At 33.1% G+C, this 288,358-nt stretch overlaps 7 protein-coding genes across 9 annotated transcripts in view; 6 read left to right on the top strand and 1 right to left on the bottom strand.

The window, feature by feature from the left end:
- The window catches only part of LOC140438756 (uncharacterized), a 23,123-nt gene extending 18,364 nt beyond the window's left edge, over nucleotides 1–4,759 (top strand). The window contains exon 3 of one of the 2 annotated variants that reach the window (XM_072528405.1): nucleotides 4,154–4,759. In XM_072528405.1, coding sequence (XP_072384506.1) covers nucleotides 4,154–4,376 — 223 coding nt within the window. In that variant the 3' untranslated portion in view covers nucleotides 4,377–4,759. The remainder of the gene's footprint in view (nucleotides 1–4,153) is intronic. The other variant, XM_072528403.1, reaches the window with a different exon arrangement.
- Nucleotides 4,760–17,243: 12,484 nt separating this feature from the next.
- On the top strand, nucleotides 17,244–40,637 carry LOC140448542 (musculin-like). Its single transcript, XM_072541625.1, has 3 exons — nucleotides 17,244–17,333; nucleotides 25,678–25,969; nucleotides 36,316–40,637. Exons 2-3 carry the CDS (start codon nucleotides 25,685–25,687, stop codon nucleotides 36,448–36,450), a joined length of 420 nt encoding a protein of 139 aa, XP_072397726.1. The 5' UTR covers nucleotides 17,244–17,333; nucleotides 25,678–25,684; the 3' UTR covers nucleotides 36,451–40,637.
- Nucleotides 40,638–55,847: 15,210 nt separating this feature from the next.
- LOC140438750 (glucose-fructose oxidoreductase domain-containing protein 1) lies at nucleotides 55,848–57,221 on the bottom strand. Its single transcript, XM_072528400.1, has one exon. It carries the CDS (start codon nucleotides 57,117–57,119, stop codon nucleotides 55,953–55,955), a length of 1,167 nt encoding a protein of 388 aa, XP_072384501.1. The 5' UTR covers nucleotides 57,120–57,221; the 3' UTR covers nucleotides 55,848–55,952.
- Nucleotides 57,222–58,919: 1,698 nt separating this feature from the next.
- ldbr (lariat debranching enzyme) lies at nucleotides 58,920–63,733 on the top strand. Its single transcript, XM_072528393.1, has 5 exons — nucleotides 58,920–59,267; nucleotides 59,333–59,484; nucleotides 59,740–59,980; nucleotides 61,290–61,619; nucleotides 63,082–63,733. The coding sequence occupies exons 1-5, from the start codon at nucleotides 59,071–59,073 to the stop codon at nucleotides 63,659–63,661; spliced, it is 1,500 nt and encodes a 499-aa protein (XP_072384494.1). The 5' UTR covers nucleotides 58,920–59,070; the 3' UTR covers nucleotides 63,662–63,733.
- A 5,727-nt stretch (nucleotides 63,734–69,460) lies between these two features.
- On the top strand, nucleotides 69,461–71,205 carry LOC140448532 (pyrimidodiazepine synthase-like). Its single transcript, XM_072541617.1, has 4 exons — nucleotides 69,461–69,726; nucleotides 69,799–69,969; nucleotides 70,431–70,735; nucleotides 70,812–71,205. The coding sequence occupies exons 1-4, from the start codon at nucleotides 69,702–69,704 to the stop codon at nucleotides 71,034–71,036; spliced, it is 726 nt and encodes a 241-aa protein (XP_072397718.1). The 5' UTR covers nucleotides 69,461–69,701; the 3' UTR covers nucleotides 71,037–71,205.
- Nucleotides 71,206–165,368: 94,163 nt separating this feature from the next.
- LOC140448514 (uncharacterized) lies at nucleotides 165,369–281,470 on the top strand. Of its 2 annotated transcripts, none has more exons than XM_072541600.1 (4): nucleotides 165,369–165,709; nucleotides 186,170–187,032; nucleotides 274,411–274,651; nucleotides 274,889–281,470. In XM_072541600.1, exons 2-4 carry the CDS (start codon nucleotides 186,264–186,266, stop codon nucleotides 275,253–275,255), a joined length of 1,377 nt encoding a protein of 458 aa, XP_072397701.1. In that variant the 5' UTR covers nucleotides 165,369–165,709; nucleotides 186,170–186,263; the 3' UTR covers nucleotides 275,256–281,470. The 2 variants fall into 2 exon arrangements, with proteins under 2 accessions (XP_072397701.1, XP_072397709.1); XM_072541608.1 differs by having other exon boundaries at nucleotides 186,167–187,032.
- LOC140448503 (uncharacterized) lies at nucleotides 171,654–182,780 on the top strand. Its single transcript, XM_072541589.1, has 2 exons — nucleotides 171,654–174,998; nucleotides 180,221–182,780. The coding sequence occupies exon 2, from the start codon at nucleotides 180,826–180,828 to the stop codon at nucleotides 182,176–182,178; it is 1,353 nt and encodes a 450-aa protein (XP_072397690.1). The 5' UTR covers nucleotides 171,654–174,998; nucleotides 180,221–180,825; the 3' UTR covers nucleotides 182,179–182,780.
- Nucleotides 281,471–288,358: the final 6,888 nt, after the last annotated feature.

Genomic DNA, 288,358 nt, shown 5'->3' with positions numbered 1-288,358 from the left:
ACGAACACTTAAAAAGAGGGAAAAAGCCTATTGAAATTGATGAATTTGCCAAAAATGGTATTCGAAGGAAAATTCATGGATTTTTTTTCAAAAAAGAAATACCAAACCTAAACAAAATTTTACAAGAAATTAGAGACGACCAGGATTTGCCCCATATTGGACGAACTAAATTGTGGCACGTTTTAAAAGAATTAAATTTCCGGTGGGAGAAATCAGACCGAAAATCACTTTTGATTGACCGGGAGGAGATAATATGTTGGAGAAGAAATTATCATCTAAGATCCATACAAAAATTACGGGCTGAAGGTAGGCCAATCTTCTACCAGGATGAAACAAGGGTAAACTCAGGTCATACTCTAAAAAAAATTCGGTCAGATAAAAATATATTAAGCTCCAGGCAAGCCTTTATGGAAGGTTGGTCTACTGGTATCTCCTCATCTTCTGGTAAAGGCAGTAGATTAATAAAAATGTGTGTGATCTTGATAACATAATTGATGCTACCGTAGAGACACAACCGCTAATTATTAACCCTCAAGACGACTCGGATTCCGAAGTTGATCCTATTTATTTTGAATTTGAATAGTTTTCTAATCGTAATTATATAAGGTAAGTAATAGTAGTTGTAATCGTAAGGTATTAAAGGGGAAAGGCGCAAAATGTCGCCTGTCAAAATGTTCAATGTGTTTTAAATGTATCCATTTTTTTCAAATCCTGAGAAAACTAAAAAGCATTTTTGAAAAATTTAAAGGCAGAATGAAATATTTATTAGAATAAATAAAGTTTCTTTTGCATGCAATATTTTCAATTAAAAATTATACTATATTTTCTCTTTTATTTCCATCCCTGTTACATAACATATTAAAATAAACATTGTAGAAGTTTTCAGGGACTTGCTGCCCTCAGTAATAATGTAATCTTTCATTCTGCTTTTAAATTTTTCAAAAATATTTATTAGTTTTCTCCGGATTCGAAAATAATGGATACATTTAAAACACATTGAAAATTTTGCCAGGCGACATTTGGCGCCTTTCCCCTTAATTAAATAAATGTATCTTTTACAAATGGCAAGAAATTTTTTATTTTGAATAAAATAAATAAGTTTAATTAAAAAATACAATTTACATAAGTACAATTTAAAAAATATATTTATTTAGTTCAAATAAATGTTTCAATCATATACTCTACGACACTGGTCGGTGATCTCTAACCATTCACTATACCCTCCTAATAGGATTATAAGGTATTGTATTCCTTCAGATACAAGGTGGGTTAGTCGAAAACATCTTAAACCGTCAGTTTCAGGTTGGTTTTTACTATTATATCGTATTACCTATCCTCTCTGTATTTCATTTCTCTAATTAGGGTTAAGCTTGTAGTGAGCTATCGACAAATTGTGAACCTATTATAGGTAACGTTGGTCCATTTCTACAATCGTACATAGTTAAATATGCTCCAACGGCCCATCAACTATTAGAAAAGGTGTTGACCCCATGTGATTAACATCGCCTGGTACGGCAAATTATATGTTAAACCCCATCGGACCAATGTAACCTGCTGAGCCAGCATCAGTGTTGGTCCTATGGGACCAACATGGCAGTTATCGTATTCTACAATGCTCAATTTTTAATTTTAGATTGGAAAAAATTATATGTATAGCTATTTCATAAATAAGTCCGAAAAAAATACTTAAAAAAATGTAAAGTTATTTTTTTTTTTTAATATCAGCACATTTTCAGTAGTACCTTTATAGTAAATATTTTTATTGATGAAATTAAAAGAAGCAGTTTGAATACTTATTAAAACATAAGTACAAACCACATTTGTCACATTTAAAATAGGTTAATTTTTTACAATTTGGCTTTGTGCATCGGGTTCGATCGCTAGTGTAGATTGGCCATGTCCTACAGCATCTTTTCGAATATCTTTTGGAGGAATATAGCTTGTTGGCCCGTTCTTTTTCTTCAATTGTGTATGCTGTTCAATAGAACTTGTAGATGATCGTCCTCGCCCATTTTCTGCTGTATCTTCCAGTTCTGTCCCACTCAGATCATCTTCAAATACCACTGGAATATTTGATATGTCTGATATATCATTATTCAAGTCTTTGATATCACTTACATCACGATCATCTTCACTATCATCCTAATTGTCGACTATTAATTGCATTTCTTTATATGATAAAGGCCTCTTCATATACCAGCTAGACATCTAACATAACACCCAAATTACATTATGTATCATAAATGATACAAAAAATTTTTTTAACCATAACTTTGAAAATAATAATAGATGCTGAATAAAACTAATACTGGATGACTTGTGGATGTGTAATAACCAGAAAACGCAATTTTGCACATTCAATTTTTATTAATAACCACCTATAAAAAATTTTTAAACTCAGCTTTATCGTCAACACGACGGTTAAGTGATAACTGACAAATTCGCGCGTTTTATAAAATATTAGACGACGGTGCCAGGTTACAAAATGTGTATATATAATAGAGTGATATATTATATCGAATATGTTACATATATTGCTGTTTGAACTTAATATTATTTCATTGTGTTATACATGTAAATTCTCGGTATGTTTCATATATGATACATTGAGCAGGGTAGGGTTAATAGCCTTTAATTATATGAGTATTGACTGTTTGGGACAAACTATAATCAGATAATGATAAAATAATAATTTTATAAAAAGCTTTTATTACATTACAAAAAATGTGTACGAAATTTTGTACATATTTATAAATCGAGTTCTTCATCAAAATTTATTAACATCTGATCAAAGACCTGATTAAACAAAGGTTGTTTACTATCACCCCGTATATTATTCATAAGACCGAAAAAGATTCTTATCTTTTTGCGTCTCTGAGATTGATAATATAAACATTTTTAGTCTGTTTATAATATCACTTAGGTTTGTGGGGAAATGTATGCTGACAAGAGAATGATTTTGGGAGGATGAGATCACGCTTTTTGGCATTTGGCAGTCTTTGTAAAGTGAGATAATCACGGGTTTGTTTCTGTATTTCATATCAAGGAATCTGATAGCAGCGTTTCTAAGGCCTAAGTGAGCCTACATAGTTTTGAGTAAAAAAAAATCATATAGTTATCATCCATGATAACCTGAGGCCTAGTTTGTCAACCTCCATTTTGTGTCTCCCATGGGTCGAATCCAGATCGTCGATGTTTGTCTGCGACAGTGCTTTTTGTATCCAATTCCATGGTAACAAACTTTTTTAATAATTTAAAAGAAATAATTAGCCAGCGAAGAAAGTATTTTTGTTAAATTTTTCTAAATAAACATTTTTTGTTAATATACTAAGATTTGCTTTCATGACAAATTAAAAAGTTTATAAATAAATATAAGTTTTATGGATCAGCTGATTGTCATATTTTAGTTTTCTTTTAAATAAAGTGAACCTTGATAATTAATTAATAATTCAGAAAAGGTTGGTATTTCATGTCGACATATGACAGTCAGTTATCCTTTTCTGTCATTTGGTACATAATCAAAATTTTAAATTCTGTTTTGTTAGAATGTTAAACTCAATGTAAGGTTTGTTGATAAATTTGGATATTTTTATTTGTAATAACTGTTTATGTGAAATAAAAATAAATATGTAATGTTTCTCTTTAAACCAGAAGTTTAAAGATTATTTCATTTAAAAATATATTCACCCTTGAAATTTTTTAGGAGAGAAGTCCTATCTTTCTTTCCAAGTTTCTTCGAAATTGCTTCCAAAAAAGGATTCTTTTAAACTGCTTCCTATTTTAAATAGTTTAGGAATCTTCTTGTGTAGTATTGCCCAAGACATATCTGTAAGTATTCCTTTTTTGTAGTTAGTCCTTCCAGTCCTTCCCAAATAAAGAAATCCTTATCCATGACTCAGCTGTCCAACCAAAACACAAGTAGTCATTCACAAACGTTTCAATTTATTTGCTTACCCTATCTCCAAGCCCGATAATTGTTCAGTCCCCTCTTTCAACCCCCTATAAGTAAATAATAAGTTGTTACACTGATAAATTCGTCTTCGATTTACAATTTCGTCTTGGGATAATTTTTTCACACACATTTTTTGAGTCTTTATTTATTTTTTCATTTAATTTAATCTGCCTTTGTTAATCTTGATTATCTTTATTATAGGATCGTTAACGATAACACCAGACATAACACCGAGATAGGCACGTCTATTCCCTACCTAGAAAGGCCTCCTAATATTTTGGAGCAACCTCACAAGCGTTCAACAGCTGCATACCGATCGAAGATATCCAGTAGTTTCATCAATCCAGTGGCACGTGATACAAAAGTATCATCTATGAGGATTAGTAGGTCTATGATGACAGTCCAAAGGGGAACTATGACATAAAATATATAGAAGCCAGAAGCAAGATGGATATCGGTCAAATGTATATCTTGATTTTATAAATTATTTTTTTAAAGTACAAATCACACAAGTTTTATTCCTAGATTTTCTTTTGTTTCTTTTTTGTTTCCAATAATCTTAAACAATAAACAACTTAAACAATTAGCCTGTTCGTCTTCAGAGAAAAGATTATAGTCTTACGAGAAAAGGGAAAAACTTTTTGTGCCTAAAAACCGCTACATAGTAATTATTGCTTTGTTATATCGGCACAGGTGTTGTTTTAGATCATGTAAGGATCCTGCACAGAAATATAAAAGTAGGTACGGAGGAATACTGTGTTTGTTCTGGTTGCTTTGTTAATGTGTAAAAAATGCCAAGACGTAAGACATAATGCTAATAAAAAGTCATTCAAGTTTCAAATGCTAAGTTAATATATTCTGTATAATGTTTAATAACTTCTGAACTCTTCGTGGTCATGACGAAATGAAAGAAAGCAATGAAAAAGAATTGTTTTTCTAAATTGTATAACTTCTTAAAAAATATAACCTTACATTTAAGGCATACTTGGGATCGGCCTCAAAAAAACCGCACCTATCACTTATTTTAGCAACTACATTCAAAATGTTATTTTACGTTCTCCCAAAAATGTAAGTGATATTCAGAAGAAAGTGAAGAGACTCTTTATATGATTGCATAACTTGTCACGAGTAGATTGCTATTGTTTTTAGATATATCCCTAAAATTAGTACGTTTCCAGTTAAAAGGCTAGTAAGATTGGAAAGTTTAAATTTATGTGACGCAGAAATCATTTTTGAAATAATAAATTCTACTTTGCATGATATGAACGTTTCTGGGAGGATGTTGAAGCTGCATGCTTTGACGGAGCTTCAGCTATGTCAGGAAACTTTACTTGTGTACAGAAAAGATGTAAAGAGAAAAATATTAAAATTGTGTGTATTCATTGCTATGCTCATTGCCTTACAGCATTGGTAGCCGCTTGCACTAACCATATTGAAAATCCAAAGATTTTCGATTTTTTTGGTCTACCACAATTGGTTTATTCTTATATTGTAGCATTCAGAAAATTCCTTAAGCTATCTAATATTTAGAGTATAAAATTTTTTTAGTCCCTGGCCCGAGTAAAGATATTTCCCCAATTCTATGTTTACATTGGATATAAAGGAAAAAGTTCCAAATTCCAGTTTGTAACTACGACGTTAAATATGGTTAGATTTATTTATATGCGTCAGTTTTGAGATTTTAGCTGGGAATTATTCAAGGTTATTTTACAATATAATTTGAAGCATGTTTGACAAGATTTTTGGGCTGTGGGAGAGGTGGGACGCAAGACTGGAAGCCGGACATTATTAGATCGAAGGTCGAAAGTTAGGTTTGAAAGGGTGGCCAAAATGAGCAGACGTATTTAGTTTAGTCGGTAAAGAAGCCGGCAAATTTGTTGGAAATAGTGAATTATACTCTATGTAACTCTGTACTCTATGTAAAGTATCAGTTTTGGAAGAGTAATCACTATTTCTATGTTTCTCTAAGTATCTAAGAGATTTGTATCGTATACAACAAATTTGTAAAATAACAACATGTTCCTGTTTAAAGTCTACAAATACGTTGTGAACATCAATGTCATGGTTCCCATGATTTACTCAAGATCTGACTGTAAATATTTGATCCAGTGTCGATCATTCCCGTCGGAAGCCTGTCTGATAGTCTCCAATAATATTTTCTGCTAGTGGTTGGAGCCTCTGGTTTATAATATACATGAGGACTTTATATGTTGAACATAGTGGAGAGATTTCACGGTAGTTTGTGCACTGGAGTTTGTCTCCTTTTTTATAGATAGGGCATACCATACTTTTCTTCTAGTCGTCGGGTATTTTCTCCTCTTGCCATATGTCTTTGATGAGCGCGTGGATGTGATTTGCTAGGTGGTTGCCACCTACCTTTTCTGGGCCTTAATTTCTTAGAGAACTTCCTCTATGGTTAGAGCTTCTACTCCATTCTCTACTTCATTCTTTTCTATGTGGTTAGTACCTATGTCATCTTCCATGTCTACTTGTGTTTTAAGTAGGGTCTGAAAATAATGCTTCCAGGTTTCTGTGACTTTCTGTTGGTCACTGATTATTTGCCCACTTTTATTTTTTCATACTTGTTTGAGGTTTATACCTACTTTTTATCTTTTTTAGGTATCCGTAAGCTCCTCTAATTTCGTTGTTTTTAAAATTTTCTTCCATTTTGTCTATTTGTCCATTTTTAAAGGCTCTTTTTTTATTTCTACATATCTTGTCTGCTTTCCGTCTTGCGTCTTCAAATGATGTTCATCTTTCTCGTGTTCTTCTTGTTATATACATTTTGTGTGCTTCACTTCTTTCCTCTATTGCTTGTCTGCATTCGTCATCGAACCATGCTCCTGTTCTCACCTTTTTCTTGTTTCCCAGGGTGGACGCTGCCGCTGTCAGTACTGCTGTTTTGATATTATTCCATTTGCCCTCTGTGGAGTGCAGTTCTAGCGTCCTTACATCTCCTTTTTACATTCCTGAATCTTCAGTTCTTCCAGGTCCAGTTTGTTTGTTCTTTGTTGTCTTTTGTTGCATTCTTTGTAAACTCTGCATCTAAATTTGGTTTGGAGTAAAAGATGGTCTGATCCACAGCATGCTCCTCGTCGTGTTCTCACATCTGAGATACTACTGGCTGCCCTTATGTATATCAGCACATGGTCGATTTGATTGATTGTGGTTCCATCTGGTGAAATTCATGTCACTTTGTGTATGTCTTTATGTAGGAAGCACGTGTAACTTATAACCATGTTTTTACTGGTGGCAAAATTTATCAAAAACTCCCCATTCTCGCTTATTTCATTGTGCAGTGGATGTTTTCCTGTTGTCATAGAACTGTGGCTCCTTGCCTATTTTATCATTCATATCACCCATTATAATCTTGATGCCATTTTTAGGCGCATTTTCATATACTATCTTCAGCTGTTGGTAGAAGCTTTCCTTTGTATGTTGTTCTTGTTTTTTTGTTGGGCAGTGAATGTTTATCATTGTTAGGTTGAAGAAGGGGTTCAAATTCTTAACTTGCATATCCTTTTACTGACTGCCTATGATTTTTGACTTAAAATCATTTTTCACCACAAATTCAACTCCACATTCTTTGCTTTCTTGTTCCTTCCCACTATATAGAACTGTGTGCGTTTTAGTGTCCCTGACACCTTTCCCCAGCCATCTTGTCTCCTGAAGAGCAGTAATCATGAGCTTATATCTTTTTAGTTCTTGTAGAAGTGCGGTTTGAGCTCCGGATTTATTTAGTGTTCTCGCATTCCAGTTTCCAAATATACAGTCCATGTTTCGTAGCTTGAGTCGTTTCCGAAAGTTCCGTCCTGTATTCCGAGGCAACCTTTCTCCTTTACGCGGGCTTAGGCCAGTGGTGACTCCTGAGCTACTAGATCCACCCATTTGCCACCACATGCCGAGTTAGAAGCTGAGCTAAAACAAAAAAAAAGTAAAAATTTTCCATCTCCAAATGCTCTCAACTGACTCGATTGGATGTCTAAGTATTATAGAAAATCGATGTTTCCAATGTTTAACCAACCAATAGTAAAATTTGCCACAATTCCTGTAACAAGTTGTACCTGTGAGAGAACTTTTTCTAGACTGAGCAAAATAAAATCGATATGTCGATCGACAATGCTACAAGACTGTTTGGAATATCTAATAGTACCTTTTGGTAAACAAGAACTGGCTCTAAATATAGATAAAGATAGTGTAGTTAAAGAATTTTTAAAAATCGTACCATTTCAGCGACGAATGGTATTGTAATGTGTTATAATAAATTTTTAATGTAAATCTAAATTTTTAACGTATTTTTTATATATTATGTGATTATGGTCACATATATTTTTCTTGTGATCACGCAATAATTTAATATAAAAACTTACGTAACTCGTTTCAAAAATTTACTGTTAATATAACAAATATATTTTGAATTAAAAAAAATTGTTAACTATTTTATATGTATGAAAATATCATTGTGGGAAATTTAAATAAATATATGGAGGGGGCCGCGATTTTCAGCATTAGAGCCCACACTAAAAAAACCTAGCCACGCCTATGCTGTGGATAAATTAATAATCAAAATTGACTTCATGATTAATGAATGTTTCTCTTTTACCTTTTACGGAAACAAGTAACTTGGGATATATAATTTGGTAGAATGATCTATCAACTGTATGTATAATGAAAAAAAAAAGTTATTTTAAGATATTTACATTTTCTGGCTTCTAGTCATCTTTGGTGCCGTAATTCCAATTAGAAAATTTTATGACAACAATAAAAACGTTTCAAATTGCTACAAAAATCGCATCATGCTACATCCACATACTTCTGCGGTTGGAAACCAATCCTATTCTTAGCCTGGTCTGGTGTATTGTTTTTATTATGAAAATAAACACAAGACCCGTGTGAATCGAAAATACTGCCTCGTCGTTGGGATTTTAAAGTATATTATTTCTACAAATCCTAAACAAACACTACGAGATTTTATTTTGATGGATTTTGGACTAATATTTTTAATTGGGTTATCTTTATTACCGTTGGAATGAGGTGGTATATCTGTCAAGAGAAATGTTTACTTTGTATTTGGGAATAAAGACTACAAATAATAAGCTGCATATTATTTATGTTCAATAAACTTAATCAGCTCGGAGTTACGCTAGAAAATCTCTCCTTGCACGAGAGTGAAAAAATTAAAAAAAAAATAAAAAGGAATCTGTGAGATAAAAAAGAATTGGAGACCAAACATATGATTAGAAGCGTCTCCATGACCTTTCAGAAAAGCATTTTGTTGTATGTCTATATACTCCAGGAAACGAAGCTTAGAAAGGGACAAAACTTCGCAAATTTTTTGGAAAAGACCGATTTGCATAAAAATTTGGGATTAAGTTTAACTTACCCTCTACTACCTACTTTAACTACCCCTTATTGCCAAAATATATAAAAACAAAAGGTTAAGGATAGTAAAATTTGGTTCAGATAAAATAAATACTAATTGTCTGATACTCTAACAATAATTTTTGTATATTTCAACCCTCTAAGAATTCATTTTTAAGGGTGAAAACTAGCCATAAATGCTCAAATTTATAAAAACAGATTAAGGAGGATAAAATTTGGATCGGATGATTTAGGTAATAATAGTTTGATATTCTTAATATAATTTCTATGTTACATTCCTTCAAAATTTATTTTTTAAGGGTGAAAACTACCCCCTATTTCGAACACTACAAAAAAATTTATAAACAGTGAAATTTCGGTAAGATCAATTAAATAATGATTTTCTTTGTGCTCCAAATATAATTTTTAAATATTTCAACTCTTTAAAAATTCATTTTTAAGGATTAAAAGTAGACCCTCATTACTAAAATGTTTACAAAATCTTAAGATAACAAAATTTGGTGTGAGTTACGAAATGATAATCGAAATATAAAATTAATACAACCCTTTAATATACAGCGAACAGTTAAATTATGGAATAATTATCATTATTTCGAGAACCGTCGAGTTTTGAGGGAAATCCCGAAACAGATCGATTTTTGTTATAAAATACGCATATGGAGTAGCGATGATGTCACCGATGTAGGTGTAGTGACGTTAATTTTTTTAAATAGAAATCGGTATAATGCGACACCTGATTTAAACGAAAATTTAATTCTCTATTTAACGACATTACATTTTTAACTAAAATATTTTTTTAAGGGTAGAAAAACAATTTTTTTTAATTTAAATTCAACTAAATTACAACTAATGATTTACAATAGTTAATAATGTACTTTAAAGTAACCAAATTATGCATAATATAATGCGAATCTACGGACACATTCATCAAGTACATTGTGGATGACTTTTGGAGTAATTAGACTCATTTCATGCTTAATTCTATCTTTCAAGTCCTGTAAGTTTTGGGGTCTATTGACATAAAATTTTGATCTTATGTAACCCCACAGGAAAAAGTCTAGATGTGTTAGATCTGGCGACGTTGATGGCCACTCTATAAAACCTCGTCTTCCGATCCACCTCCTGGGAAAGCAATAATTTAAAAATTGACGTACTTCACGTGTGTAATGCGAAGGGGCTCCATCTTGTTGAAACCAGATATTTTCACTAGGTAGATTTGAATTATTGGCATTTGGATACATGTTAGCAAGGACAGGTATAAGTTGATTTCTCAAAAAAGTTAAATAACGTTCTCCTGTTAGATTTTCTTCAAAGAAAAAAGGGCCAATGATTCTGTTATTAATGATCCCTTCCCCTACATTTACTTTCTGAGGATATTGCGTGTGTGACTCAGTCATCTAACGTGGGTTTTCTTGACTCCAATATCTGCAATTTGGACGATTCACGGTACCATGTATAAAAAATGTGGCTTCATCGGAAAAAAGGTTTTGATTGATAAAATGTGGATTGCGGATACATAAATCCTGCATAATTTCAGAAAATTAAAGCCGGCGATCGGGATCGTCGTCGTTTAATTCCTGATGTAGTTGAATTTTGTAGGGATGATATTTTTCTTTTTTTTTGTTAATACGTAATACCGATCGTTGGGAAACTCCAGCATATTCACCCATTTGTGTTGAACTACTGTGAGGATTGTCATGTACATTTAATAAAATATCAAGTTTCACATTGTCTTCAATTTTAGGACGCCCAGCGTTTGAAATATGTTTAACGTGCCCAGTTTCTCCAAATTTTCGGACTATTTTACTTACTGTTGATTGGTTGATGGGTCTTTCTGGATATTTTGCGTTGAATAAATTGCATACCTCGTTCTGTGTTCTCTTTTTATCTCCGCATCCGCTAAGAATTAATATTTCTATGCGTTGTGTTTCATTTAGGTGAGCCATAATTTACTATTCAAAAGTAAAAATTACAATTGACAACTGATGACAATTCACAAAATCAAAACATTTATGTCAATAAATATTACAGTAACTGTGCCACTATCACTTGCTTGAATTAATATTTGACAAAAAGTTTCAGTGTTTATGAGATAACTTTTTGTGTCCATTATTATTTTTACTTATTTTTGCTTTTTTAAGTATTTACTTCAGAAAGTCATGGTAGGAACCGATGGATGGCATTTCGAACATTTAATTTAAAAAAATTGTTATGCATAATTTGGTTACTTTAAAGTACATTATGAATTAAATCATTAGTTGTAATTTAGTTGAATTTAAATTAAAAAAAATTGTTTTTGTACCCTTAAAAAATATTTTAGTTAAAAATGCAATGTCTTTAAATAGAGAATTAAATTCTCCTTCAAATGAGGTGTCGCATTATACCAATATCTTTTGAAAAAAATTAACGGTTATGTCACTACACCCACACCGGTGACGTCATTCCTACTCCATGTACGTTATAAGATTGGTATTTTATAACAAAAATCGACCTGTTTCGGGATTTCCCTCAAAACTCGACGGTTCTCGAAATAATGATAATATTCCATAATTTAGTTGTTCAGTGTATACATATATATGTACAATAATAATAATAATAAAATTTCAGATACAATCACAAATATTTGTAAATCATATAATATTTATAAATCAAATCTCAAATATAACTTCATTATCACCCAGCCCTTTGTGTCCACTGGTGGACATAGGCCTCCCTCATTTTTGTCCGTTGTGTTCTATCTTGAGCACTTTTCATCAAATTTCTTGACATTTTCTTGAGATCGTCAGACCAATGAGTAGGGGATCTTCCTCTACTTCTCTTGTCTAACCTCGGCGTCCACTCAAGCAATCTCTTCGTCCACCTTTCATCACTGATTCGGGTGACGTTTCCGGCTCAATTCCATTTCAGTGTGTCAATTCGGGAAATTACATCGGTAACTCCTGTTCTTCGTCTTAAGTCTTTATTTCTAACTCGGCCACGAAGCGATATTCTCAGCATTGACCTTTCCATTTTCCTCTGAGCTATTTGCAGCGTTTTAGAAGTTTTGGAACTGTCAATGTCAAAGTTTCGGCACCATAGGTCATCACAGGCAACAAACATTGGTCAAAAGTTTTACGTTTTAAAGAAATTAATATATCGATTTTAAAGATGTCTTTGAGTTTTCCATAGGCTACCCATGCTAGATTTATTATTCTTCGTAGTTTGCATGTTTGGTTGTCTCTTGTGATCTTTATTTGGTGTCCAATGTATATGTATTTTTCCACCAGCTCTACTTCGTTGTCTCCAATGTTGATATTTCCGTTAGGTACTAGATTTGTTATGAATTTTGTTTGGGAGATATTTATTTTAAGACCCACACTGGCACACACTAACTGAAGTTCATGTAGCATTGTACATATCTCCTTGAGGTTGTCCGAGAACAAAACTATATCGTCTGCGACACATATAATTTATTTCAAACTCCATTTTCACCATTTGTGTCGCTTCTTTTACCATCTTCTTCGTCATCTTCTATTATTGGAACACTAAGTATTACTGCAATTATCACCAGAACAACCAGAGTAAGTTGGGTTACAAAATAACCCCAGTTTTCTTCAGCTACATGAGGCACCGCAAACTTTCTTGCAGTGACAAAATAACATTTTTTTAAGTTCTTCAGGACCAGGCGACTCCTTCATTTTTAATGGATGCAACGATCCATCTTATGAAAACCACCCCCAGTAAGTTAGCTGAATATTTTAGTTTCCAAGCCACTGCTGGACCTGAAGGTAAGTCCGTTTTGAGTGCTCATCTAAAGCATCTACAGTAGGCACGAGTGATGGCAACTTAACGGTGCTATTTTTAATCATAACTTTGATGAAGGACTCATAGCGCATTCGCTTAAGTAAAACTTTCAAGTCTTCATCTTTTTTCAATTTATTGAACTCTTTAGCAGTTCCGTACAATAAAATTGCACAGTATCTGCCGGCTGTAAAAATTGGACGCAATTTTATTTTTTTGAGAAGTTAAGATGCTAAGTTCAAGCCATCTTGGAAAATTTTTGATAAAACTTTCTTTTGGGCCCTTAACTTTTTTTTAATTATTTTACGATAAAAATGACATCAGAGCAATGTTATAGAGGCAAAAAATAATTTTCACTACAAATAATGTCATCAATTTTTCTGCGTTTTACAGCACTCCGAAGTTGACGGGTTCTTGATTACTCATAAGAATACGATAAAAACGAACAATTAGACTTCGTTTTCTATTAAATAGTTTTTTATTCTTATCATTTTAAATTAATTATCATTTATTATCGACCCTTTCCGGCACCACAAAACTTATTATTATTAATTATCTTAAGATAAATTGCTTGGTAATGAAAAGAACAAAACAAATTTAATAGACCTTTTTAAAACTGCTCTTTAATTTAGGCACTTGGTAACCTGAAAAATAATAATCTTCATACGAGTTTTTCAGCCTCGAAAGTGCGTATTTTCGCTTTTTTGGGTTGTTTATAACTTGAATACAAACTTTAGAGAAAGCAAAAACAGGTGATTTTTATAATTTGTTTAAAAAAATTGTTTTAAAAATTTTACCAGGCGTCCTTCTGATTTTTTGAAACCGAATCAAAAACATTTTTTCCAAGGAAGCGCCCTCACAACCTGGACTATAATTTTTTAAGCCATTAAGAACCATTTTTTGTATGGTATTTTTTTGTTAATAATTGATCAATATTACCAAAATATATCAATGCCGTACAGAAATTTTTGATCGTAATATCCCACTTATCAGAGGAAAATTAATTTTTTTTATTATCGAAGTTACCGAATTACCGAAAATGAGGTCAAAATTTTCCTAATATCAAAGATTGTCCCTGCTACTGGTACCAATATTTTCGTAAGGCATTATGTATGTTTGACCAAAATGCTCTCTTCTTGAGTGGTAAGTTTAACTTATCAGTGTAGTCACCCGTGACGATAAAAATTGACGGAGTAGTTTCTAAAGTTATTACAGTACATTTAACCAACTTACACCTCCAAACGATTAATGGAATTCGCAGAAAACCTTTCGTTGTAGTAAAAGGCACGGTAAACTGCACTGGAGTTCCCCATAATATTTTTAATTACTTACTTTGTTTAGAATATTTTTGCCTGTATTATCAGTTTAGAGTTAATTTGTATAAAATGAGGAGCAAAAATCCAAATGGAATTTTAAATATTGTTTATTTGGTTAATAATGATTGTATATAAATATAATGGTTAACCTGCTGTACAACTATTTTGTAAATAACATTATAATAGTGTACTTACTGATTTAAATTTACAAATCATCATCTTCATCACTAAATTTACTACTGCTATCATTATGTAAATCTATAATCACTGAATAAATTTCACTAATTTTATTTTCCCGGATCCACCACTCTTCTATTTATTTTTCACATTTATTTACAGTTTTGGCCCACATTTCTAGAGTTGCAGTTTTAAGAGCTTCTTATCACATTTACCTAACTGCATCGTCACTAGATCCATTGCATTCAAAGTGATTATCATAATACGTTTTACATATACCCCAGTCTATCAATCAAGTCTATCTAAACAATCAAGTCCATAACTTGATACAATTTGGTCAACTATATAAACTGTTGGTTTTTCATTACGTTTCGAAATTTCCAGTAACTCTGATTTGAAGGCATATTCCGAAAATTGATATTATTTTTAACTAACCAATTTGTTATGCTCGGTACGTTCCATGACTATTTTGATTGTTTCTCCAAAATCTCCGAATGGTAAAATGGTATCTAAAACTATAACTGATGGTTCACTCAGACTAGGTAACAGTTTCTTCTAAAGCCATTTAACAAACATATCTGCATTAATGTTTTCATGCTAATCAGCAGATTTTGATTTTGAAGATAAAATCAAATCTGCGTTTTCTATAAAGCCGTCTTTCCCTCCTGCATTAACAATGATGTGTTTTTTGCTTTCGCTATGTGTGTTTTATTGATTTTATGCTGTCGTCTTACCAAATTTTTGTAATTCCACCCTTTGCAAATATCCATGTCTTATCTAAGTATACGAATGTTGCATTTTCAGAAGTAAGTCTAGTATATTCTCTCAAAAATTTAATTCTTTTGTGAACCACACTACTCCTTTTGCATAAAAGTAATCTATTATTTTCTTTTTTTGATTTTAAATCCTAAATCTCTGAACACTTTCCAAAGGTTAGTCCTCTTAATTTCAGAAACTTGTCTTTTTCTTATTTTGACTAGTAAAGTATCTAAACTGACATGTTGATTGGTTTCACGCATTCGATACAAAATATTGCGCATTTCAAATTTTTCTCCATTAGGTAAGTCAATGCTCCAAGAATGTTTACGAGTTGTGTTCTTGTCTTCGTTATACTCAGTCACAGTAAGATCTTCTTAAGAATCTCTTCATTACAGTTTTTAGCTTACTTTCACTTATGCTGAGTGCGTCACAAACGCGTTGATTTATACATAATAATGACTTTAAAAGTCCACCATTGTGGACCTTTACCATTCCATGGTAAAGTATTTTTTATGCACATTTGCAATTAATTCATCAATATCCAACTTACGTGTAGGCATGATGGTCCCTTGAAACTACATTTTGAATTACAATATACTGAGTTTAGATCAATATGACAGAAACTTTCTAACTGTTGTGCTTGAGAGGTAAAATATAATATAACCGCTTACAAAGATCCTAAACACATTAAGCAAACTAGCCTAATGATCATTAGGAATGCTGATTGCAATTTAATTATGTTTGATAAAAAGTTTAGAAATGGTTGGAAATCGTATATAAACAAATTAAAATGTTTCCCACAATTATTTTATTTTTAGTACAAGTATTTTCATTTGAAAAAAAAAGTTAAATATATTTACCAAAACCCTAACTTTAACCCGTAATCGCAGACGTCTCAAAAACGGTACACTCTAACAGACATATGGTCAATCTAACCACCACTATTTAAATTGACAAAATGTTCTAGTAGTAGTAGAAATATTTTTTACCAAAAATTAAAAGTGATATTTTAGTACTTTGTATATCTACTTTGAATAGAAATTATCCTTAGCACGGTAGTATTTGTTTCAAAAAAAAATATTAAGCAAGTAGGTGAAAAAAATTTACGTTCAATAACACATGCAAGAATACTATTTATTAAAAAAATGTAACAAAATATGCAAAACTATGAACAACAGGTTAATGACACATATATTTATTTTATACCTAAAATTTATCAAAGTATTAAATATGGAGAACACCAGTGCAGTTTACCGTGCCTTTTACTACAACGAAAGGTTTTCTTCGAATTCCGTTAATCATTTAAGAAGTGTAAGTTGGTTGAATGTACTGTACGTGTTGTAGTATTGAGTTTTTATTCTGCAAATCTTATCACTAAGGCCGGCCATACACTAGATGGTACACCTGACAGGTACTCCTGAACAGTTACGCCTCATACGCGTACCTGATAGTATGTGGCCGACCTAAATACTCTTTATTGGAATGTATTTGTTTGATTCTAAAACCAGTCGCACACTGATAACAAATAGGTAACTATTGAAACGTCCGCTCGGTTTGTAATCTCGTTAGGACTTCTTAAATCTCTAAAAATGCGTATTTTTAGAGATTTAAGGAGAATAATTTTTTAAAGGGTTTAAAAAACCATTTTGGAAAAGTAAAAATATCTCAAAATATCAATAAAAATCGTATATTAAACACCCTATTCTTTAATTCCACGCAAAAATCCTGAATATGTTCCAAAATACACAACATTCCAGGCCTGAATTCGAAACACACTTAATTTGAAAAGCTGCGATTGGTGTTCCCGAAATTCCTTAAGAAATGGGCGGGACATGATAAGCACACACGCCCAGAGGGTTTTCGGGACTTAACGCCCAATTTGTCAAGAGCCAAACACTAATTGATGTTTAATGAGGATCAAGTGGATGTTGTGATTTGTTTTTGTGGGTGAAGTGAGTGATTTTCCGGTAAGTAGCTAATTAATAACAACGTATATTATATGTTGTCCTTTTTGTAGTTATTCTTTTTCCGATTGTAATTTCACTGAAATATATCTATCTACCTACGTGAACTTCATTCGCCCAAAATAAGACGTAAGTTTCCCTTAATTTTTTCCATTATGATATAATTATTCTATTGCACGATTCCTTTTGCAATCGTCCGCTAATCGTATTTGTGGTCTTTATATCCAATATCGTGTCCTGAAAGTTTCGGTTTTGCTATTTCTCGTCCAAAATCTCTTACTGTAGTTTTGTCTTTAATTCACTTATTTCTCTTCGTTTCCTTTAGTTTTACATTTAGTAAATATTTGCCTTTCATGACTCTTTGTATTTTCTATTCTAATATTTGTCTTTGTAAAAGTCCATATGTGTGACTTATAAGGAAGAAGAATACAAATTGGATCAAATCTTTTGATTCTAGTATATATACAAGCTATACGCTTCCGAAGAAGCTGAACCTGTTTTTACTTGAAAATCCTTTTTTTTTGTGGGAATTCATTCCATTATGGGTTTGGTTTTACAGTTTCTGGTGTGACTTCGCTGTTTCCACTACTTTTCCCATTCTTCTCTATATTTGATTGTCCTTTCTATATTTCTAATTTCCATACTCCTTAAATTATTTTCCACTTGTTGTCTCCATCTCAGTTTAGGTTCTTTGTCGCCATCTCTGGTTCTTTTACCTGGTGGTATCCACTTCATTATAACTCTTAACAGAATGCTTTTTTCTCTTCTCATTATGTGTCCATACCATCTAATTTTTTGTGCTTTTATTGCTCTAACTACGTTTTCTTGACCCATCCATTCTTGTATTTCGTGATTCATCCATTGCCTAGCATCTTCTTTGTTTTCCCTCTTTGGTCCTAGTATTTTTCTGATAATCTTCCTCTCAAAAACTTTCAATTGCTCTTCTTCTCTTGCTATTAATGTAAATGTTTCTGCAGCATATACTACTATTGGTCTTATGGTCGTTTTGTAGATTTTCATTTTTGTGTTTCGGCTTATCTTCTTATCTCTAAACATTTTTTTATTTCTATAAAACGCTGTATTTCCCGCTTGAATTCTTCTTTTTATATCTACACTTTTATTTCTTCTGTTGACTAGTACTCCCAAATATTTGAATATTTCAACCTCTTCGAAACTGTGTGCATCTATTGCCAGTTCTATCATTTGTGTCTTCTTTTTGTTGCTTACGTTTATGTATTTTGTTTTATTTTCATTTATTTTTTGTCCTCTCAGTTTGGCTTCGTTTTCTATTTCTTGGAAGGTTTTCTTTAACGCCTTTTTATCTGTTGCTACTATGGTTATATCGTCCGCATATATATTATTTGTACTGCATTCTTGTTTATAGTTCCTGCGTTTGACAGCTTTTTTATTATCTTGTCTACTGATAGAATAAATTGGACCGTTGAGAGCACATGTCCTTGTCTAACTGCATTTTTTATTTTTATTATTTCTGCTCTTTCTCTTCCGGTGTCTATTATTGCTTGGGAATCTCGCATTGTTATGTCTATCATTCTTATAATTTTAATTGGTATTTTACTCTCTTGTAAGTCTTGGATCATTTTTCTTCTGTTCTGTTTAGTGTGTCAAACGCCTGTTTAAAGTCTAGGAAAAGTATGTGTATTTCTCCGTGCGTCGTTTGTTTCTAGTATTATGAGTATTTTTTGTATTTTTAAGGATCTAGCCCAATTTACCAAACACCACCCACGCAACGTTTGTTCTTCTTTGTATTTTTTTTTGTAGCTTGATTTTGTTTGTTTATTTTGATTAGTTCACCCAAATATATATACTCATTCACATTGACATATTATTATTATATGTTGTCCTATTTTAATAGTTTTATTTTCTTGTATATTTGTCTTCGTCTTTTTTGTATTATAATTGGTTGTAAGTCCTACTTGTAACTTCTTAAAGATATTTGATATATATATATATTATATATATATATATATATATATATATATATATATATATATATATATAATGAGCTTATTACAGCTGCCGCCGTTTCTCGCAACTTAGCTTCCAACCCTTGCGATCGTTCCAGTCATCTACTTGTAGACCCCTATCTTCCATTGCACCTTTTACTTCTTGTCCCCACGATCTACTTGGTCTTCCCTTTTTCCTGCGGTTGGTGGGGATCCACTGTAACATTCTCTTTGGCCATCGTTGATCATTCATCCTTTCTACATGGCCATACCATTTCAGCCTTTTGCATTCTATAGTTTCCAGGACGTCAATGTCTATGCCCATACGCTCTCTTATTTCAGTATTCCTTACTCTATCTCTTCTAGTGAGTTGGCAACATCTTTTCCAATAATTCATTTCCATTGCTTTTATTTTGGATGCATCATTTTTATTTATTACCTAAAGCTCTGAACCATATGTAGCAATGCTTTCTATGATACTTTTGTATATCCTAATTTTTGTGTTTCGGGTGATGTGGTTATTCCAAAGTATACTATTCAGTTGACGTATTGCTGAATTTCCTTGACCAATTCTAGTAGCTATTTCTTTTGTATTCCGACCATTGTTTGTAATGTTTACACCGAGATATTTATACCTATCAGTATTTTGAATTTTTTTGCTTCCTAGTTCTAAGTGCTTTCCTTCACCTCCCACTACTACGTACTCTGTTTTTGATGGATTAATTGATAAGCCCCACTTAGTATATTCTTCATCTATTTTTCGTAACATGTAGTGGATATCATCTTGATTTTCTGCAAGTATTACTTGGTCATCAGCAAAATGCAAGCTGTACAGTGTATGGTCTCCAATTTTAACACCCATAGGTTCACATTTTCTTTTCCAAATATCCAAAACCCCCTCCAAATAAATCTTTAAGAGTGTAGGTGCTATGCAGCAGCTTTGGCGAAGTCCTTTGGTCACTTTTATCTTTTTTGTCACTTTTTGTTCAATCTTTATTACACTCGTCATATCATCGTACAGCTCCCTTACAGCATTAATGTAAATCGGTGGAATATTCTTGTCTTCTAGCACCTGACATAGCTTGACTAATGGGACACTGTCATACGCTTTTTGAAGATCAATAAATATCATATGTGTCTCCATATTATGTTCCAAACGCTTTTCTATTGTTTGTTTTAGGCAGAACACATTGTCTATACAAGAACGACCAGTACGAAAGCCACTCTGATCTTCCTTCAGCGTCTTCCCAGCAATCTTCAATTCGGCTTTTAATTATCTTCCCGTAGACTCTATAGATTGAGTTAGTTACACTAAGCCCTCGGTAGTTCTTACAATCTTTTCTGTCGCCTTTATTTTTGTATAGATTGCTGATATATGCAGTTTTCCAGTCTGGGGGTAGCTCTTCTCCTCTCAAGAATAAATTAAAAGTATAAACCAAGATATTTGATCATTCCATATAATTCATCAATATTGCTATTTATACTATACCTTCTGCATATCTTAGATAGTTTAATCTTAGTTTAAGATTTTAGAAAATCTTCTAAGGCCATATGAAAAAGTTGTGGAGATCTTGTATCTCCCTGCCTAATCCCTCTATTTATGGATATTTGTTATGTTCATTCGTAGATTTCTCCATTGTTTCCTGTTTTTGCTTATGCTTTTTCAATCTCTAACTTCTATCTTCTTAAGAACCGCAATTATCCAGTTATCCCTTCTCATCTTCGGTCTTCCTCGTGGTCTGCCTAATACTGGTCTCCATTTGGTGATTTTCTTGATAACCTCTTCTTTATTTATCTTTTCTAGATGTCCCATCCATCTAAGTCTATATGCCTTGATAAATCTGACGATGTCTTTTCCTTTCAAAAGTTTTCTTACTTCGTAGTTCATTATTTGTTTACTTTCCCTCTCTAAATCCCTGCTGGTATTCTCCTATTTTAGTTTCAATGTATTTTGAGAGTATTTGTCTGATTAATGACGTCAATATTTTGTAGCAGCTATTTAACAATGTTATTCCTTTATAGTTGTTACATTGTGTGGTGCAGTGGAGCACCCAGAATTTGTCTGAGGGGAGTTTCGAATTTTTTTATGATACCTCCATTTTGAGTCCCTAATATTTGGGTTTTAGTTTAATTTAAAGTACTCAAGATAACAGTGCCAAGGATTCAGGTATCTATTATCCTGCCTACCAACTAAAACCATCTTCTCTGACTTGTGCGCAGTTGACTGTCGCACGTACCGTATTCCGAAAGTGAGGTGGCCGCTGTAAGGCTGACGACATTTTTGGAACACTCCCTTCTCTTATCTAGATCTTATTTATTCTGAAGCTATTTTCTTGTGCCATTTTTTTAAACTAATTAGGATTTTAATGGGAATAAGCCACAAGTGAAGGTTAAAATAAGTTTATTGACGTTTGACATTAATGTTTGTAAGGTAAATGAGCCAAATATTGCCACCTTACCATTTGGTTCTAAATAAATCCTACACTTTTATTAATAAATGAAAACAAATTTTAGTAGTAGTAAAGAAATGTATTTTTTTTTTAACAATATATTTTAATTTTATTAAAAAACTAAATAAAGAATACTTTTTCATCGACGTTGCGAATGGCAATATTAGGATTATAGATTTCCTATTATTGCCACCCATGTCAATATTAGGCACTGCAGAACTACTGTTAACAATAACAAATTTTTCTAAAAAAATATAGACAATTAAATTATATAAACGTAACAAACATTTCTGAAAAACATAACTTAAGAACAGTGAGGGCAAGTAAATCTTTGTCATCTTTAGTCAGTCCTACACAGGCCTCGTGAATTTGTACATAGCACACTATGTACAAGCGCATATCTTCTTTACTGCAGATGTTACAAAGAAAACAATACCAAGATTCTTCAATACTTGATTTGTTTGTCGTACTGCTCGTTGCTTTTTTACAACTTTAATTGGATTATTCAATTTTGGTATTGGTGCTAATAAATCTTTGGTAACTTGAAGGGGCTTAGGAACACAACCCGCGATAGTCCACAATCCGCAGATACAGTCCTGTAGGCGCATGCTACTCGCAACAGATTCGTTCTATCTACTTTTGTCATGAGCCTAATATTAGGTATCTATATTTAAATATAATGAAAAATATTATTAATTATTTTGTATTTATACAATATTTATTATATTCTACATATTTAAAGTGATAATTTAATTATTAAATTAGCGTTTTGGATTACATGTGTGGTGTCCCTTTTCTTTAAAATAGATAATATCCAACCTGTTTTCCATTTTTTGGGCATTCTTTCTTCTTCCGTTAAAATCCATATTATTAGGTCGTATATTTTTCGTTGCAGTTCTTCTCTGCCTTGTTTTATTAGCTCGTTTGGGATTTCGTCTGGGCCTGCTGCTTTCTTTTGCTTTAGATTTCTTATCACACGTAAAGAATTATCATATGATGGATTTTCGATTTCGTTTTTATCATTAAGGTATATTTCTTCCGTTCATTTGTGAGTGCTTTCTCTAGCCTTAAATAACTTTTCTTAATGTTTCTTCCATATTTTGACATCAATCTTAACTGTTGGTTTTTTCTGGTTTTGGGATTTTATATATTTATATACCTTTACATTATTCTTGCGACTTACTTCCAACTCTTCCATAAGTTCACCAATCCATCTCATTTTTCTATTTGTACAGCAGTTGTCCGAGTATTTATTTCTTCTCCTTTACTCTTCCAAGTCTTCTGCTCTACCTGTCTTCAGCCATTTCTTTCTTGCTAGGTTTTTTCCCTGGTTACTGTTTCGCAGTCTTCGTCGTACCATTTTTTTTCCTTTTTATTTGTTTATATCCTATTACTTTTTCTACTGCTATCGAAATGTGACCTTTTATTCCTTTTCACGTTTCTTCTATATTGTTAGGGTTTGAGACTTTTAAATTTGCTTCTAACTCTTCAGAATAATCTTTCTGAATAATATCTGACTTTTGTTTCCCTACATCACATTTTTTTCTTTTTGTGTAGTCTTTGTGTGTTTAATTATTTTCATTTCCTATTACCAGGAAAGGGTCAGAAGCTGCATTTGCAGCCTGATATGACCTGACATCTTGAATTTTTCTTCTCCACTTTTTTAAAGTTAAAATAAGATCTATTTGATTATCCTCAGTTGATCCTGGTATTAACCATGTTACCTTATGCTCTTTTTTGTGTTTGAAGTGTGTGCTCATTATAAATGTGTCTGTTACTGCGGTTAAGTTACAAAGCATCTCCTGTTAGTTTTCGTAATTGTGTGGAAAGTTTCCTTTCCAGCTACGTCTTTATTTATGTCTTCTTTTTCTATCATTGCGATTAAAACGCCCAGTAAAATTAATATGTGATTTTTGGGTATATTTTCGTAGATCTCATCGAGTTTTTTGTAAAACTCGTTTTTGTCTTCTTCTTTAGCATCCTCAGTCGAAGCATCATTATTAATGAATATTAAATTAGATTGTTTGTTCTTTATTCTGGCATAAGATATTCTTCCACATATTGCTTTAAAATATATCACCTTGTCTCTTAGTTTACTGCTAATTAGCCACTATGGCCCTTTTTGGTTTCTCCGGAATAAAACATTGTGTTCTTTTTTATATTACATCTTGATCTTTCCATCGAAGTTCTTGTAACGCTAAGATTACTATCTTTTACTTTTGTATCACCTTGACCAATTCTTCCATTTTACCAGCTCTTAATAGAGTTAATATTTCATGTTCATATTCGTATCCTGTTAGTTTTTTCTTTTATTTCGATTTTGTTGTTTTTTATTTTTTCTTGCACTCTTTACTACCTATTCCTTATTCATAGCCAATTGTCATTCATTATTTTATCAGTTGCTGTATTCTTAATGAATTAGTTTTTTGAAGTATTGGTTATCTCTGTTATTTTCGCTAGTTTATCCTCTGTACTTGGGCTTCCCATGGGGTATCTATTGACTGACCGTTTTAGCTTTATCTTTGTTTTCCTTTGATTTGATAATTTTTTTAAGGTTTACGTTGTAATTTGAGTGGTACTTTAAATATCTGTTGGTGTGAGTTAGTTTTCTGTAAATTTTGGTTGCATATTCAGTATCTTCTTTTGTGATTAACATATTCAAAAGAGGAAGCAAACGGTTATTTTCTGTTTGCATGGTAAATTTAATTGATTCTTCTTTGTTGTTGATGTCCATTAGAATTTTATCCAATGCTTCTGATTCGTGAGACCAAACGGAGAGAACACATCCTTTACATATCTGCACCATATTGTAGGTTTTTGTCTTGTTTGTGTACAATGTTTTGTTCAAAATCCTCCACGAATGTAGCTGCTAATAATGGAGATAAGGATGAGCACATGGGTAATCCCAAATGTGAATAGCTCTATGATAGCTAATCCCTCTCTAATTTGTCTCTTGATATTTTTAAAATTTTCTTTAACTTTAAAAATAAAAAGACATGGATGATACATTAACAACAAAATCCAAACTGAATGTATCAGCTATCATGAAGCTACTAATATTTTGTACTGACAATACTTATTTTCAACTAGATAATGATTTTTATAAACAAAATTTCGGATTAACTATGGGCTCATCCTTATCTTCTTTATTAGCAGATATATTCATGAAGGATTTCGAAAAAAACATTGTACACAAACAAGACAAATAACCTAGAATATGGTAGAGATATTTACTCATCCATTTGGCCTCACGAAACAGAAGCATTGATGGATTTCTGATGGACATCAACAACAAAGAAGAATCAATCAAATTCACCATGTAGAAAGAAAACAACAATTCACTTCATTTTCCGGATGTAATAATCACAAAAGAAAACACAACACAAAAAAGTCTGAAGTTGATATTCTGAGGGTAAAAATACCGCCCTCAGATTTTGTGTCAACCAAAAGAAGGCTTTTGTCTGCAAGATCGACATTTAAATATATGTTTTAAAAACAATTTCCGGAGTGAAAATCAAAACGACAAATCTTATTAAAAAAGTAATTTTCATTAAAATCAATTGGAACTTAACCTCCTATAAACATAATATTTAACAGAAATGGTAGTCGTAGTAATAATGGTATTTTTATTTTACTTCTCGTTTTTAAGTTTTGTTCTGTTTATTACTTTATAAGTCATGTGTTTTAAATTATCTACTATATTTGAAGGGAATTCACCACAATTTTATTTGAAAATATGTTATATTTGATGTTTCAATTTTTACCTCGGAAAACATTCTATAAGTGTTTTATAATTATTTTTTCTCACTATGTTTCTAGTTTATTTCTTTACTCTTAGACAATTAATTGATGTTTATTTTTTGGTTAATAGTTTGGTCTTATTCCTTTTCTCATCTTGGTCATAAAATGTTACACCATTTCTTCATTTTCCAGATGTAGAATGCCACGTAAACGTCGCTCGCCAGAAACAGATTCTGAAGATGAACACGACGATTCGAGACGTCCTCAACGCAACGCTGCCAATGAACGCGAGAGGGCGCGCATGCGCGTACTTAGTAAAGCCTTTTGCCGTTTGAAAACCACTTTACCGTGGGTACCGGCAGACACAAAATTGTCAAAATTGGACACTTTGCGACTTGCTACTAGTTATATTGCTCATTTAAGAGCTGTACTGATGGACCAACCAGTCTCCGGTGATAATCTGCCAAAACACCCCCTCACTCTGGTAAGTTTATTTTATACTAAAATATAGTACACGGATTAGTGTACTTTGTGTCGCTCTTTTATATCCTATTTTCGATGTAGGTGTCATTTTCTGATTGATGTATCTCTACCGACCACAACAATAGATATTGTGCATTTATTATATTCCTATTAACACCTAGGCCTCCTCTTTCCTCTTTAACGTATCTCTGCTCTTGTCGTAGAAACTACAATGTTTATTTTCATAAGGCATTTGACGCTGGAAATGTGTGCTGTCTTGACATCTTTAAAAGAATGTAAGATCGACCAGCCTTGCACTAATATTATTTACCACATTTAGACGGAGACCTTAACTTTAACAAAATCATCCATGAAGAAATGTACACTTAGAGATAGAAAAAAGATTTTAAAATGGAGGCAAGGTTTATACTTGATATACGTTTCTTATCACTCTGGAATATAATCTACTTATGGTTGGTACTACTGCTATTTATCTGTAATTTTTCGAATAGGTTTTTGTCATTTCTTATTAATTTGGGATACATAGGATTCCAGAATGGACAGTATTGCTCTATTCCTGCGACTTCCGCCTGTTCAAGATCAATTTTTATTTTCAAATTGTAAATTTTTTGTGCGTATCTAATTTTTCTGTTCTATTTGTCGAAGTTATGATATCATCGACTTTTTGTAAATAGGACACAGTATATTTAATTAAAGAAATAAATAGTCCTTCCAGAAACAAATTCAACGGTATAGAATTTAGCTATTCTTCTCTGTTTACTTTATAAAATATTTGAGGAAATCTTGTATAATTTAATATAACTAGGAGGAAAATGGTAAAAAAACAAAGACAAATGATATGGAAAAGGCATTTTATTAAATCAAATGTTCAAAATGACGACCATTAACTATCTGACAGAGGTTAATTCGATGTTCGAATTTATCAGGTGACATTTTGAATGATATCCGAAGTGATGTTTAAAATTTCTTGTATAATGCGTTGTTTTAGCTCTTCGATTTTGTTTGGCCTATTTATTTTGCTTTTTGAATAACCCCAAAACTAAGAGTTTATCATCATAATCATTAACATCTTGGCAGATGTGTTGTGGTTCTTCATTGAACTTCAGCAGCTCGGATGGTCTGATCAATGATACTCCTCCATTGGTCGCGGTAATCTGTTACATATACTGCCTTAGTATACTGCTTGTTAAGAAGCTTTTTCGTGATGTCTGTCCATCGCTGTGGAGATCTGCCTCGTTGGCGCTGACTCTGAGACCTTCCATTGACCACCAAATGCTTCATTTTATGATCACTTTGATGGATATAACCAAAGAATTTTAAAATCCTAGAGTAAACAATACCAGAGAGACGCTGATTGGGTTTAATTTCATCCAAAACCGAGATGTTCGTATGGCGAACCGTCTATGAAATTCGAAGCAGCCTTCACCATATTTACATTTCAAAAGCTTATGTGCGTCGTCTATCTTATTCGTTGACTGTCCATGTCTCGCATGCATAGTAAAACATGGAAAAGACCAGAGTTGAAACGAGTTTCTTCTTGTTTGTCATACTTATTTGAGTATACCCGTTTAATTCAGTCATTGCTGCTCTTGCTAGTTGAATGCGTCTTCGAATTTTGGGTTCACAACTGCCTTCTACTTTCTACCTCGAGTTTTTCTTTCTTACATAGAGAACCATAGCACATAGGTTCTCTATGTGCCAGAGTTAAAACACACCAGTAAAAGATGACAAACAAAATGTTTACTATCTGTACCTAAATTTTAAAGAATTTTAAAATGTATTTTGTCCACTATTTTATATTTTATGTGTGTGTTATTAATGTTGAGTGTCTATGCTTTTAAAAATAATCTCAACGACTATGTCTTGAAAAAGGAATAAAACCATTCCGAAAGCTAGACAAAAAGTCATAAGAGTGTTTCATTAACATCCCGGCCAATTTTCTGACACTGCAACCCTAATAAACTGTGTTGTTTGTACTAATATCCAGTAATTCTTATATATATATATATATATATATATATATATATATATATATATATATATATACTACTCTCCAAAATTAACGCACCACCTAAAATGGACCATGATTTTAAAACTATATTTCTTCTGAACCCTTAATTGGATTTCCATGATTTATTTTTCACATTGTAGGTATATTTCTAGTTAATAACTATATTAATGTTTTTTAAGAAATTTCAACGATTTACTTATATACAGGATGTAAAAATAAAGTTGTGTTGTTTCATCTAATTTTGCAACACCCGGTAGAATGTATTAGAAACAAACGCTACATGTTATTCATAGTTTAAGATCGCTTCATTCTTTCTTCACATTCTGGTAAAAAAATCATTACGATACGTTAATTATCAAAAAAGAAAATTGTGTTCAAAGCATTGCGTGATTTTTTCCTCTCCAAAATTAACGCCCGACCTCAACTCTACAATAATTATTAAGTTATTTTTCTTGTGTATCCTTGATTGGATTTCAATAATTTTTTTGCTCATTGCAGACCTATTTCTAAGTAATTACGGTATTATTGTTTTTTGGGAAGTGTCAACATTTCACCTAGATACGAGGTGTAAAAATAAATTTGATTTTTCATCTTATTTTGCCACCCCCTGTGGAATTTACTTAAAGCAAATGCTACATCTTAATCTTAATACTCTAAAAAAGTTTCATTTTTTTCAAGATTTTTGTAAAAAAATCATCGATATCTTTATTAGCAAAAAAGAAAAGTACGTTCAAAGCGTAACGTGACTTTATTGAATTGTAAAAATTCAACATTCAATTTCAAGAAATCTGAGACAAGATGAATGTGTTCAGGCAATTACTTTAGCTGATGTAGGCTTAAGTTATCGTGAAATAGGCTTGAGGTTAGGGGTATTTTATACTACAATATCACGAATCACTCAACGTTTTCGAGAAACAAACGACCAAATGAAACGGCGTGAATAAGGAAGAAAAAAACTTACAACACCACGACAAGATCAGTGTATCAGGCTTCGTGCTATAAGAGAACGTTTTTTTTACAATGAGACATTCACAAATACAAGTGACAAATTGTCATAATATTCAAATTAGTAGAAACACTATATAAAGGCGTCTCGCTGAACAAGATCTGCAAATAAGGATACCAGTCAGAGCTTTAAACGTAAATCATTGTAGAAGTAGACTACAATTTGCCAGAGAGCACCCTGACTGAAATGTTGATGACTGGAAGTACGTGTTTTTCACTGATGAATCGTAGTATTGCTTAAATAGCTCAGTGTGAGAGTTAATCGACGGCCAAGAGAACTCTGCGCACAGTGTAATATACGACCTATTACTTTATTCAATGGTGGATATGTAATGGTTTGGGGAGGAATATCTCTTACAGGGCAAACTGCCCTTGTTGCTTAACGAAGAGATTTCTTAACAGGTGAAAGGTATATTAGATATTTTGTCAAACCATATAGTTCCATTTGCTCCTTGCATAGGAAATAATTTTCTTTTAATTCAAGATAACGCTCGACCATATGTTGCACGTGTGGTTCTCAAATATTAGAACGAGGTTGGAATACAAACCATGAACTGGCCACCCTGCAGCCCTGATCTCAATCCCATAGAGAATTTGTGGAATATTATTGATCGTCAACTTAGGAGCCAACAACCACCACCTGTCTCTCTTGACGACATAGAAGTTATGGTGAGAGAAGTTTGGGATGCAATTGATCAAGACCAAATACGCTACTTGATTTTAAGTATGCCTCGCCGCTGTGAAGCAGTAATTAGATGTAGAGGTGGAAATACTCATTATTAAGTGTTTTTGGGAAAGGGCAATTGTTTTTTTAGGCTTTATTTGTATTAAATGTCAATCAAGTTTTCTTTGCTTTAAATGTTGATAAAAACTTGTTACATTTAAAGTTCTGTATAATCTTTGATAATAGAGATTTCGAGATAATTTTTTCACGAAAATCTTAAGAAAGAACAAATTTATCTCAAAATAATAATATGTAGCGTTTATTTCTAATAAATTCCGCAGGGTATTGCAAAAAACGATGAAAAAACACAACTTTATTTTTACACCCCGTATACGGGTAAAACGTTGATATTTTTCAGAAAACATTAATACATTGATTTACTAGAAATAGACCTATAATATGAAAAAATCATCAAAATCTAATCATTTGTTCATAAGAAAAATAGCTACAAACTTTTTGTACATTTAAGGTGGTGCGTTAATTTTGGGCATTAGTGTATATATATATATATATATATATATATATATATATATATATATATATATATATTGTGTATATATATATATATATATATATATATATATATATATATATATATATATATAATAATCATCTCCTTTAATTTTCAATCTGTAAATTTTACAGTAGGCAAATTTTAATGACAGTAACAAAACAATTAGGAAAACTGTCCAGTGACAGCTTCCTTGTACTTATCAAAGGTTGGTTTTTTGGGAAACTTAACTACTACATACTATACAACACTATAGAACAGTACTAGAAAATCTGACACGTAGATCACATGGAAGATGCCTTCTTAACTTTCCCTGGACAGGACATCTTATTAGGGGTTGAGCCAATGTGTTGAGGTGATTTTATATGTGATCGTCAGACTTCTGGAAGAAGTAGAATATTTCTTCTTTTATAGATTTCATTTTAAGATCACGGGCAATAACAGTGTTACTTACGTACACGGAGCGTTTAGCGATAGTGAAGTGAATATGCCATGATGACGAGTCAAGGTTTATTAGCAGCTGTTATTCTATTATTTCTTTATATTTTATACTTGTTTTGTTTTAATTTGTATCTAACTTTTTTTCATTTTCTTTGTTTATTTAGTGCAGCCCATTAGTCAGTAATAATTTATTTAATATAGTCGCTGTTGGCGGTAAAAATATGGATCACTGTAATGTTTTTTTATGACAGATTTTTCTGTGAGTAGAAAGTAATCAATTTTCTTGATTTTCTTTTTAAAAAAGTTTATTGCAAAGAGAACATATTATAATGGCATCAAATTGTCTGGTTAGGCTGAGATTATTAAAACGAAGCTGTATAGATAAATTTTCGCCTTGAGTTTTAAGACGCTATGGCTAATAGACTTAATATTAACTCATTAAAATAAAAAGGAGTTATACTTGAACATCTTCCTCATGTATTTGCTGCTCCAAATCATTTTTTTTTATTAGATCGTAAATGAAATCTTGCAATATAATAAGATGGCCGAACAAATAGGTAAATAATTTTAACTTTATTAAGAAAAATATGTATCCCTACAATCTGAAATCAAATATGTACCTACTGAATGGAATAGAGATGATCGGATGAAAACATTGTATATTTCCGGATAAAAGGCGTCGGTTTACAAGACGCATACGGTTTGAGTGGCAGCTTCGTGGCAGCACTTCTCTTAGACAAACATCTTAAACGTCCCGTCTTCTAAATAATTAGAAGGCACCGACAAATGGGCCCAGCTGTTCGACTTTAGGATTCCCGGCCCAAGAATGCCAAATTAAATTTATATGCGTTTGTACAGCCTGAGTCATTACGATTATTTTTCATGTTTATGGATTTTCTAAGTACGGATGTAAGAAGATCTTTGTAAACAAATAACTTTTCATTGTCTCGTTATTTAGAGAATAATATTTAATTAGGGTGTCTCAAGAATATTTTGATTTAGTATATTTTAAACTTGAATTTTAAATAATGACCTCTAAATCGGATTTTTATATCGAGGCTGCAAGAATGATAATTTGTGGGTCACAATTTATATACATTTCTTGGGGATAGATCAATGATTGGCAACTCACTGGTTCTATGGGATTCAACTCACAGTGATATGGTGGCAATCTTAAAACAATTTTATTTTGACTTTTCGTCATTTCGTCGATGGTGTATTTATCATACAGTTTTTTATGTTCATTAACAAGTGCTAAAAGTTGCACTTTGAGAAGTGAGTTGTCAAAGGGGATGCATTTTAGTTGTGGTCATTCTTGGATATCCGCTTTTCTAGAAGATGTGGTGGGGATCTTTTCAGATTTTCTGGAATGATACGACGCATTGTTCATTACAATCACAGAATTTGCTTCCAATTTGGGTAACGTTTTTCAAACCAACCCTCACAACCTTTTCCATCCATTTCCTCATGGTAATCTCCACTTTTCTTTGATTCAAAACTCCATAGAGCGACAGGAACAAATCCGTCTTCACTGCCTGTGTGACAAATAAAAATTTAAATATTATTTATCCATTTTAATGTTCAACAAAAAATATTACCTGATGGATTTTTCAGACCTGTCGAGAGTCCGGCGAGAGATTTAGTATGTCCGGCGTTAATCCAAATCCCATCTAAATAATATATTTTACGATTGTCATTCCTATGATCTTTTATCTGCCTTAAAAGTTCTCTTCTCTAGATTACAAGGTCATATCGTCGTCGTTGACCTGTTTTAGAACTCTATCTATTGTGGGAATTTCATTTCTAAAAATTAATTGATGCACTATTCTTCTTATCGCTACCTTGTCAAAATCATCTACAGATTCGAGTTTGCCTTTACGAGTGGTACATTTTTATGGTGCAACTAATGTGTGTGTAGTTTTATATTCTCTAATAACTTTAAACACAGAACTATCCGATACTCCAACTTTATCAGCTACTCTTTTCTCAAAAGCGGACAATATTAACGCCAGATTTTCTTGTAACTCGTGCTTATACACGTTTACAATTATTATTTCTTTAACGTCTACGCTTAAATAGCCTTTTTTCGATCTCTTTGGGGGAGTTAAAGTTATGTTTATGAGTTCATCGGCAGAATCCGTGTTCGACATATTAATTTGTTTTAGTGACTATATACAAACTTGCAAAGTATTATTTACAGGTTAATATTCTAATAAAATAATAGATAATAGATAGATAATAGATAGATAATAGATTATTGAACAGATATATTAAAAAGCTCAATACTCACAATCTAATATTTGTTTTCAAGGTGTTACAGAAGCGACCGATTTCGAGGCTTACAATATTTGCCTCATCCTCAGGCATAGCAAAGAGTTTGAAGATGGAAAATCACATATTATGAACTATGATGTCCTTTTTTTTTGTTGTTTTTGTCACAGGAAGAAGGGAATTGTAGTGACAGTCTCAAAACAAGGTGGCCATAGAATATATAAAAATTACCAAGAAATTAATTTACCGAATGTAACATATAAAGTAATTACTGGTATAATTAGAGACAGACTAGCAATAACCACAAAACCAAGCATAGAAGATCACCAGTACAGTTTCAGAAAAGGAAGATCCACGATAGACGCTATACATACGCTAAAAGGAGTGATACTGGGAACCCCAGTGAATAATCTGGGCTCAAGTGAAGGGATATGTCGCAAGAAAGAATACCGAATTTAAACTTCTATTTGTCAACCTCTATTCATAATGCCTTATTTACAAACTCTTACTTTCTTTGTCTCCTTTATACTCAAATTCTTCAACAAATCTTTTATGAATTTTATTTACAGTGGGTACTTGTTTTTCAATTATATGATAATTAATAATCTGCCGAAGGGACAGACTTTTTTTAACTGTTTGGAATTTTATTTTTCATGCTACACACAGAAACTCCTGAAAATGCAATCCAAAAATCTCACTTTTTTAAAGTCAATAATAGGTTGATCAGCAGCTGCTTTCCATTGCGCGAATCTTAATACTGAATGTTTTTTAAAGAGCATTAAAAATTTTTCGCTTCACTTTATACACAATTACGAGATTTAAAATCATTATTATTAAAAATTATGAAAATTATTAAAAATTGAGTTGTTACACAAAACTTGTCAACGTCGCGAATCGCTTTTACAGTGAAAGTATTTAACAATAAAATGATCTACACTGAAAGTATTAATGGTGTGGAGTAACTCTCTTTCTTTGCTTATGTTTATTTATTATATGGTCAGTCCACGGAGTTTTCAATATTCTCCGGAAATCCACATCTCAAATGCCTCTATCTAGTTCATGGTTAGAATTATTAGCGTTCATAATTTTGCTCCGTATAGCATAGTTGGCCTAACATAGTATTTAAGTAGTCGTATCGTAAGTCGTAAGTGGATAAGTGGGTGGCATAGGAATTCTTTCATTTATCGGGCACGTAGGGCCCAACCTCTTGAGCACCAAGTCGCCGAACTGAGCCTAGCTCAAAGCGGAGACTTGAGGCTCAAGTAAGCAATTTTAGTTCGTGGATAAGCCAAATTAAGATAACAGAAATATAGCGACAATGCGCTGTCCTGAGTTTTGAATTCAGTTAGGAAACCATGTTGGGGTTCTATTACCCAGGACCCCCACATGAAGAGCATTTGGCTGATAGTTGTGCCCCTATCGCGCATCAGAATGCTATAGGGGGAAAAGGGATGGTCTGGAGTATTGACGCGCGGTGGGGTGACCCCTGTTCTTACTCGAGTTAATAGATCTCGCTCCAATGAATTTTTATACCCGAACGTAATTCTTAGGAGTGAACATATCTCACAGGCTGGGTTTAATTAAATTGCTTGCTTGCTTGCTTTCATTTGTCGGTAGTTTGTTCAGTAGTCGTGTCAGTAGTAATCGTTTAATTTTTCAATACGATTTAGCGATCTTACTTTAAGTGACCAGTTCTTACTACCGTACATTATTATTAGCCATATTTAGCATTTTATCGCGCGAATACGGAGACCCAAAGGAGTTATTGAATTTGGTAAAAGCATTTCTAGCTATTGCTACTGATACCTTTAATTCTTTGTCGCATTTCCATTTACTGTTTAAGGTAACTCCAAGATGGTTAAATTTCTCAACTCTATATGTCTATAATTTGGTTGTTTATTTTCAACTGTGCTCGCAAATGGGATTGTCGTCTGGTTATCATTAATTTCGTCTTTGTGATGTTAATGTTAATGTTAAGACCATAGTCATCTCCCCTGATAGAGGCGTGATAGCTGCCTCATCGGCATATCGCAAATTAGTTATGGGAATTCCATTTATTTTGATACCTGTCTTATTTTGCTGTGCAAGTTGAAAGATCTTTTTTATATAAATGTTAAACAGCAGAGGGGAGATGACGCGGTCCTGTCTTACGCCCTTACTTATTTCTACTTGTTGTGTATATAGACTGTTGTAAATCCTTAATTCTGTCTTTTGATTCTAGTACAGCTGTAGTAACATCCTCATATATTTTACATAAAGAACACACTCTCTTACAGCCTTTAGCTGTAAGCTTTTTATCAATCGATGAAGCAAATAAAGAGATCTCTCTTGGTCAAAGGCCTTCTCCAAATCAACAAAACATATATAAACATAAATGTTTCCCGGGAACTATCCCATTTGAAGCAGATATAAACATATTTTCTTTGATCGTGGAAATTTGCGAACCAAACTGAACTGCACTTAAATGTGATTCACACTTCTGAAATGGTCCGTTATGAATTCTTTTTAAAAGTATTTTGAAAACGTATCTGGAGAGCTGGGTTTTTATTTATTTTAAGTCCTTTGATTGCATATTCTATTTTACTTCGTAGGATTTTGGGACCGTCTTCGCAGGATTCTGGTAGATTCGTGTCAACCCTGGTATCTTTAAAAAATTGTGTAACGTAGTCTTCCCAAATTGATATTTTTTCTGATATCTTTGAAATATGTCCACCCTCTGAGTTCACGATGGATTGTGCGATAAAGTAAATTCTTTAATCTTACGACGTTAGTTGAAAGTGTCATGTTTTTGATCTAATTTTTCGATTTCTTTGCACTTATCGCATGGGTTAAATAGACCTCCCTAGCCTCTTTTATATGTTTTTATTTTCCTGTGAATGAACTTTTAGTAGCCTCCTTTTCTCTATCTTTTATAATATTATTTTCAGGCAGCCATTCTTTTTTTGCTGTTTTTGGTGCTGGTTGAATATTTTCGTTTATAACTTCAGTTAAAATGTCTCCAATTGTTTTCCAGTAATCATGAATTCTCGAGGCAGTTAGTTCTTCCCTTTTAAGTTCGATAATAATTGTGTGCCTAATTTTTCTGTTACCACTTTCTTCCTTTGTTTATTATTTCGTCTGTATTTCAGCATTTATTAATAACTTACACAAGTTGGACAAAAAATTAATATTTTCCTCTATATAAGCTGCAGGTAAAATAATATTCAATAATATAATAAATATATTATATGTATATATATATATACATACATACATATATATACATATACCTATATCCAGAGAGAGAGAGACATAATTCCCGTAATCGTTTCCCATTTATCACAACGCAACCAACCACTGAAATCCACCTTTCAACGTCCTAATTTCGTGTTAATTTATTTGCAGACATGGCCCTTTACCTTCCAGAGATGCCCCGATTCCACAACAGATGTAGTCGACGAAAGGGATCAGCACGTATGGGCCCATGAAGGCCCCATCCAGTCTATCATCAGGGAAAAGGACATATCTTATTTCTACTAATTCTAATTTATTTTCTTTTCGTTTAGAAGGGGCATGTGAGCCGGCAAAACATAGGCGTCATACCGGGTTATGTTGGAAGGGTTTTGATTTTTTTAATACTAGTTTGAAGTGTAGTAGTAGAAGTAAAGAATGTATCAATGTTTCATTAACTTGTGAATTTAACCAAGTATTCCCAAATTAGATTGCTTAGTTATTTTTATCAATGACAGTTTAATAGAGTAAATTTAAGATCATAGTTGACTTATAGTTCTTCGTCTTCTTATGAATAGAGCTATCCTCTATACTATTATCACTGTTATTCATATCCTATAAATTAAAATCGAAAGCAATTACGAAGAGCTACCAAGAGCGAAGGCTAGTAATTTCGGTGTAAACAGATGTTACACAATCCTCGGATTCTGAATTCTATGACCACTACTCTATTTCTTAAGTTACCAACATATTTCATGGTATTTTTTGTAATACTATTTTAATAATAGGTAGAGATTCTTTTGACGACATTACCTTCAATCAGTCACTTTATCGAATAAAACTTCCAGCTATCCTGAGGAAAAGTCGTAGAGAACCACCTACCAGATAATACTACCTATATCTTTGTTTTATTCACCGTATCATGCTAGTCATAAACTATATAGCATAGCATTGATATAGCATTTTTTAAAGTTCCTGTCGGAACGTTATCGATAGCTCACACAACAACCTAGTAGATCTATAGAAATTTGTAGATTTGTAGATCTATAGCTAACTGGGTGAGATTTCTGCGATTTCTGCAAGACTGCTTTTATAGACAGAAATAATTTATTTCAGTACCCTGGAATTTTACAAAAACTACATCATTTTTAAAAAATGTTGCGCAAATAATTGAGAAACAAAAACTAGCGTGACCAAGGCAATTAACAAACTGAAAGCTGAAACCAAAATGTAGATTGCAAATAAACGAAAATAAAGCAAAATATATGGAAGTAAGCAAAAAATAAGAAATCAAAGAGGGTACCTAAAGATCGGCAAATTCAAATTTGAAAAAGTAACGAGATTCAACTACATGGTAGTGACCATGAGAGCCACTGGAAACTAAAGAAATGAGAAAAGACTTGTAGGGGGAAACAAAACTTTCGAAAAAAACATAAATTTGCTTAAAACAGAAAACTAAGAAAAAATACAAAAATAAAGTTATACAAAATACTAATACGGCCCCTTCCATTAACTATGTCCATTAGAACGTCCATCGAGAACATCCATTAACTACGTCGTATAAAATTTGGATTTTTAGTACCCTCTCCCTCGTCGTGAAGTGTGGTTTACAGTCGAGGCCCTCCTTCATGTCGACGTCACAATTGCCACTTATGGCCCCCCTTTTTAGTGTATTTTAAAAAATTCAATTTTATTTTATTGACGAATGTATCTGATACTTATAGGGACAATAGAGACAAATTGAAATACTCCAAACGATGTCGGATGTGCCCTCATACCCCTCCCTTCTGTCGTATACCATCATACTAAGTAGAGTCGCCACCTTCCTCTTCCCTACGACGTAGTTTATGGATGTTCTGTTTTCGCATAAGCTTTGGAAAGAACCGTGATGAACAAAAAGAAGAAAAAAAAGTTGAGGAGACTTGAAAAGGAAAATAATAAGAATACGAATAAAAGAAGATTAAAAAGAAATAAAGATATAGAAAAACAGTTAGGAAACCATAACATGGTGAGATTAATTAAATAGCAACGCTTGAAATGGGTAGCATACATGATCAGAAGACCGGTAAACGAGATAATAAAAAAGTTACTAGATGGACCCCAACCAAACAAAGAAGCTAAGGAAAAACGAGTACAAGATGGTAGGATGACATGGAAAACGAAATAAAAATCATGAAGATAAAAGACTGGGAAAATAAATAAAGACACAGGAACAAATGGAGAAAACCAACACACAGATAAAGAGATCTAAACTACCTTAGAATATGCTAAAGTGGAAGCGATAATCCAAATATATTGGACAAAACTGCTGTAGTCCTCGATAAACTCATAACTCGTTGGCAACTCGTTTACAACTTTTCTAATTATCATTTTTTGATTGGCTTGGGGAAACATGTGAATAAACAAGAAAAAAAAAACAAAAATGTTGATAATAATATTTTAATGAAATTTTATATTTAAAATATCTGTCGAGTAGCGATGTCTTTGCCATTATGTTTATAATCAAAATTAAAAGTTTACATATATCTTATTTTTTTCGATTTTCGTTACAGTTTTATCCTTAGTTTTATCTACAGTTATGGTTATTGTAGATCGGGCAGTGCCCGTAGGCATATAATACAAGATAGACTGATCGTTGCAATACCAGCCAGTTCCCCCAGTGCGACAGAGAAAACTGACGCAAAGCAGTCCCTGCATCTAACCCTGCTAATGGGTCGGGTTTATTTACCACGTGATCTTCTCATTGCTCACTTAAGTCACGTGGTCGATAAACCTAGCAAATTATAAAGAGGTGCAGTAATGTATTGCAGCGATCAGTATATTTGTATTAAGCCGCGTACACATCTAGCGAACGCATGTGGCCGAAGCCTTGTGACCACTGACCAAACGTTTTCGGTAAATGTGTACGCCTCAACAAACGATAGCAAACGCATGTGTTTGCCTTCGCTAGAGTTCGCTCACTGGGCGGTGCATCAAAAGAAAATTGAAGAACGAATTGTAAAACTGTCGAACATCGTCGCGATTTTGTTCTGATTTTTCAATTTGCAATAATGGAGTGGACTAATTCTTCTTGTTTAGAACTTATTGGTTTATATCTCGAGAGCGAGAAGTTTTATGGAATTAAGTGTATAAATATTACAAAAATAAAATAAAGAAAATGGATACCTGGAACGGCATCAGCAAAATTATGCAAGGCAATACAGGAGAGCTCAAAAAGAAAATGGAATCTTTATTAACGTCAGACGTGAGAGACAAAAACAAGATAACTCTTTTAAAACTTCTGGTATTATCCTTGAAATGAATTGTTTTGAAATTTTAAAAGTATACATCAAACTTGTATATGAGTCACCAATAGCTAAATATCGTATTAACCTTTCTGTTGGCGGTATCGCTTCTCCAAACTTTGTATCTTCTTTCGCGATTTTTGGACCAATTTCATTTAATAACCATTCAAAATCAATAGACTTCATTCTACACAATTTTTGAAAAAGCCCGTATTCCATTTCAGCTTTTAGATCATTAAATAAGTATATTCCTCTATACCGACTTCTGATTTCGAACAATGATTTTGTCCACCAGCGCCGTTTTCGTCGTTTTTTTTTTTTGGGAGGTCTTTCACTGCTTAGACCTCCGCCTCACTAATAATAATATACTTACATCGCACTTGCAATAATTATATCCTCATCCGATGTCATTTTTATAATTTACATCAAATAAATAACTGCCGCGTCAAGAATCGCTAAAAATACCAGCGAAACTGATCGAATGACTGCAAACGAATTCGTTTGCTGTAATGTGTACGAAAGACCAAATTTTCCATCGAACATCGAAAACATCGAACGAATTCGGTCGAAGGGTTTCGGTCTATGGCAGGACTTATTTATGAAATATATATAGTATATTGTGTTAAACTTAGAAATCAAAATATCTAAACCGAGCCGAGATATCATGAGTTAAATATAAAATAACATTAAAAGTATAGAATCAAAATTTTAGCTTTGTTTTTGTTTATTTACATGTTTCCTTAGCTTAATCAAAAAATTTTATTTAGAAAAATTGTGCAGATTTTTATTACGAACATTTTGATATTAAATTTGTTCCGTTGCCAACGAGATATAGGTAAGGGTCGTCTTTTTGTGGGACACCGCTCGCCTAATTTCTTTTACAATTCCGCTCTCACATAAATATCATTTCAACGGGATCTCATTGTTAATTAGATATTACTTAAATTCAATTCACCATAAAAATAATCACATAATGATTGAATATGATTCATCGACAGAGTTCTGGGTCAACAGTCAGTGCTAAAAATAATTAATAATATCAAACCCTTTAAAAGCAGTGTGGTGGCGCCTATGTTTCGCCGGATTTAGTATTATAGAACCATTATTTATTATTTTTGCTGAATTTGTGGGATGTTAGTAATAATTTGTAACTATTTTATTTATTATATAGTTTTAGGAAAGTGAGAACTTGAGATTAAAAGTGACATTTTGAACAAATGTGTGTATTTTAATTTTATTGATAGCTCAGATCACCAGAAGTTTACGAGTGGTGTAATAATGCAGTCGGTAGGTAAACATTAATTTGAAGAACAAATTGAAATTTTCAGATCCCTACTGTGGTAAATAAAAAGATTGTTTTTTTTTTAAATAGATTCTCTTTATTAATTGTCAGCTGGGATTTCAAACTGGCATTTTTACACTATAACCTGAAAGATATTTATAAGTATATCTCTGTATGTACGTATATACAGTGATGAGTGCCTTAAGAACCGGCAAAATAACGCAAAAGATATAAAACATAATACGTTGTAAAATAAAAAGAGATGAAAGTAGTAGAGGTGGGAAATTATCGATAGAAACCTCTAATTTACATTAAATTACATTAGGACTATCGATAGTTTCCCACCTGTAGAGGTTAGCTTATGAGCTAGTTGATTTCAGTCATAATATTACAAGTATGACGTCGAACATTTACATTTTTTAAATTTCGCATAAAGTAAAAACTGATTGAAGGCAATACAGCAAATGTAAGTAAACAGTTTAATTAGTAGTAATTTGATAACTAATTCTGTGTTGACGAATAAAGAATAACAAGCTATGATAATACTGTATTGAGAAGAGTGTATGCGACGTCTCAAATCATAGTTTATTATTGATCAATACTTTAATTTTGGATAAAAAAATACTCCTACTTGAACTGTTTTTACTTACATTACGTGATACGTATTACTATGACTGAAGTCAACCAGCTCATAAGCTAACGTCTAAAGGTGGGAAATTTTCGATAATTCTAATGTAATGTAAAGTAAATTATAGGTTAATATCGATAATTTCTCACCTCTACTACTTTCATCTCTTTTTATTTCACAACGTATTATGTTTTCTATCTTTTGCGTTATTTTGCCGGTTCTTAAGGCACTCATCTCTGTATACTGTGTCGGTAAGTCGTTGGCTGTTGAGCAAATGCTTACCGATGTGTGAACTTTCCTTAATTGGTCGGCGAAGTGAATGGGAATCACAGAATATATCTTCAAGCCAGTGATTAAACAACATAGACCAAGAACTTGACGCCTTGACGTAGTGTAGAAACTACGCTGTGAGGCTTAAAAGGTTTCATTAGCATTCTCCCGACATGCGTACCTCTGCTGAGAGTGATCGTTTATTCCCTAACTTCTCGTGGGGTGGGTCTGAAATAATTAAATCCAAAAATAAGACCAAAAATAATTAAATCAACTATACAAGGTAGGGGAACAGCGTAGCCTCACTCACAAAAATAAGAAAACCATGAAACTGGGTATCTACTGTTTCAGGCCATAGTACCGGAAACAAAGAAGAAAATAATAGCGAAGCTCAAAAGGACCGAAAGAGGTCAAACGGGTGAGTTTAAGTGGCACAGCAATAAAAAGTTTTAAGTAACTGTTGAAATAAGGACTTAGTCGAAATGAGGCTCGATAGCAAGTCTGAAGGTCCATAGACGGCACAAAAACCAGAGGTGGTTGAACCAAAAGGCAAATGATCAATATTCAAGAAGGATCCGTTCTGAGGAAAACTTTCCAGAAGTACAGCCTATGAAGAAAGGCATTGGAGCCGGCTATAATAGGTCATCCTACGGACAGGAGGTAAAAGCCATAGGGATATGAATACTGCCTCAAAACTATTCAGAGGCTTCTCTTTCAATGGGAGACTTAGTAGCCATAAAAGACATGGTTCTGAGCAAAAGAGTGGAGATGGATTTAAAGGCACATATAAAGCCTAAATTCAGCAACCTTCAGTTCAGACTAGGATGGATGCTGCTGTCTTGTAATGATAAAGCCACCGCTGAATGGCTAAAAAATTCAGAAAACAGCAATGAAATGGATGACAGAAGACATTTTGAAACTGATGAAAGAGAGAAGAAGCACAAAAACAATTCTCGTCTGTATAAAGAAATCCAAAGAACCATAGATTCAAAAATTATAGAAGTAAAGGAAAAGTGGATAAATGAAATGTGTGACGAAATAGAAAACCTAGACAATAAATATATAAACATGATACATTTTACGTCTACAAAAAATTAAAAAAAACCTATAATAACAAGAAACCTAATATATCACCATACCAGTGTGCAAAGAATTGTAAAGCTTGTGGACCAGACGAAATATAAATAGAAGCAATAAAATTAATAGATGGAACACTTTTCTTTAGCACCTTCATTGTCGATTACACCTATAGGTGTTGTGATTGGATTCATAGAGTGGCTGAGTACAGCTATAGGTTTATACAGCAATAGGTACCATTTACTTAAATTTACATTGCCGGCATAGGATAGATGGTTCTGAAAATAAATCGACAGGTTTATATATTTGTATTTCACTATAAGTAGTGTATTGTTGGTTGCTAGCAATAATATTTCAGCGGACGGCGGACGTCAGGAGTGGTCAGGACCAGGAGTTGACGGAGTGAGAGAGTATTGAGTACATTGTCATATTCGTTGTTTGTGTTATATACTTTAAAAATGCAGTTTGATTAGTTTGATAGTAAAACTACCAGAAAAAAGAATATATTAAATAATACAGATAAAACAAGTTTGTTTAGTGACGACAGTGTAAAATTTTTGTGGAAAAGATGGACGATAATGCTGGACCTTCTGGAATTTAAGGAAGATATAAGCGTAAACGATCTAAACCTCTAACTGAGGAAGAACTACGACATATTCTGGAATCAGATGAGACAGATAATGTTTTTTCAGAAAGTGACGACAGTGATAGTGACGACGACGGTAATTATGAGATTGAAAATATAGATAATGAATTGATGAAAACAACTACTACTTCTTCGTCGAGCAATAAGACAATTGCTCGATGTACTTCTCTCACACACAATGCTGAGGCAGCAGCAGTGTGTGAGAAAAGTACATTGCAGTCAAGAAGTTATATAAAAAAATTGATAATCGTTCATTTAAAGTTAATCTTGCGAGTAAGAATCCAATTTCTTTACGATATTTTTGGATGAACGCCTCTTGAACCTTAATGTGGAAAATACTCCAAACAGACGCAAGAGCAATCTAGAATAACCTAGTGGAGAGACTTGACCGTATCCGAGTTAAAAGCGTTATTGGGCCTATTATTTCTTTCTGGCATAATTCAACTTCCGAATCTAACCGACTAAGTATTGGTCCACACATAGATTTTACAAAACTCAGTTTTCTAAGTACATGTCCAGAAATCGATTTTTAATCATACTGCCGTGTCTACATTTTACTATTAATGATAACAACATAGATCGCCTGTGCAAAATCCGTATGGTAGTGGATCAATCACTTTAACGAAAAAATGCAAGCAATTTACACTATTGATAAAGAACTGTCGTTGAACGAGTCGATGGTACCTTGGCTAGGGCAACTGATTTTTAAACAGTATATTAAAAACAAGCGCCATAAATACGGGGTAAAACTCTACGTCTTGAGAGAACCACATCGATTAGTCCAAAGATTTGCAATTTACAGTGGAGTTTTTTTTACATCTTTAAAGAGAAGAAGGAAAATCTGCATACAGACACCTGTGTCACATCTCTCCTGATGCCCTGCTATCGCCTGATTCCCATTCTTTCTCCGACACATTCATTGAGGAAACTACATCCACACGAACCACCAAGGGCTTTCAACCCCTGCCTTAGCGAGGCTGCCATCTCTCTCGCGTCGTCTGTCTCCCATTTGCTCTTATTTCGGCCTGCGACAGTCCGAACCCCACCAAGGTGCTACTCGCTTGTTTTAGAAGTCTATTGCGAGTTCCCTCTTGTAAGTTGGTATTTCTACCGCCTCACTCCAGACTGGGGCCGCGTAGAGGACGACAGACTGCACAACACCGTGGAGAGCCCTTCTCCTTTCGGATTTGGGACCACCGATATTAGGTATTATCCTCCCCAGCGCAGCAATTCTCTGAATAGCTCTGCGGGTCACCCCCCTCAGATGTTCCCCCCAACTCCCACACTGGTGGAGAGTAACTCCCAGATACTTAACGTACTTTTTGGGCGCCACTCTCGCTCCCGCGCACTCAAATTCCACCCTATCTCTCTTTCTATAGCCTCTGAGTACTACAGCCTCCGTCTTATCCTCCGCGAGAGAAAGATCATGCTCACTCATCCAATCCTCAACTAGTACACACGCACGCGACTGATAGTTTCTGCCCTTCAGGGACGATTTTTAAAAAATAATTATTTAATTTACAAATGCGAGAGAACTTTATTACGTTCTTAAAAGTTACAATATTAAAATCAGACTTCGCTGTACAAAGATTCAAATCAGACTGAATAATAATTAATTAAAATAAAATACATTACACATTGGAAAATAAAACAATAATTCGCAAGTTGCACTTTTATATTCAGGTCGATCATAGTTCAGGTGCTGACGCATCGGATTTAGGGTATTGGCTTATGGGGTCAACGACTATAACTCCTCCACCCTTAGTTTCTGGAATTTTTCATGGAATTGAAAAATGACCTAGGTTGGGCTTGTGGTAGGTTTTCTTCAGGATCGTCTTGGATGTGAACATTCTCCATGGGATTATCATCTTTTCTTTGTGAATTCGTTCTTCTTATACATGTAATACCAAAATATGCAAAAATTATTATAATCAATAATATTGATAAGTTCCAAAAATTAAAAACACTAGTAGCTTTTGCGTTTTTAAGTATCAATGTTTTAATTTCTTCTTGTTTCTTCTTAACTAAATGAATCTGGTCCAGTTGGACATCTTCGATATGAACTTCGGGAATCTCTTCTCGATGAGGATGAGGAATAACTATATTCGGAAGTAATAGTGGCTGACTTTCAGAAATGAGGCGATTATTGCTAAATGTTTGGTCTTCTGTGCTAAACTGGCATTGGAAGGGAACTGTGATGAGATAATTTCCAGAAATTAATTGAAGATCTGTATTGGTACAGTTCATTTGGATTTTGGTTTTGGTTACCAAAACAGCGATGTAGTGGGACTCATCTACTTGTTGGATGATATTTTTTGAAATGTGAACTTCTATTCTTTGGCATCTCGTAGGATTAGATTTCAATTTAAGGAGTTGGAATAGACAGTCTTCTTCATTTTTACTTTTTAAATGATTCTCGGGACAAAAGAATTTTGGCTTCAGATTGGAGCATGGTACAGATGTGTATTGGTAAAAATTTTCATTCATTATCAGATAGGTGTTAGGGGGTACTATGGTAGTTCGATTTACAGTAGGAATCGAGTATAAATGATAGTAGGAGTATTCGTCGGGATAAGCTATTGGAACATGGACAATGAAAACAATTGTCAAGTTAGAGTAGTACGCTTCTGTTTCTAAGATATTATAATATTTATTTATGTCTAATGTGATATTCGGATAAATTAGTTCGTTTCTTGAATGATATTTCATAATTTGAGTTAATATTGACTTTAGTTCATTAATCTTTACTATACTACTATTTAAAATACCTAGTCTCGCAAATGTTATAGAGTTTTCTATTTCTGTTAGTAACTGTAATATAATATTTATACTTATACTTAATTGGTCTAAAATATTTCTAGTTATAAGGAAATCTTCGAAATTAAAAATAAATTTATTAAGGTTTGAACGAATAGATTCTAAACTAGAAAAAATTACTTTTTGGTTACTCTTTATGAGAGAAATAGTATTATTAAAATTCTCTACAATATCTGTCGATAATAAAATTTGTTTATTAAGTCTTTAGTCTCGGTTTGTTGAAGGCCCAGGACCATCGTCGTCATCATTAGGAACCTGCAAGAGTTTTTTCCGGTTAGTTTTTGGTCGTCTTAAGTTTTGTTTATGTAAAAGTCTTTTTTGAGTAGCAACTTTAATTTTTGCATCTTTAACAACTTTATCTTTCATAAATTTAGGGTTAAGTTTATTTCGTACAAGTGTGGTGTTTTTCCTGTAAACATCACTGTCTTCTTCGTATGTGAGGGGTTCGTGTCGATCCTTATTGTGATATTCAATACTTTTTTCTTTTTGTTCGATCAATTTTTTATTAAGTTCTTTATAGATCTCTTTGGTCATATCTCTATGTTTTTGCATATAATTATTAATCAGTTTTTGGTCTATGTTCATATCAAATATTTCTTTAGTGTTAATGTGTCCATTTATAATATCTATAGGCTTTTGTTGAGTTACGGAATGTATTGAGTTATTATATCCTAAAATAGCATAAGGCATTTGATTTAAGATATCAATTTTTCCATCTGATTTACTTCTAATTATTCGTAGGTGTTGTATTAGAGTAGAATGAAATCTCTCTATAGATCCTTTAGATTGGGTACTATTTGTAGTAACATAATGAGTTTTTACTTTATGTATGTCAAAGAATTCTTGTACAACAGAGTTTTTTAATTCTGTGCCTCGGTCCATAGTTACGAGATCAGGAATTCCATGATGTGTCATGAAAGTTAGAAAAGCTCTTACAATTTCAGTACTTGTCAAAGCTGAAAGTGGGTATGCTTGACCGTATTTAGAAAATGTGTCTATTATAGTAAGAAATTTTTGGCCTTGACTTTGAAAAGTGTCTGCAAATATTATTTCAAACGGTTTTGTAGCTGTGGGTGTAATCATTAATTTTTGATTTGGCGGATTACGATCATATTTATTTACTTGGCAAATATTACAATTATTTATAAAATCTGTTACATCTTGTTTTATTTCTGGCCAATAGTAGGTACGTTTAATTCTAGTTTCTGTTTCTAGGATACCTCGGTGATTGGTTTTTCCTTCATGAAATAACCTTATTTTTTCATGCTGTTCATCTTTGTCTACTAAATCTTTTAAGATGCTGTTACATTTTATTAACTTGTAGGCAGAATTTTTAAATGTGTTTTTTAACGTTTCTAATATTTCTGGTATAAAGGTGTCTTCTTTGAAGTACACAGCATATTTGTATTTTGGGTCAATGTAATTTTTAAATATATTAATAGTTTCTTGTACAATATTATTTTTTGAAATTTGAATATAAAGTCTTTTCCTGTTGGGAAATATTTTTTCAATTTTTGGTTTGGCAGCTGAGTGTAAAACAAAATCAATTACAATTTGGTGATCAAAAACATTGAGATGTTTATCAGAAATGAGCATTCCTAGTATTGGATCTTCTATACTAGTATGTACAGTTTCTCCACCATCTTCGTTATCTTCGTCGTTATCTCGGTCATTTCCTTGTTCTAAATTTTCTTCGTTAATGTCGTCGTCGATATTTACAGCCATCGAAACGCTATCATCATCGTTCCTTGTCGGAGTCTTATTTTGTTCTTCCATGTATTTTAAAAATTCATTACAATTAATCTCTATTCTAGATAGGGAGTCTGCATTTGCATTGCAACTTCCTTTCTTGTATTCGATTATGTAATCAAATTCCTCTAATTTTAAACGCCATCTCACTAATCGTGAATTTGGTTCTTTTAGAGACATAAGCCACTGTAAAGGTTTATGGTCTGTCATAATTTTAAATTGTCTTCCAAATAGATAAGGTCTAAAATATTTAGTTGCCCATACTATCGCAAGAAGTTCTTTTTCTATAACACTGTAGTTTTGTTCGGACTCGTTTAATGTTCTCGAGGCATAAGCTACTGGTTTGTCTTGACCATTTATCAGTTGAGATAATACGGCTCCCACTGCTACATTACTTGCATAAGTAGTTAATATAAAATCTTTATTAAAATCTGGATACTGAAGTATAGGTTCATTAATTAATAGATTTTTGCAATCTTCGAAACATTTTACAAATTCTGGAGTGTGTTCTATCTTAGCATCCTTTTTTAAACATTTTGTTAATGGTTTAGTTAATCTGGCAAAATCTTTTATAAATCTCCTGTAATATCCTAACAATCCTAAAAATCCTTTTATTTCGCGTGCTGTTTTAGGAATTGGATATTTGACAATTGCATTAATCTTATCTGGGTTTGGTTTTACACCTTCTGTAGTTACAATATGACCAAGATAGGCTACTTCTTTTCTTAGAAATTCACACTTATCTAATTGTATTTTAAAATTATTGGCTTGTAAACGTTTAAAAACTTTTTCTAAATTTACAATATGCTCTTGTAGTGAGGTAGAAAAAATAATTATATCGTCTAAGTAAACAAGACAGATGTCATCTTGAAGACCTCGCAGAATATCGTCCATAACTCTCTGAAAAGTTGCAGAAGCATTCTTGAGTCCAAATGGCATACGAATATATTCATGATGTCCATTCTCAACATTGAAAGCTGTCTTGGGAATATCGTCTGGGTGCATCTCAATCTGATGAAAACCACTAGCTAGATCAAGTGTACTAAAATAGTTGCATCTGCCTAATTTATCAAGTGTATCGATAATATTTGGTAATGTGTATTTGTCTGGAATTGTTTTCTCGTTGAGTTTCCTATAATCTACGACAATTCTCCATTTCTTTTTTCCTGATGCATCTGGTTTTTTGGGTACTACCCAGATAGGCGAGGACCAAGGTGAGTTGCTTGGTCTAATAATTCCTTGCTCTAACATTTTGTTTATTTGACTATTTACTTCTGGTTTATGAACAAAGGGGTATCTATACGATTTACTATAAATAGGTAGTTCATCCTTAGTTTTTATAAAATGCTTAACTCTATTTGTAAATGTAAGAGGTTTATCCTCGCTATGAAAAAGATTAGAATATTTATTACAAATTTTGAAAATATTTTGTTTTTCTTCAGAGTTCATATGAGATGTACGGGTTAAATTTTCAATATTAAATTTTTCGATTTCGTCAGCAGGCACTATGTCTGCATGGAATAATTCATGACAATTTTCGTCAAAGGGAACAGTATCAATTGGAGCATCTAAGGTGACAAAAATTTCATCTTGGGTTCGGTTATAGATTTCGACTAGAGCAAAACCGTCTATTGCGTTCGAGAGACATGCAGGGATTTCACATTTTTGAATAGTTTGGTCAGGGATAAATATACATCCTGATTTTTGAGAAACTGGAATTTTAGCTACACTACAAGATAAGGGGTCCAATTTTTGTTTAAAGATTATTTTTAGGTCAGATTTATAATACGTTATAGGTATACTAGAATATGGAGTAGTTAATTGGGAATTTACGAAATTTAACTTAGCATTAAGATATTTTATGTTATCTAGTCCTAAAAGACCATCGAAACTTCTATGAAAATCAAAAAGATGGAACTTAATCTTACCTTCCTGATTAAATTCTGAAAAAATGGGGATTTCTGCACAAAAGTCTTTCTTTGTACTTTGAAATACTGCGGAAACAACAAAGGGTTCATAAAAGATATAATTTTTGTAGAAAAGGTTAGCTTTTTCGGGGTTTAAAAACGATTTAGAGGAACCTGTATCTACCAGTAACTTTAATGGAGGATTATGAATCTGAATATATGGCAGTTCTCTTTTATTTGTGGAAAAATTTAATTCTATTAAGTCGGCTGGTTTGGAAAGATGCTGTCTTGAAAATTTTGATGATACTCTTCGTTAACAATATCATAAGTTTGTTGATGAGAAGTCTGAGGAGTATTTTGGTGATCACTATTATTAATCGATTCGTATTCGGTATTATATAGTTCTTCGAATGTAAAATTTTGATTTGGATTTCTAGGGTTGTGGAAATTATTCCTGAATTGGGGAGTATTATTTCTAGTAGTTGTACTCATAGGAGTAGATGTGTTTGTAGCAAAATTGGGATTTGATCGCCAAACGTTCTGAGCTGGCTTGTTAGAGTTTTGAAAGCTATTTCTGAACTGGGGAATACTATTCCTAGTAGATGTACTCATGTTAGTGGGTCTGTTCGGAACAAAATTTGGATTTGGTCGCCAAACATTTTGAGTTGGCCTATTAGAATTTTGGACATTATACTGATAGTTTTGGGGAGTGTTTCTTTGATACTGATGTGATTGTGAAGGTTGAAAATGTCTATTATTGCGAGAATTTATTGGGGAATTTAAATGAAAATTATAGTTTGGGTTTCTAGAATATTTGTTACTATTATTATTATTATTATTAGTATTAAAATTTTGACTTTTTTGATAGTATTTAATATTATCTTCTTCTTTAATGAATTGTATAGCTTGCTCGATAGATTGTGGTCTCATTGCTCGAATTATGGGTCCTAAAGGTTCTCTTAAACCTGCTAAAAATGTTTTTAATGCTTGTTTGTTAAAGAAATCTCGTTTGTATGTACGTTCCTGACCAAGATGGTGTAAATCTATATAGTTACAAATAGAATTTAATAAATCTAGCACCTTTTCATGAAATTGATAAGGTGTTTCGTTTGGCTTTTGTTTAAGATTAACTAGATCCTGATTTAGATAATTTTCGTCTCTTTGATCAGCAAAATTTAAAATTAATGTATTTTTTATACCATCCCAATCAGTATTGCCGCTAATCGCAATTATTTCTTCAGCTCTTCCTTCTAATTTATTTAATATACCGTTCAATAATAAACAATTTTGAAAGCTATTAGAATTAGTTGTATCAAAATAATGTTGTAAGATTGATTCGGTAGCATTTATAAATCTATAAAGTTTATTGATATTACCATCAAAACGAGGAATAATGGCTAAATTTGCAATATCTAACTTAGGTACAATAATAGTAGCATTTGAAGTACTTGGTGAAGTCATTTTATTTTTATTTAATACTTTTCTTTCTTAATTATATTCTTATCAATCAAAAATAATAAGTAAATAATACGTACTCTTGACTATTATTTTCACAAAAGGATTTAATAGGCAAAGAGGAGTCTGAATATGAATAAAAATTATTAGCTTACCACATTTATGTACTTCTGCTTGTTTATTCTGATGTCCCTGGAAATTCTGGATGTCCTGATGGAGCCCAAAATCACTGACAGTTCGAAAAGTTTATGAAAAACGGAAACCGGTTCTTTTTTCGTCAAAGAGTTAAAACTCACGAATATCCGCAATGGAATTCTACGAAAAATCCACTAAGACTGCGCCACTGATAGTTTCTGCCCTTCAGGGACGATTTTTAAAAAATAATTATTTAATTTACAAATGCGAGAGAACTTTATTACGTTCTTAAAAGTTACAATATTAAAATCAGACTTCGCTGTACAAAGATTCAAATCAGACTGAATAATAATTAATTAAAATAAAATACATTACACATTGGAAAATAAAACAATAATTCGCAAGTTGCACTTTTATATTCAGGTCGATCATAGTTCAGGTGCTGACGCATCGGATTTAGGGTATTGGCTTATGGGGTCAACGACTATAACTCGCGTAATCCGAAGCAAGAGTTCCTCCCTGTCCCGTGCCGCCACCAGCATAGCAAGGTCGTCCGCGAATGCGAAGGGGGTCACACCCTCCTCATATTCGCAGTTTAAGACCCCGTCGTATGCTAGGTTCCACAACGTCGGACCCAGGACGGAGCCCTGCAGGACCCCAGCCGTTACATCCACCATCACACCATTTTCCACCACAATCTTCCTCTCGGAAAGGTAATCAGCGACCACATTCCTCAGATACCCAGGACAGTTCCTTGCTTCAAAAGAGCCCATTACGTAACCCCACTGCAATGTATTAAAAGCATTTCGGACGTCAAAGAGAACCAGGACGACCCATCGACTGTACTTTTACCCTGGCAGAAACCATATTGTCTCGGAGACGCCTCCAGACATCACAATCACCTCCTTGATACGCGAACGTAGCATTCTCTCATACAGCTTAAGAAGGCAAATAAGACGATATTTTCCTGCCTTGAATTTAGGCAGGAGCACGAGCCTCGAGATTTTCCAGGGATCCGGAAAAGACTGCGCGGCAAGAAGAGCATTCATGTGCTCCAGCAGCCACGTGGGCTCCAAACGCCCCAGACGTATAACCACCTCAGGTGGGACACTATCTACACCGGGAGCCCTACCGGACTTAAGGGAACTCACCGCCAATTTACAGTGGAGGTGGAGACATAGCAAGCTGTCCTGGTCACACAACAAAAATTGTGCTACACCTTCTAGAAAATAAGTTTAATTTTTACCCATTTTACGACTTACTTTAGATAAACGACGAAAATCGAATCCAAATGAAATTATACAAAAAAAAAATTAAAAGAACGGTGAGAATAAATCCCTTTTTTATAATAACGTGCTCATTGGAAAATCGAAAGATAAACGTGATGTCCTATATTTAAGTAGTAAATTTAGTAATGAAATAACAAAGACTACAAATAAAAGAGGAGAAAAAAATTAAATGCCACCCTAAATAGCATGCTTGTATCAACACCATACCAATCCCGCAAGTTCTTCAACCATGGGGTTCTTCTTCGTCCTGGACTGCGTTTGCCTGCTATTTTTCCTTGCATAATATTTTGTAGCAACCTATATTTGGGACCTCTCATTACACGTCCAGTTTTCTCTGCTTGATGCTTTTTATGATCTCAGTAGTCTTGCTGAGACGTTCTAGTATTGTGGAGTGTCGAATCTTCTCCACCCACCCTATCCTTCCTCATCATCTTTGGCTCGACAATCCTCTGTGGATCTTGGCCTGCTCTAAGATTCGTCGCCATTCTGTTCGATTTCTTTCTGATTTTTTATATCCGTAAGTCGGTTTCAACTCCATCTAACCACCTAATTCGCGGTCGGCCTTTGCTTTTTCTTCCTACAGGTGTTCCTGTGGTTAGCTATTTAGCAATCGTATTTTCTGGCATTCGTATTATGTGTCCAGCCCATCTAAGTCGCTGTGTTTTAATGAACGTTATGACATCTGGCTCATCAAAGAGCTGATATAATTCAAAATTATATCTTCTGCGCCACTGCCCTTGGTCGTTTATAGCTCCAAATATTTTGCGGAGTATTTTACGCTCAAATATTCCCAAAAGTCTTTCATCTTTCTGCGTTAGAGTCCATGTTTCTGCTCCATATGTGAGGACCGACCTCAGCAATGTTTTGTATATAATAATTTTAGTTCTTCTTTGAATGTTTCTTGAGTGGAAATGCTTTTGGAGTCCATAGTATGCCCTATTTGTAAGATTTATTCGTCTTTTGATTTCTTCGCTTGTTTTATTGGTAGCAGTCAATAGCGACCCAAGGTATGTGAAGTTGTCAACACGTCCAAAGGTATGACTTCCAAAGACTGTTTCTCGTTCCTCATTTGCTATCGGATTCTTTGTAACCAACATGTACTTGGTTTTGTCTTCGTTGATGACTAGACCGACCTGTTTCGCCACTGTTTCCAATTCTAGGAGATATTGCTCAACATCTCGCTTGCTACGCCCTATTATGTCAATGTCATCAGCATATGCTAAGACTTGTATCGATCTATTGTAAATAGTACCGCCGTCCCTAATTCGTGTATCTCGGACTGCCTTTTCTAAGGCAATATTAAATAGGAGGCAAGCCAGAGCATCCCCTTGTCTGAGTCCATCCTTTATCTCAAAGGATCTAGAATTCTCTCCCTGTATTCTAACAGTGGCTTCTAAGTTAGACATTGTCATTCTCGTTAGTCGGATAAGTTTCTCTGGTATACCAAACTCATGCATTGATTGGTATAGCGCTGTTCTCTTGACACTGTCGAATGCTACCCACCTTATCCTTACGTGCGTAAAAGTTTGCGATGGTATAAAAAAATATTTGTTTATATATTGCAAATGAGTCTCACAAATGCACCTATTTTATATAATATGTATTCCGGGGAATCAAAAAAAAACTAAATTGACCTTATATAATTACCTATAGCCGATCTATTGCGGAAGCCTTAGGTACCTGAAATTTAGACTGGTCAAAAAGTTTCAACAAATGATCACAAACTTATAAAAATAGAAAAAACGACGGAAGAAAAATATCAAGATTCAAAATTTACTAATAGGATTGTGAGAACAGAATGTATAGTGTGCAGACGCCACAAGAAAAGAAAGGCGACGCTATATGTCTGCAGTTTTGTGATGTAAACCGTGGATTTTGTGTAGGTAGACTGTTTTCATCATTACCACCAAAAATGAGTGTACACCTATAGGTGTACTCGGCACTTCTAATAAAATTTTCAACAAAGGACCGATTACACCTATAGGTGTATTTTTTTCCAAAAATAAAATGTAGTAATTTTTGTAATAAAAATATATTAAAAATCACTTTTTTAATAGTTGCAATCAGTTTCCCAAATAAATCTGAAAAAAAGTATACCGGCCATTTGAGAGTACCTGAAAAACTTGAACAATGAGCAATGAATGTGTTAAAAACATATTTGAACCAAGGGAGTGACTTAAATCAGAATTCATAGGTATACCAAAGAAAGAAAATGCTACAAATTTAGGCTCTTTTACTTAATGAGTCACTTACTAAAATATTCTGAAAGATCATACAGAATCGTATTTATAAAAAATGTGAAATAGACATGTGACTTTCAACTCAAATCTAAAAAGTCATTGGCCACAAGAGAGGCGACTTTGCAACTCAAACTCAGAAATTCCTAGATCACAAGAAAAAGTATATCTCTGCTTTATCAACTACCACAAGGCTTTTGATAGAGTCGAGCATAAAAAATTGTTAAATGAACTATAGAAAGTGAAGCTAGACCGAAAAGACCCCCGCATAATTCAAAACCTTTATTAGAACCAAGAAGCAACCTTAAAATATTCCAAACATACTACTTAAAATGTCCATATACAAAGAGATGTCCAACAAGTATGGTATAAAGATCTTATGACCAAGTACCAGAGATTAACAAGTCTCACCTGAATTAAGAAGAAGAACAAGAAGCTAGTAAGGGTTCCAGGTAAGAAGATGTACAATAAGCCAACTGGCTGAAGTACTACTAGTTTACAACAGACAGCTTCCATGGCAAAAATAAGCATGTCTGCACATTTTGAACTTAATTAAATTTAATTTCAGTTGCAAATTCATCACCAGAGATCCTGCAATAGAGATATAAAAATTACCAACAAATGAGGTAAAGAACATACAATAGCCTCCACCTACTTCTCTAGTGACAAAGAGAACCCTCCTCCAGAGAAAGTTAAAAACCTCATCAATTAGTCCAGCAAAAAGAACAGTCAACTTATTATTGGATGTGAGACAATTCCTAAAATAATGTATGGGGCAACACAGACACAAACAAACAAGGTGAGATCCTATTATAATATGTGTCTCCTTGTAACATAAACAATATTAATAAAGGGAACAAACTAGGTAACTTTGTGAAAGCTGAGACTAAAATTATTGTTTGTTTGTAAGTTTAATTTAAACAAAATAGCTCTTAATAATATTTTATTTAAATAAATTTATAAAAAAATAAATAAACATAAAAAACTGTAGTTAAAATTTAAAAAAATATAAATAAAAATGCATAATATAGCTATTTAAGAAATAGTAATAGCAGTTCTCCTCACAACAGCACTCAGTAATTCATTTTTGTCTGGTTGTTCAGTCAAGACTTTGACTTTCACCCACTGTCTGGTCTGTGAAGACTCTCTGATTGCACTGAGTACAGCTTGAACATACAAGCCATCTTCAAAAGTCGCTGCTGCTTGAACTGGCTCCTTTATCCACCCTTCTTTCTCATTATTTGGTAAAAATGCTTCACGCAAAGCTGATACCATCTTACATAAGCCTTTGACAAATGTTTTAGGTAGTATAGAATTGGGAACTGGACATTTCAGGTCTTCTACATCTAGATATAATACTTCTTCATTTCCTTTGTTTCTTCTGCCAAACAAATCACCTCCCCTTACCACCAAATGTCCAGTACTGCTGCAAATCATCACATCCTGGTTGAAAGTACTTCCAACTGTATGACTGTTTAATGTGGCCGTCACTAGGATACCATTCTGAAGTTCCATTTGGAATGTACAAAAGTCTGGGGCTGATATATTACGAATACCATTTATGTTGTTTGTGTTCTTTGTAAATGTCCTTACAACCCCGTGGACTTTGACAGCTATCTGACCTGTTAAGAATGTTATAAGATCTACTACATGGCTTCCTATCAAATTCAAAGTACCTCCACCCATTCTATCATCACACTTCCAGTCAAAAGTGTCTGAATCATTAAATAAACCACCACTTTGGATTCTGATATCAATAAGAGTAATAGGAGATTGCAAGTAATTCTCTTTGAGTGCTTTTTTCATTTGTATGAAAGCTGGGAGGAAGCGGAAGGAATGATTGATAAGAGATATCAAAGTTGGATAGTATTGGCCAGCTCCTACCATCTTGAGAGCATCAGCTTGATTCAGTCCTGCTGGCTTATCACAAACTACATGTTTTCCTATCCCCAGAGCTTTAACAGATATCTGTGCATGTAAATTTGGAGGACACAAAACAAATATCAAATCTACATCTTTGCGAAGCAAAACTTCATCGATTGTGTCCGTAAAAAAAGGTATTTTCAATTCCTTAGCTGCTTCTTGAGCATTTTGCCGTGTCTGACACCAAATAGCTTCGATTTTAAATCCATTTTCGAGTAGTATGGGAACTAATACTTTCACTACAGGTCCGGTACCAAACAATCCTATTCCTGGTAACATTTTATATTGGTTAAATTGGATTACAACATTATTTTTTCAATTACTAAGATTTTGTACTTATTTATAAACATCTATGTGTCAAGATACGTCAATGTCAGTCTGTTTTTAGTTAGGTATTCTGTGACTTTGAGAAAGTGGAAATGTCTACTGACCCGGCAACTTCGTACCGCCTTAGAATTTATCTTTTTATATTAAGTTCAATAAAAGTTCAAAAAGGAACTAATTCACTTAGCGACAAAGTAAAAATAATTGTTGAATGGGCACTCGTGTCAATCACAAATCACTGCGGTGTCAATTATTTTCATTGAAGGACCTTGTGATATAATCCATTTTTTGTTGTATTGCCATGCCGAGAATGAACAAAGTGGATTTTTTGCCTATACGTCAACATACTTCGTACAATTGGCCATGAGAGGAACTATTAATATCTATATTTAGTCAACAAATATTCAAGGATTGGCCTTTTAATTTGTTTATCGTCATGGCGAATGCAAGACGAATTGGAGATATTAAACTCGTTTAAATTCGAATGGCATATTAGTTGATATAATCAAAATTCTTGGAATGAGAACTTTCTCATCCTTAAATTTTCCTTTGAGAATCGTCACGTGTATTATATTACCTGATATCAGTTTTTACATCCTTGTTCTTTGTTGTTAAAATTGTTCGTTCTCTAAACCAATTGTGATTTTTGTGGTTATTAATGATGTTTGGGAGCACTTTATTAATGAGCTTGTCCTTCGTTGAGGTGAAATGTCACAAATTGAGCAGAAACGAAATCAAACCATTTGATTTTACAGAAATGCGACCGTTACTGATAGCCAACAAATGCTTGGCGAAAGCGATTGCTTCGTAAGAATTATCTTTTAGCAATACTCGTTTGTCGTAAGTCAGATTCATTAACTTATCGTTCGCTTACTTCTATTATGGGTTCTCGATTATGTTCACGATGGCACGAACTCTATGTAAAATATCATCTGACGTCATCCTTACACTTTCCATCCTTTGGACACCTTGTATATTTATAAATAAAAAATTATACGGATATTACAGTATAAACAGAAACAATAATGTACTGTTATCTGTAATAATTTTTAAACTTTTTTATGGTTTAACTAAAATAAATAAATAACGAGATAATTGACTATTTTATTTTAACTATTTTGTGTTTATTTTATGTATTCGAGAGTTTATTATTAGTTTTAATTATTATATGAACAATTTTGTTTCATAAACAAAAAAATTATATTTTAAATAATTAACTGATTTTTTTTACATACCTATATAAATTGGATGGAAATTGTGACAGAATTAACTATATTTGTTATTAAAAGAGGAGAAAGAATAAGGCAGATTGCTTTAATAACAAATAGGTATTATATTAACCACTAATTTTTCCCGCTTTCAAATATCACTTTCTAAAATAACATAGATTACTTCCTTTAAAAGATAAAATGATTTATTTTATCATTAATAAGTCACTAATTTAAAACTAATTACCTTTTAATTGTCCTAATATTAATAATATAAGAGTTTCTTTTATTTGGTTTTATTTAAGGTCATATCATTGTTTATTTGTTCAAGTATCAGGTAAAAATTTGATTATCTTATAAAATCTTATACCTGTTGTTAGTGGAATAGACACGCCTACAACTACACTTATATTTAAATGTTATTTAAAACTCTGTCAATCTAAAATACGTCATTGTCTAAAACACTACTATAGTTGACATTTGACAAATCAGTGCTCTGTGTTGTGGTTTGTGTTGTAGTTCTTTATTTTACCCAGAGATATGTAAGATCTCTGATTTTACCACAGTATAGACAATATTGTTGTGCTGTGATTTTACTGTCAAAAAAGTTTTGGGGTTAGTTTGATTAGGTTAGAAAGTATAAACATATATTTATTAAATTGTTTTTAAAATCGATTATATATAATTTAAAGATAAAAATGAAAATAGCAATAGAAGGTTGTGCACATGGAGATTTAGAGAATATATATGATACTATATATGTTTTGGAACAAAAAGAAGGCATTAAAATCGACTTGTTGATATGTTGTGGAGATTTTCAATCTTCAAGAAATAATGATGATCTTACGTGTATGGCTGTACCTTTGAAATATAGAAATATTTGTACTTTCTACAAGTAAGTTTATCATGAGTTCAATTTTTTTGTGAGGTAATTACAACATACATTTTACTATTTTTTAGATACTACTCAGGTGAAAAAGTAGCTCCAATTTTGACCATTTTTATAGGAGGTAACCATGAGGCATCCAATTACTTGCAAGAACTTCCATATGGAGGTTGGGTTGCACCAAATATTTATTATATGGGATATGCTGGCGTAATAAATGTGGGAGGTAAGCACATTGCACTGTCTTATCCTTTTAGGTTTTCCCAATTTTGTCTTTTTTGTGAACTTTAACCATTATTTGCATTCTAGGTACTTTCAAAAATATTTTTATCTTTCATTCTTTCTGTATGATCTAGATAATATGAATATTTCTTTTGAACTATATCACTTGTTATAAGATCTTTAAACATTTAATATTATGTCATTTCTACAGACTGTGCAACATTTAAGTCAAAATTGCTTATATTTTATGTACTTTTAGGTTTGAGAATAGCAGGAGTCTCAGGTATCTATAAAGGGCAAGATTACTGGAAAGGTCACTACGAAAAGCCACCTTACACAGATGAATCTAAAAGGAGTGTGTACCATGTGAGAAATTTAGAAATATTTAGACTTAAACAACTATCTGGTAAAATTGATGTGATGATTTCCCATGATTGGCCAAATGAAATTACTAAATATGGAAATGTTAAGCAGTTGTTAAAAAAGAAGCCACTTTTTAAGTAAGTGGAAAATATCATTTTTATAAATAGCATGTACTTATAGGATAAAAATAAATTGTTTTTTTATTAAAGAGATTTACTAATGTTTGTATTTTGAGAACGATTTCCGAAGTGGAAATGGAAACGTCAATAAACGTATTTTAACCTTTAATTGTGGCTTATTCCCAGTTAAATAGTAATTAGATTTAGAAGTAGAGAAAGTAATTTAGAACCTTAATATCCAATGTAAATTTAAAGCATATATTTCTATTTGGGATGACCTCAGCGGAGCTGTTTCGCAGAGCAGTCAACAAAACCATGATAGCCTTTATGATCGCCAACATCCGGACCGGATAAGGCACTGAAGAAGAAGAATATTTCTATTCTATTTTATTCTACTTGTCATAATTGACAGACTGTTGATTGAGTTCTCTGTACAACTCAAATAATAATTGTTTGTTTGTTTTGTCATATACAGATATCATTCTTTCTTGAGGTTTTTCTAAGTATTTCAATAGAAGTAGGTATCTCTAATAATACTGGCCATATTCCTCCAAATTATATTAGGACTTCCTTTCAAGTTCCAGCACTACTTTTTTGCATTAAGTACTTAGACCTTCTTTCGCATCTTTTGACATCCACCACTTGTTTTTTTTTTATTGTCCTGTCCAATATATTGGTTTTGGTTAGGTTTACTTTTTTCCAATGTTCAGCACAAACAACTTATGTTATTGCTGCACAGTTTCAGTTAAAGTCACCTCCTAAAATGACTCTCTCCTGTGATGGAATATTACTCAGTATATCTCCTAATTGATCACATAAAACTTTTCTTTCATTGTAACCCAGCCCTGTTTGAGAAAGACAACATTCAACACTTCTTTATTAAGTACAAAGTTCGCTGTCATTAACTTGTTCTTACAACTTTTAGGATGTTATCTCTCATTTCGCTATCAGCAATTGTACCAACTTCATTGCTAATGTTACTTTTCCCTACATACAACAATTGGTATTTTTCACCTAGTTATTTTGTACTTTGTCTGTTCCACCTCTGTGTACTCTCCTTCTTTTAGGCTCATCTACCAACTCTATACTCTTTCCTGTAAGACTTCCAAGATTGCTTGAATGTTTGTACAAGACAAATTTAAAATTGTTTTTGTAATTAAATATTCCACTCTTATGAGTTTCTGCAAGAATTTTTAAAAGATATAAGATTATCTTTGACTTTGTTAAATCTCTTGAAATAGCATATTTAATATTTTTTAGAACTATATTGAAGATAAGAATACTCCAACCATATCAGCTAATGTATTTGTTTATTTTTGTATTATAGGGAAGATATTGAAAAGAATCAGCTGGGAAGCCAACCCAACACTGACCTTTTATTTCATCTAAAACCAGCTTACTGGTTTGCTGCTCACCTTCATTGTAAATTCTCAGCTGTAGTGAGACACAAAGATGACTCTATGACAAGATTTTTGGCTTTAGATAAGTGTCTACCAAAAAGAAAGTTCCTGCAAGTTTTAGACATTCCTCACAATGGGGATTCTAAAATAGAAATTGCTTATGATTTGGAATGGATGAGCATATTATATCTAACCAATCATTTGTTGTCTGTAAAAAGTACCAAGAACTATATGCCGGGACCAGGAAGTACTGAGAGGTAAGAATTTTTTAGATTTTTAAAAACAGTGAATGTTAGATTCTTTTGTGTTTATATGTTACTACAGGCATGTTCAGCTTTGTTTTTATCTTTTATTTAATATCATTAATATTCTACATCACTTTTTCATTGTTTATATATTTGTGCACTGAAATGAAGGTGTCATATTGAATTTATCTTTCTGTGTTGGTTTTCTGTTTTTTCTGTTATTGTAATAGTTTTCCAAACCTTAATTTATTTAGGAAGTTTAAGATATAGTATATATTAGTATTCTTGACATAATAATTTTGATTTTAACCTCACCTCTGTCTGCTTTCATTTCATGAACATTAATCATTTCTGAAATAATAGCATCATATAAATTGTCAGTCTTTTTCTAATAGTTCAAAAAGTCTACAAATGAAGATAACAATACCATGTGTTAATAACCAATTATTAATGTAGTAAATACAGGCAGTCTATTTTCATTAGTCATTTTTTTTAAACAGGGGTGACAAGTTTGAAGTTTTTAAGAAATGTTAAGAGCAATATTTTAGTACAAATTTGATTGAGGATTCTAGAAAGGTTGGTGTTTGAATCACATTACTAAGTGTGGACGTTTTTAATTGCCTATATAACCCAGAAAATCCCAATGAGAAAGATTTTAGAACACTATTGAAACTTTTAAGTACTCACTTAAGCCTAAGTTGTCAGTGTACCAAAGGAGGGTAATTTTTGACCTGTTAATACCTGAAGATATGAAAATTAAAAACCAGGCAGCACAATGCGATTTTAGGGACAAATTGTTATACCGGGTCAAAGAAAAGTATGTGGTAGACATGGAAAATGAACTTCACAAAATAATTACAATGTAGTAATAATAAATCATAAATGGTTGAATAGATATCTATTTTAAGAAGAATGTACTAAACATGTGCATTTTACGAATTGCCAAATACTCCAGGTTCTTGTCTCCAAAATGTATCCCAAAAAATACATAGTGATTTGACAAATGACGGTTTTTAAACATAACACAAAAGTAGCAAAATGCAATATTGGCATTTTTTAAGTCACTGCATAGCAGTGGTTAGACTTTTTATTATTAGATTTCCTCTTTAACATGTAACCTTAATTTATATTTTATATTTTCAGTTATGCTTTCTATTATCAACGTATTGTTATTTGTTGGAAACATAGCTTTCTTATCGCAGGCTAGGGAAGAAGCGGTAGATCGCGCAATCACCCACTAAGCCCACCACACACTATGTGTAGTAATAAACGCAGTCCCATGCATGTTTCTTAATAAAATAAATTAAATTGAAAATCATCGCTCCGCACGTAGACGATAAGAAAGCTATGCTTTTCCTCCTAGGTCATTCCCGGGGAGCCACATTCCTTTTTTCTACACATATTGATTATCTATTCAATTACCATTTTTTTTTAGTCTCTCTACTTGTATTCTTATTCAATATTTTCATTTCAGGTATGAATTTACCCCTACCGAACAGGAAAAAACCAATGTGATGAAACGCTTCAGAGACAATTTGGTAGTTCCGAGGATATTTTCTAAAACGGCCGTCGCATATAGTCCAAATTCAAAAAAAAATGATGTCAAACAGCCAGAGCCTATTCTCAACCCCCAAACAGTAACACTGTGTGAAATTCTCGCAATAGATGATCCATTAACTCTTATTTCAAAGATGGAAGGCACTCTGGAACACTTGAATTCAAGCTTGGACTTGAATAGCACCATCAGTTTTATTGATGACAGTCAAGAAAACGAATCTCTCAATTCGTCACAAGATACACCCACCAAGAAAATGTTTAACCTTACACTTCCTGATCCCAAAGTAGATCTGGATGACGATTTAGAGGATATTGAGGAAGCTAATGAAGACATCAAGAATGACAGTCAAGAAGTGGAAGCAACAGAGGTCAAGACTGAGTCAGAAGATACAAAAATCAAGACCTTAGTGGAACATATGCTACCAACTGAAGATGACTGCAAATCACCTGTTATTAAGAAGCTTAGGAGAAGAAATGAAGAACTTTATAAAAGTTAAAAAACAGATGAACTTTAAAATAATAATGTAAATGTACAAAATTTTTTAATAAATATATTTTTTTTAAATTTTCATGTTTTCATCTTTGCTGTTTCTAACATCCTTTTTGTCCTTTCTGTGTCAGGTCTTGTTAGATAATGTGATGCCTAGATATTTAAACTCTATCACTTGTTCTATTATCTGACCTTCCAACTCCAGTTTACATCTTAATAAATTTGCTGTTGTAATTGTAACCATGCATTTTGTCTTTTTTGAGGAAATTAACATGTTAAATTTTCTGGCAGTTATATTAAATTGGTGCAGCATATGTTGTAAATCATATTCACTTTGAGAGAGTAGTATTGCGTCGTCTGCATAGCAGATTATTTTAAATTGTTTTTCTCCCATTCGGTATCCTTTTTTAGTTCCTACTTTTTTTATTATTTCATCTATAATCAGGTTGAACAATAGAGGACTCAGGGAATCTCCCTAACTTATCCCATTAATAGTATCGGTTAAATCTTCTTCTACTTTTACTTTTATTGTGTTGTTTTGGTAAATATTTTCGATCCCTTTGATTATTCCTAGAGGTAATTCTCTTGCGTACAGTACGTGAATAATATCTTTTAATTTGACCCGGTCAAATGCCTTCTTAAGGTCCACGAAACATAGATATGCCGGTTTATTGTATTCATTCACTTGCCTCATTATAAATATAGCGTCGGTGTAATCTTTCCGACCTAAAACCTTGTTCTTCTGCTAGTGTTATAATTTCATTCAGTTTATTTGTTATCACTTTGGTTGTTAATTTTAGTGTTGTGTTTAATAAATTAATTCCTCTAAAATTTTCCGGGTCCGATTTGTCTCCCTTTTTGAAGAGAGGTATTAGGATGCTTGATCTCCATTCTTGAGGAAATTCTGTTTTGTTCTAGTATTTTTTGGATCAGTTTTAATGGTTGTTTGGTCAGATCTGGTCCTCCGTACTTTGGGAGTTCGTTAGGTATTCTGTCCTCTCCTGGTGATTTTCTATTTTTTAATTTCCTTAATGCTTCCTCTACCTCTCCCTCCCCAATATTTATTTCTTTGTTTGTGGTCACCTCTGGTGTTGGTGTTTCACTATCGTCAGCCTTAGCAAATAGGGATCGAAAGTAGTCTGCCCATATTTCCTTCTGAATGTGTTTCGTTTTTATTAGTTCGTTATCTCTTTTATTTGTCCTCTGATCATTTTCCATATTTCTTTTTGTGTTCCGTACAAGGCGTGTTCCCTCTATTTTGAGAAGCTCTGCCAGTGTTCACTTTTTATTTGTCTAACTAAAGTATTCGTTTCATTTCTGATTCGTTTATAGTGGTTGTACGCCTGTACTGTTCTGTATTGTAAAAAGGCTTTCTTCTTTTCTTCACATTTTGTCTTCACTTCCTCTCTAAACCATGGTGTTTTCTTTTTTAATATGTTAGTGTTCATTACTTTCCTCTCTCCAAGTGAATTCTGTTGCTGCGTTAATTATGATATTTTTGAGTTTTTTATTCATTTATTTATTTATTAAAACTTACAAACACCACCTAGGTAGTAATTACATGTAAGAGTGCTCATTACTTGGTATAAAAATATACACACAAAAAATACAATATACAGACAAGTACAAAATAAAAACACAGAAAGTAAAACACATTAAAAAAAAGACGCAAGTTAATAAAATTTTAAAATTCAGTCCATTACTTATCTATTCATAACATTTTTTAATATCCCTTACACTACAGGTAAAGAGGTCTATATCAGAGATCTTTATTAACTCATTACACTGATATTGCATATAGTTTATTATTGCACAAGAATTATATGGACTACAAGAAAATAGGTCATTACTGTTTACCCTTAGGTTGACCTTTGGCACATGAAACCTAATAAAGTTGATCAAACCACATGTCTTATATTTAACATTGTTAATGACATTATGAATAAACACAACACAATGCATGTTTCTTCTTTGCTCTAATGACTGCAAGCCAAATATTTGAAGCAACTCTTTTGATGGCGTAAGGTGAGTATACACATTGTATTTCTTAAGGTATAAATACCTTAGAAATCTTTTTTGTACCTTTTCTATATGATTAATATGAACTTTGGCCTCAGGAGTCTATACCACTGATGCATATTCCAAGTTTGGTCTGACTAAAGCGTTATATAGTCTAATGGTTGTGTTTATACTAAAGTGTTTGGAATTTCTTATTACAAATCCCAATATTTTGTAGGCCTTATTAACAATATTTATATAGTGTTCATTAAATTTCATGTTAGCCTGTAAGTATATTCCTAGATCTTTATATTTGGTTTTCCTAGATACTACACAATTGTCAATTCTATAATTATTTTGAATGTAGTCGATTTTGCGAGTAAAAGATATGACTCCACACTTCTTAATATTCAAGATCATATTGTTGGCCCTAAACCATTCCACAACTGAGGTCAGGTCCTGCTGTAGTAACTGACAATCATTTGAAGTATGTAGGTATAGTCTTAAAAATCTTAAAATCATCAGCATAGATCAAACTAGAAGAAAATTTAAGAGATTGTGGTAGTGAGTTGACAAAAATTAAGAAAAACAAAGGCCCTAAGTTGCTCCCTTGGGAGACACCAGATGTAGCCTGAAATTTATCTGATAATTTTGACTCTTTGAAACCTTGAATCCACATACGATTTTATAAATGTACAAGCATCATTCGAAAAACCAAACTCATTCAATCTCGATAAAAGAATGCCATGGTCAACTATATCAAAGGCCTTTGAGCAGTCAGTCATTATTAAATCTAATTGGAGTTTATTATTTATTGCCTCACTAGCAAAATTAGACAGAATGCACAGATTACTAGTTGTGGATAACCCAGGCAAGAAACCATGTTGTTCTGGAGCAAAATCATTTTCAAAATTTTTCAGTATATTCATATAGAGAATAGATTCAAATATTTTAGCCAGTGAATTAAGGATACTTATAGGACGATAGTCTTCTATATTGTTTCTATTACCTGATTTAAAAACTGGAGTAATGGTAGCCTCTTTGAGTTTGTCTGGAAAGGTATTAGTTTTAAGAGATAGATTAAATAAATGTGATAATGGCTTTTGAAATATATCAGAACATCCTTTAAATATATAGACAGGGATATTATCACTACCTGTGGCCTTTTTTGGCTTTAATTTTTTTATACTAACCTTCACATCTTCTTCACTAATAACTGAAAAGTTAAAAGATCCCTGTGAACTACCCTGATGTGTGGATGATACCTGATAAATTGAGCTAAAATGATGAGAGAAAGCCATGGCAATATCCTGAGGGCCTGTATATGTATGATCATTTAAAGACATCTCGTGAGGAAAACCGCTGGTTTGTCTCCTACTTCTTATGAATGTCCAAAAACTATTTGGGTCATGCAGAATGTTATCTTCAATATTATTTTGATGCTGCATAAATTCATTTTTGATTTGCTTTTTAATAGTATTTCTAAGACTCTTGAATTTATAGTTATCGATAGCACTAGCTTTCCTTATTTTTATATGTTTGCTTAATTTGTTTTTTTGTCTGATTTTTTTAATAAGGTCTATACTAAAATAAGCTAGATATTTCTGTTTTTGTCTATTTTTAATATTTTTTTTGGGATGGCTTGATCAATGCAGTCATACAATTTATCGTAAAATTGATTAATACAATCTGTAGCAGTTATACAATTATACATATCTGACCAGTCAGTGTCCCTTATTAATTGATACAGAAGATTAAAGTCCCCCCTGGCATAATCATACCTATAAGACTGTTGTATATTACTCTCAGTGTATGAATTATCTTTATATTCTAGTAACATTTCTAGTGCCGGTTGATAATAATCTTCAGGTACCAAAGGAGACCCAGACCTAGTTAGATTGGTTATGGATATGTTTGACAGTATAAGATCAAGCAGTTTATTTTTACAATTTGAAATTGTATTATATTGATTTAAATTGTTTAGATTTTGAAATTCTTTATGCAAGCTGCTCTTTTCACAACTTAAGTTAATAAATCCAGGAATATTAAAATCTCCAAATATGATAATATTAACATTTTCTGACAATACTTGGTTATAAAGTTTCCCCAGCTTTCCTCGATGTTATCGTTTTCTAATATTTTATTCCCAGCGATCTTATCTGATATTCTTTTCCTGTATAAGTATTCCATGGATTCAGTATTTAGTCCTTCGACTTTGATTTTTGTTTGTGTTGGCGCTGCTCTCTTGGATGGGAAGTATTTCAGGAGAATTCTTATTTTACATCATACTAGGCTATGGTCGCTACCTACATCTGCTGAATTGAGGCATCTTACGTCGATTATTTTCGACGGATGTATATCTCTGTTGGTTATAACATAATACCTATGTCATAGATTTTGTCCACGCCACGGGTGTTATTAAATGTATATTTGTGTTGGTCTTTGTGGTCAAAAAAGGTGTTTTTTATTCTTAGTTCGTTATTCGTGCAGAAGTTTATCATGAGTTCTCCATTTTCGTTTTCGACATCCTCGTTATGTTTTTGCTTAATTCCGGGTATTACTTGATTGCCTATTCGAGCGTTAAAATCCCCCGATATTATCATCTTCCCTCTGAGAGATACATATAAGCAGACAATGGAAAATGGAAAGGCCCGACGATATATCTATATTATTCTCTCTACTACTGGTTTTATTCCGAAAAACATCCTAAAGAACATAAACAGTTGTGACTTAATAAACATTTCAATAGGGCCATGCAGAAAGTAGTACTGCTCTCGACGTCCAGGTGTGTAAGAAAATATTTGGGGGATACTCCGGTAAATCAGGTCAACTAGGGCTCGATAACACGGAAAGAGACTTTCTAGAGTGTCCTTTTGATATCTTAGGTATCTCTAAAATGCCTGAATGTTTCAGGTACAGGAAATGAGAGCCATATGGCTTAAACCTAGATAAGAATACCGCACTTTCGATTATTATCATGGGAAGCCTTATGAATTTATAAATTATAGTTTTTCATAATTTTTCATTAAATATAGTTCTTAAACTATGAAAATAATATTTTTTATTATCTCTAAAGTATAGTTTAATTTTAATAATGGTACCTATATTTACACCTACCTATTCGATTTTTAATTAGTTATTAATTACTGTTTACAAATGTAATTTTGTGTGTATACCAGTAGTAGGTTTTCAGTGTCATTTCACTAGTTTACAATTTATATTATTTGATTTAGCTTACTTTGAATTTTATGCGTTACTTTAAGGAAATATTAGAACACGAGAAGCACTGAAATTTTTAATTTTATTTTTAAATTTATATGTTGCCTATATTTGGCGCAGCTCGAGGTTATTAACTGTAAATTAGCCAGAAGCATAGATAAAGTGGCCAGAAGGTAGTCGGAAGAGATTAGACAACTATTTTCTTATCTTGTATTTAAAAGCAGTATATATGAAACCAGAATGATTTAATTTAATTGTTACGGCTATTAAAACAAAAAGTAAAAAGAGAAAGAAATTTTCTTTTTACCTTTTGAAAATGTACTCTCGTTTGCAAACAATTCATCATTTGTTATTAAAACATGTAAATAACTTTTGCTCGATGTAAATAACACAACTAAAAATAGAGGTAGTTTCTATCAGATAGCGTTTCTTTAATGTTTTTACTTAACGGCACTCTTATACGGCTATTGTTAGCACCGGCACTCTTAGCAGTATACACTTCAATTAGACACCTGACATAAATTTTTAACCTGTTCTGCGAGTTATTGACAAAGTCAAGGACATACGTTTTTTATAACAAAAATAATCGAAAAAGGAAGCAAGTAGGTTACACATATTGGCTGAAGATCATAAGCATATTATCTTATCCATCGTTATCATATCTTACATATAAATATTTATTGCGCATAACGGACCAGTCACAGCCTTTGAAATATACTTATACTAGTTATACTTAGTTTGCGGTTAAAGTAATCTACAAAATAACTGTCCACTTCCAATTTTAAATCAGAAATAGAAAGATCTTTCGATATATCTATAAATTATTTAAGATGTCTACAAAGCATTTAACTGTTGGTAAGTAATATCGAATTAAAGCAATTATACCTGACGAAATACACGAAACTATAAGAAATATTTAATTTTTAGGTTCTGTAGAGCCTCCAAGAACGGAGGGGCTTCTCAGGCTGTATACCATGAAATTCTGTCCTTTTGCCCAAAGAGCTGCATTAGTCCTGAAAGCGAAAAACATTCCACATGATGTTGTATATATTAATTTATTCAAAAAACCAGAGTGGTACAGCAAAATAAATGAAAAAAGTAAGTTTGTACATTATTAAATAATTAGTATGTAATATTATGTGTGTTTTTTACCCATGATGTTTCTTGATGCAGATCACAAACCATATTATCCTTTTTTCTGTCGCCTTAGTTTTTTTCTAGGGGATTTCTGGCACACATTGATTTATAATTATATAGTTACAATTAATACAATGCCATAAAATACAATATAAGTAAATTAAGTTTTTCTAGATCTTAAGAGAATAATACTATAATATTTTTTGACACCTCACTTAATTAACATGTAGTGTAAATCAAATAAGTTTATGTTCAGGAAGTTTAATATATCTTTAATAATATCTTTTGTATTTGTTATTTACTTACTGTCTATTTATAGTATGTTCTAAAAAGTATGTCACCTATAGGAGTCTCCTTGTTTTGTTTTAATATTTTTTATCCAAAAAGTAAGTTTAATTTTCTGAGTGTTTGTTTTTCCGTAGCATTAGTACCATCCATTCTTGATGGTGATAAAATTGTGGTAGAAAGCCTGGATATTGCTGATTATCTAGATGAAAAGTACCCTGAAAATCCACTCTATCCTGCAGATCCTGCAGCCAAGCAGAAGATTAAGGATATTATAAACAAGGCAGGTGCCGCACAGGGGGTATTTATAAAACTCTTATTAGGAAAAGAAGAACATTCAGCAGAAGAATGGGCTAAATTGTTCATTGAAGCTCTTCAACCTTTGGAAGAAGAACTTTCACAGAGGGGAACACCTTTCTTTGGTGGAGATAAACCTGGAATGGTAAGTTTGGATAATTTAATCATAGCTACTGTTCTTACTTTTTCCATAACTTTAGCTGATTTGTGTGTTTTTATAGGCAGATTACATGATTTGGCCATGGGCAGAGAGAGCAGGATGTATAGGAATAAAATTACAAGAGAGGCTTCCTTTGAAAGACTCAGAAATCCCACTTTTAAGGAAATGGAGAAAAGATATGATGAATGAACCAGTTTGCAAGGAGTTATATATAAGTGGTGAGAGGTTTTGGAAGGTTACAAAAGCAAAAGTGGCTGGAGAGGAACCAGCTTATGATGAAATATAAAATGGATACTTAAATTGATAGAAGCCATTACATGCGTTATTTGTCAGATGAAATGATAGAATATTCTGTTACTCTGATATTTTATACCATATGCTTACCAAATTCACTTATTGTTGCCTACACCCTGTACTAAACCCGAAGACAATAAATATTACAGCTTTTTAATGTATTTTATGTATTTTTAATCATAATCATTACTTATTATTTTTATTCTTTATTTCATTGTTATTTTCATTCTACAAAGTATAAAATGATGACATAGTTATGCCACTGTTTGTTGTTACTCTGTATTTAGATTTCCAATAAATTTTTATGGAAGGTTGTTTAAGAAACCAAAACGAAATGCATTCCATTGTAGCTCTCACATCTTCTTTTCTTCAATTCACATATATTTCATGTATTTGCTAATTTCAGTTTCAATAGATTTAAGCACATAAAAAAACTAGAAAATATGTGCATAAATATAAAAAAGACATTTCAAAGAAGTATGCATATATTTTAAAATATATAAACTCGCTTGCATAGAAATGCCTACTTTAAACTTTTGATTTAATCCATATTTTTTTCAAAAACTATTACTCTGATAAAAAAAGGATATACTGTTTTAAAGGTAATTTAATACGAGTATACATTTATGAAAATTTATTTTGACTTCTTATGTTTAACATTGTAAAATTAATGCATCAAGCAAATTAACTTTTTTTATTGCTAACACAAAAATGGTATTTGACAATTAAAAATTTAGCAATTAGTGTTTTAATAATGAATATGACCTCCTTTTGCATTAATAACTTCTCTCATACGATGCATAGATCTATTCAAGTTTGCTATTGTTTCTTGTGGGATGTTAAGCCACTCTTCTTCTACTGCGACAATAAGCTCTTATCAATAAGATCAAAAATCGAGTTTGGGGTATGAAGTCTAGCTCGAATTATTTGTTTTAGCTGGTCCCATAAATGTTCTATGGGATTGAGGTCTGGACTTCATGCTGGCCATTCCATGACCTGAAAATTGACTTCGGTAATGTAATCTTGCTCGATTCTTGAGATGCTGTCTTGCATTGTCCTTCATAAAAATAAATTAGTCCCAATGTAGTAGTAGTCAATGTAAGGTACCACATTTACTGCTAAAATCTCCTCGATGTATCTAGGTTTCTCCCTGGTTAAACCTCCTCACTCGTGAAAAGAGACACTCTTATGAATGAAAACAAGGTTGGTTCATGCCACATAAAAATTGCACCCCAGATCATTCAGGAATCACCTCCATAAGAACTACACTCTTCAATGCAGCATTCTGGAAATCGCTCTCCTCAGTACACTTTCCTTCTTCAGACGCTCTCATATAGGCATATTCTGGTCTCATCTGAAAACAGAACAGATCCCCATTGTTCCAACGTCCAGTTCAGATGATCCCTTGCAAAACGCATGCGTGCATGAAGATGAGCCGCAGTAAGTTTTTGGCCTATCGCAGGTACTCGAGTCATAGTGCTTCTTATCTTGGTCTCCATTCTACAACACGTGTTGTCTATCGGGTGTATGATAATCTAGCGACGTGTCCTGCCCAATTCCACTTTAGCGGCGCGATTTTTTCGATAGCGTCTGTTGTTTTTGTTCTAGGACAGATTTCTTCGTTTGGGATTTGGTCTCTCAGAGAGACACCCAACATCTGGCGCTCCATACCTCTTTGAGTCAGGCGAATCTTATTCATCACCTTTTTTGTGATTGTTAATGTTTCAACTCCATAGTCAAATACACCTGCGTTTGACTATGGAGCGAAATGATAACACACATTGGTCAAAGATTTTTCTTTTGATGCGTATGAGTAGGTCCAATTTAAATACATACCAAATCCTGCCCAAACTAATCAAACGCGACATGGAAGCTCACATGTCTGGCTGTCTCTGCCCAACCGAATTTCATTTGCTAAGTAGTTATATGTTGTAGTCTGCACAATATTCCTTCCATCAACAGCAATATTTAGCACCAGATTAGTCATTATTTGCGTCATGTTCATATTAATTTTTAGTCCGACCTCCAAGGAAGCAAGATATAATTTTTCCAACATTATTATTGCATCATCCATACGATCGGCTCTAAAGACAGTTTTACATTATGCTATTTTCATGCTAGGCAAGAGCCATGCAAGACAGATCATGGAACTGCGCATGCCCACGGGCTATTTCCATGCAATTCCTGTGCTAGACGAAAAATTAGAACATGTTCTATTTTTCATGCTATTTTCTTGCAATTTATCGTTAAAATTCATGTTGCCAACATAACAATTTATAATAGATTACAGAATAAAACATAACCTTATCTCTATCTTTAGCGTATATCATAAATTGCCCTACACACAATGGGAATAAATTGAGATATAGCTGATTCTGATACTCTAAAATTGTACATTAGAGATCGAAACGTTTCACCAGTTGCCAGATACCTTAAAGTTATAATTAATTTTGTCCTTGATGGAATGCACTGGCGAAAATTGGTATCTCTTTTCTGAATTAAGGGATTAATTTTTTCCAGGAGCTTAAGGAAAGTGGACTCGTTCATTCGAAGAAAGTTTTTAAAACTTTGAAGGTCTCTAGCATCCAAGAACTCTTGGGGTAACTTCAAATTTCCCAGTCCTGCATTTAACCAAGGTTTGACCCAGCATTTTCTAGGTTTTCTTTTTTTATTATTTTTCATGATTGTTGCTACAACAGCAATATTCAACAATAACAATGTTTTCTTTTCTTTGGTTGACATCCTTCACCCTTTTAATAACCATAAATAGTGTATATTTATTTATTATATTATTTATTTTAGACTTAATTATATTTATTTAAAATAAAATAACCTCAAATTGATAAATATTTTCTCTGTTAGCAACAATGAAAGTGGGATCTAAAATTGCACAGAAATATCTCTGATGTAAAAAGGTCAAGCTAGGCAAGAGATGTGCCATGCAAGACGGACTTAACAAGTGCCAAGTGACTTTGCCAGTGCCATGCAACTGAAGTTGAGTTGCTTTGACAAAGTCCTCGTAGACATACCGTCTCAGGACTCGCAACTAATGTAGAGTCATATGTCGCCATGTTACCAATCCAACGGTAACTTTAACATCTTAACTGTAAATTAGACATAATGTAAATCAAATCTTATTTAATAATTTTTAAAGGGTTTTTACCCACATATTTAGTGGCTACATCCATGTATTAACTAGACACTGATGATGGAATATTTATTCCGAAAACGGTTTGTCAATGCAACATAGCCCAACTGGGTTTTTTATATACCTTTTTATAAAGGATTTTATTCAAAATGATTTAAAATGTCAACTATTTGTCAAACTATTATGTTAACAGTAAATACTCTTAGTTTTAAGACTACTACAACACACTAAAATACATTAGAAAACATTTTAATACAAAATTATATATTCTAAATTTTAAACTTACCTCTTTAAGAGCTTTAATAGTAAAAAGTCCTGTCATTATTTCTTGTTCAAAATAATCTATCTTATATGAAAGCTTATCAGCTTTCTACGGACTATTTATTTGTTTTGGCATAGCACAATCACAATACACAACAATAATTAGTTTTAAAGCTATTAATGTATATTTAATATGTATTTATAAAAACAATTTATTAATATATATTATATTATGATCAAATTGTGCAAGAAATCAAAACAGAAACAAAATTCTTACTCTAAAAAAGACTTCTTACTCTTCTTTTATAAGCTGCCTCCCACGGTTTGAGGGGTAATCACCCTCAGAGGAAAAGCACATATTGCCATAGAATAGATTTTGATCTTTGGTACTATTTTCACCGTCATATTCTGGACTAAAAGAGGCTGGACAGCCGGCGCCAATATCTATTAAAATACACAATCATAGCTGTGAGGTCAAATATCTAGGAGTGATTATAGATAAGCGGCTTACATGGAACGCTCATTTGGTAAGACTAACCAACAAAGCAAAGCTTTCCCTTTGGACATATCGAGGGATATGTGGGAAACATGGGCAATGAAACCCTATATGATTGTAGTCAGACCCTTGCTTACTTATGGTATCAATGCCAATAAAAGGCCACCAAAGAGAAGCTGAATAACTTTCAATGACAAGCATTTTTAATCATAAGTGCGATGTTGACTACACCATCCTCCTCCATGAAGGTCATACTTGACCTCTCTCCATTAAAAATATGGATGGAGTATTAGGCGAAGGTAGAAGCATACGAACGGCGGATAAGACGCCAGGAAGTGGGGCAAAAGGATATCGGGATTAAATCTGGAGAGATAATTCAAAATCACCCAGAGTTGGAAATGGTACCAGATACAATGCAATTTATAGATAATTTCGAAAAGCCGTTTACCGTCCTCTTTCCATGAAGGGACGAATGGGAGTCGAATAAAACGAATCTAATAATGGCATATCAACGCTGTTATCCAGACAGCTCTAAAGCCGATGAAGCTAGAGTATTCGGAGGGAAACCAAGATAAGCCTTGGTGAACGCCTAGGTAATCACTCTACTATGATCTATACCTGATATCTGATAGCCAGGCGACATTATAGGCACTGGAATCAAATCTGATTGACTACAAGTAAGTTTGCAGCTGTCTTCAGAATCTGATTCGAATCGGAAAAAGTAACAAAATAAGTTTACTTTAGGTATCTGGACATAATGGTATTAAAGGGAACGAAAAATCGGACCTAAAGTTAGTTTGGAGCTGTCTTCAGAATCTGATTCGAATGGGAAAAAGTAACAAAATAAGTTTACTTTAGGTATCTGGACACAATGGTATTAAAGGGAACGAAAAATCGGACCTACTTGCCAGGTAAGGCACAAGAGAAACATTCATAGGCCCAGAATCTGTCGTTGGAATAGCAGGAAGCCCAACCAAAAGAACAATATCGAACTGGGTGGATGAAACGTAACCACTGGTAAGAACAAATGGGTCTCATACATACATGAACATTTGAAGAAGAGTCCAAAGATCTAGATATAAACAGGAATGAACTAAAAAGGGTGGTTAAGCGCCCACTCGTATCGAATCTAACCTAACCATAGCTGTAGGATATACTTGTGAGATATTTCTTCAATTTATAATATAGTAGAAATACTGAAAGCTAATTTTGTGCTATAAATAAGATGATATCTTTTAAATATTAGAAGAGGAAATCCAAAGAAAAATGGTAGGAGACAAAAAAAACATATCTGGAAAGGGAATGAACCCTGATTAGACCCAAGTTGGGAGCTCATGAAGAAATATATTTAGAGAAGCTGGGCCCGAGACAGGCATATTAAAAGTTAAAACCCAAGAGATTAGTAACATGAAACATTAACAATACAAAATCTTGGAGGAGGTAGTGGATACAGAAAAAATTAAAAGTGGAATAATAAAATTTTGGAATAATTACTATTTCAGCTTCCTACTCTTTTCGCTCGATACAACAGATTTTTTTGTATCGTGTCATATTGGAAAATGTGATTTTAATTTTAATCTACAATTTAATACAATTTTGCATCTGACCTCTTACGTACAGAAAAAATGATAAGAAAATTTGTATTTATATTTTATTATCATTAATATTTAAGTAGGTACTTTTGATAATGATAATGACTTAACACTTTGCATTGTCTCGTTTACAATTCAATATTTACGTATTTATTGTAAGGAGTATTTAATAAAGAATGGTTATTACTTTATCTACAAAATCTGTATCGGTAAATACATTTTTTGTTAAATAACTGGGGATTACATGTCAATACGTAATGAGATACAAGGTGACAAATTGAAAAAAATAATTAGGTAATATTTTAACATTTCTGTATGTCAATATAAAAACAAACAAATCTCATAGATAACCACTATAATAACGTATGGTCCTAAAGTTTTGGGAAAAATTTCACCTGGTTTGATTGAGAAGCAAAATGCATTTAACAAAGAAGACCATGGAATTAAAATGTCATCAGTTATTGACATTTAATAAACAAAGCAGAATATTTTGGTTTGTGCTCTGCAAAATGTCTTATAAAATTGATATTCGTCGAGGTGTTTATAATATGGTTGGGCGAATGTCGAAACGAGATATTGTTAATACACATACACATACGTTTTTTTTTGCAACAAAACAAAAAGAAGCAAAAAATGTACTAATTCTATAAATATACTTATTTGACACATTAAACCGAAGAATTGGTCATCGGTTTAATGTGTCCCACACATCCTTCTCACGAGTGTTAGAAAGATTCCTCGAAACAGGGGATCATACTCGCAGACCAGGGCAAGGACGAAACCGGGTAACTACACCTATTCAAAATCGATTTTTAAGAATTTTTGCTCTTCGACAACGTTTTGTAACACATCGAAGTCTACAAATTCAGCTTCAAGAGGTTCATGCTATACAAATTAGTAGGTACTGACTGTTTGCCAGCGACTTAGGGAATACAACTTCAACAACGGCAACCTAGGATTGCCGCCGGAGGTCCTCTATTAACTGCAGAGCATCGAAGCGGGAGACTACATTTTGCCAAAGAACACGTTAATTGGTTAGAGGCTGACTGGGAACGAGTGCTATTTACTGATGAATCCCGATTTTATTTGTACAATAACGACAGACGTGTTCGTGTGTTGCGATGACCCAACGAACGATATGCTCAGCAGTGTAAATTCTCACACACCACATTTTTTGGTGGAGGATACGTTTTAGTGTGGGGTGGTATTTCTTTGACCGCCCGTACGGACCTAGTGGCGATACAAAATGGAACTGTTATAGCTGAAAGGTACATATTGGAGATCCTGGAGCAACATGTAGTACCATTCGCTCCTTATATCGGTGAAAATTTCTTACTAATGCAAGACAATGCCAGACCTCACGCTGCACAGATCGTCAGAAATTATCTAGAAGAGGTAGAAATTAACACTATGAAATAGCCAGCACATAGTCCGGATTTAAATCCGATTGAAAATCTCTAGGGTATTCTTGGTAGGCGATTAAGAGCGACACCGATCCAACCAAATAACTTACAGGAAGTGGGAGAGAGGCTGATCCAGATTTGGAGAGAACTAGACCAAAATGAAATACGGCAATTAATTTTAAGTATGGGCCAACGATGTGAGGCTGTTATACGTAGTAGAGGTGGAAACACTCGTTATTAATACTTTTTTAGAATATTATTTTTTTAGAATTTTCCGTTTTATGTTTTTTTTTCTTCTGTACTTCAACATTTTCTGATGGGTTAGACTAATTGTTATAAATACGAACAAAATGTAAAATAAATCTGGTGAAGTTTTATTTTTTATTCTTTGCCTGTTTACAAATAAAATTGATTTATTGAAGTGGTGGGTTAATTTCTTGGAGAAGTGTATTTATCGAGATCAAAACATAAGCAAATCGACAATTTATCGCACAGTCAGAGAATGTGAAGGAGGGATACCATGTGTTAACTTGCGTAAAAGTGGCCGACTGCGGATTTTGAAGCATATGTATACGAGAGGCAAGACTGATTGGAGCAGCTAAGAACAAAATTGGGGTCTCACAGCGAAAACTGGCCAGAAGATTTCATGTTGGAAATACTACAGTATACAGGACGCTATCGAGTAACAATATTATCTACCGGAAAAGAAGGAAAGTACGAAACTAACAACAGTACCTTTGTACCGAAAGCAGACAGTCCCCCCAACCTACCTCAGGCTCGTCCAATTGAAGAGTTCTGGGCAATATTAAGTCGGAAAGTCTATAATAACGGATGGGAAGCACAAAATCAGGAACAGTTAAGACGGCGCATATATACAAAAATTAGAGAAATTGACGCCGAGGTCGTCCAAAGGATGATGCAACGTGTCAGGGGAATTATTAGGCAAATCGAAAAAAATGGTCCCTTGTCTGTCATTTGAATTTTGATTTATAATAAGGATAGTTAAGTTAAATTGTTGAATAATTTAATAAAAATATAAGATTATTGTGGTCAGAGTTATATGCTTTTGAAATGTTTCCCAAAACTTTAGGACCATACGTTAGATGCTTATACTCTGGCGCTATGGTTTTTGTAGAACTCCGGCACGTTTCCTGTATAGATATATATATATATACGTTGTTATGTTAATATTACGTTTATGGTTTCCTGTACTAGGTATCCTTTTAAATTCTCACGGTTTTGGTTCCAATGCCGTCTGAGACCAAGGTACTGGACGTCGTTCATTGTATCATCTAGCCATCTTTTTCATGGTCTTCGGTCTAATGATAGTAAGCCTATTTTGTTCCCTTGGATTGGGACACAGAAACAGCTGACCCAGCCATTTTAATGATTTTAGTCACAATATTAACTCATACAGCATAGTGAGCTTCTACATTTGTATCTCGATTGCCCTTCTTCGCTAACTACTCCAAAGGTTCTCCATCCCGCTAGCAAAGATGAGAATACAGTCGGGGCAAGTTATCCCTACCTGTCGTAAGAGACGATTAATAGAAAGGAACGAAGAGGTGGAGAGCCGTCGTTCGAAATGTCGTGTTTGTAGAAACGTACGCAGGGCGATTCGGCATTACGGTCACCGGTCTACACTCCTAGTATCCGAGACAAGCCTCTCGTGGAACCACTCTACTCTCTTTCCACAGAACCAAAGTGAAGTTAAACGAGCTGTGTCCCGCATACACTCTTTCCCCATTAAGGACGTGGGGTTGCGGCACGCACGTACCTGCCTTGGGAGATTTAAGAGGGGGAGAGGAGAGCTCCTCGGCGGCTACCTGTCTACATTGAAGGTCGAGCCTCGACCTACGTTCACGTAATTTGCGTATACCGAAAGGCCAGGTAGACCTGGGTCCCGCCGGCATTTATTGTCGGGGGTACGCCAATTTCTTCATGCTCCATAGGTTCTTTTTAGGAGCTTCATAGTTTGAAATACTGATGACGTCACTATAATTCTGCTTTAAATTCTGCTGTGGATGTTTTTGTTAATTTTTGGTATCTATGCGTTTTGTTTACAATAATAGTGTCAAATAATTCATTAATGTATTTTTAACTACCTTATTAACAAATAATAATACAGTTAAGTGTGGAAGAACGAATTGAAATTTGAATCATGTGTGGATGTGGTGACAAGTCTCGGATACAACAAGTTTGTGAATTATGGAATGCTTAATATCCAGATCGTACTATTAATTAATCAACCGTAAGCAGAATAGAATGGAAATTTAGAGATCTCAGTCATGTAAGAGATAATTATAAAAGTAGTCCTGCAATTGGTGGTGATGAGCAGTTGAATGTATTATTAACTGTGCAAGAATATCCACAACAGTCCAGTGAAAAAATTGCTGCGGAAAACTTACTAAGCAAATTTACGGTTTTGAAATATTAAAAAAAAATAGTGGCACCTGTACAAAGTTAATTTAGTTCAGGTCCTCAACGACGACGATTATGATCGAAGAATGGAATTTTGCGAAATGATGATGGAGGGATGGATATAATAATGACCCACAATTTGTAAAACATGTAGTGTTTTCAAATGAAGCAACATTTTACTTAAATGGCACTGTTAATAGGCAAAACTGTAGATATTGGTCAGATACTGATCCTCATTGGATGATGGAGGCGTATACCTAGGCAATATCCAGAAAAAGTAAATGTTTGGTCAGGAATTGTTAGCAACAATATTTTGGTGCCATTTTTTATTGAAGGAACATTGACTGGGGAAAAATATTTAGAAATGTTTCAAAACGATATTATTCCTGCAATCGCCGCGTTATATCCAAATAACCAAAATCCAAATATTATGCCTACTAATTTGATATGGTTTCAACAGGATGGTACACCTCCCTATTATGCGATGATAGTCCTTGATTATTTAAATACTGTTTTCCTCAACAGATGATTAGGTAGCGAGGAAGTTTAAAGTGGTCAGCAAGATCTCCTGATTTATCCCTCACTAATTTTTACTTTTGGGTAATGTATTCCCTAAAATACATAAATAGTGCAGGGAATATTGAAGAAATAAAAGATACAATTCCAAATGAGGTAAGACTCATTCTCCCAGAAACATTATATAGAGTGTTAGGAGAATTTCAATACCGCCTTGTTTATTGTTATAAAGTAAACAGCATTCCAGTTGTAATATTTAAATTAATTGTAAGATTATTGTGTTACTCAAAATAAAAAAATTGTAATAAAAATTGTAATAAAATTGTAAGTAACATTTCTCTCTAATTCACGAACTAATGATTTTAGACTATAAGTGTATTATATTTTTGAAATCGTTTTTTAAAGCAACATTCAAAAACGAAAATATCATAATTATCGTTCCATTTGAAAAAACATCGATGATGTTATGTACATGAAAATGGTGACGTCATCAGTATTTTGAATTATACAACCACAATGCACAATCCAAAATATAAATCAACCTATCTGGAAGATTTCCAAATCTCTAAGGATTTTGTCAAAATATTTTTAGTTACAAAAATATTGAATTTATGCAAACCTTTACGTCCTCATTCTATATTTTTTTTTGTGGCTTTGATTCTGCATTGATGTTTCGTAATTTGGTGTGGCTGGAATTATCCTCAGTGATCTCGGACAACAGATACTTAAAAGTTTTTTTCTTTGTTGGATTATGCTCTCCTGACTACTTTATATTTAAATTTTTACTTACTCAAATACTTACTGATTCCTCTTCCAGCATTCGGAAAGGTTTCATTAATTCTTGCACAAGCCGTGCTAAACAATCAATATCATCCGTGTTACAATATATTGAATAATCTTATATATCAATAGTGTTCCTTCTGGAACAGTTTACATTTATATGTGCAGATATAGTTTGAAGCCTGAGAGATAACTGAGATGAAGCAATGGCAATACGAAATTTTGGATGAGGTTGTAAGTGTGAATACGATACCAAAAAGGAAAAAAATTGTTCAATACTTATTATTATTATTTCAATTTCCTACAGTTTTTGCTTGATATAACAGAGCATTTTTGAAAAATATTTTTAGATCATAAAATATGCCATTGATCTTAGTTTTCTATTAAAAACGTGAAAAAAATTTACATATAACCTCTTACGTGTAGACAAAAGTGATAAGAATAAATCACATATTTAATTATCTTGGGTAATGGTGATGACTTGATCCTTTTAAATTCTCATCACTAATTTAATATCATTATAGTATAAGTAATTAATATAGAGTGTATTACTAAATAATGTGTACTATTTTATCTGTAGACGAAATCTAAATTATTGCTGAATAACTGTATATTGTATACAAGGTATTTATGTAACTAAAAAAATTTATATAACTGAGTTGATTCGAAAAAATTTTGCACAATTTATTACTAATATAGTGAACTACAAACTACAAAAAAATTATTCAAAATGGCACTATTTGCCTAAATACATTGCAGAAGTCTGTTTGGCGATTCATCGATTACTATTCGGACGACACCAATAGGTACATTGCCAACAACTTCTACCAGAGCCTGTTTCAATGACTCTAGATTACGGTACCGTCTTGTACAGGCCATACCCTTTAAATATAACCACGATTAGTAGGCGAGTAGATTAAGGTCTGGGCTGGCTGACGGCCAATGTTTACTACTAATAAATTCGGGTACAGTAGACTCCATCTTAACCGGCCACAAGGGACCAGAGCCTGGCCGGTTGACCAAATTGCCGGTTAATCCGATATGCAGGCATTTTCATGAGAAGAATCAAGTAGATACATACATATATCAAACACATGTACAGGAAGGTGTATATTAATAAAGATCACGGAGTATACAGTTGAAAAATACTATTTATTTATATGTACATATATGTATACATATTTAAATATTTTACAAACTTGTTTTAAAAAAATCTCTCATTCTATATGTCCATATCTCTCCATTTTTAAAAACCAAGACGTCTATTGTTGACCCAAGATGACCCAAGTTGTTGTTCAATATACTTCAATGCCACCTCCATTGCAGCCCTCGCTTCGGTATGGCCGAACTTTTCTTCTCCGTCAACATAATCGTCATCAGTCTCCTCATTTTCATAGTGCACTTCATATATTGCCAGTGTAATTATTTGGTCGTCTGTCAAAAATTCGTTTTCAAGTTACTCGTCACAGTTCATCCATTCTTTAATATATTCGGCCTGCAATGCATTAATGATTGCAATAAAACCCGACCGCAAGTACCCCAGCTTAGTCAACATTAGTTGAGCAGGTAAGTATTCAGGTAAAATTGAAGCTACTGTGGAGTGTCGTTATCTTGTTTGTATAATAAATTCCTGGTAATATAAAAACGATTAAAAAATCGTATAAAATTATAAAAACGATTAGAATACATTTTATTTCATAAAGTTGTAAACATTTTAACAGTGAGTTTCACTATCAATGGTTGATCTTTTAATGACCACAATAAATTTGTTGATCGTTAAGTATTTCTTGGAATAATTATACAGGTTCCCTCTATTCTATATAATTTGTAAAAGTATATAAAACCGATGATAAATTTTTAAATATACATTTTGTTTCATTTAGTTGAAAGTATTACAAGTGTTACCAGTGTTATACCTATTTATACCTATAAAACAGGTCCGTGGCGTCCGTGGAAAAACATTGATGGTGCTTCTTCCAATGTTCCAGCAAAGAAAAAGCATTTATCTGCTGACGCTAGAGAAATCGTAAAAACAATATATAGTTCTTTACTTACAAGAGGACTTACTGCTAATACTGCTGCCAGTGAAATATCTGATTTAACGAAAATACCTCTAACCACAGTGAAAATTACATGAAATCCCATTAAGTCAAGAAGGAAGCGTAAGGATGCCGGTTCTACCAAATGTATTGACGAAAGTGATAAGGACTTAATAAGATGAAAAATTTACACAATGTACGAAGAGAAACGGATACCTACATTAGATGCTTTAAAACAACGGCTTACTAATGATGATACACAAATAAACTGTAGCCGCATTAGTCTTTGGAGGATTTTGTCTAAAATGAACTTCAGATATCGTACAATTGACAAAAGGCAAGTGCTTATGGAGTTCCATCGTTTACAAAAGTGGCGTACTGAATATATAACTTTCATAAGAAAGTACCGTACAGAAGATCGACCAATAATTTATCTAGACAAGACATGGTTTGACACTCATGAAACACCATCCAAAGGATGGTCCGATATGCAGGATCAGAAAATGGTTGGGTCCCAAATGCCTTATGGCTTTCTGCAAAGAACATTAAAGACTCCTGCGTGGACTACCATGAGGATACAACGGCAGAGCTTTTTGAGCAATGGTTTAAGAATTGTCTTATACCTAACCTTCCTCAAAATAGTGTGATAGTAATGGACAATGCAAGTTACCACAGTCGTCAATTACATAAGTCTCCAAGTGCAAATAACACGAAAATTGAAATTCAAAACTACCTGTTAGAAAACGATATATATTTTGAAGAAAGTTATTTAAAAAATGAACTGTTAGAAGTGCTAAAATCATTTTCTATGAAAAAAGTATATGTTTGTGACGCATTGGCCGAGGACATGGGACATACAGTGTTACGGCTTCCGCCCTACTTTTGTTTATTTAATCCCATAGAGCATATGTGGCACCAACTAAAGTCAAATGTTAGGTCACAAAATGTTTCTCCGACTTTAAGTGGTAGTGTAGTATTAATAAGGAAATGTGTTGATGATATCTCCCCAGAAAGTTGGAAAAATTCAGTACGCCATGTAATGAACGTAGAAAATTTATATGTTACTTTGAATCACATAATTAAACCAATTGTTTTTAATCTTGAAGAGGATAGCGTCAGCGAACCAGAATTAGGTATTTAGGAATTCATAAATATATTTTAGTTATTTTGGGTATTTTTTTTGTAAATATTAACTTGTATATATTTTTTTTCAATTCATCTATATTTTGTACATTATGTATTCATTTGTATGTATATACTGTAAATAGAACTATAATTACTGTACATTTTTAACGATATCCGATTAGGAAGAGCAAAAACTTTTAAACACGCCAGTTTTTTGCTGACAATCCTAAGCCTGTAAAAAGTGTGAAGGAAAGTACCTTTTTGAATTTAGATCCATATACTACAATTATTCACGTAGAACAAAAAACTATTTTCTTCATGTTAAAAATTGTTCAATTATCAAATATATTCACTTTAACAACCTGAAAATACTATATGAAATAATTTAATAAATTTTTATAATCGTGTATTACACAGCTACCAATGAAATATATTAAATAACAAACTTTCTGATGTGCGACCCTGTGTACTTCGGTAGTTTATTGAGAGACTCTTGTATACACAATAGGATCAACTCAGGTAACCATTAAGCACTCAACCATTTTTAGTGAAACAAACTATAACGTTTGGAGATCTTGAAGAATGGTGGTAGAATTATCTTCTTCGTGTGATTGTTGATACTCAAGAAGTTCCTCAATGTTGACCCAAAGTTTTCGCCAAGACTTAACGAAAGTAGAAGCAGGAATTTCTTGGAAGGCGGAAGCTCGCATGTAAATTACGTCCTTTAAGTTAATTTTTTTGATTATATCAATAAGATTGAGATCTTCACTTTCTGCGCATTGTAAAATTTCGGACAGTAATTTACGTCTGTATCGTCTTTTCAAGCTTACAATCGCCCCTTGATCCATCGGTTGCACCAAGCTTGTCACATTAGGAGGAAGAAAGATAATCTTTGTCATGTCATCTGTCTCACATGTTAGGTTTCCAGGATGGGTTGGAGCATTATCCAGAAGTAGGACTGCTTTAGTGGGAAGATTTACGCTCTTAAGATGGCGCGTTACTCTCGGAACAAATTCACACTCAAACCATTATTTGAATAGATCAGCGCTCATCCGTGGTGATTTTTGTGATCTGTAGAATACGAGGAGGGACGATGGATGTAAATTTTTAAATGCATGCGGTTTAGCGGACTTACCAACAACAAAAAGAGGAATTTTGTGTGTTCCTGCTGCATCAGAACAAACAGCAACTGTAATGCGTTCTTTATTCTTTTTAAATCCAGAAGCCGATTTTTCATGACTTCCAAAAAATGTTTTTTCTGGGAGCATTTTAAAATTGAGACCCCTCTCATCCATGTTATATACTTGTTCAGATTTTAATTTTTCCATTTTTATAATTTCTACAAACTTGGAGGTAAAATTAGTTACACCAGAAGCGTCCGCGGATATTTTATCTCCACTTACGTGTACATAATTAACTCCGAGACGTGCCTTCCAGCGAATCAGCCAACCTTCATTTGCAATAAATTTGAAGGTTCTTGAAGGAACCACACCCAAAGAGCTTCATTTACTATCTCGAATTTCGTTTTTTTTAGTGCATCTAGTTTTTAGATTTTTATCTGATTTCATTTGGGCGCAGAAATCCTCGATTGAACGCTGATCCCTTTGCCAGTCATTCACTGTAATTTTTCCCACATTCAACTCTGAACAAATTTTCTTTATCGATTTACCTTTGTCGATCTGTTTAAGCACACTTAGACGTTTTTCCATCGTCACAACCACACGTTTACTTTTCTCACTCATTTTCGCACAAATCGAATTCAATCCTCCTCGACAGCAAAAACAGAACTGACAACCAGGGGACGAGAGACGATCATCAAGCGGCGCTTGATAATCGTCTCGTACGCAAAACAATAGGAAGGTGGAGTGGCGGGTTAATACGACGGCCAGTTAATGTGGGACGGGTTAAGAGGGAGTCTACTGTATATGATTTTCAAACCACTGTTGAATTATTTTCGCCTTATGCACATGTGTAGTCTTGTTGGGATATCCATGGTCTAATTTGGAACATGTGTGATTTAGAAGCTCCACTTCAATTGTTACAATGTACAGCTGATAATTTCTTGTCGCTATTTTAACGCCCTTTTCACAGAAATAGAAAGAAATGACGTCGTCATAAGACGGAAGAATGGAACACCAAAACCACGTTTAAATTTTTGGGAAGAAATATTGGCCCTACTAAATATTTACTGACTAAAATTGCTCTGTAATTCTTGAACTGCTGTTACATGGAGAGGGTGGAGTAACTCTTTCTTAATTGTTCTCCACATTTTTATACGACATCAGTGGCGGATCCAGAAATTTTTGTCGGGGAGGTGGGGTCATGTGTCATGGGTGATTTTGATATAGGATTTAGATTTTTGCACCTTTACGATTGATATGATTTGTGCCTCATGTTAAGGGAACCATTTTCTCAATAATTATTTTAAGCGATATATTAAACCAATGAGAAGTTATTAAAACCCAGATACCCTACGGGTGCAAAGAAGGGTACAACATTAAGGGGTCTTAAACTTAAACCAAAAAAAAAATAATTTAAACTCACATACTCTATGACAGTAAAATCAAGTGTACAAGACTATTAAACCAAAGGAAAGTTATTAAAATATAAATACTGAAAAATCAAGGACTGTAAATTATTTAAACTAGGTATTTTAAAGACAATTAATCTAAACCCGCCTATCCTATGGATACAAAATCAAGAACAAACCAAGGATAAATAAGTATAAACCAAAGTTAAGTAATTTAAATGCAATAACTAAACGTACGTGTAAACATTAATGAATGTATTAAACATTCCTAATAAACTCTATGTTATCGTTGGATATCCGATATCAATTTGTAAAAACATTCATTTATTCCTTATTGCTATACGGAGTGGAAACATGGACTCTCGGAATTACAAGTATGAGGCCTATAGAAGCCTTTGAAATGTGTGTTTTTCGAAGGAGGCCTCCTTTCGAGAGGCCTTTCGAGAGAGAACTCCTAAATATTGTAAACAACAGAGAAACGAGTTATCTATAAAAATATAACTTTCTACGACTCATAATGGAATGGAAAGTAGAAGGAAAAAGAGGTCCAGGAAGAAGAAAATGCTCCTGGCTGAAGAATGTAAGAGACTGGACAGGCATGGATACACATTGGATATTAAGAACAGCTCAAGATGAAGAGCAATTTGCTGTAGTTATAGCGACCCTTCCGTAATGAAGAAGGAAATTTGAGAAGAAGTCTAAACAGCATTTTATTTAATTTAATTTGTTTAACAAAAACATAATATAATTTAAGAATAGTTATTTCTATACCTAATTAGGCATATTCGGTTAAGGCGTGTTTTCACGGGTCGATCTAGGTTGAACAATTTGGATCGTTCGACCATTATTCGATCTGTGTGGAAAGCAAAAAGGTTTACACGATAGGCGATAAATGTTGAATTAATTGTGGTACAAAATGGCATCACTTGAAATGATTAATGTAGGTCTGCAATTAATTTGTTGCGCAATTTGTATGTTGTAATATTTTTTATTTTATTTTTCAAGTAATTTTCAGACATATTCGGTTTATTCATATGTTGTAGAATTGCTTGCAATGCTGCTCGCCTCGCTTGTAGATTGCTATAAAGCTCAGTTTGTGGATTCCATAATACATCATAGTTTTATTAAGCATCCAAAAATCTTGCCATGTCTGCATCTGACCATTTTCACTCATTTTTTCCCAAAATTACAGCTTGTCGCACTAAAAACAACAACTGTATACACGCTAGAAGTACTCTTCTCGGCTTTCTGCACGTTGTGTTTTCGTTCGACGAGATGTTTACACATTCGATTCCAGTCGTTCGTCATCGATTCGGCGACAATCGCCTATCAAAAGTAGACAGTCTTTCTACTTCCGTCGAATCGACTCACTCCGCCGAACGGCCAAGTCGATTTATGGTTTACATATTCAATTTGCTTTCGATTTCATAATCGACCTAAATCGTTCAATCCAGATCGACCCGTGAAAACGCGCCTTTACAAGTGAGTGAAATATTTTTTTACTCGGTATTGAAATTTTTCTCACGAATTGTCAGCAACAGCCGGCAACGAGTGGTAAATAAAAGTTCAGTGATTAAAAATACTATAAGAATAAGATAAGTAAATATTATACAATTTTATAAAATGTATTCTTTTCGCCTATCCGATTAAGTAATTCGCTCTATGATTGCATTAACAACTAGAGAAATTTCAGGATGCACATTTATGAGTGGTAAACAGTTAACCTTTCCGCAGAAGTTCTATTTCTAAGTCAAGTCTTTAGACGCTTAAGCGTAGAAAAACTACGCTCTGCTGTTGCTGCACTGATTGGCACTGTAATTGATATTTGCAGAAATATTCTGATATTTGGATACATATGATTTTTTTCAGTTTTCTATTACTTCCAAAATAGAATCAGGAAGTTTTTCATTATTTTGCACGACTCTTTTCCACTTTTGAATCCACAGTGAAAACTCTTGTTATACTATGGAATATGCAGTAGATGGTCCAATAATATTCTGGAAGGTGTCAATAATTTTTTTGAAGTAAATTTATCTTCTGGTGTGTTATCAGTTTTAGGTAAAACAACTCGAAGAATAAATAGATTCATAACTTTCGGTGAAAATCGTTCTTCTAAATCAGTTAAGATATTGTCTAAAAGAGGTAAATAAATAGATCTTTGGAAATATTCTTCGCAAAAGTTAGCAGGTTGGATTTGACGACAAGTTTGTTTGTTCAGCTATTTCCTTTACTTCATTGTAAAGTTTGCCAAAAACAGATTCAGCATTTGATCTTTTATTTTGAAGAATGAATGTAGTGTCCTCTATGGCCTCAGTAGCCTTCTTCAAATTTAATTTTGGTGACAAAAGAAGACGACTAAGTGGTACAGTTGTACTTAAAACATCACTAAGACCAACTACTGAAATGAGAAATTCTGGGCACCTAATAATTTGCATTAATGAAAATGCATCAGCTGACATTTTACTGTCCTTTCACGTAGAAATTGTTTCAAGGGCGTTGTATATTTTGATGATTGATTCGCCCTGGAACTGAAGATGACCTTCATGCCTTTCAACCCAACGAGTTTCACAAATACCTTGGACAGCAGCCCCTTTTGTATTCATTAACGTATCAGACAGAGCTAATGAAACAACAATATTCATTTTGATATTTACCTATTATAGATAAATTATAAAATGTAGCACACAGTCTCAACAATTATAATACATATTCAAATTACAAATAACCAATTCGTAGACAAAACTGAAGATCAGAAATACCTAATACAAAATAAAAATGTGCTGAATTCGTGCGAAATGTCATGTCATGTACATTGAATTAGCAATAATGTGTGGGCGGTAATTCTATCTCATCGATAATCGAACGATTCTTTGGCACTCAAATGACGAATTGACAAAATTTGAAAAAAAGGCTTCCACATAATTCTACCTACTAATTACCCCTAGAATAAATGAGTTTGAATCATTTCAACTCTTGACTTCCTGCTTATAGGGTTGATAGGTTTTAAATTATTTTTGTAGGATTATTTGATTGATATTTATTTTTGTTTGGGGGGGGGGTCATGATCTCCGTGACACCCCTTGTATCCACCACTCTACGACATACCCCTAATTCAGCAGCTATCACCCTCATGATTGTTTCTGGGTGCTCATAAATACGGTCTAGAATAGCATTATCATTTTCACGGTTTTTGGTGCGACCACGTACTTGTTTTTTGTAAAGTCGCATTGTCTTGTCAAATGGCGATCACTTGCTACGAATATGCGTGTGTCCGGTTAATTTCTGTTAGGTTACTTATCTACATAACATCTTGCTACCGCTCACCATTTCCTTGGCATTCACCTAATTTAAAAACAAAGAAAAAGGTAGCCACAATCAATGTTTCCTTCGTTGTTATTCTTACCTAAGACTAAGTACATTAGTATATCTGCCATTTCAGAAAACCTGTAATGGTTCATTTTCGGTCACATTGATTCAAACAAAACTTTCGTTCACAATAAATATCAAACCACTGTCAAGATAGAGAATACAACAACAATTTTTCTACTCGAATAATAAACTTTGGAAAATTAATATTGTATTATTTTAGCTTGATATTTAAAAAGTGGCTGTATGCTCTAAATTAGTGATTTTACAAAAAAATACTAACAAACAAAAAATTTGTAAAATAGGTACCTATTTCATTCCGTTGACGCCCCACTGTGAATCCAATCTTATACTACAAAAAAGTTGGGAATGGAAAGGTTTGGAGACCCCTCTATACATCGATTTTATTAGCCATGCCACATTACATCATTTTTCATAAAAATATTTTAAAACGTTTTGGACCAATACTAAAAAAGTTAGTTTTATTTTGTAACTTACCCCGTAACTTTTTCTGGGTTGGATGCACTTTTGCAAATAGTTAAGATAGGCCAAATCGACTTATTTTCATCCCTAAAACTCATGAAATAATAATTTATGATCAATCTTTTTGTGGCACCCTGTATATATTATATTAAAAGTAAGTTTGTGTGTTCAAATTTTGCCCCGACATCTATCGATTAACCGGTGAAACTGTCTGTAAATCCCCCTTACACCGACAGATGGAACACCGGTATTTATGTGACTTAAATTTATATAAAAAAACTAATTCCGAATCGAATATATTTTAGCAACATATCAGATTTGTACAAGGTTATGGTGTTTGCCTAATCTATATTGATGATGAAATATTTGAAATATTTTTACAGTATTATTTACATTTTTTATTAGTTTTTTTTGGGTTTTTCTACACTTGTAAACGTATAATTGCATATTTCGGATTTTTTTTCAGTTTACTTATAATCAGTCATTTTTATATTTTCATATTTTACTTACCTACACCACCTTACACTAGAAGGGATCTATGGGAGTTGATACATTATTATGTACTTAAAGAAGGGTACATGCTTTGCGCATACGTTGTGTAGATGGATAATTTCTGCAATTATACCTACTTTCAAATGTGAATGTATCTTCGAAAATTGACACCGATGTTTGATTTTATAGTGGCTTAAAAAATACATTTAATCTCTTGGACGCTAATTAATTAATATTAAATAATTAATTATACTAAAATTCTTAAATCTAAAATTAGATCATTTAACCAACGAATCGATAAACTTGTAGGTAAAGGAGGTCACATTGAACGTTATTATTAAAATGTTTTAAATTTTTCTTCCTAAAAGTTTCTAAAAAAAAGTGTACGAAAATGTTTATTGGTATTTTGATTATAGCCCGATCAATGAACACAAAATTTTGCCAAAACCAATAAAAATCAAGGATAAAAATTTGGGAATATTATAGATAGATAGTTGAAAGTGTTTGTTGTTAAAAAAATATTTACGATTATTAAGTATCTCCACTTTGCAAACATTTTTGCAAAAAGAGTTGACTATTTAATATATTGGGCTGCAAGTATTTCAAAATAATAAAAAAAAATAATCTTTTTAGAAAACTTTTATCGGCATGACTTTACATTAAAAAAATTTTTTATAGCTTCAATATTTTCTGAGTTAGCCCTTTTTTTAAATCCTGCCTGGTTGCGCGTACGTAAAGAAGGGTAAGGTGGGACAAGTACATCCCCTTATATTCATATTTGATTTTAATTATTGTACCAATGCTTCAATTGGATTAGTTCTGCCAAATCGGGGATACGTGCACCAGGTACTTTGACAATGAAGTTTATTTAGGAAATATCCCAAATCTGTGGCTTTTCACGATTAATAGTTATGTCGACGATTGTCACGATTAATAGTCTATATATATATATTATATATATATATATATATATATATATATATATATATATATATATATATATATATATATATATATATATATATATATATATATATATAGCGCAGTAGCGATATGAAGTACTTGAAAGTTTCATGTATTAAGCAGCACTGTCAACAACGATGGAACCTATGAACAGGAAATTTGACGAAATATACAGATGGGTAAAACCGCTATGTCCAACCTTACTAAAATATGGAAAAACTTACACACTTAAAACGCTAAGGTTAATCTTGTAAGAACACTGATTCCCAATATTTAACCATGCCTTTGAAATTTGGACCATCCAAACAGCAAATAGGTTCGATGGGAAAAGAATCGATGCATTTGAGATGGTTGTTGAAGGAAAATGCTTCGAATTCCGTGGGCAGCCACAAGAACAAATACATATGTTCGTGAAGAGATTAATAATTCACAGCGTCTCTCCAGTTAAATATATTTAAAATTATTAACATTCTTTGGATACAAAACACATGCCAATCATACGGAGAGATAACATTCCAATGAAAACCGGAAGAAAGAAGAAATTGAGGGTGATCATCAACCGAATGGACTGATACATGAAATTAAATAAATTCGTGCTACCTCTCGCCGCATAAAATGAAGCAAGCGTGACCCTGATCTTCCTGGCCTTTTAGCTCTTTATGACCGTTAGTGAAACCATTACCTCTACGAGTCCATCTTCAGATCAGGGTGGTACGATAGATACAGCGTATGGCTCCACTCTCCTCATAGTACCTGTGGTGCTACACGAACGCCTGCCCGTTATCCCTGCGAGGGTGAGCAAGCCAGGAGCCTGCCGAACCTTCCAATCTGGGTGGACTGTGGGCATAAGCATCTGGATTATTATCTAACGCAAATGCTCACAGGCCATGGCTGCTTCCGTAGCTACCTTTTCAGATTTAGTAGGGAACAGTCCGATCAGTGCATTTACTGTGGTCTCTCGGATACTGTGACACGCGCGATGTTGGAGTGTGAGCGTTGGGCGGATGAAAGAGAGAAGTTTGAAAGACAGTATAACTGAAGAATGTTTGATTCCGTGAGAGAAATGCTTGAGAAAATGATCAGAGATGAGTGGTGGTGGAAAAGGATCCACAAATTTATCAGGGAGCTGCTCTCTTCAAAAGAACGAGAGGAAAGGGAACTCGCAACAGAATTCTGAAACGAACGAGTAGCACCTCGGTAGGGTTCGGATTGTCGCAGACCGAAATAGAAGCGAATGAGAGACAGGCGACACGAGAGAGATGGCAGCCTCGCTAAGGCAGGGGGTTGAAAGTTTTTGGAAGTTCGTGTGGGTGTGGTTTTCCCGATGAATGCGTGGGAGAAAGGATAGGAATCGGGTGATAGCAGGGCATCAGGAGAGATGTTTTGCCTTAACCAGTCCTTCCATCCTGATGTCTGGAGTGACAGAGGAGAGGTTTTTAGTTGGACGCCGACAATCTCGAAGTGGTGACGGGACGAAGTGTCAAAGGTCTAACTCCCTCAGGCATCTCGTCCTGGGACAACTTCTTTAGAGTATTAGGAACCCAACACTACCTGTGTAAGTCACAGGTGTCGGTATGCAGACTATCCTTCTTCTCTTTAAAAAAATCCAAGGAGTCTACTCCTTTACCACTCATCTCCAAAGTGGGCACGTGCTACAAACTCACGTCTAGCTTGTAGCAAGACGTTTTGAGCTTGCAGTCCTCAAACCGTTATGTAACGCAGACCGTTACCTAGAACGTTTAGTGTCCTGTGTGCGTTTCTGCCATATCGATACCTCAATCGACGACTCACCACCTCTCATTCCTTCCTGATATGTCGTCTCTTATGACAGACAGGGACCAAGGTGTTAGCAGTAGTGTTGGTAACTATCGAATAAATTATTGATTTAATGCTTTAGTAGGTCCCTGTATTAGAGAAATGATTTAATATATTTATTATAATGACTTCTGTACTCCTTCTATTACCATATATTCGTGTTGGAACTATATTACTACTACTGATTTTTGCTAAATTGCACTATTTGACGGATTCTCCTAATGTATGTATAGAGTATATCAATACAGTACGAATATATATTTTAATCATTTAGTATTTGTTTTAATTTTGTTTGGGACAGAATCAAGTTATATCATTAATTAAAAAAAAATGCTTTGCGTAAAATGCTGTGAGTAAAACCTCTGGACTACGAAAAATTTTTACAAAGTGGTCTGATAAAGATTTAAGAAAAAAAATTTAAGTTTTCTGGCAAGACGTTTAATTTACGTGAACGTCTAAAAAGAAAGCATCCATGAAAATTACTGGAGTTTGCTTGAGTTTCCCTACTAGAAAAGTATAATGAAAGCGCCTTATATGATACGTCATAGTTAAGTAACCACCCATCTACTTCTCCAATGAGCATTGCGAGCACTGCATAGCGGAAAATGCAAATGCCTTAATATTAAGTAAGAACGGATTTAAAAGATCACGATAAATAAAATCGTTTTGTACAAATAAACAAGATAAATTATCGGAAAGTGAATGTGAGCTGATCGGCAGAAGTTTAATCAAGACATTTGCACTCAGCCAATTAGCATTGTCAAAAATATTGGCTTCTAAAATTATTCAAAGCTGTTACAACCAACATATAATCCACCTCCTCATGAAATTATTATCAGCAAAAATAATCCTTATAATGAAATTTCTCAACAATTACGGGAAATTTTGAAGGATGTTGATCATGTATTGATAACAACGGAAATCTGGACGTCTGATGGCTCTAAAGCCTTCCTTCCTATTATTCCTATCATTAACTTGTCATTTTATACATAATGATAAACTATGGAGTACAGCTTTAGCTACACAATAGTTTCTAGAAAAACATACAAAAGTATACAATACGATCCATTTATATACGAGCCAATTTTGTGTTTCTGAAAATTCACAATCATTCTTCTTCTTATTGCGCCGTCTCCTTTCGAAGGTTGGCGATCCAAATGGCAATTTTAGCTTTGGAAACTGATGCACGAAAGATTTCTATGGATGAGTGGTCAAACCATCTCCTCAGGTCTTTCAGCCACGAGTTCTGAAGCCTTTCAACTGATTTTTTGCCCTGAACTTTACTTTCCAATATGATTTGGAGTAATTCATATCTTTCATCTCCCAACACATGACTCAAGTATTGTATTTTTCTCTCTTTAATTATGATTATGCTCTCATAATCATTACACATCTGTAAATATCTATAGATTGCAAGGAGATTGACTAACTTATTTCGATTATAGATTGATTAGATTTTCATTTATACATATTTGCCGTGTTTCTGTCACTTTATGCACGTTTTTATATTTCCACTATTTGTAAATACGTCTAAGTTTTTTCTATGGGAAATAACATACTAAAATATAAACAAACTATTCATATTTTTGCATAAATAAAAACCATTTTTAAAGAAATAATTCCATTTTACCAGATGTTTCTAATAATTCATCACCCAGTGTAGTTAGTAAGTTTATGTTTTTGTTATCTAAAACTAAATAAATTGATTTCATTAAACTTTACATCGTATTTTTTTGTAATAATTTTGCAATACTCATTGATTCATTTAATGGATATAAATTTTTAGCCCAAATTCTTGCCAATTTTACAATACGTTATCAAGACAGTTTTTATTTAAAAACTTTAGATAATATTGAACTTTAATTACACAGAGCTCATTAACTACCAAATTTTGTTAACGATTGTAGATATTTTAATTAAAATGGCTAAATCGAGTCATTAGCCAAATTTAGAATTTCTGATCTCGGAATTTTTTGACGAAATATAAAAATTTGTTTTTATTGATTTTATATTTTTGGGTTTTATAGTTTCATATTCTGTACTTAATTTTTACAGAATCAAAAACAAGACAACGCCATGGACGAACCATACAATACAAGCTGGAAGAAGGTAACATGAATTGTACAAAAATTATCATTCTCTTTGCCTCCATCTCTATGCGGGATCGGCTTCCTTAATTACTATGTGTCCATAAGTTTTAATCTTGGGTCATACTCATATCAGTCCCCTTTACCAACATATCCTGCCTCGTCTCTCGCCATGTCTTCTTTACTATTCCTTTCTTAATCCTTTCAGGAACTTGCAGATCAGCAATTCTTCGTATTGGATCACCAACATTTTAATTTTATCCCTTTTTTTGTCACTCCACTCATCCATCTAAACATTCTCATTTACGCCACATGAATTTGTTGTTCCTGTTTCTACGAAGCGATGCTCTAGATAAGCATTTTTAGAATGTTAAGTGGAGAAAAAAAATATTAGTACAAAATAAGGTTTCTCTTTACAAGGCCGCACGACTCAAGACATAAGGTAATAAGGTTTAAAAATGTTGTTCCTGACTATTTTGCCTGATCTCGTAAAAATGTCCGATAAGCAAGTAAGAAATTTTAACCGCAAAATATTAGATATTATTGATGATATTTTATCAGCCAGCCCACTCCCAACACCATGTACAACTCACTCATTATTACCTTCTAAATCTTCAACACCTTCATCGTGTCTTTATATTCAAGCTGAGCCCCGTTCACAAGTAGCTAAACAGGTTGGAGTGACAGAACTGCGCACTATACAGGAGGACAGCGAAGAAATAGATGGTAATATTCCTTAGAAGTACTTCAACGATTTTATTGATTGTTCGTACAAATTAAATCCCTTGTACAAGTTTTAATTACATTGCTGAATATAGTAAAATAAATATATTTTTTTATATTCTCTCTCGGGAGACATCCCGAGAGAATTATAACCTTCTACACCTCATAATACAGAGTAAGATCGCCGGAAGGAGAGGCCCAGGACGAAGAAGAACATCCTGGCTCCGAAATCTCCGAGAATGTTATCAAGAGACAACAGCTAATTTATTTAGAGCCGCCGTAAACAAAGTTTTTATTGCCAATATGATCGCCAACGTTCGATAATTGGACTCGGACAGGGTACTGAAAGAAGAAGAGAGAGTGATTATTATCCATTTCTCGGCGTCCAAGCGTTCCCTCATGCTTGTATTTTGTTTATAAGTTTGCGGAGAAGTAAATTTTACTAGTAATGTACAACTGTCTTTAAACATTCGATAAAAAGACAAAAATTTTGCATTTTCCGATTCTAGTTTCTATTGCAGCAACAACTAATCTATGATTAATATTTTTTTCAAGATATAGATGGATGTACCCGAAACCTTCTTCTTGCTCTACTCCTTCAGAAACAATGATAATAATAATACAATGTTCTCACTTCCTTCATCACTGGAACAGTCAACTTGTGATACCTCCATGACAAAAGTAGATATGGTGATATGACTGCAGTATTTTCTGAGTAGCCTCCGTGTGTGTAGTGCAGACAAATTCAGTTACACTCCATTCGCTTAGCTCGGGCATATTTTGACAGATTCATTGTCGGAAACCTACAACACAACAATTCCTACTTCTCAGTATTAATAGCTCAAGTATACTACTATTGCAGACTTCTTTCTTTGAAAAAAAGAAGAATTATTCTAAATAGTGGAAGTGTATACTAAACCCATAACATTTTGGGTAGTATATATTTAAAAGATATATTTTATTTGTTATAATTTAACATAACTATTTATTATATATGGTGCAAATAAATAAATATTGATTGTCGGTAATTTGTAAAGTTCTATTTTATATACTATTTAGTTTGTTTACTATTAATATTGGCTATAAGGACGTGTGCTTGGTTGTATAGTAATTTCCAGCCACTTCGAGTCTGTCAAAAAGTAACTAACTTCGCAAAAAAAAATAATTACTAAATTCACTAGACAGTTCGGACTGGAGATAGCGAACCGAGTATAGTAACTAGTTTACAGTTAAGTTACAAATAAGTTTATAGTTTCTTTTGGATTCCTCCGTGTGTAGAGGAACTAAAGGTGGGTACACATATGCGAGCCAAACGGTATACGTACCGTACACGTACAGATCCTTGAAAAATATTCTACATCGTACTGATCGCATACTTATCTCGATCCATGGAAAGCGACAAACCAACAACGAACACACATGTGCGAAATGATTCATTTTATTTATAATTTGGGTACTGATTTATGTTTCTGTTTTTGCTTGTTTAACAAAAATAAAAATATGTACAATAATCAGTTTACTGTTTTCTCACGTCTCTCTAGGAAGGAACACGTCATTCACACAATGTCGATTTGATGAGACAATAAAAATGTTCGCTGCGTCTAGTAAGCGCCGTCCAAACTGAAAGACGAGCTTCTTTTGAAGTCGTGGAATAAACCGCAACAATTTGGTTCGCGACGAGTCACGATGAAACAGTACGCAAGCGGTTTTTTCTGCCGTACACATTACCGAATATAGCGTTCGCATACCGTATGCATACCGTTTGGCTCGTATATGTGTACCGACCTTAAGATAAACATTTCTTTTTTATCGATCATAAATTTCTGTTTCGCGGAATATATTTATTATAATCATTGAGTATGTGGTTAGTGAAAAAGTAGTTATGTTAAATAAATTAATGAATAATCTATCTAAACTATTAAATACTGGTTTTTAACTAATATTCGAAAATAAAAAGAAATTTCCATCTCTAGTTACTTTTTATTAACTCGTCTTTTCTTACGGATTACACCTGACTAATATGACGAAAATCAATGACCTTTGATCAAACTAATGCGTAAGTAAGATGTAATGACCAACAATACGTCACTTGAACGGTAGTTAGCGGTTGCATTAAAGGAAATCATGTAAGTTGTGGTAGGTTTATAGCCTCAACAAAAGTTTAAAAAATATCGATTCGGCGATAAATAATCAATTTTTAAGGAACGTGACGCATTACTCGCATCTATGCATACCACGTCCAAGCCTGTAAGCTTTCTTATTATTTTTCTTTTCTTCAAAATCAGAAATAGTGGCAACCAAACCTCAGTGACTACCTAGGCTGTTTACCCTAGGTGCGGTGAAATGAAGGTATTCTTCTTCTTGATGTGCCTATCCGTGACGAATGTTAACGATCATCTTTATCTTTATCTTATCTGCAGCATCGCGAAAAAGCTGCACAGATGTTGTGTTGAACCAGAATCTGAGGTTCTTTAACCAAGATGTTCTTCTCCTTCCTGTACCTCGCTTTTTAAATATTTTTCCTTGCAGGATAGCTTGTAGGAGGGCACATCTGGATTAATTTCGGATAATGTATTTTATTCTAATCTATAATGTGTTTATTGATCGTGGCAGTACTTATCTGTTCTTCTTCATTCTTCTAAGGACCTCCTTTGTTGTGACTCGATCAGTTCACGGGATCTTAAGTAGTCGCTGATATAGTTACATCTCAAATGTTTCCAATCTTCTGTACATATCTTTGTTTAAGGTCCAAGTTTCAATACCATAAAAAAGGACAGAGAAAAAAGCATCGCAGGATTTTTACTCTATACCAACAGAAAGGTTGTGGCTCTTGGGAAAGGCCCCCATCCGGCTGAAGGTGGATCTAGCTTTTCCCATGCGCGCTCTAATCTCCTGGTTGTTGGTCCATTCTTCATTTATTATGGTGCCGAGGTAGTTGTAGTGCTTCACTCTTTCTACTGGAGTTTGGTTAACGTAGTTAACCTTCTGTGACTTAGGACGTAGGTCTTCCAGGTTGTCCGCAAATACTATGGTGTCTTCTGCATATCTGCTGTTGTTTAGCCGGTACCCTTTTAAAATATTGCATTTTTCGTGCAAAGCTTAGATAAATATTTTTTCATAGTTAAGATTGAAGATTAGAGACAAAATACAACCTTGTCTCACTCAACACACGATTTTCATATATTCGTTGTATTCATCTTTAATTCTGAGATTTGCGGTGTGATTCCAATAAAGATTGCTAATTATTTTTAGATCTTGGTCATTAATTTCTGCTTCTTTTAGTATTTGAATCATCTTGACGTGCTGGACTCGATCAAATGCTTTCTCATAATCAACAAGACAAGCGTACACATCGCAGTTAACGTCTCTGCATCTTTGGAATAAGACTTGTATTGAGAACAAAGCCTTTTTCGTACCAACAGCATTTCTGAACCTAAACTGAATGGGGGCTTTTTTAAATTTGACTTTCACACAGCTTGTGAATTCTGTTATGAATTATCTTTAGGAACAATTTTAGGAGATAACTCATGAGGCTTCTCGTATGGTATTCTTCTCACTTTTTGGCTCCTGATTTTGTTGGACGGGCACTAAACTCAGACTTCAGCAATTGTATTGGTATTTCACAAGAGTTGTATATGTTGTTGAGTATCTTTGTTATTATAGCGACGTATTAGTGCGAGGTACTATGAGGTATTACTCTTCTAAAAATATAAAAAATAATTAATAAAATTAATTCCCACGAACTGCTATGTGGCAAGTCCCACCCAAAATCCCTTTTCACCTTACTCACAATTGTAAACTCACATAACCTGTGGGTGTGAATTTTGGGAGTCCAAAAACAGTGATTAGTAGAAAACATATACCCTTTGGCTGAAAATATTGGAAAACTAAAAATAGTGAGTAATAAAATCCCATAGCCTATAACTATAAATTTTGGGAGTCCAAAATCAGTGATTTGTGAACCCTTCTTCTTCTTCTTCTTCTTCTTCTTCTTTTGGCACCATAATCCTGGATAAGTCCATTCACACCTTTCTTGTGCTTTTCTTCTCCATTGTCTTACATTCAGAGTTTTCATGTTGTCTTCCACGTCATCCAACCATCTCATTATGAGTCTTCCTTTTTTCATCTCCCTATCGGCTTCCATTGTAATATTTTCTCTGTTGATTTTGTGTCTTCTTGTCTGTGGACATGCCCCAACTATGACTGTGTCTGACTTTTACCAAATCTTGGCAACCGTCCTGCCAACGCTCCGTTCACGCACTCCCACTGCTGAGTTCCACTTCCATCGATACGTGTTAGAGAAGATGGAAGGCAAATAACGATATAAAATAGCGTACACTACAAAAAAGAATCTAGTGAAAGTAGGTACGATGCCAAAAATAAGAACCTACAGAAAAAGATGCCAAGGAGTTAATGACAGGAACAATCAGACACCCGAGGAGGAAGCGGATCAGTCAGTAGATGCAGATGTAGAACATCAGAAGAAAGAAGACTAAAATATTTTAAGTGTGAAATGTTAAATTTTATTAAGACAATAAATGTTTTTATTTTTATTTTTTATTTTTATTTATTAGAAAATCGAGTTCCGCCAGAGTGTTGATATGGTGGGACTTCACAAGGCCTTTGGGTGTTGACCAAAGGCCAACTGTTTGGAGTTGTATCAGAGTGTTGATCTGGGAGCAACTCCACTTTCCCTAGGGTGAAGATATGAACAATATAATAGAAGAACATAGTGTAACTATAGATTCAATGGATGACGAAAGAAATACTAGACCTACTAGAAGAAAAAACAAAGAGAAATAAAAAAAAATAAGAGTGGCTGAAGAAAAGTGGCTTCAGAAATGGAAGAATTAGAAAAGAAGTATGACATGTCTAATATGCAGCACAAGAAAGTTCGTGAAGTTTCTATCCTGTATAATAAGAAAAACACTAATACTCTAGTAGCTAATGCAGTAAAATTTATTATTGATGAACAAAAAATATATAAAACATGGAGTAATTATATAACTGAATTATTCCAAGATGACAGGGCAAACGTACAGAGCAATAAAAATAAGAAAGACCTGAAATTTTAAAATCTGAATCTTTTCATGTCAAAAAATCAGTCAAAATCAAGAAATCAACTGGACCAGACAACACCCCAGCTTTCTCTTCTTCATGTACCATGTCCTTTCAGAATGTATGTTGGCATTATAGCTATCTTAATTTTATTCACTGCCATCCTAAATAACTTCCCAGCTGAACTCTTAAAAATGATACAAGAGGACCACACCAGTGCTCTAGTTAAGCTTTTTAAAGATGTATATACCATTGTTTAAAATAACAGGAATGGCTAAAGTCTGTTTTTATAGCAATTTCGAAGAAACACCGAGCAAAAAGATGCAACGAATACAGATAAATTATCGCTCTATCATTTTCGTGGTCTTCCTTCTGATCGTCTTTTTATTGGGAACCGTCTCTTGCCGTCTTTACTACTACTTTACTATTTCTTACCCAGTCTTGGTGGGGATGTTCTGCACCTTGCATATATATATATATATATATATTTTATTATATATATATATATATATATATATATATATATATATATATATATATATATATATATATATATATATATATATATATATATATATATATTTCATTATATATATATGAGTTTATATTATATATATATATATATATATATATATATATATATATATATATATATATATATATATATGTATATATATAATGTATATCTGTTCTTCTAGCTCTGTCCCATAGTGTTTTATAATCAATTTTTCTAAGTGTTTTCATTTCTGCTGTTTCTAACATCAGTTTTGTTATCTCTGTCAGCTCGTGTTTCTGTCGCTTATTTCATTATTGGTCGACTGTTTTGTAAATGCCATTCATTTCTTTACCAATATTTTTATTTCTCCATATTGTTTCATTTAGGCAACCTGCGGCTCTCTTAACTCTATTCACTTAATCTTCCCTTTCTGTTTCGAGCTTACCGTAGCTAGATAATATTGTGAAGTCTTGATATTTAAATGCCATCACTTGCATGCATTTTTCTTTTTTGGGGAAATTAACATGTTAGATTTTCTGGCGGTTATATTAAATTGGTGCAGCATACGTTGTAAATCATCTTTACTTTGAGAGAGTAGTATTGCGCCGTCTGCATAGCAGAATATTTTAAGTTGTTTTTCTCCCATTTGGTATCCTCGTTTAGTGCTTAATTTTTTCTTTAATATTGTTTCATCCACCATTATTAGGTTGGATAATAGAGGACTCAGGTAATCTTCCTGTCTTATCCCATTGCCAGCTTCAGTAGGGTAAGCTAGTTCTTGTTCTACTTTTATTTTTATGTAAAAGTAGAAGAAGAAGGCGAATTTACTTTTTATGTTGTTTTGGTAGGTATTTTCGATTGTTTTGATTATTCCATTAATTTTACTCGGTCATATATATTCTTAAGGTCCACGAAACATAGATATGCCTGTTTGTTGTATTCTAATGATTTCTCTTCCACCTCATTATAAATATATCGTAGGTGCATGATCTTCCCGACCTAAATAAATTCTTGTTGTTCTTCTGCTAGGGTTATAATTTCATTCAGTTTATTTGTTAACACTTTGGTTGTTAATTTTACTGTTGTGTTTAATAAATTAACTACTCCGTAATTTTCCGGGTCCAATTTGTCTCCCTTTTTAAAGAGAGGTATTAGGATGCTTGATCTTCATTCTTGAGGAATTCTGTTTTATTCTATTATTTTTTGGATTAGTTTTAATAGTTGTTTGGTTAAATCTGGTCTTCGTTTGTCATCACGTCTGGTGTTGGTGGTTCACTATCGTCACCTTTAGCAAATAGGGTCCAAAAGTAGTCTGTCCATGTTTCCTTCTGAATGTGTTTCGTTTTTATTAGTTTGGTCATCTCTTTTCTTTATCCATTGATCAGTTTCAATATTTCTTTTTGTGTTCCGTAGAAGTCGTGTTCTACCTGTTTTAAGAAGCTCTGCCAGTGTTCCCTTTTAATTTGTCTAACTAAAGTATTCGTTTGATTTCTGATTCGTTTATAGTGGTTGTATGCCTGTTGTGTTTATTTTGTTCTATATTGTAAAAAGGCTTTCTTCTTTTCTTCATATTTAGTCTTCACTTCCTCTCTAAACCATGGGGTTTTTTTGATATGTTTGTGTTCGTTACTTTTGTCTCTCCAAGTGATTCTGCGGCTGAGTTAATTAGGTTATTTTTATGTGCTTGACTTTTATAAGACGAATCACATGCTATGATTTTTTCTGACGGATATTCTCAAGTTAAAGTTGATTTCATGTAATCGAATGAACTATCTTACAATAAAGCCTTAGGTACTATTGAAAATATTTTAAAAATTTTTGTTAGTCCAAACGTATTAATTATGTTTCATCAATATGAATTATTAAAACAGAAAATCTATTAATTTCTATAAATATTTTTATGTTGCGAACATCATGCAAATTCTTGTATAACTTTAGCAAATCATTACGATAATAATAAAAGTGCAGTCCCGCAGAAAAATCGCTGCCCGTTCCGCGTCCCTCCCACATCAAAAATCGCTGTCCCGTTCCTTCCCGCGGGACAAAATACGGGACAAAATGCGGGACAATCCTGCGAGCATCCCTAGACGTGATCATTTTGGAATTCTCCGAGGTGATGTACCGGAGATCACCAGGTTTTTTGTTTCTTGGGATTTTTCATATTGGATATTGACATGATTTTAAGGTTGTTTTGTCTTCATAGGTCTATTAATCTAATGCCTTTATTGTGGGTACATTTATGTGTAATATATCTTCAACTGCTTTGACATAATCTTCTTTCTTTTCCAATTTGTGCGTTAAAATCTCCTAGTTGGATTTTGACATCTTCCTTCGGTATTTTTTACACTTCCAGTTTTGATTTGTTATTTGTTAGCGAATTTGTCATCTATCTGTTGTTGGTGGGGTTTACGTCTATCGCAGATTCTAGTATTTTCTTATCTAATAAAGACCATGCCGAATAGTTGTGTTCCTTTACAAACCTTCTTTGTTATTTGATAAATTCTATTGTATGGATGTGTATTTTTCCTGTTTATATTTGTGTCTGAATGAACGATCATATAAGCCGAATCACAACAAATAGTGTAGTATAAATGGCGAGAGACGGTTTCCCAGTAGGAAGACGATCAGTAGGAAGACCACGAAAACGATGGAACAACTTATCTACTGGAGACACATTGAAAAACAAACAGAGTCAGTTCTACACAATAGAAGAAGAAGAAGAGAAGAATATTGAATGTAACTACGATTGTGTGTTTTGTGTGGGATTTTGACAGGCGGTTCGGCTCGCTCTTGCATATAGGTTCAGGTCCTCCAGAATCCGAATGCCTGGTTGCTATCATTAAATGGGTTGATGGTCCACCTGGAGTAATTTTGAAATTGCTTATATGATTCATGGTTACGTGCAATTTGTGTCCGGTTGCCCGTTTCTATGTAGATTATTATTATTAATTTATTATTTTTCTATGTTTACATAGATACCTACCTATTATATTTACTAGAAAAGAAAAAATTTAACAAAATTTTGGCTATATGATAATATGTTAATAAACAGAATAAACAGAATATAGAAATTTTAGTGTAATTGAATCATGAAGCTATCAAGATAGCTCAAAATCTTTTTCGTTTATGATTTAATCAGGAGCAATATATTGAATTTATGTACATACATCTCATTAATAGAATTTGACCATCTATGCAAAACGGCTACCATATTATCTCGATCTTTGTGCACCTGGTTGTAACACAGGTAAAATCTGCGCAATATGGATATGCCCATTTGGTTAGCTTATTCATTTCAAGAGCTCCTCTTACACATACGATGAACCAACACGGATTGTTATGTAAGATCCTTTTTATTACGATTTATAGCAAATATTTTCAAATACATTTTATAAATGTTTTAGAAAGAGATGTTTTATTATATATTTAACTTTAAAACCTATTTATTGAAAAATTGCGCAATGCTTTGTAAGTTCAAGTAAAATTCCAACTGCAGTAACTATTATTTGTTTGTGTTGGTTTATTGCACAACAAAATGCAAGAAGTGATCCTTGTATAATCTTCAACGGTTTCTGTATAAAGTCTATAAAAACTTACTCCCCAAGATTATTTACCATATTAAGCGACACATTATGTTTTAATACCATGTAACATATCTGTTTTATTACTTCATCCTAATATCAACTGAATATTTTAAATATTATTTAAATTCAGCATTCCAAGAAGCAATTCTAATAAATCTCACATTTTTCGGCCAAATATTCTGCTTGGCAACAGCGCAGTTATTTCAATGACTAATCAAGAGTGCGGGCGTTGTACTGCGGTAGCGCGCTTTAATGGTATAAAAACGTTTTAAATGGTATTTCTAAAAATACATATTTTACAGTAATGCAACTTCACATGTACATAAAATTTAATGCAATATATCTGATGATTGTCTTAGAACCAAATGACGTTGCGTACTTTCAATGAAAGTCAAGCATAATTACGGAGTCTACTTTTCTAAGCGCACTATTCAGCATCGACGCGACACGGCTCTCCGATGCCCGTGTTCCCGCCTTTTTGATGAGGCGTCAACTTCCTACAGGGAGATTCAAGAAGTCGATTATGCAGGAAATGATTGCAATTCTTCTTAGTTATCCGATCATTTCGGGTAACTTTGTAACAGGTTTTATGCATCTGGCTGTGAATATAAAGTATTTTTGTTGATATATTATATTAATACTGTCTACTAAGATTTTTAGTAAGAAATGACAATAGGTTCTTGATTAATGGGTTTATTGGATAAATATATTGTATAAGCTGAAGAGTCATTCTCGAAAATATGCGGGTATATATGCCCGTACATGATCTGCTGTGATGGTTGAATTACTTTATTATAATTACGAAGTTATAATAATAATATAACGATTATATTTGCTTGTAATATAAATATAATAGATAAGTATTTTTTAAGAATTGTGATTTTTAATAAATATGATTGAAGTAAATTGATCATGACAACTGTATGTAGTGGGTACTCGATTTTTAAGTCAAGTTAAAATCTTATGGATGCCAAAAGGTTATGGTGGAACAAAATATGACAAGATCATGAGGACGATGCAAAAGGGGGCAATGCAAAACAGTGAAAAAAGTTCGCAAAGCTCGTGGCAGATTTTGAAAAAGCTATTCACCTAAATTTCGAAGAAACTTCGAACCACATTAGTATAACTATCTGTCGATTCCGTCTTCTCACGGTGCGTTTTTAAAAAGATATGTTTTAAACATTAATTGTCTACTAGACTTTTTTACAATCTGCACAATTATTGCTGATGCTGTATCTTTTGTTTTCTTACTGTTGGGACTTGTATCAAATGACTTCCCAGTAAATTCGTTACAGAAAAGCACATCAAAAATATTGCCAATACTGTTTTAGGGTCTTAATAATGTAGGACTCGTCAGTATGTTCGCCTGGAACTGAGGCGGGACAAAGGGAACACGTGCCCCGGGGAGGGGGCAGATTTTAGAGGGCGGCAAAATTCGAAAAGTTTATAAAAAAATAATAAATAAGTTGTTTAAGTTTGTTTGCTTTTATTTGTTTGTGTTGCATAATGTATCAGCTTTGTTACACCAACACGATATACCAAATTATTATCTTCATTATAAAACACAAGAATTAATGTAACTTACTTACTTTTCTTTCATTGGCTTCGTTTAGCTCTTCTTGGGTTCAGTTTTGGTAAAGGTGTTCGCACACCAGCAGAAGATCATTGGTTTGTACAGGGTCACAATGACACAGATATTCTTCAGCATAGTTCAACTTTTTCCGATTGTACTTACAGCGTCTGCAGTCAATACATAATGGGTCTGAAGTGGAATACTGTTGTGCCTACTACTGATATGAATTAGTAGCCCGAGTGTGCTACTATTGAGGCTTAGAATTTTTTCGGAACTTTGAACGGTATGTATTCTTTCTTAGTTCTCCGAAAATATGTGCCACTGACAATGAAACCTGAAAACAAGACAAGATCGTCTTCAAGATTAGATGCGGTCAAAGCTATGTATCAATATTACTGTAAAGCTATGCAGGCTCTAGAGGATCTTAAAAACCATGATCTCTCAACACTTTAAACTATGACAGTAGATTTGGCTGCCCGGAACCTTGAAGTCTTGCAGAGAGTTTGCTCCATCTGAGGCCATATGGAGATATCTAAAAATTAAAGAAGACAAATTTGCAAACATCTACACTGCTGATCTCAACATTGAAGAATATAAATTTGAAATAGAAAGTTTCAAGCACCACGTTTCATCAGTTGACGAGAATATAAAGGAAGCCACATCAAGAGAAATGTAAAGTCTTATTTATAATAATAAATTAGAGGAAGGCTACCTTTAAATTACTACTCCATTGAGAATGTTTCTCACGCTACCACTCACAGTGTCATCTGGAGAACGAAGTTCTAGCAATCTCAAAATCATCAAAAACTACATGTGAAGTACACTGGGACAGGAGAGACTCTCTAATCTAAGTATAATATTAATTGATCACAAACGAGCAACTCTCATCAACTTTGATGACAGTATCAGTACATTTGCAGCTAAGAAGATTCGAAGAATTCAACTTTGAGGTAAAATACATAACAATTTTTTGTGTAGTTGCAATTGAGTTACAATACAAACAAAATATTTCTATTACTTATGTATAACTTCTTCTTCTTCCTATGCCGTCCCCATTAACGGAGGTTGGCGACCACATTTTTAAAAGCTTCTCTGTCTTTTGCAACGTGGAATAATTCGTCTACAGTCATGTTTGTCCAGTCTCGAATATTTCGCAGCCATGACTTCCTCTTTCTACCTATTCCCTTTTTGCCATCGACTCTACCCTGCATGATGACCTGCAGAAGACTATATTTATTATTTCTTAGTATGTGTCCAAGGTATGCAGTCTTGCGTACTTTTATCGTTCTCAACAATTTTTTGTCTCGATATATATAACTATATTAATATAAGTGTTTTTTAATGTAAGTGTACTCGTAATGTATGTATTAACATGTATAACTGTATTAATAAAGTGTTTTTCATACACAAAACTTCTTAATAGCATACATAGTGTGTGTAATTTCAACTACCGCATCTAAAAAATAGCTATCGGTGGTATTAAATCTTAGTGGCCTGGTGGTGGTGAGGGAGAGATCGGGAAAGGGGCAGCAAATTGATTTTTGCCCCCCTGGCAAATCTTCTAGTTCCGGTCCTGAGTATACGTAACGCAGATACGATACAAAGAAAAAGAAGAATGGAATATAAAGTGACAGCAGGACAACAGCTGAGATAACACCTGAAGAAGAATTTATTTCCAACATCTTGGATCACAAAATGTTTTTGTGACTCTTTTAAATTTAAATATCTTCAGCTTTTTACAGTCTTAAAAATTTTCAATATATTTCTTAAATGTTTTCTTAAAATATTGTCACCATCTATACCTGTCAAACATATCTTCAAATTTTAATTTTATTACATGTTTACGACCATTCCCTCTCTAGCGAATAAAGCATTTTATATAATTGTTTACCTCTATAAACTATATATTATTTGTTGCCGAGGACGTTGAAAAGAGGCTATAGAGATTTAGTCAAAAAGTCATAAAAGTCATAAACATCCTTCCCCGATTCATCCTATTGTATGATTACTTCTTAATATCACAGTTGGACCACCAACTCTCTCAATTGAATGTGACTTTCAATAGAAGGTAGGTAAGTGTTTCCTATGAAGTTGGGTTCCCAAGGCGCCTAGAGGGAAATACAAAAACACCGACAGGCATGTAAATGAGGGATGAGTTGTTCGTTTAGTGAAAAATCTGTTTCGGAAGTGATTAATTCTAGATTTAGTATACTGTTTAGGTGCTGTAAAATTGGCAGAATCTGTGTAATAAAAGCATTGAAAACAAACCAAATGTCTGGTAATTTCTGGTAATATTTGAAATTGCTTAAATATTGGAGGCTTAAGTGCAACAATGTCTCTATCTCAATAATCAAAATAGTTCAGGAGAAACAAGAAACTATATTGAAATAAAAGGAGTAGATATTGAAGTTAAAAGAACTTTATAGAAATTAAAATTTAAATGTTGCTCTAACCCCTCTTCAAGAACTAGAATTTTACATTGCAAACTCCAAAAACATATCTGAAGAGCACGATATCCCACCAATATTCATAAAATACCAACAATAATCTTGTTAGATTTATTCAACACCTGTTTTTTAAAACATAAATTTCGAAAACTTTGGTCTCAGGTGGAGGTGATGAGGAGGACTCTTGAGAGAGAGTGTACATTAACTTATCACTAAGACAAAGATGTAGATTTCATTGAAAAAGTCGAGGAACAACAAAAAATGCCCGAAGAACCAGAGGAGATAATCACACCTACATCTCCTCAAGAAATAAACGACCTAATTTCAAATCAAAGGTGCCCCAATGGGATCCCCCCTCTCTCCCGTAATAGCTGACATTTTCATGGAACATTTCGAAACAGCAGCCCTGTCCTCATCAAATCTCAAACCCACCTGCTGGTTACGGTACGTTGACACCTTTGTCATTTGGCCCCATGGTAAAGACATATTAGATCTCTTCCTCTCCTACCTGAATGGAATACATCCTAGTATTCAATTCACGATGGAAGTTGAGTGTGAAGCATCTTTGCCATTCCTTGATGTTCTTATTCAGAAAAAGCCACCTCACAGTTTTTCTTATTCCGTGTACCGGAAACCCGCTCATACAAACCGTTATCTTAATGCCCAGTCACATCATCACCCCGCCCAACTCAATTCAGTTGTCAACACTCTCATTTCTCGTTCCATAAGACTTAGCGACAACAATCATAGGTCATCCGAAATCAATTCAATAAGGCAAACACTAATACAAAACGGCTATCACAAAACCCAAATCAATAAAAGCATTCAAAAACATCTAAACCCCATTCCATCCAAAAAAGAAACCTTGCCGCCGGATCAACCCAAAATCTTTCTACCTTTTATTAAAGGTGTCACTGACAAGATCAGTAGAACTCTTCTTCCTCTAAACATCAAAACCATCGTCAATACTCACTCCAAGTTGTCCAATTTCGTCAGATCCGTAAAAGACCAAATCCCCAATGAAGACCATGGTGTCTACGAGATACCTTGTTCCAGTTGCCCACGTACATACATAGGACAGACAAACCGACGAATCCAAAACCGTATTTACGAACAGGACTTTTATTCTAACGAGGTTCTCTCGTTGTTGACGGTGAGTCCGCCGTCGGCTAGTAAGAAACGCCCACAAAAAATCCGCTCTTCACAAAACTCTTTTCCAAAAACGGGCCCTGGCCCAAAGAGATACCCGACACCTGAGGTGGAGATACCATCGCCTCAGTGATGTTATCCGCTCCAAGGCCTAGCATGCCTTCCCTAGACCCCACTACCGCATCATCTAGTGATTTCATCACTAGATTGACTTCCCTCATCGAGGAGGCCTTCATCAGGTATCCCAATGCAGCCTCCAAGATCATCCAAGATCTTAATACTATCAACCCGCTACTTAATCCAAAATGCCCGGCTACAGAGGACGAAAACGACTCTGATAGCAACTATGAGGACTTCCCTCCTCTCCCCACCATCGCTGAGGAAAACTCAGATTCCGATGCTAGCGTCCAACCAGCCACTCCTCCTACTCCTAGACCGCGGACTCGCTCCAGGTCGAAGAGAACTAGGAAAACCAAATCCGGAACTAAATCCAAAATATCCTCCAATCTAGCCGCCAAGGCTACCTAAACTTCCGCCACATTGCCACCTACTTCAGCTACCACTCCAGCCGCCACTACCACTGCCGCCAAACCCAAAAAAAAAGGTCACAGTCGTCTCCAATGATGAGTTTTTTTCTAGATTATTTCCTCTCAGATTATTAGCTTGAAATTAAAAATTGAGATCACTCAAAAATGAGAGAAACTCATTTTTCATGTTAAAAATAAAGTCTGTTGAAAATTTAACTATCCATTGTTTTTTATTATATCTCTGTTTTAAATATAGTACTTATAATTATTAAAAAGACAATGGCTTTTTATCACCTAAAGACAACCACTCATTAATATTACAGGGTGTCACATTTTATGTCTGACATATTTTATATTATAAAGTAAACGTCTCAATTTTTTGCAGTGCCTTTTTCATGAATTGTTTACCATGCTATTTCCAAAAGTATTCAAGATTATTTTCAAGAAGGTATACAGATAAACGACGTATTAAAACCAATCATCTACGAAATATTGTCGATGTAGTTCAGGTAAGTACAAAAGTAAGATAGACTTAATAGATGATAACTCAGGAAATTTAGAAAGATAAGATAAATATTTTGAGCATCATAATCTCCAACATAATATCTGTGCCTGGATCAGCAAATAAAGGAACCAAGTGATTAGGAATTAGAGGAAGTACATTTTTTAGGAATAAACAATGTTTAAATTGTTTTTTGTTGGAGATTAGGGTGGAAAAAAATATGAGGTGGATAAATGGAAAACAAGAACTACGTAATAGATTTGCCAACTTGATACGATAAACACAGTCAAAAAAAATTACCAGACAAATAAAAAACCGCTAGAATCGGATTATAACGGTATATGCCACATCTACAAAGGAATTTCTCTACTAGATAGAATCTACAGAATATTAGCTCAAACAATAAGAAACAGGCTCCTCTTTTTCTTTCAATGGCAGTACAGAGTAAATTGAGTCTTGATCTCCTCTTTACCATCTGGAGCTCGTCTTGGTAACCTATAGTCATCTATCTTCACTACATGATCAGTCCATAGAAATTTCTGGAGTCTAGTTGGTTGGTCTTCATTTTGTCTACTACTGCTCGGAATCGTGATCTGCTGCTAACTCCGTACCATTTACTGAGATTATTGATCCACAAGATCCTTCTTCTATGTCGCCTTCGTTTACCTTCAATTTTGCCTTCGATAACGCAGAAAAATTCCAAATAGAACAAAGAATGCGCGATGCATAGAACAGATGAATTGAATAAACACATAAAGCAATCCATACGGACTCCGCATTGCATACTCCGCTTACGGAATCCGCAGTAGATAGACCATACCTTAATTGTTTATAATTGACAGTGAATGGTGATACCAATTTGACTTTGCCTCGATATTATAGGCATCAGCCATGTTTTGAGTGAAATTCTAAGAGGTGCTGTTGAATCTTCGGATTGATATCAAATTCTTATCTTTTCGTGTTTTCTAGGTAATTATAGATGATGTGTCACTGACCGGCTATTTACTCGTTAGTGCTGGTAATGTCAAAATGATGTTTATTCACTAATGTGCCTCTGGAAAATACGTTAAAAATAATAAAAACCTCACTAGAGGAGGAAATACATTAACAATTAAAACAAAACTAAATTTATTAGCTAGAAACTAGCTATTAAAAATATGCACTGCCTACGCCTATTTTCAATTAGACAACGATTTTTATAAACAAGATTTTGGATTATCCATGGGTTCATTATTATCTCCATTATCAACAGATATATTCATGGAACAATTTGAGAAAAATATTCTGCACAAATATGACCAAAAAAAAGTATAAAGTAGAATATAAGATATGTAACTAAAGACTACAGCAAACCAACCCACACCAATAGATATTAAAATTAAAACTCAAATCACAACATAAATATCAAAAAGAGGAATCATTTATACTTAAAAATAAATGTTAAATTTAAACAACAATACAATTTAACGGAAATGCGAGGAACAAATTGCGCCCAATCAGTTTGGATTTGTGAACGGCGTTGGTGCGAGGGAAGCTTTATTTAGCGTGCAGGTATTGTTTCAGAAATGTAGAGATGTCAGCTGTGATGTTTTTGCATGCCTAATTGACTACAAGAAGGCTTTCGATAGAGTCAAGCATGAACAAATGATGGACGTGCTGAAGAGGACAGGGATTGACGAAAGGGACCTAAAAATAATAGCTAACTTGTATTGGAATCAATCAGCGGGGCTCCGAATACATGAAGAATATACAGATCAGGTCAAAATCTTAAGGGGAGTGAGACAGGAGTGCATAATTTCACTACTGATATTCAATCTGTACTCGGAGGCATCTCAATAAATGGAGTCAAGCTCAATAACCTGTGGTATGCAAATGATACAATAGTATTTTCCAATACCATAGAAGGGCAGCAAAACCTAATGAATAAAATAACGGAAACAAGTAGAACATATGGACTGGATATACTTTACTTTACTTAGTCCTAAGCCTTTCTACCGTTAGATGTAAGGCTGGTGGAGTTAAGTTTTGCACTGTTGTCTCCATGTTTTCCGGTCTTGTGTTAGATTTCGTGCACTTTCCTATGTCAATCCTTTCTTCTCAACTTCTTTTCTGATTTCGTCTACCCACCTAACTCTTGGTCTTCCTCGTTTGTTTTTCCCTTGCACTCTCGTTTCAAACACTCGTTTTGTTAATCTTTCATTCGACATTCTACACACGTGCCCGAACCATCTTAGTTGCCCCTCTACTATTTTTTCATTTATTGGTTCTAGTTTTAGGTTTTGTCTGATTGTTTCGTTTCGTATTTTGTCTGTCCTCTTTCTGTATGGACTGGATATAAACACCAGCAAAACCAAGGTAATGATCATCAGCAAGGAAAACATAACTGGAGCAAATCTATATGTGTGACCAAATGAGAATTGAACGTGTCTCACAGTACAACTACTTGGGATCTATAATCAATGAGTCGTGGGACAATACCCAAGAGATTAAATGTCGCATCGGAAAGGCAAAAAGTGCATTCTTGACTATGAGCTCTGTGTTCAAGAGCCATGACCTCACTCTAGAAACAAAAATAAGGCTCCTTAAATATTACGTGTACTCAGTGCTTCTGTACGGAGTAGAAACGTGAACATTGAAGGCGGAAACTCTATCAAAACTTCAGGCTTTTGAGCTATGGTTATACAGAAAAATCCTGAAGATACCATGGACAGACAAAGTCACCAATGAAGAAATACTATGGAGGATGAACACAATCGCGGATTTGGTCAACATCGTGAAGGACCGTAAGGTACAGTACTTGGGACATATATTGAGAAATCAAGGCAGATATGAGCTAGCTATAAGGTACGATTGAAGAAAAAAGTGCCCCAGGACGAAGAAGAATATCCTGGCTTGCTAACCTTAGAGCATGGTATAGAAAGACCTCAACGCAGCTATTCCGTATAGCAACCAACAAAGTCATCATAGCCAGAATGATCGCCAACGTTCGGAACGGACAGGCACCCTAAGAAGAAGAAACAACAATAATTATAAAATTAAAAAAAAGAAAAAAGTAATGTCTGGCGCAAATTAATTGGACCAAATATTTAGTCAGCGTTACAACTGTGTGGAGTCACCCTTATAATTTAAAACTGCATCAATTCTCTTTTAGGTAGTAGGCATCGCCTACTAATGTTTGGCAGTAATTTTAAAACAGGAGTATTCAGTTCCTTCAATCATGCAGTTACGGATTTCGCTGTATAGCAGACTGCGCCATCTTGTTGAAATATAAATAACGCATTTGGCAGTTGAATTTCATTAATGGTGCCCAATAATTCTTCTTTTAAAATACTTTTGTACTTCCTAGCATTCACAGTGCCATCAAATAAGATGAGATATTCATCTCCTTGTCAGGACATACAACCCCAAACAATCATAAATATCGGGAACTTAACCTTTCCTTTGAGACAATCTTTGTGATACTATACTATTCCCCTAGCATTTGACTATCTCTACTTCGTGTATTATTAACACAACTGAATCCCATTGATGATGGTGCTTCCAGTTTCAGTGCTCTTTTGCCCATAAAAATGTCCATTTTTTATAAAAAGTGGTTTTTCCTTTGTCTAGAATGTGATGATAATTTAGAATATTTAAGATGAGACAAATGTTGCTTGTAAAAATTTTCTTGTAGAATGCATAATTATCTCATTTTTTTCATTTTCCTCAAACAAATATCTTTGTAAATTAGTCTACCAACAGCAAGGGCCTATTTTAGAGCCAACTCTCGGCGATCTTGTTTAATAAGTATCCGAATAGCACGCTTATCTCTTTCGGTAATCTTTAAAATATGACCAGTTTTAACTTTTGTTTCAACATTATCCATTTTTTTTAAATTGTAAAATTATATTTGTCACAGTTCATTAAGAAATATTTAAATCATGAACAATTTTATGTCCAGAAAGTCCTTTATTATGGGCTATAACATTGGAATTTCGTAAATCATTAGATAAACACTTTCAACGAACCATTTTAACAAGCAATTAAATTAAATCAACTTCAAACTAACTTCAATAATAATTTCTTCATCACACACTTGAAAATACAATTTCTAGAAAAAATTATAAAAGAGATTTTATTGGATAAATAAATATTTATCACTGATTGGGTGTGGTCCAATTAATTTGCGCCAGAAATTACTTTTCCTTTTTGTCTATTTTATAATTATTGTAGTATTAATATTGTTGATTAATTGGTAATACCACATACTATCAAATAAACTTAATCGAATCCGTTTAATTTATAATAATTTGATAAATTATAATTCAGAAATTACACTTTTTTTCAGACATTTTATAAATTATAATTCAATAAAATTGTATTGCATATTGGTTTTGGACGAACTCATATCAAGAAAGATCAGAATTTAATATCAATCCGAGGGTACAACACCTCTCAGAATTTCATTTAAGATTAAGACATGGCTAAGTCCTATAAGATCAAAGCAAAGTAAGTCAACTGTCAGATCATTAATAATTTTTATTTCAATTTTTTTTTAAAAGATTTCTGGATATGAAATTGAAATGTCAAAACACATGTAAAATGTAATTCTCGTCATCATCATTCTAGCTTTACAACCCTACGTGGGTCCTAGCCTCCTCAAGAATTTCTCTCCAGTTGTCCCTATCCGTCGCCTTTCTCCGCCAAGCACGTATTCCCATATTTTTCATGTCTTCATCGATGTTATTAAGGAACCTTGTTCTGGGTCTTTCTCTTCTTCTCTGACCAATGGGTCTATCAAGGAGAGTTTTTCTAGCTGGGTCATTTTGTTCCATCCGTATTACATGCCCTATCAACCTCAGACGTCCTATCTTAATATGTTTTACGATATCTGGTTCCTGGTATATTCTATAAAGTTCGAAGTTGTATCGTCTTCTCCACACTCCATTGTCATTCATTGCTCCATAGATGCGCCTTAGTACTTTTCTTTCGAAACATCCTAACATGTTTTCATTGTTTTTTTGTTAGAGTCCAGGTCTCTATGGACCATATGTTAGGACTGGGCGTATTATTGTTTTGTAGAGTTTTATTTTTGTATTTCTCGATATAATTGTTGATTTAAGGGGGATATTGAGCCCAAAATCGATTCACAGTATCTCCTCCACACAAGTGTAGGAATATGTCAGTCGGCAGAAATAAACTTTTTTGTCCATTATTATTTTTGAATTTGTGTGTTTTCTACTCCCTCTGTATTTAATTCGATTCCTAAATCAAATCGTCCAATCGATCAAAATCGTCCTCTACCCTAATTTGAGTTTTAGTTTTCTTCGCTCTTTTTTGTGTCAGTGTTTTTATATTTAAAAAACAGGCTTAACATATTTTCTTCTTCACGTACCGTATCAGAATTATCCGATGCTGGCGATCACTACTGCGAAGGCTTCTCTATCTTCTGCCACATGGAATAATTTGTCCCCTAAAACACATCCATTCACGGATGTTTTTTAGCCAAGAAACCTGTTTTATTCCTGCACCTCTGCAACCTTCTATTTTGCCTTTAAGAATTAGTTGTAGTATTCTTTATCTATTTCTCCTCAATATGTGACCAGACAGTGTTTAACAGTCTTTAGTAATTCTTTATCTTTGTAGACTCTCCTTAGTATTTCCTCGTTAGTTTTCCTTGTCGTCTAAGGTATTTTCACCATTTGTCTATGAATCTACATTTCTAATGCTTCAATTCGGTTCATGCTTGATACTTTTAGGGTCCACACTTCTGCTCGACACAAAAGTACAGATCAAATATAGCACTTAATCATTATTTCTCTTAGTTCTAAACTGAGATGGTTATTGGAAAGAACTGTCTTTATTTTCAGAAAACTGGTTTTAGTCATTGCTATTCTGCATTGTTTTATTTCTATGTCTGGATCTTGTTGGTAATTTTGTGAACTTTTTTAACTTTGATTTCATTTAATTGAAGCTCTAGAAGCTCCGAAGATTTGGTTTTGTTTGCGTTTATTTTAATGCCCATTTTATCTCCTACTTCGTGAATAGGATCAAGCAGAATTTGGAAAACTTCAATGTTTTCTGACAGAGTTAGTGTATCGTCCGCATATCTACTTCACGTACATTAAGTACTCGTAGTTCCCCGTTAATTTTTATTGCATGTGGCTATCTCTTAAGTGCTTTTTTAAATAAATGGTCCGAGTAAACATTGAACAATGTTGGGGACAAAACGCAACCTTGCCTGGATAGGAAAAGGCCGAGTCGACAATATAATAGGTGATTATGGTTTAGGAATAATAAATGCTAGAGGCGATAGATTGTCCCAATTTTGTCAAGAAGAAAACTTGGCGATAATGAACACATGGTTTCGATTACCACCCCGTAGACTGTATACCTAGAGGTCACCACAGGATGATGAACAAAATTGCATTAGAAATCAGATCGACTTTATTCTAACCAATCTAAGATTTAGAAATTCCATTGTAAGCGTTAAGAGTTTTCCTGGAGCAGATGTCCCCTCAGACCATAACCTCCTTGTATCAAAAATGAAACTGAAGGTAAAAAAGATAATAAAATCCAAAAGTTATAAGGTGAATACTCAGTTACTCAAGATAAATGAAATCCGTGCTGAGGCTTCAACTCGTATCAATCAAGAAATGAAGAAATTAAAATCAGAAATAAAAAACACTGAGAATGTGAACATTATGTTGAGCAAAATCAAAGATTCTGTTATAAAAACACAGAAAGAAACTCTACAAAAGAAAACAGAAAGCCGAAAACCTTGGATGACTCAAGAAATACTGGAAATCATGGAACAAAGAAGAAAATATAGAAACCAAAAACCCAAATAAGTACAGAGAAAAACATAAATTAATAAGGAACAAAATAAAAGAGGCTGAGGAAAAGTGGATAATGGAAACATGCATCGAAGTGGAAGAATTGCAGAAAAAACATGATCATTATAATTTACATAAATAAGTGAAAGAATTATCTGGAAAATCACCAACAAATACACCTAACCGATTAATTGACAAAAACAATAAACCGATTAATAACCCAATTGAAATAAAACAAGTATGGACTAAACATATTGAAGATCTTTTCATGGACACAATAACGGAACCAACACAAATTGATAACGAGGAAGCTCCAATAATATTAAAATTTGAAATCCAACATGCTATAAACAACTCAAAATCTGGCAGAGCCTCTGGGCTAGATGAAGTTCATATCGAGCTGATTAAACTTATAGATGAAGACAATTTAAGTGCAATAACTATACTCTTTAACAACATATACAAATCTGGTGAGATACCTACAGAATGGCTACTATCGACCTTTGTTCCGCTACCAAAAACCAAGAACCCCAAACACTGTAATGACTATAGATTAATCAGCTTAATGTCACACTTATTAAAAACATTTTTAAAGATTATACATGCAAGAATATTCAGAAAGTGCGAAGCGGATATGAGTAATAGAGAGTTTGGCTTTCGTAACGGCTTGGGAACAGTGGAAGCTCTGTATAGTTTCACAACTCTTCCACAAAAATGTCGAGACCAACAAAAAGATTTTTTCGTTGCGTTTATAGACTATGAGAAATCTTTCGACGAAGTTAAACATAACATTCTCATGGAATGTCTAAAGAGAAAAGGACTCGACAAAAATGACATTAACATAGTGAGAAATCTCTATTGGAACCAACAAGCTGTGGTAACATTAGATGGAAATAGCACGGATGCGCAACAGATAAGTAGAGGAGAGACAGGGCTGTGTACTTTCTGAATTACTGTTTAATATATATTCCCAAGAGTTATTTACGCAAGCAGTTGAAAACTATACAGAAGGGATCATAATAAATGGTGAAAATATAAATAACATCCGTTATGCTGACAATACAGTCATTATCGCTGAAAGTGAGACAGACCTGCAGACGTTACTAAAGACAATTCGTGATACTGGGGAACAGTTTGGTTTAACAATAAACATAAAGAAAACAAAAACCATGGTTATCAGTAAGAGGGGCCATGTAAGTCATTACAAGGATCCAGATAAAAAATGAAGATATTGAGCAAGTGGACAAAATGAAATACTTAGGAGTCTGGATTACGGAAGATCTGAATCCGAAATCAGAAATTCTCTCAAGAATAGAGCAATCAAGAGCAGCCTTTTTGAAGATGAGGAAATTTCTGAGTAACCAAAGACTCAATCTGCAAATCCGATATCGGATGGTAAAATGTTATATCCACTCTATTCTTCTTTATGGTGTAAAAGCCTGGACTGTTAATGTTGACTTAATGAGAAAACTGGAAGCTTTTGAGAAGTGGCTTTTTAGGAGAATTTTGAAGATACCATGGATCGATCATATTACGACCGAAATGGTGTTGCACAGAATGGGAAGAGACAGAGAACTTTTAACCATCATTAAAAGACAGCATATTTGGGGCCCATACTTAGAAATGATAAGTACGAGTTGTTGCAGCTGATTATGAAGGGTAAAATCGAAGGAAAAAGGTGTCCTGGTAGACGACAAATATCCTGGCTCAAAAACATTCGCGACTGGACCGGGTTAAACACACAGACACTCTTAAGAAAAGCAGAAGATAGAGACGAATTTGCAATGGTTATAGCCAACCTTCATTAGTGGAGGCACTAGAAGAAGAAGAAGTACTTTATCGAATGCCTTTTTTGTAATATGATATTTAGCGCAAGTTACTCCCTAGCTCCCATAGCATTTCTATAATCAAATTAGACTTTGTCGAAATCTTCTTCGCATTTGCTCCCAATTCTGTTGTGAAATATTCTTAGGAAAATCTTAAGAGTGTAGCTCATTAGCCTAATTAATCGATATATTGAGCATTTCCCAACGTTGTGTTTTTTAAGTATTGCGACAAAGATGAACTTGAGCCAGTCTGCGGGAATCACTCCAGTGATTAATTGTATTATAAAGTTTTATTACTACTTGTATCTTATCTTCATCTATTAGTTTCATTAACTCAGTCAGTGTTTATCAGTCGGTCCTCTAGACCACAAACTTTTGGTAGATTTAATAATATTATTTCTGTTATCGTCAAACAACTGTGGTATATACAGTATATATATACAGTTTTCATTAACAATAATTTTGTTGATATTATTAATTAGTACAGAAGGAACTCATTTCTTTAATATGCTGCTTATTTCTTTTATATACTTATTCGGTTTCATTGATCGACGTTGTTCAATCAAATTTTAAGATATCTTCTGTCATCCATTCACTTTTCTTGATTTCTTGATTTTATTTCTATAATAATTTTTTTACAGATTTCATTAACTTGTTTTTTAAATTCATTCCATAATTTATTCTGGGTCTTCTAGTTGTTCTTTGATGGTCTTTATTCTATTGTTAAATTCTTATTTATTACTATATTTTATGCTATTATATCGTCAAAGTTAAGTAAGTTTTTGATTTTTGTCTCTGGATTCGTTTTAACACATATCTCTAAAGTTATCGGAAAAAATAAATATGTATTTTCTAATTGTAAGTTAAGTTTATTTTATTAACTAAAAACAGGAAATCAAGTCTACATATTTAAGGTTTATAATGAATTTTTATAGAACAGAAAGAGGTCCGTGATCTTCGATGGCACGTAAATTTGGTCTTGCATGTAGCATTTGGACTGTTTCTAAGTCGATCTCACGAAATTTTTGCAAAAATCTTAGCTGATCTTTATTTTGAGCTTCCCAGTCATTATTATACACCATTCGACACAAAACAGCCCAGAACTCTTCTATAAGTTTTCCCTGAGGCACATTTGGAGGTTCGTCGCGCTTGGGAACAAAATTTATATTTTGAGCAGTTAACCAATCTGCCGTTCTCCGGGCGTAATGGCATGACGCTAGGTCGGGCCAAAATATGATTTAATCGTTGGGGTGATGAGTATTTATAAATTGAACAAGCTTTGTAAGACACCTGTCAACGTAATTGTCAGCATTAAGAGCTTTACCGCGAACACGCCCAACAAACGGCTGTGAAACGCTAGCTTCTGAGATGGCACACCATAGCAAAATTTTATCGGCAAATTTCGCTTTTCCCTTAAACCTAACTTCGTCTGGTGCATCGTGTACATTGCGTGTATAAAATCCGTCGTTGCTCTTCATTTCGGAAATGGATAAAGTAAAATACTTTTCATCATCAATAATGAGAATTTTTACCAGGAAAATGAATACGTCTCAATGCGCGGCAACATATAGGTATTTTTCTAACTGAGCTGGTGTGTACTTATGAGCTTTTTTTCTTTTATACCGTTTTAAATTATTTCTAGAAATTGTTCTACTTACAGTCATTCGTGAAACATTATATCTTCGGCCAACATTTCGCAAAGACTTTCCTAATTGGTTCTCCATACTCTGAATTAATCTCTGTTCCCGAGCAGGGATTAAAACTCTTGCTCTTCCACTTTTGAGCAAATTAAGGCATGGTATACCATTTTCGCACTCTTCAATTGTCTGGTAAGTCGTTAACACAGAAATATTTTGAGCACTAAATGCGCGTTTGGTACATGTCCAACTAAAGGATAAATTCTTTGACGAATATTAAGTTTGTACGACAGGTGTGTCGGATTCAATCTCTCACGCTTCACCGCGTGACAAGACCGCCTACCGACTAAACCACCCCCTCTTTCTCCGACCGACGGGCCCGGAACCGGTCTTAGCGAGCATATCTGGCCCGTCAGCCTTACTCTTAACTTCCCTCTGGCACTTTTCGCGTACATTACATGGATTTGACGGCCTCCCGACCTCCCTCACCCGCATAAGGCCCGGGCGAGACTGGCCGGTGAAGCTACCGTCCTGCTCCATCCTTATGCCGGCGAGACAGTCTGGTTGCCCTGCTTTCCACATTGGAACTAACGAGTAGAACCAGTTGGCAATTAACAGTAATACCATTCATTCGTACTTCCATCAATTCAGTCCCGCATTCATACCCTCATTCACTAATTTTTGGGGTATCGGGACATCCGACGGGATTGGATGTAAAAAGTCTTTTCCCGTCCCATGTCCCGCTGCCTCTACAATGAAATAAAATAAATAAATTAATAAATAAAAATAGATAAAAAAATAAGTTAAAAGTAATGTATATAAAATAAAAATAAAAAACAGCTAAAATTGGTATAGATAAAATATAGTAAAAACGAAAGTAACTTGAATAAATAAAATACAATAAAATAAGTAAATAAATAACACACAATTTTAAAAACAATAAATAAATATAGCGGTCAGCCCACCTGCAGCCGCCTCTCTCTTCCTTGTAACAAAAGCAATGATCAGTTTGAAATCGTGCTTGCTGTCGCTGGCTTTATCGATCAGCTCGTGAGGCTCGCCTAGTGGAGATCCCACTGATCCCAGGCTTAGCTGCAGTTCGTTTCGCCCCTTGTGGTATGCAGGGCAGTCGAACACAACATGCCGCGCATCATCCACCACTCCCCACTCAGGACATAGATCGTCTCCGGACCTCCCGATTCTATGGGTATATTTCCGAAACGATCCGTGCCCAGTCAGAAACTGCGTGAAGTAGTAGTTGACGTGCCGATGCCGACACCCATACCACCTCACTACATCCGGGACCAGGGACCTCGTCCAGGCCGCCTTTTCGACTTCGGCTGCCCATTGCCTCTGCCACATCTCCAAGCTTCTGGCTCTTTCTTGTGGCCCTGAACCAACCGCCCCGTTGCCCCTCTGATACATTCGAGCTCTCTCCCTGGCCAGGATGTGCACGGGTACAGAACCAGCCACCACTTATAAGGCAATGGTAGATACAGTTCTGTACGCGCTGCACACCCCGATCAGAGGTTTTCTTTGAGCCCTAAAGAGCATGTCCTTATATTTCTTCATCTGGAGGACCGCGTGCCACACGGGGGCCCCATATAAGATGATCGATAATATTGATTGTAATCCCCCTATTGGTGGACAGATGAGATAGAAGATCTACGGGAGAGATGCCTCAGAGCTCGAAAAAATTATAAGAGAAGCCCGGGCAACCTCGAGCTTAAAGAAACATACAAGGATTTGAAGAAAATATTAAATAATACAATAAAAAAAGAGAAAAAATAAAAGTGGCAGGCCCTGATAAAAGCACTCGACGAGGATATATGGGGTGATGCATACAAAATCACAATGAAGACCTTAAAGCTAATGGCTCCATATAGACTCGACGAAGACCAGCGGATGAGATCAGCTGAACTCCTCTTTCCCACCACGGACATGCAATATTTCACCAAGGTTTTCCCAACCATGATAGAGGAGTTCACAGAAGAGGAGGTGAAAACCGCTGGTCAGGATACAAAGACAGGGAAAGCTCCCGGCCCTGACGGGCTGCCACCAGAGGCAATAAAGATAATAGCAACTGAGGAACCAGGTTTGATCAGAAGAATATTTAATGATCTACTGCAGAAACAAGAGTTTCCCAGGGACTTGAAGGAGGCGAACTTGGTTCTACTCTTAAAGCACGGGAAACCCCCTGATTCACCGACCCCTTATCGGCCAATATGCCTTCTGGACTGCCTTGGTAAGTTCTACGAAAGACTTATTAAGAAGAGGCTAGAAGGTATGTTGAAAGATGAGATAGTCTTATCCAACCAACAGTACGGATTTAGGAAAGGCAGATCGACAATCGACGCCGCGACCTGGATAAGGAACGCGGCCAAATCAAGCAAGAAAAGATGTGTAGTTCTTGTTCTGTTGGACATAAAAAATGCTTTTGATTCAGCAAACTGGGGCCTCTGAGTAGACCGAGTACTCGAAAGCGGGGCTCCGGAATATATGTCCAATATAATAAAGGACTACCTTTCTGATCGATCCGTATGCATATCCAAGAAGAAAAACAAACAAATGACCGCGGGAGTACCCCAGGGGTCAGTCCTGGGACCCTTACTCTAAAACATGTTATACAATGGGGTACTAGAAATTCACAAGCAGAGACAAGGAGTCAAAGCGATAGCATACGCAGACGATCTAGCCCTATTGGTTGAGGATGATATGAATTGGGGCATAACAGAAAAGATAAATAAAGCAATAAACACGACCGCGGCGTGGATCGAGAAGAACGACTTAAAATTAGCAGTAGACAAGACAGAGATAATAATTCTGAGAGGACCAAGGAAAAGGGATGACTTAGTTTTCAAATATCAAGGCTCCGAAATAAGGCCCCAAAGGACAGTCAAGTATCTCGGTATTACTTTCGACGACCGACTTACCTTTGGGCAGCACATACAAGAAGCATGTCGAAAGGCGGAAGGGAGGACCTCAGCATTTAACAAATTAATGCCAAACATAGGGGGGCCCGGATCTCAGAAGAGATCAGTTATGTTACAATGAGTAAGTACCTAATAAGTATCGTGCTGTAATCGTACCCATAGCTTAAAGGACCCTTTATCGTAATCGCCCCCTGTCCATAAAGAACCTGTATATAACGCTCGATGTGGTTGTTTTGATCAAAGGTGCTACCTCTATAATACAACCCTACACCCCTTAACATACATAAAAATAAAATACCCAATCTATGAAATTCCATTAATATTTATGAGTAAGAACTCAGATGACACATATTGTCTATAAACCATAAAGTAGTCTATGACTCCATGGAGAAAGATAGCTTATTCGAGAAGATGACCCTAAATGAAATATTAAACGGAGTTGAACCACACCTCTCCTTCAAGTTTTTTATCTTGCTTATGAAGATACCGGTTAATCTCTGTACCTAAAAGGTTTAGGTAATCGTTAATATTAGAAAAGGTTAAATGCTTGTAATTGACAAAAATTTTTCAAAACTAAATTTTGTAGACCATACAGTGTTAGCAACGTTTTCTGTTTATTTAGACTCAACTAGACCACCATGTACAGAGAACTCGTAAAATAAGTGTATTTTTCATTCAAATTAGGTGCCGGGACAAAGTTACTGTACTTTATCAACTAATTTACAAGTAGTTACATTTCATGAAGTTAAACCCTAGTCGAAAATAAATCATGTTAAAAAAATTACCATTTTTTATAATAATATACAATATAATAATGAGTTTTGGGATTAATCTTATCTATTTTTAAACAAGACTCTCGAAGATAGACATTATCAAGTGACCTGGCCTACATTTACGATTAGAACAATTACCAAAATAGTAGATTTATAAATAGATGAGAATTTATACAAATTTAGAGGTGTCTATATTAATTTTTGGTTTATTTATTGTTGTATTTTAATAACTAGAAACAAGCATATACTAGCTTATAGGTTTACACCTATATCATAGTCTATGTCAGCTGTCAGCGTTCTTTGCGTGTATCTGTAGCACGTGAGTTTCACGTGCAACAGCGGTACGAGAGACTCTTGTTCCATCCCGTGTCCCGCACTTTTCCATCTGTCCCATTCCCGCGTTAACGCAGCTATTTTCGCTGTCCCGTCGCGTGTCCCGCTGTCACACAAAGCTAACTTAACTTATATTTTCTAAATAAGTAAATATATTTTTAAAACAACGGTATAAAGACAAATTTAATATTTATATCTTTTTCTGATATAAATATTAATCTTCAACAATTTAATTAGAAGTTTTGAATGTTTTATTGTCGTATATTGATCGTCCTCGTCACTAGAGGACCCAGAAGAAAATCCAATTTTATTTTTTTGTCTTTGTTTCTTGTTTCAAGGAATGGCCTTATTTCGATAAATCGAAAGCTTTCAATTTGTGGTGAGGATCAATTACTAGAAAAATACACTGCCCTCCTAAGGAAAACCACAGCATCTGCAATACTCATAATAATGAGTAAATGGACAAAGAACCTGCAACTTTTCAAAAGGGCGAAAATTGTTACAACAATGCGGTTAGAAACGATTTTCCTCTATATCAATAAATCTATAAATCGGTACCTCGGAGGTAAAGGACACTATGTCCATTTTCTTACTTTTTCAGGAGAGCAGTTTTAAAATTTTTTAAATTTGTTATCAGTAAATACTCAAATGTTTCTTATATTTAACCAAGATTAATATATTATTATTGTGGTGTGTATAATCGTTTTTCATTCCATGAAGTGTTATATACCTGAGGTTTACTGTTCATTATTTAAAATATTTTTAAAAATGTGTAGTTGGACATAGTGTTGTTTACCTCTAACAACTTTTTTAAATAATGTGGCATTGCATGTTTAGGTCTTTACGAAATAAACAATACAAACACATTAAACAGCCTATACTATTATTTTATTAGAGGTAAATATTATAATGTTATAATAATTAAGTAAAATTATAGACGACAAGTTTCAAAATTGTTAAAGATGCTCCATATCATCTTCATCTTCTTGTGGGTAATCGTTTGTGGCTACATCGCTGTGTTAAATTTTGATAAAACGCATGACAAACTGACGGAACAAACGGCAGTAGTGCAATTAAGTCATTGTACTTTTGTTTTGTGATTGGTAATGGGATTACTGAGACTTGATTTAATTAGGCTGGAAACGTTACTTGCTGTCTTCGATGAAGTCCACTTCATACATATTTTGATTATTGAAATCGGACTTATAAAAGAACTTTCCAATGTGTTCTTGTTGGACTTGTAGGAAAACACATGTTGACAGTAGAACAGGGCCTTCATTAACATTTTTTTTTCTATTTACAAAAGGAGGATTAGATGACAATTTCTTATCGAACAGCGTTTTGAAGTTTTTGAAATCTGCAAGTTCCATATTGTGCACTGTGTATTTACCAGATGTTTGCCTAACTAGTTGTTGCCAGTTCCATGGTGTTAAAATGGCCAAATTGGAGAGTTTCTTTCTTTTTCTTTCGATTAAAGCATGAACAGTGTCTGCATCCATATGTGTGTGCCCTTTCAGTAAAAACTTTTGAGTGATCGTCTTTATTTGCAGTATCCAAAAATACCACATTATAATACTTATATTTTTATTTTGTCCATAGCAGTTATTGGTCCAAAGAGTGATGTCGTCTACTTGACTACCTGGAATTGTATTGTCAGCCCATTTCAAAATTGACGAGGCAATTTCATTTACACCTCGGGCCCCTTTCGATTCGTCCCACATTATACATTGTACAGAAGAATCACTGGCATCATGTAATGTAAAATGTAATGTCCAAAGCTTCCTTTTGTAGAAACTAATACAATTGTTTGTTAGTGGTGAAGGCAAACATTTTTGCAAATCACCAGATAGTACTTTATATTTTAGTGACTCTTTAGCTATTAAAAAGTCCAATTGTTTTAAGTTATACCCAGTTTTAGATTCAATTAGGTGAGCATCATAATCAGCCTGTACACTGGTTAGTTCATCTGCAGTAAGATTATTTTTTAATTGAGCGGTGAATGTACTGCATGTATCGCAAATGTCTCTTTCGGGCGGTTTAAACGACAACTTGAAGTCTTTATTAAAAATATCTGCGTACAACCACTTTTTTGCTCTGAGCTTTGGATCTACATGTCTTTCATTGCATTCATCAATGTACAGTTGATATACTTTTCTATTGTAAGTTCTGTGCCCAGATAATCTCTCTTACTCCTTTCTCTGGAATAATGACTCTCGTATTTTGGGAATGATTTAATATGTTGATGTATACTATTTATGGATTCGGTAGGAGTTTTATTGGTTGGCGTGTATCTACCTCTTTGATCAGTTTTTAATAAACCTCCTGGCTCAATTTTTTTCAACATATTTACTACTACTAAATTAGATATACAAAGTGTGTTTAAAAACATAACCTTGCACACCTTCAATAGCTGATTGTTCACTGTAAAATGGTAGTGTAGTGTATTATTTTTAGATTTGGTAGAATTAAGATCTTTTTTTTCTTGATCTAAGAGTAGGTTGGATGTCGATACATAAGATAAATTGCTTTTTAAGATCTGATACGTTGGTCTCAGTCCAGTATGAGTTGAAAATTTTTTGACTTTCGTATTCTGGCAATCTTTCAGAGCATTTCATGCGACACATGCAAGGAGGCTTTAACATTTTTGCAGGCATGTCTTTGCCTCTTTTACTGAGATACTCTTTCCCACCAGCTATTTTTCGTTTGCGAACATTACAGGCCCAATTTTGTTCATTTACTACACGTTTTTTACCTTTTTGTTTGCACTTAGTTATATTTTGTACCTTTTTTTTAACACTTTTCTCTTCTAAAATAACTTCATTATGTTCATTGAAATTGCCTGCATCACTGCTTAGGGATAAATCGTCCTGAAGAAGATTTTTTTATTGCCCCACTAATCGTAGGAGTAATAATAGCTTTCTCTTTTACCTTTGTTTTCGCTGGTTTACTTATACGTCTCATATCATTGTCGTCCAATTCTGAGCTTTCACCACTTGGAGGCTCATAGATTTTATCAACATCCGAATTTTCATCTCCAAACAAATTATCATTTTCGTCCACTTCTTTCTTATAACAAATATATTATATCAAACCAGCTAAAAGAAGGACTTGAATCGTGTTTTATTATAATTTATGAAAATATTTTAATTCAAAAATAATGTTAAAAAATAAAAAAATTAGACATGACTTTAAATTATTATGTTTAATTTCAAATCGAGAGCTGTCATTCGTTTCTCGTAAAGTGTAGCACAAAACTGTATTGAGTTGTGGCATACTAGAATAAATACAACACACTGGAAAAATTAAAAATTTAATTTTAATTTGAAATTAATACAAAATGAATAACTTTTACAGTGAACAAGTGTGGAATTTAAATATATGTATTATAATTCGAAACTGCTGAAATAATAGTATTTTGTCATATCTCCATTATTAAAAAATTCTTCAAACATTTTGGACATTAACTCAACCGTCTCTCTGGTTATTAAATTTATTAGATATCGTTTTTTGTTGTTAATAATAAAAATAATATTTATCTAAACACATTTTTGAACGTTATTTTTTTTATTTAGATTTAGTGCAATTCCGTTATCTGTAATGGCAACAATGAATTGTTTCACGAACCATTGTCTCCAGTGTGAACCAGATATATGTAAGAGAGGCTCTCTTATATATCTCGGGTCTGAACACTGGTTTACATTGGGAAAAAAAAGTGTACCATTTTTATATGACGGGAAGTATACAAGGGTACATAACACTATGTCCGGATGGTAAATGACGGTGCACACATATAGTAGAGGTAAACAACACCAAGTCCACATGGTGTTGTTTACCTCTGACTGGAAGTGGACTTGGTGTTTATTAAAAAGTCGGTAACTTGCCGTAAAATTGTCTCTGGACATAGTATGGTTTACCTATATGTAGAGCCAGAAAAGTTATATTCAAAAGTGTAATAATCTAAATTTCGATAAAAATGGACATAGTGTCCTTTACCTCCGGGGTACACAAATAAACTATGTTTAAAAAAATGAGCACTAGTTTATCCTACTTTTATGCTTACTATGGCAGATACTGGGAAAAAATCGTAAGTATTATTAGGAAATGCTAAGTAAAACTACAGCATCTACGGATGTTATGCTTATGCAGTGATTTTTTCTTAGCATAATGTTAAAGAAAATATAATTAAACAACAAAATAAGTTTTTGAATAATTTATTAAAACTACATATTTAATAAAAAAAACCACATTTATTAGACCGGATAAACCCTAACAAACAAAATTTAATACAAAAGAGAAAAAATTAAATATAGAAAGAAATAATCTTATTAATCCTTATCTTCCTCAAGGTTTTGCCAAAACTGTAATCTATTTGAAGGCATCATGGTTTTGAGATTTTTAATAAGGGTTTCTTTTTCATTTTTTGATACTCCACATGGAGATGTAAATGCCTGAGGGCTGGGAAGTTTTTTATTTAAAACTTTATTTTGAAGAAAAATCATTCCAAACATACTATCGGAGTTATTTGTTAACTTGTACTTTAGAGAAAATGATCCCCTGTTGGCAACAATTTCTCATTTTTTCGGCAAGTAAGGAAGAGGCTCTATTTTTTTAATTTTTGCTTGTGACGCGAAATCTTGCCACTTAAAAAACCTGTATACTGCATTTTTTTATTGTAGCCTTTTTTGACTTTGTATTTCCAACAGCTCTCACAAAATCGTTAAAATCGTAGGTTTTCTTTTGTTTTTTTAAAGATAGTTTCACCTGATGGTGGAAGCTCATCGGCGGACATGAAGGTGTGTCCTGGTTCAAAATACTAAATACAAATATCTTGAGCAGATATAGCGTCAGAATTTACAATATATACAAGGAAATATAAAAAACTCCAAAATTTATTTTGACCTGAGCAGTTAACCCAAAGGACAAAATGTTCGATATACCTGTACTGTAAAAAGAAAGCATTATATGAGCTAATTATTTCTTCTTTTCCCCGTCCAGTAATACCGTCATACCATAGGCATGCAAAAGGTTTTTGTTTTTTTCCTTTACCCAGGGTATTCTACAAAGCTTTCATTGATAATCCATGTTCTTTGGGTAAATATAGTAACATTTTGACTTTTTGTAAGTCAATATAGACTTTAATGGTCGTTGATGTATCTGGTTCATTTGTGTTCAAACGGTATAATTCTCTTGAATCTCTGGCACGTTGAATGTGTTCTTTCCAGCTATAGTATCATATTCACTACATGCTGGATTCAACTTCTCAGAATTATGCTCTTTATTTTGTAGTTGGAATGCTTCACACAGTTCACACTCTTCATGGTCCAGATTTGTGAAAGATATTTTTTTTATTTTTAAGATGATTTCGATAAACCTTATACGAGCATTGATTAGGAGGGTAGGTTGCTAAATAATCCTTGTGCATGACCTGTATGGTTAAATCACTAGACAGGTATCTACGATACAGGGCGTATTCACGCCTGTAATGGGATATACTGGGATTAAAACTTTCTATATGCGTATCAAGGTTTAGAGTAGATATTTTGCTTTTACAAGCCGCCTTCATACGTCCATTTTTTTTTAGAGCAAATAGGAGTAGACGACTGAAATACATTTTGTCTGACAAACCCTTTCGTTAATCGCGCCAATTACGCAGCAAAAACACCGCGATTGTGTATTGCTTAGAATAAACACAGTAACTGCATGCTCCGTCAAGTATATGCGGGGTTTTACCTAAGTAATGTAGCAGTTGCGGGGTTCTTCCATAGTTCCACGACTTCCAAGAATGTTTTCGTAGAGGCTAGGTTTAGTATTTCTTTCAGAATTTATATTTTGGATTGTAAATACTGTACTTTTCTTAAATAATCATGTAACATAAACTCTCTAGATCTAATTTTTGCGCCCAACGATATTTTAATAATTTGTGCATATGCGGTGTTTTTCCTAAGGACAGCAGACTGCCCTATTAAGAAAGAACCCCGTATATATCTCCACTATAGCGAGTTTTGAGAAAAACGCGATTAAAGATTTTTGTTTAATCCCTTGTGCTTTTGGTACAATAATAACATAAAATCGTTTAGGGTAGAGTGTGTAGCATCGTAGTTAACTTTTTTCAAAAAAAAAATTGCATAATTACCATATGGATATTAGTTATGCTACATACGGGCTAACAAAGCAAAGAATTATGTCAAGTTTACTTAGCTAAAACCACGTATTATCCAAATTTGTCTTAATCTTGGTTTTAACTATGTAATTATTATAAAATTTATTTAACTGCCCTTTAACATTTAAATATTTCAATAATATTTTGGCGTTTCGCCGGTATAATTTGACCTACGTTTTTAAATATTTGTTTTTTTCTCTTCTTAGCAATCCCAGAAGGTTTCGTCACAGGTGTGGGGTCCTTTATCCCAGATTTTAACACTCTGGGCTGCAAAAAGTCCATCTCTATCAACTCCTCGCTATCATCAATCTTAACGGGTAAAATCTTGTAATCCATCTTCACAATTACTTTAACAATTTGTGATAGGTAAATATGTGACTCTGTTTTCTTTAATTTTGACTGTTATGATAAGTCTTTCCAGATAAGAAAATCGGAAACTCCCATTTCTTTTACCACCACATGATTCAAATTACACGTTTTAACGGCCTCGACGAAATCATGATAATCATAAACTTTCTTCTTTTTCTTTCACGATAGTTCCACTTGGTACTGGAAACTATTAGCGGCGTTGCTCTATTCCTTAGAAAAAACCTCGCATATCGTTTTATCCTACGTTAAAAACCCGTATCTGCTGAGCATATACCAGGTTTTTACTACGAAGCGTTAAATGCCAGGTTTATACTAAGCATAATAGTCATTTTTGGCGTTTACGGGGAAACTATTTTCTTTCATAAAATATTTAGAAATGTAAAATACGGGTTTTTCTCTATGTGAATATGTTATATAAATCATAATTATTCATATGGTGCAAATATCCCAATTTTTCAAATTTTGGAGATACGGGGTTCTTTCTTAGTAGGGCAAACAGTACACCCAATTTGTTTTATTTTAGTACCTATTTAAAAATCTTATTTCTTGCTGCTATAAAAGAGTTTTTTAAATTTAATTTCTCGACATTGTTTTGGTCAGTATTAATGACGGTGGGTGGCGGTTTATTAGGAGGACCTAAATCAAAACAACTTTTTGCATACCAGGTGTACATCGCAATAAATCAAAAAGAATTGTCGAAAACATTTTAAAATTTTCTGTTACTCTAAATATATCAATTATCTTTCATCAATATGAATTATTAAAACAGAATACCTTTTAATTTCTATAACTATTTTTACTTTTCAAATATAATGCAAATAGTTGTATAACTTTAATTACCAAATCATTCCGATAATAATAAAAGTGCAGTTTTGCTGGACATGCATGACGTGCCAGTCTCGTCCCGAGTCCCGTCCCGCAGAAGAATCGCTGGTCCGCAGCAAAAATCGCTCTTCCGTCCCTCCGCCCGGGACAAAATTCAGGCCAAAGAGCTTGAAGGGACATCCCGATTCAATCCCTAGTAGCACAACAGAACTTACTTTTAGATTACAATCTTCAAATCACAAAGAGATATGTCTTGATGTTTAATGTATGCTGCTAATATGGTAGTAAAAGGGAATTAGAAGAATGACGGGATCATTGGTGACAGATTTGTGAAGGAAGAGTAGGACATTTAAAATTTGGTATATAAATATAGAATATTTATAACTAATATTTAACACTACGTTTAAGAGTCAAAAGGTAAAAAAGGAAGAACATCATAATTGTGCAGTGTGCTTAGTATGGAATTTATTTAATCTTTTTTTCTTTCATATTATATTTAGGTTTTATAATAGTCTTTGCTTTTTCTCCTATATATTTCAACATCTCCAGGCTTTCTTCATTACTCCCAGGAGCTTTCCTAGTCTTTATCTTTCCTATTATTTCCTCTACTTCTTCTTCCTATATAGCTTCTGTTTCTTCCGTGTTTTGCTCTGACACACCAATTACGTTGTTCTCATTTTCATTTGCTTTTCCTTGCTCTCCGTTCAACAGTTCATTCATGAAATGTTCTCTCCATCTTTTCATTATTTCCTTGTCATCGGTTAATATTGTTCCCTTTTTGGTCATTATTTGTCTTATTTTTATTTCTTTATTGCTTCGTAGGGTTTTCAGTGGTCTATAAAATAATTTTACATTTTCTTTACTATTTTCTTCAATTTTTTCTCCAAATTTTTCCAAGTTTTTTTTTAGTTTTGAGTTTTCTTTAGCTTTTATTCTCTGTATTTTAATCCTTTCATATTTTTGTTGCGTTTTATCTTAAAGGTATTCTATCAATAATTTCTTCGTTACTTTAATTTCGTTCGATTTTTACCTCCTTATTCCACCATGGTGTCAGGTTCTCTTTCGTATTATTTCTTGTGGTCCCACATACTAGTTTTACTGTATTTATCATAGCATTTTTAAATTTTCTCCATTCTTCTATTATTTCTGTCATTTCTCCTTCTTTGTCCATTTTGTTCTCTAACTCCTCCTTATATCTTATTTTTGTTGATTCTTCCCTTAGTTTACGTATTTTAATTATTTCCTTGTATTTCTTATTCTTGTCTTCTGTGTTTTTTATTTCTATTCCTTTGCTGTTAAATGAAGTTTTCAGTAGGCAGTGATCACTGCCTATTTCATAACTTCTTTTCGCCCTTACGTCTCTTATCCAGCTTGTCTCTGTTTTTTGCACTATAGTACAGTTAATAATTGATTTTTGTCTCTTGATATGACTTCTCTTGTGATCTTATGTATCTTTTTGTGTTGGAAATGTGGATTTATGATCATCATACAGACCCAATAAATGGATTAAAAATGCCATTATCACATTAGTTGCAAATTTTATTCTATTAATAATTTGTGAATTTTGATCAGTCGCGATGTAAAGTTTCAAAATATTCGATAAGGAAATACGTAATCAATGTATATGTTTTATCGTCATACTGTTCACTGTGTTCAGCTTGATTTGACGATTTTTACAGTAAATATTATCCATTTAGTACGATAAATAGCTGATTTTACGTGGCTGCTACGTAAAATATTTTTATGGTATTTTCAATAAAATTTATATTTTTTGCTTCATTATTCTTTCATTCATTGCATTTCTAACGGCATCATTGGAGTTATAATAGTGTATAAACAATGCTTCACAACATAATAATTAATTAATAAATAAAGAAATATGTCTAAGCAGCCAACAACGCGAAAGTACACAACAATTTTATTGTATGTCTTGAGAAGAATCTGATTAATCAACAAAAAACAACAGGCGATGAATAAGAGCATAAAAAAAATCAGGTCTATCTAAAACAAAAAAGTCTTACGTTCAATGTTTTGGAAATTTGTTAATTTTAAAATATATTATTAAGAAAGACTCAAAGTGTATACATAAACACGTATGAATTAATTAAAATCATATGGGAAAGTGGACAAATACGTATCTTCTTCTTAGATACCTATGTACTACGCAGTCTCCCTACGAAGGTTGGCAATCATAATGGCTATCTTTATTTTTCAAATTGCTGCTCTAAACAAATTAATCGATTTGTAATCAAGAATTCGGCTTTCGGCCAACAGATCTTCTTCCTTGAATCTCTCCCTGTATTACGAGTCTCAAAATTTTATAATATTGTTCTGAAGCTATTTTCTTGTGGCATTTTAAATTAATTACAATTTAAATGGGAATAAGCCACAATTAGAGGTTAAAATACGTTTATTGAAGTTTCAATTTCCACTTCGGAAATCGTTCTCAAAATACAAACATTAGTAAATTAAACAAATTTTGTTTTTTTTTTGTTACTTAGTGAAAAATTCTTCTAATAATTTAATTTTATCTGACTCATCTATATTGACAATTCAGACATACATTATACATTTTAAAGTAGACGACCTTAAAATGATATTGCCAATATTGTTGAGTTGCGTTCCTGGGACGACTTTACTTGTAAGATAGTTCATTCGATTACATGAAATCAACTTTAACTTGAGAATATCCGTCAGAAAAGATCATAACATGTAATTCGTCTTTAAAAAGACAAACACATGCCATGATGACAGTAAAATTCTCCTGTTAGTGATTCCATAGTAAATTATGAGGGAAAAACCAGGAAAAAACCTCATAATACTATCTCGACATCGTAAGTATTTGATCGTGCATTTAGTTTACCTTCAATAAACATCAAATTCCGATTTTATATGTTTGTTATTTAATATATAATAAATAACAGTAACATATAGAGAATGCATCATTTATGTTTTTATAAGAGAATGTTCATATGAGAATGCATCTCAAGTAGCTTTTCTCCTATGCGATGCACTCCGTTGTTCCCGATGAAGTGGCCAACAGTAATCACCCATTATGTTGGCGTTCCAGCATCCCTGGTATCATTTCCCCATCACCTTGATATCCTGGTGTAATCGTTCGTCTTGTTCTTAACTGACATCACCCAGATTTTCAGCGAAAAAGTCAAGATGGTTATGGAAAAAGTGGATTTTGAGGCTCATTAGACATCCCAAATCTTTAAACTTATCTGATAAATTAGCTACTATAAGCACGTAGTTAGGGTCTTTCACATTACCTAAGAACTTGGTTACAAATTGGTAATGTGTAGAGGTGGAAGGAAGATCTTTTTTGGATCTACCAAAATTTTGTACAAAATGTTGTTCTCGCCGGGTGTTAAAACATTTCTTATAGGTTATTGTTTTGTGGACCAGTATTTATTTTTTGCTCTACTGTCCCATTCACAAATAAATCATGGAAACTTTATAGATCTAGAATAGAACTTTTAAATTTCCACAGATCATATAATTGTGAGCTGAATAGCTGATTTTCTGTAGAATTATGTCAAAATTTTGATATGTCTCTTTTATTAGGACTGAATAAGCAATAGGAAGTGAAGCATAAGTGTTTCTATTGTGTAAGAGTATAACTTTTATACTTGTTTTTAAAAAGTCTATAAAAAGCCTCCAATTATCCCTGCTATATTCAATATCAAACTCATTCATTAGACCACCAATATCATGACAGTAGACCAAATCCCCTTCCTGCCTAAAAACTGAGCGAACTGTTGATCTGTGTACCTGTACTTTTATGGTTATGGTTATGTACTTGTAGATAGATATACCAGGAGACAAAAAATTATTTTCTTTTAATCTTGAAGCAAACAATTCTGATTTTTCCTTTTTTTGGCCCCAAATTTCTTACTGCTAACAGCTTGTGTAAACAAGCTAACAGCTAAAATTCTATACTTTTTACAATGTTTTTAAAATGGTGTATTTTTGGCCTTAAATTGTTAATAATTTAAAACGTCTACCGAACGCACCTAAACATTCCATAATATGTGTATTTAGCACCTAGGACTTTTCTATTGGTCTTTTGCGGCACGCGGCCACGTTTCAACCAATAGGCGGCGAGATGCCATACACGTACCTATATAGAATGTTACTTTGGTGCGAAATTCATATGCGGAATGTTAAATATTCGTAGACCAAAAAAGACGACTTTTTATTAAAATCAGTTAAAAGGAGACTGATCTTAAAATAGTTGTAATGTATGATTAAAAAAACTAAAGAATGCAATAGGAAATAAAACAAAATATATTTAAATAAATTAAATTTTAAATGTTTAAAATGTAATATTTATGCGAAATTCAATGTTCTTCGCCAGCATCTTAGATTTTAGAACCTAACGAAAGGGTAGATTGCTATTTAAAAAAATTCAATTGTTTTTCGTTACTCATTTCTTTTTTTTTTAGTTAAAGCCGTTAAATAACTTTTATATACATTTTTTGTATAACAACTACATTCGTTATTTACCGAGATATATACTATATTCCATACACAATGAGAAATAATCAGAACATTTTTATTTAAGGACGGTTTGCCAGGTATAATAATATACATTTATTCAAATTAATAGTTATTACATTAATTTACAACTTCAGTTTACTTACAATAAAATAAACGTAAAAAAAGTCTTAAAAGCATAAACATGCTTGTTGACTTAATCCGTCTAATATTGACAGGTATATGTTTATTGTTTTTTTTTACAAATCATTATTTTATTTTTACAGTTTCTAATCTAATTTCTATATTTTTTTATCTAGTATAATTTAAATTTATTAAATTGTTACACAACTCCCTTTTTTCTTTTACCCAGGCAGTAACTAATGTTTTATACAAATAAATGTTTTTAATATTTTTATAATTTATGGGTAATTGATTGTATATTTTTGGAGTAAAATATTGAATTGACCTATGCGTGATTGCTTTTTAAGTGTGAAGACATTCGACATTCAATTTTCTTCTTGTTTCATAATTTGATACTTTTACTTTAAGAGGAATTTTATCTTTATGAATATTTTTAAGTAGCTCTAAGCAGTACAATTGCCGAACATCAAGAACCTGAGTTTCATGAAAAAGTTGGTCTGAGGGATATGTTTTTCGTTTCCATTTATTAGTTTAAGAAACCATTTCTGAGTATTTTGAAGGGTCACCAGATGGCAATCAGCTACAACCACCCCATCCTAGAATCCCATATACAAGATAAGATTGTACTAGAGATAGGTAAAGCATTTTAAGCTGTTCAACATCCAAAAACTATTTTAAATAGCGGAATTTTGATAGCAATCCTCTTATTTTTCTTATATTTTTTATTTGTAAGTCCCATAAGGTGACTCTCAATTAAAACTCCTAAATCAACTCCTCCTTATTAATATTATTATTTATGTGATATGTTTTGTAGTATTTATTAAATGTTCATAATTATTTTAGTCTTTTGTATTTCAAAATAATAATCTCAATAAATCACTGTATGACCGAGAACTGTCAATTTTGAAATACGTTTGTGTCATGTCTAATTGGTAAATATTTTACGTGTTTGGTTCATACGCTGGTCGATGTGAGTTCGAATCCCAATATGAATTTCCTTTTTTATTTTTGAAATATTTAAAAACACCACGTTAATTTTATTAAATATATGTAATGTACGCAAAAATGCTAAATTTTAAAATAAAACGAAAATTTACAACATAATCCGAGTTGTTGGTTTTTGAAGTTATACTTCTATACGTGCGTTCGACTTTGGAAATTTCGACACGGGAGTGAATCGGAAATTTGGAGTGAATTGGAATCTTGTAAATATCTTAAGAAAGTTCAAATGTGTACTTATATACACAACAAACAACAATTAAATATTGTATTTGTCAACGTCAGATAAATTGACAGTTGTATCACCAGACAATATTTTTTTTATTAATATTTTTATCATGGTAAATTAAACATATGCGTAAGTAAGTTACGTATATTGTCATTTTTAAATACTTATGAATATTGCATTTTAATTTGTATTGTATTATTATATTGAATTATGTTGCAGTGTATTGTATTGTGTTTTTATATTAATAACAAAATTAACAATGAATTTTACTGCAGAGTATGTGTAAAAAAAATTTTTGCATTCAAGTCCTTTTATACATATATGAAAATAAAAATATATATTTTCATTAAAATATTGATTCAATCCTTCAGTTACCTACTATACTCCTATTACAGGCAAATGCTTATATACAGCAAACGATGCACCATATACCTGTATACCTAATTCTTTTTTGCTTTCTGCTCTCTCTTACCTAAGCATTACATATGTAATGATTGTGCAGATTGACTCCCATATAAATTTGTTACGACGAACGCGTGTATAGAAGTATAACTTCTTGCCACACCCGTTTTTTATTTATTTTTAATGAATTAAAAGTTGGCAGAGAATTTTTATATTTTGCAAAAGGTTTAATACTTAGTATTTTCATAATTTAATGTGAGTTTATTTATTTGCAACCATGTTTTTATAATTTTGAATTCTTGTTTTGCTATAATTTTAAGATCTTCCCAATTATCGGCCTTAAAAAAATTGTGGTGTCATCAGCAAAACTAATTATGTTTCCAACAGTTTTTAGTTTGAGCATGTCATTAACATATAGTGTAAAAAGAAGAGGGTCTAAAACGGTCCCTTGCGGTAGCCCATAATTAATTACTTCAGGATCACTTTTGACACCATCAATTTCTACAAATTGTTTTCTGTCAGTTAAGTAACTTTTTAGTAATGTCAAAACCCGTCCTCTCAGACCATACTTCTCAAGTTTTTTCAACAGGATCTCGTTAGATATCGTGTCAAACGCCTTAAAGAGATCGAGGAATATGCATAAACTACTTTATTAGACTTAAAAGCTTCTGATATTTTTGATGTTAGTTTACAAATAGCATCTTGTGTCGATTTTCATTCTCTAAAACCGTATTGGCAATCCGATATTATACTAAACCTATCCAAAAAACTTAATCACGTCTTCTTTATATCCTGTTTTAAACAGAGGTTTGATTTTGCCTATTTTCAGACATTTTGGAAAACAACCATCCTGAAAACATGCATTAATGAGAAAAAAGAAGGTTTTAAAGGCATCACAATCTTTCATTAAACATCGCAGCAAATCAAACAAATGCAACTAAACATGGCGAAGGACATTGAATTTCGCATAAATATTACATTTTAAACATTTAAAATTTTGTATAATTTATTTAAATATGTTGTGTTTTATTTCCTATTATATTGTTTTAATTTCCTTTAATCATAAATTACAAATATTTTAAAATCAGTCTCCTTTTAACTGATTTTAATAAAAGGTCGTCTTTTTTGGTCTACGAATATTTAACATTCCGTATATGAATTTCGCACCAAAGTAACATTCCATATACGTGTTTGGCACCTCGCCGCCTATTGGTTGAAACATGGCCGCATGTCGCAAAAGACCAATGGAAAAGTACTAGGTGCTAAATACATGTACGGACTGTTTAGATGCCCACCGAACCCATTGCAGGAAACATAGAGGTTTGGGTTATCGTGGTCCATAAAACTCAAAAAAATTGTCAAATACCTGGTCGGGAAGTCAATGTAACGGGAATAGCGTATTCCTCTGGACTACTTTAAAATTCCCAGTTAATCCTACATTTTTTTCCGTTTTTCAATTAAATAAAAATCTTGACTAATATTCGTAGATTTAGTTGTATATTTTCTTTTATTACTATCATTCTTGTTCCTCGACTATTTTGTGCTTTCTAATTCTGTGCTCTTTTTAAGAATATTTTCTTATCAGGACTTATCCTTAGTGCAATTTATTCGAGAATATTTTTAATTGTATAATTCCACGATATCTACAAATGTATTTTTAGGTTTAAAAAATGTGTAATATAAAGAAAATTTCCTATTAATACATAATTTGTTAATGTACTGAGGCTACTTAATGAACTAGATAAACATTTATGTTTAATTAACTCTGATTATTAACTAAAAACTATAAACATTCCGTCTTGATTTATTTTAATTACTACTTATCTAACGTAACTATTGTTTAACGGTTTCCGAGAAACACTTGAATAAATTTAAGAAAAATGTGATTAAGAATTCGGTTTTGAAATTATTTATATAAAAATACTATCCTATCATTTAGAAGAGGGAGGATTCTTTTACGGCAAAAGAATATATATATATATATATATATATATATATATATATATATATATATATATATATATATATATATATATATTATATAAGTTGGAATTATTGGGTAAAGTGGTCTCTAATAAAAATCTTTCTTTTTTATAAGATTATTATTATTATTATTATTACACATAAGCGAGGGCAGAGGAACTAAGTCCCTATTATGCCCAAAAACAAAGAAATTTCATTAATAACCTACTAGTAAAAAACAAAAATTACAAATAAAAGAAATAAAATTACAATTTTTGGTTTAAAAGAAAAACAGTATTTTAACTATAATGTAAAACGGTCAAGTCTGTTTTTGAACGAGTTGGTAGAGGGAGCAGAGACAATGTTATCGTTAAGGTTATTCCAGCACTCAAAAACTCTATTTGGTAAAAAGTTCTGCCTTGATCTTGTAGAAAAATTTTCTTTCTTCAGTTTGAACTGATGACCTCTGAGGCGTTCATCTTGATTAATGATAAACATTTCATCGAGATTTCCAAAATTGAATTTGAATATTTTAAAAGTTGTAATTAAGTCTCCACGTTGTCGGCGAAGTTCAAAAGAAGTTAGGTTAGCCATACTAAGTCTTTCTGCATAAGAAGGTGTTCTCGGTCCCAAAGAAATTCGGGTGGCTTTTCTTTGGAAGTTTTCCAACATAGTCTTGTCTCGAACCAGATCAGGATACCACGTTGGTCCAGCGTATTCAAGTATGGGTCTTACGTACAGAGTGTAAAGTTTACAGAATGATTGCATTGAAACTCTCGAAAAACACCTCCGAATAAGATACAGTCTGGAGTTCGCACGTTTATAAATAGAGGTAATATTTATATATAATTCGAAGCACTACACATTTTGCCGCGTTTAAGGGTAGTAACCACTGGGAACACCAAGTTAAAATAGAGTCCAAGTCCATTTGGAGGGTTAGCTGGTTTGTGATTGGATTGGCATATATTTTTGTGTCATCAGCGTAGAACGATATTTTACTTGAGACATAATAAGGAACATCGCTGGTGTAAACCGTAAACAGCAGAGGTCCAAGGAAGGAACCCTGAGGCACTCCACTTTCCACTAACCTGTCCTGTGAGAAAGATTCGCCAACTCTAACTTTGTAATATCGATCTGTCAGAAAATCATCTATCCAACGAAGTAAAGTACCGCGAACTCCGAAATGTTCTAGCTTATGTAGAAGTCTGCGCTTAAGTACACGGTCAAAGGCTTTAGAGAAATCTAGCTAAACAACGTCGACAGGCTGCGAACTGTTAAGGGATGACGTCCAGTCGTTAACACAATGTAAGAGATTGGTTAGAGTAGAGCGACCAGAGACAAATCCATGTTGTTGTGTTGGAATAACATCTTCCTGGAGAAGGAATTTGGTCATCTCCTCGGAGATAATGGCTTCCATAACTTTGGCAACTACTGGCAGCAAGCTAATCGGACGATAATTGTCGGGGTCGAGTTTGTTGCCTTTTTTAAAAATAGGGGTAACGGAAGCTAATTTCCAACTAGGGGGTAACGAGTTCTGGATGAAAGAAGTTTGCATAATTAACGTTAAGGGTATTGCAAGCGTGTCTGCACACCTTTTTAACAGTTTTGGTGTTAAACCATCTAAACCGGGTGAAGCGGCTGTGCGAAGTTTAATTAAGTGTTGTTTGACATGATCCACTGTGAATTCAACTTGCTGTAAGGATACGCCGACACGATTACAGTTAATAGCAGGTAGATAACCATCATTTGATTCTTTAGTAAAAACCTGTGAAAATGCTAAAGAGAGAGTTTCGGAAGATTCTTTGTCAGAAGAGCATAAAGTCTGGTTGGATTTTTCCTGGAAATTTCTCCCTGGCTGGATACTCAATATTTCGATATTTATTTGATAGCTTCATCAGGAGTAAACTGTAAAACAATTTAAACATTACAAAAAATGGCGTACAAATAAATTTAAAAACACTCACAGACATTAAAAGATTTCACAAATAAAAACTGACATTGAAGTATTTGAAATATTGAATGTCAAGATTAAATTGTCTTAAGCACGTTCGTTACAGCAATACGATAAAAAATTAAAATTACTTCAAATGTAAAAATAAAAATAACAATAAAAGAAACGTTAGAAGAATGATATTTCTTTGATGAATTATAGTTTTCTTATTCGGGCTCTGCCAAGTCTATCGCCGATGTTCTTTTTTGTAGAAGAAGCTGTTCATTTGGAATAGATTTTTTTCCAGTAGGAAACTAGAGTAAAGGTTCACCGCGCTCGCTCCTATCTCCCAAACCAAATTTTGTAAGTGATCTTTCTGTCTCATCCAAATTTCTCCCCGTTTTGTAATGTCATCGTAGAATTCTTTTCTATTTTTTCTCTTTATTTTTTTTATTGTTTTTAAATTATTATAGATACAGATAAACCAAATTTCTTTTTTAAGATAAATTTTAAATACATTATTAAAATAAATATTAGACATTCCTCTCTCACTTAATTTCTAGTTATAGATCCAATCCGTAGAATCAAAATAGATAATAGTAAACACGAGTTAATCATTCAGTTTATTAATGAAACCCATCGTTATAGATCCCCCAAATATGCTAAAATATACTTATCTGTAACTGTTTATTTCGGAAAGTACCGATAAGAATATTGTACATGATTTTGTTTAATCTGCTTAGTCACTTTACATAGGTTATTGTTTGATTAGAGACTAAAATATATCGGTAGCATTCAGTTAACGGTTTTTAGACAAATATTTTTATTGTATCGGGGTAAAATGTTATGTTTCCGATTTTAAATAGCTCGGAGATAAGTAAATAAATAAGCATATAATATATTTTCTAACACAATAAAATACTGTATGCTAAGATAAGAATGATAATTCAATACGGTGGAAAATTACATATTCCATAGGTTTCATTCAAGGCAGTCACAGGCTGTAGTCACACATTCAACCGGATGTGATACTACGATGTGAAAGGATATAGGAAATCACCGCATAACAATTCCCATATCATTTTGGCTAAAAGTTCCGGCAGGTCTTAGATGGGAAAGTGTTGCTAAAAATCCGCCGGCTCAAAATAGTAAAATCAAATATTAACATCTGTGCTTGGAGTGTTAACAGCTAACAGCAAGAAATCAAAAGTGGAGATAATGCATCATTGTATTATGCTGGTGATGTCTAATCTAACATAACCTAATATTAGGTTTGTTTCTGCGATGTTTTGCTTATCGTTTGTAAACTATGCACTCTGCGCAAACGTGAAATTAGACTGTTTCCTGACCGTAGTTAAAATTTATGCTGCACGAACGATTTGCTGATTGTCGAAATTCAATTAATCTAACCTAAACTAACATTTTTGGTTAATATCAAGATTCATAATTTTTTAATCAAACAAATATATTTCTAATATGGAAGGTAAGTGCTACTTACTTTTTTTCAAAACAATCATCATCATCCAGCCTCAAGAGTCCACTGCTGAACATAGGCCTCTTCCTCATGTTTCCAACCCCGTCTATCTTGCGCCGCTCTCATCCAGTTTTTATTGAGTCTTCTTAAATCGTCAGTCCATCTTGTAGGTGGTCGACCGACGCTTCTCTTGTCTTCCCTTGGCCTCCATTCCAATAACCTCTTTGTCCATCGCCCATCTGTCATTCTGGCTATGTGTCCTGCCCATCTCCATTTTAGTCTGGCTATCTTCTCGATGATGTCAGTCACTCCGGTTCTTCTCCTGATGTCTTCGTTGGTTATTCTGTCTCGCAGAGTTATTCCTAACATGGACCGCTCCATTTTTCTCTGCATGACTCTCAGTTTGGTAGCTGCTGCTTTTGTTAAGGTAAGTGTTTCTGCTCCGTACGTCAAGACTGGGAGGACGCACTGATCAAATACCCTTCTCTTTAGGCATGTGGGCAGCTCACTTTTAAAAGTTTCTCTCAGTTTTCCAAATGCTGCCCACCCAAGGCCGATTCTTCTTTTCAGTTCATGAGTCTGGTTATCCCTGCCAATCATAATTTCTTGTCCCAGGTATTTATATCTATCTACGAGCTCTATTTCTTTCCCACCAATACTGATGTTCTGGTTGGGTACCAAATTGGTCATGATTTTTGTTTTCGAGATATTTATATTTAAACCTACACTTTCTGTAGCCACAACGAGTTCCTGTACCATCTCTCTTGCCATACCTAGATCTTCAGCTATTATAAGTATATCATCGGCGAAACGTACAAACGTACAATGTACAACGTACATTGTAAGTTGTTTAGATATTCTCCATCTATTTTTATTCCCATTGTCATCCAATCCAAATTCTTAAAAGCATGTTCTAGCACCGTATTAAAAAGTTTAGGTGACATTGGGTCTCCTTGTCTAACCCCCCGTTCTATTTTTATGCGATTACTGTTAGTATGTAATCTGACAGTGGTTGTTACCTGTAGGTATATTTTGTATAAAAATTTAGTATATCTATAATCTAGCCTGCATTCTTTAAGCGCCTGTAATATTTTGCTTAGCTCAACTGTGTCAAAGGCTTAGTGAAAATCGATAAATATTAGAACTAGAGGTTTATTGTATTCCACTGCTTTCTCTATTAGGGTTTTTATACTTTGTAAATGGTCATTTGTTCCGTAACTTTTTCGGAATCCTGCCTGTTCCCTTGGTTGATAAGTCTCTAATTTTCTTTCCATTCTCTTAACTAGTATTCGCATAAACAACTTATATATATGGCTGAGGAGTCTAATCGGTCTGTAATTCTCTAAATTTGCTTTGTCTCCTGCTTTGTGTAATAGAATCATAGTAGCGTTGTTCCAGTCTGTTGGAATATTGGCGCTGTGAAGGCAGATATTGAAAAGTTGTTTAATTTTTTCAAGTAATACATCCCCTCCAATTTTTAGTGCTTCTGATACTATTCCGTCTTCACCCGGGGTTCGATTATTTTCATTTTCTTCAGGGCTTCTTTGATTTCTGATTTTGTTATATCGGGCATTAAATCTGATCCTTGGTTTAATACCCCAGTTTTTAGTGTAATTGGAGGTTCCGTATTGTTATCTTTTTTTCTTGATCTATATAACTCTGTGTAGAACTCTTCGACTATTCTTAATATTTCATCTCTGTTCGTTGTTTCTTCTCCAGTTCTGTTTCTCAGTTTGTTAATTTCTATTTTTCCCTTTTGTACGCTCCTCTTCAAAACTTTCATGTTCTTATTTTGCTCTATTGCCTGTTTTGTTTTTTCTACATTGTAGTTTCTTATGTCTTTTCTTATTGCCTTTGTGATCGTCTTCAAAACAATACCTTCGTCTAAAGTGAAAGTTTAACAAAATAATAATGAAACACATTTTTCTAAACCGCATTTAAAGGTTACATTTGTTTCAGATTTACAGGAGTTTATAATTGTAAACCAAAGCCCATCGATAAGTGTTTCAGTCAATACATCTTGGACCCACAACCAGACACTGTCATTGATAGATTCTTATAAAACAAACAGACATAGGGTAGGGAGTTTCCAAGTGAAATCCATGAAAATAATGTGGTCAAAGGTAGCAGAACACCTAAGTGACTTACATATTGTTAATTTGAATGCATGTCACTGTGAAAATAGATGGAGAGTAATTGAAATAAATTATAAAAAAAATATAGATGAGACTAAAAAAACAGGAAGAACTGGATGAGATATTTGGGCAAAAAAGAAATGTTAATCCTGAATTCCTGTTATCTAATGAAACAGTTGCTCATCACATAGATAAAAAGCCTAAAGATGTAGCAACAGTTAAAGCCAATGTTCTTAGTTCTATACCACAATCACTTAAAAGAAAGAGAGAGAAACCAGTCAACAAAAACAATATTCTCCAAAAAATGTGTGAATACAAAAAGGAATGTTATACAGAAATGCTACAAAGAAAAATTAGAAGTGATCAAAGAAAGAAACAAAACAAAGAAACTATTTGAAGCAGAAAGACTTTCAGAAATACGAAAACAAAACTGGGAGAGAAGACAAACGAAATACTTAGCAAATATTTAGTATCAAAAGAATCTTTACCCAGACCCGTTCCTAGGGTAGTGAGCGCCTGCGTTCAGGATTTTTTGTGCGCCCCCATATTATGTTTTTAAGATACCTATATTATAACATGTTCTTGTGATATGATTGAAAATACAATATGAATGTAAAAAGAAAAATAAAATGAACCATGTTTGAAAAAAAGGTTTTATTTTGAAAATTAAATGAAGAAAAAAGGTCATTTTAAAACAGTATTATTATGTAAGTTAACAGTAAGAAAGAAAGCACTCAATTCGCAAATTAATAAGACATTCTGCAATATAACATGAAACAATAACGGAAAGGAGATACTCTCAATGCAAAAAAACTTTATTAAATAATACATATATACCAAGTGAAAAATAATTAAATAACAAATATTGGAATTACAACATAATACGTCGTGCTTTCACAGATGCAATCTCATTTATCATTTCATTGTGATCAACGGCTTCACAAATTTTATTTTCAATTGAAATGACTGCCAAATCTGATAGATTTTCTTGGCACATTGACATTCTTAAATAATTTTTTATGAGCTTTAGCTTTGAAAAACTTCTTTCGCCAGATGCCACCGAAATTGGAAGGGTCAGGAATATTCTCAAGGCTTTAAATAGATTTGGAAACAAGGATTGTAAATTTTTCTTTGTTATATAATTTAAAATATCTATGGGCGAATCCGAAATTTTGCTAGAGTCTGTGATTGGGTTAAGAACTTTGTATGACAGAATTTCATTATGCAAATCAAGACCATCGATATCTTTGTATACGTTTCCTTCATGTTGAATTTATAAAGCTAAATCCAAATCCATACATGATCTTTTAATCACATCAGAATCAAGATTTTGAAAATTACCCAAAAATCCAAATAAATCGTGGCTCTATTCCCCCAAAGCGTCTTTGTAGGGATTGAATTGTTGTGTCCAAAATTTGAAAATAAAAACTGATCTTAAATTTTTGTTTTGGATCGAATACTGTTTCATCTGTACCTTGATACGAAAATTGAAGCTTCGTCTTTCTTTGTCCTAATAATGGAAATGTTTGCTCTACATCACTTTTTTCTGCTTCTGCTACAGCCTCATTCCTGAAAATCTCGAAATGTTTGTCTGACCTTTTTTCAGTGAAATAAATAATAAGATGTTTTATTTCTGTATTGCATTCATTTAAAGTTGTATTTGGATTCTGGACCATTTTACTTACTATATTAACTTTTGTTAACACATCATGCCAAATTATAATAGAAAAAATGAATTTGAACGTTTTAATTTTGTCTAATATTGACCTTGCTGAATGTTTCGTGTTCATATCTCTTGATTTATCTTCCACCAAATCAGGTAAACTTTTACAAATTTCGAGGAATTGAAACCTAAGAGGGCGAATTGTTTTCCCATCGTGTTTCACTTACTGATTTTAAAGTTGAGTTTGGTACATTCCTTTTTAAAATGTCCCATCTGTAGGGTGAAGCAGAAAAAAAATTGAACAACTCCTGAATAATTGAAAAAAAACTAGTCTCATATGAAATTTTAGCTGCATCGTTGACACTTAAATTAAAAGTGTGAGCTGAATAAGGCAAAAACATTGCTCTGGGATTAATTTTGCACATGCTTGCCAGACATATTTGCCCCATTGTCGTAACTCTAACCTGTTATGTCATCAAGGTTTATTTCAAATTTTGATAATATTTCTTCTTTTAAAACAACTGCCGGAATTTCTGCTTAAGTAGACCACAACAATGTTCAACCACATATCTATTTTTCCTTAGATTCATATTGTAATTTCGCTGTCTTCTTGTTAAATTACCTCTATCTTTAAAAGGAGTTATGAGATTGGGCAAACATGGATAACCACTGCCCCCTAAAATGAAATAATCTGCGCACTTTACAACTATAGTCTCAGCTAACGGTGAAGTTCTGAAAACTCTGCTGTCATGTACTGATCCTGGATAACCGACAAATAGATCCCTTATTCTTCTTTGGTGTTTACAAACTACTTGCAACTACTTACATGGAAAAGAATTCATTCTTTATAAGACCAGTTAATAAATTTGAACTGATCCAAAAGCAAATCTTCCTGTAGTACTGATGGACTATCCATAAAAAATTTCTTAAATCTCCCAAAAAATGTGTTGGAAGTCCTGGTCTTACTAATTAATGATTCATTTGAAAAAGTTATATTTCCAGAGTGCCTAAAGGCAGCCATTCTTATTCACCTTCATAAGGGTGGTGAAAAATCGAAAGTCTGCAACTATAAACCTATTGCCTTACTGCCGGTCCTATCCCAAATTATTGAGAGACTTATAAAAGCCCAACTTATGTCCTTTCTCGTTGAAAACAACATTTTATCACAAAGCCAGTTTTTTATCTAATAAATGTGCTAATGATGATATGTTTTCTCTATTACATCAGATCTATCAAGCACTAAACAATAAGCTTTACACTGCCACTGTTTTTTGTGACTATTGCTTTTGATTGCGTAAATCACGACATTTTGATAAAAAAACAAAATTTCTACGGAATTCGAGGTATTTCTTTGAAATGGTTTCAATCTTACTAGAGGAATAGGAAACATCTAGTTAGAGCAAATGATACTGACTCTAGTCACAAAAGCGTTGTATGTGGAGTACCACAAGTTTCAGTATCGGGTACTCTACTTTTCCTTATATTTATAAAAATAACTACTTGATAAATAAATTTTTTGTGACAAAAATGTATAAAGTTAATTTATTTGAAAACTGCAAGAGATATGTATAGGAAATACTAATACAGATCGATAGTAAAAAACATATTTTTCTAAAATAATGAATCACATACAGGGTGTCTCGTTTGAAAAAAAAAATGAATTAGGCGAAAATTTAGGATGCCGGTTTTATGCCAATTTTGACAGCACTCTGTATAATTAAAAAGGCAACTTTACATTGTAAACGATAATGCTGTATTTGGTATCATGGTAGAAAAGTGTAATGAGGGACTGAAAAACTTTTTGAATAATTATTTTTATTTCTCATGAAAATATAATTGACCAATAAGAGAATCCATTTAAAATTAGATCTCTATCTTATTTAGAAAAAAAGTTCTTGCTCTGTAAAATTTATAAAAATTTAAGAATTTTTATAAACAACGTATCTCAAAAAGAAATTGGCCGATCGGATCTAAGGAAGTCTCATTGGATTTGTAATTAAAAAAGCTAAAATATAAAGCTTTCTTCATAAAAAAATTGTTTTTACAAAAGTTATTTCAAAAATTAAAAATTGTGAAGAATTCACATTTTTACACATTTAATCGTTAATTTAGTTAGTCTCATTCGATTTGTAATTAAAAAAGCTAAAATATAAAGCTTTCTTCGTAAAAAAAAATTGTTTTTACAAAAGTTATTTCAAAAATTAAAAATCGTGAAGAATTCACATTTTTACACATTTAAATCGTTAATTTTGAATAAAATATTGGCTCAAATTAAAGTTTTTTATGTACTTTCATTCATAATTGTGCTCATTTTACCCTGAGATATTGTTTTAATGGGAATAAGCCACAGTTGAAGGCTAAAATAAGTTTTTTGACGTTTCAATCTCCACTTCGGAAATTGTACTGAAAATACCAACATTAATAAATCTAATAGATTTCCGAAGTGGAGATTGAAACGTCAATAAACTTATTTTAACCTTCAATTGCGGCTTATTCCCATTAAAATACTAATTACTTTAGAATGTCACAAGAAAATAGCTTCAGAAGAATACCTAAGATATTGATTTGATACAATAAAAATAATCAAAAAATACTTTCTTATACCTTAAAAGTGTCATAAAAATGTAATACCCAACAGTAGGTTATTATATACTCCAGGCATTGTGCCCTTCATAACGCTGTGCTGGTTTCAAAAATTTTCTAATTAATGCATGTTTTTTCTCTACTGCTTAGACTAAGGCTTTTAGAAAGTATTTTTAAAGCGGATAAAAAATCAATACACCTTAATCTACCCTATAATACAATCCTTTGCCGATAATATTCAAATTTCTAGAATCGAAAATTTTCTATAGAAAACTAAAATACCGTACTTCTGGGTAAATAGAAAGTTGTTTAGATGTATTTTTAGTGTACCTCATTAGGAATTACTAACGACAGCAACAGTAACGTCAAAAGGAGCAGGTATTGTTCCATTCGTATTATTCTGCAGCAGGTAAATTGTCCATTCAATTACAAAGCTGGTACTAAGAGGAATCTAATTCATAAATAATTATGGTTCCAATACTTGGAATGTATTAGTTCTGCGGGGAAAGTTTTTACAGTTTCAAATAGTAAAGACAAAACATACAGGGTGAAGTAGAAGTAAGACCAGGTATTTTAGTTTAAGTTATATTATAGAATAGAATAGTATAGAAATATGCTTTATTGTCACTGAAATTTGTACAATTTTATGGACAAAGCTTACAAAAAGTCAGAAAAATAACAATAACAATTTAAAATTTACTCAAATTACATAAATCGTCAATAACACAAAATAAAATATAATAAAATATACAATCCAATACAAAATTTAATTAAAATGCAAATTGCGTAATAAAACCTTACGAACTACTTACTTACAAAGTTTAAGTTGCTGCATGTGATACCCAAATATGTATAAAAATACCTAAGTTACTTGTACATAAAGGTACTGTAATTTCTTAGTTATTCGTTAAGAAACTCTTCCACTAAGTAATACGGTCTTTCAGATAGATAGGCTTTTGCCACTTTGCGGAACTTAATGAAAGAAGTTGCAAAGGGATATGGTTGAATAATTTTTTTGCAGAATATAATATAGATTTCTTTATTAACTCAGTGGACGAGATCGGTAAATACACATCAAAGGTTGAATTTCTGGTGGAGTAGTCATGATTAGATCTTGCTGGAAAAACATGTAGGTGTTTACAAATTAAGCAAACAGTTTCTAAGATATATAAAGAGGGAAGAGTTAAAATCCCGTGATTTTTGAAGTAGCTTCTACAATGTGTTATTCTACTGAGGCCAAAAAGATACCGTATTGCCCTTTTTTGTAATTAAAAAATAATATCAGATTGGGCAGCTGTACTAGAACCCCAAAAAGGAAGACCATATCGAAGATGAGACTCGAACGAAGAAAAATATGTTATTTTGGAAGATGTTAAATTAATTTCCTTCGAAACAGATCTTATTGCATAGCAGGCTGAGGCTAGTTTCTTACTTAACAAATCGATGTGAAGGGACCATTTAAGTTTGTTGTCTATAAAAATACCAAGAAATTTTACAAAATCAACGATACTGATCTAGCTGTTATTAAGAAGCAAGGGTTGAACAGCTCCTTTATAGGATAATGCTGCTGCTTTATTCACGCTAAAAGAGAGTAAATTAGAGTCGGATCAGGTTTTTATTTTAAGTGGATCAGAAGTTATAGTTGCATGAAGAGTTGCAATATTAAAGTTCCTCCAGGTGATACTGGTATCACCAGCAAAAAGAAAAATTTTTCCATCGATTTTTAAGTTAGTGATGTCATTTATAAAGATAAGGAAAAGTAGAGTACCCGATATTGAAAGTTGTGGTACTCCACATACAACGCTTTTGTGACTAGAGTCAGTATCATTTGCTCTAACTAGATGTTTCCTATTCCTCTAGTAAGATTGAAACCATTTCAAAGAAATACCTCGAATTCCGTAGAAATTTTGTTTTTTTATCAAAATGTCGTGATTTACACAATCAAAAGCAATAGTCACGAAAAACAGTGGCAGTGTAAAGCTTATTGTTTAGTGCTTGATAGATCTGATGTAATAGAGAAAACATATCATCATTAGCACATTTATTAGATAAAAAGCCGAACTGGCTTTGTGATAAAATGTTTTGTTTCGTTCATTTATTTTTTAAATGAAATACGCTGTTCTTCTTTATATAAAATTAAAGCTAATTTTTTTCTTAATATGATGATATAAGGTTGCCTGAGAAAAAACTGTCGCAAATTGGGGTTGCCAATTGTTAAAAACGCAAGGTATCAAAGATAAAGTAAAATAAAGTTAGGGCGCAACGACACTGGTTTGACAAATGATAATATGTATAATGATATACATATCGATTATATATTATTATATAGGTACATATCGACGCATGCTTTATATTACAAATGGAAAATTTTTAATGAAAATGTTTAAATATACACTTCCATTATTCATGATTATTCTTTTTCCCAATAAAAGAAGTCTGCAACAGCAAGTCTATTTAGACTATTAATAATGAGAGTTAGGAGAATTTTTGTGTTGTATGTTTCCGACAATGAATCTGTCAAAATATTCCCAAGCTTAGCGAATGGACTGTCGTAATTATTTAAACTATTAATGGATGTTTCTTATTTTACACTACATTTGGGTGTAGATGTCTGCTTTACGACAAGTTTATCTATGTATTTAGAACGACAATTTTCAATGTTAATGACTTAATTAAGTGTCTATAGTAACTAACACAGTACTGCCATTGTTTGTTAAGTACTATTTAAGACAAAAGATATTAAAATGTATAGATTTTAGTCATAAGAGGTTAAGAACTTTCAAATGTTTAGTAAATAAAAAAGAAATTGAGATTTGTTCCTTGCTTGAGAACAAGACGGATTCATAAAGGAATATGGAACTAAAAATCGGTTTTAGAGGAATTTCGAAAAAATCATCAATATAAATATATCTGATATACTACTTCTGAGTTACCAAAGTCACTAGCCAACTTTGGTTAGACCCAGACGTGGTCACAATTACGAGTAAGGGTCAGTATTAGTTTAAATTTCATCCCTTTTGGTTAAATCTTTAATCATGGACATTACGTCGCAGTATGTTTAATGTTTATAACAATTAAAATGTAAAACAAAGGTTTTTACACCATTTTGAAAGTGGGTTTTTGTAAATGCTTCAAGTATCTCTGATGATGGTCTAATAGGACTGAAAAAGTTTGAAAATTGTAATCCTTTTGGATATTATCATATTTTTATAGATTATAAATCTTTTTAAACTACGGTATACATCGAACCACTGGGAATTTCCCTTTATAAGTTAAGTTTGTCCTCTTTTTTCAATATACACTGGATTTGCAGTCTGGTTAAGTTTCACCAAACCCTGGATGTTTTCACCGGACAGGGCAAAAATGTTAAAAAAGTATTCTTAAGGATCTGCAAAATTTCTCCTTCGCCAGTTGGCACAGTATTACAGTTTATCTGTGTAACTGCTATGCCTACGTCTTTCAACCTGCTTAACATGTATCAGACCCAAAATATCATTTTGCTGTTTACTATGGTCTGCTTTTTAAAAATCATCGAAGAGTAATAACTTTTTTTTATAAGATATACACTCATGGACAAAAATATCGAATATTTTGGAATTTTTAAATTTTTTTTGTAGTCACTACATTTCAAAATAATTTTAGATTACTGATGGCACTCATATAGTAGGCTGATGTACTCAACTGGTTTGAAATATTTTGACCTTTATTTTGACGTTTATTCAGCGTTTGGTGTCATTCGTACATTTTATCATAAAAAAACGTTCTTCGCGTAAAGGAAAAATCATACTAATTCGGTTATTTTTAGTTTAATTTATTGAGTTTTATTAAATATTGTTTTGATTTAACTAAGTTTAAAACAAGTATACCATCAATTCGATACTGCGATGAAGCCCAAGCAGAACAGATGGTAATTTTGTACGAGGAAGGATATGCACAAAAAGATATTGCACGACGTCTCAGGAGAAGTCGAATCTAGTTTCAAATACTTTAAAAAGGTACCGCGAAACAGAAAATTTCGTACGGAGACCTGCTCAAGGACGCCCAAGTTGCACAGCCTTCATTGACATCATTCATTGACATCGATGCACCTCAGAAATGAGCTATTAAATGTTAGATAAGTTAATGTAAGATCAGAAACAGTTATACGAAGATTAAAAGAAGCAAACTTAAAGCCCAGATACCCCGCCAAAGTTCCACGTCTTCTCCAAAATTATAAAACTCGTCGTTTAGAATTTGCAAGAACACATATTCAGTGGAATATCGACAACTGGAAAAATATTCTTTTCACTGATGAGAGCAGAATCCTATTATGGAAGCTAGATGGTCAAAACCACGTCCACCAAGAGTTGTAGAACGATTCGCCAGCTGCAATCTCGCCCAGATCATTAGTTTTGGAGGTGGGGGCATAATTTTTGGAAAGGTATTAGTTGGGAGGTACGCACCACACTTGTGGAAGTGATTGGATAGATGACTGGTGTCTCTTACGTTGAAAACATCCTGCAAGATCATGTTTTGCCATTTGTTGGTAACGTTGGATATGAAAAATTCATGTTAATGCACGATAATGCTCGACCACATTCCGCTGCCACAGTGAGTAATTATCTTGATGAGGTTCAAATTCAAAGATTGGATTGGGCACCGTTTAGCCCTGATTTAAATCCAATAGAGCACATGTAGGATCACCTAAAACGCCGCATACGAAAAAGAAATCACATTCCAAGTACGATAGAGCAGCTTCGGCTTGCTGCACAGGATAAATGGAATGCAATTTCCCAATGATATCTCCAAAATTTACTTGCAAGCATACCGAGAAGGATGCAAGCAGTAAAAAGAGCTAGAGGGTAAAATACTCGTTGCTGATCATGCATTTCTTTTAGTTAAAAAGACTTTTTTAACCAATTTAAATTAGCATTTAAGTTTAAAGTAAAATAACTTTATTTACCCAATATTAAGCATTTATTTTTTTCGCTCGCAATTTTCTCCCCATAAAAACTTAAAATTGTTCATTAAACATTGTTCAAATAAACTCTATTTCACAATAAACGACTTGATTGTCCAGAATTTATTTTGAAAAAATTAAAAATTAGAAAATTCCAAAATATTCGATATTTTTATCCATGAGTGTATTATGTTTACAATATTTACACTTATAGACAACCTGATGAAATCTGGGAGCCTTCGCATTCACTGAAATGTTTTAGGCATGACGTAAGGCCTGCATTTTTAAGATTCTTAATTTCATGCGTCATTAGTTTCCCTTTATTCTTATCCCTTTATTCTTACGGTTTTTAATACTCTCATCAGCCATAGTTAAACTGAATAACTGACCTTTTAATTACAGTAACTCACAACGCACTTATTAACTAAACAGACTTCAACATAACCGAAAACAGTACTGACAATGACAACCACATTGCTGCTTCCTCTTTTTCAGATCACGTTTGGAGTTAGATCCCGTTTTAGGTATAATTACTTTTAATCGTTTTTACTAAGAGTACTTTCTTCACATTTGAATAGCTCATCCGGTATTTAGTCCTCACGTGTTAAGAGCGCTTTTTAAATAATTTCTTGTTCTGAGAGTTTTGTTGTTTCTCCTATTATGTTCTAGCAATACCTTACATGGTTCCTTTTTGAATAAGTTTGTGAGAAAACAGATTGACTCGCCCCGTTTGATGTTCTCTCATTGCATTTCTCCGTTGTGTTAAAAATCTTCATATCTGTTTGTGTCTACCGTAGGCGTCTGATTCTAATCTTTTGTAAATGTCTCTTGGCGCACTTTCTTTATTTTTCTGAGTATCATATGTTGCGGTTCATATTCTCGTAAGTATCTGTGATTCCTACTGGCCAATACTTGGCCAGTATGCTTGATTTTAGCATCAACCATCCTCTTTTTATATTGTCCTCGTGTTTGATGGGGTTCAATTTCGTCTTGTCTTGCAGCCGTCTCTGATAGAATGTTTTTATTGATTCTTCTTTTGTGAAGACACAGATCCAAAAAATTGTCTCGGTATTAAACTGATTTAAAACAAGTAATCCTGCAAAGAAAAGTAGGAGCAATGAAGAAAATTGAATAGCTAACAATGAGAAAATCTTTAAGAAACGTGCAAAACATTTCAAGGATTTGCTATGAACTGAGAATGATAAAAAATATTAAAGGCACACCAAATCACAGCCCTTACGTAACTATTCAACAACTTCTACGCGAGTGGCTACTATCAATAAGACTGGCTACTATCAATATTTATTCCACTTCCTAAAAAACCAAACGCTAGAAAATGCGAAGAACATAGATTAATTAGTTTGATTGAGTCATGTACTTAAAGTACTCCTTACTATCATTCACTCGCGCATATACACCAAATTAAAGAACACCTGAGTGAAGTTCAATTTGAATTCAGAGCAGGACTCGGAACACTTTTTAGTTTGCAAGTTCTAATAAAGAAAGCCAGGGATGTCAACTGCGATGTGTACGCATGGTTCATTGATTTGGAGAAGACAATTTGATAAAGTCCCACATGAAAAACTAATCGATATCCTAAAAACATCAGGACTCGATGGTAAGGATATAAGACTGATCTCAAACTTATATCTCCATGGCCATAAATGGCCAACTTATAAACAATATTAGATATGCAGATGATACAGTGTTGCTGGCAGATAGTGTGCAGGGGCTTTAAAGGATGATTGATAACGTTGTAGAAGTATGTAACAAATACGGCCTAAAACTAAATTGCAAGAAGACAAAAATAATGATCATTAGTAAGAACACCAACATAAACGCCCAAATTACAATAGGCGATACACCGTTAGAAAGAGTGGAAAAAATATGCTATTTGGGCTGCAATATTAAGGATACTTGGGATCACAGCTAAGAAATAAAAACTCGTATTGAAAAAGCCAGAAGCTCTTTGAACAGCCTTAGAAGATTCTCTGCAACTTATCTTTAAGTATCAATATACGCATAAGAATTCTTAGATGGTACGTCTTTAGTGTCCTCCTCTATGGAGTAGAAAGCTGGAGCCTACAGAAGATGCATAAAACGATTGGAGGCATTTGAAATGTGGTGCTACCGACCGTATGTTGAGGGTCTCATATATACACCACAAAAGTAACATAGCTATTCTCCAGAGGATAAGAAAAGACAAAGAAATTATTAACACCATAAAAAACAGAAAATTGGCTTACTTCAGCCACATCATGCGTAATGATAAATACCGACTTCTACAGTTGATTCTACAAGGCAAGATTGAGGGTAAGAGAGACGTAGACGTCTGTCTGACGTAGTACTGGACGTAGACGTATATCCTGGCTGGCCAATCTTAGGAAGTGGACTGGTCTAACGTCAACTGATCTATTTCGAGCTGCTGTGAATAGAATAAGATGGGTCAATGTGGTCGCCAACATCTCTAGAAGATAGGCACATTTAGAAGAAGAGAATGATAATGTTGTAGATATGCAGTTACACCTTGACATAAATCAGGCAAAAGTCAATCCACCGACCTCAAGGTACGTTTTCACGCTCACGCTCACAAAGTTTGGCTCGAGGAAAATCTGGTTGGTCAGATAATTTGTATGTGGTTGGCGCAAATGCATGAACGTGTAAATGACACAGCAATTCCACGCATGCGTAGTGGGTGAATAATAGTAAACAGGATTGTTGTTCTGACATGCACGTGGCTTTAATTTTCGGGTTTTTTGTCACTAATAATTTGTGCAGAGAACTGCCTGCATAGATTGTATTGTACATTATTTTGTGGTTTTGTCAATAATGTCAAAGAAAGAAAAAGAGTTCATGGTTCAGTTTATTGAGCTTTAGAAATCTTTTCCTTGTCTTTGGAAGGTTAAATCCAAACAATACAGCGATACAAACGCTAAGTCTCAGGCGTATGATATTCTAGTTGAAAAATAGAAAAAAAAAAGAATTAAAAAAAGTTCTCGCTTAAAAAAAGTTGCCACATTTGTGGTACTTTGATTTAATGAGCTTTTTACGGGACCAGTAAATAATAAATATTTTTAATAAACATAATATATTTATTTATTTGTTTACCTTATAATATTTCATTAATACATGAAATTAAATTTCTTTAGTAATATATTTATTTATTTGTTTACCTTATAATAATTCATTGATACATTACTAATAGTGTCGTTAATTACGTGAGTTAGAAATCATTTTATGTTGCCATGGAACATTACCAGTATCTTTGAAATAAATTTCAGAAGTTTTCCTTACATATTTTGCTTCGGTAGTGTGATGGCGATTGTGGCTGCTTGAAAGATCTAACAAACTGTGATTCTGTGTTCGCAGTCCCGAGGTAATGACACCAGTAGATATATCTTCAACGTCAAATACGTCACTATACTCTAAAACGATTGGCCAGAATGCCAAAAGTGTTTTCTATTATCTATTCGTCTATTATTCGTCTATTATTCGCTGAAGGTTTTCGTATAATTAAAATAATATGATCCACTTCTTGGAGCAGCTGTAATTTGCATATGTTACCCATCCACGACACCTAAAAAATGAAATTTCATCTTTCTTGAAATTCCAATGCAATTTTCTTCCATTCAACTGTAGTTTTCGGAAACTGTAAAATAAATTAATTCAGTGTGCATAGCTAATAATTACATTTTTTGTATGTACTATGCAGATGATTTACTAGTTTTTTTTTGGAATTCTGGGACACATGATTTTCAATTGATAATGAGTCTCAACTAGCCACCCCACATTCAGTTATATCTGAATCACTTACACCTCGGCCAATATCACAAGCTTCATCTATAGCAGCAAAAAGGCGTATCGACAAATGTGATTCAGTCCTGAGTGTAATTCAGAAACGCTTTACAACCCCTGAAAATGTTGACAAGTTTACTCTCATTGGAATAGCATGGGCCTGCAAATTAAGGGAACTTACGTAAGAACAAGCAATTCACGCAGAGAAACTAATTCTGTGAGGCTACTATAATACCACTGATTAAAGTATTGTTCTAAAATAGTTAATAGACATTTTGCTTACTCTTAAATATTCTTTCCCTAATACACTGTAAATGGCAGCACACGTTTCAGGAATCATACGAGAGAGAGCGGATTTGGAAATATACGTAGAAAACTTGAGATCCTCATATGTTCTCCCCGTCGCTAAAAACCTCAAAGTTGCAGATAATCGTTCATGTGGTGTAATTAAACACTTCCTAACAGTATCAGTCTTTTTTATTTATGGTGTAACTAAATCTAATAAATGTCGGTAAGTTGCCTTATCCATGAGCAGGTAATTACGAAAATCGTCTGGTGCATTTGTTAATTCTTTTATTAAATTAATATGAAAGTAAGTGGTTTCTCAATCCAACTCTTCTGCGATCTTCTTGGTTTTTTGTCTTTTATCACTTTTAACTGTTTAATTACACTGTTTAAACTGTTTAATTAACACTACAGCATATATGGATCTAATGAATTAGCGAAAGCAAAACAAAACTCATGGCAGTTCAGAACAAAACTTTAACTGGTAACTATAATTGTTGAAGTGGTGCAACAGTTCTTATCTGGAAAGCATGGTAAACACCAAAAACATAATATCGTGTTGTGGAATATAGATAAAAACATACTATTAATATTCTTAAGAAAAATAGGATAATGTTATATATATGGGCCTGCAAATTAAGGGAACTTACGTAAGAACAAGCAATTCACGCAGAGAAACTAATTCTGTGAGGCTACTATAATACCACTGATTAAAGTATTGTTCTAAAATAGTTAATAGACATTTTGCTTACTCTTAAATATTCTTTCCTTAATACACTGTAAATGGCAGCACACGTTTCAGGAATCATACGAGAGAGAGCGGATTTGGAAATATACGTAGAAAACTTGAGATCCTCATATGTTCTCCCCGTCGCTAAAAACCTCAAAGTTGCAGATAATCGTTCATGTGGTGTAATTAAACACTTCCTAACAGTATCAGTCTTTTTTATTTATGGTGTAACTAAATCTAATAAATGTCGGTAAGTTGCCTTATCCATGAGCAGGTAATTACGAAAATCGTCTGGTGCATTTGTTAATTCTTTTATTAAATTAATATGAAAGTAAGTGGTTTCTCAATCCAACTCTTCTGCGATCTTCTTGGTTTTTTGTCTTTTATCACTTTTAACTGTTTAATTACACTGTTTAAACTGTTTAATTACCTAATGCTGATAAAAATTCGTCTTCGTTGTCCATCGTTGCTCAATGACAATCTGAACTGTACTTGTAGTGTAGACAAATTTGTGCACGAGACTTGACCGTGAAGATACAATCGTTTACAGGAAACTAACGAGGCAATCTAGAAACTAAAGAACAACAATGCGTCAGGAAATGATGAACTCCCCACCGAACGCTACAAATATGGAGGAGAACACTTGACAAACAAAATTTACTTAATTATAGCAAGATTATGGGAAGAAGAGCAGGTGTCTAAAGAATGGAATATCGGTTTGGTGTGCCCATTAGACAAAAAAAGCGATCAGTTTGGATGTGACAATTACAGAGAAAATACTTTCTTGCAATTTACTATTGCAATTCTGAAGTATTGCAATGCAATACTTCAGAATTCCTGTTAAAATAATAAGTTTGGTAAACATGACAATGTGAAAAGTCGTATGTAAAGTAAACATCAAAAAGATCTATTTTGAAAAATTCAACAGAGGACTGAAAGAGTGGGATGCGGTTGCGTGTCTCTTTTTTTAACACTACGCTAGAGAGAGAAAGTTATAGGAGTTACAGAACTGATCAACCGAGGTACAATATTTAATAAATCTTGCCATATATTGGCCTATACAGATGACTTGGAGCTTATCGCACGCACGATCCGTAACACTACAGCATATATGGATCTAATGAATTAGCGAAAGCAAAACAAAACTACAGTTCAGAACAAAACTTTAACTGGTAACTATAATTGTTGAAGTGGTGCAACAGTTCTTATCTGGAAAGCATGGTAAACACCAAAAACATAATATCGTGTTGTGGAATATAGATAAAAACATACTATTAATATTCTTAAGAAAAATAGGATAATGTTATATATAATATGATAATGGAAATTGGCGTCGATATAATTTCGAGTCATACAATAAACCAAACGAAATAGCCGAAACCAAAGATGTAGTTACTGTGATAGAAATAAGACGTCTACACACACACTACAAGTGAACACAGGATATCTGGCCAGAAAAAATGAAAGTTACTCTGCAAGACGTATTCTATTGGCGAAACCCGAGGCTACTAGACGAAGAGGTAAACTAAGGTTGAGATGGACGGATGGTGAGAATATAGATGCCAGGAAAAGCGGTGTGGCCAAGTGACACCAAGCTACAAAGAATAGGACCGAAAGGAGAAATAAGCTGAGGAAGGTGGGGGCTCAACTAGAACCGTAGCTTACTACTAGACGAGGCTACCAGACGAAGAGGTAGGCTAAGGTTGAGATGGACGGATGGTGAGAATAAGGATGTCAGGAAAAGCGGTGTGGCCAAGTGACACCAAGCTACAAAGAATAGGACCGAAAGAAGAAATGAGCTGAGGAAGGTGGGGGCTCAACTAGAACCGTAGCTTACTACTAGACGAGGCTACGAGACGAAGAGGTAGGCTAAGGTTGAGATGGACGGATGGTGAGAATAAGAATGCCAGAAAAAGCGGTGTGGCCAAGTGACACCAAGCTGCAAAGGATAGGACCGAAAGGAGAAATAAACTTAGGAAGCTGGGGGCTCAATTAAAACCGTAGCTTACTACTAGACGAGGCTACTAGACGAAGAGGTAGGCTAAGGTTGAGATGGACGGATGGTGAGAATAAGGATGCCAGGAAAAGCGGTGTGGCCAAGTGACACCAAGCTGCAAAGAATAGGACCAAAAGGAGAAATAAGCTGAGGAAGATAGGAAATCATCGAAGAGCTATGACTCAGAGGGATTGACACAATTGCACTACACGAGATGAAGAGGATGGAAAAGGATAATAAAAATAAAATGATTATATTAAAACCAGGAAAGGCAAATCATAAGCCTCAAAACTACCGACCGACAGCACTGCTGAGCTGTCTATTAAACTGTTGGGACGCTAAATCAACAACAGTATTAGTAGAAATATATTTGAATTGATACCCAGTAAGTAAGCAGGGTTCAGACGTAACCGCAGTTGCACATATCCTATCCATATCAACACATATTAAAGCAGGTTTTCAAAGAAAGCTGAAAACATCCGTTACTATCATTGACCTATCAGCTGCATACTATGCCGTCTGGAGACAAGGACTAATCTGCAAAAGAGTCCGTCCCATTCCGTATCAAAAAATAACTAAACTCATTGATAGCATGTTCAGCGACAGACCCTTGTAAGTCACAGTGGGTAATTTTAAAAGTGTCCAAATGAAGCTCAGCAAAGTACTGCCGCGTCCGCTCAGTTCCTGAATGCGACCGAAAATGTTTTAGATTATATTGAATGTTGTACATTGATGTTCGTGTGTAAAACCCTATTTAAGTCTTCTCTTGTTTTTAATTATGTGTTATTATTGTATGCCATACGCTAAATGATCTAATATTAAATGTTGTTACACTTAGTAGATACGTTTTTCGATTTTCATTTCGCTGCGCTTTTTTTCATGTCGTTTTCGTAGTTATCACCCTGTTCTGAAAGTTTTTGGTTGCTAACCTCACCCTCCTCCTTTATTCGCATTTGAGACCGGCAATTCTATAATCACCTACTGAAGCTATTAGATTCATCCCAGACAGCGACTTAGAACAACACGAACAGAGTTTTATATTAATACATAATAATTGATAATTAATTTATAAACATTTAGCTACATGGACATGAAAATCTGTATATTAATATAAATGTAAATCCAATCAATACAAATAAATTAACATCTTTAACATTTTACTATTCACATCTAATTAAATAATGTTAAAAATATTGAAAGAATTATCTATGTACTTTCCGAGATATAAATAAAATACGAAGCGGGATTTATATTTACATTTATTTTGTCCCCAGGCATCACCCCGTACGGTCGGTCGATCGCCAGTCTGGACGGCTTGGCAACGCTGCACGCCAGACACCGGCAAACTACGTCCGAGCCGGCTTCAAGACTCGTGAGTGAATTTTCTTCTTCTTCAATTGCAATCTACGTTTTTGGATCAGTCGCGACTTGACTGTTACAACTGCAGGACGTTGGCGATATCTAGCCGGTAATCTTTCTCCTAAGAAATGTATACAAAGTTGACAGTAGAATTTAAGGAAAGTGGTTTTGTTATAAACGTTTTCGCACCATCTACTGATCTATTATCCGCGCTGCTACATATACCGTGCGTAAGAAAAAAACTTTTTTCGAGTTGAAGTTCTTGTTTGACTTTGTGCTTTTTTTAATTTGACATACCTCGTAGCTGTACGGTAAGCTTAAGTTTTTACTATATTTCTACTAAGTTTGTGTTTGATGTTATGTTTGTGTTGTTTTTTGTCGGTGCAATATGTTAAATGTTGCCGGCTACGTGGCTTATTGCATTGGTAATTGCATTCCTATCGCTGGCATTCCTAACATTTCAATTTTATAGATAACTGTGAAAGTTAAAAACTGCCGCAATTTGTTTGCCTTTTTTAACCATCGAACATCATTAGTAGCTTCAAATTAATCAATAGAAAATAATGAAATTATTTAGTACGCTTAAATGGTACTGTCATTAGCTTAATCGCTTTTTTTAAGTGAGAAAATACACACATCAACAATGTTTATAGATATTTCATAACATCCTTAATTATTTTAGAAACTGACTTCGATTCTCATGTTGTTGAACATTTGTTGTTTGAGTCAAATTTTTTTTATTTCTTTGGTGTCACCCCCAAAAATTCTTGCAGCAGGCAATGAGATTTTTCATTATAGAAAATACGATCTGAAATATACAGAAGGGTTGGAATCTAGCCTTGGATACCTTTTAGGATCAGAGGAAAGGATGTCAATGCATTTCTAATTTGATTCAGGACTAGATATTGTTATGTTATATTACACACAAATTAGTTGAAATTTGAAGCTGACAGTCATCTAGCTAGATTACACAGTAATCAGTTTCTCCTAGATTTTGTGATACTACTGGTACTTATATTAATTTAATCCATTTGAACCTAATTTTCTTGTTTTTTTTATTCCTAGATCAAGAAATTAGCAGCTTTTCTTCAAATGGCTAATTATTTAGTTGAGCCATTCTTGTCTTAGACAGATATCTATAAAAAGACATTTAAAAATGAGTCACTTTCTTAAATAACTACGGATGTTGTTAAAATTTTTAAATGGTGTATTCAAACAAATAATTTTTCTTCGTATTGCACAACTTCCAGCAACCGAAGTTGAATAATTGTTTTTTGTTTCACAATACTATGTAACTATCACAATATCGTAATAAATGTATCTAAAAATAGTTCCAAATTACTTTTTTCATTTGATTGTCTAATGATGATTTCATATTTCAGGCAAATCATAACAACAATTTATCCCAGTGACAATTGTGAATGGGTTAACGATATGAATGTTATATACTTTATACAACTCTATTATGAATATTTTATTATAAGTAATGTATATTTTCAAATCATTGTATTGACATAATGTAGATGTTAGTTTATAAAATAACAATTGATACCCTTATTTATATTTTTAAATACTAGAAAATGATTAATAATGCCGCAATTCTTCAATAATTTTTGATATTGTTATCTTATTCTTGTGTATTATTAATTACAATTTGGGACTAGCTAAACAAAACAATTATTATTGGAGGCCGTTTGGAATGTACTGGTGAGCTCGGTTACTATCACTAGTGTTTCAGTTACCTCTCTTTACAGTACTAAAATTGGGGAATTTTGCAAAAAGTTGACAGTGTTTAGCCAAATGTATGGATGGCAGTTAAATATATATTTTGCATTAAAGGTGAAAAATCATCTTGTTTCTTCCTCATTAAGTTAAATCATTTGAACGAGTTCCGGGCACCTTTTTGTATCTGTAATTTAATATCTTATTAACAACAACCTGACACCAGTTCTTTTTTTGTTTACCTTTTACCTGATGATGAATGAGGCGATGGTCAATTTTGTTACCTGTTTTTTTTTTCGTGATGTTACCTGGTTAAATCAGTTTTATATTTTTGCCTGTGGAGGCGGGAATTTGTTAAACTAATTTTGTTTTGGCGTTTGTGTTTACTACTTTTGTAAATAATTTGGTTATCAATATACTTTATAAATAGCTTGTTTGCTAGTTGTTCGAAAATTTTTGGAATTATGGATCATTTGCAATTCAGGTACATTTACATATTTCTGGACTATCTTTAATTATTAAAAAGTGTGTTTCCAGTTATTTTGTTTGATCTAATTTCCAGTTTCGTCAACTGTCGTTTAGAACATTTAAAAATGTCAAAATCGTTTTTCTCATTGTCGCTTCTGTTTTGTTTTGGTAACGTAAATGTTTTGGTCCTATATTCCTATTTTCTAATCTTAACGGTTTCACTCGCGAATTCCAATTTAAAGCAGCAGCAACATAGTTAACTACTCATTTCGAAGATTCTGAGAGGAGTTTCGAACTATTTTATTCCGTTCCTTTGCACAATTTTTGTGTTTTAATTCTATTTTTTCTGTACAGACATCTTGGGCTTTAATATCTGCACAGTATTCTGAATGTTCCCTAAATCTGTATTTAAATATTTGTGGCGTCTGTCCCATATTTTATGTAAATCTATCAAGATCTCGTTGTATACGTTGGCGCCTGTAAACAAATATAGATAATAAATATATACTGTCAAGGAGCCCATCTCTTCCTCGAAAAGTTCTGAGTGGTGATATGTTTTATCAGCTTTTATAATTCATTCTAGTATTTAAAACATGAGAGTATTGTTTATTTTTCGTTATGTAACCTTCAAAAAGTAGCCAGAATTATTGATAATTTACCTTATCGATTGGTAGATAAGATTTAACGGGTTTTATTGATATACGTAAGTAATTGTACGAGGGAAAACATTCTGCGAAGTGGATTAAATGTTAAACACATAGTGTTCCTCATATAATTTTTTTGTTCCACTCTGTATTCCCATACTAGATCATAATTCTATGTGCTTCATACCGTCTTTTCCATTACTGTGTTGTAAAAACTTTTCAATAGGATTTGATTTCCTCGTTATTGCAACATTGACGTAGCATTTGCCTTCATTAACAATAATAATGATAATAATAAAGTCTACGATATTCAATTTATACAATCAGTTCTTATACGACCTTCTTTACGGATTTTACACAGATTATCAATGACCTTGCAACTACTTGTTGCGTCGGAAAATAGTTTTACATGAAAATACTATCAGGAAGAACTATTTATCTATTGATTCATAAATTAAAACGCTAAATAAGGTTATATGAAGTCAGATAAAGTTCAGAAACACTACATTTTAAAATGAGTTATCTCAAAACTACGAATGTGGAGCAAAATAATGAGATCGACCTAGCAACAATACAATTGAGAATCATGTTAGAATATTTAAGTCGCAGTATATCAAAAATATTTAGCTACATACTGCGAAGATTAGGAAATTCTATGAATTAATAAGCACTATAGTGTAATATGTCACAAAGCTACAAGAATACAAATTTTACACGTATGTTCCAACAAAAGATGTAATAGCCTTTCGTCCTCTGTCCTTATTTTTCGTAGGGGTGGAGTGACCTTATGCCATTTGGTTGACTATTGCTGTTCTTTCGTCCCTTCCCTGTGCAGGTTGTTTTGCTTTCGGGAATGACTACCAAGTCTTCCTCTCGATATTTTCTACTAATATGTCTAATGTTACTCAGTACATTTGCAAAGCTCTCAAGCTTCTCATCGCTTGCAAGTCAGCGATATGTAGTGCATATATGTAGTTGTTTTACCGAAGGGATGAAATGTTCCGGGGTATCAGTATCAACATAAACTTTAAGAACACAAAAGCAAACAGGAGTTTACAAATCATGGCATAAGCAAATGATCTAAAATAGGTTGCACACAACAACTGCTGGAGTCATTCTCCTGTGTAGAAGGATCCGTCACCAAGAGGGAATGAATATGAATTTTGATACAATCAAATACATGCCAATAAATAGTAGGCAAGAAACTACTACAAGTATCTAGGATTCCGAACAGATAAAGATAACAATACGAAAATAGCAATTAAACTCAGAACAATATTAGCAAATTGAATCAGTCTACAACTGACTTTAGAAACATCAAACCAGACACGCTCACCAGGAAAACTAAATGCCAGATGTTCAAAACATTGATCAGACAGGTGCTCAACTATGATTCAAAAACTTCTGATACCGACAAAATCAAATAAATCCTCTGCTCTAAGGTCCTCTGCTCTGACATAAAATATGGCGGCGTGGCTACCTGTACCTTACATATAGCCTAATGTAATATAAGTTGAACAATAACTTGTAATATAGATAGTTTAGTCCTCTGACCAACTCTATCTTGGCATAACCACGTAGATGGTATATTCAACATTTAATTTTCGTTCTATATTAATACAGTTTTAAATTATATAGGTACTTCCGGGATATTTTTAAGATGTACTATAACAATGTTTAATTTATAATTACCACCTACAATACTACTAATCAATATTCCACGACTTTAACATAAGAAACTTGATCAATTGTTTAGTTATCATCACATATTTGCATCTTAAAAAAAACACGGAAATACCCAGAAATATTTAAGTGCCAAGATTTTATCATTGGCAGAGATATACATTGTACATGATACAAAAATTTTAACACTTTGTTATCAATTTTTTAAAGCAGATTATTGAGTTTTGTGGTTTTTTATCGTTTTAAAATAGCCGCTTGCATAACAATTATGCATTTTGTTAAGGCACTTTAAAGATAACACTGGTAAAAACGCAAGGTAATTCAGAGAACAGTCTATTTTTAATCGCTTTATTTATCTGTGACAAGATATTCAATGTTTCCCACAATGAATAACAACCAAAATCCCCGTATTATAAAGTCAAATTGTTTTAGACGCCACATGCTTGTTTATTTGATTCTACTCGTTGATAAATACGTTTGACACACAGTGCACCAACTTCAGTACAGAATTTAGCAACATTGTACCAAAAGTCTGTTAGAGAGTTGTATGTTCATAATTTTTTGAATTATTGTAAACAATTAACCGTAAATGTCAAATTTTTGACATTTTTTTTAAATTCTTTGTGAATGTCAAATTTTTGATATTTTTTCAAATTCTTTCTGCCCGAGATTCTTAAATTAATCGTGTTTTGATTTTTTGGTTACTAACATTTTGTCCTTTCTCTTTATCGTTTTCTTCCGTATATTTCCATACTTGATCTTTAAATACTAAATATTAATCTTTGTAGACGATTTGACACAGTCCAATGCGACGTAGCAACTTCCATTCGAAACCGAAGTTTTTTAGAAACTAACTTCTACATCTACCGGTAACGCGATACATGCTTTTAACTTTCACAGTTACAGAACTAATTGAAAAGTTTGCTCCTCATTGAGTCTTTCTATTATATGGGTATTGTGAAGGAGCTGGACAATCTCCACGTTCTAATGTTGGACCAGCCGTTGTTCGTGACTACTGGCTGATTTGTATGCTATCTTGTTATCAATTGTTACATATAGCTCTGTGTTCCAAAGTAGTTCTGAGTTACGTCGGTGGGGTTTCTTAATACTTTGTTTTGTTCAGCTCTAAAGCGGAGGATTCAGTTTATATCTAAACAACTTGCTGAGTTTTATCCGTTGAGCAGCTTGATCTTTCTATATTTTATACTAGGTTCTTCACGTTCCGTTTTACTCTTAGCTTTCCAGCGCACTTAGCGTCGAGTGCCATTTCCAAATAGTTGGCTGTATTAGCTCTGAACGTTACTTATTCATATGTGAATGTGTCGAACTTTTTTATTAATATTTTTTGTCGATTGTTGTAGATCTCAAAGGAGTCGATTTGCCTCGTAGACCTTTCCACAGTACGACATGTAAGATGTTCTAAGCCAGCTTATTATCCGTTTACGAGAGAAGTTTGTTACTTGAGGCTGTAAAAAGACCTGTTCCAGGTACTTATGGTGTTTTGTGCAATTTCCTGCAGTTGCAGACAATATATTCTATTGTCTGTTATAATCTACATGTTGCTCATTCCACTTTGTCCATTTTACAGAGATGATATCTTAGTGACCCATGTCCAGTGATCACGCCCGTGCGTAATTACTCTTTTCGGCCTTTTGAAGTTCCACGAGTATTTTTGCGTCGCGAGGAGAAGATTGTAGTAACATTTCTGCTTGCTTTTGGCCAGGAATATTTTCTGAGTAGGTTACACTAAGATCCTTTTCCCATTTTCGGATATCCCTTACTGTGGGTTTTTGGTACGCCGGAGAAAACAAAACTATCAGAAATTTCATTACCAAAAATACCTTTATGTCCTGGCACTCACACCAAAGTTTCTTTGTTGCGCGTTTTAGTGGCTTAAAGGACTGTTTACGGTTTCAAGCTGTTATCGACTTAAAGTTGTAGAATTACGTACTCACTATAGCTTTACTGTCTTAAGACAATAAATATTTTCGCTAAATTGAGGCGGTTTTCCAAGCACTCTTGAGCAGAAAAATCAATTTCTAGTAATTATGCTTGAAATATTGCATGAGTATTTCCGAGGGCTTTTAACAATCTGGCGATCCTACTACCTCGTGTGTTTTTCACTTCTACGTCTTCCTATGTCGTCCCCATTAACGGAGATCGGCGATCACATTTCTAAAAGTTTCTCTGTTTTTTGCAACGTGGAATAATTCGTCTACAGTCATGATTGTCCAGTCTCGAATATTTCGCGGCCATGACTTCCTCTTTCTAACTATTTCCTTTTTGCCATCGACTCTACTCTGCTGACCTGCAGAAGACTATATTTATCATTCCTTAGTATGTGTCCAAGGTATGCAGTCTTGCGTACTTTTATTTTTCGTGTTTCACTTAACCAGTAAAATATGAAGGCATCTCTTCTTCCGGGTGATGGTGATTCCGTTGTGTGCTAAGTGACACTTACTTGTGATGATACTTAGTTTGAGTTCGAAACCTTGCTTTGCAGGCATCAACTCTATTATTGCCTTTCACTGCGTTGTTTTGTTCCACCAAGCCAGCGCAACATGTGCCTGATAATCGTTATGTAGAACCAATCGATAATTTTAGGTTTCAGATCCCTTGTTTTGCCATAAACCTCTATACGCCATCATTTGATCCAAGTCTGAAGCTGCTCTGTGGATGTTACAATAGCATCGTTTTCAAGGTTAGCAGGTGTACCGTAGTACACTCTCACAAAATTTAATCTAATTTATCTTGAAGATGGCAGAGCAAACTTTTCTTTTCTCTAACGTCTTCATTCGAAATATAAATTGATGGAAGGGAATCAGGTCATAATTATATAAGTTGGAATATCATATTCATAGCATTGTTCCCAAACGTATTTCATTAAGAAAATCTGATCTGTAGTTGATCTCGAGTTGCGTAACTCTCCTGGTACTTCTCCAGTTTGCTTTCTAAAATATTTTTCCAGATGTTTCTTTATTTATGTGGTTAGTACTTTATACACTTCGTCTTGTAGCTTTATACCTGAATAATTACTGCAGTCGGAGATGTTTCCTTGTATAGAGATTGGTAGGGTTGCTGCTTTGTTGAATGCTGTATCTCCATCTGTCGGTATTTTTATTTACTGACTTTCGATATTTTCGACATTGTTTTTCCTCTACATCACTCTTTATGTTTTCTGCCTTCTTTCATCGAGTGAACTTTCCATTTTTCCGTAATTTCTGCTTTCTCATCAATTAGAATGCCGTGTCTATATTCCGTTAGAAATTGATTTTCTATTTCCGGAACATATATCGTAGAACATATTATTGTTTCGTTTAGAGAAACCTAATTTCTGAAATCAAATATGATTAACCAACATATATATGTTCTACAATATTTCGGTTTATGTAAAAAATCCCACTATTTCTCTCTAATTCAAAAACTGTTCGTGCCTTTTGAAAAGTTTCGAGCATGAGCCTCTGCCTTCGGAAGATAGATGACATAATAATTGAGGCTAGCAGCTGCCGGCCGTCTTCTTTTAATGCTAATTTCTTCGCCAGCTGCCACGCCGAGGCAGCAGGCAGCGTCTTGGGTCAGATAAAAGAATTATTGTCAGTGATGGACTTCTCTGACAACAAATACACAAAATCTTCCGTACGAGGAAACAATTGCGTCGGAATTTTTATGCTCTCTTTGGATTCTGGATCTCTGTACGAGATTTTGTTTAGTTGAAAATCAGTTTATACGGCTTTTTGATGATTCTTTTGCTCGACTCTTTTATATACTTTTTTGTTGTAGTCGCTTTGATTTAAAAACTATTTTAAGATTAAAATATCAATAGGTAATTGGGTGTGATTTATTTTTGTTCTTATTTACTATTCTCTATTATGTCTTTATCGTCTTCCCAATGTTCTGAATATATTTTTATGCCATCTTTATATTAGTTTATTATTTCTATCATTGCTTATTAACCATAATTTAAAGATTGCAAAACAACAACATAAAGCTGTTATTTTGTGCAAACGGCGTGTCTAATTTAGTTGTATCCATCTGATCTGATTGAATTGATCTTCAATACACAGCTTAAAGCTTCAAATGATCAAAGATACATCACCTTCCAGAAGCATTTATAATTTCGCTCGAAAACTTCCGAAAAACAATTCACAATAAAAAAAAATTGTAGGCTTACCAATAAACGGTCAATCACACTGCACAAACGCAATTAATAATGATTATACATTCTGCAGCAAAGTGTTTTTGGTCATTATTAGCGGTGTTTCTGGTACTTTTAACTCTACCATTCCTTTAAACGGTGTAATGTACCTACCTACTCACATGTAAGATAATTAAAGTATCTATGTATTTCTATATAGTTTTTAGTCACCTGGTATATGTTATTTACAATTATGAAAAGTTCTCATGTATAATCACTAATAATTATTTGCTGTTAGAAATCAGAATCAATACTCTTCATAAATATTTTCCTATTTAGAATAAATAAGTTTCGCTAGTTTATTCACCTAATACTTCGTATCTATGGAATAATAATAATTTATTTCTCTTATTTCTTTGTTCGATAAGCTATCCGTATTTGCTATTTTAATATTAATATTTGAGTCCAATCTCTTGTACTCAAATCCATCCAGAAACATCGTTAAATAATTGTAGATAACAGAACTTATATATTCATAGTTTTAAGAAATAACAAGCAGAGTGTAATTTTCATCCTCTAATATAATAAATTTATACATGTCAATATATTCTGTTTAATTCCAAAACAAAGAGTTAGTCCGGAGAAGAAATAAACGCATAGTATTCCATAACAAAATTTGGTGTCAGAACGTGGGATATTAGTAGCAGAGTTCCTCTGATTGCTGATAGAAGGAGAGCTGAGGAATTTTTGAATTGACTTGTTTCCTTCGAGGAATCATTCAAAAAAAAACTGTCAGTGTGGAAAAATCGCCACTACAACTAATTACATTGGGGTCCAGTACATCCAGTTCGAAATCCAGTTCCAGTCATAACCCAATTGTAGTTCCATCGGAAGTAGAGGTGAACCCGTGGAATAATAGACTATGCGACCAACAACAATATTCTACTTGTAAGTACATTCTATCTTAAATTCTGTCTCATATTTTAAAAATCTTGTAAACGTATGTCTACTTTATATCCTGATATAAGTAACTTATTTGACGAACAAATACCTTCTCCCGACTCAAATTCTCTTTCAAATTCTTCTACTTCTAATTCAAATAAAATGTCAGTATCAATTGAAATAGCTGAAAAACTTCTCATTCGATTTGATGGTACAAAATCAAAATTATACGAATTCATAGACAATTGTGATAAAGCATACAATTTAGTAAATCCGCAATCCAAACCCATCTTATTAGCCATTATAGAAACTAAATTAACCGATAAAGCTAGGGCCATAACTAGAAACAGAACATTTGACGAATGGAAAGATTTAAAAGACTTCTTATTAGATGCTTATTCTGAACGCCGAACTGAAGGTCAGTGGCAATTGGAATTACATTCCTTACGTCAGATGCCCAGTGAAAATGTAATGTCATTTGCAAATAAAGTTGAAAATTGCTATATAAAATTAATAAATACACTTGATCCAGACTTATCTCCAGATGCAAGAAATGCATGTACTAAACTCTTAAAAACTCAAGCACTAAATGTCTTTATTAGAGGATTAAACAAAGACCTCTCTATTTTAATCAAAGCCCGAAATCCAGATTCCTTAGAAAGAGCTGTTGCTATAGCAATTGCCGAAGAACAAGAACAGTTATCAAGACAAGAAATTTTCAGACCATTCTGTAATATTTGCAAACGAAATAACCATTCCTCAAATAACTGTCGATATAAAAACAATTCAGATAGAAATGTTAGACATCTTCAAAATTCTAGTTTTCAAAACCCAAAATATCCTAATTCAAATCTTCAAAGGTCAAATTCTCAAAATCAAAATTATAAACCTTCAAATTCAAATTCCAATTCTGATTTTCCTCCAAACTTAAGAAAAGAAAATACCAACACTTCCCAACGTTTTTGCAGATACTGCAAAAAACCAGGTCACGTTATAGAAGAATGTAGAAAACGCGAATTTAACAATAAAAACAAAAATCCAACAAATTCTTTAAACTTCCAGAATCCTCGACAACCAACGGTCGATTCTCGAGGAGTTCGTTCAGTTCAGGCCGTATCACAACCATCAACTTCTCAGTCACTTCCTATGTAGATTTACCCTTAGTAAATAATTCTAATCCATCCTCTTGCAAGTTTCTAATCGATACAGGCGCAGATATTTCTTTAATTAAATATTCAAAAATACTAAACATTCCAAAAATTTATTCTAAGTCTATTACTCTACGAGGCATTGATAAAAATGTCTTAAATCCAAATAAAACTATATGTAGTTGTAACGTAAATTTCAAGATAAAAGATTTTGTCCAAACTCATGTTTTCTATGTCGTAGAAGACGATTTTCCTCTTCATTTCGACGGTATATTAGGTAGCGATTTTTTTGAAATAAATAAATGCCAAATTGATTATAAAGAAAATAAATTAAACTTTAAAAATTGTTCTATTTCAATCGAATATATAAAATCTCCATTAAACAATGACAATGACGAATTTCTGAGAGATCAAAATATCGAGACAAGTTCTAATATCGATGAAATATTTCCTTATGATGCTAAATCCATAGAGGATCATTCTTATTTAGAAACCAATGATATCCAAATAACCTTAAGTAGTGAAGAACTACTATCCAATCCAATTCAATCTAAATCTAACTCTAAATCCAAAGAAAATTCAAGTCCAAAATGTGTAAAATCCACTGAGATATGCACAAATAAAACTTGTAACTCTTCACGAAATCATAAATCAAAATCCTGTTCAGAAGAAAAATCCTGTTCAGACGATCTTATACTAAATCAAAACTCTAATTCTAACTCAAGAAGTAATAAAACTATTCTATCCGCAAGAACTGAAACAATTGTTCAAATTAAAGTAATAAATAATGAATTAAGCGAAGGATTATGTCCCGAACGCGAAATCTTTAAAGGTGTATTTTTATGTCCTAGTGTTGTTAAAGTAAAAAATGATTTCTTTTTAACCTCAATCGTAAACACTACTGAAACGGATGTTGAATTAAACGATATTCAAGTAGCAATAGAAAAAATTCCAAATTTACAAAACAATGCAAATATACGAAAAATGTCTTCTTATAAAGATAATACGAATTCTAACAGAATTGCTAAATTAAAAAATGCCTTGAGAACAGATCATTTAAATAGTGAAGAAAAATCATCTTTAATTTCTATTTGCAAGGAGTACAATCATATCTTTTATCTGGAAGGAGATCAACTTACCAGTACAAATGCCATAACTTGCAAAATTCCTTTAAATTCTAATGTACCTATTAGCACTAAATCATACAGGTATCCTGAAGTACACAAACATGAAGTCGAAACTCAAATAAAAGGTATGCTAGATCAAGGTATTATCGAAGAATCAACTTCGCCATGGAATTCGCCCCTTTGGGTTGTGCCAAAAAAGGCCGATGCTTCAGCAAAGAAGAAATGGCGAATTGTTATAGACTATCGACGACTAAATGATATTACTATAGGAGATTCATTTCCACTTCCGAATATAGTCGATATATTAGACCAATTGGGTCATTCAAAATATTTTTCAACAATAGATTTAACATCAGGATTTCACCAGATCAAAATGGATCCTGAGGATTCTCCAAAGACTGCTTTCTCAACTCCGTCTGGACATTATCAATATTCACGAATGCCATTTGGATTAAAAAATGCTCCCAGTATTTTTCAAAGGCTAATGAATACTGTCCTCTCAGGAATACAAAATTACAGATGTTTTGTCTATCTCGACGATATAGTCATTCATGCCGATACATTAGAAAATCATAATAAAAGATTAAAAGAAGTATTCGAAAAATTGTCTACATTCAACTTAAAAATACAACCAGATAAGTGCGAATTTTTTCGTCGCGAAGTAATGTATTTAGGACATTTAATAACTGAATTTGGTGTCAAACCGGACGAAAAAAAGGTATGTGCTGTTACAGATTTTCCTATACCCAGAACACAAAAAGATATTAAGAGCTTTTTGGGTCTCACTGGTTATTATAGACGCTTTATAAAAAATTTCAGTGCTTTAACACAACCTTTAACAAAACTGCTGAGGAAAAATGTTGAATTTAATTGGACAAGCATTCAACAACAGTCATTTGAGAACCTGAAATCAATACTTTGTTCAGAACCAATACTTCAGTATCCAGATTTTACCAAACCCTTTGTCTTAACAACGGATGCTAGTAATTATGCAATAGGGTCCATACTTTCTCAAGGTAAAGTACCAGATGATTTACCTATTGCTTATGCTAGTCGTACCTTGAACAAAGCGGAATCAAACTATAGCACAACAGAAAAAGAATTACTTGCAATTGTATGGAGTGTTAAACACTTTAGACCATATTTGTACGGAAATAAATTTTTCATTTATACGGATCATAAACCACTCACATGGCTATTTAATGTAAAAGATCCCGGATCAAGACTCGTTAGGTGGAGATTAGCATTAGAAGAATATAGCTATGAAATTATTTATAAACCAGGTAAATTAAATCAAAATGCTGATTGTTTAAGTCGTCCTCCTTTAACCATATCTGAAACAAATATTTGCGAAGAAACAAAAACCCGGCAACAATCACCTTACAAATAAACAAAATGAGTAAAGAAAATAATGACACTTATTCACAGTTCTTATCTAAATCCGAAACTATATTAATAACAAATGATAATATAAAAGAAACAAATGAAAAGATTACATCATTTTCACAAAATTTAGCATTGTTTGTTTCCGTAGATTTAAATTTTAATGAGATCGTTCAGAAACAAATAAATAAACAATTCAGTCATATAGAAAAATTGAAAGCCAAAAATCCAAGACTAAATGACATTATATATATTTCTGATCAAAATAAAAACTTTTATTACATATTTATAAAAAATAATTATTGGGACAATACCTCTTATGAAGATATATTTAATTCCCTAATAAAATTAAGAGACTGGTTATTAAACGATAAAATATTAAAAATTTGCCTACCCAGAATAACTTTTAGCTACGATAAATTAAGTTGGGGAAAAATTAGATCTATGATTAGATTTATTTTTAGAAAAACTGATATATCTATTATCATTTATCATGATATACTAACAAATCCTGAACCTGAGGAAATAACTACAATATTACAAGAGAATCACACTAGTCCTACGGCTGGACACTCTGGTTTTCATCGGACATACAATCGTATAAAAAAACATTTCAAATGGAATAATATGAAAAATGATATTAAAAACTTTATAAAAACCTGTGAATCTTGTCAGAAAAATAAACTCGTTAGAAAAAAATTCGTAAAGCCCATGGAGATAACAACAACAAGCTCAAATCCATTAGAAAAAATATTTTTAGATATAGTAGGTCCTTTACCTTTAACCGAGTCAGGTAATAAGTTCATATTAACATTACAAGATGACTTAACAAAATTTTCTCAAGCTTATGCAATTCCGAATCATGAAACCAAGACTATCGCTGAAAATCTGGTTCGTGGATTTATTTGCAAGTTTGGAAAACCCGATATAATAGTTACTGATCAAGGCCGAGATTTTACTTCCAAATTATTTTCTCAAATCGCCAAGCTTTTTAAAATCAGACATATAAATTGTACTGCTTATCATCCAGAATCAAATGCTGCATTAGAAAGGAGTCACGCTACTTTAGCAGACTACCTTAAACATTATATTAAAGCTGATCAATCCGATTGGGACGAATGGCTAGATTTTGCTATGTTTTCATATAATACAACTAATCATACTTCAACCAAATTCACACCATATGAACTAATATTTGGATATACACCTAATCTACCTAGCAGTATAATACGACCAGTAGAACTCAAATATACATATGAAGATTATTTAGATAATTTAACACTTAAGCTTAGAAAATCTCATGAGTTAGCAAAAACGAATCTATTAGAATCTAAAGTAGTCAGTAAAAAATATTATGACCAAAAGATTAATGACACCGTTTTCTTAGAAGGACAATTAGTATATCTCCAAAATGAGCAAACAAAGAAGGGTCAAACCAAAAAACTTACACAAAATTATAATGGACCTTATAAAATTCTAGAGATAAATTCTCCTGTCAATTGCACAATTTTAGTAAATAAAAAACCAATAAAAGTTCACATGAATAGATTGAAACATGCTTTTGTTTCAGGTATGCAATAATATGGCTGACAAATAGTGAACAAATTCACAAGAAATATACCAATACTCCTATCAACAAATCACCTGGAATCTATTACGAACACATAAAAAATGTTCAATTTATTGAAACTCATTGGAACATATTAAGTCATATTCCTTTACAACCTTTTACAGACAAATTAAATTTTGTAGATCTCACCTATCAAAAAACATTAAGACTGTGTCCAAAACAAACCAGTTCTTATTGAATTACGATTATGCGATACTTCACTAAAACTCTTAGGACAAATCATACCTAGACTCTTTCAAGATGAACAAACTTTAAAAAACATAATTCTGCATGAACATTTTAGACCAAAACGCGCTCTATTTAATGCAATTGGATCTGTTTTCAGGACCTTATTCGGTACCTTAGACAGTGATGATGCTGAAAATTTCAATAATGCTATTAACAAAGCTGAAAGTAACGAAAATCATCTTCTTGATTTACTAAAACAACAAATTCATGTAGTAAAAGCCACGATTGCAAATTTTAATAACTCTATTACAAATCTAGACCGAAACAAAGTGATTTTTGATAAAAATTTTGAATCAATTACCAATTACACAGATAAAATGAATAATAAATATTTTAATTTAGATTTAAAACAAAAAATTGAAGAACATTTTACCTTACTAACTTTCTTTATAACAGAATTACAACAAGAATATTCTACTTTAATAAACGTTATTCTATTTGCAAGAAATAATAACCTTCATCCTTCTGTTATAACACCTGAGCAACTAATTCAAGAATTATCTAAAACGGTAACGCATTTACCTAGTACATCGACTTATCCATTTCCATTGACTATCGATTATGCTCATAAATATTTCGATATCATTTTACTTAAATATATATATTTTGATAACAAGATTTTAATTACGGTTAGTATACCTTTGGTTAGTAATACTCCTTATTCTCTTTTTAAACTAATATCTCTTCCTATAATTCATCCAACATTAAAGAGACTTACCTTTATTCTTCCATCTGTCAAATATCTTGTTCTTTCAGAAAATAGAAACATTTATGTTACTATTGATACATTAGAAGACTGTTATTCATTAGATGAAGAAAAACTTATTTGCAAAAATCCTGATACTTTCCGATTTACACACACTAATCCAATTTGTGAAACTGAATTGTTAACTTCAATAACAAACATACCATCTAGTTGCGATACTCGTATAATTCAAACAGAATATGAAATTTGGCATAAATTAAACAAACCAAATTCTTGGATATATGTTTTACCCAAACCAACAGATTTAACTTTAAGCTGTCAGACTAGTACGCCAATATCTATTGTTCTTTCAAACACAGGTATTTTTTCTACTTCGAATAATTGCAAAACTTACACCGGATCAACTATTTTGATATCTGTCTCAAATCCAAAAGAAAGTAATTTTCAGTCTATCATTCCAGATTTATCCCTTCCAGAAGTCTGTTGTGATGATATTAAGATAAATAATGAATCCAAATTACACCTTGTTCCCTTACAATTAAATAATCTCGATCGAGATGCATTAAATTTAGCAAGCCATAAACTAGATAATTTAGAGAAAATGACCTCAGAAACAAATATTAATTTTTCAGACACAATAAAAAATAGTTCTTATTTCACTTATGCAATCTTATTTTTGATAAAATGTATGTTACTTTATATTTTATACAGGATAATTAAATATTTTTACCGACGATTTCGTAGAAATCCGTCACATAGTTGTCAACAAATTACAAATTGTTTAACACTAAATATATGTCAAAGTAAACGAAAACATGTACATGAGACAGATTTAAGTATAGATTGTAAACATAATAAAGACAATAATTATAGTGAATCCAAAAAGTGTGAAGAGACTAGTTTCACAGAGACTACACCGATAAGACGAAGTGAAAGACTATCGAGACTAAAAGAAACTATTTAAATGTGTTAAAATAAAATAATAATGTATACAAATGTTTTATACCATTTAAATGAAAATTCATTTTACAATTATTTTCATTCTTACAAAAGGAGGTGTAATGTACCTACCTACTCACATGTAAGATAATTAAAGTATCTATGTATTTCTATATAGTTTTTAGTCACCTGGTATATGTTATTTACAATTATGAAAAGTTCTCATGTATAATCACTAATAATTATTTGCTGTTAGAAATCAGAATCAATACTCTTCATAAATATTTTCCTATTTAGAATAAATAAGTTTCGCTAGTTTATTCACCTAATACTTCGTATCTATGGAATAATAATAATTTATTTCTCTTATTTCTTTGTTCGATAAGCTATCCGTATTTGCTATTTTAATATTAATATTTGAGTCCAATCTCTTGTACTCAAATCCATCCAGAAACATCGTTAAATAATTGTAGATAACAGAACTTATATATTCATAGTTTTAAGAAATAACAAGCAGAGTGTAATTTTCATCCTCTAATATAATAAATTTATACATGTCAATATATTCTGTTTAATTCCAAAACAAAGAGTTAGTCCGGAGAAGAAATAAACGCATAGTATTCCATAACAACGGTACAAGGATCAATGTCTGAAGACTGTAATGCCCGTACCCTGAATATTACATCCAAAACTCGAAATGTATTTTTTTTTCTTATTGTCTCTCACTAAATCAATTGTATGACTTTCTTTTGTAATGTAAACTAATTATACAGCTATCATAAAATCTCACCGCTTTATCTCAAATATCAATCAAAATGCTCCATTAAAAAAAAGTACGTAGGTACCAATCGGGTACAGCCCAAGCATTCAGTCCACCTACAAAATGTCGTTTTAAAACGTTCTCCGCATACCAATAGTACCGATTATTCCCAGTATTACAATAACAGTACCGTTCGAGTAGTGTAAATGGTTCTTACGCCATTGGTGGTTCCGAGAAACAGAGAAAATTGGTATTTCCTTAACTGGTTTGCTCAAATCCTATTTACATATTTATTTAAATCGTTTATTAGAACGTTTAATTGTTTAATGACGCTGTTATAACGCGAACAAATCGGTGTATACATATATACCGGCGCCATTGCAAATATTCTCCCATGTCGCCCGATTTAAATCCTTTGGATTTTTATTTAAATATTTAGTAAATGGCTTGATTTATACATTCTATGTACGAAATAATCTAAGTTATCAAGTAGGTCAAAAACGATTATAAAATCGGCTCCATAATATTTTATCTCGATATTTAAATGTTTTGTCGACTGGCGCCGGAATGAAAAATCTGACTGTTTTATGTAATCCACTGTTATCATTTTTATCAGTATAAAGTTGCTTTCGATTATTTTTACGTCAAATATCGCACAATTGTATATGCACACGACGGAGTTTTCGGTCACCTTGTCATTTATAAACAATGAATTGATTTGCCATTGATAATTGTAACAATGTTTTTTGTTTGTATAAATATTGTCATTTTGCGCATTTATGGAAATAGACATTATTATCAATTTGTTTTTTGTTTTTTTGGTCTTTGGTTTAACATGTTTTCGATCTTCTCGACTGAATTTGAGACCCTGGAATTTCTTTCAATTACAGATTAACCAACAATCCATCTACAGTGGGTGATCAAATTTACTAATCATTATATTTCTCATTATATCTTCCTTGTAAACTAGATGTAGAAAAGTGTAGTGAGTGTGTTGTCTGCTAGGGGGACACAAATAAGGGGGCAAAAAATATGTATGCATTTTTTGAAATTTCAGTTGTCCGTGATACTTATATGAACTTTTGTGTGAGTGGTTTTAAGTAAGATAATCTCCTGGCCGAAAAATCATTTTTACTTAAACTAGTGTATTATCAAATCATAATTAGATAAGACGTACTTTTTGTAGTATATATTGGTTAATATTTGTGTTTGTTGTATAGAATAATTGTATAAAAATGGCCTTGTTCAACCTAGGTTATTAAATAGAACTTTGTGGTTACAGTATTCTTGTTTTAGTTCCCTCATTGATTTTTGCACTGTTTAAATTTCAGCACTTTTTATCTATGTTTACCGCTCCAGATTATTTATGCACATATTGGTATTTGATTTTGGTCTTTTGACTAAAATTAATCAAATCGAAAACTTTGCTATTCTCCATATCAAAATTATTCCGAGAGTATTGTTTATTGACACAGTTCATTTGTATTTTATGTTGTTTTCGAAGTTTGTCGGACTGGCCATATTATTACAAAACTGAAAAAGGAAGGTATTGATATTAACCATTTATCTGCTTTGAATACTCCTGTATAAAGATCGTTATAATCTTCTGCCATAAACTTCCTGTTTGTCATTTATAATAATGACAATTCTCCTACAGAGTCGTTTAAAAATTCCTATGATATAATAGTTCGAAAAGACTTTTTTTTGCGATATAGTCATTAGCACCAAAAAATAGCTCGCGATCCAGAAATATACATACATCCGTCACACTAATTACAGCAACAACACCAGTCACTTTACTTCTCCATACAGAAAATCTGGTTCAACGACCAACGCGCGTTGACCTATTCTAAAACAGAAAAAGATGATTTTTTTATTCGATTCCATTACACACATGTACCCGCATATGGGGTATATTAAAAATAGAGAAGCGAGATTTTTCCGGGGGTATAATAAGTACATAGGCGGTGACGTAATTCTTAGAAAGAAGGGTCCAATGCCGTATCAAGCAGCAAACTATTTTTTATTATCATTATCATACATGAATTAAAATTTGATAAATATGCAGGAAGAACTAATTTTATTTCTTTACAAAATACTGCAAAGCATATTTTGTAGATTTATAAAAAGACGTTGGGTGGATATATTTTTTATTTATAGGGTTTTCTACTTCTTCTTATGTGGGTTTGCTTTTCTCTAAAAGCGCTATAAAAACTCTAAAAATCGTTTTTAGAGTCGAAAAGCATTATAAAAGTGTTTCAAAGGATTTAGAAAGTGATATATCAATCTAAAACGCATAATAAAAACCCTGACTGACCATCTTTAAAAAGCGTTGTAAATACGTATAGGAACCAAAAAAGCATTATAAACGCACTGCAAAGCTATATATACATCGAAAATGATTTAAGAGCTATTCAACAGCTATAAAAAAAAATTATAGAAGCGTAATGATAACGACAAATATCATAAATGAGCTGTAGGGGCATTAAAAACGTTATAAGCATTAGAAAACCTTTGTAAAAAGTGCAACAAAAGCTCTAGAAGCTGTTTTAAGCGTGGAAAAAGTGTTTCAAAAGCTTTAAGAAGCAATATATTAATCGAAAACTATTATAAATGCGCTGCAAAAAGCGTTATATTCATCGAAACATGATTTAAAAGGTATGCAACAGCTTTAAAAGCATTATGAGCTCCGAAAAAACACTATAAAAGCTCTAAAAAGCGTTTGAAGCATCGTTTAAGAGTTTTTCTTATTACTCATTACACTGAGTCTTTTTATGTCTATTCATGTTTTATCCATTAACACGTTGATTACTTTATTTACTTGTGTAAGTACTACATTTAAGTAAACCACGAGAGAAACGTACTTAATGAGGTTATCTGTCAGTGAGACATTATATATTTGAAGATTTTTTTGTATTACGCACATCTATGGTTTTCATTAGACTGGATACAAGCTGCTACTTTGAATCGCACAATATTGAAGATCTATTGATATTTCTGTACCAATCACACAAAGTAAAATCTTCCAGACCAAATTTATCCACACTCTATGTGGAAAACATAATGGGTGTACAGGGTTTCTGTCTTCGAAAAAGTGTAATAACACCCTTAATTCTTATATTTCTTTTGATTCTTGATTGATTATTCTTAATTTTAGAAGTGGTTACTGGAAGATTTGTCATATATTGTATATACATAATATGTATCCTCTGATAAAGCTTGGATGTTGATTAGTTTTTTTGTTTTGTTTCAGCAGCTGCCTATCAAGAAGCTGCCTTTATTCAGGGCCATTTGTGATACTAGATATAAGTGATAAAAGTAGAGACGTTAGATAAAAATATAATATAAAAATGCCTGTTAAATTCGAAGACGTTTTTGACTTCGGTCCCAAGATGAATCTGATCGATTACTTAACCGACGACACCTCAAACCCTATTTCAGATTTCCTTCTCCCCGACGATATATGGAATAAATTCGAAATAGATCTGTCCGAATGGACTGCTTTAGATAGCATCCTCGCAGACGCGTCGAAGATCACAGACGATCTGCTGTGTCCTCTCGGAGGACACCCTGAGATCAGAAACCACGACTGTATGTGGGCCGGGCACTGCGCCAGCAAAGAGCATCCCGCCGACGAACCACGAATGTCCACCGGATGCATAATCCCGGTGCCGCCGCCTATCATGAAGCCACCGGTGATGGAAATAAAACAGGAGAATCCCAAACCCTCGGGCCAACAGAGCTTGCTCAAATCACACGTCAGAGCTGCGGCTCCAGCTATCCTACAGACTCCTCCAATGTCCGACGACGAAGAAGTAAAAGCAAAATCTTCCAACATATTAAAATTGCTGCATGACGCTATGGACGAATACGATTTAGAAGCCGATAGCGATCTGTCGGACTATTTCAAAGATAAAGATTTGAAAGAGGAAGAGGAGGAGGAGGAAGAAGAAGAAGAGGAGGAGGAGGAGGAAGTTGAAATTAAGATTGAGGAGGAAGATGTGAAACCTAGTGTCAGCAGACCTTACCATGCCGCCGAGAGCGATCATAGCTATCACAAGGGCAAACAGAGTGCCATGCAGATGGCTACCTTTGGAATCGAGACTCCTTCTGATTCAGGTGAGTGATTTTCAGTACCAAATGTAATTATACTCCGTTTGAAAATTATTTATACCACAGTTTTTATTACACAGATCATGTTATTTTATATTGTATTCGAAATTTGTCAAAAGATATTTGTCATTACTTTGTAATTTATGATGCTTTTTCTCCAAATTATATGCCTATAAATATATACATCATCAGCAAGTTCAATCTTTTTCCAAAACCACAAACTGAAATTCAGAATATCTAATTCAGACTGTCACAAATACTTTTGTTTACATTTCTGTCAAAAATCATGTCTCACTTGGATGTGGATTTTCTTCTCTCTGCTAACTGATTTCTGGTAATTTTATCCACTGAAGATTGAATCTTCCTAAGGCATAAAACATGCTTGACCGAGATGGATACAAACAAGGGTAGACCTATGTCAAAAAGAGAATGTTCGTGACGTATTAGATTGACCATTATTATGATTGCTACTGTTCTCAACATCTCAATATATTTATTTCTAACACCCTTTGTATCTCTTAATTATCCACATTCAAAATCCGAAACTTCTCAATGTTTTTTATATTTATATATAATATAACAGTAATCAGTTACTTTTTTGTTTAAAATAACTCATATTCCCTTAAATACATATTTTCTCATGCCAAACTGCAGTAGAAATGCAGTTAGTAGACTGCATTTATTTGAAACAAAAGTTCTCGTATTTGTGACGTTTTTCAATACTTTATTACGAACCTGCTTCTGGCGTCTAACGATCATCCAAGAAGTTCCCCATTCCTGCGGAGGTAAATATAAAAGTCCATGTCTCTGGCACGTGTCCAAATACGTACGACCTCGCCAAAGGTGATGTTTTCTTGAGATGTATGTACGTATATTTATGCCATAATTATAGTAGAACGTGGAGAAAAATTCTTGAAATGTTGCCGTGTGCGTAATGCTATTTTCAAATTATGCGACTGCATTGGGTTTTTCAAAATACGACGTTTACATCATAACTATGAATGTTATGAATAATTCATGTATTGAATAGGTGCGCTTTAGTAAGAACATAAATCAAAAAATTATAGTTCAGTAAGTTTTGTATATTGCTAAAAGATCTACTTACCAAACAAGAACGCGTAATTGTTCTTAAGAAGAAATTTATCTAGAAAGTATCACTATTAAGCAAATCTGTGTGTTAACCAATTCGTAGTAATCTTTATGCACAAAATTAATACAATAGCCGAATCAGTAAACAAAAAAAGCATAAGTCTTCAATTCGCTTATACATACTTCGTCCTTTCAGGACTCGCCAGAGAGACTCTGTAAGAAACGGAAATCTAATCTTTTCCGTAAAAGGAAGTAATATAAAATAACTTCTCCAAGACGCAAACGGCGACATCTAAGAATAAAGCAAAAGTCAAAGAAGATTTCTCGCAACCAAAATTCTTTCTAATTTTTAGATTCCCCATGTCGGCCACGCATCGTTCTGCTTGCTAGGAGCAGATTTTAGTAAGAATTTGAATTTTGGTTTCGAACAAGTAATTAGGTAACTTCTTTTTTCATAACATATATAATAAAGCCTTCTGTTATAAACCGGCCTTACTTTTATCTTCCATTCATTAATGATACCCATTCCAGAATTCTGGAACCCTCTACCAGCTTATATAGGTCCAGTGGAGGTCTCCAAAAAGTGTTAGCCGCCTACGATCTAATGCCTCGCAGTCATGCAAGATGTGGTTAACTGTTTAAGGTCCTCTGCTATAGAGTCTGCAGCTCGAGTATTCATGAAACAGTACAATTGTATGCAGGCGCTTAACTGACGCATTTTCAGTAAGGAAGCCTGTTATGACTGAGCTGATTTCTGTTTGTTTTCCCTTCAACACTTCTAGTACTTCAGCCCTATTAGCACATGTCTTCAGCACTTGTAGTACTTCAGCCATATTAGCACATGCCTGTCCAATATACATCTTATCATGTGTTTGACCGGATATATTTTCGGATCCAGTACGTCAGCTGATGTCCAGAAAGTACATCAGCTCTTTCATTGCCATATATTCACCGGTGACCAGGAACCCATATCAGTCTGACACAGTTACGTCCGTTAGTCTGTCGAGTTCTCGGCATTCTAACACTAGCCTGGAGTCCACCTTAGAGCTTATTAGAGCCTCAATGACTGCTTGGCTATCTGTGTATATATTGATCCGCTTCAGTTCGAAAGCTTTTAGGTTAATTTCTCTTGCCTGCAAAATTGCAAAGAAATACTGAAATGCAGGGGTATATTCCCCTAGAGAATAGAATTGTTTAAATTTCCACCACTACCGAATATTCCTGCACCCGATCCTTCTGTAGTTTTAGACCCTTCGTCTATGTAGCAGGTATAACCCTGTAGTCTGGGTAAAGTGTTTCCTCTGCTCTATCCTTATAGTGGGCAGATGCCCACTTGGAAAGGTAATTTAGGCCTATATCTGGACGCTATATGGTCAAATAATCATCCATTCGGTATCCCTAATTTCATTTATATTAATATTGCTCAGATTTTCTGGTAGTCCCGTATAATATCCCGTTTTTACCCACCCTTATAATTATCGGTAAAGGAGGAAGATTCATGCGCCTCCATAGCTGCCATTGGTGTGCCCCTCATAGCCCCTGTGATAGAATATGGATATAACTACTATACAATCACAATACTGTACAATATTGATCTATCTCTCTCAATTCTTTTATCCTTTTCGAAATATATTCCATGTAAACTAAGCAAAAATGACTTCAGATTCTATTGATTAAACATGAAAAAAAAACTTTACTCTTTTCATATTCTTAAACGTTTTCATATTCTTTGCAATCTACTTATCTTGTTGGTGCTTTTGTTAGTTTTTACATTTTAATTAACCAGATTCGTTAATTTTTCAAGAATTTTGTGTGTGTAAAAGTTATTTTACTTCTTTTCCCATACGCGCCACAAAAGAGTCACAATTGCCTGCCAATCAGCAAAACAAATTCTACCTGATCTAGTAAAAAATTTCTCGTTATAATGGGGGTGCGAAATAAGCTTCAAACTAGGATAATCAAAATGCAATTGTCCCTTCAACAATACAACAAATCTAGATCAATGAGACTAGGTAGAAAAACCCTTTCTCCGAACGGACACCTTTCGCACCCTTTCAAACTAACGAGTTGTATTATGAATATTAAACAGGCTCGAGCAGTGGCACCTGATTCTTTGTATTATTTACAATCAGGAAGGACTCCTCACATAACATATGCAAATGGTACGCACATGTAAACTGTGATGGGCCAAGTGCCAAGGGCGAATGAATCTTAAAAATCGAAATGATCCAATGGTAGATTCACCTTGACAGTTTGATGTGTTGAATATGGATGACGGACCAATAAAATTATGCCCGGATTTCGTAAACTAATGTTTATTAATGGTAAATAAATGCCAGCTCGCGAACCTCATTGATATTCTTTAAATTTAAAAAGGCAACATTGACGGGGGGACTGTTTTAGGGTAGTAAATGCACCAACCTAATACTGTTATCACTAATGTATAGTATTAAATTAATATACTTTAAATTTTTGTCCACCAATAATACCATTCTCTAAAATATCTGCTACACTTTCTCTGCACTCCTTTAGGTATCTAATTTTCATTATTTCTGAACACATCAGGCGTATCACCAAAAATTGGCAAGAAAGAGCATAAAATCGTAAAGAATGGAGTTTATGGAAGGCCTATGTCCAACAGTGGACGTGATAAATGAAACCTGGATGATGATGTACACATGCACATACTATATCGATTGGGCATTGTTTCTAGATATTTGTATTCGTTGCAAATCTATTTGTTCTGTATTTCCCCATTTCTGCTATTCTTTTGCTAACTTTCTTATATACTCCTTATTTATGTTATCATTTGCCGCTGGATCATCTGCAAACAGAAAGTGTATGTAGTTAAGTAATGAATCTATGCCCATACCGTAGCACTTTCTTTTCTGAGTACGTAAAGTTTTTGCTTTATATATTTTACAGAGTGTTGAGGACACACAGCATCCTTCGCGTAGCCCTGTCCTCACAGCAAATTAATATAGGTGATTGGGTTTTGCCTATTTTAATTCGAGATGTAATCCAATAATTAGTTTTTTCAATCCCTTAAAAATTGTGTAGATTATATCTTTGTCTAGAAGTACATCCCAACGAATTGATAGGTTTTTTTTCGTGTTGTTCTTGTCGTCTTTTTTTATGATATCTTTTAGGCATAAGAAGTTTTCTGTACAGGACCTGCCAAACCTAAATTCACTTTTTTCTTCTTCTTTAATATCTCTTAAGAGAAAACATAATGGTTTCAGACCTTCATCCCTTGGTACTTTACTTCTTACTTTGATATAAATAAGATACATGTCACTTTTTTTGCAATATGATGATTATGCCGATTAATTTCGAAGAAAATAGATAAAAAAAGGCGTAGGGTTACATTCTTCGTGGTCTTTTATTCTTTCATATGATTCTGTGTTGACTACATATCGCGAACATTGGTGGCGTATAGTGTTTACAGGAAACCCAAATATTTTGTTAGATGAGAATTTTCTGCTTTTAATAGATACCATCTGAATTCAGCTCCCGTAATTTTAATCCGTTTATATTGGCGGAAACGCATAAAAAATTTAGAGCTCCATAAACACGAAATCGTTTGCAAATAAAAACGCACGAATTAGATCGCGGAATGCATTCTTCGGAAGTCTATTTGTCATTCATACCCAGCATCCGATTACCACGTGAACGGCATCTTCCATCCATCCTCTCCCGGTAACGTTCTTCCATAGAATTTACTCACCCATATTATTAGTCATTGCATATATTGTCAGCATCGCCGCCTTGTTTCTCGGAAAGCCGAACGACGCGTCTAGCCATAAAAAAACAATTCGTTGCCTCGATCGACTAATGGTTTGAAATTTTACGCGGTCTTAAAGCAGGCGCCGGCATTAAACAATCCACGATCGTCCCGCCAAATGCGCGCGCAGTCAGCTTCATACATTCGCAGGATAGTATAATGCACTTTGCGCTTTCCGTGCAGTGTTGTCAGCTTATTAATACAAACACAAAGTACAATATATTATACTTTACTATTTACTACTAACTTAGATTAGGACCTTGTAAGTGAATGAGTAGAAGTATAAACTTCATTTTTTATTGTATTACAAAGATCACATATGATTTATCCTATTACCAGTATTTTTTTTTGTTTTACCAATAATATCGGTAGGTACATAAGTTTTTAGTACTCTTTCTTGTCGCAACGGTCCTTTGAGGATGGCTAGTTTTGAGTTACCAGGACTCTTTCCAGTGCGATAATTTCTGAAATTTATTTTGGGCCCTGTTTTATTACTAAAATCGCTTATATCTCATCAACAATGCTTTTCGTAGTTCAATATAGTTCTTTACATAATATCTTCCTGTTAAAAAAGCTTTTAAATCAAGTAAATTAAAAAAAAAGATGAGGATAAAGCTATTGCTGCTTCTTATAAGAGTGGGGACGAAACTAGAAGAAATTACATTATCATATCGACAAAATGATATATTTGCTTCCTTTATTTCAATAGATTTTTTAGATGATACATTTTTCTTCAAAAGGAAGCATTTAATATCAATTCGCAATAACTTAAGTATCTTTCTCTAATATTTTTTTATATTTAATAACAGTATTAATTCGCGATTTGTTCTGTCTGTGCCCTCTTTGGTATTACATTGTTTGTAAAAATATGCTAGTTGACGTTAACTGCTGAGTTCTATAATGTAAGATTTATTTACAAATCTCGAAGCCGACTGAAACTGTAAAGATTTGACAACATGGCTCGGAAGTGCACGTTGACGTAATATGCACATACAATCATCGTTACTACCTACGCTAGCGATGCATTTTCCAATCTTTCTGTACTATCTATTTTACTATGATTACACAACCGTCGTAGGCAGCGGTGATTGCGGCCTGCTTGATTTGCGGGGTATCAGTCGAAAGAAAATGGGCGCGAACGATTGGGTTGCAGTTACGCTATTGCCAAATCGCGTAGGCTTTTCATTAACGAAGGATCGCCGGCCGGCTTTCGTGTAAACGGATCAACGAATGCGCCACGAGTAGGCGGTGTGGGCCAAAACAGATCCAGGAAACCAGAATTCTCTGAAGAAATTCAGTTCATCTGCGATAAATAATTTTTATGGGGGGTTATAATGAACAAATATTTATTGTAAATAAACATAAGTCATCATTGCATGCCAAGAAGAAATTCTAAAACAATTATTTATTAGATTTAAACACCAATTGATAATTTACGAACTAGAACTAAAAAAATGTTTGAAAACGATTTAGGTAATAAGGAAAAGCTATAGAAATGAATTTCATTAACTGTATTAAGTGAAACACTTTATCTTCTCGTTCCGTTCTTCATATCGGAAGAGCTTTTCAAAAATTGACGTGAATTAAAAAATAATAAACCCAAAAAGTTGAGGTATGAACTAATTTCCTATTTCGTTTATTTAAAATTAAGTTCACATTTTACGATTCCAATTATTTTTGTGATATTGACGTCATCGCTATTTCAAAAGTGAACGGATGATATTCCCGTTAGGTGTCTTTTTTCATTTTGCCTTCTATAAAACCATCTGGTCAGAAACGATCAATTTTTTTAACGTCTGGTGTAACTTTTCATATAATCCATTAACAAATTATCGCCGAATGATTGTGGGAACCAAATGACGGTTTTTAGCACTAATTATAGTAATTAAGATAGTTTTCAATGATTGCGATGTTTCGCATAATGTAAAGTCGGTTAGAAACAATTTGACTGCTTTGGTTTATCTGTTTTTGTTGCTCTTTTGAATTAAATCATAAGTTTAGTAAGTTTATTGATCTATAATGTATACAAAAATATACAGGGCAACCGCATACGAAGAATTAAGAACATAAGTTACGCGAGATTTCTTATAAAATTATCTCATAGAACTTATTAATATTTTATAAGTTATTAATTATTAGATAAGTTATTTTGCACAATTTATTTTAAAATATTAAGCATTTATTAATTTTTGTGACTAATGGCGGGTTTTTGTTAGAAATATAGAGATATCGACTGTTGACGGACAATATATTTCTGTGATTTAATATACACGGCAAGAACGCTGAAATATACCATACTAAGCAGTGTCGTGTTTATGTTTTTATTATCTTAATACTGTTGATGATTAGTAGGAGTTGAGAATCTATCCTGTTCTCAAACACATACAAACCCACGATCGACAACATTCTTTAGCGTCTCGAAAAGAAAAAAAAAATCCGTTGTTACTGACAGTACGTTGTGTCGTCCAACCAGTAATTCGCCACAATGTTTCTTGGTAATTCAACTCCTTATGAAGTTGTTGACTTGTCTCGACCAGCCGATGAGGCATTCTTGTTGCTTCCAGTCGTACCGGAAGTAGGAGACGACCGCATATGTTTGCCGTAGGAAACTTGCGAATGCAAATAACGCGGTTCAAGAAATTTTTTCCCAGAACGGCTTGTTACATAAGCGACCTTATCGTTGTTGGATATTTGAATTATTTCAGTAAACATTCATGTGATAGGTATATCGGTGATAGGCGATCAAATATTTATTTTCGATACGTATTCTTTTAATTTTTCGGTTGTCAAGGTAACGCTTTAACGCTACTTCCTTGAATCGGGTTATATCAATAGCTTCGAGAGCCTTCTTGTTTATTTGGAACGATAATCTAAGGACAATATCAATATTAATACATTTTCTGGTTATATTTTACAATATTCGATTATTTTAGGACAAAAAATAGATTGATTGCTGACGCACAATGCGCATTTATCCAAAACTTGTTGCAGATTTTATGAACATAAATTTAATAATTTTTGTGCAATTTTCCTTACAAATGTCAGTATATATAACAGCATATTTAGACAATAAATATTTATAGCACCACAAGTTTTTAAACCTTTTACTCGACAGGGGAAATTTTGAAATTTATAAATTACTAGCTGACCCAGCGAACTTCGTACCACCTTAGAATTAAATAATGTGTCTAAAAGAAAGAGAAATGAGAGAGAGAGAGAGAGAGAGAGAACAAAAAACAAAACCAAAAAACACACCTATTTATTAGGTACGCATGAAAAAAGTTTTAATCATGTTAATTCTTTCTGATAAAAATATTTTTATTTTTTTGACACATTCATGACGGTTTTCCGACACGCGAATAACTGTCCATGTGCGAAACATGGAAACTAAGTTAATTCCGCAAATTTTCGAAAGTTGGCTTTGTGATTTTTTATTGTTATTGCAAAAGCACGAGGAATTGTAATCGTTTAAAATCAAATGGTACGTTCGTTGGAATCATCGGTATACGCGGGATCAGGACATCCTCTCCTTGTATTTTACCTTTATGATCGTTGTCTCAATGATATTATTCATTAGCCTTTTCACAGTCAGTCTCGTTCCATTGCACAGTCGACGTTGATTAATGTTTCGCAGCGTAATAACAACTCGTCCTACTTGGATTGTTAAATTGTTAGGTGAAAGTCCAGGCAATTCCAATTAATTCAAAAACTCTGTAGGGTAGTTGACCACGTCATTCTGATTTATAACTGTGTCAACTGATTTGAACGAAAACTACTTTATTAGAGAAAATTCAGAATAGTATTTTCAACCAAATATACATATAAAATTTCATAAAAATCGGTCCAGCCGTTTCGGTGGAGTATCACGACTAACACTGAAACGAAAATTATATATATATATATATATATATATATATATATATATATATATTAAATGCACATCACATATTAGAAGTAATATATTCACAAGTTTGTTGATAACATTTGATTGAGAATGATAGTAACATACTTAATGTGGTTAAAATCTAAATTCCAATTACACCACGCAGAGTATGCAGAGCCACCATACTATGAAATAAAATAATTGTGAAAGTATATAACTAGTGAACTCAATATGCTAAGCTGGCGTTAGATTCATTGCAAGATCCTTAAAAGGAGTATTGTATATATTCATAACTGGATGTATATCCCACGCTAAATATATAACCTATGATCAGAAGGTTCCCATTTTTAGACCTTCCAGTTCGTATTGGAAACAAGCCGTTAAAGGAAAATCGATTTATAGCAACTTTAAGCTTCAAGCAAAAAATGCAGACGAACTTCAGGTTTTTATAATTTTATAATAATTGCGGTTGATTAGTGAAGTAGATGAAGTGTTTAAGAAAGTGCTAAAATTCTGCCTCTCGTGTCCTTTCCGATATTCTCGATACTAATAAGAGCGGATGGATTCTAAGAAACTAGCCCAAAAAACAGACACGTTGGAATTTTTGCGAGAGACCCGTTGGCAATTGGTATGCCGAATTCCTCAGCCTGCAGATCCGTACTTACAAACTGCAACGCAAATGCATATTATGTTACATTACATTATTCTGGTATTTACCGAATATTTCTTTCTTTCATTCGTTGACCGTTAGTAGTTTTAGATAGGACTCTAATAAATAATTTATTTTGTAAGCTTTTTTGTCTTCCCTGTCCTGTCATTGTTATATGTACCTAGCACCTTTTTGTCGCTCTGTTCTGTGAAAGTCTGTGGCCTCAACTGTCAAGAGTTGAACGATTGAACGAAAGATGCAACGATTGTGTTATTTCCTTTAGCTTTTGTTTCTGATTAGATAGTAATAGGATCGAATGTTCCTCAGATATTAGCGTTTTTGCGTTGTTCAATGTAAAACACGAGAAATTAGAACACGTCATTTACTGTCATGTGCTCTTTTTTATTTTTGTTTGAGTAGTCATAGCTATAGATGTTCATAGGTGTTTTGCCGCTAATTCACAATATTTCTGCATCGCCATCACCTTCCAAGTTAATTTTATTCTGTGCATGCTGTTGCAAGTGCGTTCCTGATCGAAGTCGTCCGGTCGAATTCTCAAACGGGTTCTCATGCATCCAAAAACGGATCGTCGAATCTTTAATCTGCTGCCAAATTGGGTATTTACACGAATCTTTCGGTACTTTTAAGAAGCCAATTAAATGTAATTGAGCATCAGCGATCTAACATAGACGTTCATGTGAAATGTTAATTTATATATAAAATTATTATATCTAAAATATATGTATAGTGTGAGACAAAAGTATGTAACACTTGAATTATTTTAGGAACGCTAACAGGATAATTATAAAATTTGTTGTGTAATATTAATATGCCCAATATTCATTATAGTTTTGGTTTGTCAGATCGATTTCCGATAATCTTATGATACTATGTTTTTTAATGGATCACTCTGTATATTACTATTTTTAAATTACCTAAGTAATTAGGAGTATCTTTTATCTAACACTCATACACCTAAATGTGAACTTAAACATCATATAATTTTACACCAAAAAGGAACTTTTGGTAAAACTCAATACTTTGTACCGTTTTCGGAATATTTTGATTTGAAAATTATGAAGTAGTTAATAAACGATGCTGGTATAAAGTAATGATCAAGTTATTAATTAAAAAAAATCACGTGAAGAAAATTAAAATAAATACGAAGAACATCAAATAAAATTCAATTAAAGTAAGTGTTCAACATGTCCTCCTTTTTCACGAATGCACAAGTCTATTATCCTTTTTTCTAAAGAGTTCATTAATCTTCTAAACGATTGGGGATCACCTATAATGTCATCAAAGTAAGGTTGAATTCTGTCTTCCAATTCTTGACGTGAATTTACTTCTGTAGCATAGATTTTTCCCTTAACATACGATCAAAATGTGTAGTCCAAACGATTAAAATCGCATAACCAAGGAGGCTAATGAATCGGAGCTTCTATACCTCACCAATCTATCAATTCGGACAATGGTTATTCAACTAATTACGACACCTTCTATTAGTGCGGTAGAGCTCCATCGTGCATAACAAATTTTCTGGAACGGCAAATATAAAATTAGAGAAGAGTTATAAAAAAGAAGTGCCCTTGCGGGATAATTTACCAGAAAAATTGAAAATTCTTAAAAAACAACAAAATAGCGGATATTTGAAAAAATTGTTAAACAATTACCTTTTTTTTTTCGACTATTTTCAGTCAGAAAAATTTTATTATTTTTTTTGGTCTGATTGTAGTAAACTATCGTAGAGAACAGCAAAACAAAGAAAATGCATCAAGGTTTATTAAAATCGACCGACTAGTTCCGGAGATTAAACATTTTGAGAAAAACTACGTTTTTAAAACTGGTGAACAGTTAATTTCCGGATCTATTCTGTCGATTTTACTAAATCTTGATGTATTTTGTTTGTTTTGGTTTTCTTTATGATAGTTTCCCACAATTTGATCAAAAAAATAATAAAATTTATGTGACTGAACAAAGTCGAAAAAAGGTTAATTTTTTCAAATGCCAGCCATTTTTTTTTGTAAGAATTTTTCATTTTTTTGGTGAAATATCACGTGCACTTTTTTTTTTAAAACTCTTCTCGAATTTTAGGCTTAAGATTTGCCGTTCCCGAGATTAAGTGTTCGCCATAGAGCAGTAATTTTTTAGCATTCAAGACCGTGATAGAACTATAATTTAATGTTTGTCTGTAAGATTGAAGTTATTGTGAAAAAAACTTATATTGCCTACGTCAGTATCCTGAACGTTCAAACCTCTTTAAAATTCATTACGCATCTTTCCTCCCGTTCAAGACCTTCTATTCCTCTCTCCACCGAGTATTTTGCAATTCAAATTAATAATAAGTACTCGTAGCCGAATTTTTTATCTTAATTTTGCAAATAGCCCTCCTTGGCATTGATGTCAAGAACGGTTCACAAAAATGTTGCCATTTTTATCGAAACGCGACCTTCCTGAGCGGTGTTTTTCTAACTCTTTTATCGCCATTATCGAAACAAAGCCTTTAATCTTATCACAATTGAAACACGTGTATATAATAATGTATTATATATAAATCACCAAAGGATTTATAACGAAGAATTAAAACGAAATTTAATATAGCAATATTTAAATACAAAGTAGGATCAAAGACTATTCTTCTATTTTTATCTTCCACAACGACTTTCCACAATTTTTCTTCTGTTATGACATGTCTACTAGCTTTTAGATAATAGTTAGATGAAATTTTTGATATTGAGTCATCATTGTTTATCAATTATAAACATTTACACATTTATATCATTCATAATTTTTATTTCAGAATTTTTTGAAAAAGATTTCCGGATTGGAAATCGAAAATGGTCATTATATTCAATTGGGGTTTAATCCCATATATAATAATATAATATATGCATAATATTTGTACCTGAACAGATTATATAGGTACTCACATTATTGGTTTGCACAAGTACAAGTACTGCAAGATTTGATATAAAAATATCAAATAATTTTTTTTGTCACTGGTTTATGACATTAAAAACTGCTATGAATCATTTTCAAACGAAATATAATTGGTATAATATCGGGGCGAGTCCCGCTAAAAAAGAAACATATTACGACACAATGTAACGTTTAAGAAGACATGCTAAGAATCGAACTACATAGTTAAAAGGCGGAAAAGGCAAAGATGACAAGATAGTAAGATCAATCTGCCCATTCTCTAATGTTTTGGTGACACTTTTATATTACAGCGCTTAAATAGCTCCAATTTGTACTATCTGGTGCAATATGAATCGTTTCATAAATGCATTGTTCAAATAAAATTGGGTAAGCAGTTTGATTAACTTGTTTCTGATAATAACTCTTTCCGTTTTCCTTTTACGAAAAATTTTCTATGGTGATTTAACGAGCTCTATACCCGACTAATCACCAGAAATTATATATCTTTACAGTCTTAAGGTTATCACTTTTTATCTGTAGATGAACGTAGATTACAATAAAATATATTTTAGCTCATATCTCATCTGCTTAAATATGTACCTTTTCCAAGCTAATTTCATTTTGCGAATATTTATTCTATTTCATAGTCCGTTAGTATGTTTATTTATTCGACACTTGACCTTTCGACATATTCCATTCGTTTTCCTTATAACACACTTTCCCACACATGTCTGGCGCGTTCATTGATAATAACATTTTACTTTTATGCTTCCATATTTATGTTGTTTTCAGTTACTTTCGCATTCTTATTCTTACGAGCTATATCCTTGCGAATGAATAGACGCCAAGGACGCGCGTGGTCGAGAAAGACATTTTTATAGACGACTTTATTGAAAATTTATGTTAATCCACATCTGAGAGGAAATATTTCGAAACGTGCGTAATTTTTATAATATGTAGTAGCTATAATGCGGCGTGGATTTCGTAATGGGTTCCTGGTGCCAAATGTTTTTGGCATTATTGAAATACTTCTGGGCCATTTTTTAACTTCTCAACTTTATTGAAGAAACCAATAAGAACAAAATGTGAAAGATACATATTCTAGAGTTGAGAAAAACGTAAATTAAGATGAATATCAAGGAAATGGCGAGAATCAACTAAATATAGATAAATAAACACAAACAAAAAAACATGTAAAAAATTGTCCCCGCGACAAAGAGACCCGAAACCAGGAATAAAAGAAGAAATCGAGTATTTTAGAAGAAAATCAGGAAAAGCACTTACAGAATAACGTAAGTGGTTGGTCTTTAGTTCGCTTTGACTTTATATTTTCACTACCAACTGCAGTAATTTGTATCATGGACCCATTACAATTTACTGGTCCCAGAAAGAACCGATTGTTCTCTTAATTTCCTCATTACCAGATAATCAGTACGCCATGCCATAGCTTCCCAGTCACGTGTTCCTTATTTCGGGTTGTTTATCAATCTTTAGCGTTTATAGGTGTGTCTGGATAAAAAAATCATTTTTTTTTTTCATCGTCTACGTCTACGTTTATCTCACACTCGAGAAGATCCGGTAACTTGAAATACTATAAATTGTGATCAGTTTAATCATAAATTAAATATTTTTAATATAATACGATTATTTTCTTGTTTTTATCAAAGATCACTTCCTTATTACTAATTTGTTCTATTTTTATAGGTTAAAGGTGATGATGCTTTAAACTTTTCCTGTATACTATTCCATTCTAACAGTATAGATCGTCAAACCGCTCATATTTTACGACAATTTATAGTCAGAAATGAATATTTCGCCGATTTCAGTATTTTACGATTGTATTCAGCCTTGAATTAAATTAACTCTTAAATAATATAATATGAAAATTTTATCGTTTTATAGTATAACAATATTAATTTATTCTTATTGCGTATTAAATTTGTGTGATAAAAAATCAGTTACATGAATATGGAAATATGCCAACAAACTTGATCAGTGCCTTTCACTTAGTAAAAATTTAAAAAATGCCCAAATTAATAAAAAAAATACTTCTTTAAATTCCGTATGTTATAGTACATTTGAAAATGATTGATAGCTAAAATGTTACAGCAAAGGTCTAAATACAAGGTTGGTCAATGCAGAAAAAAGGTAATAATCTTCTTATCTGAATTTTTACTGCACTTTCATATGACCACCCCGACAAAGCTCAAATACAATACATCATAAAATGCAAATGAGCAAACCCTAAGGGATTAAGCAATAGCTGAGCTAGGAGAATATAAAATTACTTTAATATAAAAAGAAACTAAAATGTCAATATTACGTACCCACATTAATTTTTAATACGCAAATATATTTGCGTCATATAAACTTAAAATTAGTAATATAAATACGTATATAATTATATACCTAGATACATAAGTTGTCTTGTTTCGATAAGTAAATTTAGAAGTTTAGAATTATAGACAAAAATAATATCAGCTCTCAACCTGCGGTTCTTCAATGTAGCAATGTTAAATTGAGACATTATTATAGAATAATCTATGAAATAATTTTCAGTATTTCTTATATTAATTTGTGCTTTAAAAGCTAAAGATCTTAAAAACTTCCTCTGAACGCTCTCCAATCCATCAATGTAGACTTGATGAAATGGGTACCAAACAACAGAGCATTATTCAAGACCTGAGCGTACCAGAGAGCAATACAATAATTTGACTACAATAGTTGAGAGATCATGACTGTTACGATAAATAAAACCAAGATTACGAAATCCTGTTTCCTTAATTTTAAGAAAATAGCTTCTAAATGTCAATGTCATCCAATAATACACCCAAATCTCTAATCTCAGTAACTGAATCCAAGAGTACATCATTAAGAACATATTTATTAGCTATTAGATTATTTATACGACCAAATGAAATACAAGAACATTTAGTTGGATTTAAGCTTAAACCATTTTGTTTTGACCATAAACATATATTATTTACATCGTATTGCAAGAGATCTCTATCCGATTTATCATGTTATACAACGAAATATCTTGATGAAATATAATTGTTAATACGAACGTCCCAACAGAAAATTGTTAATCCAATTAACAATGGGGTCACCAAAGCCAGATGCATGAAGTTTGTGGACCAAAAGATTATGATTCACCTGGTCAAAGGCCTTTGAGAAATCAGTGTAAATGCTGTCGACCTGAATTTTATTCTCAATAATTGACAAGGATTGTTACTGTTGACTTCCCGTTAGAAAATCCATGTTGTTCATCAATAATTATGTTTTTGTAAGCCCAGGTGAGATTTATCGATACCAATTTATCAAGAAGTTTCGGGATTGCTGATTGAATAGTTATACCTCTATAATTGTTAACACACTCACGATTGTCAGATTTATAGATCGGTGTAAGAAAACTATTTTTCCAATATCGACATCCAATATCCAAATATTGATTGTTGATAAAAAATTGTCTTGCAAAATTCCATTTAAACCTAGTTATCACATCGCAAATTAATTCAAATGAAACAAAAGGTTGTATTTTTTATTTCCATAACCTTTGGCCGAAATTTACAATTTCAACACACTCTTACCTCTCATAAAGTTCCAATGTATATACTCGAATGTGGAATATATACAGGTATAAGTAAATTTGTGCTATAATTCACTATTGTGTGTTTTATGTATTCGAATATAATTGGTTTTAAAAATAAAATCAGGAGGGTCAACGAAATTTTGTTTGCAAAATAGAGTTTGCTATTTGAGTTGCCGGTATTTTGGTACAAATATGGAAATATCCATGTAATTTAGGTGTTAGTCAAGGCAAAAGTAAAACTCCTTGATAATTTTATTTTAACTTTCAGTATTAGTGGAGTGCCTTCTTTGATTTCTACAATTTGTAAAACTGCTATACAGGTAACGATACTTCAAAAGTAACGGAATTGCAAACAAAATGGTTAGACATTGTGGTAGTAAGGGCGACCAGGAAAATATCGATATAGAAATTATAGAATAGATTAGAAATCATGCGTACCAAACGGCCGAGATAGAAGTACCCCCGCCAAGCCTGGAAGAAATTATCACGGCGATAGAAACCCTAAAAAATGACAAATCCCCGGGACTAGACAATATTGATGCAGAACTGATTAAAAAAGGAGGGCATGAACTTAGAACTAAAATACACCAATTAATGAAAGAAGCCTGGGAACAAGAAATAATGCCAAAAAAATGGAGTGGCTGTATTATCGTGCCAATACATAAAAAAGGCAGAAAGGATACATGTGGCAACTACAGGGGATTCTCACTAATCGGTACTACATATAAGATATTAGCTTCAGTTGTACTAAAACGATTACTGCCATATACAGAGGAAATTATTGGCGATTACCAATGCGACTTTAGGCCTGGAAGATCAACAATCGACCAAATATTTACTATCAGACAAATGCTAGAAAAGTATTGGGAATATAATAAAGAAGTACACCAGATCTTCATAGATTTCAAACAAGCATATGATTCCATAGATCGCTTAAAACTGTGGAGTGCAATGATGGAGTTAGGCGTACCAAAGAAGCTGACCATGATTGCGCGAATGTGTGTCAACAATTCCTTTGCACAAATTAGAATAGGAGGCAAAACTTCAAAGGCTTTCGGCATAAGCACCGGACTCAGACAGGGAGACCCGCTGTCCCCATTACTATTTAACCTAGCATTGGAATATGCAATGCGAAAAATCTATACCAGAGTCAAACCAGACATAACTGCCAGAGGAGCAAAGATTATTCTCGCATTTGCAGATGATGTAGATGCAGTAGCACAGACAACACTGGAAGTTAAGGATATAGTATCGAACTTTGAAGAAGCAACACTAAGCGTAGGCCTGAAAATAAACGAAGAAAAAACTAAATACATGGTCGTATCAAAAAAGGAACGACAGCGAATAAGACAAAACATTACCATAAACGATCATAATTTTGAGGTGGTCAAAGAATTCAAATACCTAGGAGCAACAATTACCAGTGAAAACACAGGAGAACGGTAGGTTGAAATACGAATACTGGCGGGGAATAAATCATTCTTTGCCATTCAACATCTAATGAGGTCAAACCTTCTCTCAAGGCGTGCCAAAATCCAAATGTACAAAACCATAATACGACCAGCAGTGACATATGGAAGTGAAACATGGACATTGAGAAAGAAAGAAATCAATAAGCTATTAGTATGGGAACGCAAAATCCTGCGAATTATATATGGTCCTTGCAGGGACAGCGTGACAAATGAATGGAGGAGCAGATACAACAATGAAATAGAGACTCTCTTCGGGAAAGGAAACATCGTAAGATACATAAAAGCCAATAGATTAAGGTGGGCAGGCCACGTGGTACGGAGTGATGACGACAGACTGATTAGCAATGTGTTTTGGGAAAGACCAGATGGTAGAAGATCGACAGGAAGGCCTAGACAAAGGTGGAAAGACGCAGTCAGGGAAGACCTGGAGAAGATGGAAGTAAGGCCATGGGAAATAATAGCACAGGATCGGAATCAATGGAAGGCAATAGTAAACGCGGCAAAAACTCACGAAGAGTTGTAAAAGCCAATGATGATGATGATGATCAGAAATCATCAATACCTAGTAAAGAAAGTAGAGGCGAGAGGGAAAGAGAAACAAAGTAAAGGGGTAGAGTACATAAAATACTAATCTATGATGCAGTAAAAGATACGTCTTTGTTTTTTCTTTGCGAATACTGACCAACATAAAATATTAAAAAATAACATTCAGGATATCGAAATGAAGTACCGTAGAAGGATTAGATTATGAATAAAAAGGAACAAAATAAGTACAAAAGCTAACTAGAAGATTAATGAACTTTATACTTTATATATGATTGGAGCTAATTTGATGTTACTATTTTTATGTATACCTACACTGATACTTTTTCGAAGACTTTCTTATAATCATTTGATTTAACACCGATCGATTTGGTAAATTATTTGCTTGTTTGTGGCAATAAATTTGAAACTGTTTGATTTTGTGAATCATATTTACTTGAATTTAACAATCAAATGATTTAATAGCTAGTATAGTTGGAGGTATAAAATTCATATCAAAGTTCATGACATTGACAATTAGCGAATGTAACACAAGATGCTCTCTGTCGGCGAATTCCCCTACAATAACAATCAGCCCGTTAGACAAAACAAGGCAGCCACCCAAAAACCGGACCGTGTTTTGTTATGATTTTTATTCCGCCCGCCAATTGCTAGACATGGCGTGAGTTGTTCTTTAATTGGCGTTTGAATTTATACACACACACATAACAAAAACAACGATTTGGTGTCCAGCGTTCGCCAAAATTGTTTGACCTTGGGGCCAGCCGAAAAGAACAACGAGATGACTTAAAATTCACCTGACTGGCCATGAAGGTGCATTCACTTGCTTTTTTCGACTATGTTAGCGAGCCTAATTTAGATTCTATCTATTTGGACGAATAATTTGGAGGATATCAACTACGCAGAAAATGTTCCGAGCGTTGAAAGGGGGCAATAACTCTGTGAACTTGAAACGAGTTAATTTTTTGCCAATAACGATTGCGTAGTATGTATAATAAAAATTATATGACATCTAATAAGATTTATATACGTTGGATGTACTTTTTACTTCCCTCTTCCACTACAATTGGCCATATTCGACAGACATCATTATGTTTGTTTATAATATTGACGAAACAATTTTTCTGTAATTTAAAAAGATGAAAATCTTTATGCAAATATCACTTAAACATTAACATATTTCTGAAACTTAATGAGTAATATTGGTAATCTATTATATAAGTAACAAATTGCCGTGTGGCGATCATATCTCAGTGGCTAGGTACTAGCTTATCAAGACGAATGGCCCGGGTTCGATCCCGGCATAAACACAAGACAATTTTTAATTTCTGATTTAACCAAGCCACCACTGTTCTTCGGAGGGCACGTAAAGCCGTCATTCCCGGCTACGTAAGTAGCCGTTAACAGTCAAATCTGAGCCAGAAAGTTACATAAATGGAAGATGTCCAATTAGCTGAAGTACGTCCGCTTATAACAAACGGCCTTCGAAAAAAAGATGGTAGAGTAGGCGGTACAGTAGATTAGCGCGAAGCTTAATACTATTTCTGTATATATAAAATTTAAATAACATTTTTAAAATTTAATAAAAAACAAACGTTTTAATTTTTAGAGGTGACCAATATTTTTGTTGTAAAAATGAGATATTTTTAATTTAATTTAAAATTGTGTATCCAAGGTAATGGTTCGCAAATCCCTAAGCAAATAAAAATGCATCAAATCACAGTTGACATGTGACTTCTGCTCCGAAATACTTTCTCTGTAAATATTTGCAATGTTTTTTATAAAATTTTATCTGAGAAGTAATCCTCTAAAAATATTAGCATGTCTGAATATTAATAATAAAGCAATTGGTAGCTGGACTCTTTAGAAACAAATATTTGCATTCTTAATTCTTAAATGTGTTTAGTATCAAAATGTCACCTTCAATAGACCTATGTGTAAAGAGATTTGATTTCGTCATATAATATTCCAGAGTTCTCCATAATTATTGATATCCTTTTCTGAGCAGATATACAGAGCAAAATCTGCATATTTTTGTTGTCTTTCAAGAGATCTAGCAATAATGCGTGAAAATATTACTGTAGCTGGGGCGGATATAGAAAATTTAAATAAATTATTCAATTGTAATGTTTAATTTTTCGATCATACTGTCAACCTTTCGTAAGTGCCCTCCGAAGCTAATCTAGTGTCTATTATGGTGTCTCAGTACCTAACCACTGAGCTACATCTGCCACCACTGTCGAGGAACTACTTACTGTAAAGATTCTATTGATTGACGTTTTCTTTCAATGATTATATGCACACATAATTTATACACAGTATTATGCTGTATCACTACTCATTACTCATATCACACAAAAAGTAGATTTTTAAATATTGTCATATATTATTTGATCAACAATTTCTCTTGCTGATTTGAAGTATCTACTCTATGCAACTTTTCCATCGATTCTTTATTAACACTTCTTGTTTCGTTACTACTGCTAGGTCATACTATGTAACCTTACTTGTTAAAAGAATTTTTTATGAGGAATATTTAATTACTATCAAATAGTTCCAGGAATTAGTAGGATCATGCTGTGTTTACCTTGGATCCGCGTAAGATTGAGTTCATATTGTGTAACTAACCAAATTTTTGAATATATAATTGTGTAGTTTTGAAGTTTTGTATTTGAACCAAATGACAAATCACCAAGTCACATATTTATGTTAAAGAAATTATATAACAGTGAGCTTAAGTGATGATATATTGGCATCCTAATCTCGTCTATATAAAAATGCCAGTCTCAAGTAGAATACTAATGTCGATGAGAAGTAGAAGTGGCATTTATGGTTATAGATAAAATCAATTTTTTGTGTAACCTTTTTCCGCAATTGTATAGTATTTAAAGTACTTTTATCATCACAGATAATCATTTCGCAAAATCAGAATTCAGCATTTTTTATCTAATACTGAAGCTCTTCAACAAGGTTATGTACACATATACATATACATTCTACTTTTGACGAAACTGTCGTTGATAAAGAAGTGTTATAAGATACATATCTTCGATGAGATATCAGAGCCTAAGTACACTTCCAAATTTATATTTTTCGGTCTCCAATGATGAAAACTCATTCGCTAGGGGGTTGGTCTTGCTGCTACCGGTATTGCCGGTACAGTTAAATTTTGATTGTACATGTTAGTGGCGGGATCGAGAGGCCCTATGTGCGCAAGATTATGAGAGCTGAGGAGACCGAAACGAACGCTTACCTTACGAAGTGACTATGCCAAAAACTGTAAAGTGTAAAAATAGCACTTAGCTTCACTTAGTGATACTGTCAAAAGCGTTGGTTAAATCTGTAAACTTACATACAATTCATACATTTCAAGCAATATTTTTTATCTTTATGTAACCAAATTTGCTACAAATTCTTCTTTAACACTTTACTTCTATTTCTTAAATTGTGTAATCTATGTTGTATTCAAGATACACATTAGTAGGACAGTTTTATTATTATTTTGCGCAGAATTTGTCACAGGATATACACTTACAGGCAAACATTGCATAATTATTTTTTTTTGTTTAAAACTGTTTTATTATTTACTGCTATTGTGTTTTTTAACTATTTTTACTGAGAATTACTTAATTGTCAGAATAATATTAGTAGGGTCTGTAGTTTCAGTTGGCGTGATCGAAATATCATAAATTGTGTTAAAATTGTTTGCTTAGAACAACTACAACAAAAGGAGAACTATAGACAAGAAGATACTGAAAAAATCCTGAATATCTACCAATCTACTGTCTCCTACAGTAAAACGGCACCGTGATGTAAGACACTGCCGTAAAAGATAAACAGTGCCAAGTGATTACCAATAATAATTGAAAATTAAAAATGAATTGTTGAATTGAGTAAATCGGTCAAACACTCGTACATTTAAAATTATTTAAGGAGGTCAACTTGAATCGAAAACGTCCTGCAAGAATTCCTCGCCTTCTTCCTATTTAAAATTGATACGTTTAGGATTTGCAAGAGAACATACTAACTGGAATGAACATTAGTGGGAAAGTTTACTAGTCCATAAGCAACATTATTGAAAAACATGTTTTGCCTTACGCCAGCTCTATTGGCTACGATAATTTTGTCCTAATGTATGATAGTAACTGGGTCCATGCAGCGAGAACAATAATCCAGTGCCTTAAACATGTAAATTATAGCGCTTGAGTGGCCAGCAATTAGTCCTGACACCAAATCACACAACATCTACGGAACAAGCTGAAAAGAAATCCTGTTCCTAATTCAATTTCGCAATTAAATTTTGCTGAACGGAAAGAATTTAATTAAACAAGAATTCGTTAAAGATTTAGCCCCTCAATTCGACTTAACATCCTCCTTCTTGGTTCAAATTCCTGCCCAAAATGAGTGTGTGGAACGAGAACCTGCACTGATCCGTCGTAGCGGGCTCACCTGAATGTATGATAGTGGGATCAGATTTGAGTCTAGTGAGGCTCTCGGCTCCCATACGTGAATCTTTCAGGCAGAGGTCTCTGCGATCCTGGTATGTGTTCGGGAGATAATTGATAGGACTTGCTCAGGCAGAACCATGACAGTCCAGCAGCTATAACACGGAAACACCCAAAGACAGCTCTAAGCTGGTTCTTGGGTGCAAGAGAGCACTAGCTGACGTTGCGCTGACCAATAAGGTTAACATGATATGAGTACCAGGACTCCTTTTTCCGCAGTTGTGAAGTATTTAAAGTACTTTTATCATTAAAGATAATCAGTTTGCAAAATACCAATTCAGTATTTTTATCTAATAATGAAGCTGTTCACCAAGGTTAAATATATTATATATGTATATACATTCTACTTTTGACGAAACTGTCGATGACAAAGAAGTGTCATAAGACAATAAGTAAACTGCCAAATTCATATGGTCTCCAATGATGAAAACTCATTCGCTAGGGGATTGGTCTTGCTGCTACCGGTTTACCGATACAGTTAAATTTTGATTGTACGTGTTGGTGGCGGGATCGAGAGGCCCTGTGTGCGCAAGATTATGAGAGCTGAGGAGACCTAAATGAAAACATACTCAAGTACCTAGCTTTACTGAGTGATTCTGTCAAAAGCGTTACTTTATATATAAACTTGTCATAAAGACACTCTATTATTAGAACCACAGGAGGAAATACTTACCAAGAATAAGTAGTAAAATGGGCTAGAAATATCACTTTCGTGTTGATCAATCTTACATGTTTCAATCAAATGTTTTAGCCAAAAAACTAGTGTCTTTAATTATCCCTCCAAGAATTTGTTATAAGTATTAAATCTGTAATTATTTGTGTTTTATCATAACAGTTTGATAGGAAAAAAATAAGACCGAAAATAAAATATACAATATTTTTATAGGTGAATGTATTTACTAAAATATTAGAAAATGTTTTAACATCTGAAAAAACATAAAAACAACGCAATACTTTGTTTATTTCTGCTTGTACATAAAAATGAATAGAAATCGCTGCAAATTATTATGCCACATGCATTATATTTTTTATCGTAACCTTCTACTAATTTTTGTATTATGTAACCCAACAAAATGCATTTTTTTGCTGTAACTAAATACCGTAATGTTAATTTTTTATTTCCCATACATCGCCGCATGTGATTACGTTCTTAAATAAATCCCATGGCCACATAAATGAAATTTATTGTATTGTTGAATCAAATCTAAAATAACCTTTTGTTAGTCGTATATAAAATGATATAAATAAAAAAGTGTAATATAGTTTTGGCACCGGTTTTTCTATTCAGATCAGTCTATCCGGTATCAATTGGTTTTGGAAGTAATCAGTACGTTGTATAGTGTGACTGACGAGTATATATTTTTTTGAATGAGCAATTTTCAAAAGTAGCAATAAATTTATTGAACAAAAGTTCGGAAAAATCAGAAACACTCAGCCACATCTAAAAACAAAAAGATAAATTAATAAAGAAGTTTGAAGAAGTTTTCTTTTAAGCTTCCGAGGAAGGCTACTCTTCTAGGATAGATCTCAATAAGAATAGTTGGACCAAAGAAAACCTACGACCGGTAACTTGACATTATAATCAAAGAGATAGAACTCCGATGAAAGAAGTCGGTAATTTTAAGTACATAAAGAGTAAAAGTAAATATGTTAAAATTCAAATGTCTGTCGAAAGGTCATCATCTAGCTTTGATGCAGTACCATTCAAGTAATTAAGGTCAAGGTGGTATTGAACCTTCTTATAGCAACAGTAAGTTCTGCTGAAGCTATCTTATTGTTGCTGAAAGTTGGTCTGTAGGACTCATGATTCTAGTCATTGAAACTTATTTGGGGCAGAAACATTGAATATTCTAATAGCGACAGTAAGTTCTGCTGTAGCTGTCATTGTTGCTGAAAGTTCGTCCTGTTCGTCAAAGACTCGTGACAGAGTCCGTGACCGGGATCGCCTCTCTGCTTGTTCCCTCGACAACTTTGTGGACTAAGAAAAGTCTTAGACTAATTTCTGAGTTCTTCTTGGCCATCTTTTTGTCTATGTCCATTTTATTCGAACGAGTCGGGACGAAATACTGTCAGGCACCAATATCGAGTCTTGGTTATAATTCGCCAGAGTTTGCCAGCCTTTCGGATCATCTTTTAGGCAACACTTTGGGATCAGCACAATCTCATATATCTCGTCTTTAAAGGAAGGACCCTGTAAAGAATATTTGGTGACAATAAAGACGTGGTCTCATAAAAGTTGGAGGACTGATACAAGCACGTTCAGAACAGAAGATCCTCTCCGACGTCACAACTCCTGGGAAGAAGACATAGAGTTAGGCTAAAACTTGATGGAAATGATGTGGATGAGCATGAAAGAAAAATTGGTCAGTGAAAAATCAACGTTCCAAACTAGAGAACAAAAATATAAAACAGAACAACAACCTGAAGAAAACAAGAAATCATGAGAATCAGCACTGCTTCTCTATTCAGCTGGATCTAATAATTAACTGATTATTTTTCCGACTTGTACATCCGATGAACATATTGTATATTAAAAAAAACTCTTTAACTTACGAGGAATGATTTACTATCGAGGCAGCTTTCACAAACATTTTGTGAAAATGTTTGTTTTATTTTTATTATTGTGGCAGTGTAATAATTGTTAATACTATAACATTGTCTACAAAACATATCTACTCATATAGTAAAAACTTAAAAAGCAATGTCAACACCTCACAATCACTCCTACTAATTGAGTTCTATTGTTTTTACGCTTTCTTTCGAATATTTCAAGCGGCAATCTCGCAGGCATTTGTTTTGCAAAACAAACCTGAAAGTTATTACGATAGGTAGGTACTATGCAGTTTGATAGCATTGGCAAAGGTGTTCATTAAATGGATTTCCGTCTGCAATTACATTTTTAATCGTAATCAGAAATACGGTCAGATTAAGTAACACAAATAATAAGTGGTCTATTGGTATAAGTCTATAATTGTGATCGAAGGAAAGTACAGAGGGCACAGGCTGTTGGCATATTTTCTTGTAAAAGTTGCTCTTACTTTTTTAAGGTTTAAGAATACCTTAAAATACATCATTACAATTACCTCAAATTACATTTAAAAAAACAATCCTGAGATTGTATACCCAATATATTTTGTTTTTCCCAACATTTTTTTTATTTTTGTATATTTGCATACTATAATATTGGACTCAAACTTCCGATTCGTCTGCTCAATTAGCCGAAGTGCAATGGAGTATGTCTGGTTCTAGAGCGCCGATAATTAGGCCAGTGAACTTTAAAACCACTCAATGCTGGGCAGATAATTTGTGCAGCAAGAACAATGCGCTAATAGAACATTTCCTGGCCTATGTGACGTTCTTGACGGATATTCAAGTCCGGAACGGTGCAAAATAATCACTTCACATTACAAACGAAGACGATTTTACATTGTGACATAATAACCTATTAATTCATAATAATTCAGTAATTAAATTTCTTTTGCTTAACGAATTATTTATTATTAGTTATTATTATTAATAGCTAAAATAACCTGATGAAATTACTTCGCTCAAATCTATCATAAAATCACTGAGATACGAATTGAATGGTTTCGTAGCAGGCGTAACAGCCCTGTATGAAAAGGCGGGTGTTATTAAATTGCAATCAAACAATCGTATCAAATATTTGAATAGCAACTAAATGGAGTGAAAGGCGTATAACAGCATATCGGTCAGTAGTCATAAGGTTAGGTATTCAGAAGGACATCTAGAACTTGCTATTGAACAAAAAAGAACAAATCTGTTAATAATAATGTCAAAACGGATTACCAGTATTCTAAAATAATTATAAATCCTATATCTCGTTGCAGAATAAGTAGTTGTTAGGGTCATATATAGATAATCATAACCGTAGGGGAATAAGTAGTTGTTAGGGTCATAAATAAATAATCATAACCGTAGATTGTTATATATTAGATTTTCTTTGTTTTTGTTTTTTTATTCATTGGCAAATTGTTGCTATTGGTGTTTCGCAATTTGTTTTAAGGAAATATTGCCTGTCTGTCCATTATAATTTTGGGAGCATCCACAAACTACGTCGTAGAGAAGGAGACTTTGCTTGTTATGATGGTATGCGACAGGAGGGTGGGGGGCATGAGTGCAGATCAGACATTGTTTGGTTTATTTTAATTTGTCGCTATTATCTCTATAAATATAATTTTTTACTAGCTTTTATGATACATTCTTAAATACAGTTTTATAGTTAATTTTAAAAAATCCAGAAGTAACATTGAATTTTTTTTAAATTCCCGAAAAAGGGGTCATGAGTTATACTAGGGCGGTCCGATAAGTACCTAGGCTGAAAAAGATCAACGAAAATTTTGGAAAAGTGGCGATGTATTTCTCAACATAGTCTACTGTTAGTTCGATACACTTGACCCAGCGATGCTTCAACTTCTAACCCGTCTGAAAAATACGTTTTCTCGAGATCTGCGAAGTCAAGATCGAGGCGATGACCTCCTGTTTCGACATAAATTTCTATCCGGCGGGTGCCTTTTTCAAGCTTGGAAACAAAAAGAAGTCATACGGGGCGAAATCTAGAAAATATGGTGGATGGGGCAGCAGTTCGTATCTCAATTCGAATAATTCGGCGAAGTAGAGCCTTGTGACCGTTTTGCCCTTCGCCATGTAGTCGACGTAGATGACCCCTTGTGAATCTCAGAAAATGGTGGCCATCACCTTTCCGACCGATAGGACAGTCTGCGCCTCCATCGGAACACGTTCGACGGGTGCCGCCACTGGTCCCTGGTGTGTAAAAGTGGATTCATTTTTAAGTGAGACAGTGATAACAGTGAGACCACAAAGTGGTCTCACAGTTAAGCATGTTGTCCGGAGTGAGCAAACACGGCAATTATCGCGCCGTCAGCTTTCTCATGCCCAAACTTTCACGCAGGGTATGGCATACTAGATCTTTTGAGATGCCTTCTCATGCCCTTCTCGTGTACCTTCAGTCGGCGGTCTGCCAATATGAGATCGTGGATTTTTGTCACGTATACGTTGAAACTAGTTAAACAAATTTTTGAGGGTTGCCATAGAAGGAGATCATTGACAGCATCCAAGCACTCTTGGATTCGAATCGAATTACTGACCGATATTGCTCTTTTTCTATGTCCGATTCGGATAAAATTTTAATAGCCGTCTACGAGAATGTATTAAGCGGCCACTGTACAACTCGTGAAGTTAATCGAGGTGCAGTGAGTACGGGAGTGTAAACAGGTACTTCATGCGACTTCGCTTCGCCTCGTTCTCCTTTGGATCTGCGTCGGTTTTTCGCGTCCGTGTCAAAGGGACCTAAGTTCGAATACGAATATTCACACATTACTCCACTTCATGAGTAAGAGTCAACTCGCTTCGATTAATTTCACTTCGACACTTCGTCCGAACTTCGGTCGAGAGTGTAGACGGCGTTTTACATGATTTCTCTCGAGATAGTGATGTCATCTGGCGGTGAGGCTAAGTACTTATCGGACCACCTACGTAATTGCGACGTCGACATTACTATTACGATGCAGTTTACGGATGTTACCTTACTGTTAGTTGTGTTGTACTATATGGTTTTATAAAAGCAGATATATCATTAACTGAATAAAAGACAAAGCACCTGCATATACTTTTACTAAATCCAAAAGATACAACAATGTTGCCAACGAAGATAGGGCAATACCTTAGTTGAATCATTAAATATAAAATTTATTAAAAAAACGAGAACAAGCAATAATATATTCTAGGAATATGTATATATATATATATATATATATATATATATATATATATATATATATATATACTTATCTCAGTCTCTTACACACAAAGTGAAAACATTGCTATGAAAAATTTCGATGTTTCAATGCTTTTTGTGTATATTTTTGTGAAATATACAAAATATGTATAGAATTTGCAGCACTGCTATATTTTACGTAATATTTATTGGATTTTAATCTAGTTTTAAATCAAAAATTCACAAAGTACATCGTAGAAACTTGAACTTTAAAATCACCATCAATTTTTGACCGAATCAGCGAAATTTTTATAAAATTTCCTGGCGGGAAAATCATCTATGATTTTAATTTGCTGATACGTCAAAACTTGACCTTTTATCTGGTCTTATCAGCGAAACAGCAGTTACAGCAACTTTTGGATTTTTGGTAAAAATTTTATTTATATAAATTTTATTAAATAACTAAAAATTGATTGAATAACGAAGTTTTGACTAAAACTTATATTAATTGATTAAAAAATGTATGCTTTTTGAAGATAATTTATCCTAATAGCCGCAGTTGCAATTTTAGGTTATGAGTTATGTAAATTAATTTTTCGTAAAACGTTATTGGTTTGCGTACTTTTTGACTAGACAGTACTTTCTACAATGCCAGAATGACAACATCAGTCACCTCATTAAAAAAGTACAGTTATATTAAAAAAATATTACAAAATCCCATCAGGAATTCACCAAACTCGACTGACAGATACAGGTTGGTACTCACAATATGAAATAGAAAGTTGCACTTACGACATTTTTTAGAACCGATTTTCTATGACAATAAAAAAGACTAGTAAGTGATCGATATCTTTCACTAACCAGATTTACATACGGTCAAGAGAAACTGCTTCGCTTGTGCTACAGGATGCCCGCGGAGACTGAGTTGGTGTGGATAGCCGATGGCTGTAGCAGTTATTTATTATCATAAAACGAAACAATTAAGTCATTTAAATATAAAAAACGCAAAAGCATTAAATATATTCCATGAAATGCATTTATTTCAAAATAAATTCTTTATTTGGATTCAGAAATTGACATAGTCTGGACGCCTCTTACGAAAAACGATCAATATTAGTTTTTTTCGCGGAGAAAGACTGTCAAGATTAAATAAATCATATGAAAAAAAATCTGATGTTTTTACTGCTGGGTTAATTAATAAAAAAAATTGACAACAGTTAATTGCCTCATCTTAAACTACTTTTGGAGTTCTAAATGTCTAAAAAGCTAATTATTGCTGATTCACTAGGTGCATTAGAGTAAGCTAATTGATATTTCCGTTAGAATTCACATACTATAACATTGTACACGTCTTAAAAATAGAGCTAGGCGAAACCGTTCGTTGTAAAGATTCAATTGATTCCCACAATTCGTGTATCGATTACATAATGTTTATACGCTAATATCTGCAGTAAGCTCCCTTGGATACATTCTCTAAGAATAATATGTCTAAGAGTAATATATTTTGAGCTTTCTTTTGCAACTTCTATTATGCTTTTCACTATTTTTCTTCATTATTTCGCAACAGTTCCCTCCCGCTCCAACATGTTCCTTATAACCCGCACATATTATTTGATTGGTATAATACGTCCCTTATCCATGGCTTACGATGCTACTATTTTTCTTACTATCTCCTCCAAAATACTTTAGAATAGGTATATATAATTGCATTAGCTCAAAAGACATGTTTAAAATGGAAAATTGCATTTCAAATATAAACTTCCCATCATTCGATTCACTTGCGATACCGTTACAATTAAACACTTGAATCAAGATATACCCACCTCTATACTAAACATTTCGAGATGCTTTGCAGATCCGGGTATATACACGAAACATCTGCTTCTCAATACAATGGTAAAGGTAAATTGAAATAAATATGGAAGAATGGAATCCAGGTAGACAAATTAGAACGAATTCTGCAGTATTGAGAAGTGGAACATAAGGAATGTTTCTGCATTGTAGTTCAGACGTCGTTTATTATCTGAGATTCTCAGAAAAATAACTAATGATCATTACCTAACAGAAAATTCCATATTACAATATAGTAGTAAAGTATATGAGTATGCTATACATATAAGTAAATTGTCGAAAAAAGTATTCTCAATATTGTGAACGTTTTGGGTGTCTACGGACTGGACGTCGTGATTCTGGTTTTTGTATTTTGGTCCACTTTGCAATTCGATCTGGATCCATAGGTGGTCTCTTCAATCCCGTTTTTGTTTAATCGGTCAATTATATCCTTAAATTTTACACTGTCAAGTGCCTCAGATCTGCAAAAGATGTATACATCGTCTTGTACTCTATGAATTTCTCGCAGTATGAAGTTAGCGTAGTATGAATATTGCATCTATCCTGGATCTACACTGCCCCGCAAAATTAACCGGACACTGTTTATTTTAAATAAACTTAAAAAGTATTAGAAAAACTTAAATTCCAATAGTTTTTTTACTGTATGTTCAATAACAAAAATCATAAAATAAAAAATAATTTCAAAAGATAATTTTTCTAAATATAAATAATTTCAAAAGATAAGATAAATAGTTCTAAATATGAATACTAAAATCGTTTTCCTCCTCGAGCTCGAATAACAGCTCTCATTATTTCTGACATAGATTAGATCAAAGCAGCAATTCATTTTGCGGTATTTGTTCTCACTCGTTTACCAGCGCCTGTTCTAACGCTGCCACGGTTTCAGTCACCATAATTTTGCCTAACTACTCTTTACAAGTTACAAATAATCTAAGGGGTTAAGGTCTGGACTTATAGGAGGCCAGGCTAGTACTCAAATGCCAACATGTGTAAAGTATTGCATTGTTACCCTGGCTCTGTGCAGCCGAGTATTATCCTCCTTAGGAGAATATTTTCACCTACAAAATACATATAAGATACGACATGTTCTTCCAGACATTCCCTAATGCACCTATCAGCATTAAGGACACTTCCCCCTAAGATAACGATACCTGTATGCGCTTTCAAAGAAATTTCCGTCCATACCATTATAACTCCACCGCCAAACTGTACTCTAGGAGAGAAGCAACATAGTGCATAGAGCTCTCCAGGCCTTCTTCACACTATTTGTCGACTAGCAGGTGAATATCTCGTAAATCAAGACTCATCTGTAAACAAGACGTTTCTTCAATTTTCCATATCCCAATATGAGCTCGAGAGGATTTCAAGCGCTGTCTTAGATGATCTGCCTCCAATAAAGAGCCTTTAGTAGATGGGCCCGGATGATCAATTTTGTTCGCTTAATATTCGGCACATGGAATCTATCAGGTGAAACTATGGTACCATAAACATCTTGCTAGTCAAAACTTAATATTAACTGTCCGCTCTCGAAGCACTTGAGGTCTCAGAAACCGATCTTCCACGGCGTTTGTGGTCCTTGGTCTTCTCTGTTCAGGTCTTCTTGAGTAAGAACCAATTTCTTTTTTTAAAACATCGGATATTGTAATCCGCGGAACACTAAACATTTCTTCGATATACCCAATGGAACGTCCATCATTATGCAGAGCAACAGCTTGTTTTATTTGATCTGGCTACTTGTAATTCTGGGTCCGATTTTTAACATTTTTTGTGTATTGTTATATTATATATCTTGTTCACTAAAAAGGTTCACAATTTGACCTTTAATCAATCATAAACCGTTGCAGCGCAAATTAACGTCGCTGTTCATGTGCTTCAAGTGCTAACTAAAATTGGAATTTCGGAAGAATTTGTTTATTATGGTAACTAATCCTAGGACAATTTTAGTTAAAAAAAATGTGGTAATCTTGACATACGTTAATAATAAAAATGATTACATCTTTTCGCAAAATCATTCAAATTTAAGTTACATCTTTTCTCAAAATCATTCAAATTTAAAACATAGATTAAAGAAGACCTGCTGATTCTTCATTCATTACTTGACCCAGTTTATTTCCGGGTCTAAAACCACAATGTTTCATTAACTAACCTTCTCCTGCAATCTAAATTTATACAACTAAACCCCACATAGTTGAGTATGAATATAAACTTGGAAAATAAATATTTGCCTCGTGTGCCACCGTTTTATATACTTGTAGGTAGAACAATACCATTCTCTTGCGCATTTCCATCGTCAAATGAATTTCCCAATTATTTTTGGCGTCCATTTTAATTTTAATTAAAATATATTGCAATTCACGTCAGGAATGCCACAATCATTGGACGAAAAATATTTTAAAATTTGTTTAATCAGTGTTCCTTGTAAACTTTATTTATCAGCAAATGATTTTGATCTTGGATTATAAGAAGTCATTTTAATCTTTTATGTACAACAGAATGCAGTTCCTGTAAGTCCCCAGATTTTGGTATTTCCATTGAACCGCCTACAAAATTTCAGTAACGGCGATAACAACTTCCTTCCTTTCGTAAAATCAATTTTATGGTACTGGGAATGTAGTCAATATAGTCGATACTTTTTTATCTCAAAATTTTGCCGTGTGTTGAACTTAAAAAAAATTGTAACTATGCCAAGATGTAAACAGATTTTGAACGTTATATAAATATTGTAATCCAACGCAAAATATTGAACTCTGGAGTTAATACTCTCATTACTAACGAAGGAGTAAGCACCGCATGATGTTAGATATACATTTTGCCAATGACGTAAAAAACTAAAATAATTATGATTCTTAGTAACAAAGGAGTCTTAATCTATCCGAAAATATCTCTACGTACCCTCCGTTCTTTCTTGAACTTTTTTTAAACTAATTGATTACTTCGAATTTCAATTTATTCTGTAGTACATGCAATAGCCATTTAATTCTTGAACATGCGATGTTTTGTGTTTATACCAACTGCATAAGCTGTAGGTAGATATAAGCTGTAGAATCAAACACCGATTTCGGCCAATGGTCGAAAAATACGGCCAAAACGCCAGCTTATCGTCAATGTCCGAAATATCTATTCGGCTTTTTAATGTAGCCGACTTTCCTAAGTCAGCCTGAAAGCATTCTCGCATTCGTTACATTGCCAGAACGCGTCATTGCTGTCTTTGTTTTTAATGCCCCTAGCACGGTGAATTTTGTTAAATGATTGTGATAATTGAGTATGAAACGAAACGAGCTTGATCTGACTCACTTTGTATGTCAGTTAGATCACTTGACAGCACGAATTTATTTCATTTGTTAAAATCGGCCGCACCACTAAACAATTTCATTGCAGTTTGTTTTTCAATTGACACTGCTTACGTAATCCGTGGGGTTACAGTCCTTTGTGTGCTTTAGCCGACTTGACGACATGCGTCCATTCCTCTCTGTCATGAGCAATCTCCATCCAATTCTCCAAGCCCATAGCTTTAAGGTGTCTTGCTATGTTATCTCGCCACTGAAGTCGAGGTCGTCCACGTGAGCTTCTTCCACTTAGAACTTCTTCCCATACCAGCCTTGCTATTCTTTCGGCAGAATGTCTTCTGAGGTGTCTTGTCCAATGAAGTCTTTTAGGCTTTTTTCTTTTATTATCCGTTAGCCATAGCCTGTTAGCCAGATATACGTTACACGGCTGTTAAGCTATATGTCGACCATTGTCCGAAATTGGTGTTTGATCCTAAAATTTCTACTTGAAAATCGTTTACCTCAAATTATCTGATTCTGAATTGTATACTATTTCTTGTTCCGCATTTTTATACTTATATGCACGTGTTCTTATTGTTAGGAAATATTTTAGATTGGCCCAAAGATCTCATGTTTCTTTGTGTATAATCAGACTTTTATAGCATAGGCCGAAAATACTCCATAAAAGTCTTTTATACCACTGGCGTTTTTGTGATCACTCACGTATATAAAAATCCAACTCAAATATAGCCTTAATTTAATTAAAACTGGAAGGTGTGTGTACCCAAAACACTATAGAGCAAAATTAGTCTTCTCTGTACACTCCAGAAACCTTTTATGAATCTATAGCTACACGCTTTCCCGAGCGTTCGTCCCTTTTATTCGTAAGCAATCTCTTTTGTCATATCTCGAATCAATCGACAAGAACTAACAAATAAACTCGATGTTGGGAAAGACATAAAAGTGAAATTAGTTGATTATGAAGAAATATTTGCACATGAAAATAAATGAGCAATCCATAATATGTTCTACTAAATGGAAAAATCCTATCATATCCATTCTTGTGAGAATTTCATGGTTCTCCATTCGGTTATGTCTATTTTTAAACGTTTAAGCGTTGTCTAAAATTATTGCAAATCGCTATTCCCAATTATTTTAATTTAGTTTCTATTTATTAATTATTCATTTTATCAACATTGTTGGTTTAACTGATATGATCCCGTCAAGAAAATTACATATAAAACAACCTGCCTAGAAGGCAGACTTACACTTAGTGCGTCATTTGATAGTCCTCTCTAAGGTTTCCCATTGGGGTAGAGTAGTGTTGGAAAATCTTGCATAAATTATAGTTACACACTGATGTCAAATATGAAATATTCTAAACATTTTTAAACCTTAATACTGTTCTAAAAATTTTCTATTTTTTTCAATCCTAAAACTTAAATTGGTTTTTATTTTGTTCAAACTTTCCTCTTTAGCTTATTTGTTTCTCTTTCCTCTGATTCTCTCATAATTTTTTTGTAAGTTTCAGCTTTCGTTGACTTTAAATATAAACTCATTTCGGATCTTATTTTCCTTGTTCTTTCTGTTTTTCATTTAAATTTTCCGTTTTCCCTAATAGTCTTATTTACACTACTGTCTATGCTAAGATGTTCTATGCAATGTTCTTTTAGATTTCCATATAATATTTAGCAGTTCTGTGTCTATTATGTGGTATTTATTGTAAAGCCCCCTTTTTTTTCTTAAGTAGAACTATTCTAAATTATTATATTTACAGCAAATCTCATAAGATCTATGAGATCTATGATCCCATTTATTATCACTATCTCGACTACTTCTGTTCGAACATTCATTATTGAAATTAAATATTTTTCTATATGTGTATGTCCTACAGAACGTTGGAACTGCCATTTTTATAATCGTTTCATTTTCAAAGTTGTTTTAATCAACGTTTTTATCAATTCAAATTAGGTCACGTCTCTAATCTAGGGGTCAAACGATTTAAGAAATCCAAAACTATATAAGTGTCAAGTTTTGATTTCGAAGTGTCGATGATATAACTTTTTATATAAATATTAACTAGGGAAGGTTATTTAAAGTAAATATTACAAATATAATAATTAAAACAATTAAATTTTCATAATATATGGACATTTTGTTGTCTAATAGCTCTAGCTTATGAGAGACATGCTCTGACATGCGTTTCTGGAGTAGTTACTTTGTTTGTCCGATAAGTTTCTGGATAATCTTCAGAACAGTTTGTAAACTGCACTTTTTAATCGTCGTAATCTTAAATTATTTTTATAAAGGGAATATTATTACCTTCTCGTATTGGGATATATGACAACAAAGTGTTGTTATGTTATGAATGTAATGAACAGTAAAAGCTGTTTAGGTCATTGAATCTTTTAAGTACAATTCGAGGGATTGTATGCAGAATCCCCGACTAACGAAATATTTTTGTGAAAGTATTCGAACTGCATTCTTCCATTTTTAGTGGGGTAAATACCCTTTATATTTAGACTCTACGTTTTCAATAATTCGGCCTTACTTTTTTCACGATCATAGTAAAGTCGTGATGTTTACGACTGTTATTTCCGTGCTTTCATTTTATCTCTATACCATAAAAACAGTGCCTTTTACGACCTGACATATAAGTTTTCCGCGACAGCTTCAAGGAACGTAACGTCCTGGCTGTCAAAAGACCCAATAAGGCCGGAAAAACTGTATCGCATATTATAAAGAGGCTGCGGTATTGTTTTTTGGTAATAAAATCTGAATGGTATAAATTATAGCTCGTATAAGACACGTACTAGACGCCACACTTGTATTTTAGATAAAATTTGCTTTTTAATTATACATCGGCGAATTTTATGCCAATTCTTTAGCTATTAATGAACAACAGATAACGATGATATAATTAGCAAGAACAAGCCGCATCTTTGTTTTCTTATCGACAATATACTATAGTATGTAGATAAGCGATTGTCGTTTGTCCATCAACGCTATTACATAAGTAAGATAAGACACTTACAGACCTCAAAGCAAAACATTGTTTTATCAGGTATCACGAACTTCAATGCCGAAAGTACTACGCCAAATTTATAAATGAAATGTAATATCATCCACGTGTCAGCCGTTTCCTCTCTGGTGTCGATTTTATGGCTTTTTTTTTATTGATAACACGGTATATTGTAATCAAATTGGGTTATGGGAGATTTTTATTTTTGAATATAACAATAAATAACAAGCTTCTTGTGTTCACTTACTTACTGCTTACTTACAAGGTAATGATCTTTTGTTTTTAATCAAAAACATTCTACATTATTATTTATAAAAATATCTACCAACAAGAAGAAAACTATTCGAGAATTTTCCTTTGCTACTTGTTTTTATTTCCAAACTTCCATTTTTCTTTTTCTAATAGCGTCTGCTGCAAATATCTCCCATCTTTGTTCTATGGGTCAGTTTTTCAGTTAATAATATATATATATATATATATATATATGGATTCTTAACTGAAAAACTGACCCAACAATAAGCACTGATGACAACTGAGTTAATCCAACTTGACTACTCCATACAAAATTCAACTGACTCTGGAACTGAAGGCAAACGATCATAGACAACGATATTTTTTCGCCTAATGAGCTCTGGAGCAATTCGAAACTTTATGATTCCAATTTTTATCGAAAAATCATCTTCAGAATTCACCTTGGATGAATGGGTACGTCGACAGAAAGAATTGTCAAGTGCGTCCAATGTATCTTAAAAATGTCACTGTTTGGTCAGCGCTATAGGTCTAGTTCAGTGATTGATTGCCAATTGTTTTTGGCCTGAAATTTATGATATCGATAATGATAACGATCTGTGGTTGAGACGACATTCTGCTCGAACAATTTGAGGGTATGTGGAGATGAACTGGCCACCGAGATCGTGTGATTTGGCCCCGTTAGACTCTTGTGTGATTCAAAGCGGCCTTCAAAGCAAACAACATTCCATACATAATAAACATGAGGGCACATTGTGTGTCACTGAGATTCTTTATATTAGGCGAAGAAAAGCCACCTACAAGGAGCTACATGGAAGCTTCATTCTAGAAACTATTCGAATTTTTAAAACGGTCCAGGCTGGATAATGTAATCTAGGATTAGAGGACCACAATAGATCTGAAAAGGTTGCACTGGAACAGGTCAAAACCCACCTCATTCATCTATCTATCCATATATATATATATATATATATATATATATATATATATATATATATATATATAATGGCATCGAGAGGTATTTCTAACGAATAAAAAATTTCGGTGATATCTTCCCCAGACTTTTATTTAAATTTAAACATACCTTGATTCATAAAACTACACATTCAAGATATGAATTCATTATGGTATACATTTTTGTATAAATCGAGATCCTGTAAATTCCCCTTTTTCCCCTGGAATACTGTTTACTTGGTATCTGATGTAATCATAAGTCTATCGATATGCCTTACGTCAAAGCCTTATCGAGCAGTCAAAGGTCATATAAACAAATTACACATACAAAAAACCAATTCACCCTGATATGGGCTTCTATAATACCGCACTGAGGCCTATTAAATCTGAATGAAATTAGTATCATTGAAAAAAAGGAAGTCCATCGATAAACGTTACGTCAATGGGAACTAACGAACTCGATAATAAAATATTATATCAGTTTTTATATAATTGTATTATCAATTTCCTGACCGCGAAGCATAGTTTAGCAAAAAACATTCAGGTTATATTATCAAGACGGTTTCTGGAAGGCATTTATAAGCCACACAAGGGCTATACCGAGGTCGCGTTGTGGAAGGAAGGAGGATAGCACTTTTGCGTTTATAGTAGTTTTGTGGCCATATAATTATGGTAGGTATTAAAATGATCACGTTTTTGTTAATGAATCGAAAACTTGGTGGCAGTTCCATGTTGTCCTACCAATTCTTAAAAATGCTCATTTTTGTAATATGTGCATTACATTTTTGGCAGTTATTCATCCTTCTTTGGTAGTTATTCTTTGGAGTTTACCAAATACATATTTTTCTAAAGGTATCTTACTCTAGAACAAACGTGTGCTTGCTGTTGATATACTTTATTCTAGTTCTACAGCTAAGTGTGCAGCTAGTGGTCTAATGCACAAACTTATCAATTTTCGAGTTTTTCGTATTTCTATAATTACTTAAGCCGCGGAAAATATAATAATAAGACGACTTGAAACACAACCACTCAAACAACCTCGGGAAACTAAGCCTTAAGTCATCAGTAAATCCTGCAAGAGGAATGCTCAACAGGACTTATCATACGAGACTATCAAAAATCATTCACCAGGATACTGCAACTTTTTCTTTCAAAGAACACCTGACAATTACGGGCATCTCTTGCATTCGGAGGAAGATAAACAACAACCCTTCGCCTTTTATGACGCCTGTACCGAAAGACATTTAGGAAGCGCACCAAGCAATCCGAGAGATGAATCCGAATACCAACCGCGAATACTTTGTGTTGCACAACAATTCCCAAAAAAATATTATTTTTGGCAGTCTTGAGAATTTATGTTGCTTTTCAAAAGCAGAGACCTATTACATGGATGATACGTTATTTACCATCCGTGACATATTAAATGGGCATTACGTACTTCTTATATTCTGCGTTCTTCACGATATACGCGTGGAAACCTACATTACATTCTTTATTCAATTAATTCGTTGCTCCAAAGGAGTTGTCGTTTTGAGTTCATCAATACATGTGGCTGACTTTGAAATTTTGATCCAGAGGCCGTAATTGCTGATTGGGTATCTGCGAAGCGAAATGGATGTTTATTTCAGAAGTTGGTTTCGCAAAATCCAAAAACTTGGTTTGGTAACCCAATTGGTAGTTGGTAGTAACTTATAAGAAAGTAGATTTCAACGGTAAGTGGCTGTACCACTTATTTGATTTGCCAGTTTTTGACCTAAAACGAGTTGTCTATTATTTTGTCAACGAGCAGACATCCCTAACCTGCTTTCATTTATGAAAATGGCTGATTATATAGTCTTTTTCCCATTTTTCCAATTGTTTTACCATTTCCTTCCCAATATCCTGACTTTTTTATCTACGCTTCTACAATATCATAAAAGATTGTAAAATTTAACCTGAAGAAACGTGTCATATCAATTTTATGTACTTCATTTATCTATTATTATACATTTATTCCATTTTGTTTGTAGAATCGTACTCAGTCATTTCTTACCATATGCAAAAGTAAACAAAATAGATGCGAAGAGTGGATTTCCTGACTAGCAATACCATCTTGAATTCTTTTCGCAAATCTCATTGTACGAAATAAAGGTGAATGAAATAATCATTCGTGACGTAGGTAAAAACTCGTCCGAACAGGTTCTCGTAGAGAAAATTGGAGCAAAGTGTCACACCAACGTTCGCACGATGTTCACGAGATGAAACAATATGTACGGTGCCTCCCACACGAGTTTAAAAAGCTCGCATGAAAGCCACTCGACACATTCGCCAAACTCGTCTTTATCTGATCTATGAATCCGCAAAAAAAGCTACCGAGAAAAAAAGGGGTTCGTTCAACCTTCTTGTCTGTCATTCGAGAATTTGTTGTTAGTCATCTCTGGTATGTCCGCTAATAGGTGGGACAGAAATCAATTTGTTGAATGGCTATAAAAACTCCATCCACAACAATGTAACAAATTTTGCGAACTTGTACGAGAAGAAAAATATGTAAAGAGATTAGTTAACGGAAATTATGACTGATTCATATAATAGCTGATTTATTGTAATCTAAAAATCTGCGTGTCTGAGAATCCCCTCTAGGCAGCAAAAAAATATAAAATAGTCGTTGCAAAATATAGGACAATTTTGTTCATTTCGTACGAACATCTGTAGGTTCCTTCTAGACGGAGGTTGCCGATCTATGTTCTCTAATCTACTCTATAGGTTCAGATCCGTATAGCAACGTTGAGAAAATATAGCATCTTAATTCTAACCATTCTGTTAGAAATATTCATTATGCACGTTAATTTTAGTGTTGACAATGTTTTAGTAGTCTAAAACATTGTCGATGCAAGTTTTATACATATTCCATTATACATTTATCAATAATATCTACTTTCCGTGGCACGTGCATATATCGGAAGTAAACAATTCCCCCATTTCCGAGCCACCAACCCAAAGTCCATTAATTCCCATCTTTAATAGTTTTTTTCAACGTTATTACGGCTAATTAAGAAAGCAAACAACCTTTAATAATAGGCATTCAGTGTGAGTCGTGAGCAGTTTTTTTTTTCTGATAAATAATAAATCCCAATTAACGATGTCTAAAATATTAGTGTATTACTTTAGTCTTGACCTTGCTGCTGCGGACATTTAACTCAGCAAGTATTATAATAGGAGCCAATGTCGATCAATGACAAAAAAACGAACACTTTTTGGCGGAAAGTGCATTGAACCAACGATCTAGTGGGTATTTCTAGGAAATTGAGAGCGTAAATAGGGTAGATCGGGGTAAGAATGAACAAAACCAAGATAATAATTATAATATTATGTATTTAGGTATTGATACATATATTTATTTAAGTGTTTTGATATTACCTTTCTATTTCTACAGTTTTAAGCTCCACAGCTTCTGGTATGTAATCGATGGTTGACATAGTTCTTGTAATGTCTTTTGTACTAATTCTTGTAGTATCTGCAAGGTTGTCTTTTTCAGTACTTTTTTCGTAATTTATCAGGATAACCTTATTCAGACATTTCTGGATTCCATGTATCTCTTAGACTGTCGTGAGACAGGTTAGTTTTACCCATACCCATAGATAGTAATAATGCTCAGTACGGGATGAACCGCAGGTTCGGACATTTTGTTGACGAACTTACTCGAGCGGGTAATGGTGCGAAGCTACCAAGGAGGATTATGCCTGAACACCTTCTAGGCCGTATCTCTTCTAGTCAAACGTGGCAACGATATATCTCTTGAGAGTTCCGAGATGTGACTTTACTAGATGATCGTAGTCAGCTACGATTATCGCACGAGCCCTTATTTTCGTTGAGATTATCGGTTTACGGTGGGATCAATCCTTGCCAGTAGACCAGATCTTTAGACGGACGAACGTGGGTATTATAATATTTTCGATGTTGGAACTCTGTAGTTGAAATTGTCTGTAGACGATACCTACCTCTCAGGGTATTATAGGGTAGGGCAGTTTATACGATCTATTGAGACTCAGTCCTTAGCTTCTTGTCGGTTAGACGAGACCTGTGATATATATAATAAAAATTAAAAATTTTAAGTGTTAATTAAATATTTTGGTTTTTCAGGATGTTTTCGTTGCTTTGTCATGTGTTCATTTTGTGTTCTGTTTAGTTGGTGTCCATAAAATTTTTATTATATCTCCTAATTGGCTTCTATAACTTTTCACAATGTTCGTATCTGGATCTCTTCTTTTCTTACGTGTATATAGCTAATGTTTTACGTCCTCCTTCAAAAGTTTATACTTTTGTCAATTTATTATTTTGTATGCTTAGTTCTTTGTCATACTGTTCAGATTACTATACATGTCATTATTTATATTTAGTTAAAAGAACTTCTGAACCAAACGAATGGACAAAAACTGAAAACGTTTTGTTCTAGTCCTAAAAACTTATTACAAAAATTTTAAAGCTACGATCGTAACTATGTTAAATTGGTTCTTTTTCTGGTACTCATTACTTTATGCCATTCTAAGCCTCATATTTTACCAAACAAGTCGTACATACACTATCTAAACCCAACTCCTTAACGTAACAGTAGTCTCGTTTTTACACCGCTTGACCCCAATCATAGCCGAGCCAACAAACTTAATTCCATTAATTTCATAATAACTTTTCTGATTTACAACTGGAAAAGTTTATACAGCCAATTTTCGACGGTCCAATAATTATTTTCAAGCTGGAAGAGGTGCCAAAGAGGATCCTTTCGAATCGTATTAATTATACTCAAACCGAAACGTCGGGGTCTTTCTACCGATACGGTCAGCGAACAATGCTATTCGCTTACGTAATTTTTTTCGTCAAAATAAACAAAAGTTTATGTCAGATGGTGTTTATCGTGGTATTTGATAATGGAATTAGAAATCCACTTATTTATACTGATTTTTTTTATTTATATACAAAGGAAATTAAAAAGATATTTAATGGACCCGAAGCAGGCATCTTTCTATTTAACACTGTTTTAACCTTTATACTTTACGCATTTGCCACAGGCCGTTATCATTTTTTTTCTCATCCCCTGGCAATATTCGACTTTTTCTCTTATATAATAATATGTCCCAATTATTTTCTTTTTCGTACATATTTTCTGCATGGGTATATTTTATTCTGATATTTATTGATCTTTTTCTTTTTCAGGTAAGACCCTAGATATATAAACAATGCATTATATAAAAGGTAAGTGTCTAGTTTTATAACGTTTAAAAAAGAAGACTTTTTCCGTATATTTCTCCGAATTCATCATTCTCCATTAAAGTTTCAAGAAATTTAGGGTGCTGCATAATTAAAAGACAACTTTCGAAAGTTAGAAAAGAAGGGGGTGTCTCCCTAAAAAAGACTAAAACATTGATTTGAAAAGTACTTCTAGAAACTTTTACAAAACTGATATTATACCGCATTTAGTTTTATATGTATGTATATAGTGTTGTCTTCGTTAAATCAAATCAGTTCGTGTTTTTATTTTTAATATTTCCGAGGAACTAAATTTCATTACACATACATATCCAAAAGGCACTTTATAAAATTACTACATTGTCGTTTTGTATTATTTCTAACCTACAAAGTGATTTTTGAAGTGAATACTTCTTATTGCTCGGTATGATGTTTTTGCACGGACCCGAATTAATATTTAGCGTGACTCGAAATATCGAGACGCGTGCATTATCCTTGCGGTATACAGTAATATACATAATATACCTACATATACACTTTTTTATACTAACGTGTGAACGGCTGGATCGATTTGCCTATTTTTTATTTTGAAATATTTGTCCTTATACAATAAAATAAAGTAAAATAAAACAAATAAAATGAAAGAAAATAAATTAATTAAATTAAAAATAGTCGGTCCGTGCGTACACGATAAGCTTACAACATAATGATTATCAAAATAAAGTAATTAAACATAATACAAGATAATATGAAAATTTATATGATGAATAAATTCTATATTATATTTAATTTCGAAAATTACTAAAATCATTAAACTAAATTTTTGAAAAAAAATAAGATTTTTTTAAATTTTAAAGAACTTAAATGTGTGGCCTTATTATAAAAAATATTAACAATTTAGTAATAAGCAGACATAACATTTCCTTAACCCACATGTTGAAATGACGCGCTATAAGTAGTCCCAAGCACCTCCCAAGTGTCCCAGTGTTTTTGTGTGCTTAGAGGTAGAGGTATGATTACTTCATATTCATATACTTCTAATTAAAATATTGTACCGAAGCGTCATGTTTGTTCTCGAATTCTTGGCTCTATCGGTATTGTCATGAAAAGTAGCAACAAAAGTTTACATGAAGGGTTGGATGGAAAAAAACTACACCATTGTACTAACTGTACTTTTCTGTACACCATTTTGGTATATACCTGTAGTATATACAAAATTTATGCTATTAAACATCATTACGGTGGTATTAAAACAGCAGGCACGTGTATAATAATGATCTCGCTGGTTACTATTCGTTCTGGCGAATAAACAGGTGAATTCAGCAGGCGCCTGCAAAAATGACATGCATCGTGTGTTTAGCGAACAGTCGGTGAGGTACTTCCCCTTCGTGTGCTGGATAATAGTGTTATAATCATATATACCATCAACCTACTCATTACGACGGTTTAGTAATTTGTTTAATTAACTCAGAATCTATAAGATTGCGGCCAAGTGTAGAAAATGCTTATAAATGCGCTTGTAGCGTCCGGTCTTTACACTAGTTTATGCAAAATGAAGCAAGTCACCCGTTCCTTACATTTGCTGACAACCTTTCCACGTATGTGTTATGATTTTGCCAACCTTTTTGAATCAACGAATTAATTTTGCAGAACTTTACTTTATATAAATAATTATTTTATGTTCCAAAATTCTTGTAGAAAAAATTTCGAAGCCTGTCTATTGTATAAAAAAGTAAGTCTCCCGATGTTATATTTTATGCATTTTCTTCGTAAATAATAAATATTGATCAACAAGAACCGGCTTTTTAAGGGGTCAAAACTAGTTTCGTCTATAACACACAAACAATAACGCACGAACAATTTGTTCTTTGTTTATCCGGACATCCTGTACTACGTTTTGAAAACGAAATGAAAATCGGTCTTTGGCATAGCAATTACTACGGTGAGAAAAGAATCTGGTATTTCCTCATTCTGACTCATGAATATTTATTAATACGTCGTTCAGTTGTCGACTTGGATGACAGAATGTACATTCACAGCTTACACGGTGTCACAAGTACACGGTCTTATAAAAGAACTGACACAGGTTTCGAGAAAAATAAATATTAAGGATTTTAAAAGAAAACGAAAATTTGGGATATGTAGTCTGGTAGAAGGTTCCATATTCATTTGCAAAAATCTTTTGAAAAATAACAAATGTTATTATATCTATCGTTAGTTTTTCCGTGGTTTTAACATGTCTTGTTATTAAAACAATTGTTCTGAAAGATTACACAAAGACCTCTGCGGCTTTGGCTAATCAGTGAGAAGTCTATCTATGTGTACCAACTACTGTTCTTTTTGTTGTATAAATTCCCAATGAAAAGAATTAATAACTACCATTTGGTAGTTATTAAGTCTTGGTATAGAGCATTTGTCACATTTTTATGCCCTTAAATCAAAGACATATATCAATAAGACAAAAATAGGTCTATAAGAAGTGAGAAATCCATCTACCAACTGCTGTTATTTTTGTTGTATAAATTCTGGATGAAAAGATTTTTTTTTCTCCCTGGTCCCGTCTTATCTAAAAGATCTTCGTTATAACTGAAGCTGAGGCTTATTGTATTTGCTGCCCATTGTTATTTCCTACACCCAGTCTAGGATTTTTGTACCCTGTAGAAGTTTGTACAGGTCTTTTTCTTGATGTGTCTGGTAAATATACCAGGATCCCCACTTGGTTGCCCATACAGTTCTCCATTTTAAATGCCTATTTTATTCAGGAATTCTCTTCTGGTTCTCAGTTTATTCCTGTCTACGTAGAGCACTTACCCTGTTCTTTTTGTACATGGTCCACCAATGAAGATTTTTCCATGTGTTTGTTTTGAGATTCTCTCGCAATAACGCTCAGGACGTTCTCTGGCCCAGTCCTTTACAGCCCTACGTACTGCAGCCTTTGGTACTCCTAGAGTCATAGTTGGTCCGTTTGATTCGTTCGATCGTCTTTTTGCAAGTTGATCTGCTTTTTCATTGCCTTCGATTCCTTGATGCCCAGACAAGTTCAAACTTGTTCTGATCTCCCAGTTCATTCAGTTCTTTGATGCAGTCCCATACCAGCCTGGAAGTCACTTCCTGACACGCCAGTGCCACTTGATTATGGATCTGCTCTATTTCAAGGGTTCTCTTATTATTTCTCTTTGCAAATTGTAGTATCGCATAAATCTTCGCTTGAAAAACGGTGCAGTTTCTCCCTAAGATAAAGCTTTCGCTAATTTTTGAATTATTGAAGTATATTCCTGCCCCGACACCCTCTCTTGTCTTGGATCCGTCTGTATACCAGTTCTTATCCTGTTGGTTCTGGTACTCGTTTTTTCATACATTCATCTATGAATTCTTACAATTGTATCTTTTTGTCATGTAATCTTGTTTCTCATTAAAACTGTCCTTTCTCATAGTCCTTATCCCTATGTCATATAGCCTGTTCCTTCATTTCGAAGTTTCAGTGATTGTTTTATTATGTAGGCTCCCAATCTTGCTTCTCCTTGTATCATCAAATGCAAGGGAGGCAGGCCTAGTTGAGTCTCCATAGATGCTGTTGGAGTAGTGCGCATGGCACCAGTTATTCCCATACACCTTGCTGAGTTTGTATAGGTTGCATAAGTAATTGAGAGTTTGATCACCATGGTGTACACCCAGTGCACCATATCGGTTTTAATCCACCGTTTTGTAGAGCATCTGTCACATTTTTATGTCTCTAGATCAAAGACATACGTCAATCAAGACATCAATAAGACAAAAATAGGTCGGTTAGCAGTGAGAAATCCATCTGTGTCAACCAATTACTATTATTTTTGTCGCATAAATTCCCGATGAAAAGAGTTAGTAGTACTACCATTTGGTAGATAAATGTCACATTTTTATGCCCTAAATCAAAGACATAATCAATAAAACAATAGGTTGTGAATTTTCTTCTTAAACTTTGCTATATTTTTCTAATTGCATGTAGAAGGGCTTCCTATTTGAAAGAGGTATTTATCATATTTACAGACAAGCAAATTTTTGATTGGTAATTTAAATTCCGCCCAAGGACTATAGTAACAAGGCGACATTTTTTATCTGGTGGGACGTCACCAGCTGGAATATATAATATATGATAAATTGATGAATGAACCGCCAATTATGTGCGTATGTATAATATTATAAGCCGAGTAGAACGATGAATTTACGTATTTTTATTTCTTGGTTGTTATTTTTATTTGTTTATTATTCTGTATACATTGTTGTTTTTTAAATCGGGATAAAGCACTCGACAAACATTATTTTTGAGTCAATATGAAAAAAACACGAAAATTTTAGCTAATCTACTTACTCTTTCTTTAAATTTAATGGCCTCTCCCGCATCCTTAGAGTACTTAATCTTCATCTCCTGTTGTGTATATTATTACTAATTTGGTACCCCTAACTTGTCATAATGCCACACAAAACCTCAAAATGTCAAACGTCCACGTTAAATTTTGATCAACTAAATTATTCTTTATAACACAACCATTATATATGACATGGTTTCCCACTACATCGAACAAATGTCTCACTTTTTTATCTCCTGTGTAATTTGCCTGCATTTAATTGGCTATATCATTATTTTTATTTATTTCATTCCCAACAATTTAAAAGAAATGTTTTGTTCTGCAAGTTCAACACCCCCTCTTCATACTCATCGTAAATTGATGAATGAACTACGTGTTCCCTGTCCTGCTGTTAGATCAAGTGTTTCTACATTATTTATGAGCTAATTGATGTTTTCTGTTTCGTCCGTAAAAATAGTTGTTTCACTTTCTATTAACGACGTTGGGGTGTCGTCGTTCAAGGGTGTGTAGGGGTAAACGGACGACCTTGGTAGTTTTTTACATATATGTGTATTCCCACGATGATTATATATATTATGAAGGTTAAGGGGGAAATGGGCGTGAGTTGGACGTTTGTGAATATAATTAAATAGTTATTATAAAAACAGTGACAAATTTAAATAAAAAATTTCTGTGGTCGATCTTAACACATGCCAATTGTGGAGTTGGAATTTTTTATGAAGTTTAATAATCCTCAATTAATAAGCTGTACTAACTTTGTACGTCTAAAATTAAAGCTTTCATTTTATTTTCCAATTTTTTAAAATCTTTTCTTTTTGTGTTTTGTTCGTGGCGGTAAAAAGCATCTTATCCGCTTATTATGGTAAACATTGATGCCTATTGTTATAAATATATAAATTCTAATAGATTTGTAAATTACTCCACCCAGCGAGTTCACGTGCCGGCCGGCCGGCTTTTTGGCATCGGCAACACAGCAAAATCGACCGCGCTGCCGGCAACGTCACGGTGTGTCATGCGAACGCTGACCTTGACGTAATCCAGGTCACTGGCCGGTTTTTGGACGGCAGAAGAGGAGCCGGGAGGTGCACGTCGGGGACGGCGATGCGGAAAATCATTCACAAGTAAGATGACCGATCGAACTTGATGGCCATACGATAACGACGGCGTTTCGGCTAATAAAGGGTCTTCTTCAAGGCGCCGGCCAGATCAGAAGGGGCCACTTGTGTCACGCGAGAATTAACGATGCGAGGAAAACGTTCAATTCGTCTTTTTCTTTGATAACTTAAATAGGAGTCTCGAAAATAAATTCAGCAATTTAGTCCTGGATATAATTCACAGTTTATAGGGGTATTAAGTGATGAATAATATTTAAATATTCTATTTAAATGGGATTAAACCACAATTGATTGTAATGAAAATTACATTTTACAATTCTTTTATTTCAATTTCTTTTATGTGTCTACTAATTTTTTACTACTTTTAATAACTATGTCATGCGATATACATGTCCAAACCATTTTAGTCCCAAATGAGACCAACAAGAACGACACAAAACTCTAGTCCCTACTTCCAAAATTTATATAACATATTCTAACATAGGTACAAACGTCAAATTCAGCTATTAACATAAGTGTTAAAATGATCTTGGTCGATGTGGGACCCATACAGGTATCAAACAACTGCTTTTCATCAATTTGGTGACAACAATATGTATTACACAAAATATACAAGAGAATAAGCGTCATTTTTACTTAAAAAAAATATGTAAATTAGATTATTTAATTAATTAAATAATTATATGGAAAAATGTCGCAATTTTACTGCAAAAGCATAAAATCATATAAAATGAGTTTGTAAAGTTATTTTTTCTTAATTTATTGCAGAATTATTGCAAAAATAGCTTCAACATTAAATGCTTAAATGATGAAAGCTGAGTTAACTTGGAAGAGCCCTGTCGAATGCCTATTTTGCAATCATTTTTCAGTCAATAATTTAGGAGATACGATCATATAACAATTAAATTGTTAATAACAAATTATCTGAAGGGTTTGCAGCTTGTTGGAACCCTTGAAAATTCGAAGCTACGCACCAAAAAACATAAAAAAAACGTCAAGGTACCGAGTGGACATAAAAGTGCGTACTCAACCCCCCTCCCTCCTGGTCAATAGACTAATTCTGAAAGCACCAAATTAAAGAGAACAGCGTATTTTATCAAATTAAATCATTTACCGATTAAAAAGTTAATGTTAAATATTATAAAGTAGGTAAAATAATTTACATAATAAATTGCGTACAGACATCGAACGGACTTTGGATTAAAAAAATCAATAAAAGACGCAAAAACAGATAAACGCAGTCATTATACGTTATTAATAAAAAATTAAAAATGCAATGGACAATAAGCAGCAGGTTCACACAATATTTATGTAACCTGGAATTAAGTGTTAAATTTTTATAGGCATTGGTATTGTTTTCGTTCGATTTGTAAAGCAAATAAAGAAACTTTGAATTAGTGCACTATAAGTTTGTTAAATTACAGGCTTATTTTCGAAGTGTATGCTAAACAGTTTATCATTAGTATATTATGTAGTATTAACACAAAATGCTAAAACACGTGTGAACGTTATTTTACGAATTAATTCCACAATAAACATAAACTTCCTCAAAATGCGTAGCCTAGGCTCTTATATTCGCATTAAAAAATTCAGATTTTTGACTAATTTCATAATGAATGTAAAATATCCATAATGACGTGCATTTCATTAAACCCATTTATTTTCTCACAACTCAGGCAATAGCGCATCCAGTACATCGTCTAGCTAGAGCGCGAGTTCTTGCGAAATTAATATAAGATCGCATAAATGGAATGTATGGTGCGGACACGCATCTTGAACCAAATTTTCGCCGGTTTCGGATTACGTCTTTCATCTGCGTCGTCGGTCCCACCGAATTTCTCGACAATGACACCGGGAAAAGGGGTGTCGAAACTACTGACAGTGAGAATGTTCCCTTTTGAACGAGCTGGCAGGATGTGAGAGATTCGTAAATAAGGTTTTTTCGCATCTACAATGTCAAGTGAATTTATTTAAATGTGTGTCTATAAACAAAAAACAAATTCGGATATAAGAACCAGTACAGTATTGGCGAATAAATGTTAACATAAATTATACTTTCAAATAGGAGAAAAAATTACAATTTAAATTGTTTCAATAGGAAATAAACCTCCGTCGGATTTGTGGCATATAATCAAAAAGTATGTTACAGTTTACTGATATTTGCTGGCCTCGAACCCTTATCTGGTTTTTGTTGTGTTATCCATTTTATTAAGTGCAGTTTTTACATTTGCCCACAGATTGTCAATCAGTTTAAGGTCCGGTGAGTTTTCTGGTCATTTAAGGTGGGATATGGTATCATTACTTTGGAAACATTGACATGGAGCCATGAAAATGGCTTTTAAACTGTTGTCATCTTTTCTATTTCAGTTAATAATCACAATTGACGTTCTATCGAGTCTCTGTCTTTTTGTGACTTCATCGAGCCCTCTATCAACATCTGGTATCTTATATGAAAGAAGCTTGGAGAACATATTCAACGAATGTTTTATCAAAATGATTTGTCATAAATTTTCCTCACTCACAAACAAAATGAGATCTCTGTACTTGGATGGCCCTCATCTGATTACACTTCTTTTCCGATTTTGAAAAACAGTCCAGCTCTAAACTCATAAAATTAATAATAATAATAATAATAATAATAATAATAATAAACATGTTAAAAATATTATAATTTAATAATATTACTCCAAAATTACGCATAGAATTCCAACATTCCATTTAAAATAAGAAAACTTAGAGCGATTTTCAATCTAACCAGAAGTAATAATTAATAAAAAAATATATAAAGGTTGAGCATCTTTTACCTCCCCTCGTGGTCTAAATTTTAAGAAATATATGACAAGAAAACATTAAAAAACTTTTAATTGAATTGTTGCGTGAATGATCCTGTATAGTATAGCGTCTGAAACAATTTAAACGGGAGAAACTGGAAGCAAATAGAAATTTTTACACAATACATTGTACAGGAAAGGTGCCACTTGTAGAAACTGAAGTAATTATTAAATTGGTCTAATAATATAATTTTGATGTTTAATTGTGACAATTTGTAAAAACAATATGCTCAGAAAAAAATATTAATATTAAATTTTGTCTTTATACCATTATTATAAAAATATATTTACTTATTTAGAAAATCCAATTTAAGTTAGCTTTGCGGGACAGGACAGTGGGAAAAGGGCGGGACGGCAGGATACGAGCATGTTTCTCGTGAAACCGTAAACATAATTGTTAATGAACAAATCACTAATTACCAGAATCAGCAATAAATTACTCTTATTTTTCAATATAATTTTTCTACGGCCAAGCAACTGCATTGCATAGAATTCCCACAAAATCGCATACTGACAATTTTTTGTACCTCATGCATTATTCATCTCCGAATTCAGTCGGTCAATGTGAGGCAGAGGTCGATTTTCTAAACGGCGGCGGTGTCTGAGAAGTGGATCCGTTCTTGTTGTTTGTATGTCTACAAAACTAATCACGCTAATAATACCATTTCGTGTGCCGGTATAAAAGAAAAAAGATTCATCTCTAAGCGCGATTTTTTGAATGGATTGTTATTAGAGGTTCGGGTCGGCCAGAGGCGACGAGCAGGTTTGAAAAACAGGATATCTTAATCAGGATCTAAATGGGTCTGATGTAAGATTAAGATATGCGATTATTCGGCAAATATCAGGATATTTTACATGTATTCAACCAAATAACTACAATTAGTATAATTGATGATATGAGTGACCAAAAGGGTCGAAATGACTGGTCATACGGAAAGTATCAAATCAATTTTTTTATATCAATCCTGTTAGTTAAAAAGCACCCGATAGTTATAATTGTAACAAATAAGTTAGTTTAATACATAATTAAAAATTGAGCATCGATTTGATCGTACAATTTGTTGTTATACCCTTACTATGAATATTTCTAAAAAAAAGTTTTAAAAAACAAATTAAATATTTGACAAACAAAATCTAGAAAAAATAATGATACTCCTTCGGTTTTTTGCCATTGTAGATATTAAAGCCATGCTACTTGTCATGAAAAAAATTTTTTAACCACTTAAGGGTAACATTAAAAAAAATATTTTGTAATTATTCTGAGTGCTCTTTTACATACCAACCAACCATTTCGTCTTATTTTCGGTGTATATATATTCCTCTTCAGACACTGTATACATGCAGCCAAATCAGTGGACGAATATTGAATGAATCAATAAAAAAATTAATTAAACATGACAACGTAGTTACGATGAAGTGTAATAACTTACTTACTAAGAGTATCAGCATATGGTCACGAAAGATACGACCAAATAAGAGGAAGATACCAGGTTGCTAAAAACAACACAGGTGAATGTGAGAATTATGAAGAAAGGTGAAATATAATAGTGGAAAATATGATCATTCTCATAAGTACGCGTACGTTCTCATACGCATTAATGTACACACATCAAAAGAGTTCATTAAAAGAGGAGTGCGACAGGGGTGTATATTGTCACCACTACTATTCAATGCATACTCTGAAGAAATTATGAAAAGAGCTCTTGAGGAAGAAACAGCAGGAATAAAGGTCAATGGAACACCAATTAACAACATTAGATATGCTACCGATACTATCATAATCGCAGACAACCTCCAAGACATCCAAAAGCTAATGAACATGATAGTTGAGTATGGAGAAGAATATGGATTATCAATAAACATCAAGAAAACTAAATTTATGAGGATATCAAAAACCCAAAATAATGATGAAAGCCTGACAATTAACGGTAAAACTTTAGAACAAGTTGAAAACTACAATTATCTTGGCACAATAATTAATCACACAAACGATTACTCCAAAGAAATCAAAGTTCGAATAGAGAAAGCACGAACAAATTTTAATAAAATGAAAAAGGTACTTTGTGCAAGAGAACTGATATTAGACGTGAAAGTTAGGCTGGCAAGGTGTTATATTTTTTCGACTCTGCTTTATGGGATAGAAGCATGGACACTTACCGCGTCGACTACTAAAAAGTTAGAAGCATTTGAACTGTGGGTGTATAGAAGAATCCTGGAGATGGACCGAGCATGTAACAAACAACGAAGTCATGAGAAGAGTCAACAAAAGAATGAAAATATTGGAAACCATCAAGACAAGAAAGCTGCAACATAGTTCAATTAATTATACAAGGGAAAATCCAGGGCAAGAGAAGTGTAGGAAGGAGAAGAATCTCATGGTTGCGTAACTTGAGGGAATCGTACGGATGCACATCAATCGAACTATTCAGAGTGGCAGCATCTAAAATCATAGCCATGATGATTGGCAACCTCCGTCGCGGATATGACACGTAAAGAAGAAGATGTTGTATTGTTCTACTTTCTTATGTTTCGCAGCCATGATTTTTTTCTTTGTCCCTCTACATCTCTTTAATATATTAGATCTTTCCTTTTAATTTTACTTGAAGTTGTCGATTTAGATGCCTAAAGTATGAGGTTTTCCTATTTTAAAAATTTAACTAGTCGCTACTTCCACATTTCGAATTCGTTTACTTTTTTTGACGTCATCAGTTTACTCATGTTCTTAAAGCCAGATTTTGCTATGTCGATTCGCTTAGTCTTCGAAGATACTGTCTCTTGTATATTGTTTTGTTGTATTTTGGTTTATTGATGTAGCCTAAAAGGTACTGAGGTATAATATATAAAAGTAAGTTTTAGTAGACTCAGTAGATATAATATATCACCCGATGCCATTTAGTCAAAATCAGTCAACTGCAATGAAATATAAATATGCTAGCCGAACACGAACATATCAGTACAGCTACAAGTAGGTATTTTACGATAAAAAAATATGCAAAAGAAGTATACAGAAACAAAAGTTCGTTAGCTGAAAAAAATTTTAAATTATTGTGCACAATAAAGTTGAAACATTTTGTCAAAAATGTCATTTTAGTGATAGCTTAATTTTTTCCGATCAAACACATTTGTTTATAATCTATATCAACCGCCGTCAATATATCTCGAGTCCACTTTAATCTTCTGTTGCAGTTGATGTTTTTATTTATGTTATTTCGAAGATAACTGCTTTGCCGAACTTACATTATATATATATATATATATATATATATATATATATATATATATATATATATATATATATATATATTATATTTATGTATAACATGTAATGTTCCTGTTGAAAGAACTTTTATCATAATATTCCTTATAAGGAGGAAACCTTTGGTGTGCGTTAACGTAACGAAAAGGAAATCGATAGTATATTGTCCCCAGGAAATTGTAATATTATGTAGATGATTGTATAACAGTTCGAGGTCTCTTGATATAAATAATTCCACGGATCCAATAGTGGCCCCCTACTTCATGGTCATGCTTCGTCTGCCTTCCGAAAACTTTAAACTCGAGACCTTCAGACTAGCTATTGGGTGATTAAACTTGAAATTTACATATTTTTTCAGCCTGGGGAATTATAATAATTCATAAATTTGTTAATTAGAATTTACACAGCATTTTTACTTTTTAAAGAAACATTCGATAAGAAATCAGGTTCCTATGGTAATTTTTTTAAAAAACCGCCAGGTGTGTATTTGTGTAAGTTTGTATCTGTTCTGTGTGTGACAAGAGAGACGATGGCCTACAGAGTGGAACAACACAGTCACTGTGTCAGTTTGGGAAACAATTCAAAACAACTTCGTATAATATAAACATTGGGAGATATCTATCTCATGTGACACGCACTTAGCTGTTCTGTGAATGGGAAAATAAACAATAATTGCTCTAACCTTCTGTGCTTTTAGTCCATTCATAAAAATATGCAATGCTACTGCTTTGTTAATAAAGGTTGTCCCAGAAAATAATTACATAAATAATAAATAAACGGTAAACTGGATATCAAATTGAGGTCATATTAGTATATATCTGTACAAATTGCAAAAATGTTTTAGGTACTGTACAGTGTACACATCGTGTGTACAGTTTTTCAGTTATTCAATGAATAACTGCCTTATTCAATGAATTTCATTTTATTCATTTTTCTCCAAAAATGAATTTTAGAGGAGTTTCTGTTTTGTTTTTAATTTTTGCAACAGTAATATAGTGATAATCTAAAATCGACTTTTTTTTTAGTTGATAATTTTCCCTTTTTCCTGAGGCGAGCTGAAAATTTTTCAGTTTTTTTCCGAATATTTTTCAGTATATTCAGGTTTAAAATTATGATAACTTGCTCAGTCAAGCTTTTTCTATTATTAATAAATTTTGTGTTATTATCTGTTTAATAAACCAAATTCCTCATTCTTTTGATGCCTTATTTGGTATTAACTGCAGATATTTAGATTTTGCTACTGCGTGGAAAGTGCTTAATTATCTATCTAACATGGTTTTATTTTTCATCGTTTGCCGTCGAATAGTTTTGCTGCATTTTTTAAGCGAAGCTTCTATACTTTCGTTGTATTACTTTTCCATATAGTAAAATTATAAAGCCAGCGTCACGGAAGTAGTACCACGACACGCCGTCACGGTAGTAGCCCCAAGAAGTAGAGTATTTCCTGGCGCTACTTCTGCTAAGCGCCTTGGTAAGGCGCTGTAAACAGTTGGAAAAGTCCATTTATGCGACGAGGCGAGGGAAGGCCGTTTACAGCATGTAAAATGTTTCAATTATATTAAAATATATAACAAGGATATTAACGACCAGCGGTTTTATTTAATTCTTAAATATTATTTTTGAAGCGAAACTGGCGCTGTATTACTTTTTTCTCTACAGTAAAATGCTATGGCGAGCGTCACGGGTAGCGTCATAAAATAGCGATTCTCTACATCGATTCACTACTCTCGATCAATTCGTTTCTAGTTATCATATATTTACTCTAAGTAGGTATAAATTAAAAACTGAAAAATAACTAACAAAATACACTCAATACAAATAACATTAAATGATAATTAAAAAATTAAAAGAATATCTCTCACTAAAAGATTCTATTCGTAACGATTGTCAAAATTTAAAAGTCATAAATATCATCAGAATAATAACAACATTGAATCATATGTTTAATTTCTTTTTTATCGTCTTACTTATTTTATTTAATACTTATATAATAATTCACTATCAAATGATATTTAAAATTTCTATTTTATTAATAATTTAATATTTAGTCTGACTTTGACGAGTCTATTAGAAGTAAACAACATCATATGCTTTGTTAATACCGCAGCAGAGGGCGTTAGGAGCAAATATAATAATTTATTATATTATTTTAATATAATATAATTTGTTTAAATATAAATAATAAGTAAGTAAGTTACTTTATTCAATTTTAAAAATATTATTTAAAATTTAAAAATACAGAATACTATTGTGTAGCTTCGTGCTAGTCTACAGTACCGCCTACTGAACCACTTTTTTCACGCACCTTTTATTAAATTGATTTTATAGCATTACGAAATCATTCTAATTTGTGTCCTGAAGCTTTCCCCGCCGTCTACCTCGTAACTCAAAAGGGGATCAAACGCCGTCGAGACATTGCCAAAATACATGCATCATCACAAAGGGCACTCCTCTCTTGACCCGGCCAACGAAAACCGCAGTCTCTCCGACATACATTCACACAGAAATTACACAAACAACAGGTCTCGACCTGTCTGTACTTGTACTTGCTGGTCGCCGGAGCTTCCACATTGCCTGCTGTTACCTTTTCTTTGCGTTTGCAGCTGCCGCATAGGTACCTCCCTACGAGATTTCCCTCTTCCTCGAACCATGGGCGTAACAACGAAATGCCAAGATACAAAAATCATGTCTGATCTGAAAGGTGTAAGCTTTGTTTATTGATTTTAGTTAGTAATTTGCCATATTAAATATACACGAACAAATGGAAGCAACATAATGACAATTAAATCGAAAATTAATGAGCATAAATATGCTATTCTTCCAATTACTGACTAAATTTGCTTAACAACGTCAATTGTTTTTTTTTCCGACTATAAAATTTGTATAAAACAAAAAAAAATAGGTATATCTAGTAGAATTTATATCTTTCTGGTCACAAAAGTGCATATTAAATTATTTTGGTCGTTGTAATCAATTTTTCTAAAGCGGTGATATGACACGCAGAGAAAGGCATTACCCTGAATGTTAGATTTGGAAGTCTACTACAGAAATTGCATATAATAAACACGTTTTTCTAGTAATACTAGTATTATAGACAAAATCATTGAAGGTGATTTACGCTATGAAAGTTTGATGTCTCATTAATGATCGGAGTAAAAAACACGTATTTTTTAACTAAATTCCTAATGGATATAGGTCAATAAGATCATTATAATACAAGAGACTTTAGTAATTAAAGAGATTGTATTAATTATTGGGCTTTTTTGCGTAAATTTGCCTTCCTAAATGTCCAAACTGTGAACAATAATTAAAAACAACAAAATATTTTTATGTTAAAATAGTAGATATCTTTTGCTTTTTTTCACATTTACTTGTGATGCAGGCGTCTTCATATTTTTGTGTTCGCCACCAGATGTCACATTAGATTCAGCTATTTCAGGTGGTTTTAATACTGGTTGTTCTCAGTGAGGTCTATAGAAGACATTCTCCGATATATTTAAAATTAAAGCCTCTTCATACTTCAGAGAACCTAAATACTTATTTTGCCGTGTGACGTATTTTTGCAAACAAAATGTGACTAAAGCAGGTTTACAAAATCATTTTTAGCTGTTTCTCCTTAGGGACCTCTTGCCTTGAAATATTCCGTTCCCAATTCTGCAATCTTTTCCATGTATCGAAAATGAAAAACTCGCCGTGCAATAAAATAATCGAACAAAAATAAAAACGGGAAGGTCATGCAGGAATATCTGCGCGTGGGTCTTTGATAGTGAGTGCTGATTTATTAATTGTTATGGCATCTTCGCTCTACTTTTTTAAGTTTACGATATTCACACATGCCGTGGGGATATCTGTCCGTAGCCGTTTTCGTCAAGTTTCCGTTAATATTTATTACCACTACCACGAGATGTAGTTTTCGAAAAAAAAAAAGCGTAAATATAGACACTTTTGTGACCTAGTAAGATAAAGATATTATATAAATAAAGCTCCTCGTGTTGATACGAGACTCATTATAAAAATTTATTGTTCGAGCAGAAGGCTGGGACAAATATTTTCGTATCTCGAGGATGTTTTGAGATGTCTGACTAGAGATCACCTTTATTAAAATCACCTCTCCACTACAACAAATTCAAAATATTCATGCTATGCAATAATTACATTGTTCTCATTATCTCTGTAATCTAATCTTAATGTAAATAGATCTCTTTATTTTTTTAATCTTCTCTAACCTGCTCCTAATTCTTCTATTTTATTCTTAGTTCTCTGGTCTATTTAAATACTGAAGTCTTTCTCTGTTTAATTTTGTTTATACGGTCAACTCTTAGTCACATATTTTTGTCATTATTTTTGACGTGACAACGTCTTAAATTAGGTTGTGGCTCGGAGTCACTCATGAAAAAGTGTAACGCCCGCTCACGTCTGTTACGATGAGTCACCGAACAAGAGAGAGGCCCGCCGGACCGGCGAATGCCTTGCGTCTCTCTCCCACTCAAACATGATCGGTCCGCTGGTGCGATGCTATTTCTCCTATCATCGTCCTATCCTCAACAAAATCACTCAAATAGAAATTAGTTAAGTTTAAGTTTACATGTACAATGTTTTAGTAAACAAAATATATTTCTATAGTTAAAATTTGTGCAATTCTTATTTTCATTCAATTCCTTGTTCCTATTGTGCAATTTAATAATATTCATATCAATAAATATTCTACCGAGAAAAAGACGTTGTCACGTAAAATCTTCGCCCGTAAAACCGACTTTACAGGCAACCGATTTTTTTATTTGTTATTTCACTTTTTCTGTTCTTGACATTTTATTTTTTATCTCTATCCGTCTATTGTTGACGCGAAGCTTCTATACTGGCGTTGTATTACTTTTTTTCTCTATAGTAAAATGCTGAGGTGAGCGTCACGGAACTAGTGCCACATCGATTCTTCTTGACATCAATTCAAAACTCTCGATCAATTCGTTAAATTTTTATAATATTTCTCGTTTTTAAATAATTTCATATAAACACAATTATTATTTTTAAACATATTAAGTTTATACAATAATTAAATTTACTATCAAATGATATTTATTTATATTTTATTATTAATATTTGGTCTGAATTTGACAGGTTTGTCATAAAGTAAACAACGTTCTGTGCTTTGTTAATAACAGGTGGCGTTAGAAGTAAACATAATAATTTACCGAATTTGTTTAAAATATAAAAAATAAATAAATTTGATTTTAAAAATATTATTTAAATGTTAAAAATACAGAAAACGCATATAATAGATATTTATTTATATTTTCATAATTTAATATAAATATAATTTTATATAAATACAATTAGTAAAACATTTTAAAAATTTTGATATTTATAGTAACAGCGGAAGAATCCATATGTGTACCTAACGGTGGGGGGCCGTTAGGTATACAAAATGTCGAATACTGACCATAATTTGTTCTTGATTTTTGAAATGTTCCATACTTTTTTTTTTAATTTAAAAATACAGAAACATAGTATGAAGCTTTCCTGTACTGTATCCCTTTTTTAATTATACTTTAATTCTTCTTCGTAATGACGGTAACTCTTTGAAATTGTTGTTTTATTTGCATTTTACCCATTATTTCTTCTCGTATTATGTTTTTTGAATGTTTCCCTACATTCAGTAGATTTTTTTGATAATTATATCAGTTTTATGGCAGTTTGTTTTTTTTTTATCACTTTTCATTTATTTTTAATTTTAAATTTTGACCTTGTTAGTTATTTTAATTCTAAGATTTTTGGGTTTTGTCAAATATTTAATTCAAGCTTGTGTTGTTTAAACATTATTCCCGTTTTGTATTTTTCTTTTTTATAATCTGTATATTTTCCCACAGACCCTTGTCTATTTCATACCAGATTCACGATAAATTTATTTTTAAGCTTTCAAATTTGCTCCGGTTCTCTTATTCCTAAAATTTTAATTGGGTGGAGAGTTATATTTAATCCCATATGGACGCTTCTTAACTTTTTTTTTTCTAATAATTTTAAATTTCACGGGTATTATTGTTCCCCCTGTAAATTAGCCGGTCGAGGAAACTGAGTCGCCGGGGAATAATACCGACTATATGTGTCAATGCCCTAGAGGACAGAACATTTTTGTAAAAATAGAGAAATCGTTATTTTTAGTTCAGTTCGAAATATAAGGGGAGATGTTCTAGTATTGCTAGTTAAATGGGGAATATGTGTTAACTGTGACCTGTAGAGGAACCCTAAAAAATTACCAATTTGCCTAATGAGTAGAGGATTATAGAGGTCTATGTAAAAAGAGGGTATATATTGTTGTACAGTTTTGTGGTGATAAAGAAGCTTGTTTTGTAGTTTTTATGAAAAGGGATTGTTGTTTTTTTATAGGAATACTAATCCTAACCACATAATTGCTGTTTTTCCTTTTGGTATTTTTCAATACATTAGTGTTGCTTAAACACGTTCCTTTTATTATATACCTACTTTCTGTCTCGTCGTAAGCAGAAATATATGGGTTTAACAACTTCCCACATATAATATTGTAATATTTATATATCATAGAGTATAGACAGATCTCAATAAATAACTCTTACTAAAAACTCAATATTTTTAATCTTCACTACGAATATGAGTCTGCAATAACTCATTTTCTTCATTTCATAAATTTGTGATATTTACGAGTGAATTGAATTTCTGTTACATTACATGAGTTTGATATGTGCTTGTTAAATATCTACGTCTTCATAGATTTTAGTGATTGCGTTGTTTGATCTATAAAAAGTGGTTTTACAGTACCCATTCATATTTTGTTTTAAAAATCAAATTATTTTCATATATGTTTCAATATTAACAAAAAATAATATGCAATTTTTGATTCTGTATTAATTTTTTTATGAACACGTGATATATGCTCAGAAAGTAAAAAGTCCGATCTTGTTGAACTTCCGTTTTTTTAGTCAGAAACATCTATGCTGTTATACTCGGTTTGGAAATGCATGTTAACACAGTTTTTATGACAAAAGATTACTCTTTATGCAGATTTGTTCAAAACAGAAACATGAAAAATTTCGATATTTTCTTTTTTCGGTTTTGTACAAGAATTTATGATAATCGGACAACTCAGAAAAACTTAAAATACAACATAAAATTTCAATGAACTGGGTCAAAAGAATTTTGCTGTTAATAATTTTTAAACGCAGTTAAAGTAAATAAATAGATGTTGTTTCAAAAATGTTTTCTTCCATTCCATTTTTAGTCTATTTATTGAGACAACCTCTCAACATGATTAAAAATGTCAATGGTTCATTTTTAAAACCCCACAATATATGGAAATGTTTCCGAATTAGCATACACACGACAGTATCGATCTTATATAAAATCCAATCGTTTAAATTCAGAATTTTGATTGTGAGAAATTTCATAGAAACTTTTTTGGAGGAGAACTAGATAATTCAAAACTTTTCTAGCCAAGGTCTGAATTACGCATATCTAAATAATGCTAATGTTTTGGCTCCATCAACCGGTAGTAGTCCCATTTTAAAATATCTATACCGGCGACGTTGCCAAGTCGGCTGATCGCCCAATATAAACAGCTAAAAATGTTATATCATGCTTTGTATACAGTGACATTCCATTTGAGTACTTAACACTTGTAAGTCAACAATTATATTATGGTCTCATGTTGGTAAATTTCCGTACTTGGGGCACTATTGTCGCTATCCTCCATTTTTTGAGAACAAAGGCTCCATTTTTTGGATAAAAGGAAGATGGTTAAGGGACTAAGAATCTACGCCATTTTATGGCTTAAAGAGTACAATTTAAACTCTCATCTCTTACATTCCTAAGCTTTCCATCTAAAATTGCCTGATTCACTTGTAATCTGAGTTTCTCTGTAATTTTTCTCTTACATTCCTAAGCTTTCTGTCTAAAATTGTCTGATTCACTTGTAATCAGAGTTTCTCTATAATTTATGTGTTCCCTCTTTGACTAGTATTCAGGAACATTTGTTTCTTATTATTATATCGATTCAAAACGTTCTCCTTCCGATTTCAAATATCCACATCGATCCATTGATGTAAGTCCTCTTCCAGATCCTTTCCTCTATTCTGATTATCGATTCTTTTCATCCAGTTCATTCCAGGTCTTCTTTTCATCCAGGTGTTCATTCACGGACTTGTTTAGAGATCCTACTTTTGTTCTTCCACCTTACGTATCCACAGCACACCAGCTGTTTGTATTTTATGTCATCTGTGATTTTTATCTAATTACGCCTTCGATTTAATTCATATTTATCTTTCCATAATTTGTTAATCTGCTTATTTCATTTTCTGTTTGTCATATAGATTGAGCATTTCTCATTTCAGTATTCAATTTATTATCGTCGGTTAAAAAATACAATTTTTCAAATATCTTATCCATTTTTTGATTCATCGTCTTTACTTCCCCTTTGTACTAGTTTGTCTACAAATAACTTTCTTTTAACCCTACAATTTATTATAAGATGCGTAAATTATTTATGCATGGTTCACATGTCTTGCGTCTTCCTACAGTGGTCGATAAATGAGTATTATCGAACTGTGAGACCTCATCTTGATCATACCACCTACCAGTCGGGCAACTCGATTAGGTTTATTATTCAATTCAATGTTGTAGATTTAATTGTAATTTTATCCACGTTTAAAGTGGTTCCTCAAGTATGACTCGATCAGAACATTTTTTCACATCGCATTCTCCAGATCTATGGAATTCTTGTAGGTTCGGCAACATTGCCTATCCTAAATTCTACTAGAAAAAAATATATGGAACTTATCGATTAATGTATCAATATTCGAGTATTATTGGAAAGATTTAGAGGCAAAAATTTCACTTCTGATTATGTTTTTAGGATGTATATAGTCTTGGGATTTTAATTGTTCTATTTAATGCACTTTTTATGGTCTGTCGTAAAACCGAAACTAGGTAAACCGTGTATACATAATGAATTAAAGGTGGGCTTTCGACATTTCTTTTGCTTTGAATTCGGATATAAAAATAATTCGAATGCCAAATGGTGAAGTTAGTTTTTATATACCTATTAACATTTTTGTTAAAAATATTTTCTTTGATAAAAGTACGGCACGAAGCACCAAACTTTATGTTTTTCTCTAATTATCTTCTATATCGTAATCTTTGCTCTGTCTCTTGTTATTTTACTTGCATGTGGTCGTGTTCTCGAAGTAAACAAATAACTTCACAGGATTTTGACGCCGTTTGATACCTTTTGTCGGCTATATTTCTTATTCTCTTCCGAAGATTTTTTTTATTCTTATAAATTTGTAAATAAAGGGGTTTACATCGACTTCCATAATTTCGGTTCGATGAGGCTTTTTTCCTTCCTTTTTTTGTTTTGTTAGTTCCAGGTCAATTCTGGGATGATTCTGGTGAAGGTTAGGTTAGGGAATGGATGATTCTGGTGAGACGAGAGGTTATTAAAAACTAATTTGTAGGAAATTGTCCACTATATTAAAGCTAAATCTAATTTCCTTCTGTATTTTGATTTTCAATTCTCCCAATCTCAATGCGGCTACAAGATATCATATACATATTATGATTTTATGATCTTCACCAATATGTATCATAGTTAAATTAATTTCGGGTTTTCTAGTAATTTTTAAATCAAGCATTTTTACCTGTTTCTACACATGTGTGCATTTTTTAATTTCGAAAATAGTTTGGTTCGAACAAAGTAAAACGCAGTAGTTATACTGCTGATCGTAAAGAGAAACGAGATTTTAAGAATTTATGGGCAATTACATAAACAATACATTATCATATTGAACGCCCACAAAATGGATTTAACAATAGATAAAATTTACGTTTTAAATGTTTTTTGCGTTATTCAAACTTTTATATTACATATTATTTTTAGTTCTGGTTGTTAAATTTTCATTTGTAGTAACTTAAAATTAGTTCAGTGTTCCACACTACACAAAAACATGTCTCCGTTGAAGAATGTTTGTCTCTAAGCTCCATTGATTCAAAAATTGTTCATCGATCCTTTACCGAAGAACAGTATGAATGAATTACCAACCGGTGCGACTGCTACCTTAACCGAAATCAAATATTTACGAAAACTTTCCCTGTGAGTCGCTCGCCTTGAAGAGGTATATCACACGAAATTCCTCTGACTTAACACTGTAATCAGAAAAGTTTTCGACACGCGTTACCGACGTTCTAATGAACCTAATGAGGTGCGAACATTAGTACCGTAGAGTGGACCTTCATTAGATCGCTTTTTAAATACGATTACAGCATGCAACGTAATTATTTTGAGCTTAAGAACCACAGTGTTTTGGTACTCAAACTTCTTGATTGTATACGAACTATAGATGTACGAGGTAAAGAATGTAAAATTTGATTTTTGTACTTTCGCTAGCAAAATTCTGTTTTTTCAACCACTAGATTACCTTCAGATCTGGGACACCTTATCAATTAAAATTTGCAAGAATACTTTACTTCCTTATGATAATTTCGACATTTTTGACATTTTTGATAACCTAAATTTGTGCTTATCTCTATTTCTAACTGTTACTGATTACAAACTTTATTTTCTACATATACTATACCTTGTTTGTTTGCAACTGGCAGCTTATTTCAAATGCAAATCTACACTAATCTGCAAACAGCAGGTAAAGTGGCCAAACTGAAATGACTCTAAATAATATCCTCTCCTGTAAGTGTAAGTTTGGATATTATTTTTAAAAGAGTCCACCCTGTTCACATAGAAATCACAATACAAACCCATGGATTATATACTAATAAGTATGAAAATCATGGGTCGGTGATGGAGAATCAAAATGGGACAGATTTATATGTTAAATAAAATTAATGTTAAAGCAGATAATCTAACATTTAAGCAATGTACATAAGTTAAAAACTTACTGATTTACTTACAAATTACGGATTTTCATCTCTTCCTCTTCTTCTGTGTCAGATTCGTTGTCTGGACCGATTGCACTGATTATAGATTGACAAAGTTCTTCGACAACAGTGCCCAATCTTTTTTCCTTTAATTGGAAAATGACAGTTTTCCTTTCCTCATTTTAGTCTTCTATGTTTGTTTTTGACTTATTGCTTTCTTCTCTCTGGGTATTTTCAATTTCACGGTACTCTCGATAGTCGTTTTTCCTCTATCTGACTACGCGTCCATAACAATTAGCTCTCGTTTTGGTTTTGTAAGTTGCTAAATACATACGTTGAAATAATTAACCTCTTGATAAGCATCTTTTTCGTTCGACCTTTGAAGTTTTCGCTTGGTATTTCTCTGGCAATATAAAATACATTCTCCTTTAATAGATTGTAAAATGATTGGGGGTCAAATGATTCTACCTAAAGCCGCAATTCGTAATAATTCCGTTTTAAGCATAGTCTGATCATACGGTATTGTTTTGCGTTGGATCCAGTTAATTATATCTAAGATTTCTTTTAAGTAATTTCCATAACTTGACTCGGCCAAAGTGGGGAAAATCTCTTATTGTATCCAATGTAGAAACCTCCTTGTTTCAATAGAACGATGAACGTTTCTATGAAAGTCATAAATTTTCATTGGTTGTTTTCCTGTATGTCTTTTCGGCACAGTAATGTTTTCTTGTTTTTTTTTTTTCACTTAAAAATGTATAAATGGTCTTTTTACTAACACCTGTCATACTGGAGAAAATAGTCACTACATTATTAACCGTTATTAAATGTTCATCAACAAATGATCATGAACAAAGGAGTCGTGAACATTTAACATAATATTCCGATAACACGGATGGTATCAAATTTGTAACAATTTTCCTTTAGTCGGTCGAAAGGTACCCCAAAGATGATTTGTCAACGTCATAATAAAGGATTATCCCCTAATGAGACAAAGTATACATCTTTAAGAGCAACATCCCAATAGCTATGAAACGGAAGACATTTGACCAATGCGTTCTTCCTATTATGACATACGGAGCAGAAACTCTCACGCTCACAAAAACAACAGCACTAAAAATGCGAGTGGCACAAAGGCGCATGGAAAGATCAATTCTCGGCGTGACAAAAAAAGACAAAATAAGGAATCAAGACTTAAGGAAAAGAACAGGTATCAGTGATGTCGTCGAACGTATAGCCAAGCTGAAATGGAATTGAGCAGGTCACATAGCGAGACTGAAAGACACAAGATGGACTAGAAAACTAATTGACTGGCGCCCACGAGAAGACAAACGCAGCAGAGGACGACCACCAACACGCTGGATGGACGACATTGGACGAATATCCAATAAATGGCAACAAGAAGCACAGAACCGTGAAGAGTGGCGAAAAATGGGAGAGACCTATGTCCAGCAGTGGACAGAAGAGGTTGCATGATGATGATGATGAGACAAAGTATTCCATGAATGTAATAGTATAGATATCTTATAAATCCAAAAATGGTAAGTACTACTACGAGTATTATTAAAAGAGAGAAGTTGCTTCGTCACAAAAACCTTATTGGCTTCAACTACATCCGTACGGTAATGGTTTGGCTTTGACGCTAACCCTCAACTTCTATATTTTTCATCTGAATGAGCTGCCAGGTTTAAACAGATAGAGTATAAAATATTTGTAGAATCTATTAAAATCATGTAAAAACAGAGGCGATGGAGCAATGGAAGATAAAAAATTAATGGTAATACACAGGGAACAATAAAATCTTAATTATATCAATGACAGTGTTATCAGATGCTCAAATGATGTTACATACATACCGTGGCTATTAAATTTCAGTGAAATAGAATATTGTTAAAAACATTTGTACAAAGTTCAGTGCAGTTTAGTTATCAATGGAATTCTTGAAATGTCATAAAGCGAAAAAAATACACAATAGTCAGCGTTTGCAACATTTTACAGAAACTTTAAACTTCCCGTTTGATGTCAAACACCGTACTTTGTACAATAAGCAATAATTAATGTTAATATGTTAATAAACTCAATGAAATTTTCTAGTACGTCAATATTATTGTTTGGGTACGACACCAATTCAATATATACAAAACAAAATACTAATTGGAATATATTGAAATAATGGTTGAATGTATACTATCATGAAGAAGAGTTAAAATGTCTAGAACAGAAACAGAAATATGTATTGAGATGTAAGTTAAAGAGCTGATATACAGCTGATTTCTTTAATATACATAAAAATCGTGTACTAAGCACAAGTGTTTAGTGGCAAAATAAAGAGAAGGAAGAACGGAACGAGAACGAAAAGACTGGATTTTGGGTTTGAGTAGAACACAGAAACACAATTATTCGACGTTGTTCGTCAAAAGAAGTTTCAAGGATTAAAAACCATAGATCAATTTAACGGAATATTAAAGGACATAATTCTTAAACGTACCTAAAGCCTTTAACGAACGTCTAACCGAAATTTTAAAACTTAACATCTTTACTATCTGGAGTTATCTATACTTTTGGTGACCTTTGACTTCTTTCCCTAAATATTGACTTGAAACAGGAAGAATCTATCTACCAAGTTTCAAGATTCTACCACTTTTTATTCAATAAGTTATGGCACAAACAGACCGAAAGATGATAAATAAAGCGATTTTAGTAGAGAGAGCTATAAGGACTATGAAAATAAATGTAACGCAGGAAACTCAAAATTGTAGTTTTTGTAGAACTTTTTGTACTTTACTTCTTTCTCTTTATAAGCAAATTCTGCTTGTTCGTGGGCGGATTGATACCTCTATGGAAGGTTGTCACTACATCTTCACTCCTCTTTCGATCTCTCAGCGTATTTCCTGTAACTCTTCTCAGTAGGTACTCTCATCTCTGTTGTTTACAGTAGTCTTTGTGTTTTGGTTGTGTCGGGTCTTGCTTATGATACATATTATTCATTATGGGTCTCACGCTGGCTTTATAAATTCTTGACTTCCTCTCAGTGTTAATATATCGGTTTCTCCATACACTGTTATTAAGGCATCTTTCAGTCTATTTGCGTTTTGTATTTGATCTCTCACTTCTTAGTCCAGGTCTCCGTAGCTAGACAGTGTAATTCCCAGCTGTTTTATTTCCATTATTTGTTCAATACTGATGCCATCAATTTCTATATTACATCTGGTTGGTTCTTTGTTGATTACTATTGTTCTAGTTATCTGAGGTGAGATTGTCATATTAAATTCTTCTGCTCTTGTGTTAAATCTGTGGACAAGTCTTTGCAGACTATCTTCATCTTGAGCTATCAATATTGCTTCGTCTGTGTAACCAGACGTATTTTTACTTTTTTGTTTCACACTCTGTATCCTCTATCTTTGTGGCACTTTTGATGATTTCATCCATGATTAAATTGAAGAGCCTAGGCCTCAATGAGTGCCCCTGTCATATTCCGCTGCCTACTATAATTTGTCAATCTATTCTGTCATTTTGTTGGTTTGGTAGATGTTTTCAATAATTTTTATGATGTCTAGGGTTTTTATGACTTTACTTCGTTCTCGTAATTATCTTCATATGATTTCAGATGATTTCAACTTATATTTCTCAACTTCCTATAAAACCGCCCAGTAACCTTCGCGTACTCCACTGAGAAGATATGAAAAACGCTATTAAATAATACATTTGTATATAATGTATCGTTGAGGTCCAATGCCGAGTTAGATAAAACTGTTATAATATATTCTCAGGCCGGCTATCAGCCAAAATAAAAAATTAACAGAAAAAAAAAACGATTAGATAAAATTGTGAAACCACAGAACGCCGAACATTTTGTATATCGGTTGTGGTGGTGAAGAGGAAGAAATAGGGGGAGAGATTAGATTTGTGGGAGCGCTTTTTTATTAATGAACCGTTGATTTGATAAAAATTGTAAATTACTTAAAACAAATTATTTTCAAACGAATCTCTCGGCACTGTATTCACGTAACATTCTTTTTTACATGTTATGTATATCTGATTTTTCTATAACACAAAAACATATTTTTTTTAAATACGTACACACTCTCCCCCAAAATAAAATTTCTGAAAATAAATATTCCTGGCACGACTCTTGGGCTTTTCAAGGCATTGCTGTATGGGAAAAATAAATGACATAAACAGAATACTAATTCTATACATTGGTCGATATAACACCGCATCCCAAGCGAAACGAGCCATCATCTTAAGAAATATAATATAAATAAAAAAATGAGGTAAAATCCCTCCAAAAACTTTTAATAATTGAAGATTTATGTTTGGATTTTTCGGTTTTTATATATATTAGCCATTTCATTTTATATCCTTTCATTTCTGATCTCCAGTTAAGTCACTTTTGTTATTCTGTTTTTTTTTTGTTTTTCTTCGGATCACTGTCTTCCTTTTCATTGATAAATTCGTTTACACTTTAATATTTTTATTGTCAAATTTAACTTACGTATTATCGTTTTTTCGGTAGTCGTTTTGTTGTTATAATCGGTTGTACTGCAATACGGGAAATTGGTTTATTGTATAGCTTACATTTGTGTAACCTGGCTTAGATTTTAGTGTTAACGACTACTTAGGTAGCCGGGACCGACGGCTTTACGTGCCCTCCGAAGCACAGTTACGGCTTCTACGGGATCGAACCCGAGTCATTCGGCTTAGTAAGCCAGTGCCTAGTTACTCAGCTGTGGTTGCTACTTTTGCTAACAAATTTCAAGAAACCCCTTTGATAATAGTTTGTATTGAAAATTTGACTTCGGAATTCGGCATCTATCTTTTCGATTAACAGATCAGTCGTCTTTCTGAGCTTCATTTTTTTTCTACATGTGTATGGATGTCAATGGATATGATTATCATATCTTCTTGGGCCTACTCTTGAAGTACTTCTAGTCCTTGTGATACGGAAATAAAATCTAGCATGTTTTAAAATAGATAACGAGAACTCACCTCGTCTACCACTTTTACTAACCATCTAATTGACCTAAAATCCCAATTCTGTAACTTTTTAGCGCAAAAATAACATTTTTATATTAGTTCTGCACGATAATACATGTGACGGCAACAACAAAGCTTGACGATTGTTATGTTATGGTTCGTTAGCATAGAAATTTGTCAATACGTCCATTGACATTGGTACTACTTTTTCTCGATGTTATGAACACGCAATCATATTTATGTTTTTATAATAGCTGCTTTTTGTGTGGTTTTATTGATATCGTCAACAAAAGATTGACAAAAAAAATGGAAAGCCTGGGAAGCCTCCGTACATTTATCTAATTTTCAATTTAATTTCGCGTTTTATGACAGTCATAAATGGAACGTATTGTTCCCCAGTGAAATTGTTTATTAGTCTAAAGAACCATTTTTTATTAAAAACTGTAATAAAGAAATGAGTAATAAAAGCCTTAATTAGGGTTACACAATACGTTTAAGAAACATTAAAGTCCAGTTAGCTTAAAATCATCAATATCACTAAAATAAAAGGCTGTAAACCAATTTTAAGATTTTTTCTACGTACCGTGAGAGGCAACAACAATAATTTCAGGTAAAAAAGTCTTAATTCATCCTAAAAAAAAATAAAATAACACATAAAACAGCCAAGAAACAACAAAATTTATATGATAAGACTCAACAGATGAAAGACCCCATTGATAAATTGTAAAATGATAGGCTTGTGAAGTGCGTGAATTAACATTACCTTTAGAAAGTTACCTAAGTTAGAAAGTATCATACCTACAAATTTTACTTCAGAACGTAGACAGAGTAAAATTAATTAAAATATTTCATTTACATATGAGACAGGCCTAATCTCTCAACATAAAAATCGCATCAAAAATGTATCAATTATTAAATATTCCAGAAATATTTGAAAAATTATTCAATGATTAAACTTTCCCAAATCAGCACCGATGGTTTTTAAACCCACCACCGTACATACAGTATGACAGGTTCAGGAAATGGACCGCAGACCACGTGGAAATTGTTAACCTTGACATAATAAAAGCGCGGGATTGTTGCTGTCACTTTTAAAAAACTTTCTGCGTATTATGGCGAGTAATAGGCCTGTCGATTATTTGATTTATCGAGACCAAAACAAATGACAACCGAATAATATATTGCGTTATTTTGTTTTAAAATAGTTGATTATATTCTCGATATCGGTCTATTGTTTTTGGCGGTATTAGATTGTGATGTATCAGCGTCATTTTTAATATTATCGGGGTCGTACATGAAATGTATTAATTATATTTGCATCAATTATTATTAAACTCTCTTTAGAAATATACCCCATGTACAAATACAAAATATTATCATGAATCTTACAGATTTATACCGCTTATGAATAATCAATCGAACAAACTAAAGGATGTAACGCTGTTTTTAATTTTCCGAAAAACTAAACGAAACGAAAAACGTTTATCTAAAAATTTATCTCTTCAAGTAAACAACAATTTTTTTCGTCTGAATATTTAAAAAAAAAATACAGCTACCTACTGAATAATACAAAAGATTTGTAGGACATACAAAATAACATGGAAACAGAAGTAATTCCAACGCGACAATCCAAAAATTTCTCGCAAATTGCGTGTCCTGGAATATCTATGCAGTCTTACACATCTTGACTCATGTTTTTACTTTGTATTATCCCAGATCTTGCAAGTTCTATCTCATATGGAATTTTTTTTGTTTAACCGGTCATACTGCAGCCAATTGACTCATTGTACATCTTTCATTCGTATTATCTTCTGATTCAAGTTTTTTCAGTGTTAACGACGAGTTGATGAGAAAATACATCCTTGTCCCACGCTGTTTTTATATGACTGTAAAATATCTAATGTTTCGTGTTTAACGCTATCGAAACACTTCGACCCCAATATAGTAGTGGTCTTTCCAGTGCTTTCCTTGTAGTAAATAATTAATTTCTGACACACTTTCCAGAATGTCCACCAGCCACAATTTCCAAATGTCCACATTCAGTATTTTTATTTCTAACTTAACTTTATCGAATTTCCCTGCTTAATACGAACTTCATACATTCATTGTGGATACTTGATGTTTTTTGTACTTTCAGTTTGGCCGGGGATGCATACGAGTACATAAATGGAATCGCAATTAATTTCGTGTGCAAAAATGTTATTTCGTGCTGGGATTTATAATGCTCCACTTCATCTTGTGTCACATGTCTATATAATGCTAAAATGTCTGCTCTGACACAGAAATATGATTTTACGCGATCAACTGGTCATTTTTATCATTGACGAGGGCATGCGTAGCCGCCATACTGAAACATAGTTTCGTACTGTTTTGTTTTGAATTTTGATCAACAATTGAGAGCATTGTTACTTCTCAGAGATATTTTTGTTTATTACTTGTTTACTATATAAATAATATCTATAATGTTTTATTCTAATTAATGATGACAATAGTGTGTAATCAATAAAATAGGTCATTAATATTTTAAGCCTAAAAATGATAAAATGTACGTACTGAGTAGTGTTTAATACAAATAATTTAGGAATTGTAGAAATAGCAAACGGTTGTTTATAAAGAAATTTTTGGCTTTGGAAAATTTATAAAATGATACGTATTGTCTTTAAATGATTTATATATATTTATCTCTCTTACATACTTCATAACGACACCGTTTTGTTGTTCATTTTCGTACAGATATCATAATATTTGATTTTCTAATTGCAGCACTTTATTATACTATACTTTCCTTAGTATTTTTTATTCTTAATTTTGTGTTCACAGATACTTTATTGTTATTTATATTACTAACCTAACCTAACTTGCTTGTTTGTTTGTTTTTTTCTTAAACAAACAAAAAGTTTGTTTTCGAAAGCTACAATTTTTATATTTTTAATTTTTATATATAAATATTTATCACAAACTAGGCAAACATAACGTTCAAAACGTTTTCACTAGATTCAAAAAGATTCGAAAACTTTCCTCATCATTGCCCGTTCTATGCTCTGGATTTAATATTCCTTCTATCTTGAAAAGATTTTGTACCAACTTTGAGAAACTGTGTCAGTTTTACGACATAATCGTGGTAACGAAACAATCCCTGGCCTAAAAATTTCCGTCTGGTTATGTCACCAAGTTCGCGACATCGACAATAAATTCACTATTTTATGAGAAATTAAAAATGAGTTAGGTATATTATATCCCACACGTGTTCACTTGAGACCAGATCGACGAACGAACGGAGTGAGTAGTCACACGCACTTGCGTATTTCGTTATCATTATCACTTCAACAAAGGTCAACTGCCTATTTCGGTGACCACACATGGAAACAAAAAATTGCGTGTTTCAGATATGAAAATAGCAAAGAACATTATACAATCCAAGGAAAATAAATGTAAAGATATCTTAAAAAAAAGCTATAGGAAATGTATCTGTGCAATAATTAATTGTAATTGATTTTATACAAGTAGGTTCTGAGAAAATCATATAGAAGAAATATATTTATATAGAAAAAGCAGATGGATTTTGTGACAAGTGTTTATTAACAAAAACATGGCACAATTATTTTCGCAGATGATGTAGTTATATCATATTAAGAAGCAGGAAGTAAAAATGAAAGATCTTTATGTATAGAAATTATATTATTATATTAGCATTACATTGAATTTTAGAAGTTGAACAAGATAATCAAGTTGGGTAAAGGCATATTTGTTAAGAATGGTCTGTGTTTGACCGCAGTTCAAAAAAAATATTTCTATCTATTGCAGCAATCTAACAAAACTCTGGAAAATATCAACAAAAATACAGTTCACCTCGTAACAAGCGATATTTTGACTTTTGTCTACAACTTATGGTAGAATTTACTAATTTACGTTTTTCAAAACTAATTTTTTGAAAAAAACTTTCAATCTCGAATTCGACACATTAAATAAAGATCGTACTTTATAATTTGTGTTTTGTTCTAACGAGATACATATTAGTAAAAAGGAATTAATAGCTTTATAATATCTATTTTCAAAACTCAAATTATCGGAGTACCTGAATAGATACATTGATCAAGAAGGCATTCACAATGAAGACTTTATTAAAAAGGCGTTGTTCTCTCTAGCAGGAAGTTTGTAGGAGTCTAGTATATATTACAGATGCAAGAAGGTGAAAAGATCTACATCTACTTTCTATGTGCAACTATCAGCTACATAATGTACATTGTACCCACTCACAGGTATATTTACACATTGGCGTCCCGGATAGGAATTTGAGGAACTGAAATCATATCCTTTTAGACATTTTATTGACTTGCTTGCTTGATTTCTACAACTTCTTCCTCGATTCATGTATTAGGCATCGTTGCCTGTGTCACTGTAGCTATCGTTTTATTTCACCCCCTTCCTGAACGTCTAATCTATTCTCAGCTTTAGGTTACCTATGTTTAAGAAAATAAATCTATGTTTTAAGTAAAAAAATTCGAAATGTAAAACAATTAGTTACTCCACACTCATTCTACTGTCTTATGGAGTATCCAAGTGAACATACTTTCAGTGCGATTGAAATAAAAAAACTGAAATTTTTATGGTGATCTAATAAATTGAGCAGGGACTTTATATATTTATGTTTGTGTATTGTGCAAAGCTCTTGCTGAAAATTGTAGATCTTTTACACATTTCGTACAGCTCAAAAAGACACAAAACTAGTCGTTTTCGTTTAAGGTTACCAAAATAGGTGGCGCTTTATGCAGCTTACACTAGAATAGTGGAAATAGCACACATTCGCTGACTTTCTACGTAGGGCATACAGAAATAATATTAAAATAGTCGATTGATACCAATTCATACACGGAAAGTTTGACGAATTGTGCTCCTTTCTACCATTTCGTTTGTGTTTTATATAAATTAAAAACGTATTTAAAGGCTTTCTCTCTTTGTATTTGAAGCATACAACATATACATTATAAGGACATGGCAACACTGCCAAACGCCAATATTTCGTTATGTTAGCGTCGTTTGTGGCTATCTTCACCCAAACCTTTTACAAGTATTTATTACTGAAGAATTAAGGAATAATTTAAATGATTCTAATGACGACGACAGTACATCTGATTATGAAAGTGAATAATATAATTTAACATTAAGATGTACCTATGTAACCTATGTGAATATAAGTTTTCCAAACTGTCCTGTATGTATGTATTATTTTTTTACTTTATTACAATCATTTCGTATATTCTTCTATTTAACTTTGTGACGTTTAAGCAATTAATCTTATAAATAATAAAGGTTTTAAAGTTAAAACAATCTTTGTAATTAATTTATTAATACTGTAATCTGTAATACGTATCTATGGTTTCACATACAGACAATATAATATGTATATGACAATATTGCCAAAAATATAATCTAATATCATTGTTTAATAAATTGTGTGTACTTTAACAATTTGATTTAAATCATAAGTATTTTTTTGAAACATACTCTATGAATAATGTCCCTAATCTCTACTAATTTCCCTACACTTCATTCTGTAAATTCAATATAAATCAATTTTTGCTACTATGATAAGTTGCTGTTATTTGTTATAACTACTTTTTTGACATTTAGGAAGGTTTTTAGTCATTCCTCGTCCCAAAACGGCAGGAAAAAGTACACAACACCGCATTTTTTTTATTAATACATAATAAAATTTGGCTAATAAAAATTTTTAATAAAACGATGTTGGAAATATCTTGTAGGTCTATCTGTAGATTCCCTTGACGTACTCCGCCTATGTTTTCAATACATTTAAACCTACAGCATGTTGAACCAGCTATTCAATTCATAATAATAAAGAGAAGGTAAACCATTACGTTTTTTTATTGCCAGAGAAAGCCCCAGGTACCTGATCGGTGCTGAAAGTAATTGTTGTTGCACTAGGTACCCTTAAAACGACACTATTGTTATCCTATCGGGGGTGTAGCTTTCTAAGCTTTTCTGAGAAGTAGAAAATGACACTGTAGGCTTTTGAAACGAGTATTTACCTCTTTTTAGAAGTAACTGTACAATATAATGATACCATTTACAATTATCTTTTAAATTTTATGAATATGCTGATTCTCAGCTCTCCGTTGCCGTACTATTTGTTTACCTGGCCTCTACTCGGACAATGTAGTCCATATCACTTTCAATTTTGAATAATATTTTGATTAATAATAGTAAAACAGAAAGTTCAATACGCGAATATTTGTATTTGATATCTCCCATTTATGTTTATCGTGATTGTTGTGACATAATCTATTAGATAAGTTATGTAACACGTTTATCTGCTTTTTTATAAACATATTTAAAAAATCTAACACTATATCATTTTGTATATTTGTATTAAATCAACTTTGTTTAACAGATTTTTCTTGACACTCAACTAGAGGTTTTTGTGCAATTATCTCTGTTATTATTTAGTTTATAGAATAAATATTAGATTTTTGCTAGCCAGATTCAATAACACGAGACACGTTTGATACGACGGATATTTTATATTTTTAAATAAATAATAACTGCGCAAAAGCTGCACTACATAATCAACGCTTTAAAAGCAAGAATGCATAGACTGGTCTTTTACTTTCTACATTTTTGTCATTATTTATGTTTTGTTTTAGTTCATACAGACGTACGCCAAAAGTTCTTATTTTTGTATCATCCTTTCTGTACGAACATCCATTAATTTCTTTCTGTCGGGTTTCTGTTACTTCTTGTGAAATTTTCCGTCTTCCCCCGTAAACAGACAATTTCTTAGTCCGACATTTAGGTCATTTTTCCGTCGTTTCAAGTAAACTAACGACCTGCGGTATCGAAATAGTTGAAAAGTGTGGTAATACATTTGATATGTCTGCGTTGGGATTCCTCATCTCCCATAAATTCTGCGGGAAACTCGATTCGGGAGACACAACGAAAGCTGCAACAAAGTGTAACTGCGAGAGTATTACTCAACACTGGGGTATTAATAGTTCGCCGCGAGGTGTATATAATGAAAGATATAATGGTCCGATGTATTTTAAGAGTAACCCAAATATCGTTCTATTTCTATAGTGGGAAAAGTCAGGTTTTCCTGAACATTTCGGGTCGAACATGAAACTTCCAACATAGTCTGTACTACTCGTCAAAACAGTACCTATTCAGGAATGTATGTTGACCCTTACAAAAGAGAATGACAGATTTAGTATCAAATAATATTTTGTATTAACTTGTTCTATTGTCTGTATGTGTTTTACTGGTGTAATAATTCTTATTTGTCATATTCTTTAAAATATTGTCGGAAGCCTGAGTTGTGGATACACAATATTAGCATATCATTATATTATTTTTAAAGTTCCTTCTATTTACGGCTCATAGTTTGTTATTTTAGTGGTTTTTTTTTTGGGAAGCCTTATGCTATAATCGATCGTACTGGAATCAATTAGCTTATTGTACATCTTCCATTCATGTACCCTCTGGCCCAGGTTTTAGTGTTAAGGACTACTTGCCGGGACCGACAAATTTACGCGCCCTGCGAAGCACGGTGGCGGTTCAAGTTAAATTAGAAATTGGCAAGCCATGACCCAGTCTTTGAGCTATGGCCACCACTATTTTAGTGGGGTAATATCAGTTCCTTTTGATGTCATAAACAATTTATTTGCCATTTTGGCTCAGACAGATGTTATAGAAAATTTGATATTTACAGGATTATTTGCCCCTTTTTTGCTAAAAATCCTTTTTTACTGCACTGATTTTAAAACGAAATGTGTTAATTGCAATTCTATTTTTAAAGTCATTTACCAAGGCAATTATATACAATTTTTATCATATTGTTTCTCTACCTTATCATTAATATATTCTGTATGTCGTTACTGTCATTCTCATAATTAACTGCTAGACTGATGCATTTTCACTTTCGTGTTGGCGACACACTAACAAATTTCTTGGAAAAATTTCCGTGTTATTTTTCTCTCATATAAAAATAGTTCTGGGACTTGCATTTTTGAGAGAAAAACATTTATGTTTTAATATAATAGATTTCTGTAAAAATAGATTTCATTTTGTTTTTGTAACTGTAGGTGTTAAGAATTATTTTATGTAGGTCAAATGTACAGCGATATAGGGTACGAGTTGTTGCTCATAAATAATGTTTTCCCCGTTTTAAATATAAGTTTAAATACATATAAATATATGAATATAAATTACTCAAGAATTAAAAAACACTCTCTAAATATTCTTATTAAAGTTATTATTATTGCATTTTAAAGAAATTATTAATACACATCCAAGAATGGAAGATAAATATTTATGTTGTGCGAAACGCCTTTATCCTTACCTTAACAAATCTATCCGCTATCTTTATGCAATTTCTAGCACGTGAACAAACTGTGTTGGTTCTACCTGAGCCTGCAATTCTCAGAATTTAGGATCTGAAGGCGGTACTTCCTAAAACTCTAACAATATTGGCATTCTAGGAAGAGATGTCAGAAGAAAAGAACCGCAAAGTGTAAAGAAAGGATAAGAGCTCCACTGGAACTTTTGTCTGTAAAAATTTTATTATTTCAGGCCAAGATAAGCTCTTGGAGGCCCCGAGGCTTCTTATCTCGTCTACAATGAAGGTAGTACTCTATAAATAGACCATTGGCGGGTGTTTCCAGGGGTCGTTTTTATTTTAACAAAATATATAATTTGACTCGCTTTACTCCAAGTTTGACACATTTCAAATATTACATATAACTTACGAAAAAAGTAAAATATTTTCTTATATCCATCACTTCTTCTTTTAGTACCGTCTCCCAATCGGAGAATTAGTAAACCAGCAAGGAAACACAATAAGGTAAAGACTTGGCCACGTATTGAGGAACAAAAAAATTCTCACACACTAAGATTGGAAACCACCAGTATAAAGAAATAGATTGAAGATAAGGTAGAGGAAATAGTAGAAAGAAGGAATAAGAAAGATGGAAATAAGTAACACGAGAAAGAAAATGGAGAAGACACAAATGCAAGAAATTGGTCTGATGTGAAAGTTTTTACTTTCGTAGGATTGTACATGTACCACTTAAAACCCACTAAAATTGCCGTTATTTATATTTTCAATATTAATATTTTAAAAAACTTTTTTCAATGAACTTTCAATAACCCAATATTTTATTATAAATATTACGTATTTCCGAACAGTTTTTGTTATCAGAGCATCGTACCCAGCCAGTCTGGCCTTATTACAATAAGTGCATCGAAATACCGCTACATGTACGGTCTGCAGCTTCGTTAATTAACCACTAAACAATGTGCTTAATTGGAGAAACACTATCTCTCAAAAATCTTACATCCGGCAACACGGTCTTCGTCTCGTGAACCGCGCTCATGTCTGGTGGTTTGGGACGATTTTATATTTTCGTTACTTACGTCATTCGGATGCAAATGGAAATTAATTCATCTGCATTATTTCGTTCTTTTTTTATTTCTGCTTCTTGGAATCGCGAATATGATTGAAGTCATCGTGAGAACGCAACAAAACAATCTTTATGCTGAAGCAACAGATAAGTTTTCTTGTAATGGTAAGGTGAAACTCATCTTGTGAGGAATAGTTTAAAAATGAAAGGAAATACTATGTACTACTAATTTTATTTTTAGTTTCTTACAAAAAATAAGATGCTTGAAGCAGACGCAGTAACTATTCTACATAACAAAACAAAGTGAAGACACAAACGCTAATTATGGCAAATTAATAGGCACTGGCTCATGCGTACAAAGTCACATAATACATAACGTGATGTAAAAAAGATATGTAGTTCGTGAAGTTAAATCTATGACAATCATCAAATCAACAACCATTGTAGAGTTGACTTAAGCTTAGCTCTAGTCTTTTTTTTCGGAAGGCGTTTGTTATAACGGGTCGAACTTGGCTTTTTATAATCTTCTGGCTTAGGTTTTTACTACTTACGTAGCCGGGACCGATGGCTTTACGTACCCTCCGAAGAATGGTGGCTGCGAAATTGAAAGATTTCTGGTGTGTATCGGGATCGAACCCTGGCCGTCATGCTTGTTAAGTCAGTACCTAGCCAGATATCTGGCCGGCACTAGTACTAGGCTTAGCTGAGTGATGATAATTGCAAGCATGTATTGTACTTGTAAATCCACGCAATTACAATAAAACAAACCCCTCAAAAAAACTATAATTCCTTTCCCTACACCGCTGATTTATTATTTTTTCTACCCACTCACTTATCTCTATGAGAAATTATTTTGTCAATGGTTGTTTGTTTACAGTAATTTTTCAGTTTCCTACAAATCTCATCTAATCTAAATTGACCTGATGTACACATACATAATGAGTCTACTGTCAACAAATAACAAAGATGTCATACAAGAAGATCGTTTCAATAAAACGATATTGGTATTAAGCCCAATTATGAATTTATTAAAAAAAAAGATCATATAAGAGTTCTTACATTAAAAATATAACTAGTAAAAAAATAGTTTTTGGCTTTCGGGTTAGTTTTTAAACCTAAACAATGATAGTAGAATAAAAGTCAAAAAAGAAGAAGAAAAAGAACTACCATTGACATAAAAACAGTGTTTTGCTTCCAAAAAGTATGAGGTTTTATGAAGACATAGAAAAACGTCATTTATAACGATGTTGACTGAAATTCGTAAATGTATATGAAGAGCTGTTTTGTTTAGTAAATAAAAATATGAGGAATTGAGGATCAAAAATGTAGTATGGAAAATATGAAAGATAAAATGAGAAACAGTACGAAAAATAGGAAAAGACTGAAAACACAACAGTAGTTGAGAAAATAGGTATGGTAAATCCCTTCTACGAATGCCTAAAATAGAATACATTCGAAGAAGAAACGTCAAAAAATTATGATTTTCGCCGAAATTTTTAGTAAATTTTATAAGTTGCTTTTGCAAAATTTGTTTTATATATCAATGTTTAGTACAGTAAAACGTTTTCATTTTCAAGTGCTTAAACACGTGTAGCTAGATAAAAATGTCGAAATATCTACGCTTTATATAAACTCTTTAATCTAAAAACCTTTAAAATTATCGGATGGTGCCACCAAAATCTGACATTTTTATCGTTCTTTCTTATCAAACAAAGTCAATATTGAACAAGAACTCCAAGGAATTCTATTCTATTTACAAATATTACAAAGATAAATATCACTCGGGTCTTTAATGTACACAAACTGTAGAATTACTTAGTTTTATGAATGTGGAGGCCATCTACATAATTGAGAAACAGAATTCATTCACAGGAATAAGTTGTAGAGTCACATAAAGAAATATTCTTGTTTTCTTAACCCGACTGCTCTGTTCACGTTGAAAATGTAAACAATTAGCTCTCAGGGGCATAGAATACACGCGACCAATTTGGCGGGACTTAGTTGTGAATTTTTCTGAGGCGCAATAAGTATACATTGTATTTAGTTTTTTTGAACAACGCTCGACCATCCCTTTTGCGCTGCAGACAGAAATCGGGAGAAGGAGAGAAGGGAGGCGGCTTGGCGGTTATCCCATCCAAGGTTATTGGGAGTCGCGTCGAATCGTCCGACGGGCGTCTGTCTAGCCGACGCGGTTCATGCGTCCTGAGGGGTTGTTTACCGGGCAGTGGCATGCACCCTTCAAAAATTCTGGAACATCCAAGACGCGACGATTTATTCGTGACATTGACTCGTCAATTACAAATTTGTTTTTTAATAAAATACCTGTTCTTAAACGGTAAACAATATAATAAGTTGCTGACACGATCCGAAACACTAAAACTAACAAACTCTGTAATAGGGAATAAAATCTATGATGTCACTCATAAAAAATATGTAAATTTATCGTGTAATTACAAAAAACCATCTACAATCTGCAACAATCATCTGCGCAGCGCCACTGAGATTTCTCTCCTCCAATATAGCAATGGAAATTTTCGCCGTGCTACTTCTCCACATTTCTGCTCCCGCGTTCTTGCTCCCTCTCCCCCTTCCACTCCAGACAAATATTTTATCAAATGACGCATAATAGAGGATCTCTTGAAATTTGTCACTGACCTCGACTTCGTAAATAATAAATAAAAACAAACGGGAGATTTTCACAAATATTTGTATTTTAAATATTCTTTCAGGATTTTGCTCTTTATGGTTTTGCTGAATCTGCCTTTAAGATTACTAAAAATACTACTACACTTTTCCATTGTTTTCTGTTGTATTTGTGTCTTTTTCTTTGCTTTTAAATGCTGTTCTCTCCTCTATTCTAAAGAGTTTTCTAAATTCTTGTTCTTTTGTAGTGCCACTGCTATAGTGCAAACTCTATAAAGCTTCAAAAGTCCTCGTGCATATCTTATATATTGACTTATTTTTTTACATATTTTTTAAAGATAGGTACAATAAATAAATTCAATAAACGCATTTACTCTAGGAATAGACAATCCTCTTTTTGGCAGTGGAATCATTCCAATTATTTGTCTAGCCAAAAATCGTTTTATTTTCATTTCTAGCAGTTCAACGAACGCGAACGCCTGAACTGAAATAAAAAATAAAAATAATGTGACTGGTTGTACCGAAATAAGATAAAAAGTTTGCCAGGTAATTAAATTCGAAGGCAATCTAGAAATGTTTTTCTAACGAAAAAAAAAAAATTTTTAAAAAGAAATTTACAAAAATTTTTTTTCTTAGGAATGGTTTTGATTTCTCATTATTCTGCAACATTTTAAATCACTATGTTGTAATGAAGAACACAGAATTCTAATAAATATTAAACAAAACTAAGAAATCTTGGAATTGAAAACAAACACTATCTGATCTATCATTCAAGGAGGCATTGACGGTGTTCGTAGCTGTAACAGAAACGGCGCAAAACAATAGGAGAACGGGCCCACCCCCAAACGCGCAGAAACGTCAGTCGCCGTCATAACTGACCCCGTTCTGTGCACTTGATCGCCTTTCGATAAAGTTTAATTGGTTTTTAAGATAATCAGTCCTCACATGGAGGAATGCCGGTACAGAACTGGAACCGCCAACAACAACTCGCCTTTCACATTCCATCGTGGTAACGGACTTCGTTTTTTCTTCTTCTCTCCTTCTTCCACTGCCTTGTAGACGATCTCGTTGGCAGAAAGTTTCTGTGGATTGTTGTTCGCCGTTCAGGACCGCACTCCACTTGCAAAAACCAAAATTATTTTGTATATATAGACAATGCAATTTTATATTCATTTAAGTTATCATTGATTGAATGTTTGTTCTCTACTACTTGAAGTGTTTATATGTTTATATTCTAATAGACTATTGTGCTGTGTTATGCGGTTTTTTTCTTAAACATTTTTGCCTCTTTGGCCAACCTAAACGTTCAATGCATGACAATTATCATATATCACAGGGTTCCACAGAATATTGTTTTCTTTTAAGTTTCTTTCCATCATTGCATCTTCAGTTCCTTTTTTCCATGTTATTTTTGGCCATCTATTGTGATTCTTTCCAGCGTCCATACCATATAAGCTGTCAGGTTATTATTCTATGGGTGATTTTCTGAACAATTTATAAACATTTAAATGTTTGGTTGTTGTACACTGTTATTTATAGATGATTTGGTGGATGGTACTCCCATAATTTATAATCTGTTCATTGTTTTTGTTGCTGTAAAAAGTATTCTATAAATCAAAACAAATATAAAACACTCAAAAGTTGAATGTAAAATTAACTTTTTAATTTTTTTATAAAAATATCGGAGAATAGTGGATAATAAAAGTGTTTAATTGCTTTTATTTTCGCTATATTTAAGCACTAATTTAGAGAAAAACATTGAATTAAAAAGAAGTAAATAAGGGGAAAATACATTTTGTTTTGTAGTGTACATTGCCACGCAAGATCCTTTACTATTTTCGCACTGTAATTTCCTCAAATCCGTACCTGTACAGTGTCTACCCATGGTATTTATTGTCCAGAGTTCATATTGTGTAATCTAAAGGTGGGAAATTCCAATATTATTTCGTTAGCTCTTATTAAGTCTTTATTAACCTGAATACGATAAATAAACTCGATTAATTGAATGGCATAGATCTTTCACCATTGATTGCTCACAACTGGTGATATAGGTTGGGTGCATTTACCCGTGGGGATCTCAATTAGATCTTATATTAATCGATCTAATAGCTGGAATATACTAAGATACTGTTACTTATAGGAAGCAGTCGTATAAATCCTTAATAAGTAAAATTTTCTTTGCCGTCAAAATATATCAAATACATTAGATTTTATGCTTATTGGTGCACAGAAGATCACAATATTCTTAACAATTATCATGTTTGTGTTTGTTGTAAAAGATAGTAATCATAATAAAACTATTTAAATCGGTGAAATCAAAATTTCGTAACGAAGTTTTTCCTGCTTAAAAATCACAGAATAAACGCTTTGTTATTATTCATGCGAGTAAAACGTTTTTACCCTCAGCTTATAATATAATTGGTAGCTGAAATGACCGGGACTTATTTCTCATTTTTTATATCGAAAATATTTACCTAAATATAAATAGAACTAAAGAAAAAATCATCCGAAAAAACGATAGGACCATCATTTTTGTAAAATACGTTTGATTGTTTATTCGTTTATACATTTATATTACATTAAAAACGGTAAATAATAAATTAGCGAAATGTAACAAAATTAACCTGAATGTATTCGTAGGTGGCACGGAAGGTCATATTAATTTTTTCGCTCTTATTTTACATAGTAAAATTCATTCTTAGCTGCACTATAAATATTAATGTATTAATAAAAATAAAATTTATGTTTGCAATAGTTTGCATACTCCAAGCTTAAACGTCTAAGTCGCACATTGGTCGCTGTGTATTAAATGTGTGATTATCGGTCAAATATTAATACACGACGAGTTGGATATGAACCAGGAAACCATAAAATATATGTTTTATGGTTGTCATTATTATTTTTACTATTTTTTCGTGTGGTAATTTTTACTGATTCGATTATGTATTACTGTTTTTGAACCATTTAAACTATACTTTGTAGATATTGATAAGACTTCTGACCACTTTCGCTAGTACGTGTGTTTAAAACCATTGAAGAAGATAAAGAACGTATTTTTCAGTATATATTACTAGATATTCCATCTACCGGTATATGTCACCAAGATCAGCAGTTATCCCTTGAACCTTTCTGGACGTTTTCTAAGACTTTCTTCAAGAGTTTTTTCTTCTGCAAAGGTATAAAGCCGATGCAGAAGCGGACTTACGAGAAAAACTTGACCTTATCCTCTTCGATGGTCGAGGTAAACATTAGAAACAAACATCTACAACTTTATAAAATACCGACCTGGAAAGCCTACATTTCTTAAGCTTTTTTCATTTTTCATTTTCTTCATTTACTATCCGTGTGCCTCCATTTTTCCGTTAAAAGCATTCCGTTTTACCGTAAAGACGGTTCACGTAAAATTTTTAATATCCCATAGTAAAAATAGAGTGTACATACAAGCCGTATCTAATGTTGTTGCTCAAACTACTATTATTATTCATTTTCTCACGTAATGTCACATTTTCACAGCACCTTCTCTTTTAATTGTGTCCTTAATTATATTCTGAATTAGTTATGAATAGTCCTAAGTTATTTTCGACATCACTTAAAAGCCAGGTAACGAATAATTTTAAATAATAAACAACATTAAGATCATAAATCGTTTCCGCTCCCGTATCATTTTAAATACCGCTTTAATTTTTATTCATACCTTTTTCTTCCTGTTCATGTTAGAAAATCGGTCTGATAATTAACAAGTAATAAAAAGGTTTTATGTTTAATAAAAACTTACCCCTTCGTCATCCTCATGAAATTTAGTTTTCGTCGAAGTTATGAGTCAGCCGTTTGAGACGAAACCCACGCAGGTGATTCGAACGATTTTTCATATCGGTATTTCCAAAAAGCTTTATAGGAAGAATTAATGGATACCAAAAAATGTAAATCAGCAACTGCAATAAACTAAGGCCCTAATTCTTTTGGCACAATGCCCGATTTGCTCGCGGACCAGCGGCAAGCGATTTGGCATTTGCGCTAGCCCGTAGTTAGGGAGCTAGATGATCTACGAGTTCATATTTTCTAATATAAAATATCCTGAGAGTTAGATACCAAGAAAACCGTATTTGCCAGATAAAATTCTGCAAATGAATATTCCCATATATCTGTACATTTATGATTAAGACCTTCATAAGCTCCCGGTACATGTTTCTTTTAGGTTATGTGTTATATAACATAATTATACTTTTCTGTATATACCTACATATATCAACATTTCTTTTACTGTTTAGTGATTTATTTCGCACTGTTCATACTGTCCTGTCATTCTACTGATGTTTTTATTTCTTTCCGTTTTTGTTTTTTCGTCGCTAATTTTTTTCTTCCATGTTAGGTGAGGTTTTTTGTTTAGTTTTCTGTCCCTCAGTCTGAGCCATGTTTTTTTTATTTTTTTTTTAGAAACTAGAGTCGTGTCTAATGCGTTTCTTTCTAAATCTAATTTGCTGATCCAGTTGCTTTGTGTTTTATCGAGATTTGTTTTAAAAAACTTTTTCAATCCAGAAGAAACATTAAAAAATACTTTACGGTATAGAGATTTAAGATTTGCAGGAAAAACCAAATAGAACAGAATAAGGATCGGATATATCACAGAAGTAACGGAAAATAAACCTATGATAGAGAAAATAGTCATGAACGATTAACTGTTTATTGAAGTGTGACGAATCATATTGGATTTTAGTACTATTGTAGCATCTGTTCCTGGACTAAAACGGACTTATTTGCTGTTCCACCCGCTCTCGTTCTAGAAGTCAATAAACTGAATGCGAATTCTGAAGCAAATGTTAAAGTACTACTGCACAAGATGTTAATTATGTTATTTATTATCTTCGTAATTGCTTTTTACCGATGAGATAACTAAGAATGTATGTACAACGTTTTAAAAAATAAATATGCAGCAAACTATTTTATTAAAGAAATTTGAAAACTATGAGATTCTGTTACTAAAAGTTTTCTGTTGTTGGATGATACTATTTAGTTATTTTAACTGAGTGTTTAAATAACTTTTACTGAACACTTTTATTTCTTAAAACTCGTATAACATTACCACCAGTTTATCTTTGATAAAGTAATTTACCTGATTGTCCGATATAATCACTAATTTATTTTTTTTTTTTTTCATTACAGAGGAGGAAATAGATGTTGTCAATGTCAACGATAAGTTTCCGTTCACAAACAAGTCGGTGTTTTCTTTCCCCAATAATCCATCGACGAAGGATCGCCAACAGATCCAGATGCGTATGGCAACTGCTATATCCAAGAAGCGAATATCAGCTCAAACTCAAGGCATCAAGACTATCATGCCCGTTAGGAAAACAGCCACTCCAGAGGCTTCACCTATTAAAAGAAAACCCGTGGAAACCACAAGGTAAATTGAATATTTAAGTTGTGGCGGTGTTTTATTTATTGGTTCACTCTTTTGCAAATCATTTATTCAAATAATTTTAGATCTTTTATTGATGTTTATGTTTTATCCAATTTTCTTCAATATATCTTTTATTCCAATATTTTCCTAAATATTATTGCATGATGTTTAAAATGTATGCACTCTTGTCGTATTTAGTACTTCTAAAATTTTAATTCATATACTTCTTTTGTTGTTTAGGAGTGGGAAAAAGACTCGGCAATACAGAACACCAGTTAGCACTCCATACAAACGCAGACAATACGGAAACAGCAGCGATAGCGAACCAGAACCATCCGAGAAGAGAAGCTTACACAATAACATGGAGAGGCAGCGAAGAATCGACCTGCGCAACGCTTTTGAAGATCTGCGAGTATTGGTTCCCGAAGTTAGCAAGAAAGAGAGAGCCGCCAAAGTGGTGATCCTCAGAGAGGCAGCTCAATATTGCGATTTCCTCACCAACACATCCACGAAATATTCGAAACACTTCGATGAATTAAAAAAGAAGCAGGAATTCCTCAGGCGGAGAGTGTCTCAACTGAGAAGGAATTTAGCAGCAAATCGTTAAGTAAACTATAGATTTTGTAAGAGTAAATGCGATTTGTAGTAAAGGGTGTGTTTAGAATTGTATAGAAGAATTCCGAGTATAGGAGAGACTAATGAGTGACTCAAAAGGGCGAAACATCTTCTCAGTTATTTGTTATATTTTTGTTTTCAAAAATCAGAACTGTTGCTAAATTCTTCTAGCAAAATTATAAAATGATCCTGTTATTATCTTAAATTTTCGGTCTCGAAAACACTAATAGGAAAAAGTAGGTTATTTTACCCTGCGATCATTTTCGTTCTCTGAAGCAATCCTTGAGTTCAAAAATACAACAAACACAAAGATGTTATGTTTACCAGTCGTGTTTTATTACTTACATTAATTGTAATTGATTTTTGAATAACTTTTTTGTTTTTTCGAAATTTGATCACTCACTAGTAGTTACACACCCTGTATTTATGAATTGATAAATAATAATTAGCTGTGATTTGATCATTTAGGGGATAGAATAATAGTTTTTGTTATCGTTTATAGTTTGCAAGGATTCACTTGTTTTTAGTTACTTGTCAGATACTTTTAATAATGTCTCTTTTTGAATTTTTTGGTGATAAAAATCTTTGTGATAACACCTGATTTTTTCCGTATACCGCATACTTTTTAGTTTAGAAATTTTCAAGTAGGTTACTTACTTCTTTTTTATTTTCTTTAAGAAAAAAGAGCAAAACATTTAGAGGTATTTGAAAAGCAATAACTTTTGTTTTTATGAGACATTCTATATTTCTGGTGTTTTTCTTTTTTTTTAAATTTTTTTAATGTTTTTGTTAAGTTGAAGTCATGCAATTTTAAGTGTGTGAGTTAAGAACTTTAATTTCGTCAGAGTTTTATCTGGCTTTTTTTTATCTTCGTTTGGACTGACGATCCATCAAACAGTCCTAACTTCAATCAAGAAAATTAACGAGACTCTTTCAGTTATAAATACAAAACTTATTACAGAGTCGTCATCTGGCATATAATTTGAAATATGATTTACCATCTAAGGTTTTTTTGATGAACTATGTATTTTATTGCTGGGTAGTTCACTTCAATTTTTTCCCATCGCGTTGGAGTGCTCATTTAATACGGACTCGCTGGTCCACTACTAAGAATAATATAAATTTATTCATAAGGTCACCATAGATTAGTTATCCCACTCTACCTGCTATATACAAGACTGTAGAAGCATATTCGAGTTCATTTCGCTATTGATATAGAAAATAATGCTATTTATAAAACTCTTCTGACTCAAATTAATGTGTAAACTCAGTTTCCACTTAACTGACTCATGTACAGACTTAGATATATTAAATGTTGCTGCAAAATATTAAGTAATCAGTAATAAGTACAGTAAAAGTAGTGATCAAATGAGCCATTTTAGGGGTTAAAAACATCTAGTTTAACTGTTTAACAAATCTACTGTAACTCAATACATAAACAGTGGTGTTCATATGAATCAGTCATACTTCAGTGACTCGCCTTTAGGCTCGTAATTAAAGTCCAGTCCTTAATTACAGAATCGGACTCAAAAGTAACCACCCAAGTCAATGATAGTCATGAACTCTTTCCATCTCTTATTCAATATGGATACATTCGGACACATCATAAGAAACAATGGCACCCTTGTGAGTCAGTTCAAGAATAAATGGCATACCAACTTAGTGCCTACAAATGACGTTGTGTGCTGACGAATAAAATTATGCCGAAAGTTTGAATGAATTATATGACGAGGATTATATTACATTCGAACATGAGGTTACACCCTCATGTTATATGATATAATACAAACTTTAGTGACCATATGAGTCATTGAGGGTTAAAAACTATGAAGTTACTGCTAGTTTCACATATCAAATTGATGGTAAAATATCTACATAGTAACAAACGCTGGTGCTTATATGAAACACATTCGTGTAATGTTTTCACTTTTCATTTTTGTTACTTTAGTGGTTTAACTATCATAAAACTCATAACAATTCAGAAATTGGTTACCTAAAAGAATTACCAAGTGACCACCAAGTCATTTCAAAGTTTCAAACTCTCATTAGTAACTATGTTAAATCACGAGTCATTTCCACTTGTGGGTCAAATGACAGCATATTGTTGTTATGCCTGCAAATTAAGGCAAGAATATGAGTATATAATTATATATTAACCGTTTTTCGCTGATGTTAGTTCATGGGTTATGGCTATCAAGTCAGTAGATGATAATAACATCCACAAATATACAAGATTGGGGTGGTACTATTAATTGAAAATGAGACTATGAGACAAGTAATTTACATGAGTCAAACGAATCTTTTCAATGCTAAAAATAGCATCTTGATGAGTCCACTTTGACTCTACAGTCACGTTTTGAATATTTGTTATAGCTTACGATTTTTATTTAGTCTTAAGTACAGACTTGCATTTTTAGGTTAGATTTTCATTTTTATAGTTCATATTGAATAATTATAGGGAAAGCACTACACCTACGAATATATTTGTTATCTAACGCAAAACATATCAAAATTTTGGTGTTTAATTCTTTATAATAAAGGTCTAACAAATTTTTGGCATGTTTTAGTAGACTTTACATACTTAGAAATCATATGAAATGATAATTCATGATTATATATCGACATCTGTTTAGAGTGGGATCCATATAGACCTTTAAAAACTTATTTTTCTACAGAAATTTATGTTATTCTGTTCAAAAACGCATAATACGCTTTTTATAATATTGTGTTATTGTATATATGTAAATGTAATGAAAAGAAATGGTGTAAAAATCTTATCCTTTTACTTTTTATATGTTTTAAGTGCTTTTTATTGTTAGTTCTTTTTAATATTGTTGAGTTATACACAAAACTAATCTTTTGGTGTGTTAAATGTTCATTAATGACTTTTGTTAGGAGGATTTCTATTTATTTATTCATGTTGATAGTAATAAAATAAAATAACTGTAAAAACAATTGGAATTTTGATAACTGTAAGCTTGTTCTTATGTTGATTAAATGCTCCCAAATGAAGGCAAATATGTTCAGTAATTAAATAGAAATCCTCTGATGATTTGTTTAATACGTTTTGTTCAAGTTGCCATCTTGGATGTATTGGTCTCTTAATATACATTAAAGGTTCATGGTAATCGTGAAATATAGGGGATGCCACTTTTATTTATTATTTCTGCTCACATTTTACTTAAATGGTGTTCTAAGTGAAATTAACTTTATTTGAAGAGCTAATCAAAAAAAAAGTACATTCAGTGCTTCTAACGAAAGTCTGAACTATAAACTCTACGATGTCATTCTTTAACATTTGAAATGTTGGCAATGTAAGTAAAAATACAATAAAATCAGCAACAATAACTTATTATCCTGACAAACTTAGTTTCTCTAATTTCTACTTTAATTATAAAGCTGTACTGTAAAAATGGTAACATTCGTGTCATATTGTTAGTTCTGTTGCTAAAAATGCTTCTATTCTTATAAAGTACTCTTTTCTTATATTTAAGCTTTTCATTTAAAAACGACTTGTGGTAAGGTCTGATTTGGATCAAGTTAAAACCTGAAAAGAATAAAACTCATGGCTTCTGAGGAACTATGAATGGTAATAGCTAACCAAATGTTTATTTAGAGGACCAATCACAACAGACACATGAAATATATAAAAAAAATGCTCAAAGTGTTATATATTTTGTTATAATTATTATAGTGGTGTTTTTTCTTAGTTTATATGCTACTTATATTAATGGGAATTTTTCGTGCATGATAAAAATTTGTATAAGTCTTCCTCTGCACATAGTAGTTTTAGAATTTAAAAAAAGTCGTGAGAAGAAGAGAATTGTTGTGTTCATCATATTTTACAGTATTTTATACTTTTGATAAAATAATTATAAATACAAAAAAATATAAAATAATAAAAAAAAACGAAAAAAAATGTAAAATTATCGGGTTTTCAACCGGTAAAATGGCCTACAATAGTTTCTTAATCTTGCATTATGTGTTTAAAATGGTTGCTTTTACACAGTTGGACCTGTATTTCGTATTGTTTGGGAAAAAGTACTTGGTTTACTAAAATGCTAAAATAAAAAACTCATTCGTTACTTTTTCTAAATTTATACTAACGCATTTTTTAATATTTCTTCTTTTATTTGTTTTTATTGAATTTCTTCTATCTGTCTGTTTGGGTGATATTTGGTAATCGAATTTTAAACTGTCTGATGAAGAAAACTTGAAATTTTAAATACAGTTCAAATCCTTTTATTAGAAAACGTTTCGTATATGAATTCATACACATCATCAGCTCCTGCTGATGATGTGCTGATAAAATTAGCACATGAGACACAGTTTGGAGAACTAACAATTGATGACTACTCCCTACTATCTTCACTGTTGTCTATAGCAGGTGCCCCAACACTTTTGTTTTTATTTTATAAGTATTTTCAACATTATTTAAATTCAATAGATATCACAAATTTTTTAGAACAATTTGTATGAGTCTCCATTGACTTATTTTAAGTGTTTATTTTTTTATTTAATAATTGTTTTAATTTAATAATTGTAATAATTTTAAATTCTATTCCGCAATAATAACATAATATTCACATAATGATCATCCCTATTATAATTCATTTTAATAACCAATAAGTACTTTTTCACAAATATACTGAAATGCTTATAAGACCGTTAACCTGATAAACAAACAAAGTAATTGTTACTTTTAGTGAATTTTGAGTGATAATATCGATAAGTAGTTATAGGTTTAGAATATGTAAAAGTAACAGGGTGCACTTTAAACTCAGGAGTGTTTTTTCTTTTTGTATAGTTAGTGTTAATTATTCATAGGAAAAGAGAAGAAAATGTCGTTAGAAGAGATAAATAATTTAAAAAACGTTTCTTAAAATTGCTTATTGCTTAACTAAAAAATGGTATAAATTGTATTTTATAAAGAGGTCCAATGAAATGTGTATGTAGTTTATTATATTACTAGTAATTGATATCCACATCTGGATGAGAAAAATGCTCACATTGAAATATAACGCGTACAAATCACAAATGATCGCTTATCAAAAGGTCACGTGGCAAGTTATAATAGCACAATGTCACTAGTTTTAATAATTAGTGACTAACAAATGTCACTAGTGTCAAATTATGAATCAGAATGTGATAGTGCGTCTCTTGATGGTGATATGTTTGACATATGATATATCACTAACGTCAAAAGTGTTTTAGTCGATTATTGATACGTATTGAGGTGACAATTGTGTGTATAGATGCAATTAACAGGTATTTCAATGTTGGCGTTCAAAATTAAATAGAATATTTGGCATTATATTAGTTTTCTTCACATTGCAAGAGAGAGAAACGTCAAAATATCTGCTCGATGAACGTACCTGTGATGTAACCTCGCTGTTGACCAAATATATAGACTATAAATGCACATATTTGATTTCTTCAATAATTTTTGTTTTTCTATTGTCCCTCTTAGTGGTAAATATATAACAGGGCAATTCTCTTAGCGACCACCAGCAGGGTCACTTCGACATGGTCGGTCCATTTTGGACGGGGATATTTGCATCCCCTTTAAGTATACATAGAAATCGGTAGAAGGAGCTGTATGCTTAGTTGTAAGTCGGTGACTTTGCTAAATGAGCAAATATCTTATATACGTTTTATACTATAATGAGCCCTAAGGATGTATGGCATGATTTTTAGCCTAAATGAAATATGCAGGGTGGAGTGAACTTATATAGTGTTAATCAACTTAGTTGTAGTCATTCAATTTAATCGATACTGCGGTCGATAGTAATAAATAAATAGGCAATCGATAAATATCGATAGTTTTATAGCGAGTAAATATTCGATTGTAAAAAAAATCATTACCTCTTAGTAATCGATAATATATTGTGAATAATAAGTATGATGTCCTATCGATATTTTCGTAGCAATAGGCATATACTAAGAATCACGCCACCCTGTGTGTATATCGATATGTATAAGTAATGTTAATAAACATATTGAGTGTAGTCTATCGTTTTTATTACTGTATTAAATAAAGATAATATGCCATAATCCTAACAATTGTTACTTAGTACTTATCTATCTTTTTCAATTGGTCATAATCTTCCTTTAACTAATTTTGTTAGTAAAATTTATAAGGATTTGATTATATTGTACCTTTAGTTCCTCATAGGTTTTACATAATAAAATGTTGGCTTGAATATATTACGTTTTTTATTTCGACTATTACCAACACCAATACAAACAGCCATTATACAAGCGGCAGACCTTAGCATTGGGAAAGCAGAAAAAGAAAAGAGGTGGCACTGATTTGATGAGAACTGCAAAAAATCAAGGCGTAAAGGAACAACGCAAAAATAGAAAATATTAGAAAAAAGAAAAAAGTAGAGCGTTATAAAACCAAAAGGAGAGAAGCTAAACAATTATGCAGACAAAAGAAGAGAAAATTACTGGACAAAAAAAACTAAAAATAATAGAAGATAACTATGTCCAAAAATAAGTTAGAAATTGTTATCAAGTTGTTAAAAAGACCCGAGTGTCACAAAATAAAAGTACAATGTTTTGTAGAAATAAAGATTAAACAGATGGGCAGAGTATTTCGATGAATTATTAAACGATAAAAACCGAATAAAAACAAATGCAACAACGAACACAAGAAACAAGAACCGACAGAGAAGGGGGTAATAGAAGTAATAAGAGACATAAAAAATGAAAATGCAGTAGAAAGCGGTGCCAGCAGAAATACTAAAAGTTAGAAGAGATATACTGCAGCAAAAGATAGCTCCATCACTTATTATAAAAATATGGGAAAATTAAAAATACCAGGGCAATGGAATTAAGCACATCTGTCCAATTCACAATAAAAGTGATAAAACTGTCTGAAAATTGAGGAATCGCACTATTAGAATTGGTACATAAAATAGTAGAAATTATAAGTATAATAAAAAACCTACGATACGGAGATAATAGAATACCAGGCTGGTTTCTGACAGGGAAGAGAACAAATTTTTATGCTAAAGTTATTACAAAACAACAAAATCGTAAGTTGGCATATGCTCTATTCATTTCAAACATGCTTACGACTCCATCTCACGTAACTGACTATACGAAGCAATGAAATTACTAGGAATATCAGATAAACTGATACGATTAGTTAAAATGATACTAATAAAGTCATGATAAAAGGAAGTCTTTCAAATCCGTTTAACGTCAACAGAGAATTAAAACAGGGAGACTTTCTCTCCAACAGACAGGCGGCACGATCTTTAATAAGAGACAATGCATATGTTTCGCACATGACTTAGTATTTCTGAATCGTTCAAAGCTGGAACTTCGAAAAATGTTACAAACGTTAACGAAGAAGCTTAGATAATACGGCCTAAAGAACGAATGCCTTGAGAAAAGTTTTGGTGCGATAAACGAGGCTAACGGGAAATGGCGCAGAACAAACCAGAGGCTAATGCAACGGCGGGGATACAGAGAGGGGGTCATGGCGCCTCCCGAGAATTTAAAAAAATATAAATTTAAAATGTTTGTAGTTCAAATGTAGTTAGTTTCAAACACATCCCGCTTGCCACGAGAAAAATGTTTGCAGTTTTAAGGGGAGTAGAGACTGCTGAACGAGGTAAAGTGTAAGGTAACCTAAGCTATGCCCTATACGTATATAACACAACAGACATGCGTGTTTGAGAAAGCAACAGACTTCGCGTCTGCGTCTGCCCTCCCCCTAAGTTCATTGACGCTTAAGAAAACAAAAACAATTAGCGAAAATCAAGAAAGAGAGGATGAACAACGCATGATAGGAAATGCCTTGGCAAAAATAATATTAAACTTGTTGAAAGAACTGCACTTAGATCCGAAAAAATGTGTAGGAATCGATATTGACCGTTGTAGCATATTTTAAACAACTCCCTTTCAACTTCTATTAATGTATCGTCCATCACAAATACAGTGGGAACAATGAAGTCAGTAATATCATTTTTTAACAGCCAAGAGAAATGAAGTTTTAAAACTGAAACTCAGACAAAATTTAATAAACTTTGATCAACTGTAGGCATTTCGTCATTTTTGGGCTATCCAACAATCGCAGAATGTCATAAACATAAAATTTGTACATAACACTACACTAAACAAGGAAAAACAGTTTTAAAATTATTTAAAAAATAGTCGAAGCTACATTCTGGTCGGCAACAGATTACTTAGCAACGAGTACTGTCTTTAAACAAAAAGGGAAAGAGCAGGGGACTCTTGTCACAAATAGGTCTTAATGATCCCAATCAGTCCGCAGGACTTGTATAATGGTAAATGGAAGATCTATAATAAGCCAATTAGATCGGTTGCTGAAATCTCACATATTTCACTCATTGAAGCGGATTTTAAAAAGTCTAAAGCAAGGGACTCCCTTTTTTCTCAGTAGCATTCCTCTCACATCTTAACTTAACGTGCAACTCAAATTGGCTTTAGTACTGCCCGTATAGAATAGAGAGCTTTCGCTTTCAGACAGGAAAACATAAGGGAAAGCGGAGACTCTCTATTAAAACCCCTATCTTACATGAAATAATACCTACATTTTACATCTGGTGCAATAAACACATACCACAGAAATAGAATACTAAAATAATATCAAAATACACAAAAAGGCGAACCAGCTCAAATGAAAAATCTATCGAGCATGCATGCGAAGTATCTGCATGCTAATATTTACTGAAATTTTAAATGTACATATACACAATACTGCTTTAAATATTTTCCTTACTGCAAATAATCACGAGAGTGTGCTGATGAATCTTGTCGAACTTACACAGCTGTAACTCAAGCAATTTTCCTAGTTCAAGTTTTCCACCCCATTAATTATTTAATAAAACAGTCGTTTGTATTTTTGTTTTTTTTTTTAACCAAGAACTATATACCCGTCCATGCTGTAGATGTAACAGGATATGATAGAACAAAACTAATTCACGTACTATGTAATACTTTATATTAAAAACAATATTTATTCTCCGACAGTAATAAAAACCACATTTTTATTTAAAATTCGGTCACTAGGGTCATAAATTAATTAATCAGCCATTGTGAATTCATTCATACAAATACTATAATATCCTTGGCGCGTTTTCGACATTACGTCACCTTCTCATTTACTCATTCATTGACTGTTAAATATGGTACTACGGGCAGATAAGGAAATGTAATTATATTAATGAAATTATCTAAAGCATCATTAAATCATCATAAAAGAATAAAATATTGCCTATAAAAATTGAAATCCATAGTTTTCTAAATAGGTACTATTAAATCATTCTGTCTATCCATAAAAAGAGAGACAAAACCAAGTGCTTCATTTGTAGACGATTCTCCCTACTTAATAGCAAAAATCTTGTCGAATATCATATTAAATAGACTAACACCTTTTGTAGAAAATTCATAGAGGAATACCAAGCCAGAATTAGGAAAAATAGATCGATCATAGATAATATTTTTACTTGGATTAAGGTAATTACTTGGAAAAGGATGGGAATTCAATAGAACTATTCATAATCTCTTCATAAACTTTCGACAAGAATACAACAAAAAAATGTGTAAATGGCTGTAGATCCAGAGTACGGATATGTAACGAACTCTCAGAATTGTTTGAAAAAACCGGTGGTTTAAAACAAGGAGATGCACTGTAACATCTCCTGTTTAATAGAATCCTGGAAAAAGTAGTAAAAATAGCACAAATATGAACAGAACTGTTTGGACCAAAATTACTACTAGCTTACGCGGACGACATTGACACTGTTGGGTTGGGTAGACCGTCACTATACAAAAACTTTCAACAAAATAGAGATATAGACAAAAACCTATCTAATGGACAATAAAGAGAAAACTAAATACATGTGCATTAACAAACAAAACATACCAGATAGAATAGGGCAAAACGGAACAATAGACCAATATAACTTTGGACGAGTGAAGCGTTTTATGGCAGCACCTCACTTCGCTATATGTTATTCGTTATGTGCCACATCCGGCCGCATAAGACAGAGTGTGGAGGGTACATTCGTCAATTACTTGCTCTATTCGCATGCTTAAGCAAATACCCGAATAGCAAATACGTCTATCCGTCCACTTGTCGGTTTTTTGACACACTTCAAAGGACACGAATAAGCTGAATGAATAACTTTATTGTAATTATCGTTATTCTTGAACCACTAATTCGACAAATTTGTGTTGTATATCGTAACTATCTTACCTATTACGCTTTGATTTGTAGTGTGTACCTATTGTGAAATGGAGTGGACAAATGAAAAGGGAATGAAGTTTCTGGATTTATTTCTGGAAGTAAAAAATAAGTTGCAGCGACCGTCAATACGTCCACGTCCATTTTGGTTCTGCCAAACACGCATGAAGCAAATATTTGGCATGTTTGGCTCGCCTCCATAAGTGTAGAGTAGCGTATTTGTTATTCGCTGGCGAATGACAAATACAACGAAGACGTATAACAAATAACACATACCGAAGTGTGCTGCGGCCATTAAATATCTCGAAGCGCCAAATACCACAGATATGTAACAATATCACAGAAGAGATAAAAGGGAGAATTTAGGTAGCAAATAAATTCATAGATACACAGCACTATTAAACCCAAGAACATAACAAAAAGCTTAAAAATCAGGATATATAAAACAGTAATCATACCGCTGCTCATGTAGAGCTGTGAGACGTGGACGCTGACAAAAGCAATGTTTTTGAGAAGAAAACCCTCAAAAGGATCTTCGGACCCTATCATGACCCGAATACTAACTAATACCGAATGAGAATGAGATCAAACAGATATATAACGCTAGCGGCGTCGACCAAAAAATTAAATCCCAACGCTTAGATGGACTTGCCATGTCCATAGGCTCCCTAAGAACCGCCTTGCCAAATTAATCTGGGAGGAGGCCCCGACAAGGAGAAGGCCCTTAGGGTGTCCATAAACGCGAAAGAAAGATAACATATGGTCAGATTTAAGAACAATGAGGCTACCCACGTACCCACCGACCCAACTATCATGGAAGATCGTGTGAGATGGAAGCAAGTTGTGCAGTCGGCCAAGACCCACCACAGGTTGTAGTGATACGAGAAGAGGAGTTCTCCCTGCAGTAAATGAAGTATTTCAAATATTGAATTGTTTGCTCGTGTGAGTCCATTTCAAACAGGGTAGTAGAAATAAATTACAGACTTACAATCTATTTATTTAGTAACGACGACCAGTTTCGACCATTACAGTTTTCTGGTCATCATCAGGTCACCGGTAAAGCACAATGTTTATAAAGCTAAAAAAATTACATATTGTAGGTCTGTTCCTTTGTTTTCTAGTGTAGCACTTTCGAGTGTAGTTGAGTGTAAGCTACATTGGCTAGTGTTAAATGAAAATCATGACTGTGGCACTAAACAAAGGGACGGTTAACCTTGAGTTGAGAATAAAGTCAGGTTATTTTATGATTAGTTTATCTTTAGATTTTTTTGTTTTGTTTTCTTTTACTTTCGATTTTATTTTTTTAATTTAAATAAACTATATTATTGTTAGCTAGGTGTCTTTTTTTTTAAATATATAAAAATGAGCGACGAAATAAAATTATCAACTCAATTACAACAAAATAAAAAATTAAATTAAATTAAAATTTGTAGGTACTTTAGTTTTTAAAATTACTAAAAGCTTTTTAATTTTTTTAAATTTATTTAGCCATATACTGAGATCACCCTCTCAGAAAAAGGTGTAGATTTATCGACACTGGTGTTACACTTTTTTTGCTACACTTTTCAATGGAACTGGTGTAGTACTATACCTTGCAAAGGAACGACTTAGTGTAGCACTTCTACACTTTTTGGAACTAGTGCTATACTAGAAACCAAAGAAACTTACGTATATTGTAATACTACTAATTTAACCAAACCTTACATCAGTTATGGTACAGAAGGTGCCAATACTACTTATATTAGTTAAAAATTGAGGTGGGGGTGGTTTTTTATTGAATGTAAAGGTGAAATTAGTTTAAAAATAATATAAGCAGTACTTACATTCCGGTACAAGGTCTACTATTAAGATGGCGTGGCTTTACAAAGATTGTACTTTACCGGTGACCTGATGACCAGAACACTGTAGTGGTCGAAGCCGGTCGTCGCTTGCTAAATAAATAGATTGTGAGTAAGTCTGTCATTTATTTCTACTACTTAATTTGAAGTATTTCAATATATAATGGCTATATATAATAGGGTTGATCCAATAACAAATGAAATAGTTTTACACCGACTGAAAAAGAGCACAGAAATAATAAAAATTCGAAAGTTAAAATATATATCACAAATTACCTGTCTTTATCTCCAAGATAGGTATCCCAAGATACTTGTATACCAAGATTCTAGTAGCCAGATATATGCAACTACGCACTAACAGGTTAGTTTTTAAACTAGTATGGGGATCTTGACTCGTACAGAAAAATGTAAGTGGGTATGGTGTAGACTGCACTTTGGTTGCATTAGTACTATGTTGGTAAAATAATACTAGCCGGGATGAAGATAGAAAAAACATTAATACTAAATGACATACTAAAGAGAACTCCAAATTGAATATATATACTAAAATAATAAAATATTCTGGAAACAAAAAAATCATCCGTTGACCTTACCTGGTCAGAGATACCTACATACTTCAGGGGGAACATCATCAGGTTAGTACAATCAACGGAAGATGAAGTGAAAAGGACAAAAATTAATAGACTCAGTTAGGGATAAAAATTGTAATAAGCAAGGAAAAGCAAGATCAGAAATAGAGCTGGTATAATTGCTGATGAAGAGATGAAAGAAAGCTGTTAAATAATGTAAGAACGAGTGATAGAATAAAGATCGGTGAAATGTGTAGTTGATAGAGCAGTGTTTATTGTTGTGTGTGTATATTTCTCAGGTCAGACTGGACGACAGAAAAGCTTTGCATGATCAATTTGGTAACATACTTAGATATATTCTTATATATTCAAGTATGTCACCATAGATATATTCTTATACAAGAAAATAGAGATTAATAGTAGATGCTAATTTTGGGTTTCTTGCTTTGTTAAAGTTTATGTT

This window comes from Diabrotica undecimpunctata, chromosome 1 (genome assembly GCF_040954645.1).
Source record: "Diabrotica undecimpunctata isolate CICGRU chromosome 1, icDiaUnde3, whole genome shotgun sequence".
Taxonomy (NCBI): Eukaryota; Metazoa; Arthropoda; class Insecta; order Coleoptera; family Chrysomelidae; genus Diabrotica; species Diabrotica undecimpunctata.
Note: the sequence above shows the minus strand (reverse complement) of the source record. Positions and strands in the feature narration are given on the sequence as shown.

What these genes read in the sequence shown, in the direction of transcription:
- LOC140448542 (XM_072541625.1), top strand. Translation starts at nt 25,685, where the DNA reads ATGCCACGTAAACGTCGCTCGCCAGAAACAGATTCTGAAGATGAACAC. An exon ending in CAAAACACCCCCTCACTCTG is followed by an intron (nt 25,970 to 36,315) that starts GTAAGTTTATTT and finishes ATTTATTTGCAG; the next exon opens with ACATGGCCCTTTACCTTCCA.
- LOC140438750 (XM_072528400.1), bottom strand. Translation starts at nt 57,119, where the DNA reads ATGTTACCAGGAATAGGATTGTTTGGTACCGGACCTGTAGTGAAAGTA.
- ldbr (XM_072528393.1), top strand. Translation starts at nt 59,071, where the DNA reads ATGAAAATAGCAATAGAAGGTTGTGCACATGGAGATTTAGAGAATATA. An exon ending in TGGCGTAATAAATGTGGGAG is followed by an intron (nt 59,485 to 59,739) that starts GTAAGCACATTG and finishes ATGTACTTTTAG; the next exon opens with GTTTGAGAATAGCAGGAGTC. An exon ending in AAAAAGAAGCCACTTTTTAA is followed by an intron (nt 59,981 to 61,289) that starts GTAAGTGGAAAA and finishes TTTGTATTATAG; the next exon opens with GGAAGATATTGAAAAGAATC.
- LOC140448532 (XM_072541617.1), top strand. Translation starts at nt 69,702, where the DNA reads ATGTCTACAAAGCATTTAACTGTTG. An exon ending in CAGCAAAATAAATGAAAAAA is followed by an intron (nt 69,970 to 70,430) that starts GTAAGTTTGTAC and finishes GTTTTTCCGTAG; the next exon opens with CATTAGTACCATCCATTCTT. An exon ending in GTGGAGATAAACCTGGAATG is followed by an intron (nt 70,736 to 70,811) that starts GTAAGTTTGGAT and finishes GTGTTTTTATAG; the next exon opens with GCAGATTACATGATTTGGCC.
- LOC140448503 (XM_072541589.1), top strand. Translation starts at nt 180,826, where the DNA reads ATGAATAATAAATATTTTAATTTAGATTTAAAACAAAAAATTGAAGAA.
- LOC140448514 (XM_072541600.1), top strand. Translation starts at nt 186,264, where the DNA reads ATGCCTGTTAAATTCGAAGACGTTTTTGACTTCGGTCCCAAGATGAAT. An exon ending in CGAGACTCCTTCTGATTCAG is followed by an intron (nt 187,033 to 274,410) that starts GTGAGTGATTTT and finishes TTTTCATTACAG; the next exon opens with AGGAGGAAATAGATGTTGTC. An exon ending in AAACCCGTGGAAACCACAAG is followed by an intron (nt 274,652 to 274,888) that starts GTAAATTGAATA and finishes TTTGTTGTTTAG; the next exon opens with GAGTGGGAAAAAGACTCGGC.